This window comes from Falco peregrinus, chromosome Z (genome assembly GCF_023634155.1).
Source record: "Falco peregrinus isolate bFalPer1 chromosome Z, bFalPer1.pri, whole genome shotgun sequence".
NCBI classification, from domain to species: Eukaryota; Metazoa; Chordata; class Aves; order Falconiformes; family Falconidae; genus Falco; species Falco peregrinus.
This window is the reverse complement of record NC_073739.1, coordinates 60,522,197-60,808,909: the sequence shown is the minus strand read 5'-3', so window position 1 is coordinate 60,808,909 and position 286,713 is coordinate 60,522,197. Positions and strand designations below refer to the sequence as shown.

Sequence of the window (286,713 nt, the reverse complement as noted above, 5' to 3'; positions counted from 1 at the left end):
AGGGTGATGTGGCCCCACAGGTAGCCAGGGCCAGATCGTGCCCCATGTGGGCTACTGCCATTCCTCCAGTGCCAGGAGCCATCATGGCTTTCCCCAGCTGCAGACCCAGACCCCTGACTTTGTCATGCCTCCAAGGGGCATGCAGAGCCAGCTGATGGCAGCAGTTGCTGCCCTGACCCTCCAGAGGATGCACAAAGGGTGCAGGGCCACAGCCCCAAAGGCAGCTGCGTGGCTGGGAATCACCATGGTCTCCTTGCTGCAAACCATGAGCGGACCAAGGGGACAGTGAGACCTTCCAGAGCATCCCATTGCTTCACCAGGGGCTGGGGTCAGGTCAGGTGTGGGACACCAGCAGGCTTGGTCAGAGATTCCCTGCTTGGAAATAAACTGTGCAGCAGCTCCCAGCACACCGAGCCCATTGGCTCATACACCACAGAAGCACTGAGCAGCAGGTGAGTCCTGCTGCTCCGACAGCATGTTGATTAGTAAAAGACGGGAAAACTAACCAGGATGGTCTATAAACTGCATGGGACCAAATCTGGCTCACCTTGCTCAGGGGACCAACTCCACCAAGGACTGAGGAGCTGCACTGGCTGAAGCCCAAGCTGAGCTTAGCACAAATACTGCTTAACTTTTCCATGAGACATTAGTAAGTCTAATAAATCCCTGCATAACACCTTCATTAAGCGGGATTTACTGTAATATGCTATATACACTTTATGCCTCACCTGCATAAACAGCCATGTTAACGCTATAAATTACAGCATTCGTATTAACATAGTGTAGGCACCTCAACCAAGGTGAAATGCTTAATGGCTTTCAGTAAGCACCCGAATTGCAAAGAAGACTGGAACAAGAGCGAAGCTTCTCTAGTAACTGAGACAGACTGCACAAGTGCTGTAAGCCTTACAAAATTATTCTTTAAAAAAATAAAAATAAGACATCTAAAGCCCCAAAGTTTTGCATATTGCAGTATTAGTGCTAGACTACAAGGTTTTCTAAAGGAAATTGGCTCTGATTTGTGAGATATGCATTACATCATAGTCTTCTTTTAGGACATTATGTCATTCCTGCTGAGACGCATTATCTCGGCTTGGCCCAGCATTAGCGATTTTTGTGGGCCTACTGCAGTGTTCCCAAAGCACTGCTGGGAACCACAGATTGAAATCTGAAACGTTCCTCTTTTACAAAGCTGAAAAAGAGGAAAGAGGTTAACATCAGGCATCACTGACTTCCTTAACCCTCTCCTGACTCTGCTTCTTACTGGGGCTTGGTTTTGATCTCTGAACATGCTGCGCAAATGAGGTAACCTTTAAAAACTCACATTAGAAGGGGCACAATACAGTGGTTCTTCCCACTCCCCAAGAACTGCCCTTGCAGCTGCCTGAATAACACCTCCCCAGTCTTTACAAGATGTCAACATGAATCACATTGTACCTATGTACACTGACAAGCTATATTCCACAGACAAGGCTATAACATATATTAAGAATAAAAGAGGAAGGCAGTGAAAATCTTTATGTGACTCAAATCTTATTAAAATTTTATGGAGTATCAAGCAACCCTGATATACTGTTTTTCAGCCTGTACAGAGATCGTGCACACCTGGACAGATCCTTACATCCTGATCCTTGTGAGGACACAAAAGCAGAATTCCAGGAGGCGTATGCTAGAGAACAATTTTTATGCAGGGAACTGAGCAGATATTATCTCTTTTGACTTCAACCATGAAATTAGAAGCCCATTTCATCTCACTGCATCCAGGGCAGGATTAGACGCTGTGTCACGGAGGGAACAGACAGGTGCTTTCAGGATAAAGCAAGGATATTCCCAAAACCTCAGAGAATCCCAACATCTCTCTCTCCACAAAAGCGCAGTTATAAAAACGGACTGTGAACACTAAGAGAAAATGGGAAACACTCAGCCATGACTAAATTACAATTCCCTCTCTTGTTATAAACTAATGCTATTCATTGGAGGGCTTTCATTTCTCTGCTCCATTTTTTACTTAGATTGTGTGTTTCAGTGAGTTGTCACATTTTTGTGCTTTAAGGCTCTCTGCTACAGCTGTAGCATATTTTCTAGAAAGATTGCCACGGAAACTATTTCCGTCACAAAGGAATGATTAGCAGCATAACCAGAACTCAGGAGGCAGGACACAATTTAATCACTCCAGAGAGTTCTTTCCCAGTTGGAGTGAAAGTTTTCCTTTTCTTCTTTTCCTTTTGGATTGCAGAGCCTGAATAACAAAGCATTAGGAAGAAGAAGTCCGCTTGACACCTGCTGTCCCCATCTCCATGTTTGCAAAGTGACATTTCTGGCCCCAGCATTCTACTTTCACAGGCAGAAGTTTTATGGTTTTGGGGCCAAGTGCTTTCAATAGTTATTGTTCCCAAAGGGATGTGTGTGGCAAGTCCCCATTCTGCTACACTTTGCTGTTGTGACAAGGTTTTGCAGGTAATGCCTTGTTAGATGTAAAACTGCTCCCTACAGGAGGGAAAATCCAGGGGGGGTTGTTAAAACACTGGTCAGAAGAGGTGGGAGAAATGGGTTTCCAGATATTTTAACCAAAAATATACTGATGGGCTTTTTGGCAATGATTCTTTTCACCAACAAAAGGTGATGATGTGCTGTAATACCTCACCCAAGGAAAACATGCATGCCATGACAGGACAGTGAGCTACCCACCACCTGAAGTGGCAACAGGGCAGCCCACAGACAGGCTGGCTTACTGGCTGCTGAAGCCTTTGAAAGGTTAAGGACTAATGTTGTATATAACATGGTGGGAGCCACTGGATTCACTGAGGTGAAATGTTATTAAAGACTGGTACTGTATGGGTCTCACATGACTTCAGAGATTATGCCACAATTCACCAGCAGAAGATATATTGATCTGAGAGGTCCACACTTCTGAAAGATGCTCTTGTTAAGGTATCACAGCAAAATGCGTTTAAAATTCAGAGAAAGTAAATACAAATACTTTTGCTCTGCACCTCAAGGACTAGTAAAATTGCAGTCACTACATTATAAAATAACAAGATCAAACTCTGCTCCTAACCAGTGTACCACATGCATCATACCTTGGACTCTAGTGGAGCTACTTCAGTTTTACACAGGTTTAAATGAGAGCACAATTTGACCAATGGTGCCAAGCAATGGATTAATACCAGACTAAGCTCATGAGGGAGGACTCACATGAGTTTCAAACATCTTCCAGGCTGCACAAAGAGGCCGCCTTCTAGCAGAAGGTGCTGGGTGATGGCTGGTGCTGGATGGCATCACCCTGGCAGGAATACAGCACCTGTGTGCCGGGGTATGTGTGGGGGGTGTGGGGGTAGGGTGGCAGGGATACAGACAAGGATGCTCTAACCCACAGCTGCCCTGCAGATGGAGGTCTCCCAGTCCCCACTCCTCTACCCAGCAATTCCCTCTGCCCACACGTGTCCTCCCAGCTGTGGGATCCTTCGCTGCTGGGGTGGGGGGGGGGGGGTGTATGTGCGCAGGTCTAGTCCCACATCCCTTGGATCCTCCATGCTTTTCCCTCCCCAGCTGCCTGTGCCTATGCAAGCAGCAGCCCCCAGCACTTGCCTCCCTGCTTGCCTCTGCAGGCCTGGAGTGCCTGAGAGGCCACCCTGGGGCTTTTCCCTTGCCAGCATCCTGTCAAATGCTATGGGCAGCAGGGAACCATCAGGAGTCTTCTCCAGCACACAGCCAGAAGCAACGTACAAACGCAGCAGTGACTTCTGGTTGTCAGGGGACGGAGGGCTCCCAACCCTGACTGCATCGCCAGAGCAGACCCTGCATGAGTAACTCTCCTTAGCCACAAGAAAGACAGTGAGGCCAAAGGTGAACCATACCAGCTCCTACCAGAGCTATTTAAGTTCCCTGCCTTAAATACTCATTTGCCTTCTGTTCTTTTCACTCCAGCATACTCCAACATAATTTACAGAGGGATTCTTTTGATTTTAATTATATTCAAACTCCTTTTTGTTTCCCCAGTGGTATAAAATTAGCAGCCTATGCCTGATTCCCCGCTGCATAGCTCTCGTTGTACAGCTGTGTAACTCAACCAGTTTTATACATCCGTGAGTTATGAGGCTCGCTGGCAAATTTATGGCAGGAGAAGACACCAGCCTCCTACAGACCCAGTGAGAAAGCCTTAACTCATAGGGCTGCAGCTCACAGCTTTAACTCCAGATTAGATGGGGAAGGAGTCTTCTTGTCAATGACTGAATCTTTTTAGTAGCTATTTTTGAAATAATTGGCTCAAATGTGATGTTTCCAAGGGAAAGAAATGGCAGCAGTGTATCACAGCTCAAGATTTTTGTGGGTTTTGACATTTGGGAATTTGTTTTAGAAACAGTGGACCATTTCCATTTGACATAGAAGAACAAAACTTTTTTACTCCTTATTTTGAAACACCATTCTCCACTTTAAAACTAATCCAGGTCCCCCACTAAAATGGGAAAAAGGTTTGGAGAGCATTAAGCAATGCCAAAAGGAAACTGAAATATCTTTAACAGGTCAGCAGCATTTGGTCATTAATTCAAAGAAATTATTCAAGCTTTCTTATTTTTTGTTTGGTGGTTTTCCCATAATTTTTGGTTTTGATTATCCACATGATTACAAAGCCTGTTTTTCACTCAGCTGTACTGCACAAGTCTCAGACAAACAGGCATTGGTTCAGCACACCCACTCTGAGCTGAAAATGGTGGGACATTACAAAAGCCCAGGCCCTCACAGTGAACACCTGAACTTGCCATTCACCCCAGAGTGCTAAAGGTTATCAGACTGCAGGCACAGAAATCCCTTTTTGGTGTACCCACAGCTTTCGGCTTCCCATACAGCCTCATGAACGTGCCATGTCCTGGATCCTGAGGAACCCGCATGTTTGTTCATCCCCCACCTAGTCGTGTATGTAATAGGGCAAAATTGTCTCTGACTGCTAGGCTGTTCTCATCTACTGAACATATATATATTTAGCTAATTCTTTAAATTTTCTGTTATGTCCCCCCCACTACAGTCTAGTTCCTACATTCACTGACTCATGGGTTCTCCTCTTTCCGTTAATTTATTTTCAAAGAAGACTATTTTAAAAGAAATTCAGCCTCCACGTAGTTAGTCCTGACTGTGTAGGGGAGCTGTGTAAAGTCACTGGTGATCATTTATGGAGAAAACCTGCCTTGTGTTTTTACATGACAATCAGTATGGGTCTGACTCAAAGCCCACTGCAGCCTTTTTGCTGGCCTCAGCCAGCTTTGCATTCAGCTTGTCATGAAGAACAGGCTCTTGCCTGCCCTGCTGGAGCATTACTGGAGATGGGACTTTTGGGAGAGGGCTCTTTTTCAGTGAGGTTTCTTGAACTCTCAGTGAGGGTGATTTTAAACGGACTGTATGTGAGCAAAATAGAAACATTTTTAAGTGTACCTGTAGTAGACTACGTCTGTTACTCATTTTATAGCTTTGTAACTTAAAGACTTGTAACTTTCAGACTGTCGAGACAAATTCATTCCAACTAAGCACTAACACAGTCCTGTTGTCCAGACAGCTTTCAAACCCTGTGAGTGGCACTGCTTTCTGCTCAGCATGACACGAGCGTCTGGACAAGGATGTGCTGGTATTTCAGTGACCGTCCTGGAGACAAAATTGCTGCAATATTGTATTTCACTGCAATAGTTACCATTAAGTAGATGTGTTCCTTGTTGCATCAGCTTGCTGTTGGCACAGATTGGGCAGCCAGGGCTGCAGCAGAAGGTGAATTTGGGTGATACCTAGAGGAACAGCACCTGGGAGCTAGTGGTGCAAGGCCTATTCACTGGGAGCCTTGCTCTTCATTAGAAACTCACGAACAATCAGAAATAGTTGTCTGTGGTGAGTGGCAAAACATGGGAGATACTGTCCACTCTTCTCTACCTGGATTACAGGAATTGAAAGGGGACATCGGGTCACACCACAGACAGGTGCAAAGAGGAACAGACTCAACCTGAGAGAGAGAAGGGTTCAGAGCAAGCACATCTCATGATGTGCAGAAATAGCTACCAAAATGCAGTGATATTTGGACTGTTGCTGCCAGCAAAGCTGTGAGCTCAGCAGGCAGTGGGGAGGAGAGGGAGCAAACAAGTTGCCAGCTGCACTCCACCCCAGAAAGGGTGCCAGATTTGAAGAAGGTGCTGAGGATTTGGGGTGATATGTTAGCTTTTGAAGCACTGCCCAGGACCACCTTGCCTGGGTGCCTGGGTGCTACACTGCTGCCCCAGGGCCTGCTGAATGCCAGGAGGTGTGGCACTCGCTGCATTGCCCCAAGGCTCTAAGGTATCAGGGATTGCTCCTTGCCCTCCCCAGGGACACGGGGAGATTAATTTCAAAGATAGTGGAGGGGCCAAAATATCGTGTTACAGCTCTTGTCCTCACTTGCTGGATCAATTGTCTTTTCCCTCTAAATCATGTTGCAAAGACTGAGAGGTGCCTCTCCTCCTCTTTACAGCCAACAACTGGCCCATCCTTGCTCTGGCACCTCCCAAAAAGAAGAGGTTCCGAGAATATATCTGAACCACAGAGCCAGAGGAGAGTCGTCTGGGTGCAGTAGCACAGGGACATGGCTTGTGGAAGGAAAAATATCTCTCAGCCATGAAGCAAGTGATGATCAAGGCCTGAGTCTAAAGGTCAATGCAAACAAGAGCTATATGTAGTAGTCACTGAAGATTTGCAGCTTCTCCTTGAGCATGGGTGGCAGCTGTTGAAGGAGGATCAAGAAAAGGTGTTTTCCCTCATTTTCCTCTCTCTATGCTCAGTGGCCATAGTGAATCTCTCCAGCAGGGCTGCAGGCTGGCTGTATGGGAGCAGAGTAAGCTCAGCTGATATAGTTTTAAAAATGAACTCAGTGAGGTGAAAAGATCATTTTTCTCTCCTGACATTTTCAACTACTTAGTTGCTTAATTATCTGTTACCAGAATATCTCCCTATAAGCACCAGCAATTTCACCCATTAGCAATTAGTGAGAACAGTTATTGTACTGAACTTTGTGCAGCTGAATAATAGATTAATACCCATCCTTCTGAGTATGACTACATGGGGCAGGTTCCTTGCTGGAGCAGGCTGACTTAGCGTTATTCATATTAACATTTTACTTTCAAATTTAAAAAACAATTTGAAAAGGATACATCTCTTTTTCAAAAGGAATGACTTTATCTCCTCCTGTTTGGGTATTCTAGCAATGGCATGCACTTTTCGTGCAAATAATTTCAGAAATGATCCAGTGAGCAGATAAATTTCTGCTTTGGCCATATTCTGCCTATTGACAATACACATCTTTAGAAACAGCAGCCAGTAGCAATCCCCTGAAATGTGCAAGGTTAGAGTGAGTTTTAATGAAACCACCTTCACATTACATCTTCCAGCTCCAAAACATCACAAAAATTTTTAACAAGAGAACTTCTAATCACATCACAAGCAATAACTACCCTGGGCCATTAAAACTTGCCAATGGAAAATTCGTAACACAAATGTGATAGTGTAAGTAGATCCATTTCATCATCTACAGATAAAATATCCATCTTCCTCCAGAAACTAAGCAATCAGGTCCTGTCTTTCAAAGACTTTGCAACAGAGCAAATTCAGTATTTGTAAGTTAGTTCCTGTACAAAGAACAGTAAAAGACTGAAAAGGAGGATTGAAATAGACTTTAAAAGATAGATTCTTTAGAAATACCTACAGAAAAAACCGACCTTTTTCTGGGTTTTCCCTTGCAGTTTTGTTGAGACATTTATAATCACATCCCCAAGAGTTGATCTGTGCTAAAACTATTTCAACCTTGTGCAAGCTTGCATGGATTCTGTCACTAAATCACAAGGTTTCCTTTCCTAAGAACTGCTCCCTTGTTACAGGAACGTTGCCCTTTTTTGTCTTTTTTTTTTTTTAAAAAAAAAAATATGGATCCTTAGGGCTGCAAGGGCTGCAGGGCACGGCCTGTGGTTTTGATTCAGGAGCTGGAGAGGTCAGCCGCATTTGTGTTTATGTCTGTGGTTACAGAGCAGCTCCTCTCTACCGCTGCCTGTTGGGCAGCACGGGTGAGACAGAAGCTGGGGGGGGAGCTCAGGGGGTGTGTGTATAGTTCCAGAGAAACATGAGATAACTGATCAGATATCTCCCAGGCCGTGGTGCAAGCCAGCCTGTGACACTTCTGCTGTTTAGCTGACCCTACCTTGCTCATCATGCCTGGGTGTCTGAGGGCGGCCATCGGGTGCCCCATGCCTGTGAGACATTCAATCCCCACGCTGCCTGGGGCAAGGGGCACATGCTGCCCCCACCACACGCACATGCCCCGCTGCCCCAGTGTGGACTCCCCATGGATCCTGAGGCTCTGGGCACCCACCTCCACCCTGGGCCATCCCACAAGGCTGTCTGGGCCATGTCACCTCTGCAGCCAGCAGAGACACTGAAGAATGGAGATTGTACAGGCAGCTACAGAAGATGACCTGACATTCTTCACCACCTCTCCATGACATACTTAACAGCAGGTACAAGCCCACCCTGCTGCCTTTGCGGCAAGAGGTAGAGGAGCTCAGCCTCCACCCAAGGGTTAATCCTCCTTCAGGTGTGGAGGAAACAAAGTCAGGGGAGGATGAGACACACAGGTAAATTCACAGTCTGGTAAGGGGGGTGGTAAGTTTGAGTCCACAAGCTGCTCTCCTCAAGAAGCCACCAGGGAAAGGCTCAGTGTGATAGACAGTGACTCAGCTGGCCCCCAGCCCCAGAGACCTGGCATGTACCAAGGGACCCAAGTTATGCCCAGTCCTCCTCCTCAAGAGTGGTTCGTCACCTCTAAACAGGACATTCATGCTATTAATAGCTACTCACAGGAGGGTATTTATTTACAAGCAGCCCATATTATTTTAACCCTTAGTGCTGGGAGTCTGTGTGTGTGTGCCCTGCCTCTCTGCAGCGTTAGCACCAAGGTGGGTGTAAAGCAGGTACAACACGAAAGCAAACTACAGTATTCCATGGATTAAAACCTTTAGCTCTTCCATGGATCAAAGCTTTTAAGACAAAGCCTCCGTGTCTTCACTCAACAGCAAAGTATGGTGCACACGCGTTTGTGGCCTTCTTTATTTCTAAGGAAAGTCACCATTTCCAGAGGGAGTGAAAGGTCATTGTAGTGGGTTTGCATGGCAAGGTTTTGGTAGCTGAGGGGCTACAGGGGTGGCTTCTGTGAGAAGATGCCAGAAGCTTCCCCCATGTCCAGTGGAGCCAATGCCAGCCAGCTCCAGGATGGACCCACTGCTCATCAAGGCGAGCTAATCAGTGACAGTGGTAGCGCTTCTGTGACAGCATATTAAGAAGGAAGAAAAAGATATATCTATATATGTGTGTGTGTGTGTGTGTGTGTGTGTGTGCCAGTGGGACAGAGGAGTGAGACTATGTTAGAGCAACAACCCTGCAGACCCCCAGGGCAGTGCAGAAGGCGGGCAGGAGGTGCTCCAGGCACCAGGGCAGAGATTCCCCTGCAGCCTGTGGTGGAGACCATGGTGAGACAGCCTGTGCCCCTGCAGCCCATGGATGCCAGTGGTGGAGCAGATATGCACCTGCAGGCCACGGAGGACCCCATGCCAGAGCAGGTGGATGCCTGAAGAAGGCTGTGACCCATGGGAAGCCTGCACTGAAGCAGGTTTGCTGGCAGGACTTGTAACCCCGCAGGGGACCCAGACTGGAGTAGTATGTGAAGAACTGCAGCCCATGGGACGGATTCATACTGGAGAAGTTAACGGAGAATTGCCTCCCACAGGAGCAATACCACACTGGAGCAGGGGAGACATGAGAAGAAAGGAACAGCAGAGACAGTGTGTGATAAACTGACCAAAACCCCAATTCCCTGTCCCCCTGTGCCGCTCAGGGAGAGGAGGTAGAGAAATTGGGAATTAAGTTAAGCCTGGGAAGAAAGGAGGAGTGGGGTGAAGATGTTTTTTTCCTGATTTGAATGGTAATAAATTAAACTCATTTCCTCAAATAGAGTCTGTTTTGCCTGTGACGGTAATTGCTGAGCAGTCTCTCCCTGTCTTTATCTTAACGCACGAGCCTTTTGTTATATTTTCTCTCCCCTGTCTGGTTGAGGAGGGGAGTGACAGAGCAGCTTCGTGGGCACCTGGTGTTCAGCCAGGGTCAACCCACTACAGTCACACACAGAAGCTGCAGAAAGCAGCTCCAGGGAGCAGCACTGGATGGCAGAAATGGGCCTGCCACAGCTGGGAGGGAAGGAGGGAGAAGACCATCCTTTCTCCTTGAAGCCAGGGAGAGACTGGAGAGGCAGGACATGATTGTTGGGGGAATGTGGCCTTCCTGGGACCAGACAGCTGGGGGATGGTAAACAATTTATTGCTGACACTGACTCTGCCTCACCTCAGAGGCGCCCATGGGACATACTCAAAAAGCCAAAGCAATCCCCACCTTCATCCTGCCCCAGGCGGGCGCACCCTGCCCAGCAGCAAGCCTTGCCTCCACACAAACAACACACTGTGGCAGCAAAACGAGGGGACACCCGCATGGCAGCCAAAGGTCTTTCCACACCATGTCTGTAGCGAGCCCCATCATTTCTCCTCGCCCTGTAACTCACCATGGCAGTGCAGATACACTGGATTTTGACCTGACAGCTTTAAGCTACTTTTCTCTGGCAGCTTGTTCAAAACATGCTAACAAGTACAGTTTCCTGAGCTAGTTCTTTGACTAGCTTTTCCCAGTTGTGCCTATCCTCTCTACCATCATTTTCAGCTCTTCTGAGAGAAAGTCTCTAACACATGAGGTCTCTCATGGCTGTGCTGCCTCTGTGGTGCAGGCCTTGTCTTCCCCACTCCCCCGACCACAGTGGCAGCCAGCAGGCTACGGCTTTCCCACAGCTGTTTCGGCCTTGTGCCCTCCCGGCTAAACATTCCCCTGGCCCTTTTCCCCACTCAACCTGAAATGCCTCCCCACAGTGCTGATGAGACAACATTTCTGGAAGCATTGTGTTTTAGCAGCTCTAAACGAGTAAGGCATGGATGTTCAGACAGATTTAGGTAAATCTGGGGAAAACCCGTCCCTGTGGGAATGTCCCTTCCCTTACTATAACTGCCTGCATCATGCCTGAAGTTGGTTTGAATCCCTCCAGGCCCTGGAGCTGAGTGTGTCCTCCTGGGCACCAGTGAAGGTCCCCTTGGTGCCCTCATGCTGGCAAGGGCCACACATACACACCGCGAGATGTCCGTAGCTCTTTTACCTGGTGCATCACCAGGACACATTGATCCCAACCATGGATTGTCCACACAGCCCTCTCTGTGGCTCCTGCCCAGCTCAGGTCTGTCCCCAAGGCTAGGGAGGTCCCCATGCAGAGGCAGAGGAGGTACCTGCAGGGGCCAAGCCATTTACCATGTACAGAGTAATGGCATCTGGCTTTGCTGAGCCTGGGCTGGCAGAGGTGAAGGAGAATAACCTAGGTCAGGATCACCCACAGCTTCTCAGACGCATTGCTGACAGCTGCTGAGAATCAGCCAAAAACTGCACCAGTTATGACTATCAGGAGCCACCTGCTGAGCCCTTTGAAGGCTGAGGGGACCTCCCTTGCCCTTGGTGTTCATGGATGCCCACTCCTCACCTGGGGTGGCTACATTTGGGCTTGGTGCTTTCCAAAATGGATCCCAGTGGAAGACCAGAGTGGTAAAGTGAAATGGCAAATTAAGGCTTTAATGTGGAAAGCTCGGGGTGGTGAGGTGGTGAAGGTAAAGCGAACACACAGGCAGACAAAACACACGTTACCCAGCACGTCTCTGCTGGCCACCCTCTGCAGGAGACTTGCAGACGTGTCCGTAGGATAATCTTCGCAGACACTGGACAATGCTGAGTTTCTTTCTGCAGATAAAAAGAAGGGGATACCCTTATATAATTTGGTAGCAGCGTTTTCAGCGTTCCTTACATTTTATGTATAAGAAACGCTGTTCATGGTTCATCACCATGGCATGGCTGTTTATATTCTACTAGGCCACCACGCCCTTAAAGGCACATGAGCTCTTTTTCTTCAGCTTGCATTACTTAGCTACTGGTTATACTGGACTCTGAATTTACCTTAAAATCTCTTTCAAAATTACAAGTTTGTTCTGTTTTGCTGTTGTTCCATGAACATAAGCGTCTTCGCTTGCAGTGCAATTTTGCCTCTCTCTGGCATCTTAATTTCTAAAAAGATGGTGAAAACCTGAAGATAGTGCAGGTAAGGGCTATATAAACTATTTCAGAGCTGGAAGTGTTAAAGGGAAAGGCTTCTCAGAGTTTGATTTGCACAATTTAGCAAAGCAAAGCACTTTGCTGTAGCTCCTTTAGGCAGTGAAAATGCTGAGTCCTAGAGCCCCATTTAAGCTCAAGGAGAAAGGCACAGGCAAAACTAGTGGATGGATATTTAGAAAGCAAGTCACCATTTTGAACAGTGGCAACTTTTGGACAAGCTACAAATGAAAATGATAGCTTCTTCTAATCAAAAGCAGGTAGCTTGTCCAAAAGTTTAGTTTCATCTAGCAGTTAGAAGAACACGCAGATAGCATGCAACATCCTTCAGTGTGGAGGAAATAGAAGAGTCTGGAAGAAATAGCCTTTTCTTGCTTTAGTCTTGGTGATTAAAAAGCACCTACTCTGCAGATATGAAAAACAAGTTCAGACCTTCTCATGTTCACTGCAAAGCCCTGGGAAAACTCATCCAGTAACGCCTCTGATACACTGAAAATCATCAGGTTTTGCACCAGAAAGGAAGGCAGATAATTTTGTAAAGGTCAAATACTCATATCTGAATGCCACAGGCAGCCTCATCTGCTCATCTTACTTATTATAAGAAATTAATAAAACCATTACCTCATCAAGCCTACTCCAGACAGATGGTTATCCTGCTAAATAGATGGCTTAACACAGCAGATCAGCTTCATACTGAGGCAAGAGTACAGAGCACTTTTGATCTGTCATCTAGAAGCTGCTGCAACCACTTTCCCTCCCTTCTAGGAACAGCAGGGCTTTTCTGTTCAGGCAGGTAATGATGGAAAAGACTGTCCAGCAGAAGCGGGCACTTGGTTCATGAATAACATGGGCATTTGCTACTTCTGCAGGAAAAATTAGAAGCTACCACACCAAATCTGTGATTAGGACCACCAAGAGGAGATGTCCTTTGTTTCCTTGTTTTTATAGTACTTTAATGATCACAGCCAGATACAGTTGCAACTATTTTCTGATGCTGCTCCTTGGAACTGTTATTTATAGCCTATATAATTCCTCTCCAAATCCTGATTTCTTGGCATTGGAAAGCAGTAGCTAGGCCAGGAGTTAATGATTATGAGATAAGCATTTATCTCACTTGGTGCCATGTCGGCTTGTTCTACTTTCAAATATTATTTGCTCTTATGCATGCTGCTCTTCTGCCAAAGCTGAAGACAAATTACTATTATTTTTCCAAGAAAGCACTGTGACTCAATTCCAATTAACAGTGTGGGTTTTAAGTATAATCTTTGATTGGTCCCTATTTCTTTTTTTTTACTCCTATTTATCACTGTTGCATAGTTGTCATCTGTTACTCTGTACCCTTCCAACTCTTTTCTTATGTCTGAAAATACACTTGCAGCAGAGACATCTTGAGCAAAAAGTGAATTTTCAGGCTCTTGTCTGAAAAGACAGGGGCCCTAGAAGTTATATTGTTTTTCTAGTGTGATTATGCACATTCAAGATGTGCCTCACTTACAAACATTTACTAAGCAGCTTTCTCCTGCACTGTACCCTGCATTATCTTTGAATATGTCCTTACCTTTCATTTTTTGTTCTGCATGATGGACCCTCAGGTTACTACTGCCAGATGGCTAGAGATGTTTATTGCTTCCCAAGTGTTGCTGTTTGTTGTGCAATTGAAGACGGCAGCACTGTGAAGGACCAAAACCTAAGAACAATGCTGTCTGTTCATTTTATTCTTTATCTAGGGATTGATTCTTTGTGTCTTCTCTTCTCAATGTAAGTGGATTGATCCAAGGATCAAAATGGAAGGTATTTTTCTCTATGTAATGTGTTCCAATTTATAAGACTATTTATCTCTAAGTTAGAGGTTGGCTACAGACCCACTGTAATAGGTAAGTCATTATATGGAGAAGCAACAAACAGGCAGTTTATCCTATAAACCACCTGTGGTTATTGTCTGATATTTGACTGAAAACTTTGGTAAAACTCAGAAGCTGATAAATTTAGATTACTCAGTCCTTTAATATATTGAATATGTATGAGAAATGCAGAATACAGGGAGGTACCGCCCCCTGTGAAGATATTAATTTGTAAATCCAGTAAAAAAAATAAACCCCTCTGAGCATCCTCATGCTCCCTTCCTGAAGCAAGGTCTGCCCCTGCTTGCTTTTCACAAGTAGAGAGATGTTAGTCCATATCTTACATTCTTCTGTTCGTTCAGTCGTCTGTTGTTTCTGTAAGATTAATTCTAGGTTCTGGCCTCCTGTTTGTTTTGTCATACATTTCCACTTGCCCAATAAAGAGATTTTTAAAATTTAAAAATTAATTTTTTTATAACTACATTTTGATTAATATTTCTCTATTTTAACATACTTTACAGTAATTAACTAATTAGTGTAACTGGCATTCCTGTGAGATTAGTTTGATTTTTTTTTCCATTGCTATTTAACATTTTCTGCAGTTTAAACTGAAAAAGTAGTTTCTGGTTTCAGGTTTTCAGTAGCTAATGATTTTTACCCAGAATCACTCACTCCTCCAACCTCAAACAAATACTGGCTAGAACTTCTTTGTCAAGTTTCTGCTCTTTGGTCACCAGATGACATAATACAGAAGGAAAAGTCTGCTAGTGACTTCATTCATTAGGTATTCATCAAACTGCAATACCTACAAATACATTTAAAACTGCAGAGTTAAATATTGTGATTCATAAATGGACATTCCTCAAAAAATCAAGTAGACATTTAACTTCATACATGAATTTGTGAATCTATGAATCCACATTTACATCTTTTCAACTGGACAATAAATAGGATGTGCTTTGACTGTTGTAGCCAAAGGGATTCAGAATTAAAAATAAATGGTGAAATTTCTAGGAATGAATGCCAAACATTCAGAAACCACAGCAGATAAGACCCTTTTACTAAGAGAGGCTATCTGCTAAATGATAGGCCTTAAATATAGTTTCTTCCTTTTTAATTTCCTCTGAAAAAATAGCAATAGGACCAAGGAAATAATCTAAAGTTCATTGCACATTTGATAAAAAAATCTGCTTTAGCCAGTTTTCTGCCTCAAGGTGTATAATCAAGACCAAAAAGCACACCATAAAATCTCAGCAAGAATATCAGAAATAGTTACGTCTCTGCTATTTGTATCTGCTTCTTCAGCCCCTCTTGTTCATTTTGGTGTGATGATGTCTAAGATAAGAAAATTAGCTGGCTAGAAATGTTACAACTTATTCCTACTCTTTAGGAATAAATGAAAACTTCTGAGCAGCTAGCATCCTGCCAGCCATACCTGGAGCCACGCAAGTGTCCTCTGCTCTCCTCTCATTAAATAAACTTTGGGATGAGTCAAGACATTGAAGGCTTCTTTATATCCCAGCAAAGGTGCAGCTTTAGGAGCGGTGACAGGAAAATTGCCTGTAATGACAAAGCACATTCCACCCAAATCTACAGTAATGCTTTCAGCAGAGTGTTTTTGTGTCTGCGCTGTGAAGCACTCCTCCGTCTGCAGCAGCGCATGAGCACCATGTGGATGCATGCAAGCAGCCATGTCTATTAACTGCCAGCCTGCAAAAAAAGTGTTCAAACTAAGAGAGCAGCACCCAAATCAACTAACCTACCGGCCCACCAAATGTAAGGTACCTAACAAAGCAGAATCTGGAAGTAAATACCCATGCTCAGTGGAGTAAAAAACCCAGGGTTCTAAAAGCCTCCAGGAGCACCCTGCCTGCCAAGGTACAGACTCCTGCCTCTGCCCACACTGTAGGCGGGGAGCACAGACGCCTTCACTAGGGGCCTAGAATGTAAGCGCAAGTTAGGTGCCAAGGTCAGGCACCTGAGTTACGCCGGCCACATCTAAGCCCAAGAAGTTAGTAGCCTGCTGCACCCATCCTCGGTGAGCTCCTGCACAGCCCCTGCACCGCCCCTGCACCAGCACCACAAGCAGCACTGCCTGCTCACAAACACCAGGCTCTGGGTGGCTTTTCCAGATGCTGCTGAACATTGCGGCCCCTTCACACAAGAGTGTGTTTCTTTAAAGGCCTTGCAAGGGGCTGGGGTGTCTGGAGTCCATTCAAACGGTCTCCCAAGGACTGAGGAACCACAAAGTCACCTCACATTTGTGCACTGCAGCCATCTGAGCCTTAAGCAGAGGTGTATTAGTGTACCAGTGATGGTATACCAAAGGCATGCACCGTGTCATATTCTGCTTCAAACAGGCTTTAATGCTTCTCTAGTATATATTCATACTGAGGAACTTTCTAGGTCGGTGATCTTGCCATTCCCTTTTTAAGAAAGCTCCCTGTAATGTCACATGATCCTTGCAGTTCCTGTAGGGCCAGCTGACACTGCTCCAGGAGAAAGGCTCTGCTACATCAGTCAGTGGCTCAAAAGCTGGCATGGACATGGCAGACAGTGATGTCCCTGTCCGCTCAGACCTAGTGTAATGCCAGCTGGTGGAGCTCTGCATTTTCTACCCAGAAGTTCCTCTCCTGCACAGCACTTCTCCTCTGCAGCAGCCACAGCACAAGGCAGGAGACAGCAAATGCGCTGACAACAGAGGACAATGGATGTGGCCATCACCGTTGCATTTTAGCCAACTGGGAATCACAATGGGATTTAGCTCTGAGCACAGCATCCATTCCTTGTGTCTGAAGCTGCATGGGGCGTGCAGGAGGACGTGGGAGTGTGGCCGATACTGTTAGTGCAGCCATCTGCTAACAGACTTCCTACTCCATGAAACATGCACCTCTTGACTTCCTGCAAATTTGATTTAAATTAACAAACAACTTCAGAAGTCACCAGAATGGCCAATGGAGGCTGAGGCTGCCTAAGTTCTGTCTCCCCAGGAAAGCAGGTTAAACAAGGGAGGAATAAGACAAAGAGAGAAAAGAAAGGTTTTTCTAGGACAGTATAGATCAGATATACGTAAAGTTGAGTAACCATCCAGCTAAGCAACATGGGTGAACATTTAATCAACTAGCAGTAAGAGGATTCTGACTCCTATGATGCACAAAAAGGTGTTTAAGAAATCCTGAAAATCCAAAGCATGCCCTAAAAATATTACATTTGACATCAACTGTGAGACAATAAAATGGAGAAAGCAACACCGTGATACAGGGGGAAAAAAAAGAATTGCAAACAAGTTCCTCCTTGTAAAATAGACTTGGCTGCTTCTGAAGTCTCTTTCCATTTCCCAGATGCAGAAATTAACAGAAGGGAAAAAATGCAAACTCTGAAAAAGCCATTTATTTTAAAAATTGTCTGGCTATTTGCTGGAATGTCAGAGAACTGAATAGCTAAATACTGTGTGTTGACCAAAAAAAGGAAATGACAAGTGAACCAAAGTTATTTTTGGTGGCAGCTCTATGTATAAACAACAACAAAAACAAAGACCTGTATTACTGAGTTCATTGTGTTTTACCTTCTGACCCCAAACAGGAAAGTGGCTGTTTAGTTAGCCCCACCTGCCACATAAGTAGGTGGCAGATCAGGCTGCAGCCATTATACCATTGTCTGGGAAGGATCATTGTCACTGCAAGCTGCAGAAAAACAGTGGTGAAAGAAATACTGAGAAGTGATTATGAGATTTAAAAAAATAAGCATAATTATTTTGTACAGTCTTTGTCAGCAATCAGATATTTGTCTTTGAAGCTGAACAGCTTCCCCAAGCACAGTACAAACCAAATCCCATAACCCACTTGCCTACTGGCTCCCCTCTGCACTTCCTCTCCTCAACTCTTTCCAGGATGTGGCTAAAGTTGCCAAGAATGGCTCAGAGTAAAGACAGAACATGATGAACTTGTTTTTCCATGTACCATAGAGTGAAGATATCTTCCCATCTGGCCAGCTCATGACTCCATTCCACAATTTTGGGTTTGAAACTCTCTCTGACAGTCACAGAAGAAATACTGCATTTCTATCTCGCTCCAGTACTGTCTCTGAGCCCGCTTTTTCTGGTGCCAATGACCTCTGTCTAACATGTCCTCCCTCCTTCTTCTGATTCTCTTCCAGACAATACAAAAAACTGCAAGCAAGATGACATGAAGTCCCAAGAGCACAGTGATTCACGTTGGTGTACACATCCTACTCTGTGTGCAGGTAACACACTCTGCATAAAGTGTTTCATTATGTTCTTCAAGAAGATGTTTCATCATTAATTTTCTTTCTCTTTTCTTTCTTAAAAAAAAACAAACCTGCTGTAAAGTAGCATCACCTGGAGTTTTCTTCAGCCGTCTCCTTTTTATGGCTGGTGTGGATCATTACTAAAGGTAATGAGGTTAAAAACCCTTCAGTTTCTGAGCCAATATCACATCTGACTTCTTTTCTCCAAAGATTAGGCCAAATGGTAGGTGCAGCAGTACTGTGGTGGGAAAACCAAGAAGCTACAAAGTAGGAAAGTCCTTAGTAACTAACCAAAAAAGATGCAATGGAGGGAGGTCTACTTAAGATGGGTCTAATAGTGTGAAACAAAGCTAGGTCAGATGTGGAGATCCAGAGAGCTACTTACACCAGCATTTGCTAAAGCAGATGGAAGCAACCAACAAGTCATCCATGTAAAGGCTGCAGCCAAGACAAGGGGATTTTTATAGACTGTTACCAGTCCTAGCCATGGGGTTTCTGCAACCCAGGTCTCCCGTGCCTGGACAAGTGGGCCCAAGTTAGTGTTCAAGGTAAACATGCAAAAAGCCATTTCTAAAGCTACTGGGGATTTCTAGGGCTTTCTCCAAGTGACTGAAGCTCATGCAAGTCAGAGCCTTAAGTAGCCAAAAAGCTCAAGCAGTAAAAGCTTCATGGTTTTGGTCTGCAAGTCCTATACCCTACTACCTCTGTCCACCTAGCAGGCAGCTCCTCATTCCACTAGCCAATGTTGAAGAAGAGAGGGTCGCTGAAACACATTAGACCACAGGGAAGTGGTTTGATTATAGCAGACTTGAAGTTAGAGCAGGCAGAGAGAGGATGCACACAGCAGGCTGTAGGAGGAGTACTCAAAGCGCTGCAAAAGCTGGAAACTGAGAAAGGAAAACTACAATCTGGATTTACAGATTACTCAGGCAAGAGAGAAAAGCCACATATGAGAAGCAGTACCCTTTTTCTCTTCCATGCCTGCTGATGTAGTGCTTCTGAAATACCAGACAGGCAGGGAACCTGGCCTGGGGACTTGGTAAAGGTTGCTCCTCCCCACACAGGCAAGGAAGGATTTATGGGTTTGAGCATAGCCAAGGCAAGGGAGCAGATAGATGAAGCTCCTGCCAAAACAAGCAGTTGCTGGAAGACTCCCCAGAGAGGAAGCTGCAACAGTGGGGAGCTCCAGTGGGTTTTAACTGGGAGTTCAGGGACTAGCCATAATTCAGTAACTGGTCTGGACAGAATGACACAACTCCCTCACCACTGTCCTGTACCACTCTAAGCCAGACTTCTCCGATTTCAGTTCAATACTGCAAACGTTTTCATGTGGTATATCATTAAAATACGTGAGGGAAGAGAAAGGGTTGAGCCAACTTCCCATCCACCAGACATCAAATTTCCAGCAATTTTTTTCTATTTCCAAAATTGTTCTCCAATGTGTTTTGAATCACCCTTAGTGCCCAGAGATGGTTACTAGTGCCTAAACATCCATTAACGTTCATTTAATACACCGGTGTTTAATTAGATGTGTGTATTTCAATGTATCGTATTTACCACCAAACTTCTGCTGTCAAAATCCAGTTTTCTCAGCACCAATCTACTGGAAAATATGGAAGAAGACTCCCTTACATTTAATGCTTTAAGCTGATAACAGGTTCATGGTGAACAATTCTTAATACATTGGGATTACTGTGCTGATTATTATAGCCTTTAGGTTTTTTACACATCTCTGCCAAAATTATCCTTTTTCCTTTTCCTGATTATTTGACATTGATCTAGAACTTGGACAACTAATATTTTTGTTGCTAGAGAAGGAGCAAGAGGCAGTGCCTCATTACTCTTATCTCTTTTTGTTGTCTCCTCAAAATCAACATATTCTGCCATTTCCCACCAGAGGAAATCACATGGCAATGGTTTCCCTCAGAGTCTAAAGAGGAACTAATAACTGTGTGGTGTTCACGTAAGTACTCCAGGCAAAACAGGAAGGGCTATATTTAAGGTATATCCTTGTATAAATGTACCTTCTATCCTACATCACCTCATAAGTATGTGAGTTGAAACACAGTCATGCCACTATTCAGTTGCCCACAACTAGCCTGCACAAAGCATAAGCATGAGGTCAGGCTCTTAGCTGATATAAACCATCATAATTCTGTTGTCTTCAATATTTTCCCATCATCCTCATCCTATGCACCTTAAGTCCAGAGGAGGAAATCTAGGAAGGGTCTACCCATTCCAGAAGCCCCATATTTCCCTTCCCATTGATGCCCCTTTCACAGGGTATTCCACCCCTTCCTACCCAAAACACCTGTCTTGACCACAGACAGAAGGATTTGCTTCAGGATGAGATAGAATTAAAGGAAAAGAGATAGGTGCCTGCAAGTATATAAGTAATAAAAACACCCATAAGAAGATCTGGTAGTTTGCTGTGCTCCACAACATACAATTAACATTAACAACAAAGGCAAAATTAAGTGAAAGACAACTTATTCTGAGTAACTGAGTATCTGGCAGAATGTGAACTGAAACATATTTAGTCTAAGATAAGATGGATGTTTTTCACAGTAAGCTTGATTGCCTACGGAACAATTTATCAAAAACTGCCATAAATTCTTTATCACTTGAGGTCTTTAAAACAGACTGGAGAGTCTTTTCAAAGTCACGCTTAGCCAAGCATAAACTGCTTCATGCAAAAAGCGCTTTTGGGTGTCTGTAAGAGGTCTGACCTGAAGGTTGGTCATGGTCCCATCTAGTTTCACGTCTATGAATTCATCTGGTGGAATGCTCCAAACTGGATTCAATGCCATTGAAGATTTACACCACTAGACATTTCTGTCCCAGAGAGTGAGTGAAATATATCCAAGTCCAAGATGCACTTAAGATGTGTTGAAAGGCTCTTTTAGACATCTGTGAGTTTCCGATGACATCCTTAGAGGGTGTTTGCAGTGCAGACTATGTGGTGACCAGGCATATCACTTCTAGCAAGTATTAGGTGACACTGCCCTCAGACGGTCAAGATGGAGCACTTCCTAATTCTTAAACTTTAAGGCAGGGCTTAAGAACTCGATGAATACTTTTCAAGTAATACACTGTAAATTAACTTCTCCATCATACTAGGCTGTTGAGGAAAATGGTTACTTCTTTGTCTATAGCCACCAGTAACCCGGAGTGCGAATATTCCAGCTTAGAAAAAAATGCAGAGTTGCAGCAGGGGTCAGGGTGGGAGACAGGCAACCCTACTGTTCTTTCAGCTTCTTGCTGTTTTTGCTGAATTGAACCAAGCAAGGAGAACAATGTGCACTGCAGAATCAGACCTTCAGCTGAAAAGGAAGAATGAGAAGGAAATTAAAAGAAAAATCCTGCTCGGCATAAAACCATTGTACCATAAATAGCTAAATTTGGCTAGAAAGTTTAACATTAGAGAAATTAAATGGGCACTGCAAAATCCTCCATTAGTTGAGAGAATATGATATTAATACCAGATACAGAATATCATTACATTTTCATAGCAACTATTGCACTCAAGGTATGAGAGTGCTCTGCACAGTGTGATGCTGGGGGTACAGTAACAGGTTATGCCACAGGTCAGTGAGAACGAGAGGCACTAGGGAAGCAGGCAAAATAGACAGGGCTACAGGAGCAGATTTAGGTTCCTTCTGCAGATTTGATATTTACAGGTTTTCTGCAGAACCATGTTGTGTCATCCCAGAAACGGTGACGCAGCTCCTAGGAGGCACAGCAGTGCAGGTGTCTCCACCCAGGCTGTCCTGGCAGCCACAGGATCAGGGTCAGGATCCTCCATCCACCCCACAGAGGGCTGTCAGCACTGCCCACAGGCGAAGGAAGGGTCCCCACCACTGCAGCTTAACCACAAGCTGTACTGGCAGGACACTAACCCCTGACCACAGGATGAGCCACGCCACTGATCCTGTTTCAGCTCCCAACAGGCAACACCTGGTGGCTGGTTTGCCAACAGCTGTGTCCCCAGCTCCTGCTGTCCACCAGAGGGGATGTCCAGATCCCCTTCCTCACCCCTGGTGGGCTGAAACGAGGACCTGGGCTGTGGGCAGGGTTGGGGGGAGGCCCTGGAGCCAGGCCACCAGGGACACCAAGACTGTGAGTGCCCTCAGAGGACTGACACAGTGTGATGCCTACATTTGCACCGAACACCTGAAGGGTCCAGTGTAGTCTAAGCAGGGACTCGAGCTGCAATTCATCTGACCTAATCTATGCTTGTGCTTCAAGATGGGATGAATCACACTCTCAGAAGACCTGCTCACCTCGCCTGGTCATGCATGAGCCCCAGGTGAGCAACACAGACAGAGGCATCTGCACTGAGATGTCAAAGTTTGGGAAACTGTAGACAGCTGAGAAGTTGGCAGTGCCCTCAACCTTATTTAGGACAGTCTGAGTTAGAAAGATAATTCACATTGCCTAAGATGGGGGCCAGAAATCCCTTCACACAGGTATAAATTCAAAGGGACTCTCCTGAAGACCTGAGGCATTTAATCTGGAATGAGAAAAAAGCTCATAGGGCACATTGTGTTGTAGTAAGGAACTGCCATTTTCCCTTCCTTACAGGTTAAGTGTCCCTTACTACCTTCTTACTAGTTCGAGTCTAAACCAAAAAGATGTTTCAGTCCAATCCTCTAAATTTCCATGGAAGGTTTTAATACAAACCCAAGGGGAACCAAGTCCTAAAATCATTTTCATATATCTCCTGAGAAAACAAGTAAATAAAATCTCATCTTCTAGTTAAGCAGATTAATGGTGGAAAACATGGTTGATGGCAGGAAAAACGTGCTTCTCTCCAACGCTCTCTATAAGGTCATTCCCATAATCAAAAGAAAACTAATCTTCTACTAGATAACAGGCTTAGCTAGCCAGTGATTTTACTACCTTAGACAAAGGTTCTCTGACTTCAGATATAAAAAGTGCCAGAGATTTCAAAATGCTCGAAAAGCAATGAGCAGAAAGTACTTGGGGGGGGGGGGGGGGGGGGAAGCCTTTTTTCCATCTCTTCTGGTTTTTGGGTTTTTTTAAGGAAGGAAAGTAGTTCTGAGCAAAGGACACTTTTCCATCCAGTCTTCCATTACCACCTGTTGTACATTGGTCTGTCATTCAGAGATTGAGCCAGCCTTTGCCTGCAGCCACCTGAGAAGTGTTACAAAGGGGTGACTGTGCAAAAGGCGCTGTGCAGGATATACTGGCTGTTTTCATGAGACCATGTTCCTGCTGCATTGGTACCTGCCTTGGCTGTAGTGATTGGAGAAAATCTGATTTAGGCTGCAAAATTCTCCAAGCTTCCCCAAAGCTAGGCAAGTGCCCACAAGCTTTCCTACAGGGGCTTTTCACATAGTTTAATTGACCAAGAAACATAAAGGATAAAAAGACTTCTCATTAAAAATACAAAATGGATGATTAAACTGAGGAAGCAACTCTGAGTAATTCCAGCTGACTTCCTTTGTGAACTCTGTCATGTCTCTGACATAAAAAGTTCAAGACTGAAGCATTCAAATGCAGATTTAAGGCAGAAATACATTTTCCAATGTTTGTAAAGAATAGCCTTGGTAAATCCATTCTCCAGCATGTCTGTGAAACAGGGATACTAGCCTGTCTCCTATGGAAGGATTACAGAAATGAAACAGTACATTGTGTTCCAATGCACTTGAAACCCTGCACAATTAAGAAAACAATTGCCCCTGCAGAAATTCAGCCCCTCTCCTCAGGTTTGCTCAGGCAGCTCTCCCTCACCCACCCACCCACAGAGACATTTTTATGCTACCACCTCCACCACTGTCATTTGGCTGCTGTTGGGTTTCCTAAACCCAGCCCATGCTGGCCAGGCTGCCACGGTGCTGGGCTGGCGTTCACCAGAGGGAGATAAGCACTATAACAGGTACAGCAGCACAGCAGCCTAGTCTCCGAGGTGTGGAAACCAAGCATGGGTTTATACAGCAGACAGCACTGTCACCATAGATCCTATAAACACACCTGAGGGCAGCTTATGTAGCCAAGCCAGCTGGGGTATTACTGCAAGCAGCATTAACAACAATGCCAAAATACATCTTTTGCGTTTTTGTAAAGCTTTCTGTATTGATCATATGTCGCTTTCCATTAAGTCCCTAGCTATTACATTTTAATGTGAAATGTAAAGCCAGATCATAGTCGGTTCCTGGTCCGTGACTGATTCAGCAACACTCCTGCAAACCCAGAGACACCACTAACACTAATGACGTTCTACCAGATTCTATGATCATGAAAATCAAAGCAGAATCTGGCCTGTATAAATTGCTTCTTAGAGAATATATTATTACAGAAGTTAGGAATAATGTGTTACACTGACTCCAGTGAATTTACTCCAGATCTAACAAAGACCCAGATCAGTGCCTAGGACTCCCCTCTTGCAAGCTCATCCAACTCTATTCAGAAAGCTATTATCTAATGTGTTAATATTTTTTCTTACCTTTTCTTACACCAATGAGAAATCAGAATGCTTTCTCACTCTCCAATCTTTTATGGTTTTGTATAGCTAGAACACCCAATATGTAAGCAGAAAACTATTCTGAAACAAATGTTGAAACATGGAAGGCTAGTGAAATAATGACCATTTCACCTGTAAATTAGTTGAAGTTCTTTAATGTAACCTTGATAAAATTTGCACTTCGCTGCATTGTGATCAAAGTGTGGTCCTGCAGCCCACAGGCTGATCAACATGAAGGAGGAATCTGACTACAGCTGGTAGCTGACTTTTGATCAAGATTGCCTTTCCAAATGCAATGGCTTGGCAAGGGCAAGACAAGATGTCTTGGCTGCTCATGTGAGAAAGCTGCCCAGTGAGGACAAAGATTCTGCATTGTTCCCTGATTAGGGAACATGAGCAGTGAAATCACAAAAATGACATGCTTCCCCCCTCTCACCTTCCTGCTTCATCCAGAAAGGTCTTTTCCACATAAAGGGATAACCAAGAGCCTGCCCTCACACTACTGTGTCATCCAAGGGCTCCTCACATCTCAAAGCCTAAAAAGACTTATCTGTCAGGCTAAGCATCTACTGGTTTTGTAATTATCTTCTTTTAGTGCTCTTGCTTGTAGGTTTTTATTCAGGCTTCTCAGAAGTTTGCCCCAAGTGTCCAGACAACTGTTACACACTATGTCTTTGGAACCATATTCTTGATTTCATTGCAGTGATATGTGCCTTCTCTAACCCGAGGACCTTGCAGATTTGTTGGGGTTTTTTTTTAAGGGAAGAAATGTGGGCTTTTACTGAATAGCCATTTTTAATTTCTTAGTTGAGTGACTGTTTTTCCTTCAGATTTGCAGGCACGACCGGAGCCCTAGTACATGAGCGGACCGAGCAGTACCTCAGCAGACATTTACCTAAAATGGGAATATTAGTTTCTGCAGTTTCCAAAGGGAACTAGGGAACTTCCCTATTTCAAAGCCACAAGCTCTAAGTGCAGAGCAAATGCTTGCAGTCTGATCTCTACCTCCAAGCACTGCACCACTGGTTTGCAACACACAGCAGCACACTGATGGGGAATATACTATATATGAAAATGAGAGAGCAAAATATATGCAAAGCTTCAGTGGTTGTGCAGAGGGCTGGAAAATACCTTGTATAGTACATCATTTCACTGGAATTTCTGATTTTCAGGACATTGGTTCTAATATTACTGCAGTCATAGTGTTTAATGTCCTCATAGTGGAATTCCAACATAGAAAAAAAGAATATATGTAAGAATGTATGTGGCTGCTCGACGGAAAGTGTACCTCACTGCTTTTGGCCAGGCTGACTGTTTTAGGAGCTACACTTAGCTGTGCCAGGGTCAGAACCTCCAGGCTCTGAAATGGCAAGTACTTGGTAAGAAAACCTATCATACACAAGAGTTCGGTCCATACAATTTCATACTAAGAAATGCTGTTACACAGGGCAAAAATACTCTTGATGGACAGCACATGTTTTAAAATTTTGCTTCTATCCCTTCTTCTTTTTGTATTTAGCAGCTGTGAAGTTGTGATGTCTGCAGGAAGGACACTTTTTTTAATGAGGCAGACCTCTTGGTAGCTCCTCAGACCAGCTTGTTGGTTGAAACCCACTCTTTATTCAGGGCCATCTCTGCCTGCGCTGTCTCTTTATGCAGTTCTTTATCTTGCCAGTATTAACTGATCCCGCCCTGTTGTGCTGAGTCTGGTGCTGTACTCCTTTCAAATAAAATTAAAATTCAATAGAGGGATGTTTACAAGGGATTCAAATGACATGTTCATTCTGATTATACCATTTCCACCATTGTAAATGGCCTCTCTCTGAAACACCAGGCACCATTATGCACTCTAGCAAGCACACCATTCCCACAGCCCCTTCTTAGACAATACAGACTGTACAAAGGCTTTGTGAGCTTGCTGGGACATGGCAGTGCAAAACTGAAAGGCAGAAATAACTGTGTCTGAGGATTCCCATGGATGTGTCTCCCCTCTCCTTATGAATGCATCAGGAGGCAGGTAGGAAACGCCTGAATGGGCATTTCAGCTCCACCAGTACAACACTGCAAATACAAAATACAGTGTTTGGCTCCAAGTCCCAGTGCTCCCATGTGCTTACCTCAGGCCTCCTGCTGCATATGAGCTGTTTATGAACATATGTCCTGAAGCCAGGGCTGATTCCTGCCCAAAAGAGGTGTAGCAGAGCTACAAAGCTAGTGCCAGACCCCCAGAGGAGCTCACACTGTTGGTCTGAGGAGCAGGTGGTTGGCAGGACAGCATTTCTGAGACCTGTCTGCCAGTTTTCCTCTCTCTGAACTTGGGAACTATCTTCACCTGAATAAAATCAATCTGTTCAAAAGATAAAACAAGCTTAGTTTTGCTCTGCCCCGTGCTGCCAGGCAACAGATGCTAAGGAGATGAAGCAACAAGCCAGGATACGGTGGAGGTGTCTCCAGCCTACTCTTGGTTGTTCCTCTGTGCTAGGGACACCCTTTACCATGTGGTAAACTTACTAGAGGAGTAAAGATTGTAGTCCCACTGCCAGCACTGCCTAACACAGCACAGCAAGCAGCCTGGGCCCTGGAATGTTGTCAAACTGCTGTGCAGACCCACCCCAAAAAATCCTGCAGAGGACATCTGCATCCTTCCCAGCCTGTATCAGCCTGCAGGTTCTTGTGCTAAAGAAACCTTTATGTGCTTGCTCAAGTTAGTTTTTAAGCCATCTTCTTGAATTGGATTTGAAAACTTACATGCAACGTAAGCAGTTTTTATTTTTGTCATTATCTGTAAAACCTTCATGTATAACTTGAGCCTCATCAGGGACATCTTCTCCTCAGCAAAATCCAGAGATACCCAGAGGCTCCCCCTGCTCATACCAAAACCAGTGCAGAAAGCTCGTCCATCTACATCCACTTTTTTGGAGTTCTAAAATAAAGAGAGAAGGTTTACCTGTTCACAATTATATGAAAAATACACACTACCCAAGATTAATATTCTCCTTTATCCTAAAGTCAACTGAAGAAACAATGTCACAAAATGCAATAAATGTTCAAATACCAAAATATCCAAGGGAATGTCTTTTGTTGTTTTTTACAATATGCTTTAAACCATATAACAGAACAAAGACTTCAGCACAAAATATTTGTGTCTTGGCAGTATTGCTATTTATCGTACCTAGTTTTGGATTCACCTTCACCTAAAACAGAGAAGCTCAGGCAGCTACAGAAGGGAAAGAAGTGAGGACCAGAGGCATTTCATATTAAGTGGGCATCAAGCATCTAAGTATCTTTGGTCTGAGCCTCAAAATGTCAATACCAACTTTCAGAAAAAAAAAAATCCCAACCATCCTGCTGGAGCAGGTAAAAAGAAGACTCAAGGACTTTTACTGGGATTAATGAGAGGCATTTGTGCCCCTGGAAAGAGCTCGGCAGTGTCCACAGGGGACAGGAGACCACGTGCAGCCCCAGAGTCACAACAGGCTGCAGGAGGAAACCTCTGCACCACCAACTCATTTTCACACACAGGAGCCCACCTGGAGCCTTCTTATCCCAAGGTCCCTATTGTACCAATTATCACCAAATAATGGGATGTGTGGATCTGTGCAGGAAAGAAGCTATATGGACTTTTAGCCAATTAATTTCAGAACTGATTCTCTCTTCTGCTGGCATCCTCTACAGCCTCTATAGGGCTCTTCCCTATAATCCAATGCAATGCACACACCTTTGAAAAATGATGCTTTCAAGTCTGCCCTGTGGTGCAGCAAATTTGAAAGTGCTCTTAATAACAATAAGGATCAACATTGACTTTAATGGTCTTCAAACCCTTTGTGTAATTTCATTAGCTACCCAACACAGATGCAAGCAGGGATGATGTCATACTTTTTTCCCTTGCTCTGAAACCTGAGTCAGGCACCAGAGATAGAAACCAGTTTTATTGCCTGTAATCAAATTAAAGTTTCTGGCAGCTGGTGATCAATAGGTGATTGCCAGAGTAATCTAGAAATACAGAAGGTTCTTGTGAAGATGCAGCACAGCTCACACTGGGGCAAGGATCTTGTGGACTGACTGCGTGCAGAGTTGTGGATGCCATCATAAGCCTATAAGCACTCTGAGTCAGCATGGGCAATATGGCATTTGACAGCATTCCTGCCAGTGCAGGCACCAGAAGACAGTGCAGTCTCACTGCGTGGAGCACCCTGTGTTTTCATACTGGTGCTGACTCACAGAACTCCCCTTTTTATTGCAAAGTCCATCAGCATAAATACTGCATGCAGGTACTATAACACCTTCATATGGTCAACCTAACACTTCTCTGTGTGTGCAAGTTCTCTCCTGAGCCAAATTCCTGTTGTCTTCCTCTGTCTGACATGGTGAGCACCACTGAAGGTCTGAGTTTCTCAGCACCTTACCACAGGCTGCTATCTTTGCCAAGAACAGCAAACAATAGTGGTAACCTCATGATATCTGTGGACACAGTGCAATGTCATGACCTCCACTCCACCTTGCAGAACTCAGACCCAATGGATAAAAAAACAGAAAGAGAAAAAACAGAAGGGTAATCAAAGAAAAATGAGGAAGATGGGTAAGTCCATGACCATTGATTGCTTTAACAAGACTTCTTCAATAAGCTGATAAGGTGAAATTACCTCATCATCTGAATATTGCAGCACTAAAATCAATGCTACTTAAGGAGTCTGACAATCAGTTAGGTACTCTCGATATTTGTGAAAGTCAAGGCAACTCTGTGTAAAACATTGATTCATGTGGAGGTATCATTAAAGCACCACAATACTAGTTCCCTAATGGGTACTGAGAAAATTAATTCATTCCAACTATGGAATTCTAATAAAATCAGACCTCTGAATCTTCCTCTCTAGCTGGATAAAGGTTTATTTTTCTGGGTGAAAATTCTTCAGCAATGTCATTGGTGTTGGGTAAGAGGCATTTACACAAGACCCAGCACATACCTGCCTAACAAGAAGTTAGGATACAGAACACCCCTCTGGATGGGTTTGTATATTAACATCATAACATTATTATCCAGTGGGTAATGCTAGACAATGTGATTTTGGCTTTACCTCAATGTATCTGATTAGTAAATAGACTTGCAAACATATAAAAAATAAAAATCAGGGTCACAAATACCCAAATCATCAAAATTATCGAAGTCCCTAACATGTTTTGATTGGTAGAAGAGGCAGGCATCTAGTCACCTTTCAGCATCCCTGAATATCCTGTGATTTATGTACATTACAGGTGTCAAGCAGGGCAACAGATTGCTGTGAAAGGCTGTGGAATTTCCATCACTCGAGATTTCTTTAAAGCAGGTTAGACCTCCATCATTGCTCCTGTGTTCCAGCCAAGAAAAGGGTTGCACAACTTCTGAAGGCCCTCTAACTCTACAACCCTAAAAAAGCTCCTGATACTTACTTATTTCATGGTTTTCTGATTGAATGGAAAGTCTGTCTGGGCTTTTATCAGATTTTTAGATAGTAAATCAGTATTAATTTAGTCCTAACAATCATACACAGAATAACATGTTTATTTATTTCTGGCATGAAGTGACTTCCCTGGAATTATATAAGGGAATAATTTAGTTCAGCATTTGGATAATTAATAATCTATCAGTGTGTAACATTAATGTGCATATTGAGTAATTCTAGATCATTTAAAAGAGTGGCATCACTAATGAGACCATTAACTATAGGGATCATCAAGTCACATTGGAATCATGTTTTCGTTTTTTCTTTCTAAGGTTGGTTTTCAGCTCAGCCAGTTAATAAATGCCAGGGTGATGCTGGCACAGAAAACATGCATCTCTTAACTTTCATTAAGATGTCATGATGAATATGACCGTTCCGTATCATAGAATCATAGCATGGTTTGGATTGGAAGGGACCTTAAAGATAATCGCATTCCAAGACCCTGCCATGAGCAGGGACACCTTCCATGAGACCAGGTGGCTCAAACCCACATCCAACCTGGCCTTGAACACTGCCAGGGATGGGGCATCCACAGCTTCTCTGGGCAGCCTGTTCCCAGGCTGCTTCACCACCCTCACAGTAAGGAATGTCTTCCTAATATCTAACCTAAATCCACCCTCTTTTGGTTTAAATACATTCCCGCTTGTTCTATCGCTACATGCCCTTGTCAAAAGTCCCTCTCCAGCTTTCCTGTAGGCCCGCTTTAGCAACTGGATAGCTGTGTTCTTCAGGATGAGCAACCCTAACTCTCTCAGCCTGTTTTCGTAGGAGAGCTGCTCCAGCCCTCTGATCATCCTTGTGCCCTTCCTCTGGACTTGCTCCAACAGGTCCATGTCCTTCTTATGTTGGGGACCCCAGAGCTGGATGCAGCACTCCAGGTGGGGTCTCACCAGAGCAGAGCAGAGGGAGAGAATCGCCTCCCTCGACCTGCTGGCCATGCTTCTTTTGGTGCAGCCCAGGATACGTTTGGCTTTCTGGGTTGCAAGCACACATTGTCAGGCCATGTTGAGCTTCTTGTCCACCAGTACATCCCCAAGTCCTTCTCCTCAGGGCTGCTCTCAATCCATTCCCCACCCAGCCTGTGTTTGTGCTTAGGATTGCCCCGACTCAGGTGCAGGACTTTGCACCTGGCCTTGTTGAGTTTTATGATGTCCACTTGGACCCACTTCTCAAGCCTGTCAAGGTCCCTCTAGATGGCATCTCTTCGGCATGACTGCACCACTCAGCTTGGTGTTGTTGGCAAAATTCCTGAGGGTGCACCTGATCCCACTATCCTTGTCACCAACAAAGATGTTCAACAGCATTGGTCCCAATACTGATTCCCAAGGAATGCCACTCATCACTGGTCTCAACTTGGACATTAAGCTATTGACCACAACTCTTTGAGTGCAACCATCCAGCCAATTCCTTATCCACTGAGAGGTCCATCCATCAGATCCATGTCTCTCAGTTTAGAGACAAGGATGTCGTGCGGGACAGTGTCAAAAGCTTTGCAGAATTCCAGGTAGATGACATCAGTTGGTCTTCCCTCATCCACCAATCCTGTAACCCCATCACAGAAGGCCACCAAATTCTTCAGGCATGATTTGCTCTTAATGAAGCCATGTTGGCTGTCACCAATCACCTCCTTATTTATCACGTGCCTTACCATAGTTTCCAGGAGAACCTGCTCCATGATCCTGTGGCACACAGAGGGGAGACTGAATGGCCTGTAGTAAGTGGGAGTTATGTTTCCCTTTTCCCGGTCAGTGGGAACTTCGCCAGACTGTCACAACTTCTCAGATATGATGGATCGTGGCTTAGCCACTTCATCTGCCAGTTCCCTTAGGACTCACAGATACATCTCATCGGGTCCTACGGGTGTGTGCACCTTCAGGTTCCTTAGATTGTCTCAGATCTGATCTTTTCCTGCAGGCAGTTCTGCGCTCTCCCAGTCCCTGCCTCTGTCTTCTGTGACTTAGGCAGTTGCGGCTGGAGCGCTTTCCAGTGAAGACTGAAGCAGTAACATTGTTGACTACCCCAGTCTTCTCTCCATCCTGGGTAACCAGATCTCCCATTTCCTTCCAGAGAGGACCCACATTTTCCTTAGTCTTCCTTTTATCAACAGCCTTTTATCAACAGCATAACTATAGAAACTTTTCTTGTTGCCCTTGAGGTCCCTGGCCAGATTTAATTCTGTCAGGGCTTTAACTTTCCTAACCTGATCCCTGGCTGCTTGGACAATATCTTTGTATTTCTCCCAGGCTACCTGTGCTTGCTTCCACCCACTGTAGACTTGCTTTTTGTGTTTGAGTTTGTCCATGAGCTCCTTGTTCATCCATGCAGACCTCCTGGCCTTTTTGCCTGACTTCCTCTCTACAGGGATGTATCGCTCCCGAGCTTGGAGAAGGTGATTCTTGAATATCAGCCAGCTTTCTTGGGCCGCTCTTTCCTCCAGGGCTTTACCCTGTGGTACTCTACAAAGCAGATCCCTGAAGAGTTCAAAGTCTGCTCCACTGAAATTAAGGGTAGCCAAGGCTGCCCTTGAGCTTCACCTTCCCCACAAGTCCCTCCTTACTGGTGAGAACAACGTCCAGCATAGCATGTCTTTTTATTGGGTTCCTCTATCACTTGGAGAAAGAAACTACAATCAATGGATTCCAGGGAACCTTAATCCATTACAGAGTCCCACTAGACAGAGGAAAGCTTAAAGGTATATTCTTATTTAGATCATCATACACAGCTGCTTTTTGCATATTATTTCTGAAATTTGATTTGAGCTGTACCAAATTCAGAAGCTAATTAGGATCAAGTTCTGGAAAACACATCAGCTCCTACTGAACTTCAAATACACACTGTGCTGAAAACAAGGGCTAAATTTAAGCTCACACCTGAGCATTTGCAGGATAGATTTCCATGGCTCCTCAAGTGTGGTTAAAAACACAAATCTTTTCCCAGCTCCCTGACAAATTAACAGAGCTTTACAACCTTTTCAAGTTGAATTGGGTTGTGAGTCTGAGGTTAGGCAGAGGAGTCCCCACTGGAAGCTCCATTTCAGAGTAGTCAAAAACAGGATCAACCAGTTAATTTGTTTAATTTGTAATTGGGATGTTTTTGCTATTACATCTCTAGAAAAAATGCAGTAGACTTCGAAAGATGAAAATGACACTTCAGTGCATCATATAATGTGCTAGACTGGCAATGTAGAGTCATATTATAACTAACTGGGCACCAGGCCCATTCTTCATTGACACTTATACAGAATAAATATTAAGAGATCAACAACACAGCAGCAGTAAGATAAAGAACAATCTGATCTCTGATGCACAGGGTGGTTCTTTAAATATTCAGAACATATTCCATTGTTGGGGTCTGCAGCAGGTCTGCAGACAAGTCAGTTGACTTCAAAGACTTAGCCGTGTACCTTTAAGACAGCCACAAATTGTCAGGTATGTAAACAGGATGAGAAGAACCAGAACTTAGAACCGCAGCACACGGGCACCTACAGCAACAGCAAATAGCAAGCCAGAAGAAGGACACAAAAACCTGTCAGGGTCTGACACCCGCACTGTCTAAGATATATAAATAGTTTGTATAAACAATAAAGGCCATTTTGTCCGAACGCTGCCACGCAGACATAGTGTTTTTTCAGTCCACCATGACTTGCATCACCACATTTGGTGACCCCGCCGTGCCTATATGATCCCAGTAAAGGGTATCAAAAAGAGACCCTGAGACTGTGCCGATGTGACCCCGGTAAGGGGTGTCAGGAGCGACCCTGAAACTGTGACCAAGCGGGTTGCTGGGGAGGCAGAGCCTGGTGAAGCGGAGTAGCGCAGCGAGCGGCTGCGAGATCCCGGGAGAACGTGACACCGGTAAGGTGAGCCACCAGGGACAGCATGGGGAGTAACTTATCTAAAGAGGATACCATAGTGCTATCTATGTGGAAATTAGTATTAAAGAAGCGTGGAATTACTTTACATGGGCTTCGGTTAAAAGATATATTATTGTGGGCCAAAACACATGGAGTGGAAATGTCCCCCGCAACTGCTCTTAAGTGTGTGGGCCTGGGGCAATTTAGGATCAGCATTGTCAGAAGCCCTGGGAAAAGGGGACAAAGAGGCATCCGGGTTTTTGCCTACATGGGGACTGGTTAGACATGTTGTAGGGGGCTTCCAGAATCCGCAAGACACAAATGGGGGCTTGCAAAATCAGCAAAATGCGAATGGGGGCTTGAAAAATCAGCAAACTGCGATTGGGGGCTTGCCAAATCAGCAAAATGCGAGTGGAGATTTGCAGAGTCCGCAAGACGTGAGTGGGGACTTGCAAAGTCTGCAAGAAGGAAGTGGGGGCTTAAAAAGTCAGCAAATGCAAACCTCCCCTGTATCCCCCTCCAGAATGCAGACAAGAGGATGAGGGAGTGGGGGAGGGGGAGAGTCTGTGTCCCTTACCAGACACCACTCCCCAATGCCCCGAATCCCCTAAATCTCTCCAACTGCATCGACTTATACTTGATACCGATTCCGAGGACGAGGATGACAAGTAGAAGCCTTGGTGGACCGATCCCAGCCCCCCTGACTCCCCCCAGCCCGCACGCCTTCCCCCCTCGGCTCCGCCCTGCCCACGCAGGATGGAAATGCCAAAAACCCGGATTCGGGTCCAGCTATGACAACGTTATCAGTCACAGCCAATGAAGAAGTTGAAGTGGTAAAAATCCAGTTTCCAGTGGTACAGTAATGACGCACAACCCTCGGTGATTTTGGCAGGCTGTAAGAGATGGGGCATTAAGAGACGGGAACTGAGATTTAGTAGAACAGATAGGCGGACCGCTCCTTGATCTTCCTACTCCTTCCACCGATGCACCGCATGCATATGCTATTGTAAGGGGAGATGCGGCTGCTGGTAATCCTCACGTTCACACACCATTTGCTTGGAAAGTAGTACAGGACTTCCCAGAAACTGTTTCACAGTACAGGGTGACTGTGTTCTGTCACATGGAAAAGCTGTCTATAATCTACTGTATTACAGTGGTTGAAAAGTATTTTACTGTTAAAAAAAAAAAAAAAGGAATTGTATGTACGGAACAGAGACAGTGGGTTGTTTTGACATTAATAATGTGCAGTTTTGGCCTTGCTTTGAATGATGTGCAGCTGAGATCCTGCAGTAAAGAGTTAAATAACTTTAAGGGAGCATGAGTAGAAACTAGGATAAGATGGAAACGTGTGAACAAGTAGTTTTAACCTATCACCTTTTAAATTACAAAGTCTGCGTAGCGTGTGTATTTTTAGCTGGGGGTACACATTGGTGTGAGTCTATTAATAAAGAGGCACTAACTAAAAAAAAAGGGGAATGAAGGAAATGACCCCAGAGGCACGATTACAGAAAGCATGAAGGTGTCTTAGTACGCATGAAAGACCCTCGTACTGGGCATTGGTCGCGACCGCATGAATTGTTAACTTGGGGGAGAGGTTATGCTTGTGTTTCTACAGATGAAGGCCCACCATGGATGCCTGCTCACTGTGTACGGCCTGAGCTTAGCGTGCTGGATCGTCGGAGTGCTGCTGCCGCCAGTCAACCCAACAACTGATGTGTGGCCTCCTTACTGAACCAGTCTGTGTTTGGTGTGCCCTTCCTCGAAACTGACTTGCAGACATTGTTGCAAAACAGTGAATGTATGCAGGGAATGAAGAATCTTACTGAGTGTCTTGATATTTTCGATAATTGATTACCTCTGTATAATGTTAACCCAAAAGAAGTCAGTATTGTTTGCACTTTGAATGTCGATACCTTGTTTGTTAGGCAGTTAAGAACGTGAGTCAAATTTGCCACCATTATATACAAAACAGAGCAACCATTGGGTTTTGTTGCTGGCTCAAGAACATGGCTGTGAGGATTTTGATGGTATGTGCTGCATGGATTTTAGGTGCCCCATTGCAGCAACATGTTACCAAAATCTGAGAAAATATCAGCCTTTTTGGCATCCATTCACTCAATTGGCATTATTGCTTGTTTGCTATTGCCTTGGTTGCCCTCATGTTTGTAAGGGCCCTGCAGAACATGACAAACCTGGTACTAGCTGTTCAAAAAACAAAAAGGGGGAATTGTTGGGGTCTGCAGATAAGTTAGTTGACCTCAAAGACTTAGTCGTGTACCTTTAAGACAGCCACAAATTGTCAGGTATGTAAACAGGGTGTGAAGAACCAGAACTTAGAACCGCAGCACACGGGCACCTACAGCAACAGCAAATAGCAAGCCAGAAGAAGGACACAAAAACCTGTCAGGGTCTGACACCTGCACTGTCTAAGATATATAAATAGTTTGTATAAACAATAAAGGCCATTTTGTCCGAACCCAGCCACACAGACAGTGTTTCTTTTAAGTCCGCCTTGACTTGTGTCACCACATTCCACCAGTGATGTCAGCCAGACAAAATTAAGTTATTCCCTTGGGTCCACCAAAGAAAGAAAAAATGAGCACAACCGAAAAAATATCCCAAAATAACAGGGGCAGCAGTGGCTACAGCTGTACGGTCATTGGTAGCCATGCCTAAATTCAGACTCAGACTCCATCAAGCAGTTGGCACCAGTTGTAGCCACATTTTAGGCCTGGGCTTGTCTCTGGCTCATGCCATCTCCTTCCACACCGTCCTTGGTCCTCTACCTTCCTGCTGCTTTGCTCTCCATGAACAAGGCCATCCAGTCAGCATACCTGCTCTCGTGTTTCCCTGCCCCGCACAGCCTTGTGTGTTCTGCCATAGGATAAGAAATGCTAGGGAAGAGGTTGAACTGATCTATGTCTGTTATAGAGAGCAGCAGTTCCAACATCGGTCAGTGTGCATTAGCGTAGAAAAAAGAGAAGACAGAAATAGGGTGCTCTCTGGGAATTTTTCTTTCCATTCTTGCTTTTCCATTCACATCCCCTTTTCATGACCTCCACTGGTAATAAATCAACAAGAGCTCTCAATGACTAATACCAGCCACATGGGTAGAGACTCTGGAAATAACAGCATTTCTGTATTTCCTTGCCCTGTCACAACTTCTCAGAGCAAGGCATGAGTTCCTGTGCCCCCCAGACCCCGCCCCCAGTGACATTTCCCAGTGATATGAAGCAGCAGCAGGGAAGTCACGATGAACAAGCAGACTCTTCTTGTTCCTTCTGTATGCTCCACTTTTAAGTCTATGTGGAGCTTCATGGACCAGTAAAACAAGAGATAAACTGACTTTTTCTAGTACCTTCCATGTGGCTTCACAGATGGAGTAGAAGCTGCACCCAGGGGAGGTGACACAGGCCCCCATGTACCCCCACAGCCCTGCTCCCAGCAGCAAAGCAAGAAGATCTTGGGGAAGGACCCCCCTGTTTGATGCTCCTGAGTTAGGAAGAAATCCTGTGTAACCCAGATCAGAATTGGGTGAGTTGTGCTCTCACCCCATAATACCCCTTCACTGGTAGCACTGCAGGAACAGGACTTCAACATACATAGAATCACAGAACCATTTAGGTTGGAAAAGACCCTTAAGATCATCAGGTCCAACCATTAACCAGGACTGCCAAGTCCACCACTAACCCATGTCCTTAAGTGCCACACCTACATGTAGCACTATGATGAGGCTGTCCTGTGGTGATCTAAGGAAGCCTGTGGTGCGGAATATTAGAGGGGCAACAAGTAAGATAAAAAAATCACTCCTACCATTCCAGAATCTGTGAGCACCAACTGCTTACAGAGTTTGAAACTCACATTATGCGAAGTGTAACATGCTTCAGTCCCATCTCAAATCAACTTTGTGCCACAAACTGTGGTCCATCCATCCACTTGGTTAAGGTGTTGAAAACAGCCCTCCTGCAGGCCAGCAGGGAGTTACTTGTTCATGCCCCAAGGGTTTCCCACACTACACCAGCCTCAACCACTACTGTTTTTGCAACTGGAAACTGACATCTTGCAGGGAGGCCTCTACAGGCTAAACTCTTACATTTAGCATTATGTGCTGAAATAAAGCAAGCTGTACATGAAACCTCATTATTTTCAAATGTCACTGAGATTCTAATTCTGTAGGTCCTGAATTTGTGTGGCTTTAAATCTCATTTTTACCAGTATAACAACACAAAAGTGGGGAGAGGAGGGAGAGGGAAGGGATGAATTTATATGCTATTGAGATGCTTTGCTGCCAAAAATATACTTCAGGCTTTCCTGGAACCCTAATAGTTTTCAGGCCTAATTTAAGGGTGCAGAGAGCAACTGAGTGTTTCTAGTTACACTGTTTACACAACAAAGTGCCAGTATCTTGTATGCAGTTAATTGGCTCATTAACCTCAAAGTTAAATACAAGAACCTACGTGCATACACTTTCCTTCTTTGCTCCTGCAGAAGTCACTCTTGTTGACATTGGGAGAGATTTAAGAGTGAGAGAAAAGATACACAATGAGGGAAAAATACCAGTAAGCAAACCCAGGTGAGAAAACATGAGAAAGTGCAATGGCAGTGTTAGGGATGGCACATTGATTCCACTGCTGTGCTGGTGGGGATGATGAGGGCACTTCAAAATACCCAGGCTCTGCTATTCCAGAGCAGGTTCAGATAATCCTTAGAAAACCCTTCCAGGGCAAGTCCTCAGCCTGCTGAAATCATACAGATTTGTCACCACTCATGGTGCCTGGAAATCACCTTCAAACCCCAGGATACCTACTATAGGTCTGTAAGAGCTCAGGATCCCTTTTCTTGGGCTTTTCTTGGGAAGCCAATAGGTAGTCAGGCCAAAAAGCTACAGCAGAAGTATGAAGTCACTCTGCACTCTTAGTGACTTCAAGAATTAGGTAGTAGTTACAGCCAGACGTACCTTTTACACCAGGACCTTCCCCCATATACGACACAAATTTTTTTAAGGAATCTCTCAGCAGGTAGGTGATCCCACAGTCCATAGAGTTATTCCTGAGTTCATCTCTTGGTCTCATCAATAGGGTAGAGGCAATTAGCTATTACTTTTACTATAAGTAATTTCAACTATGAAACAAAGAGGCATTAAAAAGCTAAGATTTCAAATAAGGAATCACTGTAATAAGGTCATTTTGTGTGCTGACAGTGCTCAGACTTCATCCTTGCGCTTGCAAGCACACACAAGGTGGCCTGACTGTGTAATGGTGCTGATTTCTCCTGTGTGTGGATCACGTTGTTACATGTCATACCATATGCAAGAAAAGATAACACAAGAGAAAAAGTCCGTATTACAATTCCTGGGCAAACGGGAATTCAAAATGCTTATAGCTGATCCACAATGGTAACAGTGGAGTCCAACAGGGAGCAGTAATTAGACCATAAATAGCCACTTTGGACATGACTAGCAGCCATGTGTCCAGATACTGGGTAAGAGGGAGATTGCAGGCTTGCGTGGGCTGCCAGTTGGGCAGCAGTACTAAGCAAAGCCACACTTAGCATCATTACAGCAGCCCAGACAGATTCACAGTCAGTCGTTCTCATCCATCCAAGGAAAAGATGGGATCTATGCCAAAGGGGCTTTCTATCTCTGACATTTTATGGCATGTACCATCAGACAGCTCAGGGCAGAGAGTGGGAAGTTTATTGGCGGTGGCTGGAAGAGTTTAGACAGCTGTTGCTTTCCACTGCCTTTCTGAAAGCCTTCGAGCACCAAACTTGTGGAGAATGTTATCTCCAAAACACTGATCAAGAATGCACCTGTGGGGAATTCAACTGCAAATACATAAAAGGTTACAGCAAGAGGAAACAAACTGGCTGTCCACGTGCCCATGGTGGAACAGACCAGACAGAGTGGGTGTACTGCAGTTAGCTAGCTGGATGTGAGCTAGACATTGTAAGAAGCTCTCCAGGAGCAAGGGTAGCAAAGCCCTGGAACGACTCACCTGCAAAGCCTCACACTCAGGGATGGTAGCAAAAGTAACCCACCTTGTCACAGCAGGAGATAAACTTGGTGAGGTCTTGAGAGTCTTTCCAGATGTAAAGTTTTCACGTTTCACAGGCAGTAAACCATACAGATATTAGAGTCATACCACATTAATAGTTAGACACATATTCTTTAAGTCAGATCAGAAACAGAAAATTTGTTTCAGAGAAGTTTCCCAGAACGTGCATGCATGACTTCAGCATGTAGAATCATAGAACCATTTGAGCTGGAAAAGACCTTTGAGATCATCAAGTCCAACCGCTAACCCAGGACTGCCAAGTCCACCACTAAACCATATCCCACATCACCACATCTACACATTTTTTAAACACCTTCAGGGATGGTGATTCCACCACTTCCCCAGGCAGCCTGTTGGAACGCTTGACAACCCTTTCCATGAAGAAATTTTTCTAAGTACAGGGGAACGATTCCTTCCCTAGTCCTGCTGGCCACACGGTTTCTGGCACAAGCCAGGGTGCTGCTGGCCTCCTTGGCCACCTGGGCACACTGCTGGCTCATGCCCAGCCGGCTGCCGACCAGCACCCCCAGGCCCTTTCCCACCAGGCCCTTTCCAGCCGCTCTGCCCCAGCCTGTAGCGCTGTGTGGGGCTGGTGTGACCCAGGTGCAGGACCCGGCACGGAGCCTTCTTGAACCTCATCCAGCTGGCCTCGGCCCATCGGTCCGGCATGTCCAGACCCCTCTGCAGAGCCTCCTGCCCTCCCGCAGATCAATGCTGCTGCCCAGCTTGGTGTCATCTGCAAACTTACTGAGGGTGCACTCGATCCCCTCATCCAGATTGTCAACAAAGATATTAAACAGGACTGGCCCCGATACAGATATCTCAGATGGCTGCATACTTGAAAGGACTGCACTGTACATCTTCTTCCTAGCAATATGCTGAAAAACTCCTTTTCTCTAGTCTCTGTGGAGTTACTAGGTCTCTCCTCCAGTGCTTGTCTGTGCCACAGCATCTTCAGCTAGCTTGCACCCCCAGGGCAAGTAACTTCAAACCTTTGGCAGATACTGAAGGTACCTGACAGAGTGTTTTGCCTAGACTCTCTACTCCCCTACAACATACCAGAGACACCTCAAAACCCTACTAGCATCTCTTTTTCATGAGAAGCTTTCATCTTTTGGTAAAGAGTATTGGTGGCCATTATCAAAGTAGATCAAGTGGCAAGTTTTTGGAAAGTATGTAGGAAAAATAATTTTGCGGTAGAACAGACTTGAGATTTAACTTTATAAGCAGCTAGAGTCTAGCTGAGTCTGGAGGGAATGCCATGTCCTACCACAAGACTTACATGTGGGAGAAAACAAGAAGGACTTCCAGTGAAAGACCAGAGACAGTGCTGGTAGCAGTCCCCAGAGGGGTCAGGACCAGTACGGGGCACAGCAGCCTTGCTCAGTTTATCACATGCATTTCAGTTTCCTTGAAAGGTTGAAATGGTCCTTGACCAGATATATTTTTAAAGAAAGTCTTTTTAATTGAGGCAGGTTTTTTCCAGTGCTAATGAAAACCCCTTCATGATTAATTCAATATCATGATATTTGAAAAGCACTGATGTTGTGGTATTATATAGCTATCACAGAAAATTACCACTTCAGGACAGATGGTGCAATGGTGTTGATGAGTAACAATTAAGCCAAATCATTAAGGGCTCTTCTGCTCATTGAAGACATACACTGAAGACATGTATATGAAAAGTAGATACGACTTTTTTCCTGCTAGCAATATCTAGACTTTCTAGAGGACCTTTTTTATCTTTAGATTAATTAATTATAGGGGCTGTATTTGAATTATGACTTTTGATTCTCTTTCATAAGTGTTAAATGGTTTTAGAAAAAGTTTCGTGTCTTAACCTAGAGTTACAAAGTACTTGTAATCATTGAAGACTAATCCATTATATCTCGCTCTTAAGTTTCTAATTGTGAACAACCAGATAAATCAGATCTTTAAAACTTTGTATCCAAGGAACTCCACACAATCACAAGGAAGTCTGTCCCAGCTCCATTCCCAAAAGGTACAAATATGTTTTTATTTCAGTAAAATACAATTTGGGTAAAGTAAGGTGACTAGTTTAATGAACAAGGGCATTTGGTATTTTCTCAGTAGAAGAGAAAAATGATTGAAATGTCACATTAAATGACTAACAGTGATTTGATACAGATTGAAATAGAGTAAGACCCATCTAAGAGCAGATGGGTGACAGGCATCTCCTTACCAAGAAGCAGGTAGGTGGTGATAGGTCTGACCTCAGTCTGGTTGAAATGGTTGTCTGCACCATGCAAGTCTTCATTTACCTTCTCTAACACACCACTCAGGTTCTCCCCTTAAGCCACACATGGAAGACCAACAGCCCATCCCATTTTCAGCACGTAGCATGATTCTTTCCATGTGCTGTATACCCTGCCCATCTGCAGTTTGCTGAAGGAAAGGCCTCATGGGAGCACAGGGAAGAGAAGGCAGTGCATGGTCAGGGTGTTGCATCCCTCGTGCAACAACCATGAGTGATACTGGGAGTGATGGTGGAGCTGATCCAAACTCTAAGAGGGTCATTACAGCCCATCCCCTTCACCAGGATCTGCAACAAGCCAGGCAGCTGGCAGCAGGGCAGCCGAAGACAGTGGTCTCAGCATTTATATCAAGTAAATACACATGGAGAGAGAAATTACTGAATTTGGGTGTAGTGGTAGGCTTGAAATACAGCACAGGGGCTGAGCACTGAGACCTTCAGAGACACAGTCTCCAAACAAGACACATCCAGGACTCACCTAGCAAGCCAAACACTGTGGTGTTGAAGACCGTAATGGCAGCATGTTAAACAGATGCTCTTAAACAAATCTGCACTGGAAGACAAGACCTACTTACTCACACCCTGGGTCAAATGAGGAAGAGCAGAGTGCTGCTTGTAGCTGCTTGCACAGGCCTTGGAGGGAAGAGCAGAACCTTGAGGTCTTGAGCAGAGATGCTGGTAGGAAGACCAGGTTCAACTGCAGGCTTTCTGCAACCACATCCCTTAAAGACAGACAAAAGTTTAAACTCAGGGTTCCTCTGTGTTGGTAATAACACAAAAGACTGCTGGATGAAACCCTGTGAGTACAAACCTGTGTGAAATATCCATTCAGATATTTACAGACATAGAGCAGAATCAGGTTTGCTTCAGAGATGATAGTAACTATTCATCCCTAATTTTCTGATGACAGCCTATAGCCTACGACAGGGTCATGCTAATCCATTGCCCTCTTCTCCCCAGATAAAAGAACACAGGATACCAAGGGGACAGAAAGCATGTGTTAAATAGCTGACTTGTGCCTTGCTATTATCCTTCTCCTTCCTACATAATAACCTCCTCTTCTCTATTTATATTCACATCTATATTTAATGCTCACTGAAGACTACAGACTTGTGTTTGATGTTCAGCTAAAGACATGATTCATCACAATCCTCATTTTAATAATGGAAAAAGGCTGTGTTAGAAAAAAAACAGATGAGACTGCTTTTCATCTTGGTAGCCATGTAACCTTTATGTGAACTTGGGAAGTCATACAAAGAACAGCAGCCTCAGTCTATCATGGGTGATTCACAGAGTTTTCTGAATGCTGCATGATCTGCCTAGCAGTATCTGATCTCTCCTTTGAAGAATGCTCATTAAAAATAGACAGCAAATCACCCATTCCTTGACCTACCATTTCTGTGGTTGTTTTTAACATAAGATGTAAAAAAAATTTATTTTTTATAAAGTTTTTTTAAAAAACAGATGTTATCATTTCTGTGTCTGTAGTCCTAAGAATGAAAAACAAGGAGGTAAAGGTCAGTTATTAACTTGTTTTTCATGCTCTACCTTGCAGCCAGAGCCACCAGTGTTACGACTCTCAACCAGGCAGCTGGAGGGGAGCATGGCATTCCCTTCTCACCTACCAACCGCAATCTAACAACAACCTACTTCAGGGTCACTGAACGCAAACAACCAAATGCCAATGTTCTTGGAGTTAAAAATAATCTTATGCACAGAGGCCAGCTGCTAGCTATTATTTATCCACAACTTTATGAAGTTTTTTGCACAGAAAAGAGTTTTACCTCTTTTCCAAACTGGCTAATTTCCCTTGAAATAGCTAACATCAGCCTGCTAAGAGATCAGACATAGCTGGGTTAGATGACACTATAATTTCAGAATATAATTTAATGCTAACTTTTCATGCCAATGTGAAAGATTGAAATTCAATGGAATATGTGAATTCATTAAATTGAAGTTATTTTCATTCTTCAGAATGCATTCTTTACATAGATAAGAAATACTATAAATTACCTCAAAATTCACAGTTGCTATTAGGGATATTGTAGTTTTGTTTGAATTAAAAACTCTTTTAATTTCTGGAAAAGAAAAAGTATGCGTCTTTCATCTCCCATTCCTGTCTTCCCCAAAGGAGCTTCAGTCAAAGGGGGGTTATGGTGAGCAAGGAACCCACAGAGCTGGCTGAAAATGCACCTGCACGGTCATGAAGCCAAAGCAGGTGTCGTTTAGAGGCCTGAAGTGCTGCCCCTGACTGAGGGACAGGTGACTGAGAGGCTCATCTGCTAAATGGTGCTGGGGTGTGATTTGAAGCTGTTTGCTCAAAATCACTTTGCAGATCCAAATATGTCCTGGAGCTGGCCCCATGCTGAGGAACTGTCAAAGGCAACTCCTCCTGGCAGAGAAGTGGAGCAAAGCCTCAGCCCCAGACACGTACTGCAGTGACAGGGCAGGACAGAGGGCACGCATGGGCGCTCACTCAGGCATGCCACCCTGCCATCGGGAAGGGGCTGTGCCCAGCACAGAGACCTGAGCACCCAGCCTCCTGCCACACGGGAGCATTCCAGCAGGCATGCCCACACAGCCCAGACCCCAGACCCCACCACGTGTCCCCCTCCTCATACTGACTGCCCGTTTTGCAATGTCTGTAGATGTTCAGGTTCCCCAGAAAGCCAGCCTGTGACCTCTCTTTGGTCCAGCATCGCTCCATCTGTCCATCTCTCGTAGTGGGCAGCATCAGCCATTTCTACCGAACACGTAGGCTGCAGCTCCCGGTATCAGCGCCAGTCCCAGCCACTCGCTTCCCCTCGCTCCCCCTGGGGCCTCAGCTCTCACACAGCCCCTCAGCCACACCAGGTCAGCTCTTGGGGTGGGTACAGCTAGGTGATGGGACCAGCCTGAGTTGGTTTGTTCTGCGGGACTGTGTTGGGGCGGGGGGGGGGGGGCGGGGGCGGGGGGGGGTGTGCGTGCTGGTTTTGTGACCCCCTGCTGGCCAAGGGAGCCAGGGCAAGCAGAGCAGGAGGACAGCGCTGCTGAGCTGGTTCTGCTGCCAAAAGAAAGCCTTGTCCAAGTCTAGCCGCAGTGGTACCATTAATTGGGGTGCCTGAGACTGGGTACTTCATGCAACATTTTAATCTGTACTGCCACTTTATACAGACGCTTATAGCAACACTAGGCATCGGGGTGTCCTATGTGCATGCGTATGCTCTACCGCTTCCTTCCAAGTCCAAGGAAGGACTTCCTTCCAAATAGCATGCCATATCCCACCTCCCCTCTCTTCCTTCCAGCAGCCTTACCTCTTCCCTTCCTCTTGCCATCACTGCCTGCATGCCTGACTGGTGGGGCCAGGGACTCAATGCCTGAGCAAGTGCTGTGGAGAGGCTCAGGAGAAAACCTGGGCAGTACAGGACAACACTGGAATGGTTGTGCTAGAAATCAAGGAGGTCGCATTTTATATGTGAAGGCAATTGTCAGTCTCAGTCCTGCTCTCCCTTCCATCAGCAAGGGTACTGCAGTACCACACAGGTGAAAATCTGGCCCATGCACCCCAGAAAACCTTCCCCCAGATGCACTGAGGCTAAAACCAGAAAGGCAGGTCAGGTGCCGTTCTGTTCTCCTGCTATCCCCACCCCTCTCCACATTTCTGTTAAAAAGCAATGACTGAAACCCATTTCCCTTCTTGTTATTCCTGCATTATAATTGTTTGTAAATGCTGTTTTTTCTTTAATTACCCCTTCCTACACATACATGAGAATGATAGGGTAAAGAACAACTCAACATTGCAATTGAATTACAAAAGTATTGCACACAGCTGTCCTATTAACTTCATAGCAGCGATGTGTTATAAAATGCAAAGTGCAGGAAAGGGGGTAGTAATTTGTTTATAAATATGTTACATAGGTGGAGCAAATGCCATATTGCCCGAGAAAAGAAAATCACTGATTGCAAAGTATGCCTTCTAGCATGGATTTCACAGGGCAAAACGAAGTTAATAAAACTACCTTTATGGGTTTTATTGCAGCTTTTTAGCATAAATAGCTAATAACCAATTTACATTAATGGTATTGGCACAAATGTAAATTAGGGTCTTTTTGTTTGTATTGCTGAAGTGCAATTCTATTGTCAGATGATTGTATTTGGCCATTTCATTAACTGAAGAGATCTAAGAAACAGATACAGTTCCAGAGCCTGCCTGAGGAATATTAATATGGAAAAGAAATTGCACCACACACCCGGTTACAAGCTGGGGGCCTCACAAAGAACACGTGTGCTTTTCACACCCAAGCCTGTTCCTCCATCAGGCACACTGGCATAGAGGGACCGCATCTCGAGCACACTGGTACCGTCTCAGATCAGGTTTAGAAACAAGGCTTTCCAGCCTCACACAGCATTCCAAGAGTTGAGCCATTTTCCTGTTCTGAGTCACAAGCACCAGGGTCTCGGGATGCTGGTTGCCACCCACCTTAACAAAAAGCGAGGGGGGTGGCTTGCTCTGCTGGGAACAAGTCCAGCTAACATGTCAGGAATGGGGCTGTCCCCTCCCTCACAGGGCTCCATTCTCCAGGTCTGGCTCTCCTCTGCTAGCAAAAATTCTCCTGCTCCTGACTGATTTAGAGCACCCTCCTCCTCGCCATAGGGAAACTGTTTTCCTGCAGCTGAGAGACCTGCCTTGTATTTTCTCTGGCACAGTAAGTGGTGTGGAACCCTGCACAGGATTTACACCACCACTTCTCCCCATTCCCTGGGTGATGGCTTTCCTGCTTGACACCTGGAAAAAGGGATGGTTGCAACGTAATTTTTATTGGTTTAGAGGGCAGGTAGAGAAAGGGGCTTTTACAGCCTACTAAATCAATGCTTCTGCTAGCCAAAGATCAAATGTAAATGTTGGCAAATTACTGGCAAGGCACGTGAAAGCCACACAACCCCGTCTCCTATTGCAATACAGGTTTTCCATTTCAGGCCTCGTTCATCTGGGACCTTTCATATTCACAGGGTCTTTCTTTAGTCATGCTACATAAGCAGCTACTGTACATACTGAAAGCCAATTTTCCCACATGCTTAAGTGTGCTGCTGGAGGAACAATAAATCATTAATCTATTTCAAATTTCATTACCCTTTATGTGATATTGATACAAAAGCATCCTTTCCCTTCATCTGCTTGCTTCTTAGATGAAGACTAGAAGAAAGCCTTCTTTTTATACAAATTGGCAGTTAGCTGTTTTCCCTTCACCGATACAGAAGGCAACAGACATTTTCTACAGCAAAAGGATTTTGGAAAAGGGATGCATGTATTGATTGTGTGTCATTTTGCTTCCAAGCATGCAATATACTGGGCTTAATTTTACTGTCATTGACACCAGTATAACATCTCCAGAAAATCCCTGATGAACACAGAATATTTTTTTTTCCTTTTGAATGATAACAGCCATTTAAAAAACATAGAATATTTTTTTTCCTTTTGAACAATAACAGACACTTAAAGAATCATTATGTAAATATACATACATATACATTAGCCACATCCCCTTCTCATCCTCATCATGAGCAATGCCATTCTAGCAGATCAACAGAATTACACCAGATCTCAGCTTTGTACTTACACTGCACTGCTATAAATCAAGAATAATTTAATTGAAGTTCATCAAATCCTGCTGATGTAACTCCAATGTAAATGAGGTCAAAAACAGGCTTCATGACCTCTGGGTCTTCTTGACCAGTATATGCACAGAACACAAACTAAGCAAACATAGTAGGCAAGATAATGCTATTCCTGTAACATACAAAATATTAAAAGCAATTTACAACATCAGCATTATGCGATGAATGTTATGAGTGGCCAAGACTTCTTACAAGAAGTAAAAGAGAAGAATCACTTCTCTGGAGACCTGGCATCAGGGAACAGAACCCATCATTCTATAGGAAGGCAGTACCCCTAGCTTGTCCTGGGTTTGGTAATTACTTAGAGTAGTTATGATCTGATTACAATTAGGTTGACTAAGTGAAAGACTTCATGGTTTCACTTCCATTCCTAAGCAACAAGACCAATGCTTCACCTGGCTTATATGTTTCTCTGGCATATTATGAGCCATACAAATACCAAATCAAGTTAATTATGATTCATGTTAAACTTGTTAAACACCACCCAATCCAAATCCCATTATCTGAATACAAAGATTCCCAAGGGGTCCCACAGGGTTTGGATCAGATCTACAATGACAAAGACCAGGTTTGTAGGGCCAAAATGACTGTACCAGCATAATTTCAGCAGACCTCTATTAAAGTCAGTGGGGCTACTCTGATTTATGAGACTCTGAGAGAAGAATTGAACCATTAGTGGTTTGTACTGGAATACAGTGTGCTTCTCATTTTATAGCAGCCCTAAAAATTTGGTTCTGTTCTTGGTTGTTGGGTTTTTTTTAAATCTTAATCATTTTTTCTTTCAGCTCTAGCTGTTACATGTTCTTCTGATGGTTTTTCAGAGGTAAGATACCTCATTTAATGAGCTCATGATTTCTTCCAGTAAAAATACTGGTTACACCCTATAATAGGGCAGGAAAGTTTTAGTACAGTGTAGCCTTTGAGCCAAATTCAGCTCTTGTTCATTCTTCAGTGGGATTCTGTTCTCACTTGACATCAATAACATTATCTAAGAGGAAATGAGAGAGGTGTTTCGTCAATTATACACGTATAATTTTAACAGAGCCAGCTTGAAAGTGACAGAAATAATCATTAATGAAGACTAATGGGAAGATTCTGGGGTACAGAAATAATCTTTTACTATTCCACTTTAAGGGAAAGAATGGGAGGACAAAAAATGAGTTATTACAAGAGCTACAACCCAGTATGGAGCAGTGTGTTTAGGAGTAAATGGCTATTAATAAACTCATATGCCGCTATTTCTATATGAATAATATCTCAAAGCTTTATGGAGCTGCCGCAGCCTCAGCTCACATTTAATGAGAAGGCACCACCTGTTGCTTTGAAGCACTGAGTGGGTTACAAAGCTAGATGAAACTGTTTGCTGCTTCTGAGCGTGGCTGGCTGTGCCAGCTCCAGCAACTGAGGAGCTGCCCTGCGTTTCCCTGCTGTCGGTGTCAACATTCCCACTCACCTCCAGCACAGAGGAACACGGGGCACCATCAGCCACTTGCATGCCTCCCAACTCCATGCAGGAGTTGTAGTATTTTACAGATAAATAAAGCTGTCTGCAAGGAAAAGTATTTGTTTTCAAGTTTTCTCCTCCAAGGAAAAAGCCCATTTCTTTATCAGTGGGAATAGTACTGTTTGTAAGAAAAGGACAACAAAACAGGCCACTCTTCCCAGAGAAAGTCCTCCAGACAGACAAAGTTCTGGAGAGTTTGGCTGGTGAACTGATGCTTCCTACAGCACCGCTGAAGCTTTGAATGCCGTGGCATCATTATTAGGGGATAAAACTGCATATTCCATAAACCTACCTTAGTCTGGCAACTTTTACAAGTGCTAAATTCCCTTTTAATCAGGTGTTTAAAAAAAAAAGTACTGAGGCACAGACTTAACAGCTGAGATTTAGTCAGTCAAAATCAAAAGCAGGTACAGAATAGCTATTAAAAAAGATCAAATGGTGTGTGCATCATAGCAGAGGTGGGTGCAGTGATATATGGTGCAGTTGACACTGCCCCATTTGCCCAGAGTCACTGCATTGCCAGCACTATATCCTAACTTAAGTGCTCCATGAAAGTGCTCTGGAATAGGGAAGTGTGAGACGAGTCATATAAAACCAACTTCTCTTTCATTCTCTTTAAAAGTTAAAGGCACCAGTAAAAAGAGAATAAATATCACTCCTTGCTTTATGCAGATGAGAATATCCGTCACAAAATGATTGATAAGCCGTTTTCAAAAGGCAGTCTTCAGGGTGCTCCTCTCTGCTGCCTTGCTGAGAGATGCAGTGCTGTATCCACAGGCCACAGCTGCAGAGACAGTGGGAATCTCCCTGCCAGCCTCTGCACACCCGGGGCAGGGACAGCCCCTGTGGGGCAGCCTGCAGAGGTGACAAGCCTGCTGCAATGTTTTGGCTGGGGGCCTGGGCACGAGCCCTTGCACATGCCTCATGGATGACTCTGCACTATGCTATACCACTTGCTACACCTTAACCATTTCATTTCGGAGAAGGAAATAGGGATGCTCCAGCCTATCCATGGCATCAGAAAGCATGTGCCAATAACTGCCCTGTCTCTGATCATGTCACTCCTTGGATGTCTTTTCTAGCAGAGGAAAAATGTTTGCCCATGGCCTTTATGAACCCAGGGAGTGTGCAGGAACGAATAAATCGTCTACAGCAATTACAGATGCCTGGAGACCTCTTCAGTGCCCACTTGCAATACCTGCTGTAAGGAGTGAGGGAAATACTCAGCAGTTATCAGTCATTAACAAAGCCAAATGCACCTCAGGGAGAGGACAGGACAGGATTGCACAGAAAAGTGAACAAGAGAGTGAAGCTGCCATGCCAACACATATTTAAATACCAGCTTGTGGTCCGGAACAACTGCCTGCATTAGGCTTGACTAAAACTTCTGGGAAAGAGACAGCTAAACAAAACTTCTCACCAAGGAAAAATTATCCCAAGAAGAGAGATGCTTCAGGAGCACAGCAACCTCTTCTCAGCACTCGGCTCTCAACCATCACTGTCTGCGGACAAGGCGGCAGGGCAGAGTGCCTTGGCAGGGAAGAAGCCCCTGTCAGTGCTCCCCACAACCATCACCCTGCAAGCTCACAGCACCTCGTGCTTGGTTGTAGAGAAATGAAGCTGGGTTAATTAGCATTGACAATATATAGTTGTGGGCTGGCTTGGGGGGGGGGTGGGGGTGGGTGGCTGATGATGTAGATAAGGTGCAGCTGTGGCTGGTTCTGTTAAGTGGTTGAGAGCCAGTGAAGGGAGAGCTGCTGAGGTAGAGAGAGGAGGAGGAAGAAGAAGCAGAGAGAGCCTGCACACTGGGTGAGGTGAGACAAGACTAGGAGAAGGCAGCAGAGGGACTGGCATGAAGATTATGCTCGTATGTGATGGTAAAAGACCTTGTTGCAGCTTGATAGTTTGGAGAGTGCTGTGACACTTGGTCTCCCAGAAAGCTCTGGTTTTACCTGCTGGTGCTCCAGTCTGCGGTCAAAACTTGTGAAAGCAGGTGTGTCATGGGCCCCCTAACAACTGGAGCATCATCAGACACAGCCCCAAGGTGTTCAACAGTGTTGGGCATAATGGCAAAAAGCAAATTACTTATGTATATATCAGACTTATATTCTGTTGAATTATGTGTCTGTCTTATCTTTACCTCCTGTCAAATGCAGTGACATTTCCCTTGTGATAGCCTCGGCAGCCAGTGTCTCCACGTGCCGGCAGCCCTCCTCCTCGCAGAGGGCAGTGAGCCTGTCAGACTGCACACTGAGCCATCTCACACCTGCACGCATGGGCACAGACATCAGCTTGTGCTCACCCCTGACCAGAGAATCTATTCATGTTTCCAGCTCTTCCCTTCATGAAGAAGTTTCTGGAGGCTTTTGCTGATCAACAGCTGTCAGGCTGGCCCCTGCTGCATGCTCATTAATCTCCTCTAATTGCTACATGGTGGAATATTTAAAACAGCTTCTTTTGTGACTGGTTTTTTGCCTGCAGTGGAAATTTTGTTTGCATTGTCCATATGGGGAGGCTTATTTCTAAACTTAATTATTGTTTTCTACCCATCTGTGTATAAAGACAGGTGTAAAAGAAATCTCTTCTTCGATATTACTTATGGATACATTTCTTAGAAATAAAAGCAATTAAAGAACTAAAAAGAAAGTAAAAAACCCTATCACAAGATCATAGAGATTTCAATTCTTGGAGAAGTCAGGAGGGGGGTCAGCAGAATGGCTACACTGGACTTCCAGAGGACTCAGCTTTGCCTCTTTAAGAGCCTGGTTGACAGAGTCCCTTGGAGGATCGTTCTGAAGGGCCAAGGGGTCCAGGAAGGCTGGGCGTTCTTCAGGAAGGAACTCTTAAAGGTGCAGGAGCAGGCTGTTCCCATGGGCTGAAAGATGAGCTGGTGGGGAAGACCAGCCTGGCTGAACAGAGCTTTGGCTGGAACTCAGGGAAAAAGGAGAGTTTAGCACCTTTGGAAGAAGCAACAGGCAACTCTGCAGGACTGTAAGGATGTCATGAGGTTATGTAGGAAGAAGATTAGAGACATGAAAGCCCAGCTAGAACTCAGGCTGTCCACTGCTGTAAAAGATAGCAAAAAACATTTTTACAGATACATCAGAAACAAAAGGAGGGCCCAGGATAATCTCCACCCTTTATTGGATGTTGGGGGTAACACTGCCACAAAGGATGGGGAAAAGGCTGAGGTGCTTCAAGCTGCCTTTGCCTCAGTCTTTAACAGCAAGACCAGCTGCCCTCAGGGTACCCAGCCCCCTGAGCTGGAAGACAGGGGTGAGGAGGAGCAGAACGAAGTCCGTAACAGGGAAGGTTACGGAGCAGATAAGCCTGAGTGCCATCATGTGGCATGTGCAGGACAGCCAGGGGATCAGGCCCAGCCAGCAGGGGGTTATGAAAGGCAGGTCCTCTTTGACCAACCTGATCTACTTCTACGACAAGATGACCCACCCAGTGGATGAGGCAAAGGCTGCGGATGTTGTCTGCCTGGACATTAGTAAAGCCTTTGACACCAGCTCCCACAGCATTCTCCTGGGGAAACTGGCTGCTCATGGCCTGGATGGATGTGCTTTGCGCAGGGTAAAAAGCTGGCTGGATGGCCGTGCCCAAAGAGTGGTGGGGAATGCAGTTACATCCAGCTGGTGGCCATTCACCAGTGGTGTTCCCCAGGGCTCACTACTGGGGCCAGCTCTGTTCAGTATCTTTATCGGCGCTCTGGATGAGGGGATCGAGTGCACCCTCAGTAAGTTTGCAGATGACACCAAGCTGGGCAGCAGCGTTGATCTGTGGGAGAGCAGGAGGCTCTGCAGAGGGGTCTGGACATGCCGGACCGATGGGCCGAGGGCAGCTGGATGAGGTTGTGATTGATGATGGGATAAGGGAAGTGATTGTCCCCCCACCAGTCAGCACTGGTGAGGTGGCACCTCAAATTCTGTGTTGAGGTTTGGGCCCCTCACTGCAAGAAGGACGCTGAGGTACTGGAGCATGTCCGGAGAAGGGCAACAAAGCTGGTGAAGTGTCTAGAGAACAAGTCTCAGGAGGAGTGGCTGAGGGAACTGGGATGGTCTAGTCTGGAGAAGAGGAGACTTAGGTGGGATCTTATGACTCTCTACAACTGCCTGGAAGGAGGCTGTAGGCAGGCAGGGGTCAATCTCTTCTCCCAGGTAACAAATAACAGGACAAGAGGAAACAGCTTCAAGTTACACCAGGGTGGTGGTGTAGATTGGATATTAGGAAAAATGTCTTCACTGAAGGGGTACTGAAGCACTGGAACAGGCTGCCCAGGGAGGTGGTAGAATCACCATCCCTGGTGGTGTTCAAAAAACACATAGATGCAGTGCTTCAGAACATGACTTAGGGATGGACTTGTTAGTCCTGGGTTAATGGTTGGACTTGACCTCAGAGGTCTTTTCCAAACTAAATGATTCTATGATTCTATCATAAAATAACCTCATATATGCCAGTCTCAAAATGGCATTTTCATTAAATCACAAACATAAGTTTAATTGATAAAGATACCAAATTCTAGAGAAGGCTCTTTTCAGCACTGGAAGCAGTGCAGCAGCCCCAGCAGACCAGCACGGTGAGCTGCTGTCTCTGCAGGGCACCCAGCAAGGTGACAGCACAGCTGCCTGTGGTTCCATGTCTGGCAGCGGGGACGTTTGAGCAGCTGGTGAGGTGTGAAGGGAGCCTTTGTCCTTCAGAGGATGTCTGAGTAGGGCCAGGGAGAACTCACTTTATAAATAAACGTTGCACCTTAACACAGACCATCTTCTCTGTAGAGGATGCTTGGGCAGGATTCATTTCATTACCAAGGAGTCCCTAAGATCCTCAAGGCAGGCAGATCCTACACTTCACCACCCCACAGAGCCCCACAGTTGCATCTGGCCAAAGAACAGCTGGTTTTGGTCCGATTGAGACATTTTGGTCTGTCTGGACATCCAGTTCTGGTATGAAAACACCAGGAAGTAGAAACTCTGCCTCCTACCTCCATGGTTTACTCGAGAAATACCACCTGTCCTGCACTACAGCTTCAGCCAGTTATGCCTTTCTCTGCAACATTAAATACTCTTAATAGCTACTACGCTATCCCCACAGAAATGTTACTCACTGCAAGTAAGTCACCTCTCTGACAGATAACAAAGAAAATACTTTGATCCCAGATTCTATATGCACTAAAGTGAGGTGAGCCTGTTGGGACCAGCTTCTCCATAACTTTCTTTTGAGAGGATGAAGCCCCTCGCATGGGAGTCACCACCTTAACTTTGTCCAGGTCAAAGCTGCTGTCCGAGGTGTCCCATTTGATAAGGACAGCAACCCTTGTTTTTAGTTTATGACAGTTCTAATACACTGAAATTTACTTGGATATACTTCTGAGTGTGCTGTTCTCAGCAGTAATTACTAATCTTTGTGGTGGCCTTTACTAATCCTTGTTGTGGCATAAAATTTTGAACAGAAGCTATTTTACCTTTGGAAAAGGGTTACCAATAACAGTGTTGAGTTACATGAGGTTTAGGGCAGATGTCAGCATCACAGTCAACCAGACTCTGCAATGCTTCCCCATGGCCAACCACTCTTCCAGACCCGTCAGTCCATTTTCAGTCCATGGCCTTTCCAAATATTAAAATTAAAAAGGGCGGGTGGATTAGAAGACTTTCAGAAAGTGTGAAGTCAACCACCTACACGTGCTGCATCTTCACAGCTGGGCCTTGCAGGAAAATTTGTCCTCTCAGTGTCTCAGAAAATCTTAGAGCTATGTTTTCTGAAGCCAGTCTAGAAATCAGGTGGTTGTGAACACTCAAACCAGTGGCCACTTCTGCTGCTTCCCAATGAGAGAGAGGTGAACAAGCACATCTTTGTTTGCTGCTTCAGAGTCATCAGGAGATAATAAAAGTGCAGCCAGCAAATATGATGCAACGCACAGAAAATGCTCATATCTCATGCCTAGGTCTACAAATTGTCTAGTGAAAACACATCAAAACTCTTGTTGCTGCTTGTGCCTCCAACCACATTTCCTCAGAAGTAGAAACATGGAGAAAATACAGGTCTCCTTCCACTGAATGGCTCTGTTAGAAAGCAAAGTTTCCAAAGACAAAAGCTCTCACGCACTTCCAGCTGGGAGCACTGCCTAAGGGCTCTGCCAAGTCACACCGGGCCCACAAGGCAAACACATTCATGTTATCAGCCTGCTGGTAAGGCTGTCCCTTACCACTGGAAAGTGTCTTTTTACACAGTCTTGGCAGACGGGTGGTATAATCGTTACCATATGAGTTTCGGATTTAGGACTTCCTGGCCCGCAATAGCTCTGTGATCTTCAGCAAGTCACTTAATACCTTCCTGGCAACGCTTCACTCTAAAAAATGTAAGGATAAAAATACCTCCCTATTCACAGCAGGTTGTAAGGATAAACACAGCTCAGATACTGAAGCACTGAGCTACCATGATAACATACGTGCCATAAAAAGGAAATGTCTCATGAATACATTGAAGAAGACAGGAGACAGGTTAGACTTCAAGGAGCAGCATATGTCAGTCTAGCAAAGTACAGACATTTCTACAGCTTTCTCCTTTTCTGCCACCAAGGACTAAAGCCATGGCCCACTAGCATCATCTGCTTGCCATCAAAGCAACAGTGCTCAGTCAACAGCATCAAAAACTTCAGACAAGATCTTAACTGTGCATTAAAAATTAATGGTAAAACCTGCCTGGAGCCTATAGCCTGTAACACAGAAGCAACAGTGCACAGGGAGCCATCCGCAACAGAACTAACTTTGTATCATGACCTCTGACAAAATCTCATAGTCAGGAAGGTGCCTTTGTTGTGGAGGACAGAATTACCCAGACTTTACACAAAGGTCAGTCTTTCTGACAAGTTCTGTCTGCTTATCATAACGCTGGGTCCAAATTTGCCCTAGCTCTGGGGAAAGGTTTCAGGCTTGTTTTGAAAAACAAGAGATGCTGGAAGGCCACAGCGTTCTAGGCAGCCTGAATGATCCTCAAGTAAAATTTGTAATGCTGGTCAAAAGCAACCTCAGGTATACCACCTTGGACCTTTACATCCAAAAATTACCACTGGGTTTACTGCATTACCCATTTACTCAGACAGGTTATTCTGAGCCCCTGCAGTGCTGTGTGTAGTCCATGCAGTGCAGTAAATATAGGCTTGAGCTACTCTACAGCTTCTCAGATTGCCCTTTTTGCTGTGACCTTCACAGGATTGCAATATTGACAGCAAAATTGTCACTATGGTTGGGGATAAGCCATTTTCTCAAACAAAACAGTCTGTGACAGCTTGTAGTACTGAAAGATTAGAAGGCTGTGATTACAGAAAAGAAAAATTCCATGAACCTGTATCAGAAGTTGGTGCAAAGTGGCTTGTAAAACTTCCAGTGGGGCTATAGAAAAGAAGTTCTTGGGATAAGCTCAGGAAAATCCACAAAATCAGTTTTGGAATAAACATGATGACAAAATTGGATGGATTGAATATACAACCAGTGTTAAGAGTGCATGAAACAGGAAGAAAAAGGTAAAAAGCAAGACCAGAACTGGTACTCCACTGGTACAAGAATGCCCTCCTAGGAACAACATTAAGCTCTCAGCATTTGATCTAAGTGGAGCAAATATGTACATCTGTCATCATGAAAAACAAGAGGAAGATAAACACTATGAAGAACAGCACAGAATATTGGGCTGCACATAGTCAGACAGGAACACCTACATCTAGACTGTTCCTTCAGCTTGACCAGGCCACGGACTGGGTTCCTCTGGACACATTAGTCCCATGTTATACACTGGTGTACAGCACAGCACTACTTTTGTCTGTCTTCTGTTTTTATCAGAAAAGTACATGAATGTATCAGCAAAATAAAAACACTTCTGGAAAAAAATGTTTCTTCTGATTCTCTGCTCTGCACACAAAAAGGCAGTCATTCTTAGGAAGCAGATGTATTTGGATCACATTTCTTCTTTCTCTTAAAAAGGAGAGGCATTTTAAAATAGTCCAGCATAATTTTAAAATAGATTTATCATCTGGTTTTCCAGTTTCCCTTAGGCTTTTATAATTGTGAAACTATAAGCATGAGAGGGATGCTCTGTCCTATGTAAAGAAGGCATCTCGTGGGGGACCTAGGCATGGCCACGTCTCCTGTCCACACCTCAAGCTCATGGCTTCTCCTACCAGAACACTTAAAAACCACACAGTTGTGCTTGCTTTTGTCCCTTAATTTTCAGAACAAAGGCTGATAAATGCAAACAAATGACCCCCAATCCTTATTCAAACAATGGTCTGTTTACACTTTTCCAGAATTCTGGAGGATCTTTCAAGGGGGTTTGTGATAAACTTTCATTGCCTTTCTAGCACATGCTGCTGTCTGGAGTCTTGACTTAACAAGGCTCATTATTTCTCCATAAAGATGTCTTTCTAGATGAGCTTCCTGATTTTCTTGTTTGTGTCAGTGTTTGTGATTGAAAGTGTCATGTCCCCAAACTGCTAGTATCAATCATTACAGTTTAATTATCAAAACATTTTTTTCTCCTCCAAGTAATCTTTGGCTAAACAAGTCAATGTGACAAGTAAAGAAGACAGGAGTTTTTACAGACAGCCTGTACTTATCCAGGTAACGTGGACAGCAAGTGCACATGTAAGGTCTTTATTTCAGGAAGCTCTGAAGGATCAGATCATGTCCTTCATAGCAGAACAGGCAAAACATGGTACACAAGCCCAAGCACCACTCCTTTGTCTTCAGATGGTTGCTCCAACATGGTACTGACAGGATCTCACCCAAACTCCATCTGCATGAGGAAACTCCACTGTGGCTCCTCTGGGCATCCTCAGGGGTCAGCTGGATGCACACCCTCTATCCACGCTGGAACTGATGACAACAAACGTAACACTGTATGTATGTTATTCAAAAGGTAATGTGGCTCTGCAAGAAAGCTAGCAGTTTGCATCTGCAACCCTGACAGCCTGAAGTGCTGAATCTCTTTGCTCAGGCAGTCCAAGGGCAAAAAAAAGTGTACATTTGCTAGAACTGTAAGAATATTTCCAGTTAATAGGCTGCATTAATGTCTAAAAGTTAAATTACCATCTTTACACTTTCTCTGCCTTTCCTCTGAATACTCAGCTCCATTTGTGCATGTACAGACAAGAGAGATTTTGAATTCATTCTGAATTAATAAACGTGGTATTATGGCATGATCCTTTAAGCAACTCTGAGATGAAAGGCTGATTTTTGTTTCAGTCCTAAGCACACTGACATCAGGGGTAAATTTGGAGCTTGATGCAAGGGATTCAGCTGTGCAAGTGACATTAAAGCTAATACAAGCCACAATAAAAACAAAATGACATTCTCTTCCTCAGACAAGAAATTAAATACAGATTGCAACTTATACAAAGAGTTCAAAGTCAATTACTTTCTTCCAGTGAAATCAATGAAAAGGACTTTCCATTTCAGTTCATCAGACTTGATGCAAGCTGAGAAGAGTGACTTTATCTGGGATCTTTATCAACATTTGCTTTCCTGGGTTGTTGGGTTTTCTTTCTGTCTTCGTCTGATTGATGATCAGTCTCATAAATACAACATTCATTTTTTTCCAAAGGCAATTCCAATGTTTTCCATAACTGGCTAGAATTTTGAAAAATCACTGGCATTTTCCTTTAAGACACTGTAAATGCCACAACAAAGACCAATATTAGGTGGATGAAACATCCAAAGCACACATCCTGTTCCCCAACAGGCCTGTTAAAGTGCAGCTGCAGATTTATGGAGACACTCTAACCAGGATCAACTTTAATCCAGTGACCTCTCCAAAAATGCTGTGCATACTTTGACTTGGTCTTCATTTGTTTCTGTTTGGTTAAGGTGAGTACCACTTGATTGGACTTGATCTTTCTCCATCGGTGGTAGCAGTGTGCACAACAGCTGACAGTCACTTATAAAACCACTACAGAACATGGACTACATGTGCCTGAGCGAGATGAGGCTGACATCTACACTCCATTCATTCAAAGATGCCAACTTCATCTGCTTATACGTACTGATTCCACATTTTGTTCTAAGGGACTGGGTGTTGGCATTGCCATCTCCAAGATCTGGGCTGGTTTCTGGCCTGACACCTGTCATTCATTCTTAAAATCACATGTCCACACAAACACAACATCTCATCCCTTTATTTTCCACACAAGATTTGTAGCTGATCTGGGGCTAGTATAAAATTAGTGCGCCCTCTCGGCTTACGTACAGCTACACCAGCCCAGGCAAGCTGAACATCCAGCAGCCAAATCACCAGGGCCCAATTTCCAACATTATTTAATAATCATCATAACATTTAGCTGCTAAGTAGCCGAAGTAATTAATCACATCATTCTCAACTTCCCATGCCCTGTAGTTACCTCACTCCCTATGACTGCTGCTCCGCAGCCTGCCTGGTGTGCCCACGGTGGCCGGTGAGTGATGCCGCAGACCACACAAGGGCTCTGCCCAGCTGATTTCACCCCATGGTCATTTGCACCCCAAGCTTGTGCTTGTGAAGACAGATGTGCATGATACAGCAGGGGCACAGCTGCCAGCAGGACAGGGGTAGGAGCAGGAGCTGACGGTGCAGTTAATGCTGCAGGGTGTAGTTTGCCATACAGTCCCCGGGGGAAGGGATATGGGGAAAAGGGGGTTTGTCTGAACAGCACTTGCCCTCTCTCCCTTGACACTACTATATATAAGTACTAAATACATATACAGTATATGCAGGATTTGCTATAGTTAGCTAAAGGAAAATATTTAAAGGACTGTTCTTCTCATGGTAGTTTTCTTTTACTCTTGAACTACAATTTGCAGTTTAAGGGGAAAAAACAGATCTATACTTTCGTTAAAAATCTTGGTGTACACTAGGAGAAAGAGAAATGGAGAGACCCAGATCTTTTGGAGAAAGCAGAGAGCAGGAAATATCCCAAGAGGACAGGTAATGGGTTTATCACCATTGACCTAGGCTCTGTACAATAACATGTGTGTCAGCCACCCAAACAAAACTGAACAAAACAGCCAACATGATAAAAGGCAGAGTCTGTTGTTTAGCAAATACCCATATGGGACACACACTGAGCACTAGTATTGGGTCTTTGATGGCACTGGAAAGAGGAGCTGTCTCGCTGGGTTGAGCTGTGGCTGCACCCAGCCCCGACCAAGCTCCCCACGCCCAGCAGGCATCCATACCGAGCTCCCCATGCCCAGCAGGCATCCGTACCGAGCTCCCCATGCCCGGCAGGCATCCATACCGAGCTCCCCATGCCCGGCAGGCATCCGTACCGAGCTCCCCACGCCCAGCAGGCATCCATACCGAGCTCCCCATGCCCAGCAGGCATCCATACCGAGCTCCCCATGCCCAGCAGGCATCCATACCGAGCTCCCCATGCCCGGCAGGCATCCATACCGAGCTCCCCATGCCCAGCAGGCATCCGTACCGAGCTCCCCATGCCCGGCAGGCATCCATACCGAGCTCCCCATGCCCGGCAGGCATCCGTACCGAGCTCCCCATGCCCGGCGGGCATCCGTACTGAGCTCCCCACACCCGGCACGCATCTGTCCACTAAGGGCAGGCTCAGCCCAAGCACTGCTGGCTCAGCTGCGGCTGCCATATAGCAACACTTGTGCTCCAGTGCTGCATTTTTTCAAGCCATCAAAGGCTGCAAACTTCACCCCAGGTAAGATGCAATTGTCCTGCTGAAGTGGACACCACCAGGCTGTAGCAAAGGTGGTGGGCATTTGTTTGCCCAGAGCTGTCACCCCAGGAGTCCCCTTCCCTCATGGGAGGGAAGTGCCTTTCCATCACAGGAACTCACCACTTCTGGTGTGACGTGCACACAAAATGCTGGGAAGCACCAAGCAGCCATGAAGGGACTTTATTTTGATCATATTGCCCATGGAAATACAGTGCTTCCAAGCAACAGTGGTGATTATATAGGTTGTAGGCTTTTAATAATCAAGGGTTTGGCACCATGCAGATGTTCAGGACAGCCTCGTGGTTTCAAGACTGCTTTGGGGCCTTAGAGAGATGAGTTCAGCTCAGCCACAAATTTCCTGAAGACGAACTCCTCTCAGCCTATTCTGTGACTCATCCTCCACCTACACAAACAGAGCCACTACCTCACAGGGATGTTCAGAGAACAAAATAACCCAGAGAGTACAGGGCTTCTTACCTGCACCAGCGCTGAAGGCCAGTAAGGCCCCTAGAGCCTCACAGTTCAGCCAACGGCTGGTCCAGGACTAACTGCCACCTCCAAAAGTTCAGAGCATTTAGGCCTAGTTATATCCCGACAGAGCTTTTACATGTGCTTATACAGCCAAGGTTGCAAGACAGGCTCTGAGATTACTAGGGCAAGTTTTAATGTCATGAAAAAATTAAGTGAATCTCATTGCTTTTTACGTTTCATAAATAAAAACAACAAAGCAAGGATTTTTTTCCTGAAATACCAGTTCAATTGATAAATTAATTCCCTGTTGTTTGGCTTTACTCAGGGTATAGTTCTACATGTACTAAAAGGATAAAGAGGACAGAAGTGGAAGACCATCTACACTATGAAGAAAAAACAATAAGCATCGTGATCTGTGCAAACCCTCTGAAACACTACTTTTGTTCTTGATTTTATTTCTGTCCTATATTTTTAAGAATTCAGTTGAAATAATAAATATCCCACCTTCTACCACTGGAAGAATCACTGCATTTTGTAAGACATAAAACAGATGTTCATATGGAGAGTTCATACAGCTTATTTTCAAATATATTCATATATATTCACAAAGATTTTTAACCCCGTAATAGTTCGGAATCACTTTCATCAATGTGTGCCTGTATGTACACATTTCTTTCATTATATACATCATTAGCAAATAGAAATGTTTAAGTTACAAAAGGACACCTGTATCAAAGTGGCCGTTACCTCATGGGATTTTTACAGATAGCATTACAGCAAAATCACTTGCAGAGCTTTATGTACCATAAACAGTATATCTCAGCAGCACAACCAAGAGCATGAAGAGCCATCAGGAGTAGGGAAGGCAAGGGACATAGCCTTCCCACCACATCAGCAAGGGGCAAAAATATAACCATTGCAGTAATAAAAGCTTGTCACAACGTAACCATCCTCTGCAAAGGTGCGTAGTTATTTCCTGTGCGTTAGCACTACTATCTACTGTGACAGTGAAGGTACTGCATCGAAGTATCTAGCAAAGGGCTGAAGGTACTGAATGTTGTTCCCATCAAAGGGCTTAGAATGGTGAAGAGAGAGGAGATGCCTTGCCAGCCTCAGTGCCCTGCCTGCTGTGAAGGGGGAACAGCCCCCAGAGTGGGATCAGGGCACCTTCCCAGTAGGCCTCAGGGGACATCCCTGCTCCCACCAACCCTAAGGCATCCCTTGCTGCTCACTGGGTCACTTGGTTCTGGTGGATGAGCCGCTGGCAGCAGCTGCCCCTCTCTGTCACCCTCCCCTGACTGTCCATGGAACCTGTGCTTTGCAGTCCCCTCCCCAGGATGCTGGCTGGAGCCCAGGTCAGGTTTGGAAAGATTCTTTTCACAATGTGTTTTCCAAAATCCTGCCCTCTATCCCAGCAGCAATCTCATAAGCCACCTTGTCCCTGGCATATGAAGCACCAGGAGAGCATGGGTCCCATGGCTGGGTGCTGACCCACATCTCCCCAAGCTGCTCCACATGGAGAAACAAGATCCCTGGTGCACGCAGAGAGAGCCAAAGCCCACCTCAAGCCTACCTCTGCCCTAAATGCTGGAAACACAGACAGCTTCGTGCCTTCTCTATCCCTTTTCTAAAAACTCCTGATAACCTTGGCAAAGGGAAAAGAAAAAGAAACCAATCGTGAGAGAGCCCTCTGCTGGTGAATTAATTTCTGGTTGGAGAAGAAATGACAAAATCTGGCTTGTGTTGGGATTCTTCTCCACCCTGTCAGCAGATCTGTAAGGTTATACAAAACAGCATCCTTTCATAACTGCATTAAAGGAACAAGGACATCTGAAAATCTGTGTGCTGGGAAGACAGTGGTGAATGAGGTCCCCAGGTTAGGAAAATCAAGTTAGGACAGTTTGCTGTTGATTTCCTGGGGCGGATTTAACTATTGAGTTAAAACCCACCATTATGAGAGGTGACATTACAATGTAAGTCAAAGGAAGATGCTGTGAGAGTTCAGGCTGGGGAGCAGAGAAATAAAGGACTTGCTCCCCATGCCCTGTCCACACTGATTATCCACGTGCATTGCATATATGATGAACGCCAAGTTTTCATACAAGGCACAAATCTGGCCTGCAATTTGTGCCACACTGGCTGTCACCCAAGTGTTGGGTATGAACACTGCTCTCCCCCATCTCTGCATTCGGTCCTACTACAGCAGATGTACTGATGTACCAATCGTGGTAGGACAACACTAACACCTTTGAAAATGCTTTTAGGGTTGAAATAAACCCAGGGGAGAACATAGAGCCAATTAGGTGTGGGTTGGTGGTGATGGGTGGCTGGAAGGCAATCAGTGCAGTGTCCTTCTGCAAGCAAAAAGGATCATACTCCCAGGGCAGGAAGACAATCCTTCCTTCCCTATGCAGTTTTATCATGACCTTCCCTGGGATTTTGCCATCAGTCCTGACCATTCTGTTATCCATGACCTACAACCCAAGAGAAACTGAAAAGCAGAGGTGAGGGATACTGTGCTTCAGGGGATTTCTATCATCTTTCTCCATCAAGAATATTTAAAATAAAATAGGCCTCAGCAGTCTTTCCTCCACCACCACCGATGGCTGTAAGCACCATGCCATGGTACATGTCCTCTTATTTTTGGTCACTGGCCACACAAAGGAGAGGTCAGCACACCTGCCCATGAGGCAGGAGAGATTCATAACTTGAAGGTCCTGTGAGCTCCTTCAATACTTACACTGCCTGAACCCCAAGCACCACATGTTAGGGTATTGATCTAAAAGTTCCTTGACCACACACAGAGAAATACTACATTGATGACATATAGTAAGGAGAAATATATTTTGGGATCTAATGATAACTTGTTGCAGTTTGAAATGGTGACAAGATGTGATTAGCTGAGGTAAAAATACGCTACCAATCATTTGGCAAGAGGTCAAGTGTACTTCAGCTTCATGGTTCCCTTGCAAAGGCCAACAATAAAAAGCAGAGGGAACAAACTGCGTGAAGGCTTTTTCTCACTAAGATCAGCATTTTATGTTCAACTATTGAATTATAGAACCGCCGATTTGGAGAGGGAGCCTTAATAAACTGACCTATTCTCTGCGATGCTGGTTTCATATTTTTCATCTCTTTCCTAATATGATCGATAGTAAAGGAAAAACTGGGCTGTAAGTAAAATTGCTTATGTGGGCAGTCAATGGAAAGCATTAAGAGGATGTTTTAAAGACTCTTAATAACCATTAACATCTCAGAGAGGGTGTTGCAGCCATCAGTGGGGCCCGGGTTAGTGCGCTGTCAGTGGGAACTGCTTCTGTCAGACCACACACCTCTGCCACGCCACAGACTTCTTGGTTTATGGAAAAATGTAGTGCAATGTAGTGTAGGGTACAAATCTAGCAGCAGTTCACTTCTTTTTGCAGGGAGAGTACAGGATGCCCAGTCCTCACTCCAGAGAGAGAAGCCAAGTCCAGCTGTAGAGAGGGCAGAGCAAAAGGACCAAAAGTATAACTGGACCCCAAACCACCCATGTCAGGAACATCTACTGCCAACACGACCCAGGGTGGGTGCCCTTCCTGATCATCCTCCACAGAGCACATCTTCCCCTTCAGTGGATTGAAGGGGTCACCAAACCATCAGAAATTATCCCCTGATTGCCAAAAATCCTGGCCACAGGCCAGCATACAGGTTTCATTGATCCTTCAAGTGGACACAAGGCTACTTTGTATCTCCCAGGAATGCCTGCCACATCTGGCAGAATTGCCCTGCAGGAAAAATAACAAAAGCCTCTTCTTACATGTCTACATTGCAATGCCCAGATGTCCATCTAAGTGCCATTTGCATGTAGTGAACTTCCTTTTTTTAAAAGTAATCTTGTTCCAAGAATTGTAGTACAGACCTCAAAATGGATTTTATTACTATTATTTTATTTATTAAATGTAAGGTTGCACATAAAACAGAGAATGCTCTCCAGCTGTCAGATGTCTTATGCCAATTCATTATTCATTAATCTGACACTAATTTTTTAGATATTAAGCTATGGTGCAATAGCTGGTCGGACATTTCAAATAAGGATGGGGAGTAGAAATGAATGCTTTTGGAGTGGGCCAGACTCATTGTAGAGGAATTGCAATTGCAAGTACCCCTCACTCCTCCACTGCTGACTTACTCCTCTTCTGCAAGGTGATTTCTTGGACCTCATAATGTGCCCCAGCAACCTCCTTTGCACCTGTTTGTCTGCCAGCACATGTGAAGGGGATGCAACTTACAAAATATTGGTCTCTGCTGTGGAAGGTGGGAAGAGGTACCAAATGACACCACTGGAATCACATACTTCACAACCTTTTAACAGTGCCCTGAGGCATCCAGTTATGGGCAAATCTAGATTTTCATCATTTAAGTGACAGTCAGGTCTCAGCGACATGCAAGGAATCAGTTGGGCTGTGGTTTAACTATGTCCCAAGTGCCAAGAAACTGGGAGGGTTTCCACAAACTCACCTATGACCAGAGGCACTGCGGTCCTGTACAAAGCAAGAGTTGCTGTACCAACACACCTCTCCACCCCACAGCCCATGGAACTCAGTTCTTTGCATGAACCAGCGTCATCTGAGCTTTCTTTTTCTCCTCACACTTTCACTGTGTCTTTTGGGGCCTATCTTCTGTACAGCTTGCTTTATCCAGCTTGTTCCAAACTACCCACTGCTTCGGGTAACCAAGAGTTATTACTGAAATAACCATGCAAGAACAAGGAGGAGATATTCAGGAGCACAAATGAGCACAAGGGTCTCATTTGTGTCTTTGAAAATTCCCCTCATTAGTATTACAAGCGTATCTTGAGAAGGATGCCTGATGGTGGCAGCCCATATGGCGAAAAAAAGACAATGTTCAAATAACAAGAGACATATTTGCCAAAAGCCAGCACAGAAGCATCACGGGATTATATCCCAGGTGTTAAGTGCATTCCCCCGGGCACTCTCTGCTCATACACCTTTGCTGTATGTCAGACCCTTCCTCAGCACGTTCTTCAAAGAGAAGAAATAAAACATTTCAAAGAGTCTGGTGAGACACCCAGAATCAGTGTGTAACACCACACCCACCCTGCAGTGCCTTCAAAACCCCGTAGCAAATGCAGTATTTCTCTTGCTTTTTCATTCTGGGGTCTACTTGTTCCATGAGACTAAAATCTTGTCTCCATGCAAGCTTTGCTCTATAATTCACTCTCCAGTCTCTGCTTAAGACACACCAGATTCCAGCTATAAACTGCTTCAAATATCCTGAGAACTTCTGCAAAGCACAATGTAAATTTGAAAAGTTCAAGCCTGGTGCTAATGCAATAAAAGAAGGCAAATATGATTCCAGATATACAGTTGGTGTAATGCCTTTAGGAAGCGCTCCATCAGTTTGATTTAGAAAATGACTGTATTATGTTAAAACAACTAAATTGGATAACAGGGAGAGGGATTTGTTGACGTAAATCTTGTGTCTGGGCTCCAAACCCCTCCAAGTAAATGGAAATAAGAAAATATATACAGAGAGAACTGCCGATTTCCCCTGAGGAGATCTCTTCTCAAGGAAATAAAAGTCCATATTGGAAATCAATCCAGTTGTTTATAAAGCAAGAAACCTCTATTGGAAATCAGCGGGAAGGAACATTGGAAGCAAACCATCAAACAAATAGCAGAGAATAAAGGGAAAAAACACCCGAACTATATATCCCAAACTTACTGTTTTCAAATAATGGTTCTGATTCTGACCTCATCTGCAATAAATTGGGAATAATTTGGCATACATTAGCAGAACGTAACCAGCTCAAAGCAAACAAAACACAATGGAAGAACAATAAGGAGTAGGCCAATAGCTTTAGTAGGGCTCACCGTGAATAACCAGCACAGGGAAGAAACAAGGCAGAAACAACCTCAGGCAGCAGAAATTCTTTAATATTTTGCACAGACCTGACACTATGTGCTAGTGGCAATCTTCAGCCTACCAACTGACAGTGGTAGCTATTCACTTTAATATTTCTCCTGCCAGAGGAGTCCTGCCAAACGACATCAGCCAAGTGGGAACAGGGAGCCTGGGCAGAGGCCAGGGTAGGAGATGAAGGATTTGCCTCCCTTCTGCTTTCTTCCATCCCCACAGCTCCCCAAAATCAGGAGGAAGAGAGACAGGGAGCAGAGCCTGCTGGAGGCACCTTTCCACAGACAGCTGTGATATTACCAATCAATTCTTCTTCCAGCCCAGCCTTGTTTTTCCCTAACCTCCTGCTTAAATAGGTAATTGAATATTGCTTCACTGAATTAAATAGAAGATCTGGGAAATAAGTGCAGCTTCATGCTGTAGAAATGATGGCAAAAAATATCAATACGTACGTCTGTGTAATGCTAAACAGCTGTCAAGAAGTAAAAAGAAACAAATCTGAAATGACACTGTTACGCATCCCCATTAAATTCTTTCCCTGTAACCATTACTGCTCCTTCATCTGTTATGCCAGCAGGGAAACATTTGCTAGGTGGTGAATTAACTCATTAAGATTACTCAAAGCTTTGATTGCTGAGCAATGGCCAAAGGCTGGTTGGCTGCTGTCCCTCTGCCCACAGGCTGGCGTGGCCATGCCAGTTACTTGCAGCCCTTCGTCTGGGTGGACGGCAGTGGCAGTGATGGTGACAGCTGCCTGTGCTCAGCGTAGGTGCTGGTGCAGATGAGGTGGACTTCAAGCCATGCACTGGGCACTGGCTGTGGGGAGAGGGATACATTTTAAGGGTTGCCAGCCCAGAGGCACCTGGATCCTTGCCTCAACTCGCCCTTAATTTGAGTCTGTGAGTAAGGTAGTCTTAAATCTCAACAGGCGGCACAGTTGCAAAGCTTGTTACAGACAGAGGCTGATAGAAATGGAAAAACCCACGCTTTATCTCCTCCTGCACAGAGTGAAATCACAAAGGCATCTTACCCTCGCTGCAAAGCCACAGGACCTTGGTAACTGTGGGGGAATGGCCCTCATCCCTGGACCAGTAGCAGAAGCAAGGTGTCTCACACACTTCTGTCTACCCAGGTATCACTGCTCCTTGGCCTGTTTCAGCACTCTCCCTTGGTGAGTGACAGCTTTCACTTCTCCAGAAATGCTACCATCTTGGTAGACTGAGCATACTCATTTCTTGTCCCAGTGGTACATACTAGCACCTGCCCTAGCGCTTGACTAAATCTTGAGAATGTTACTGATCTGTTAAAGAGTGAAATGCTCTTTCCTTCTTGGCACAGTAACAGACAGCCTGAGAGCCTTGCCATACACTGAATGAGATGTGGTCTGTGACCACGTAAAACTAGTGCCCACATATTGTTCAGGCATTTATGTTAGATCAGTGATGCCAAACAGCATCATCTCTTTCACCATGATGAAATAGAAGTGGTTATGGCAACCCATCCGGAAGAGCATGATCCCACCCTGGTTTTTCAGGAAGGCAGGGGAAATTATTCTGAGAAAGTAGAAAACAGCAACAGCTCTTCACCAGCATGTCTTTGCCAAAGGCAAAATAAAGAACAGCAAGGAGAGTGTCTTTTCATTCTCTTTTACTAACGTATAGCTCAGTCCTTGACAAGGAGGCATGCCCTAATACCAGGGCTCTGATCCCATAAGGATAGGGATGAAGCTAAGGGCCAGAGTTCCTGGCTACCAAACCAGTGCAGGCATGGGTTTATGCATGGAAGAGAAAGCAAGTTGCATGCCTTTCCTTAGACTTCACTGGTTAAAATGCAGAGATCCTGAACTGCTACAGCATCTCAGCCCAGGAGAGGACCCAGGTTTCCCCACAGACAGGGCTGTGGGAAGTGAAGCAACCAGAGATCGAAAAAATCTCACCTGCTATTCAGCCAATGTTTTATCAAATAAGAATTCTTTTCTCCCTGAGAGCCAACTCTCACTGATGCTCATAGAAATTCTTGCACTGTCAGCTCATATTTTTGTGATCCTTCCCAGGGGACTGAAATAACTTTATTAGCATTACGTAATTAGTCTTTCTTTACCCTGTTTAAATTGTGGCTGTAACATAGTAAGAGGAGCACAGTTACAAGCTGTAAATGCACAGGAACAGCAAAGCTCGCTGGAGGTCTCACTTGATGTCATGCAGAAATCTCCATGGAGAGGCATTATCTACTGCTACCTCACTGCAAAGGCCTGTCACTCAAGCGATGGAAATTCATTTTCCATCACAGAAGAGGGTGTTGCTTGAGATGGCATCATCATAACTCCGTTTTCACCCCAAGATGAGCTTAGCCTCTACCAGCACTTGTCCTCAAACCCCACTCTACTCCTGCCCAGTACCACCCTGATGCAACAATCTGCTTCCACTCCTGCAACATCCACAATCAAAAATGTCATGGACATCCCTCTTGATGGATGTAAAAATGTTTCTCCCTCCCTTTAGAAATCCCTAGGTCAGCTGTTCATTGCCATGACACTCCTGTGAGAAAGGGAAAAATATGTTCATCCAAAAACCTCAGGTGCTGGAAAGAGAGGTTTTCATCCTAAAATGTCCCACTGCTGCCTCTGCTGCTAGTAATAGTCATTGTGGCTCTGTGCATGGCCAGCTTTCAGCCCTGATAGTGATTTCTTTTCCTAAGGTCACCTGCAGGAAAATCAGAAACAGGAATAAGGCATCCTGACTCCAAATCTTACACTTCAATCACATAGCCATTGCCTCCCTTTTTTGTCTTTGCTAATTTTATACTGTCCTGCTTGCAGCAACATTCATGCTCTACAGCATCTCTCTCCTCCAAATGAAAATCAATTAAAGTCACCACTCGTTTAAAAAACCAAAGCAAACAAACTCCTCAGTAACTCTTAACAATGCTCAGACAGGAGAAAAGCACGCCAGAAGGCTGCACCACATTGGTGTTCTAGAGCAGTAAGTTGTAGCTGGACAGCTCTGTTCCCCCTTGCAATTTCCATCACAAAAAAACAAAATTGGATATCGCACCCAAGAGAGTACCACAACCGACCGTTCTGTACCAACCTTGGGAAAATATGGAGGGGGAGTAAAATGGCTGTAGCAACTAGCTTCATGTATGTATCAGGCAGACCTACACTGCTCGATAAATATACCATATGACAATCCCTGGGAGAAAGGCAATTACAGTAACAGTGGCTTATCCGCATGATATTTGAGTAACTTAAAAGGAGCTAAACAAAAAACTATTTCTCTTCAACAACCTGTCCTGCTTCCTCCTTGAATTGTAGGGTATTGAAAAAAGAAAGCAAAAAGCCTATCTTTAGATAGAGCAAGTTCTTGCCAATGCCTTGTTCCCCCATCCCGGGCAGCTGCCACCCACCAAAAATTTGGGGAAGGAGAGCGTCACCGCTGCTGGGAGGGCTGGCAGCCTGTGTCCCAGCAGCACCACACACAGCACCACAGCCACCACACCAGGACCTCCCAGAGGCTTGAGAGGCAAGAGGTGCAAGGCAAAATCCAAGTCCCCTCAAAACTGATAGCAAAACTTCTGCTGAATTCAGCCAGGTCAGGGTGTCATCCATAAATTTTTGTAGTAGACACTTCTATTTCTGACTTAATTTACTGGAACAGCTGATTAAATACATTTCAACTAACATTCACATCAGTGCATCGTGTTGTCCTGCCTGGCACCCCAGGTGAAACTGAGCACAGCAATTCACCCCAGGGATGAGGAGAAGAACACACTGAAGGATCACCCACATGTCTGTGTGAAGGAGGACCAGGAGCCTATAAGAGCAGAAAGATAATTCAATTCTTCTTTGCAGTGAAAAAAAAAAAAAATCCCTGCGGAAAACACTCAAGTACATATAATTCACACCTGGTTTTTTTGCTAGAAGTCTGACCCCAGGGTATGGGTAATGATGCAAATTAGAAAAACTCTTATTTGGGGAAATTAACTGTGCAACCTCAAAAAATCCCCATCACATTAAAGATGAGATTCTCTTACAAAACTGAAAAAATCCTGCTTGGCTGTTAACTATTTCACAGGCATCTCAGACATCATATTATTTGCATCAAGATGGGGGTGGCAGAACTTCTCGGGGAACCTCAAGCAAATATTTCAAGGGTTTCTTTTTTTTTTTTTTTTTTTTTTTCCATTTATCTATGTGCAAAACCTAATGGCTTGTTTTTCACTTTTCTCAGAGAGAAAAAATTATCCTGATCCAAAGCAGCACTGAAATACAAGGCTCTGCCAGATGTTACATAAACGATGATGTAATGCTGAAGTATTTCATTACACATGCAGCTCTGTTCTTCAGCCCAGCAGTGATTTATTATATTTTGTCAATCCCATTTTATGTACCCACATCATTTTTACATCATTTTTCTTCATGACATTGTTACATTCTCACAGAAGCACACAGAGATAACATCGTAACAGTGCAGGCAATGAAGTTAGCATTTTACAAATAACGTTACTAATAAATAAGTATACCAGTGAGGGGAAATGGTCTGTCTGAGAGAGTGAAAAGCAAATTTACCTTTGAATAATCTGATGGGGGAAAGAGGCCATAGGTCCAATAAGAACACTGAGCTTGTATCCTCTCGGAGCATCTTCTGCCTTCATGCAGAACGGTGAGGAAATGCTGTTCTTGCCTCTTTTCAGTTTAATCTCACACTCTCTTTGTTTTCCTAATGTTTTCTGTGTGCTGCCGGCTAAATCTCACACACCAGCTGCTTGGTCAAACAGATTCATCAGGAAGTGCAAGAAGATCAATGCTTAAAATCTGTTTTGACCCTGAAATTATCAAGACATCTGACATATTAGCTATTTTTTCCTGACCATCCATCAAGGTTTGTTACAAAATGCACACCCAGCAACATTGCATCTTATTGGGAGGAAAAAAAATCCAGAAACGATAAGCTGAAAAGATATGAAGATTGTGTCAAAATAATGCAGCAGGATACTCAAAAGATGCATCCCTACAGCAATATGGTTAAAGAAAATAACCCTTCTAATGAGCAGGATGCCAAAAATCCTGTTAGACAACTGAAACAGAGAAGTCCTCTTTTCTAGCAGACAGCCATTAACCTGCATCATGCAAAATGTTGCAGTGAAAAGTTGCAGCTGATAAAAATTTGAAATTCCCTTCTTCCAAGGAGCACAAGGCCAAATTCTGCTTTTGCTATGTTGCTAGAAAGTCAAAGAAATCTGCTGTTTTAAATGGCATGTCCCCCTTGGGCATGTAAAAGACATATCCTTGTTTTATGCGGAGGTCAGGATTTGTTACTCAGTAATTAAACTACAGGTCAGCAGAAGACTCAAGTACATGCTTAATTCTCATTAATTTCAATGGCTAAGCACATGCTTGGGGATTTGGTGAAACCAAAGCTTCCTTGTCCTGTTCTTTGGGATATGCTTGGGCCCTATTCCAACACCCATTAAAATTTGTCTGAGGCCACCCACCAACCACGCTGCATCGGGGATTTCTTTGCAGAGCACTCAGCCTGCCCTAAAATGTCAGTGTTTCACAGAGATGTGCTTCTACACTTACAAATAGCTGAGTATGATCCCAGTCTGGATGTCAAAAACAAGCAGAAAGGAAACTGCTTTCTGCTCCAGGACATCTCTGAGTAGCTGTCTGGTCCACAGACTCTTACTGACTGAAGTGAGTGAAGAGAAAAGCTGGGTTTACTTTGACTCCCTGCTTGGGTTCCAGACCATTCATAATTAATCCTCTAGTTGCATTGGTAGGTTGGGACCCAACACCTACTACTGTTTGTGTTCCCCAGATGATGAGACTACCCTCTCCTCCAAAGGTAAGCAGAGAGCAGAAGCGGAGAAACCTCAACATACCACAATTTTTTCTGTCTCTAGCTAATCCGAGATCTTTCCAAGCAGAATCTTCTTAAAACAATTTACTCCATTCTGCCTTTACTGTTTATTTACTTATGTAGGCTCAGCCAGTCATGGCACCGCAGCAAGTCATCCCTACTGCCATTGCACAGTTCAGAAGAGGGATGTGTGGGTAAGGGGAGGCACAGAGAAGGGAAAGGACCTGCCCAAGGCCATGCAGAAAATGAATGGCAGACGCAGAAACAAAGCTAGGTCTCCCAAATGTCTGTCGTCTTACTGGACCTTGCTGTCACAGTGAAATGCCAGCTGGGAGCAGAGTTTCATCTCTTTTGGGTAACGTCAAGCAAAACACTCATGTTTTTTTGTTTTGGAGGTTCAGCCTATTGACCAGCTCATTCAGAGCTCATGTCTTTGGGGTGCCACACCAGCAAGTGCTGAGGTGCTGAGCAGCTGGTGGGTCGGTTTCTGGAAGGGCAACACACCCTGCCTGGCTCCAGGCATCGTTCATGGAGCCCATCAGGCTCTGAGGACACTTCCATGGTTTGGCTTAGAAGCTGACATTATTTTGAAGGGGAAGGAGGAAGGACTGGGTGTTCAGCTTTCTCACAAAGACTGAAGTAACTTCCAGCACCCCAGCAACACAACACAGTCATCCTCTCAGCCCTGCCCTGTGTAAGGATACCTGGAAATGGAGAAAGAGCTTTTAACATACCATGCCACACATAAGGATATAACCCCTTGGTGGGTGTAGGCTGCTTTTATCTTCTCATCAGAGTAAAAAAAAAAAAAAGTTTATTATCTAACTAGCCATGAGATTTAAACTGGGGCAAACAGGACTTTGATTTCTTTTCAGATAAAAGGGATGTTACAAATGAGAATTTTATCTTACATGGAGGCGTGACAAAGTATAAGACAGAATCTTTCTTGATTACAATCTTCCATCATTTGATTTTATAATTACTGAATGGAATCAATCAGCTTTCAATTGTTACCTTGGCAAAAGATTAAAACATCATTACTTGTCATACATATTTCACACTTTAGCAAATTTTAATAAACTGAATGCATGAGAAATGGTCATATTATCTTTCACAGCACTGGGACGCTAATGACATTTCTATTGATTTTAATTCACATTTGTTGGTCAAAATAACTCAGATTCAGGCAAGGCATGACTCCCATAATGAACCCTAACAAATGAAGACTGCTGAGCACTAAAATGGCTGAAATGGAATCGTTAATCAGTAATATCACAAAATTATTGCCAATGAGCTAAGGAGGTCTTATCTTCCTAAGGACTGTCCTTTATGGGCTATCAATCCGTTTATAAGGGGTATGTGTTGGTGATCTCTCCATAAGAGTGCTAGGCAGGAGGTAAAGGAGAGCACCACAAAGTACATGATAAAAGACAAGCAGGGGAAGCCATCTTGGATGCAGCTGCCCATCAACCATCACAGCCATTTTCACCACCCCAGTATTTCGGTGGGAAGCCAAGATGCCTCCTCAGGGATCTGGTATTGGCTTGCTGTGGTGGAGAACTTTTCCTCATGGCACTCACCACCCTGTCATGGTTTAACCCCAGCCAGCAACCAAGCCCACACAGCTGCTCACTCACTCCTCCTGCACCAGGATGGGGGAGAGAATCGGAAGGGTAAAAGTGAGAAAACTCATGCGTTGATATAAAGACAGTTTGATAGGTAAAGCAAAAGCCATGTGCAAGCAAAGCAAAACAAGGAATTCATTCACCACTTCCCACGGGCAGGCAGGGGTTCAGCCACCTCCAGGACAGCAGGGCTGCATCACACATAACGGTTACTTGGGGAGACAAACAGCATCACTCCAAACGTCCCCCCCTTCCTTCTTCTTCCCCCAGCTTTCTATGCTGAGCATGACATCATATGGTATGGCACAGCCCTGTGGTCAGTTGGGGTCAGCTGCCCTGCTGTGTCCCCTCCCAGCTTCTTGTGCACCCCCAGCCTGCTCGCTGGTGGGGTGGTGGGAGAAGCAGAAAAGGCTTTGGCTCTGTGTCAGCACTGAGGAGCAACAATGAAAACATCCCTGTACTGTCAACATTGTTTTCAGCACCAATCCAAAATATGGCCCCACTTCAACTATGGTGTAGAAAATTTCTTCTATCTCAGCCAACACGAGCATACCAGGCCAGTCAGAACAAGCCCTTTGGACCTGCCAGCAATGTCCCTGCCAATCCACAGCTGGTGCGAGCACTACCAGCCTTTATGGCTGTAGCAGTCACTCCCACAACACCACGTGTATGCCAGGTCTTGTTCCTGCCAGCCCGGTCCATGCAAAGTAGCAACACCTCTACCATGCATAAAGTGACGGGGAGGAGGTTTGGGAGGTTTTTGGTGGGTTCTGAATACCTATTAAATACAAACTACAGGACAGTCTGCTTCTCTTACCACATATACTGTGAGTAGGCCAATAGTCCATTATCCAACTTACCCAAACAATCCCATCTATTAAGACAGAGATACTGACTACTCAATGTTCCTGAAAGTTTTAAAAATCTAGTGCAACCAGCACTTTTTTGCTGAATCATATTTTGTTCTTTGAACTCATATTGGTGGCTTCCACTCTACTTCTAAGCACGACTTAATAGCAAGATGATGTAATTAGATCTTGAATTACTCAGACTTCATTACTATTATCAATACATTACAGAACATTTACTAATATACACTGAAATATTATAAATAATTAAAACTTAAATACACTTGTTGAATTAATACAGCACATTCTGTGATACATTTTTTCCCTTGTTCTCCTATGGTCCAATACTGGGATGCTATTAGCCTACGGACCTGCAAGCTTTTAAGAATCAACTCATCTCTAAGCCCTTGAGGAGTTCCGTTAACACCAATAGAGCTAGACACAGCTTTAAAGTTGAGCACATGCAGAAGTGTTTGCAAGGCCAAGACTTAGCCTTCTTGCCTACTACTGATTTCCTTGAGCTCCCATGTTGGTCAGTGGAGTAAGTAGGTTTACCATCCTGTAGGGCAACACAATAATACTGTCCCAAGGCTTTATTGCTTCAATGCATGCACTCACAGACATATGCAATTCACTGATTTACAGCAGAACTTCACCAGTCATGCAGCACATTAGCAAAACTGTAACTTAGCTGAATTACCAGCTCATTTCTACAAACACCACTAGAAACCTTAATTGTCCCTTTCCTCATCATCACCAAACATAAACATGAGTGGGCAGGAGTACTATATGTCATGGCTTTAATGAGTGTAATGCAAAACAGTACATTTATTACTGCCCTTAAATAGGGTATGTTTGTTCTAGTGGTGCTGTGGGTTTTGTTTCAGAAGTCTCCCACACAGAAGTATAGATGTACTGTTGTATCTCTTTAGTAAATATTATGATTTGAGATCCAGCATTACCAGGTGTAGAGGATGTGTACCTACTGTGGCTACGCTTAGAAACCATGCCCCATCCTGTTACACAGTGTATGCACACACATAACCATTCAACAGTTCCTGCCCTAAAAACTGCTAACTTATTTGCAATGCATCATACAATAGCAGATAAAGTGGGGATTATACGTATCATTCATTGCAAATCACTTAACTACATAAAGAAAGTGAGATATAGGTACTTAGAAGACAAAACGTGGCATGTTTCTTGGTATATCCCTGCTGGAAACAAAGGACAAATTCCCTGCATTCCCTCTGTTGTAGAGATTATCAGTTACCCAGTGAATCTGGCTCCTCCAAGAACCACACCACGAGCACAGGCAATCCAGGGTTTGAGGCTCACTTCCACACTGTATAGTACTGAATGAAATTCAGAGATATCAGGAGGGACAGAAGGGACCTCTTTACAGTCTCGCATGGATGAGTAGATGTTTACAGACAGCGTGAACTAGGAACGCAAGAATTGCTGCACAAAGCTGCATTGGCTGAGTTTGACGCTTAAGTGTTTTAAAAACATACCAGGGGTAAGTGCATGTTACCAGGCATGTTACAGCCTTGGGTACCACATTTTGAGGGTGTTCAAGTCAGGTTTTCCTGATAGTCCTTCTCTTCTATCAGGCATATCTGCTAGGTTAACTAGGGTATTCTCATAAGCAGTAGAAACACTGTAAAAGCCAATACTTATTGGAGGTCTAACTCTGCTGAAGGTAAAATACAAATATATATGCCAGGAAAACTGAACCAAGCCTGGGCCCATACTGAAGGGAATCATGGAAGCAGCCAGTGTTCTGGACCAGCAACAACAGAAAACAACAAATTGTAAATATTAATCTACCCTTTCACCAAGATAATAAAACATGTGTCCCTTTTCCCCCTGCACCTCTTCAGAATGGGAGATATGATAAGCCTCTAATGCTTCAGCAGTAGCACATACTACAAAGGGTTTTTTATGCTTATTCATGTTTTAAAACCCATACTCCAAGCAAAGCCACTAGAGCCCTTGCCTTCAGTTTGAGGCTCCAGGCAAGCTCTCCCAAACAGCTTGTCCGTGTTCACAAAATCAAGAAATTCCAGTCTCTGAATTTCCTTGGCAATGGGTGAGCAGCCAGCAAAAACCCCTTGATATCAGCCGTCAGGACTTTACATCCTCACCAGAAAAACACGGTACCAGGAAAACAAAACCACATCAACTCACAAGGAAGCCAGTAGCATTCTTCCTCTGATTATAGCAGCCTGGGAATAATCAGGCACTGTCCTTCACATCCAAAGGCACAAGAAGAGACACCAAGTTTTATCTTGCTGATGATTTGTTGATTAATGGCCTCCTAACAGTCGAGGTCATTCACTGCATACCCAACATGACTGATGCAACACGCTGTGGTAATAATCTCAAATCAGAGCAAAATCAAAAATGAGCCTCAAGGACAAAATTCTCCCTTTCCTATTGTCACATAATGGCCATTTATAAAGCCTCAACAAGCCTCAAAGTGCACCTTGAAACACCAAATTTAAACATAGGAGCCTGACTTGCAAAGTAAAATGAATGTAGAAGAGTTTACTTGTTTTAGAAGCCTCTTAGGGCATCACTGTTAAAAATAATAAAAAAACCCAGAAGAATTGACAAAATTATGGCAGTGACACAAAACCAATAAAGCAGATAAATTTGGAGTTGACGAATCACTCTTACACTGCATCAGTCCATAAGAGAATAAAATGTGCTGCTAAACTAAAGCCTTATTAAGATGTCATGTACTCTTCCTGTTTTCCTTTCCATGCTCACTGGTTTCCAGGGTTTCTCCCTTCTAATCAGTTCCTTTTTAATATCTTGCTCATACTGGGTGAAATATTTGCTCTGGAGCCAGTGTGAGATTTTCCATTTACTTCAGCATTGCCAGGACCTCACAGTCAGATTTTATTGTGTCTGTGGCTTGGCATAGTCCTGTGATGCCCCTTCTGCCCTGCACCGCTGCTCACTATCTGCCCTCCCCAGCCCCCTGCCCACCACATATCCCCAGAGCGCCATCAGTAACTAGAAAATCCTACCTTTTCCTGAGCACATGGCTCATATACATATATGTGTATGGATATAGATACAGATATGGATATGCATATGTACATACATATGTAAATATCTAATTACAAGGAAGGAAAGATAAAGTCTATTCACCTAAACTTGAGATTTTGAATATGTATAGGTCCCACTGACATATCAGCTTACACAGCTATCCTGCCCAGTGATCCAGCTGCACAGCCCAGGCCACCTCAGAGCATAAGGACATTGGAGAGATCTTATCTCCTTGTCCCCTAAGTTTTGCCTCCCCTCTTCTCTAAACTAGGTGGGACCTGGACTGTGGTTCCTGCACGTCTAATATGCAGTCAGGGCCATGGAGACATTCCTGTCCTCCCTTCACTGAGGGTCATGGCTCTCCTGGGGATCTCATTTTACGTCATCCTCTGCCTGTCTGGTCATGGGCTGACACAAGTAAGCCATCACCATGGGGAAGAGAGAGATGCAGGTTTCAGGGCTGGGGGAGAGCTGCAGGTGAATGGGACTCTTTCTTGTAATTTGTTGATTTTCCTCTTCTCTGTTATAACTGTAACATACTTTTAACATCTTTATAGATGTATATGAAAGAGTCAATTCTGTTGTTGTTACGTATTGTTAAAGAACCTATAAATGCCTTTGGAGTCAAGGATCTCCAGCTAGAAGAAAAGAACTTAAAAATGGAACAAAATTGCCATCCATAATTTAAATGGGCATCTCTCCCATTGAAAAATGTGTTTCAATTTAAACTCTATTTACAGGAAATCAGGACTTTTCGCATTACAGTGTTATTGTTTATTTTACAATGAAAACTAAGAACATAAAATACTACAGCTCAGATGTTTGCTAGACCCAGAAAACAATTAAACCATTTTATTACATTTTTTTACCCCCAATGATTATCTTATAGTCTCTGGCAATTTAAATTTAATTGAAAATAATATTAAGAAGGTAGCAAAATTTTGGACCAAATCCTCATTGCTCAATGGAATTCAATGCTCATTGGAATCAATGACAGAACTGCCATCCGCTTCCATATGATCAGGATTTCAACGAGGGTGTTGTATTAACAGTACCGATACCACACAAGCGGATGACCCTTGACTCTTTGCATGACCAATCTTCCACTAGAGTCCAGAGAAGAATACCACAATTGACACATGTAAAACAAAAGTTTCACACTTCCTGACTGGATTCACTTGTAAAAAAAATAATCTAGATATAGCATCACAGAACCATTTATGTTGGAAAGGACCTTTAAGATCATCAAGTCCCACCATTAACCCAGCGCTCCCAAGTCCACCACTAACCCATGTCCCTAAGTGCCACATCTATGTGTCTTTTAAATACCTTCAGGGATGGTGACTCAACACTTCCCAGGGATATCAATGTAATGTGTATGCATTTTAGGGAAAAACACATGCATACATTTGCATGTAGCTGCGGGTGCAGCTGCGTGTACATATATATGCCATCATAAGTATCTGACTGCACTGCCAATGGGGCAAAGAGATTGCAATATAAATGGGAATTTTGTTCTGGGAATTTAGTCCCTGTTAAATAGTTACATGTGCAACATAGAGTTCAGCAAAACAGGTAATTCAATATTCCAGCATATGGAATCCTGAGTTTTTATTTGCAGAGCAACCATTAGCCTGAGGCATAGTTTTCAAGTGTCCAAAACCACCTGATCTAGAAAAATGACAACATCACATGCTTTTCTTCCAGGAAAGATTCTGAAAATTCTTAATTTTGGTCTGGCCAGAAATATAGTAACACCAATCTTTCTCATCACACGTGGGTTCTTCTGCAGTAACGTCTAAAAACAAGAAGTGTAAAGAGTAGCAAAAAGGAAAACAAAAAGGCTAGCTAGAATTTTGTAAACCTGAAGAAAAACACAAACTCTAATTGCATTCACAATTAAAATCTTCCCAATCATTGCAAGCTAAGAAAGCTCCTGACTTTCTTTAGTTGGAGTAATTTTTTTTTGTTTTCATATGAACCGTATCGGCTCAGTCATTCCTTGATCTAGTTTTCATCAGTTTGCTTTTCCTGTATCATGTTCTTAGCAAAGAATTTCCACATGTTTACAGTAAAGAAATGTGACTTCTTACAGTATAAGGCTGCTTGTTTTTCTAGCTGGTATCCCTTGTCATATGCCCTGAGGGCTTGGTCTCTGCGAACCAATGAAACCCCAAAGAGCACTAATAAAACCTGGTAATAACTAACAGTGTCAAAACATTTAGGCAAAGAGGACAATGCCCTTCAGTGAGTCACACTTTACAGGAGTGCCTCTAAAGAAGGAAATGAGCCCACAGGACCGGGGTGGCTCTTCTGTGATTTCAGCAGCAAAACCTGCTCCATCCCTTGGGCTCACCACCGTCGTCCTCTCCCCCCGGCCAGCGCCTCTAAACCCAGCTCACAGCATGCCCCTGACGTGGTGGTTGCATGCTGCAAATGAGGCAAGCTTCTCTATGTAGTTCAGCTCCTTTGGTGACAGGACGCTCACACGCCGCCAGCTAAACCCACCCTCAGGTCTGCACACCCATTAAAGAGCACTGGGAGCTGCTCAGCTGCTGGAGTCCAGCTTCCTGCTGCTTTCTCTCTCAGGCTTGGGTTTTCTAATCGAGCACAAACTACAGGTTAAGCTTTCTTTTACAAGAAACATCCAAAATATCCCTTTCTTGTGTAGATTTTCTATAGGCTTCAGTAAAGGGTAAACATAGACAGGTGCCGGCCCCCCAGAGCAGAGCTCCACAGCATCTCTCCTCTTCATCCAGGCTGTCTTTTTCATGAAAATTATTCTATCTCTAGCTGAAATTAGCCCATACATCCAGGTGAGAGGTGCAAGCACATAGACATAAATGCATTCTGGATGGCTACAACAGCCCTGTTTTTGGGGGGAAAGGGGCAAAAAGTATGGGTCTTGGCCATTGTTACACTTGTTACACTTTTGGTGCTGCAGAGGATATTAAGCTGTAAGACATGTTAGCTGTCCTGGATAAAAGCCCAGGCTTTTCCTCAGATACTTTTGTGCAATGTGGCTGCCATGAAAGCTGAGATCTCCCTCTCCTGGCAGCTCAGATGTCCATGCTGCTCTGAGCCCTGCCACCCTCTTTGCTCCATCGCCTCTGCAGCTTCAGGTTCCTCCAGCAGATGCATTTCCAGAGGCTATAGGGTAGCATATATCCTTGGTGAGAGCACTTCACTCCTCTGAGATCCCCACTTGCATGGGGGAATCTGCAGCAGCTGCCAGGCTAAAGCCAGTTTTGCACCAGCATCACCCCAGACACATTAGACGTCTACAGGGTAGATCAAAGGGAGGAACAGGACTGCTTTGCCTCCCTGGCAGGATGTGAGCCATGTCATATAGGGAAGTGAGAGGCTACATTAACCTGATGCTGAGCTGAATAATAATCCTTCTACATGCACACAGCACACACTCACTCTGGCTGAGCCCCTTACCACAGCATGCTCAGGCTGAGTTGCTTTGGTGTCCAACCAGCCCTGAGCACAGGCAGAGCTAGCACCATTCCTCCAGCCTGCCCCATAGCTATGTTTAATAGCTGTAAGTCTCAGGCTCTCCATGTCGTGGCACATTTCAATTGCTTCCAGCTGCTACAGACATGAGCAAAATAAGCCTTGGTAACAGGCTGCACTAGAAGGACTGAGACGTGACATCTCCCTCAGCTCATAATCCCAGTAATTGTTTATCAGGCAACAGAGAGCAGCTTGATCATGTCCAATACGGACTAACTACTTAGCCCAGTGCTTGTTCCTTAATTGTGATAATCTTTCTTCCACATCCCATCTGTCTTTACACTTACTATCAAATCCAGACCTGGCACAATAGGCCACTTTGCTGGTTTCAGTGGACCTGCACTTTTGGATGCCAGTGTCGGATGTTGCCCTTCACCATCCATGATCCTACAGGGCTACTCATCAGCTGCTCTCTCTCAGTACACATAAAGTAACCATTCATGCAGAGGCATCTGCTCCAAGTGAGCTCAGTGATCTTGGGCTGTTCCAATAACATTGACTAAATCCTTTCCCCTTTTATTTTCTAAATCCACCTACTGAAAGAAAGGCCACTTCAAAGGGAGAGACCCTCACCCTGCCTGACATCATGGCATGTTGAGATAATTCAGAACAGTTGTGATAAATATTCTGACTATTGGCCTCAAAAAATAAATGATGGGCTCACAGCAACATAAGATTAAACATGTTTCCACAATTGTCTGGGGAATTGTCTTGCTGACCATGTCCTTTCTTGCTATTTTTTACTGCCTGAAACAAACAGGAAACCTTAGAGAGTTGTTTGAAACACAGATGCAGTGCTTTAGAACCCACACACAAGGCAAGAAAGCTCTTTTAGAAGAGGGTTTTCACTTGTCAGGTAAGAAAGGACGTGTTTGTAGCCTCTGCACCACAGGCTCCTCTTGGTTCATTTAAAAGGGATACACTGCTGCTTACAAGGGATAATTCTCACTGTACCGTTAGCTTGGTGGAGGGAGGCAACAGTCAGGAAAGAACAAACCTGGGTGGCAAAAGCCAAAAGGATTTGCAGTAAGAGGAAGCATGGGCTGCCAAGCCTTGATCCCAGCCACCAGCTGTGTCAAAGAGCCTGGTACTCTGTAGGCCAGCCATGAAAACAGTCAGCCTTGACAAAGACCAAGTGGGAGAAGATGGAGCAAGCTGGGGAGTACAAAAACATGAGCTCAGAGCTGCAGGCAGGACTAGATTATGAAAAAAAAAGAAGCAAGAAGTAATTCATCAGAGCACCTCCATCTTAATTCAACTGCTTCTTTCCTTGCAATCCCATCCACTGCATTTCTTCCTTTGTTTCCCACTTCCATTTCTTCTTCAACAAGGATTTACCAGTTAGGTTCCCTTCCTTCCACAACACCAGAACAAGCTACCTTATTTTGCCCCCAGCAACTCCGCACACCTCTCTTTTAAGCCAGCCAGCCACCCTCCATTGCACCTGGCCTCCAGCCCATCGGATCTCACAGGATAAATCGGCTGTGAGTAGTTATGTAGATGAGATTTCCTGGGGCAAGAACCAAACCTATACCCCCAAAACAGCCTGGTCATATGAGCCAGAAGCTGGTCAAACCATTTCAAAACTTCAGTCCTGTGCCCAGGTGTGTTCTCTGCTTAATATCCTAGCTAGGTTCAGTGCTGCTGGATGTGTGCTTTTCTACCAGCCTGCTTTCCTAAGCATTGCCTACAAGTAATTTCATTGGCTTTGCGTTCATTCCCTCCTATGACAATTTTACTTGTCAGCCAGCCTTAGCTGCTGACAGAGCAGTAGAGGTCCTAGCAGCATTTAGTTCCCAGAGTTGTGTGAAAACACACAGCCAGGTGGAGAGAGACCTAGACTGGTATCCCACTCCGGAAAATTCTTCAGTATGAGTTTGACCCAACTACCAGACAATAGAGCATTCACATAGATTAAGACCATCCTAAATGCCTCAACAGCAGGAAGTTTCATTTGGGCTTCATTAATGATTCAGTAGTTAGAAAGTCATTCTAGACAACCTACATATCATTAATAGCTATAGTTTTGGCGATAAAAATGTTCCTTTGTTCACAGTGACTTTTTTATTTTTCTTCCCTCTTTTCCTCACCTTACCTGCTTTCATAATCATGTTTTTTAAACCAAAAAAAGTCTTTTTTTTCAACCCTATGTTCCAATAGGAGCAAAAATGTATCCTCAGTGTAAGTCCTGGCTCTCCAGAGACCAGGCCCTATTACATATCTTGTCAAAACAAGACCTGAGGAATACCAGTATGGATGCTAACAAGTAACAGTATGGGAAAAAGCCTGACACATCCCAGGACAACACAAAAGCAAACACCAGCCTGTTCAAGCAGTACATATACATACACAAAAGAGCTCAGCAATGGTCAGGAACCCTCCGCTCTGCAGCCCGATAAAGCAGACTGGCTGTCCCCCAGGGGCCTGCAGAAAAGGAGATGAATGTGTAATGTGAATTCCGCCGCCAATTTATGGATTAATTTTAAAATAACTGGAAATAAAACATGAAGAGGAATATCACCCACAGAGAGTAGTCTGAACTCTGCTTTCTATCACTTTCCTACAGCTCCCATTTATCTCTGTCAGCACAGAAAGCTTTCTGAATATGCCTGTACTATGAGTTACGCATCAGGCCAGGCTTGTTCCCAAGGCTGGGCTCGCCCACAATCCACGTTGTTTCAAGCCCATACGTCTGCAGTCCTCCACAGCCCAGAGCCTGAGGTCCAACCACTTACTCATGGGCCATACACAGCTTACACTGGCACAAAGCCAGATACAGCAAGGCATAGTCTACCAGAACTAGCTCGAATATAGGGCTCTTAAAGCACATTTTATTATACTTTTTTTCTAACGCATGCCCAGGGGCTTAAAATTAAGCAGTATCAGGAGGAGGAAGGAGGGCCGTGAAGCAGGTCACAGGGCTTAGACCATCTATTGCCTTGAATTCACCATATCTCCACCATCAGCCCTGCCTGCATTACCAGCTCTCTTTAATTTTCTACCAGTGCTGGAAAACATAGGTGGGCTGGTGTAGACTGACCATTAATATGTTTATCTCTGTATCATCCAGGAGGTTGAAGAGGACAATGTTTTTATTGCTAATGTTCATGTGACTGCAACTCCATAATTGCTGCCTTCAGTCATGCTGGGGAAGGGGGAAATCTGAGGCAAAATGTGGTTGAATTAGGTTTGTATGGTTCAGCTTCTCAGTAGCATGTGTTCTTTGTTACTCAGAACTGTCACAGAGAAGGGAAGACAATGCAAACTAAGAGCTAACTGAAGTTGCTGGTTTTGGACGGAAAGTTAGCATCATGCATTTGTCTCTACTCGCATTAGCCCATGCTTCATGGGATTCCTAAAGCAGAGTTCACTGCATCAGCAAAACAGACCATGTGTTAATTTATACCCTTAGGATGGAAAGCAGTGAATCATTTCTAATGGTTCAGGTGCTCTACTCATAGCACTGAATTAATTCTGACTAGAAAGATGTAAAAAATTCCCTCAGACGATTTCAAGTATTTATTTCAGTTCTATTATTAAATAAGTCAAAATGAATGAGGAACTGACCTTGTGGTTAAATTGCTGGACTAGGACTGAGGTTCAGTCCCTGACTCAGCTCCCTACAAAACCACATCACTTAGCTGGCCCTTGCTGTATGTGTCCCTCCACTAAACTTTTTAGCAAACCACATACATGACCCTGGGAGATGCTCAGCTCTCTCCATGCATCGCTGACATCAAAGGGCCACATCCTGAAGGGGGGACATGGAAGGGAGGACCAATCTCTGGGGTTTCTTCCTTTTCTTGGGGAAAAGCCAGGCCAGACTGCAGACTAGCCCTCAGCGGGGCCACGCCACTGAGCACGGAGCTAGGTGGAGGAGGCTGACTGCCCTCTGGACTGGAGCCAACCAGATCCCCACCACTGACCCCATCTGTGCCAAGCATGGCAGAGCCAGAACCATGCCAGGAAGACGGTGCTGGGGCCACAGCAAGCACCACTGCTCAGTGCCAACAGCCCGTAGCGAGGACAGGAGGGAAAACCATAGCCAGAGACCTGCATTAACGAGACTGATTAACAAAAGCTGCTTATATCTAAACAAAAGCCTTCTGGTAATGCAAAATTAAACCAACAGTAAAGTAAGCAACACACATGTTAGAATACAGTCTAACACATGCTTTAGCATCTGTTTTATGTGAATTTGAACAGGCACCATCCTCTGTGACCAGTTCAATAAGGAACACAACTCTCATTCCAGCACAGCAACCCTGTGTATGTTTTCTCAACTTTTATTTTCTGCTACATTCACCTCAGCTACAAATTTCCCAGCAAAAATACAACAGATGTTTTATGTCACATTACAGGAAATCACAAAAGCCTCTAAAGTGACCCTGATTTTCAGATGCTTTCCTGATTTTCTCTAAGCCCTTTTTTCCCTTCTCATGCCTGTTAAATAGTTAATATTAGAGCTTTATAACAGGCAAATGTAATTTTTCAGTCACAGTAAGGCTTTCTTGCTATGCCATTTATTTTCTCTGCATTTCTACAACAGAAGCTTTTTTTCCCTTTCTCTTTTATCACTGTAATTTCAGTAGTTTACATAGTGATATACACAGATATACCACAGCAGCACAAGAAGAGACGGAGATTCACAGCAATCCAAGTCACAGCGTTGTTTCAGAGACAGGTGCCCTCCTTTCCTCACTTCCTCAGACACCAGTCCTGACATTTTCTGCAAACTGCTGTGGGTCAGTTTAGTATCATGATGGAACTGAAATCTATGGACCACTGATGTCTGCACACTTTTCAGTAATTCCAGTTTCTGCTCAGTTGTTCTTTGCTACCTGAGAAATGAAAGCGCACAGCTTGTATTAGAATCAGAAGGAAGAAATGCATAACCCAAGTCTTAGCAAAGTCACTGTCCTCTCAGGCCAAATCAGAAAAAAACCCACATTTTCTGCCATTCCAATTATGCAGTCAATCCCAGCGAGCTTTTCCTGGAACAGATATCTGTGGCACCATTACTCAATAAATACAAAGCTATTAAGATATTTTCTAAACAAAACTCTGAAAGCACAACTTGGAATAATCGCCCATCAGCAGCATGGCTCTGCCAGAGCTCCCCCACCAGAACATTTGCCACCATCCTGAGTGTGCTTTCCCACAGAGCCGTGTCCACAGCTCACTCCAGATAACGACTCCTGCATTTGGTGGCACCCGCATTTCACTCCCTCCCACCCAGAAGGCAAATGCTTGATCTCTCTTGACAGACCAAAAAGCCCAAACTTGAAATGACTGCAGCTCTTTGCAGAGCACAGATTTAAGGTCTTTTGCTTTCAGGGGGAAGGGATTTCTGGGCTTTTTTTTAAATCTACCATAGTTAAGTGTAATCTTGGAATAGCAAAAAGAAGTATGTCACTTAGAAAGAGGCACGGGTCCATTTTTGCTTCAATTTTCCCAAGTTCTCATTCAGTGGAACAAATGAAAAAAAAATTATCCTCCCAAATTTCTCTCAGACTTTCTCTTCTGAGTCTCCCTTAGCCTCACTAGGTTGCAGCAACAATCAGGTTTATTGTTTCACAGGTACATTTCCTAAGCATCTGGTTTTTCCTCATTCTCTTTCTTACCATGTCACATTTTCATTGAACGGTAACACAGATACCCCAGGACCACTGCTACAACTCCAGCTACACTTTATCCCCAGAGCTGTAACCTTTTAGATAGTCTGATTTCACAGCTCAAGTCTTCAGGAGCATGCAATACTTCAGCAAACAAGCTTTGCAAGGCTCCTCAAAACCAAAAAACTTAATACACATTTAGAACTAAAAGAACAATAAATGTTTATACATGATTTTATGCCTTGGTTTTCTCACCATTTCTGCATGTTTTGCAGGGTGTAAATAAGAGCCTTTTCAACCCCTACCCAATAACCCCATATCCTCCTGCATGTGGCCTCTCCTTTCAATCCTAAAGTCTCTGGGTTTAGGTCTATTCTTCCTGAGGCTCCAGTTTCTCTCTCCTTCAGCTGTTCCTGCAGACTCCAACTTTGCTCTAGTTAATAGTTATTTATTTGCACCATTCCCTTGAATAATCCTGACCAGATTCACCAGGTGTTTTTTCTTCCACAATTTTGCTTTTTAGCTACCTGCCCCCATCTTTACAGCAGGGCAGTAGCCACGTACATGTGCAGTGGCGCCCTGCTTGAATATATGAGCATCCACTTTTTAACAGCCCTCACACGGACCCTGGCAGGGTCTAGTAATGTGTATTTTCACAACTAATGGAGACACGGTATGTTTTCACACATAACAGAGTTCACATGTTGATATCAAGACACCTCTTGGCCAAACCAAATACCATTGCACAAGGCTGACAAGCCAGGGGTGGATTTCCAGTACATCAAGACCACAGGCAGATCCACATGCACATAAACTCAAGTCCTAGGTGTGCTTCTGAATGTACAGGTGAGGCAGAACAACTGATGTGGCAGGATACATGTCCTCCCAGAGCACTCCTTTGAGCCACAGGTCCTGCAGGGGTGCCCTAGCCCAGGACACCCAGCACCACCAGCAGCCAAGAGGATGCCACCAGGCACAGGTGCTTGAGACACATGTTGAGGAGGTGCTCAGTGGGGTGAATCAGCAGGGCAGCATTTGGGACAATACAAGGCTTATGCATGCTGTCACCACCCCAGAGCTGCAGGCAAGACACTAACAGGCAGCAGCCTGCCCTGGCATGCCACATATTCCCCCCTTTAAACAGCGTTGAGGATCCATGCCTGCCTCCCACTGTCTTTGCAATGCTGTCATTTAACTCACACCTCTGTTTTCTGCTTTTCTCCCAGTTTTTCGTCCCAGAAAGCTTTCCCCTGTGCCTCTATAGCCTTTTTCTCTTTCCCTCTCTGCATGGCTCTGACCCAGAGGGTTGATTCTCACCCTCTGCCCACTCCCACAGCACTTGGTCTCCCTACTCAGCTCCCAGGCCATCCACCCACCCCTGCCTCTGGGTTGCAGTCCTCTCCTTGTGCTGTTTGCCAACATCTCCATCTCCCGGACACAGCACACACCGCACATAACTAAACATCTTTTTCTTCCTGGCTACAAATGTTATCCATTTTCTGCTTGATCCATGGTCTTCAGGGAACTTGAGGCTGTGAACTGAGGGCTTTTGGACTGGAGGCAGGACCCATGAATTAAACTTTTAAGGGGTCTTCACAAGGCGGCTGAATTAACAGAGCTGGCTTTTCCCTTAACAAGGTTATGCTTACCATTCAGAGGTCTTCACCTGCATTGGGAATAATTTGCAAATCTGCAAATAAGAAAAAAATAATCTTTGATTCCTGAACACTGAAATTCTGAAATTTTCATCTGCCAGCAGCCATACTCCCCCATGTTCCTATCCCTCCATCTCTTCCTAGCTCAAGCCTACCCAACTCGTTACTTCAAAGAAATCCAACATGCAGCTGGGACTCATTCAACACATGATGCTTGCAGGAGGGGACTTGAAATAGGCAAGGCCAGTCCCCTTACTCACCTCTCCAGTCTCTCCTGAGATGCTATCCTTTTCCCTGCTCTATTCCGCCCCTACTCCACCTCCCTTCACATGTTGATTTCTCATTTCTTTGTCCTGTCTCAGTGCTGAACTAAGGACTGAAATCATGTGTTGGTATGTCCTGAAACCAAGGAGCTTGATACATGGCTGGAACAAAAGTGCTAATTCACAATATTGACATTTACTATCTTGTGCCTCACTTTTCCCGTTAGTTTCAACTGCACATTTTAGTCCCCTGTGCTCTTCTGTAGCATTTCCATAAACTGTTACACACTTTGTCTGTCATCTAGGATGCTGCTCCACTTTTCCTGTGAGTGAAGTGATTCCTGTGCAGAGACCCTACTGGTACACTGGAGGTGGGGTGAAACCAGCTGGGTGTCAGGCAGTTCACTAATACATACCAAAACTCATCATGCAGGGGACTTTCCAGTGCTGTGACTGTTACCAGAATATTCTGAGCAACCTAGCACATACATGAAGAAACAGCCATATAGAATAGCTTTGCAAGCAAGATCAGGCTTGGGTATATACATGGTGATGTTGATGCCTTGTCCAAAAGGGGGGGCATCAAGGGAGGGAGGCTGACTCTTAACACTGCCACAGGTGGGTGCACCACGAATTAGTTATTCAAAGTAATTAAAGTGCTCAGGCAACTCACAAGACACATTTGCTAAGCTTTCTGGCTCATTTGCCAAATCACCAGGCTGCTGGGGGTAGACTCTGTTTCAGATGACAGGTCTTAAACAAAATATCTGATCCAAACAATCTGCATATTAGAAATTCATCAGGGAAACTAGGACCACACCAGCTTAAGTGGAAGGAAAAAAAAAAGGAGATACTCTGCGAACAGTGTGCAGCAATGGTCCTGAGAAAAAGACTGCATGTATTTTTGGTGGGAGTGCTTACAGGCTCGGAACTGTCAGCAGGGAAATGCCCTCCTGTTCCTTGATCCTGACAATGGTCAGGACAACAAGGCTTTGCACATAATACTACAAAATAGACTTGCACAAAAACACCATGCAACTCCACAATTCACCTCCCCTAATGGAAACAAGTTTCACAGCTCTACATATTGCCCAACTTTCTCAGATGGAAAGTAGTGACATGATACACCATGGTCAACTCTTGCTACCTATTCCACGGCAACACAATGTTCTGCAGAAACAAAGCGCTACTGGTATATATAATTTTATTAGTGAGAACAGCTGCAGTTTATTTCCAATATGAGACAGGGGTACAATGCAGCCCCATTCGCAGGGCATGGGCACTCCCACACCTGCAGAGCCCTGGTGAGCCATACCTTATAGCACCACATACCAACTGGAATGGCCATCGGGCAGGCTGCAGACATCACAGACCAGTTTAAGGACAAACATGTTTCCTTTAAAGCACAGGAGAAGTGAAGGTGAAAACCTAAGGACAGGTTGGGAAAGCAAGTCACAAAGAACACAAACATATGCGTGGCAAGCCACAAAAAAACGTGTGGCAATTGTCAACCTGCGGCCAGGCCTCCCTCCCAAGCACAACGCCAGGAGGCGTGAAGCACCACGTACAAACAGCATCTGCTCGCTACGCGGGGGAAAACCAAGTCTCTGAGAGAGCAGAGAAGCACGAAGCCCCGCGCCCACCGGGCACGCAGCGCGGACACGCAGCGCGGACACGCAGCGCGGACACGCAGCGCGGACACGCAGCGCGGACACGCAGCGCGGACACGCAGCGCGGACACGCAGCGCGGACACGCAGCGCGGACACGCAGCGCGGACACGCAGCGCGGACACGCAGCGCGGACACGCACCGCAGGCCCGAAGCTGCGCCCTCAGCGCAAACAGTGGACGCCGGCGACCCCGCCCACCCCGAGGGCAGGGAACGACCGCGCCTCTTCCGCGCGCCCGGCCCCACCCCCTGCCCCCCCCGCTGGGGCGCCTGCGCACTTCGCCCGACGCATGCGCGCGGGCCGGCGGGCGGCCTGCCCCGCCCTTCTCCCCTCCCCTCCCACCCCCACCCCCCACCCCCAACCCCACCCCTCCTCCCGTGTTCCCACCCGCAGCGGCGGCCGCCGGGCCGCGGGGAAGGCGCTGCCTCGCTGCGGGGGAGGCGGGCCGTGCCGCGCCGCGCCGGAGCGCTCGCACCCCTTCCCCCGCAGGAGTGCGGGGCCGTGCCGCTCCCTCGCCCCGGCATGGAGGAGAAGTACAGCGGGCAGGCCTTGGCTGGCGGCGGCCTCCTGGGGCCTGTGGATGTACCCAGCGCCCGGTAACGGCGGCGGGGAGGGAACGGTTCGTCGCTGGGTGAGGCGGGCCCCTTCGGCGGGCGCTACCCGTGGCCGCCTCTCCCGCTGGGCCGGGGGGCAGCGGCCGTCGCCCTTCGGCCCGCCGGGGGCGGTGGGAGCCGGCGGCCTCAGCGGCGTGAGGCGCGGGCGGGGCGGGCGGCGGCCCTGCGTGGCCGGAGGTGCAGGCTGCACTCTTCTCTTACAGGCTGACTCGCTACATCGTGCTGCTGTGCTTCGCCAAGTTTTTGAAAGCCGTGGGCCTCTTCGAGTCTTACGACCTTCTGAAAGCGGTGCACCTTGTGCAGTTTATTTTTATAGTGCAGCTGGGGTGAGTGTGCAGGGGGTGAAGCCTTGTCCACCGCCGTTACAGCTTGCTTAGTCTACGGTGTTATTTGTCAGCATCAAGTTTATACCGTCCATTATGTTATTATCAGTTAATTAAAGAGGAGAAAGCATAGCAGTGGATCAAGGAAATACTCTATTCATATAAGTTTTCACCCATATCTCTAGTCACTGTAATTTCAGAATTATATAATAAGTTAGAAAGGACCCATAAGGATAATCAAGTCCAACTCCCTGCTCCTTGCAGGACTACCTGAAACTAAACTGTACGGCTAAGAACATTGTCTAGATGCTCCTTGAACTGTGACAGGCTTGGTGCCAGTATCATTTCCCTGGGCAGCCTGTCCCAGTGACTGACCAGCATCTCAGTGAACAACCTTTTCCTCATGTCCAGTCTGAACTTCCCCTTGCAGTTTCATTCCATCTCCTTATGTCCTATCACTGGTCACCAGCAAGGAAACCGGCACCTCCCCCTCGGCAGCACGCCTTGAGGAAGTTGCAGGCTGTGATGAGGCCACCCTTCAGCCCTCTCCAAGCTGAGCAAGCCGGGTGACCACAGCCACTTCTAAGTTTTGCCCTTGAGACCTTTCACCATCTTGGTCACCCTTCTGTGAACACACTGTCAACAGTCTAATGTCCTTGCATTGAAGCACCAACAACTGCACACAGTACTTGACATGGGGCTGCAGCAGTGCAGTGTAAAGTGGGACAGTCACCTCCCTGGACTGGTTGGCCGTGCTGTGCTTCATGCACCCCAGGACATGGTTGGCCCTTCTGGCTGCCAGGACACACTGATGACTCATACTCAACTTGTCATCAACCCAAACGCCCAGCTCTTTCTGTGGGGCTGCTCTCCAGCCTCCTGTCCCTCAGTGTGTATGTATAGCCAGGATTACCGCATCCCAAGTGGAGAATCTGGCACTTGCTCTTTTTAAAATTTCATACTGTAGTGATTGCCCAGCTCTGTAGTCTATCCACATCTCTTCTTTAAGGCCTCTTTACCATTAGGAAACTTCAGTGTTTCTGCTACTTCAAAACTAGTCGTATTGCGACAGTACTGATCGTGGGAAACTTGGACATGTCCACATTTTCTTAAGAAGGGTATAGAAGACAAGCTTGCTTGCTTATAATTTGTATTCCTATAGTTCTTGGGAGCTTCAACTGCTGTTTTTGCCTGATTGAGAGCTGAAGTTTAGGAACTAACAGCAAATACACAGAAGCATCCTTTGCAGACACAATCCTGCTTCATGTTTACCTGATAATAGAATCATAGAATGGTTTGGATTGGAAGGAACCTTAAAGGTCATCGCATTCCAAGACCCTGCCGTGGGCAGGGACACCTTCCACTAGACCAGGTTGTTCAAAGCCACATCCAACCTGGCCTTGAACACTGCCAGGGATGGGGCATCCACAGCTTCTCTGGGCAGCCTGTTCCCAGGCTGCTTCACCACCCTCACAGTAAGGAGTGTCTTCCTAATATCTAACCTAAATCCACCCTCTTTTGGTTTAAATACATTCCCTCTTGTCCTGTTGCTACATGCCCTTGTCAGAAGTCCCTCTCCAGCTTTCTTGCAGGCCCACTTTAGGAACTGGACAGCTGCTACAAGGTCTCCTCAGAGTCTGCTTCTCCAGGCTGAGCAATCCCAACTCTCAGCCTGTTTTCATAGGAGAGCTGCTCCAGCCCTCTGATCATCCTTGTGCCCTTCCTCTGGACTTGCTCCAACAGGTTCATGTCCTTATTTTGGGGGCCCCACAGCTGGATGCACTATTCCAGGTGGGGTTTCACCAGAGCAGAGCAGAGAGAGAGAATCGCCTCCCTCAACCTGCTGGCCATGCTTCTTTTGATGCAGCCTAGGTATCCTAGGCTTTCTGGGTTGCAAGCACACATTGTCAGGTCATGTTGAGCTTCTTGTCCTCCTCAGGGCTGCACTCAATCCATTCCCCGCCTAGCCTGTAAATTTGTGCTTGGGATTGCCCCAACACAAGTGCAGGACCTTGCACTCGGCATTGTTGAACTTCATGAGGTTTGCCTCTCAACCTGTCAAGGTCTCTCTGGATGTCATCCTTTCCCTCCAGCCTGTCAACCTCACTGCATAGCTTGATGTGATCAGCTAACCTGCTGAGGGTGCACCTGATCCCACTGCCAGTGTCACTGACAAAGATGTTAAACAGTGCCAACCCCTGAGGAGCACCACTCACCACTGGTCTTGACTTGGACATCAAGTTATTGACCACAACTCCTTGAGCGCAGCCATCCAGCCACTTCCTCATCCACCTAGTCATCCATCCATCAGATCCATGTCTCCAGTTTAGAGACAGGGATGTCATGTGGGATGTGTCAAAAGCTTTGCAGAAGTCCAGGTAGATGACATCAGTCGCTCTTCCCTTGTCCGTTAAGACTGTGACCACATCATAGAAGGCCACCAGATTTGTCAGGCATGATTTGCCCTTAGTGAAGCCATGCTGGCTGTCACCAGTCACCTTCTTACTTATCATGTGCCTTAGCATATTTTCCATAGTTTCCAGGAGGATCTGCTCCATGTTAGAACAGCCACCACAGCTTATGATCATGCAGTTTGTGCAGCCACCACGCAGTGGCTGATCAGCTGACTGAAGAACAGGTTGCTGAATTCAAGGAAGCTTTTTACCTATTTGATGAAGATGGTCGTGGTACCATCACAGCAAAAGAGCTGGGGGTTGGGGCAAAATCCCACAGGAAATCTTCTCTCTACAACTACCTGAAAGGAGGTTGTGGGCAGGTGGGAGTAGGTGTCTTCTCCCAGGTAACAAGCAACAGGACAAGAGTAAACAGCCTCAAGTTAAGCCAGGGGAGGTTTAGATTGGATATTAGGAAAGATTTCTTCACGGAAGGGCTGTTGACGCAATGGATGGTAGAATCACCATTTCTGGAGGTGTTCAAAAAATATGCAGATGCAGTGCTTAAGGACATGGTTTCGTGATGGACTTGGCAATCCTGGGTTAATGGTTCAATTTGATGATCTCAAAGATCTTGTCCACCCTAAATCATTCTATGATCTTGTCAGGCACTGATGTGGAAGAGCATTTCTGTAATAAACTTGGCAGAGTTGGTACATTTGGAACCTCATTTTTTCCTTTTATTTCAAATTTTTCACATTTCTGAGCTTTTCACATGCGTATTCTGAAGCATCATAGTCTTTTTCTTTTTCCCATCATTTACTCTTGATCCCAGTTGAGGAAAATGCGTGCTGTTTCTTTCTTACCATTTCTAACAAGGCTGTGTTTAGCATTCCATATGTGAATAAGCCTTTGGGTGTATGTATCTTGCTAATAAAAAGCATAGTATTATTTCTCCCCAAAACTAAGGTCAGTTATTTTGATTTTTGTAAATCACGGGTAGACTTCTCAATTAGCCATTCTCTGGAGAACTTGCATTAAAGTTGACAAGAACTAAAGTTCACTTTTCATCACCTTTGTACTGGTATCTGACGTGTAATGCAGCAGGGAAAATAAAACCAGTGACTCTGGTCAGTGTGTTTTTAAGAAAAATGCAGAGGAAGCCATTTTGTAAACTGAGCTTAGTAGGAGAGACCTAGTTGTTTAGAGCAGGCTTGAATAAAAAGCTGTTTATGTACTAATAGAGAAAACTTTCTCCTTATAACAGGTCCGCATTTTTTATGGTTTTGTTTCAAAAACCATTTTCTTCTGGAAAAGTGGTAACTAAGCGTCAGGTGAGTTGACATATGTAATAGTGATTTGATAAGCTTTGTAGATAGTTTTGACAGCGTGGCTTTTGCCAAGAGTAAAAGTGGAACAAAGTTTAATCCACTTGAAGATGTGGTTGCAGTTTCTAGAAGTGTGTAACTAACTTTGTGTCTAGTGCACTGTAAAAAACAACCAGCATTTGTAGGTTTTGTTAGCTCCTTTTGACAGTGTTGTGAAAAGTTTGGTCCTTGGCTCCATACAAACATGTCTTTTGAGGATTGAATTTTCAAAAAGAGCTGAAGTCTACTTAGCCGATTTCGCCAGTTCGGAAGGTCTAATTCTGGACTGGCAAAATGTTAAAGTCCTCCAGTCCTGTCCCCCAAGCAAAAAGAGTGGTTTCTGTATGGTGTGTTGTGTTGTGTTGTGTTGAGGAGCTAGTGTAACTGCTCTTCAAACCCATCTTGAGTTCCCAGTACCCTGAGAAGTTAAGAGCAGGGCCAGGTTGGGACCTGCTATTTTGTATGAAATAAATTTTCTTCACCTGCTTTGTATTTATCTTGGTTGTATGTAACTATGCAAAAACTTGATTCATGCACGGTGTTAACAGTGCATGTGCCAAGTAGAGACAGTCTGGAGGATAGCCTGAGAAGTGTTCCAAATGTCAACTGCTTTTGTGTTTAGATACATATGGCAGAATTTTAAAGTGTGGACAGGAACAAATTGGATCTTTGATTTTTGTTCAGAAGAATCTGTCCAGTTACAGTTTCACTATTGCTAAAATTTTTTAAATTGGGGATTTTTTAGATGTAATGTTTGTCATAGGCACTTTGTCTTGTTTAACGTGTTTCCAAAATTACTTCTCTTCAAAAACTTGCATTAGAAGTTAATAATGTATTGAATAGCTGAATTACAACCTGCTTCCTGAAGAAAGAATTTAACATGTGCATAAATACTTGTAGACCTAGGGTCTTAGTCTCTGTATCTTGAATGTTTTATCTAGCTCTGTATGTGTTTATCAGATATATGCAATAGATTACAAAATAAACAGCATCTTTGACAGGTAAATAGACTTAATTTTTTTCAGCCTTTTTGTCCAGTTTTTTTGTTAAGGAGATCTCAGATTATACTATAGAATCTAGTACTGTGGTAGAAAAGAAGTAATTAATTCTGTTTCATAATATGTCCAAAAAACCCTTTGTTGCCTGGCAAAGTAGGTAAGAAGATAATCATACTCTGAATTTTGCAGACACTGCAGAGCGTATGTTTCCTTTATATTTCTACAGCTACTGTGCTAATAATGCTAATAATGGGGCATTTATTTTGAAACTGTGGAGAAATAATAATGAAATACCTTTCTTTTGTAGTGGATCAAAATTTTTAAGCATGCTGTTGTGGGATGTATCATTTCACTCTTGTGGTTTTTTGGCCTTACTCTTTGTGGACCACTGAGGTAATTATGTATTTACTGTAAAGAATTTTCTCTCTATTTAAGCTAATTTTTGTGATCTTTCCCTGTCTTATTCTTTTTTTTTTTGTTTTCTGTCCGTCAGCCCCTTGTCTTATTTTTTTGAAATTTTAGATGAATCTTTATGCTTTTTCCTGTGAACACTGTTGTGCTTGGGAAAAACTACATGTAATTTTCTGCAGAACTTGTAATTTTCTTCATGCATTCTTTGACAAGATACCAGTGAAATTCTTGACAGTGCTTAAACTATTGATGTGAGTGATACAACAAGATCGCTGTTTTTCTGGCTATAGTTTTCATCATTTCCCTAGACTCATTAATGCAACCCCAACTGTTTATTTAAGGGTTGAAGTCCATGACTTGACAACTAGTGTTGGCAGCTTGTATTCCTATGCCAGGTGACTAGACTCAATCTCTGCATTTGTTGTAGGGCACTTGTACACATGTGCTGTGTTGGACTTGGGTAGCATTAGGGCATATACTGGGAGAAGAATCACTTCACAAAATCACAGAATGGTTTGGATTGGAAGGGACCTTAAAGATCATCTAGTTCCAACCCTCCTGCATGGGCAGGGACACCTTCCACTAGACCAGGTTGTTCAAAGCCACATCCAGCCTGGCCTTGAACACTTCCAGGGATGGGGCATCCACAGCTTCTCTGGGCAGCCTGTTCACTCTCACAGTGAGGAATGTCTTCCTAATATCTAATCTAAATCTACCTTATTTTAGTTTAAAACCATTACCCCTTGTCCTGTCGCTGCAGGTCCTACCAAAATGTCTGTCCCCATCTTTCTTATAAGCAGCCCCCTTTAGGAACTGGACAGCTGCTATAAGGTCTCCAGGGAGCCTTCTCTTCTTCAGGCTGAACAACCCCAGTTCTCTCAGCCTGTCTTGCGTGGTTTGTTAGCAGTACTAAGTAATTATAAAGAATAACATTAGACAGCAACATCAACATACAGTTGATGTATTAGAAAGCATCTTTCATTAGAGAGAGGAAGGTAAAGCCTTAAATGATGCATTTTATGAAATTGAAATTTTATCTTCTATACACAGGAGAAGGCAAACCTGAGATTAATAGGACTTTTAATACTGTAGTGCCTTTCTGGATGCTTGCAGTCTTCCCAAACAGAACCAGTAGCATGGGCCCTAACAGGCTATATTTCTATGTGGAGAACAGCAGAAGCATTTGGTAAATGTGACAGTGATTATTACTTTCATGTTCTGCTCTGAAAAGCTGTCAGTATAGCTTATTAGTCTGCCTTTGTCATCTGAAGCAGATTAGTGTGCAAGTTAGAATTTCTTGTTTTCAGTAATTAAGAGGTTCTGAGGTTTTATAAACTATTAGACCATCAACACCTCAATAAACACAATGTAATAGAACAGCACACGACCTCTCTTTTTTCTGGGAGCCAGAAACTTTGGGTTAGAGGAGGTATTGTAGTGGGAATAATAATTCTATCTTGAGCAAGTCATTATCTTGTGTTATAAGAAGAAAATATAAGAAAGTAATCTATAAATGAGTAATTTTAATCTGCTCCTTGAGTTAGGAAGTTCTTAGTTTGTGATATGTCTAGCTGTCCACATCTAGATCTATTACTGGTAAAGGCAAATAGATTCGCATTTATCCTTTTGAATTGTTTAAATTTGTTGAAATGACAGGATGTCTTTAACTGCTGTGTCATTGAATTTTAGGTGAAATAGTGTACATCAAGCTTGTGAGATAAACTCCTTGTAAGTGGATGTAAGTGTTTTATTTCATTTTTTATAGGACATTGTTGCTGTTTGAGCACAGTGATGTGGTTGTGCTATCACTCCTTAGTGTCTTATTCACAAACTCAGGTGGAGGACCAGCAAAGGTATTTAAAAATGTTGGTTTATCAAATGCAAAAAATACCGAATGCTAGAAATTCAAGTACTTCTTTACCTGAAACAAACAATGTTCATAGAAACTGTGGGATTTTTTAGTTTAATTAGTGGTGAAATTGTAAGATTTACTACCTGAAATAATAAAGATGACATTGAAAGCAAAACAGTGGGTGAACCTGTTGGAGATCCATGTCAAGTACCTGAGAGGTTTTCTGTTTCTAGGTGGAAAAGAACCTTGAGAATTATTTTTGCACGTCAGCATTCTTTGTAATGAGGTTTTCAGTTCAAACTGACAAAAGCAAATGTGTAGTGGCACTGGCCTTCAGACACTGAAGTCTAGCAATACAGTCTCCAGATCCTTGCCTAGCCTCTTCAGTGTCTATAGGTTTTCACATACTTTGTTTTTTCTGCCAGAAAGTTCTCTAAGTACTTTAATGTCTGCATGAGCCTATATGTGCTGAATACTTGGGCCCAGTCTGTCACTTAAGCAGAGGTCTATGCCTTTTGTCTGAGTTGCATTACAAAAATTTCGCAAGGTTCTCTCCAGCTGTGCTGTATCAACCCTGAATGGAGTGAGCTCATCCCAGCACCTTGAAGTCTTGGCTACTTTCACTCGAAAGCAGTGATAGTTGGAGAAAGGTATCTTATGATGTCACATACCTGAGGCTAGAGTACTTGCTGTGTAAGAGGAAGTCAGGCTTTGGTGTTGCCTCAGACTGGGAGCTTTTTTTAAATTTCTGTCTCATAAATGCTGCTGGAGTCCCCCAGTCACTTTTAAAAAGGCTGGCCATAAAGTGAATAGCACAGTCATCTGCTCTGACACTCTACACTAACCGCCCTCAAACTGAGATGCTTAGGGCATCCAGCATGAAGCGTTTCATGTGGAACAAAAAATTTTTCTCCAGCCAACCACCCAAAGAGTAGATTTAGAGCTTCAGAGAGGCTCTTTGTCAATCTATCTTAGAGGACCAGGCTTGACAATTAAGCTGCATATCTAAGGCAGTAGAAACAAAGAAGCAATAACCCTGTCCTCTGAATATTTCAGCTTTATGAACTGTGGCAAAAAGAAGTCAGCTGACTTTCTGAAACAAGAATGTCATAGCTGTATTTGGCTTCAGAAAATGAACTGTTGTAGTATTTTTTTATCTGTAGAGCTCAGGGTTTTGCCAAGATGAATACGAAAATTGCAGTGTTACAAGTCAGGGTGGTGAAAGCTGGGATTTCATAGCTACCTCTGTCCCTTCCCCAGAGAAGGACTTCAGAGCTTTGCTTTCTCAGAGCCTTTGCACAGTGCTTTAGCCTTTACTTCCCCTAAGACAAAATTCTACAGTTTGTCCACTAGATCTGCTTTATAGCTCCTTGATGCTACAAAATAGGAAGTGATCAGGCTTAAGTAGCTATGCATTCTGGCAGGCAGAAACACCATGAAGAAGGAAGCAATCATACCTGAAGTTCATAAGATACAGGCATCTAGCTTGCTACAGTGGTGATTTGCTCTGAGTTCTGTGGTAAATCTGAAAACCAGAACAAATATAAAATTATATTGTTACAGTCACTTTAAAAAAAAAAATGGTGGGTTTTTCATGTTTTTCTTACTGAACTGAAGTATGAACTAAAGTATGCTTGCATCGATCAAGAAAGAGAGAGGGAAGGGACTAATTTCCTGTATTTTTTATATTAATCTGTTAAAGCACATTATAAAAATATTTGGGATGTGGTTTTGTTGTTGGTTTCTTTTTCTTCTTACAGACAAGAGGTGCTGCATTTTTCATCATAGCTGTCATCTGCTTGCTACTTTTTGATAATGATGACCTCATGGCTAAAATAGCAGAACATCGTATCCTTTCTTGTTGTGTGTATGGGCAAGTGCCTGTATCTGGAGCAGAGAGAATGTGAAAGTGAGTGCACTGAATTATACAGGCTTGCATTTTTCTTGATAGGAATCTTAGCTTTCAAGGATATTATAGCGTAAGATTTTACCTTTACATCTAAATACTGATACTTAGAGCTGAATGAATGGCATTACTTACTTTGATAACTTAGAACTCAGCTGTAGATTTTAAGTTGTAATTAAAGGCTCCTTGCTCATTTGCACGTATCAGACCACTTAGGATTGCTAGAAGCTTTTTTGATCGGCTCTCCCTGGTTTTTTAGAAATGCTAGATATAATGGCTGTAGCGTAAGTGTGTGCAGTAAACTGTTGACAGCCTGGCTGGCAGTCCTTTCCATACATCCAGGAAGTCATAGAATCACAGAACACAGAATGGTTTGGGTTGGAAGGGATCTTTAAAGTTCATGTAGTTCAACCCCCCTACAATGAGCAGGGACATCAACTAGATCACGTTGCTCAGAGCCCCATCCAGCATGACGCTGAATGTTTCCAGGGATGGGGCACCTACCACCTCTCTGGACAGCCTGTTCAGGGTTTCACCAACCTTATCGTAAAAGATTTCTTCCTTCTATCTAGTCTGAATCTACCCTCTTTTAGTTTAAAACCATTACGCCTTGTCCTGTCACAACAGGCCCTGCCAAGAAATCTGTCCCCATCTTTCTTATAAGCTGTGGCAAATGAAGAGACGGACACAGCTTGATGCAAGCAAATGTCAATTTATTGTACACAATCATGAGTTTATATACACTTTCAGAAGCTGTGCGTTTTAAACAGATTGGTTCTTGAAGCTAAGCCTTGCATACTAGGCAATCCCCGATTGGTGGTTAACTACCATCAATTAACAGCAAGGTGTTACCTTTCCTTGGCGCCATCCCTCCCCCACTCCCCTGTGCTCTGTATCATGTTAATTGTTGTCTAGACAAGCTCGAGCACATTCCCCTCAGCTAACTGATTGCCACTTTATGGTCCTGATTTTCAGGCCCCCTCCTGCAATAAGCCACCACTGCATGTTATGGAACACTTCTTTGGCTAGTTCAGGTCAGCTGTCCTGGCTGTGTCCCCTCCAATGACTGATGACGCTCCAGCCCTCTCTCTGGCAAGGCCCAAGAAACCAAAAAGTCCTTGACTTGTTATAAACATTACCTAGCAACAACCATCAGTGTGGTACCAACATTGTTCTCACACCAAATCCAAAACAGCACTGCAGCAGCTACTAAGAAAATTAACTATCCCAGCTGAAACCAGGAAAATTACTGCAGGTGGGGTCTCATGAGAGTGGAGTAGAGGGGCAGAATGACCTCCCTCAACCTGCTGGCCATGGTTCTTTTGATGCAAGCCAGGATACAGTTGGCTTTCTGGCCTGTGAGCACACATTGTCAGCTCATGTCCAGCTTTTCATCCACCAGTACCCCCAAGTGCCTCTCCTCAGGGCTGTTCTCAATCCCTTCATCCCCCAACCTGTATTGATCCTGGGGGCTGCCCCAACCCTGGTGCAGGACCTTGCACTTGTCTCTGTTGAACCTCCTGATGTTTACATGGGCCCACTTCTCAAGCTTATCCAGGTCTTGAATGGCATCCATCCCTCAGGCACCTCAGCCGCACCACTCAGCTTAGTGTCATCTGCAGATTTGCTGAGGGTGCGCTCAATTCCACTGTCTGTCATTGAGGAAGATACTAAACACTGTTGGTCCCAGTACAGACCCCTGACAGACACCAGTTGTCACTGAGCTCCATCCAGACATGGAGCGCTGACCACTACTTTCTGGCTGTGGCCATCCAGCTAGTTCCTTATCCACCAAACAGTCCATCAAATCCATCTCTCTAGTTTAGAGGGAAGGATGTTGTGGGAGACAGTGAAAGGCCTTACAAAAGTCCAGGTAGATGATGTCCATAGCTCTTCCCTGGTCCACTGAAGTAGTCACTCCATCATGGGAGGCCACTAGGTTGGTCAGGCAGGACTTGCTCTCAATGAAGCCATGCTGCCTATCTCAGATCCCTTCCCTGTCCTCCATGTGCTTCAGCATAGCTTCCAGGAGGATCTGTTCCATGATCTTCCCAGGCACAGAGGTGAGGCTGACAGGTCAGTAGTTCTCAGGGTCCTCCTTTCTAGCCTTTTGAAAAATGAGTGCTGTATTTCCCTTTTTCCAGTTGCCAGGACTTCACCTGACTGCCATGACTTCTCAAATATCATGGGGGGTGGCTTGAAGATTGTTTTGTGCTTATGTAAATGTGGTAATCTCAGTTCAGCTGCTGTATTGAAAAGTGACGTGAAGTAGCCTGCAGTAGTTCTAACAATGGACTTAAAGCCGCAAATGGAAGCTGGCTAACATGCTTTCAGAGCCATGGAGTAAACTGGAAGTGTTGAAGTTTTCAACACATCATCCCATCGTAGTGAAGTACACTGGCAAAAGGTGGTACATCTAAGGATGGGCAGTAGAAACAAACAAGGTGAAAGTAAATTTTCTCAAGGAAGGATGAAAAATGGAATTACAAGTGCAAATGGTATATTCAGGAATAGTATCAATCAATCCAGAGTTTTCAGTGAGTAAATTCATTGTTAAAGTGTGCTTTGGTAGGCTTCCCAAAACCTGTCAGGTTTTTAGTATTTGCTACGTTGTGCTTGTCAATTACTTTTTGTTTTCTAAAGTTTAAATATTTAGAAATTGGAAAAATACAGATCATATTTTAGACACCTCACTGGTTTAGTGCTTTTAGTGAAACTTGATCTGATTTTTAATGCTGTTGAGTATATTTTTCAATTAACTTAAATCCTGTATCATGACTGCTGTGCAGTATTTAACAGTGACAATGTTCTGTTATTTCAAAATACTTGAGGGTTTTTTCCCCCAATATTTGTAACTGTTTAACTTCCTAAATTTTAAGGAGATGACAAACCTTACAGTTCAGTTTGCTTACATCTGCTTTCTGTGGTCTTCTGCTATCTCTACCTGCTCTTTGGTTTTAAAAACAAAATTGTAAAATAAAACTGTTCCTTAATATTTTTTTTATTTAGCTGAAGGTCATCATGATAGTGCTCTTACCCATGTTCTGTATACAATCATTGCTTTCCTGGGTGTTGCAGATCACAAGGTAAATAACTTGTATTTTAGTAGGTTAATATTTCTCTTAAGTTTTGTAGGTAAGAATTTTACCAGCTCACACCTAATCCAAGCCTAGATGAAAACAGGAAAGTTAAACATCCCCACCCCATATGGGAACTGAACTAGCACTGTAATTTTTACATCCTGATTGAGTATGAGCAGCTTCAATACAGCAAGCCAAACCATACAATATTCAGCTTATATAGCTGATACGGGTTTTGCTGTAATGTATAACCTAAAAAGTCTCATTAAAATTACCATGAAATATTCCGTCATCAGTGTTCTGGATGTTCGTAATGCTTTGCATACATGCTGTTTCTTGCTCACTTTTTTGGCCTGTGTTTTCTTGCTGCTTCTTTATCTTTCCCCAGTCTTTCCTTGTATCTGGAATCTGCATCCTTATTCTTTAGACACTTGTATGTGGAGGCACAGATTCTGATACTTCTGCTCAGTAGTATAGTCACATTATAACTGGTGGCATGAGTAACAACTGAGTATCAAAATCTTACCGTATGGAATTGACCTGGCTAATTGAGTTGTTTGGTTAGCTTAGTCTTGTGCCAAGTGGCTGCATTGCAGACTATGACGGAAAAAAAATACAGAGCAGCTGAGAAAGTGTCAATATAAAAATAAATTAAATGTTAGGGAGACTGGTTAACTGTGCTCAAAACAAGTGTGATATAAGGGAGATGAGGTGCTATGTGTGTATCTTGTGATTCATTTATGGAACAGTTGTGAAGGGAAGAAAATACTATGAAGCACTATGATACGGTGCAATTAAAGGTAAGTGATGGAAAGGTTTTCAAAAGCTTAGAAACCCAGGTGACATGGTACTTTTGGGATTTACGTATGCTTTCAACAGTTTTTTAATAATGGAAGATAGGAAATCAAATTCTGTGTAATTTTTCTTTTTCCTTGTATGCTGTTCACTACCAGTTCACTGCTGTTGTATGTCAATTAACACTATTGAGAGTTTTAAACTTCAAGTCTTATTAGGGTGTTGTGAATAGTGCTGAGGTATAACTATGTATGCTGTGTTACTGTTTTTGAGTAGCAATTACAGGAAATGACCCTGTCCTTGGCTTTCATTGGTAAGTTAAGGAAAGCATATTAATCTTCTTTCATGTCAGCGTCACTTTGTTTGGAGTGAGATATTTGAATCCTAAGAAATGCTAATGGGATCCCTCTATGTTTCCAGGGCGGAGTATTGCTTCTTGTAGTGGCATTGTGCTGTAAGGTTGGTTTTCACATCGCTTCCCGAAAACTATCTGTAGATGTAGGTGGAGCCAAGCGTCTTCAAGCTTTGTCTCATCTTGTTTCTGTCGTTTTGTTGTGCCCATGGGTCATTGTCCTCTCTCTGACAACGGAGGTAAGATAGCAAGTACAAAAAATATATTTTTTTGTAATGCTTCTGCTTGTCAAGTACAATTTATTTTAAATCTTTCCTCTAAAATATCTTTAAAATTCCTAAAGTTACCATCATTTTTGTAGTAAGCTCTGTTTGAAATTTTCCCTCTTATATTTTTATGTTTATCTGTGTGATACCTTGATTTCCTCTTTTGTGTAATAACTTTGTTTCATCTTTCTGCCTCAGGTATTATATCCTGGATTCATATAGTAACATTGCACAAGTATTAATGACAATAAATGCAGGGCTCTTTTATCCTGAGGAGTAGATTACTGTAATTTAAAGACATGTTGGTTATGCCTGCGTGCTTAGGGAGAGCAGACCATTGCTAACATGGTGTTGCATATGGTGTTGCTTTTAAGCACATTAAAGTATTTAAAATAAGCTTCTGCAGTGCATATTAGCTATGTGCCTCTTTCCATAGCTGGAATGTTGAGTTTGTGTGATACATTGAAAGTATAAAATAATTTATGTTTTGATGGATTGCTGAAAACATTTGTAATGAAAGTGACCTAGATTTAATGCTGTATATACAATCACATCTAATGGTGAACAGTCCTGTTTGAAATGTATTCTTTGTTGCAGAGCAAAGTAGAGTCTTGGTCTTCTCTCATCATGCCTTTTGTAACAGTCATCTTTTTTGTTGTGATCCTGGATTTCTACGTGGAGTCCATATGCTCTGTCAAGATGGAAGCTTCCACATGTGCTCGATACGGATCCTTTCTTATTTTCATTAGTGCACTGCTTTTTGGCAACTTTTGGACTCATCCAATAACAGACCAGCTTCGAGCTATGAACAAGCCACCACACCATGAAAGCACAGAGCACGTTCTTTCTGGAGGGGTGGTAGTGAGTGCTGTCTTCTTCATCTTATGTACGTATTCTTACTTACCTTTTAATAAATCTGTTGTCCATGTGACTGGGAAGCCAATCAGAAAATGGGTATGTGCAGAATTCTTTTGGATGAGCTTTTATAGTTTCTTCTGAATAAAAGAGGCCTGTAACTTTGTGCTCCTTTACTGTCTGTCTACAAAAAAAAGAATGCAATACATCTTTTCTGTTGTGGAAGTGATGATCTAATCTTACATAGCAATGAAACCTAATTATAAACCTCAAGATGAAGTTGACAATCACTTTGCTGCCTGCAGATTTCATGTAAGCTTTGATTGTTGATAAAACACATTATAAAATAGCTGTGAAGCTTAGAAACAGCAACTGAAACTTCAATACTTTCCTTGCAGCTGCAAATATCCTGTCCTACCCCTCCAGGAAAGGGCAGAAGGGTACCCTTATTGGCTATTCCCCTGAAGGCACTCCTCTCTATAACTTCATGGGTGATGCATTACAGCAGAGCTCTCAGTCATTACCCCGGTTTATTAAGGAGTCACTGAAACAAATCCTTGAGGAGTATGATTCTAGGCAGATCTTCTATTTCTTGTGCCTAAATCTGGTAAGTGCGTGGTTGGTTTTTTTTCAAACCAAATCAGAGTAGTATATACATAGTACAGTAAGAAGAGTTATTCTTTAAAGGTTTCCCATGTTCAATTGTCTTTAAAGTGGGCCTTGATAGAGTAGTTTCATTAGATGGAATGTTAAAATAGAAGATTCTTATGCTAATCTCGCAGTAGGTGGCAGATTACTTTGATTTGTTGTCACAGTGGTAGCACTGGTTCTATGTGTAACTGTTATACCAGTAAGTACTTGTATGGTCGTATGCTTAAGATTGTGGTGTCTGAATGTTAAGAGCAGGTAAGCTGAAACTGGTAAGGCCTTCAAGGATGGGGACAACAAAATAGTAAGCGTGGGATTTACTGGTGACATTTTGGAGTAGGCTGGTTTTATTTCTAGCTTCTCTCTTTCTCAAATAGGAAAAGGTGAGGCAGTAAGCAAGACTGATAGAACCTCATTTGCAAAGTTCTCTGTTCTTTGGCAATTATCCAAGAAAACGGGGAGAAACTTGGATAACTTTAAGGAATTCCATTCTGGAATATGAAAGACAAGAAAGAAAGTTCATAGGCAGACTAGTTAATAATAGTAAATCTTACAGGGAAAATGTATGTATTAAAAATGTTTCCTTGTTTACCCTTCTCAAAACTAATTCCTAAGGTTTAAACAGTGAACTATATTGGTAAAGAAAATTTTTACAGAACAGGTGTATAGACAGCATTGCTTTTAAACGTGAGTTGTTACAGTGTTTAATGACAATGCTTAAAACTTTGTCTGTACAATGTTAGTTTAAAATTCTAAATGAGAACTTAAATTGACTCCTGTAGAGGGTTGTTTTCTTAGGTCTAAGCCTTTTGGGAGGGTAGGTTCAAAAATGTCTTTTCATAAACTTGGAATGTATCACTTTTGTTCACTGTAGGAGAGAGAAAATGGTCTAGAAATACTTTGAACAATACTTTTGAAAATGGTCAAGTGTCCTGTGAAAAGAGTTTCCTGCTAGCTACCAAGGCATTAAATTACAAGTTAATCTTTGAAGCAAGATTAAAATTTTCTTTCATTTTAGGCTTTCACTTTTGTGGAACTTTTTTATGGAGTATGGACCAATAGCCTTGGTCTTATTTCTGATGGATTTCATATGCTTTTTGATTGTTCTGCGTTAGTGATGGGGCTTTTTGCAGCTCTGATGACAAGGTGGAAAGCAACTCGTATATTTTCCTATGGGTATGTATATTAGGTTCTTTAAGGACTGTCTGGAAATTACTCTACTTGCTTGTTTTCAAAATGCCCTGCTATAAAGATATGTTTGGGATGTTTTAATGGTGCATGCTTCTTGTGGGTTTTTTGCTATGTCTCTTCTGTTCCTTTTGTGTTCATACTATTCCCCTCTTACTCCTGCGAAAAAGTGTCTGAAATGTAATTTTTGTTTATATCTACAGTTAAAACTGTATCACTATGAATATTATTTAGAAATCACCTCATTCTATATATGAATATATGTAAAAAAAAATGTTGAAATTCAGTGTTCATATGTTTCCATTCTGCTGACATAATGAAAATTTGTATGCTTAAATTGCATAGCAGTTTAGCAGTTTGAAGCCCTGAATGTACAGTATATATAAAAGTACATTAATATAGCTTTAAATTCTTGGTATTAGGACAGCTGTAAACTAGCTTTCTTGGTCAGAAATAAATAACCCATGAAAAAAGCATGATTTTGTGCCATTAAAGAAACAAATGGAAGCAATCTTAATGCTGTATTAAATGCTACAGCTTTATTTATTATAACTTTGAAATTTGTTCAGAGTACCTGTTCTTCACTCTCAAAAGTACATATGTTTGCTTTCAGGTATGGACGTGTAGAAATTCTCTCTGGATTTATTAATGGCCTTTTTCTGATGGTAATTGCTTTCTTTGTCTTCATGGAATCAGTGGCCAGACTGGTGGATCCTCCAGACATAGATACCAACATGTTAACTGTAAGTTTTGTCGTTCTGTTTGAATGTTCCTTGGCAGTTAATGGTTCATTTACGTTCATCTTGAAAAAGTTAAGGAGGGAGAAGTTGCATACTCAAGAGGTCTAAAATATGCTTTGACTTTTTAACATATTCTAATTTTAAAATCCAAAATACATCTAGTTTTAAAATATGAAAGTATATAGGGGTGAGTATTATGTAATTGTAGCAGCTAAATAATTTTTTTTTCTAAGATGTTAAAGCTGTAATCTTTTTAGGTGGTGATCTTTCTACAGTGAAAGATACTAAGGAAATAATCTGCACAAGGCTAAATTTTGTTCTGCTGTTATGTCATATGACCAATGTAAATTGTTACAGAAAAGATTTTATATTAGTCTCTGAGAAGCCTCAAAACTCAGCCAGAATTCGTAACAATATGCTGAGTTGATATTCATAACAATATAGCATGAGCAATCATGAAGCTGTGCATAGCTAATAGTAACTACACCTCTGTGTCCTTACATTCCACAGCTTCTTCAGGGGCTCCCTACTTAAAATTTCAAGTTTCCATCCCTTTGTTCCAAATGCAATAGTTCATTTTCATCAAATTAAATATTTTATATTATGGGATTCTGCAAATCCAAGCCTATTAATTTGTCACAGTTCCAGCTTCACTTGTTCACCCCGCCTGCCAATTTGTGCTCTCCTGCTCTCCAGTAAAAAGAGAAAGATTTTTATGTAGACACAATTAGAAATGTGTATTGATGGAACTGAGGCATGATTTTTTTTCTTCTTCTTAATCTTCAATATTTGCTCCATTTTCACTACGGATTTTGTTTCTTGGGGGTGGGAGGGGTTAACCCCTCTACGTGAGCACAGACTATGTAGCCAAGGAAAGGTGTCATAACCCCTAAGAAGGAATTGCTTAACTCCTTTATTAGCTGAAATTACTCTTTAATTCTACTAGCTTTGCTAGTTTTTCAAAAGAGTAGAAGAATAGGCAGACCGATAAAAAGCACAGCTCAACCAGTAAAGCACTAGCTGCTGTCTTCAGTTAACTACAGTATTAGTGAAGTGCGTGTGTCTTAGATACAGTATACAATTTTAATTTTGCCAATGAAAGCAAAGCAAAGGTTGTATTCAAAACACTTTATGTGGTTTTGGAAGTAAATAAAATCAATCACCCCTTCTTAAAACTCATTTTGCTATCTTGTCCTGATTAGTGGATACTAGGTTTTGCATTTTGGTGGTCATTATTCGGTGGTTTTTTGGGGAAGATTGGTGAGAATTGGCTTTTTTTGAGACAGGAAGAAAATTCCTTTGAAATCAGCTTGTATACTGAAAGGAATATGATGAGGAATTCACATTAGAATAATCCTTCTGTTGATGTTAATGTTTTCACAGTTCTCCTTGATTGGGTGCACACTGTTTCTGTTTACCGTGTTCTAGAAAATAAACTTGAACATCTGGGAGGATGTAGTGAAGTTAAAAACTTTTTTCCCTCTCACAGCCAGTCTCTGTTGGAGGGCTGATTGTAAACCTTGTTGGTATCTGTGCCTTCAGCCATGCGCACTCCCATGGGGCTTCTCGGGGAGGTTGTCACTTACATGATCACAGCCATTCTCACCATGGGCACAGCCACAGCCACGGGCACGTCCATTCCCACAGTGACCATGGGCACAGCCATGGACATTCCCACGGGTCTTCTGCAGGAGGCATGAATACCAACATGAGAGGCAAGTAGAGATGGTTGAATTGTAAATGATACATGTGATTTCTGGCAGACTTTGAAGATTTTCAGAATCAGACCCAGTACTATGCATCATTCTTGAAGTCTCTTTCCAGAAGTGATCTGGCAGCCATTTGATATGATGTACATTAATTTCTCAAACTGTTTCTTCATTAATGAGTTTAACTTGAAGAAACATTACCTGAAATGGTTCTTTGCATGGCTTTCTTAGACGTAGATTATATCTAAGGACCAATAAAAAGCATTAATAAACAGTCTTCACTAGCATTTATAATCAGTCATTGTAACCCTTATTGAATAAGCTGAAAGTCCCTGTTTCTGAGTCCTATCTGTAAATGAAAGTACAAGGTCTCTTATCTATAAAGTTAGTAGCACACTTCTAGGTATCGTGTGACAGCTGCTTATAAAAACAACTGAGGGAGGGGGTAAGAAGCAGAAGAACAAATTCAAACCAGTCATCTAGAATATGTTTCTATCTGTGATTCAGAAGACAAGGTGATAAAGAAGAAACTTTCTTTTACAAGTGTAAAATCAGAAGCTAACTGAGAAGGGCAATATATAAAAAATTTCAGCTTAGCTGCTGCTTAGAATTTTTTTCCTAGTAGTTACAAAGTAGTTATTTACCAACTGCCTGGCTTATGAAAAAAAAATGTACAAAAGAATGATTTTTTTTATGTAAGCTTGTCAGAATATAAACATTTTAGCAAATAGTCTCATATTTCATTGGTTATGTTCTAATTCAGCAGTCTGGCATTTTTGTGAAATCTGCCTATACTCTTAGCTATTTCAGTATTCTTTCAAATCCTGACGCTTGACTAGCACTAATCTTGCAAATGGTTAGCAATTATTTTTCTGTGCCCATTCAATGTACATTAAGAATGCTACCCACCATTAAAGCAGTATAAAGTATAAAATGCCTAGCAGTAGCAGATAGACAATCTTCTTGTGAAATGGGAGCAGAGCTGGCATACAAAAACCAAGTGCTACATTAATATCTGTCCGCATTAGCAGGCCAGTGCATTTACACTGATCATTTTATCCTCTGTTAAGGATCAGTCAGTCCCTCTATACAGTTTAAATGATTATGCTATACAGTACAAATCCTACTAACAATTTAAAGACTATTCACGTTTGGTTTAATCTGCAAATGCCTGCCTAGATCATTGCACTGTAGAGTAAAAATGTTTTATTTCATTGATCTGTAATTAAATATTAGAAAAGCTAAATGTTTTATTTAATTTTGCACAGGTCAGACAAAAAAAAAAAATAGTTGCCTCTGTTTAGCTTGAAGGGTATTTACCAAATTTAATAAAGCTTACTATGTTTCTGCTGTGGAACATACACATACATTTTAAACAGAACTTTTCAGCTTAATCACTCCATTGATTTTGTTTCCAGGTGTGTTTCTGCATGTGTTAGCAGACACTCTCGGCAGTGTTGGTGTTATCGTATCCACGATATTCATTCAGCAATTTGGATGGCTCATAGCTGATCCACTCTGCTCTCTTTTTATTGCTACATTGATTTTTCTTAGTGTTATCCCACTATTGAAAGATGCCTGTCAAGTGCTTTTGTTGCGGATACCTCCAGAACAGGAGAAAGATCTGCATGCTGCTTTAGAAAAGGTCAGAACTACAATTCTAAATGTTATCATATACAAACATACAAAGCTATAACTGTTCTTAATAATGACTAAACTCAAGTAGATAAGTCTGACAGCTTCCATTGTCTTAGACCACTTCATGTCTCAAGTTGTTGTAAATGTATTTTGCAGAGACATCACAGGATTACTGTTCTTTGCTTTTATGGGTAGTTCATGATTTCAGATATGCGTGGTAACAGCATGGGAAGTACTAAGAAAGTTACATAGCAATTCCCCAAAGCTGTGGCCTCGTTAAACTTGATGTGCACGGTTCAGGCTACAGGATTGTATCTTGAGACTGTAAAATTGCAGGTTTTCTTATTTCTCCATATCATAAAGGGCACGATGGTTCACAGCAGGTGAGATGTTTGTTCTAATTACTTTTTCATTCTAGTCCATTCTCTTCCTGTCTGCTGCAGTGTGGTATGTACATTGAGGCTGTACTTAGTCTTCACTGTTGGCTTACTTGGAGTTCCTGCCCAAATCTGTAGTGCAGGCCTCAGTGTGGAGAACTCCTCTCTGTCAAAGAACTAGTAACATGTTCTCTGAGGATGCCATCAACTAGAGGCAGCAAGGAAGACTATCCTGATGGTGTCCTGTCAGTTAGTAGAGAGGGAGAAGTGTTCTCGTCTGCATGAGAAAGAATAACATCACAGTAAAACAATGTGCTTGCTGTAGGTTGACCCCAGCCAGCAGCCAAGCATCCATACACCCAGGTGCTTGCTTCCCCCTTTACAACCACCACTGCCAGTGGGACAGGGAAGAGAAAAGGAAGAACAAAACCAAGAAAAATCTGGGGGCAATATAAAGGCAGTTTAACAGGTGAAGGAAAGAGGAAAAACCCAAACAAACAAGCAATGCAATGGAAATCATTCACTGCCTTCCACGCAGACCAATACCCAGACAAGTCCCTAGAGCCACCCTGGAAGCCCAAATTTCCCCCCCCTCCCCCGCTTTTACTGCTGAGCATGGTGTCACATGGCTCGCAATATCCCTCTGGCCAGCTTGGGTCGGCTGTCCCAGCTGTTTCCCCTCCCCACTTCTTGCCCACCCCAGCCCACTCACCGGGGCAGGTGCAGAGTGGAGTGCAAAAAGAGAAAGCCTTGATGGTGCCCAAGCACTGTTCAGCAATGCCCAACACACTGGTGTGTTGTCAAAACTGGTTTAGGCACCAATTCAAAATGCAGCACCATACGGGCTGTTGTGAAGAAAGTTAAATCCATCCCAGCCAGATCCAGTGCAAAGATCAGTTTAAAAAAAAAATGATAAATTAAGTCCAGCTATGATAACTAAACAGCTGCTAATCCTGAATAGTACAGCAACAGATGACCCAGAAATAGTTAAATGCCCAGCCAGCTTTTTGGTTGTCCTGACTGTTGATGTTACTCTGATTTGTACACTGAATCAGTTTTTTCACATCCTATTTAGCATGGCATTCTGCTGGGTTTTTTCATTTAGCTTGACTTTTAGCTTCTTGTCTTTGCCAGTAGTAGCAAGATGACCTTTCAATACTACGTATTTCTGAATACAGGTCAGCTGGAAAGTTGCTTTGCTATACAGCTTTGTTTCACTGGGAAATATTTGCCACCATTATCCATGTACATACACAAGTTTAAAATGTGTTCTTAAAGTAACTGTTGCTAATGTAATTTCTTTACAGATTCAGAAAATAGAGGGGGTCATATCCTACAGAGATCCTCATTTTTGGTGTCACTCTGCAAGTGTTGTGGCAGGTACCATACATGTGCAAGTGGTATCTGATGTGATGGAACAGAGAATTGTACAGCAGGTAAGATGCAAGGTTTTTAAACCCTCATCACAGAATAGTCCTAACCCATGGGATTCCTCCAGGTGGGTCCTTTAAGAGGCCAAAATTCTAAACTCCACTATGTCATGCTCACTGCAGCCAAGCCTGTCTGCAGCCTCCACAATTAATGTTTTAATGTCTTATTCTTTAGCCCTTTGTCAGTCATAGGCTGAATCTGAAGCTGCTGTTCATGATTTTTTTTTTTTTTGTAACTATTAGTTAAGGTCTCAGAGCTGATCTTTAATGCTGTACATTCCCTTGCCTGCTAGCTTGGAACTCTAAAACACCTGCAAAACCAAAACAACAAAAAAAGCACGGGATTTTTTTTCTCACTGTTGCAAGCGTCGCTGCATCTGGTCTGAGAAGACGGACGTTGCTTTCATGCTGCAAAACAGTGGGGATATCTGGATGCTAATTGTGGGTTTATAACTGACTTACTGTGTCTGCCTGGGTTTTTTGTTTTCTTTAAAACAAAATTTTTCCCTTTTTTAAAAGATGACTTCTTCCTAAATTGCAAAGGCTTGCAGAACAAAAAGTTCTGCGGCTTACAGAAGTTGCAAAGCCGTACGTACCCTCTGAAGCTAGTCTTTGCTTTCCAGAAAACTGAATTCTTTATGATGATATTTTTGTCATTCTGAAGTATTTCAGAGCCAGGATACTGCAAGTTACTGGGAGATGCATATAAAGTGTAACACTAATGTTAACCATACTGTTCTGTGCAGGTTACAGCAATTCTCAAAGATGCTGGTGTAAACAACCTAACTGTCCAGGTGGAGAAGGAAGCTTATTTTCAGCACATGTCAGGACTCAGTACAGGATTTCAGGATGTCCTTGCAATGGCTCAGCAACTAGAATCCATGAAATACTACAAAGATGGTACTTACATCATGTGATACAAAGTTGTGCTTGCCAAAGAAGGTGTAAATTGTGAAGCTGTAGGATTCCATATTTGTATTTTTGTCAGGAAATCTTGCATGTTTTTATGCATGTACATGAAATTACATGTACAGAAACAAATGTACTATATATTTGAAATTTTTAAGCATACTATCTTTATTAAAATTGCATCAGGATGTTTTTATATAGGAAATAAGATGGACTAATTTGATGTACATGTGAAAATAACTGAAATCTGAAGTACTGTGCTTGGTGTTTATTAAACAGAAGTCTTGCAACTTGTGGATGAGCACAGCTATATTCCATACTTTAAGTATGGAACATCATCATTATAATGTCATGTTAGCAGTGGGAATGGAAATAATTTATATTGAAATGCAAATATAATCAACTGAAAATTATTTTTCTTTCAAACATAGCTCGAAGACTCATTAAATGAAAAAAAGGTACACCTTTATTATGGGGAGTAAAAACCAACATGAAGTCATGGGTTTTGCACACTGTTAGATAATAGAAATATACAGTTTTTATATTATGTCTAAGCATACAAATCTGATTTCTAAACTTAATGCATCAGAGCAAATAGATGTTACCATTTTAAATTTATATCAAATTATTTTTTTAAGGAGAGAAATCCACAGTTTAACAGAAATTGGGAGGGGAAAATATTTCAGACACTTTTCTGTTTCCTGGGAATACTCAGGATCAAAAAAACACTCTGTAAGATAATTTTTTTGTACTTTTTGTATTATTAACTGTAAATGCAATAGTTTGAAGCTTAATTAATCAGCATCATAGCACTTAGCTAAACTTCACCTATTCAAGATACGTTACTCTGTCATTTACTTGACTTTTTTCATAATACCCTAACACAGCTGCAGCGTACTGTAGCCAGCTATACCTTTGTGTATTCCCCAAGGAAGCAGTCCTGGTTTAGAACGCTGAACTGCGACAGTAGTCTGGGACTTGCCAAGTTGCTGAAACAAACTGTGAACTGACACTTTTTGACTGGAAAGAAGAGTGTGTTTAAGAAGGAATTGCGCATGTTGGGGTCTTAATACTGCAAAGAAAACAAATCTCAGTCTTCAGTGAAAACCTGTTAACAGGGTAATAACTCCTCAGAAGTGTTTATCCTTACATCTGTTTACAGTCTCCCTGTGCCCCCTTTTCTTTTGGTCTGAAGCACTTAAATTTTATTTCCCTTGGAATTCAGCAAATAGGTTCTTAGTTAGCAAGAATGAGTACGTTTCTCGTAATAAAAGTCACATTGCTTTTACATTGATGATGGCACAAATCACAGTCCCTCATTTCTTGAGATAGCACTGCAGAACCAGTAGAATTCCCAAAGCTTGATCCTGTTTTCTTCCGATTTGTGGCACTTCAGTGGTTTTCTCACCTTGCCTTCTCCAGAAGGCTCAGGTCACTGAATAACAGTGCTCCAATTAGACACAGCCTATAAGCAGGGTGATCTTACAGTTTTGGAAACCGTTCTCGGACAAAAAGCTTGAGTTAATATTTACATGCACCACTTGTGTTTGAGGTGGTAGTACTGGAGCTGACAGCATTTCACCAAACCAAGCGTTAGCCCCCCATAATAGGTATGATAGGTAGGTGAAAAGGGGGGGAATTCTTTCCTTTTCAAATCAAGTTAGCTTAACATCATTGAAAAACCTTCATGCTTGCCACAGCTTTTCTCTGAGCAAATGCCAATTTATTACTTCAGCTGGTGGCAACAGGACCCAAAACAAATTAAGGTGGCTGGGACCATGTTAGATGATCGCAGCAGTGAAGATCAGCCCGTACCTGGATACTTCACAGGCAAGTGTAAACCTGCATCTTAACATGCATTCAGCAGCTTTCTGTGTACCCAACACACGTGAAAGGTGTTTTTTTCCTGGCTACCGAGACAGGAAGACAACAGCAATAAACATCTACCTTTAATTTGTTTAACAAGAGCCAGTATCTGGACGTGATCCCCCAAAGAAGAGTTTGGCCTTCCCCCCTGCAAGGTCTATTGGAACCCTGCTGTAAGGGCAGGTTTCAAATCGCAGGTGTAGGCCAATTGATTTATATTTTAATAAAATACTCTGGCAGGGGGTTAGTGTAGTCACTCCGTTGTAGACAGACAGTTGCAACAAAACACTTTCAGAAACATTGAAAATGAACTGCATCGCTCATTTTAATGAATGATGAACTGTATCATACATCCAGCAGCAAGCAATGTATGTATATAATGAGGAAAAAATAAATGTGTTTTTCAGTAACGTTTTACGTAGTGCATCTTGACTTTTCTGGTCAAAAAATCAGTTGGGATGTGAAGGGGAAAGTACATTAAGAAAAAGCCTGTATGAAACGCCTCTGGGCTCAGCTCCAGCGGGTTGCGCAGGAGCTGGTCAGAGGGGGCAGCTTGACAATGGGCTGCGGGAACGGCCCCGCTGGGCGCTGCCCCCCCGCGGTGCCGGCCGCTCGCCGCCCAACGTGCCTTCGCCGCGCCGCTGCCGGCGCGTCCGCACGGCCCCGGTCGCCACCGGGGGGGGGTAGGTCAGTGCTTCGTGCCTGTGCTGCCCCCGAGGCTCCCCGCAGCTGCCGGGACGCCGTGGGGCGGGGGGCTGCCTTCGCACAGGCCCCGCGCCGCCGGCACAGGGACTGAGCACGGGGTCGCTCCGCACGGCTGGGGACGCGCGGCTTCTCCTCCACCGGGGTTTGCGGGAGACAGCGCTGCGCGGGGGGGAAGGGCCCCGCAGGCGCAAGACCCCGCAGCGGGCCCAGCGGCGCGCACGGCTGGGCGCCCCCCCGCCGGTTCCCCCACCCCGGCTGTTCCGCCCCCTGCCGGTTCCCCGGCCCGGCGCGGCCCGGCCGTGCCCCGCCCCCTCACCGAGCTCCAGGGGCGGGGCCGGGCCGTCGGCAGCCAATGGGGAGGCGGAGGCGGAGGCGCGGCGAACGGGTTTAAATCAGCTTGATGTCTCGCTTGATGTAGATGTGGCAGATGACACTGAGCCATGCTTCTGCAGCAGCTATGTGAAGGACATCTGCATGGATCTAAGAGACCTTGAGGCTGGTTAGTAGGAGCAGGTTAGAACTGCAAAGGGCGTCTTGCTGACACAGTGGACCTGATGTCATAGGTGTGTCTTGGATCTGGTATTCACTTTCACCAGTGGGTTTTCCTGAGGCACTAATAAGTGATCCCTCAAATTAAAATACAAGATTAAACTGAACTGCTAACAAACATGCTGGTTGTTAGACCAGTCATCTAGCAGTATTAGTGCCATGCCTTCTTTAGCCCACCTCTAGTAAACAAAGAAACCTTGTGGCCTACACCTTTGGGCTGTGCCTGCCCTGAACTCCTTGATAGGCCTTAAGATGCAAGCAAGGCTAAGCATTGCAAATGGTTCAGCTAAGTGACTAGATCTATTAACGCTATTCCTTCCACACAGGTATCCATCAGTCCCAGTTACCTGACTGGTCAAGGAATCAGTTGGAACATGCGTGCTGTACTAGTAGACTGGCTTGTGCAAGTACAGCTAAAATTGGAGCTCCAGCAGGAGACCTTGTACATGGCAGCTGGTATCACTGACTGCTTCCTGCAGGTGAGCGTCTCTTGCCAGTGTCGGGCAATGCTTTTCCCTAAACTAAAGCCCAGCAAGCACTCGTCAGCAACACCATACTTGGACAGACATGGTACCCATAACAAAATACAGCTGACCCACAAAGTACATTTGGTGTTGAATTGTATGCACCACATACCCTTCTTAGCTATGAGTAGTGACTTGATACATAAAAACTGCTCACTGCTCTCCCTAATGTATTCTCAAAGCCTTTCTAATACCTCTGCAGATGCCAACAGAGGCAACAGATGTGTAATTATTTTGAATATGCCAGTATGAGCATCTTGCCGTAGAATAAACCTTACATTGACTACACTGAAAAGCTGTGTTCTGATCCAAGTCATTCAGGTAAATCTCTCCTGCTTCTTACTACAGGACAATATCGTTTCCACAAAGATATTGCAGCTGGTTGGTGTCACAGCTTTTTCATTGCCAGCAAATACAAAGAGTTGTTCCCCCCACACATTGGAGATTTTGCATATGTAACTGATTAACAGTTACACAAAGATCCAAATCTCTCAGATGGAGATGACAATCCTGCAAGCCCTGGACTTTGGTCTGGGTCGCTCTCTCCCTCCGCACTTCCTAAGGAGGGCTTCAAAGATTGCAGAGGTAGTGCTAAGAACCAGCTTTACTGTAGGCAGTATTTGGAAAATAGAATACTCTATTGTGACAGCTCATTAAAATGGCTCAAAGCTTTTGAGCACTGCAGCAGTTTAGCAACTGAGCCTGGTTGAGACCTGTCTCCCATGTAGAAATAGGCCTTGTTGCTCTGTTTTCAGTCACATGAGCCCAACCCACCCAAATCTAGAGTTAAAATGTCTGCCTGGTACTGCAGGTAACTGCTAGACTGCCATTGAAAACAGTGGTCCTAGATGATGAGCAGCATAAATACAGCTCAGAACTGCTGTGTGATTAAGCCACTTTAATTTTAAGTCTATAGCTCTAAACATATTCATTTGGGAAGTATTCCTGCCAAAAAGGCTTGACAGGATGTTCTTGCCTTTGAGATAACCAATACTCAATTCTTACTTAATGCAGGTGAACTTGGAACAACATATTCTGGCCAAGTACCTGATGGAGCTCTCCATTGTGGACTATGAAATGGTTAGTTTCCCTCAATCTGAGGCTGCCATAGCTGCTTACTGTTTAGTTCAGAAATCCTTCAGTGGATGCCAATGGGTAAGTCATGCTTGTGAGACCACCTTCTAGTTTAGGACTTGGTGCAGCTGTGCACCAGCTAAGAAGGCCACTCTGGGCCAAGTCCATGCCTCCTGCTTCCTTCGTGGTATCTCAGCATGTTCTTGTCTCCCCATGGCCCTTTGCAAGGGGGCAGCAGTAGGGCAGTAACTGTTAACCCTCCCCTGTGGGACAGGAGACCACAACTGCCCAAGCCCAACAGAAGACAAAGAAGCCGGTGTACTCAGATTGTTCTAGCAAGCTTGTCTAATGACTTCTTTTTCTTTCAGACATCAGCTCTGCAGTACCACATGTCTTATAATGAGGAAGACCTTCTCGCAGTTGGGCAATGCACAGCAAGGAATGTAATGCTTATGAATGTGGGCCTTACCAAGCAGATGGTAAGAATCTCACAGTTCAGGTGGGGACTATGTGTGGTTAAGTGCTGATACATGGCACTCTGAAGCTGGCTTAGCTGAGCCACTGCTGGCAGACTTGGATACGATCTGCTCCCTTGAGCAGACCTCTAACTTGCCAAAGTGGCGTGAGCCGGTCATGAACTGGTTTGGTGTGCTACGGTGGGCTTGGCCTGACTGACAAGCCTCAGGTAAGCTGGAATCATGTAAGTTTATGAACAGGGTAAACTTAATGAAACTTACGTCTCTGCAGGCAATCAAGAACAAATATGCCAGCTGCATAAATTACAAGATGAGCACTGTTGGACAGCTGGACTCTTCCATCATATCGAATCTTGATCAACCTCTGATTTGAATGCTGCCTCTAATTCAATGAAACTACAGCATTTGAACTCAAGCACGATTATGTCGCTGTATGATGCCCCTGTACACAACCTGTCCTTTGTCCTGTGTTCAGGCTTCTTAAGAAAGTACTTCTTTTCACTTGCCACCTTTGTGGTAGTAAACTGCCTCCTGCAGCTGAGGCATCGCAGCGGCGCCTGTGAGCGATGCTGTCTGCTGTTAAGCTCTGGGTCTAGCCCAGGCGTGGCGGCTGGTCCTCCGGGCTCTGTGCAGGCCGGAGCGCCGGCACTGCGCTGACAGGGATAATGTCTGCCACAGCGGCCAAATTACGCGGGCTTTGCTCGCTCGGTTACTAATCAGAATATGCCGTCAGCTCGGCCCCCCTGGGCTCCCCGGAGTCACGCCTGGGAGGACGGGCTGCCTCGCTCCCATCTGCCCGCGGCACCCGCACGGCCCGTCACCGGGGGGCCCTGGGCGGGGACTAAGCTCGGCGGCTGACCAACGGCCCTCCGGCGGCCCCGCCCCCGGGTCGCGGGGGCTGCCGGGAGGCACCGCCGCACCGGACGGAAGCAGCGGCGCGCGGGCAGTTTGAAGGCGCAGCCATGGCGGCGTCGGGGCAGCTGAGCGGCGCGATGGGCAGCGTGGAGGACCAGGTGGATCCCTTCTTCCTGCTCTGGTCTGTGCCGGGGGCCCGGGGGGCGGTGGCGGGGCCGGGCCGGGCCGGCCTGGGCGCGCCCTCTGACCGCTGCGCCTCGGTTTCTGTTGCAGCCTGCGGGACCAGCTGAAGCAGCAGCTCATGGAGTGCGGCGTTGCGCTTCATGCCAGTAAGTTTATCCGTACTCTTAAGTCCCCCCGCGGCCCACCGCGCTCCCTCTTAACGTGATGTTACGGTAATAAGGCATGCGATGCGGCTAACACTCGTCTTCCAAAAAATTGTTTCTCAAAAGTGCTCGTTATAATAACGAAATGTTTTTCTTGGCTGAGCGTCTGGGCTGAACTCCGTTTTCTAGACGGCTCTTGAAGACCCGTTTGAATGCTTACAAAACTGCCGTGTGACTATTGCCTGCTGCCCCTTCTCCCGGGTTTTCACTTCAGGCTCCTCTGACTCCTGGTGACGGTTTTGAGGAAACAGGCCTTTGGCAGAAACACTGACTGAAGGTGTTTCTTCCTGTTGCCGTTGTTTCCGTTACCTGAACCTTCTTCCACTGAACGAGCCGGTTGCACATATACAACAATGCTGTGAGACAGCTCTGGCATTTGTAAAAAGTGCTAAGTGGAAGCACTTAAATTAAAGCCTAATTATTTCTCTGATACAGTCAATTGATAACGGAGTCTCACTGACAGTGGAAGAAATGATAAGGTGTGGAGGTAGAAATAAGAAATACCTTGAAAGTACAGCTATCAAACTCTTTATCCTCTGTAGATTGTGTTTAAGTCTCTGCTGTCGGTTTTTTTGGTGACGTTCGTTCTTTGCAGGTCAGGGAAATCACCTTGGTGGTGCTACTGAAGGAAAGTTTATCACTTGGTATGTTATTGCATAACTTCAAACTTTGGATGTATTTGAAAGGGGAGAAGGGTTAAGAACTGAGCTCGGAAGTTCTCTTGTAGTTTACTCCTTAGTAAATCTCTGTATTAACAATCAGTACTTTGCCAAAGTCTGGTGAATAAAAAAGGAAATTAAGATAAAATATGAGGAAGAAATATTTTACTCAGTCTTCTAATGTAGTTCTATATCTGATGTGGCTTCTAAATTTGCAGGCCTTCCTGTGATAACTAGAATTTCCTAATACAGTTCCACATGCTAAAATACCCCTGGCCTTAATAATTTGTGGTTTACAGGAAAAATTCTTTAGACATGTAGAGAGCAAGTTAAAAATGTGACATTGCTTTTGAATTTTTTGTTTTCTCCAACTGTTTGAGGTTGGTTGTTTGGTTTTTTTTCCTTTCAGTGCCCTGCAAGATTTGGAGGATGCAAAAGCTTCTTTCCTCAACAAGACATTAGCCCTGCAAAGGTAGAATTTTCTTCCTGTTTGTTTGGAGGTTCTCTGTTTGTTTGTGTGCACACATATACATGCGTGTGCACATATACATAATTCTGATTAAAATAGGATTTCAAAGTGCTACAGTGTGTTGCAAACATGAGAGATTTTAGTACCACTGAACAAGCAGAAATGCAGATGGAGATACCATAGAGAACAACGACAACAACAAAAAATCCAAGTTGAAACATGTAAACCCAAAGGTTCCTGCAAAACTGTGAAAGGCTGACTTCATAAATCTGTAAAAATATTTCTTGGCAGGATTTCACAAATGCATATGAAAAGGTGGAATCCGATAGGTGGTACACATCTCCTATGTTATATGGCTGTTCATTTGTATTTGCTCAGCTTCCCTTCTGCAGGCTCTGGGATTAATGGTGTCCAAGTATGTTTGGTAAGAGAAAAAGGAGTTGTCATTGTCAAATAATCACTGATGTACATTTCTTGTCCTGAGAGTTAAGCCTCATTAGTTAAGAAGTATGATACTGAAAAGGTACTGAGTATTTTATATACATAATTCCAATGTGAAATTGGACATAAATGGAACCTTGGAAATATTTTTCTGTTACTTGTCTAAATCTGCCTTAAGTTTCTTATCAGTTCTCATCAGTTGTGTGTTTCTTCTCCACTATCTGCTATGCAGGATCCAACTTACGACTGCCCTGAGAAACAAAATTAAGGAAAATGACAGTGGCTCACGGTAAGGTGTTCATAGGGGAAGCATAGCTGTACTTCACTGTACCTTTTTTTAAAGCCAGCTTTCTTCTAGATTTTACTGAATGACGTACCATCCACCTTTTAGCTAGAGCCAGCATGATCAGACCACTTATACCCTGCGTGGATTTATGTTTGGGCTCCAAATTAACCAAGCTTTGATTACAGCAATCACAACCTTTGATTCACTTATGAGAACTGTTACCTGCATTTATAATAGCTGGGCACATATTACAGGCTTGTGACAGAGCCTTGCCTCTGCTTTGCTGCCTTCATTAATTAAAGCTTAATGGCTTTGAAAAAGAACTGAAAGTTTCAAACGTTTTTAGAATTAGCTTTTCATATCCTGCCTAATATTAATGGGTGCACATGTATGAAGTGTTATATGAGAAACTTAATTTCTGTCAGAACTACAGCTGAAAACATTGCATCTCCAGGATGTCCCTCCCACACACCAGAATTCAGGAGCTGCAATTCTTTGCCATTCTCGGGTGACTAGGTTTCCTTGATACCTTCCAAGCTCTGTGATTTGAAATGTTATACAACCTTAACTGAAACATTAGGGAAACTGAGAGGGAAATAAGGACACTATTTGGCTCCTACAACAATACTTAGTATAATAACTGTAAAAAGAAAGGGTGCAGTTGTGTAGGGGGGTGGAATTTTTTTTTTGGTATAAAGGGAAATGGGGATTTTTTTGTGCAATCCACATAACCTTTATGCTGTTGACTCATATTAATTGTCTTAAGGTGTGCAACTGTGTTTCCTTCCTTAGAGTGATCACAGAAAATATATCCCACATACTGACACTCTGCAAGAAAATAATGGAATATCAAGAGGTAAGTGGCATTGTAGCTCCTGTTGCAGTTGTGCAGGTCTGCCAACCTCAGCATGGGCAGCAGAGCAATTTGAAAGGAACAGGATCACACCAGCCATTTGAAGCTAAATGCGTGGCCAAAAGGTACAATTTCTACCGGTGTTAATTACTGAAATGATGACTTCAAGTGAGTATGTAAGAAAGTCTGCTTCTAGAGCTGCCCTTAACTGCTTTTGTGAATTGAATTGGCATCTTTCAATATTTTTGGAGCCAAGAGTCTGGGAAATATTTATTTTTTTTTTCTCTTTTAGCAAGCACGTGAGAAGGAACAGAAATTGGCTGACATTAAAAGGAAAAGATTCTGTAAGTGTGTTAGCAGTACTGACTTTCTTTTATATTGGAATTTTATCATTTGTATTTTAAAGTTCTTCTTGTAGCAATATTAACTTACATCTGAAGTAACTGTGAAATTCAACATAGGGTTATTGCCACGGAAGTGCCTTAGTTTTTTTCTCACAGACATCCATCTTTAGTTCTACTGCTCGCCTAACTACTTCTTAATACTTCATTTTCCTAATAATGGAACAGCACTAAAAGAAGCCGCAAGACAGAAACTACTGCAAATTCAAAGCACGATGAAAAACCGAAAGGAGACACAATCAAGTATGGAAGCAAACAAAACCCTGGAGAAGATGTTTAAAAAATTACAAAAAGAAAGGCAGTTGACTTCAGTAATTCAAAATGTATTCCAGGTAATATGTTGTAGCTTTTAGAAGCAAGTTTGCAGGTTTGCATTAGTCAGAATAACATAGAGTATGGTAAATGTAACTTCAAACAAAACTGTTTTCTAAAAACTTTAAGTAACAGCGACAATAGACAAGCTGCTGCTATGTGCAAGAAAAACGTTAATGCTTTGAGAGCTAAAACCGTGAAATTGTCAGAAAGTTCTTCAGAATAACTATTTACAGAATTTAGAGACAGTTTGTCAATCTATCTTTAATTCTTTGTTTCCTTAAAGATACACAAATAATGCATTTTCTTGGTGAATGTGTTTCCTTGCATGGAGTGTCACCCCTACACCCCCCCCCCCCCCCCCCCCCAAATCGGTTTGTGCATCTCATGTTTAGGAAAAATAAGTAGATCTTAATCCCACGATACCAGTGAGCCAGACTGCTGCTCCTCAGTCTGCCCCTTCTGATCACATGCACACCTCTGCTTGTGTCACCCACCGCAGCCTTGTGAAAGACTTGGCCTGCAGCCACAGCCAGTGTCCAAATACTTTCAGCAGCGTAGCTTTTGACCTTTTGGTTACCCACGTATTTAGATGCCACTAGGCAGCCTGTACCCATGCAGCTGGCTGGCAGGTCATCCGGAGTGTGGAGCCCTGCAAAGTGAGGAGGAAAACCTCATGATTTGGGATAGCGTGGGTGGGCCTCCTGCAGCATCCTGTGTTGGGAGTGGTTCTACTACAGGTCACGTATGCTATGCTACAGTCTGGTACTCTGCCTCTCACTGTGAGATCTCTCTTGGCTTCCTTTGCCTGGCCTCACAGGTCAGTGACTTAAGTACAAAGATGGGAGGCAGAGTGAATGCTAAACTGTAATTGCAGCGCTCTTGAATTTATCTGCAATCAGGTTATAAAATCCCAGTTAAGTGCGCACAAAGCTGATGTAAAAAATTTAGACTGGGGAAAAGAGAATATATTGGAGGGCTTCAGATAGAAGACAGGATATAACCATGCTGTGAATTTGGGTGATTGGAAGAATTTCGAAGATGGAGTATCACATGTTTTTCTATTGCAATGCTATGTCTACTAGTTTGCATCGATAACAATGTTGCATTTCAAATTGAGAATGAGAATTTAAACGTTTTAGTGGGGTTTAGATTGGATTCCTACTGTTATCTGGGATACAAAACCTAGGAATGGGTTTGTGTTCCTGAAATCTTCTGAACCACAAGTAGAGCAAATCTTCTTTGACAACATGTAATAATTTCCATTTTCAATCCAGAATGGCACGGCGAGAATATTAACTGTGTTATCTTGTGCTTGAGGCAAACTTTATTTCTTGTGTTTAAAAAACAAACAAACAAAATTCCTCTAAAATCCTATGTTTAAAACAGGGATGGTGTACAAGGTCCTCTAGGAAATGCAAAGCACTGCTTTTTTTTCCTACATGTTGACAATAGGTTTTAAAACCATACTTCCCTTTCTCCTCTCCCCTCATCCCACTTACTCCAAAGACTGCTGTGAATTTTAAGAGTGTGCAAATTAAAAGTTAAAGATCAGAAAAATTTGAGATATTTTACTAGGAATAATTCTTTTTAAAGGCTTTGTTTAACCAATACTCTTTTTTTCTTAGGGTATCATAATTGGAAGCAAAGTTAACTGGGCAGAAGATCCATCTTTAAAAGCAATTGTTCTACAGCTTGAAAAAAATGTTGAATTTATGTGAGTCAGGAGAAATGTGTTTTGCATAGTGCATGTCACTGATGTACTAAACTTGATAGATTACTATGCATAATGAAAGTATAGTTTAAGAATTTGAAAATTTAACCTTTCTGGAGGTTGTGGCTCTCTAGAAACGTAGAACGCACACACATAGTGTAGCTGCTGAAATTGCCTGAAGAGCCACTTAATAGCTGTCCCATCCCAAGCGCTCATCCCCTCCTGAAAGGCAGCGGTAACACAAGAAATAGTAATAGTAATCTATATATTTCAAGCATTTATGTAAAGGTGGGCTTCAGCTAAGGCTTTGCTGTTTCTGCCCTGTTCCCCAGGGCAGCAGCTGCAGGCTTTTCTAATGGGTCTTGGTGGGGGGGGGGCGTCTGCTTGTTTAATGGAAACATTTTATCGAATGTTCAACACTGCGAATTTTGCGCTCTTTTCTGTAGCAGCTGTTTGTGACCCTGCTTGACAACTGCATTTTATGTTTGAACAAAATCGATGGTATCACAGCATGTAACATATTAACATAGTCTTGCTTTTCGCCTGGTGACATAGTAAACCGTTTTCAAAAGGTGGATGTGGCTTGCCTTAATCGAATAGGAATTAAATGTGAGAACTTCCTGAAGTGTTTCGGGGTTTTTGTTGGCTTGTGTGTAACGCGCCGCCCGGCCGGCGCCGCCCCGCCTTCCCTCGCCGGGCCGGCCCTGCCGCCCTTGCGCGGCCGCACGTCGCGGTGGGCGGGGCCGTGCCCTCGGCGGGCGGGGCCCGTTGCTGCCCCTAAGGCGCGGGCCGCGGCGGCGGGGGGTCACCATGGGCAGTAAGATGGCGGCCGCCACGAGGGTCGTTCAGGTAACGGCGCTCGGCGTGCGGCCTGGGGAGCGGGGGGCCGAGGCCGGGAGCCTGGCTCGGGCGGCGGGCTGGCCTGGCGCGCCGCCGCCGAGGCCTGAGGCGGCCGGGCCTGAGGCGCCGCCGGGTAGGCCGGTGTCCTTGGCGCGGGGGGGGCAGGCGTGCGGGGGGGGCCCGCCGGTACCGGCGGTGGGCTTGGGCCGGTGCCTGGTTCCCCGTGCGAAGGGCGCCTCCGGGCAGCCCGCACCCTTCCGTGCGCTATGCAGGGCGGGGGGCGCTAGCTGGCCGCGCCTTCCCAAGCTCTCTTCCTTCAAGGTGAAGGTGAGACGTGGAGTCATCTTCAGAAGGCGTCTTTCAGGAATAAGCAGTGTGGCTTCGGCTACTAGGCTTCATAGTTCGTCGGGTTTTCTTAACAGAACTAGTCGGTCCTGCCCAGCCAGGTGAACAAATACAAAGCAAAATAAAAACGGGTTCTCCTGGGATGATTTAAGTGGCTCACTGGTTCAGCAGACAGCCCTTTGGGTCGATACAGTTCCAAGTACATTCCTGTACAGTCAGAGCGCAGCTAGCAATTCCGTGTGCTAAACCTTTATAATTGCGTTTCCGTGGCTGTCGCTGCATGCACACACAGGCTGCGGTGAGGGAAGGAAGGGAATGCGCGTTCCTGGCATTAGTTGTATTCGCTGTATGTTTTGAAGGTAACGTGTGTCTAGAAGTACATCTTACTCTCTCTGTTTCTCCTGCTACCTTGCCTTTTTCTAGGTAGTCAAGCCACATACTCCGTTAATTAAGTTCCCAGACAGAAAAGGTAGTCCCAGACCTAAAAGTAAGTATTTCATCTATAGAGACAACTTGCACCACATTTCTTAGTGTTAACTGTTTTATTTAAGAAACCAGCACGCAATTTTTCTGTTTCAGCTATGCAACTCGGCTGATTTTGAGCAGGGTTTCTGAAACACAGTTGTTTTAGTTTGAAGGCAGTTCCTTGACTCTTCCTTTTCAGACTCTGCGCAACTGTGGAAATACACATAATATATGCATGTCTTTATTTCTTGGTCAGGGCAGATTCACAAAGATTTCTGGTGTAAGTCCCATTTTTTCCAGATACTACTATGTGTGTGAAATTATTGTGCCCAAGTCAGTGTGAAGGAACTTTAGGTATTCAGTGATATTTGCAGAAATTACTGCATTTTCCTCATCTCTTCTTAGTTGGAGTCTGCAATGTCGATGGTATTTAAAACCATGATTATAGCTGGGAGAGCCACCCCACTGTACATTTTAAGAAGTATTTTGTTGTGTTACTAATTAATGCTGCGAAAAAATTAATTTCATTGCAATCTTTGGCATGAATTTTTATACTTATATCTGCGTTGATATTTATAGGATTCCAAATATTGTTACATTTAAACATCAAAGTTGTATGAGCAGTATGTTGGTTTAATACTGCTTTTGAGTCAACAAAGCATTTGAAATTAAAGTAGATGTCTTAAGCTTTTTTATGTTATTCTCACTTCTTTAGAAATTATACCATACCACATTATTTGACACAGCATTTTTGTGTTTGTGATTTAGCTTTGAGTTTACTTTATTCATTAACATTACAAAGTATCTACAGTGCACATCAGTGCCACTTCAGACTTACCTGTGAACTCTTCAGGAGCTATTTTCTGTGATAACTTTCTGTCAGAATTGTGTGCACAGTTGTACACAGTTCAGCCAAATGCACCACCTCTCATGCCAGGGAACTGCTTTCTCGAAGCCTTGAAAACATGTTACCTCTTGTTTATCTCTGCATCAGAAGATTTTTGTGACAGTATCTTTGAAGTATGTTAGACTTTTCTACCTTAATCAGGTTCTGTCATCTCATTAGTAAATTGCAATCTACCTCATCTTGCTTGAATGCTATAGCAATAACTACATTTCACTATACCAGGCTGTTGCTTCTATGTAGTAGCCCAGCAGAGCTCTGTAGATCAAGACTAAACTTGTAGGGACGTGGGTGCCAAATTCTTTTACCGTATTACTACTACCGTATTACTACTGCAACATGATGATCTCGAAGCAACAGCAGTATTAAGTCTGGCACTTCTGAATCTTGACCTCTGATGTTTTTAACTGGATAATGCATGCACTCCAACTACACTTCAGAGTGAAACTACAATACAGGAAAATCCTTGGCAGATCTCTAGACATTTTTGCGGTGTGTGAAACAAACTTGGAGAAACTGATTCTTGTTTTTTTCTTATATAAGGTGTGATAGGTACTTTGCCCCCTGTTCAGAATATGCTCCTTCTGATGGGCTCTATTCCCCCTTGCTGTTTTTGGGCCCTCCTGTTGTTCCTGAACCACCTGATCAACTTGGAGCTTTCAGATACAATCCTCTGAGAACTTCTGAATATGCCTCTCAATAGTGGCTTTCCCACGCCCCCACCCCCAATATATAGTGGTCTGATCACATTGCTGCAGGTGTTTGATGTCCCAGTCCTGTTACTGACCCAGACTTGCTATGGCTAAAACTGGCTCCTCTCCTTTGTCCTTACTGGTCTTGTTGGAGGCAGAAGGGAGAGAGGCAGGCAGTGCTGCTGTGTTGTAACTCCTCGCATTCTTTGACTCATCCAGTCTTGATGCTGCTTATTTTGAAATTATATAGTCCCTCCATCCCAGCTGTTTAAATGTTGCATTTGTCTTGCTCATTTTTCAGGAGCACTGAGAGGGACTTCCTGTGGAAGTCGTTCTGCTTCATCACGTGCTTTAACCTTGTATACAGAGGTCTGAGTGCTTGTAAAGTAACCATTGTTGTGAGACTCTGTCCTGCCTGCTGGGGTGATTGTGTACTTCCACTGTAAAATCAGCCATGGTGGGATAGATCTAAGTTCAGAATGCTGACTTTGACAGTGTGGCCCTTCTGTCATCTCTCCTGTCCTCAGAGTCAAGGCAACTTCTCCAATGTGAATTCCTTAAGCCTAGCTCCTGACCCTCACCTGTGAAGTACTTCAGGCGCTTCTTGGTCTCTGTGTTTCGTTAACATTGATTGCTGATGCCTGATACTTGGTGGTCATTCTGCACATTATTAACAAAATTTGATACAATGCCTTTTTGTAATGTTAAAAATGGGTACAGCACTGCATTGCGTGTTGTGGCGTGTCATAGTTGCAAGCTTTATCTTTCTGTAAGGCTCCCACCTTTTTTTCACGTGTCTGTCTTTACAGTCACAGTAAACAAAAAGCATCATCTTAGGTGGACTGGTTTTTTATCTTGCGTAGTTGCCTCCACACACAAATGTATGATACTTTATGTATTTTTTGTATGTACAGCTGCCCAGTGAAAAAGCCTTTGTTAGGATATATGCTGACTTATCCTCTGTCTATACATCAATATTTTTGCCACTCAAACATGCTTGCTTTTACTGTCATAATTTTTCACTGTGCTCTTGATACATATAATTATAGTAAAGACAGGTTGTGAGAAGTAGAGTGTCTTAATTATTCTAAGTGTTTGTTATAACGAAAAAAAATTGTCAACAGCTGGTAACTTCTGTTGGCTGCTTATTAATTAATTTTACAGTCCTGTTACATTTCTGTAAACGGTTTTGCAATCTGTGTTTCAGTACAGGAATCTCTACAAGCGGGTGTGCCATCTCTCCATGCTTCAAAAGCAGAGTCTGTAGGAGGCAGCTCTCTGGGCTTTCAAAATATGGCACTTGTTAGTAGAGTAAAAGGTACACCAGACACTTCTGAATTAGCGAGAACCTTGCCTCAGAAATACAGAAGGAAACTTATGTCAGATGAAGAGATTGAATTTATTCAAGTAAGTTTCATTTATTGGTGTGTATTGTCTGTATTTACCCAGCATCTGGCTTATTTCTACACATGCTTCGAACTTTCAGATACGCTAGTACGTTGTGATTCTTGGTAAGTGCCTGCTCTGAGCTTTCGTGGCTTTCATGCACAATACCCAAGCTACAAATTCTTAATGCAGAAGGAACCCAACTCTTGACTAATTAGTGCTTTGTGGTATTGCTGATTAGAGAGAGATGGACTTAGAACAGACATGCAGATAGCTATCGATAGTCATAACCTATGTTAATCACTGCCACTACCTATTTTGTAACAGCTGTATAATGTGTAATTTGAATGTGCTGGACAGGAATACAGGAGTCAATTCTTAGACCAGCGAACGTTATTACCAGGTGATTGAAGTCCAAAATATTTCTCAAACTACTTTTTATAAGTTATTTTGTAAGTTAAATCTTGTATTTCTTGTAGCGGAAACATTTTATTAAACTTCATCTAAATATTTTCTGCAATATTTTCAAATACAGCATTGTACATGAAAGGCAAGAAATGCCTGCTTTTCTTCTGTAACAATTCTTGGTTGTAAACACTGATGCCTAAAAAGGGAGAAGGAATGAACTGTGAAGAACGTGTGAGATAGTTGTGAGTTTGAAATGAAAAGACACTTGCATACCTTTGTTAAATGATAAGGACACCTACAGTGTAATCATGTTAGTAGAGGAAATCAGTTTTCCTGCACGTATGTGGGTAGGGTATTATAATTAGAAATAAATTGGGTTCTTTCCCATAGTAATACACTTCTTGACCTCTAGCACAGATTTTCTGACAGTGAGATAAGTTGTAAAATAATTTGGTTGGGAAAATAATGAATTGAATTCTCATAAAGATTGCAGTGGCTCACCTTGGCCTTGTTTTTAACTGTGCACTTTAGAATTATTTCCACTGCCTAAATTACAAAAGTTATCTTCACTACTACCGTGTTTGTCAGACCTCTCTAAATTGAGTAAAGAGTTGGGTTTCTCTAGAGTGGGAGAAGTGGAAGCAGCTGTAATTGTTGGTTGCGTGTGTTGATCTTATTGTATTCTCCCCTGAAAAAAATGGAGCTGTTACTGGTAGATGCTAATATTTGACACTCTGTGCATGTTCTTACATAAAAACAAAATGTATAAATCAAAACTAGAACTCTGTCAGTTAGTCTATACTAGTGCAAAAGAAGATTTTATCTGCATTTCCCATGCTAACATACTTAACTGTCCGCTTTTCTTTTGCAGCGTGGAGGTCCGGAATAGGTATGGAAGATAGTTTGTTGGCCACTGTTGGAAGAATGAAGTATTGTATTCACAATAAAGGCATTTCCTTAATATTAAAAGTTATTGTATACTAATAGCTTCAATAAAAACCTGTATGAAGGGTGAGACGGTTGACACAACACATTATGTATTGATTTGTGATTGAAGTATTTTCTGTTGATGGCTAACTAGCAACTGAATGTATTTGGTGTCCACGCCATTAAAATATTTTTCTAATTAGCTGCTTGCAAACGACCATTGAGTCATTTTATTTTTCTACTTTAAAAGATTAGGATATCTTAGTAGGAGTGATTTTGCATGCAGGAAAGGGACACTGAAGCATTCTCAGGGACCGTCGAGACTTTGTGGTGTGGCTTTAGCAGCCGTGCTGGTTCCGTCAGGCAGCTGTGGCCGTTGTCCCCCCGGACACTGGATCTGATGGGAGAGCAAAATAAAAACGGGCTCCTCTGGGATGATTTCAGCCGTACCCGGGCACGGTGATGCCCCCGCAGCGTACCGGCTGTGGCGCTCAGCCGCGCTGGGGGCAGGAGGGCAGGGGGCGGGGGCAGGAGGGCTGGGGGCAGGAGGGCAGGGGGCGGGGCAGGGGGCGGTGGCGGGGGGCAGGAGGACAAGGGCCGGGGGCAGGAGGGCAGGGGGTGGGGGCAGGGGGTGGGGGGCGGGCCGCGATTAGCGGTTCGTGGCGGCAGTTGAAAAGGGTGGGGCGGGCCGGCGCGCCGGTAGCGCCGGAAGTAGCGCGGGGCCTGGCGCTGGGGGTGTTGGAGCCGCATCGCCGGCCCAGCCGCTGCTCCGCCGGCAGCCCCCCGGCAGCCCCCCGGCAGCCCCCCGGCCCCCCCGGCCCCCCCGGCGGCGATGGACGCGCGGGCACGCGCGAAGCGCTACGAGAAACTGGCTTTCCTGGGGGAGGGGCAGGTGAGCGGCCGCTGGGGCGTGAGCGGCGGGGCGGGAAGGTGCGTGTGCGGGTCCCGCTCTGCGGCGGGCCGGCGGGCGGCCGTGGTGAGGCCCCTCATGTGCCTGGAGGGGCTGTGGCGGGCGCCCGCGACCCTGGGGCTGTCTGCCGTCGGGCCTGGCCTCGCCTTCCGCCGGCGGCAGCGGTGCCCCGCTGCGAGGCGGGAGGGTGCCGCGGTCGCAGGGCGAGACGGGGGGCGGCTGCGGGGGCGGGTTGCCCCCGCCGGAGGGCAGGCGCCTGGGCCTGAGGGGCTGGGCGCGGGGCCACCGCTGCCGCCGCAGCGTCGGTGCCGCCGGGAGGCCGCGCAGGCACAGCCCATGCGGCCGGCCTACCCCTCCAGTTACTCGAGCCTCTTTCTCCTTAGTTTGCTACCGTTTTTAAAGCAAGGGACAAGAACAACAACCAAATTGTGGCTATTAAAAAGGTAAGTGTCGCGGATTTTCCATTCTGTGATCAAATGTCTGGTTGCTCTTGACCTCCCTAATGATTTTTTTTACCACGCTAATGGGGTAGTGGGACAATATGTATTTTTTTCTACAGTGTTTTGTTTAAATGATCTGGTTAACCTGTCTTTAATGCTCCCAACTCTCCACAGTGAGAGACTAGCTTCACTATTACTACACTTCTCAATTTCAGAAGGGTTACCTGGTCTTTAAGTTGAAATTTTGACTATTTCTTAGGTTTATTTAAAAAAAAACCCACATATTTCTAAATTAACACTTTATTATTCATTGATGGTAGCTTTTTTTTTTTATGTTACCTCCTGCTGTGTCCCATTTCCTTCAGTCCAGGAATGTTAATCCTGATAAAGTTCTTTAGAACTGATGGTAGTTTTTTGACAACATTTGACAAAAATGACCTTAGATGTGCAACTTACCTGAATACAAATGCTGACAATGTCTGTGTTGTCATAAAGTGTTCCCCTTCACACTATCTGGAAAGATTGCAGGAACTTTTTGTGATAAAAATAGGTGATTAGCTGTGCCTTGTGAGGGATGAAGAATGCACATTACAGTGTTTTGGTGGGGTAAAGAGCCTACTTTACTAGCCAAGCGGAGCCATATCTATAGTAAGTAAATTTGTTCGATACACTAATCCCTTTTAGCATTTTATTTCCTTTCCTGTATGGTTGCTACTAGCAGCAGCTGTTGTGAAAGCATTCTTGTTTTTCACAGAATGGTTAGGGTTGGATGGGGCCTCTGGTGATCATCTAGTCCAACCAGCTGCTAAAATTGGTTCTCCTAGAGCAGGTTGCACAAAATCACACCCAGGCAGGTTTTGAATGTCCCAGAGTCTGAAGGATACTCTGCAACCTCTCTGGGCAGCCTGTTCCAGTGCTCGCTCACCCTCACAGTAAAGAAGTTCTTCCTTATATTTAGATGGAACTTCTGTGTTGCAGTTTGTGCCCGTTACCCCTTGTCCTGTTGCTGGGCTCTACTGAAAAGAGCCTGGCCCCAGCCTCTTGACACTCACCCTTAAGATACTTGGAAAGATCCAATTTTCTCCAGGCTAAACAGGCCCAACTCCCTCAGCCTTTCCTCAGAAGGGGGGTGCTCCAGCCCCCTCACCATCTCTGTAGCCCTTGCTGGACCCTCTCCAGTAGTTCCCTGTCTCTCTTGAACTGGGAAGCCCACCACCAGCCTCACCAGGGCAGAGCAGAGGGGGAGGATCACCTCCCCGGACCTGCTGGCCACGCTCCTCCTGATCCCCCCAGGATCCCACTGGCCACCTTGGCCACCAGGGCACACTGCTGGCTCATGGGCACCTTGCTGTGCTCCAGCACTCCCAGGCCCTTCTCCGCAGAGCTGCCTTCCAGCAGGTCAGCCCCAGCCTGTGCTGGTGCGTGGGGTTGTCCCTGCCCAGGTGCAGGACCCTACACTTGCCTCTGCTGAACTTCATCAGGTTCCTCTCTGCCCAATTCTCTGGCCTGTCCAGGTCTCGCTGAATGGCAGCGCAGCCTGCTGGGGTATCAGCCCCTGCTCCCAGCTCTGTATCATCAGCAACTTGCTGAGGGGACACTGTCTCTTCATCCAGCTCATTTATGAGTAATGAGTTGAACAGGACTGGTCCCAGTACTGACCCAGGGGGAACACTGCTGGCTACAGGCCTCCGGCCAGACTCTGATCTCAACCCCCTGTGCTCTGCCATTCAGGCTTCTCAGTCCATCTCACTGCCTGCTCATCTAACCCACACTTCCTAAGCTTACCCATGAAGCTGTGCTGAGGTCAAGGTAGACAACACCCACTGCCCTTGCCTACCCAGCCCAGTCATTCCATCATAGAAGGCTATTAGGTTGGACAGGCACAGTTTCCTTTTGGTGAACCCACACTGACTGTTCCTGATGACCTTCTTTTCCTACACGTGCTTTGAGATGGCCTCCAGCGTGAGCTGTTCCCATCACCTTTCGAGGGATGGGGGTGAGGCTGACTGACCTGTAGTTTCCTGGGTCCTCCATCTCGCCCTTCTTGAAGACAGGAGCGACACTGGCTTTCCCCCAGCCCTCAGGTACCTCTCCTGTCTTCCATGACCTTTCAAAGATGATGGAGAGGGGCTTGGCATTAACATCTGCCAGCTCCCTTAGTGCTCAGGGGTGCATCCCATGGGGGCCCATGGATCTGTGGGTGTCAGGTTTGCTTAAGTGATCTCTGACATAGTCCTTTGACCAAGGGGAAGTCTTTCTTTCTCCGACTCCTTCTCCTGCCTCCAGGGTCTGGGATTCCTGAGGGCCGGCCTTGGCAGTGAAGGCTGAAGCAAAGAAGACATTCAGTAACTGCCTTCTGTCTGTCCTTTGTCACCAGGGAACCCACCTCATTCAGCAGCGGGCGCATATTTTCCCTAGTCATCCTTTTCCTGCTGATGTGCTTGAAGAAGCCCTTCTTGTTGTCCTTGCTCTGCGCCACTCCCCCACCCCAATTTAATTCCAAATGGACCTTAGCCTTCCTCATTGCCTCCCTGCATGTTCCGACAGCATTCCTAGTTCCTGCCCACTGGCCTGTCCCTTTCTCCACATTCTGTAAACTTCCTTCTTCTGTTTGAGTTTTGCCAGAAGCTCCTTGCTCATCTAGGCAGGTCTTCTGCCCACTTTGCTTGATTTCTTACTCATAGGGGTGCACCAGTCAAGTTTGGAGGAAGTAATGCTTGAATATTAATCGGCTGTCTTGGACCCCCCTACCTTCTAGGACTCTAATCCATGGGATTCCTCCGAGTAGGTCCTTGAAGAGGCCGAAGTTAGCTCTCCTGAAGTCCAAGATTGCAATCCTACTTCTTGTCCTGCATCCTCCATGCAGGACCCTGGACACCACCATCTTGTCGTCACTGCATCCAAGGCCACCCTCAACCTCCGCACCCCCAACCAGTCCTCCTTTCTTTGTGTGTACAAGGTCTAGGAGCACGCCTTGCATCGTTTGCTCCTGCACCACTTGTGTCAAACAGTTATCATCAGTGTACTGCAGGAACCTCCTGAACTATGCGTGCCTAGCTGTGTTGTCTTCCGAGCAGATACCGGGGTGGGTAAAGTCCCCCATGAGAACCAGGGCCTGTGATCATGAGGCTACCCTCAATTTTCTGTAGAGGGCCTCATCAGCTTCCTCTTCCTGATCAGGTGGCCTGTAGCAGACACCCACAACAGTGTCACCCGCATTGGCCTGCCCCTTAATCATTATGCATAAGCGCTTGACTCCTTCTGCATCCACCCCTAGGGAGAGCTCAATACATTCCAGTTGCTTCCTCACATAAAGAGCAACTCAACCACCTCTCCTTGCTGGCCTGTCTTTCCGATAAAGTACATAGCCATTCATGACAGCATTCCGCTCGTGGGAGCTATGCCACCATGTCACTGTAATTGCCATGAGATCGTGGCCCTGCAACCACGTACAGATTCTTCCCATTTATTCCCCATGTTGCGGGAATTGGTGTGTAGGCATTTGAGAGGTAATGGAGCACACGGGTTTCACAGCAGGCGTGCAGGTGGGTCCACCATAGCCACACACACCCTTGAGGCTGCTGGCCTTCTGATACTCATCTGTGGAGGCAGTTAAGGAACATACATCACTGCTGTGGTTGGCCTGGCTTATTCCCTTGTTGGATGCAACGCTATGAGCATTGCTGCTTTGGACCCCTGCCCCCGAGTCATTCAATTTACAGCCTGCCTCACCAGGCTGGCCAGCCTGTTGCCAAAGATTCCCTTGCCTTTTCTAGACAGATGGATCCCGTCCCTCCCTAACAGACTGCAGTCAAAGAACGTTCCGTTGTCACAGAAGCCAAACCCCTCACAATGGCACCAGCCATGAAGCCAGAAGTTGATGTGCATTATGTGTCTGTTTCTGGCTGCACCCTTTCCTCTTACTGGTAAAATGGAAGAAAAAGCAGCTTGTGCACCAGAATATTTTATCAGAATATTTTCTTAATTTTTATCACCTGGAAATATCAATGGTGCAATTCTGGACCTGAAAATTCCAGGGCAATAGATGATTGAGACCGAAGGAGTTTCAGCCAGCCCATGTTTACAGAGTACGTTAATTTTACTAGAATTGTAAGACAACTGTAATTAACGTTGCCCTTGTTTCTCCCTGAGAAGCTTGTTAGTGGCGTAACAGTGGCTACAAAGCAATTTATACTGCCAGTTTGCATTATGTCTGTTTTCAGCACCAAACAGACTTACTTTAAGCTTTTATAAAAACTAATGCTGTAGAGACAATTTTTTTTTAAAAGGGGGAAAAAAACCAACAAAGAAACCTCCAGCCCTAACTAGTGAAGTGTTTCATGGTACTGAAACTCATTCTGTCTTAGAAGGGTAATAGTAAAGAATATATCCCATACTGTTGGGGCAGATGGCTTAACCTCATATAATATGAAACATTTCTTTTCAGATTAAACTGGGACACAGATCAGAAGCTAAAGATGGTGAGTTTTAAAACAAATTCATGCTGCAGAATTGTGCTTCGTTTGTTTTGGTTTTGTAAATGGGATCGTTAATTTCCCACACCATAATTTGGCTGAGGAAAATGAGTTAAACTCTCAATGTAGGGCTTAGGGGAGAAATGCTTCCCAAACCGCAGGGACAGAAAAAAGCAGCAGAGCTATCTGGATGCATGGTATGTGTCTAAATATGAGTATATAACCACTTAGCTTCTTAATTTCAGTGTGGTACAAACGTGAATATAACACAGAATAATCATCTTCACAGCATGGAGTTCAGAATAAATTTTTGTATTGGTGTATCTCTGTGCCTTAAATATTTAAGGCAGGTGAAAGTATTTATCTCTGTCTTTAGATATTTCCTTTGTTCTATTTTTGTTACTTATTCAGAGACAAAAGTTGATAAAAACAAGGTCTTCCTTGTCTTTTGATCATGTGCTCTGACTAGTCACGTTCCTTTCAGCATGGATATTGCAATAACCCTGGTCTTCTCTTACAGCTAGAATTTTTGTATGTGTGTAGGTTGCCATCATTTAGAGGTCCTGCACGAGGTTACCAATCTTTTCTCTCAACATTTCAATTCCATTCTAAGGGAAGACATTTTGAAACAGAAACTAGAAGTCATCCCAGAGTCTCACAGCTGAGTTGTGATCCACCTGGCTTTCAGTGACTAATGTTCTTTAAGGACAATCATTACTTTGGCCTATACAATGTCTAGCTATAGTTCAAAGATGTTACTAAAAGTAATGGTCATATTATCTGGTTTCCCTGTGTTATCTGGTAACCTGGCATACTTTTTTTTTTTTCAATCTAAGGCTTTGCCCACCCAAAAGCAGCCATTGTCATCTTGATTCCAAAATAAGGAAATTAAAGTAGGCAAAGCAGAGGTGTAAGGTAATCCATGTAGCTTTGCTTAAAACTTTGCTAGAGTCTTACATGTTGAATTGGATCCCAGGTTTTGGGAGAACACTTTTTTCAGCTCATGCATAGCTGAATCTTCCTGTACAACATAACACAGGAGCGTTTGCTTGCCAGTCAGTTTTCATGCAAGCCATACATATCAGCATTTTTGAAGGATGAATTGTTACCCTGAAGGAATCATTGTTTGGTGTGGTACAGGGTACAGTTGGTGTGACTGCCAAAGTGCGCCATTACTGCCCATTACCCCTTGGTTTTTCCTTTATGAAATCCGGCTATTAAGGATTCAAGCAAGGATGAGCAGGTTTTGGCCACCGTACCTTTTATGCCACAGCATGAATGTAGAAAAATATGTGTCTTGCCTTATTGACTGATGCTACGTTAAAACAAAAAAAGAGATATATTCATGAGGTTTGTAACTGTGCCTCCCTCTGGAGGTGAGACACATGGAAGAACTGATGTGTGCAAGATGTAACTTATAAAACCAAAGCTTACAATACCCTGAAAGTGTTGTGTTTTTTCCTAGGCTTCTGCTAGAGCTTTCCTTTTTTGCCAGCAGGGGTCCGTTTTGCCTCATAATCTAAATCAGATTAATGTGGTGCAGAATATATTTGCTGTGCAAGAAAGTCTATGTCCACTTCTGTTCTGCAGCAATCCACTTATCTGTTGCAATGTACTTGCCATTTTGTAAATTGTTGAGTAGTCAGAAAGTAGTTTTTAGTTGTAAATCATCAGTGAGTAACAGGATGATAGGTTTCTTTGGAGCTAAATCCAAAGTTTAAAATTTTGTTCTGTCTCTCTTTTCCCCACCCCCACCCCCCAATGTAGGAATCAACAGAACAGCCCTCAGGGAGATAAAATTGTTACAGGAGCTAAGCCATCCAAATATTATTGGTGTAAGTAAAAGGAATGATACTTCTAGAATCAGTCCTCAAATACTTTTGATACAGGTTCAGACTGAAATTTAAAATCAGTTGATTCATGGAGATGCTTTTTTTTTTGAGCTATTTTTTGTAGCGCAAAATGGGCAGTAAAACAACTGTTTCAACAAAACACCAATTTCAGTAGACATGGTAATTTCTTTTGTAATTATCTTGCATTTTATCCTGGAGCTATGTGGGTATTAATCATAGAAATTTAGATTACCTGATTTTACATCTCTCTGATAGACTTACAAATGAGTGCAGCGCTGAGTCCTTCACATGGAACTGGTGACAGCCAGAAGCAGGCTTTCGTAAGCAATGGAAAGTGAGATTCAGGTGGCTTACTAGTCTTTAGTACTGATACCTAAAACCTCTGTTAGAAGGATTAAAAACCTGTATCTTTTCAGTTGTATTTAGGTGGACTTAGAGCTACAGATACCCAGGTGGAGCTAGAGATATTTTAAATTAGTGAATAGTGATAATTTGAAGGTCTGCCATAAATATTGGACCAAATACGGGTTTTCCAGGTATTTAACTTTTTCAGAGTGGAAATATGGGTCTCTTCCAGATTATGAACTTACTTTCAAAGTGGTTGCTTTAGCTGTTAGAGAATGTACAGAGAAAGACAATTAAAATGGCAAAGGGATGGAGCATCTTTGTTGTGAAAAAGTCTGGGATTCCTTACTCTGGAGACAAGGCTGGGAATGGGGAGGTCTACAGAACTGAGGTAGTAGGTAAAGTGCATGCAGAACAGATACTTGCAAAACTCCAAAGTACTGGAAATAAGAGACGCATTTAAAACATGTTTACTTCGGGGGGTATGGAAATTGTACTACTTGACACAGTGTGTAGAGAATTTTTTTGAATGTGTTGTCACAGGCATTGTAGAAGCAGACAGCAACAGCAGTTCAAAAAGGAATTAGACAAATCTATGATCCGCAAGTCCAGAATCGGGTACTAAAGGCAACAGACAACTCCGCTTAACAGTCCTCATAAAACTGTTGTGGATGTTGGAAGTGTAAGAGGCAAGAATGAGAAAAACTGGCCGAGCCTGTAGGCTCACCTGCATAGTATCTCCTGTTACCATGGTTTCTGCAGAACATGAGCACAGTCACTGCTGTTACAAACTATGCAAATGACTGTCTTGCAACTGGGTAATTCACATGGTCGTCATACTGAGACTGTAAGGAATGAGCAACACTATGGAGAGCATACCTTCCTGATCTTGAAGGTAGAATACCAGGCTAGATGATCTGTTATGTTTAATTATTATCACGCTTGTGTTATCTCAGATTAAAAGCTGATTCTGTCATTACACAGCTGTTTGAATATTTCCCAAAGAGTTTTATTTATCATACAAAACTTGCTACAAAGATGAATGCATGCCTAAGAGTATATTTACAGGGAGGTTAATAAGCCTAACACTTAGAATTTCTGAAGTCTGCATGCTTACAGGAAGGACATACACAGAGATCCATGGCCAAAACTTGGTCTGAGCATCAAGAAAGGGTAGCAGTTTTATAGAACAGCAAAGTCTGGGGAGAGGACAAAGTGTTTTTATTACATTAGATTATCATGTTAGCTACCACAGATAAAGTTAATTCTTTTTTTTTCTTTTCTACCTCCAGGAAGGAAGGGCAGTTGTGCAAAATGTTCTTACCTACTTAATGAGGTGGGGTTTTTTAGAGACTAAGTTAAAAAGCTAAAATGAGTAAGAATTTTTGTATTGCAAGTTGAAAAACTTCAAACAAGTTCAGCAAGCTAAAAATCCACATGCAGACTACAATGGTTGCAGAATTTTAGAAAACTGGAAGTATGACGGTATGCTTCAACATAATGTGTTTTGATTTACAGCTCCTAGATGCGTTTGGACACAAGTCCAATATTAGTTTGGTCTTTGATTTTATGGAAACGGATCTAGAGGTAAGGTTTTATTTCAGTGTCTTCAAGTGTTTTTTTTGAACATCTTATTTTACAAGGCTTTTATTTGCCTATGTTAAAAAGGTGACTTACATTATGTGAGTTGATTAAGCTCATGTCCTAAAAGTAGTTTGAATAATTTGACAATTTTTATGAGTTCTCCACTGATAATGCTTTTACTTTTAAATATTTGTCAGCATGGTCTTCAAGTAACAGATTATGTTTAGTATGTTAGTTTTCTGGAACTCCAGTGTAGAACCTCAGTCACAGATCAGCATCTCAGAGTGCAGTTGCTAAGCATGGTATTGTCAAACAAATTCAAGTGCAATACTAAAGTATATCAAGTGATAAGCTGGTACTGAAATCACATGCACCTGAACCATTCTTTTAAATGTAACAGTGCTAGGTACTTGCATATGACCATCTTACAGTCTTGGAGAATGAAACATCTGTAAGTCAGTTGATCTGACTTAAGTTTGCGGAATTCTTTATGAGAAATTTTGATGCAAGGTACTTGAGTTTGGAAGACTGTCCTAGATGGCAGTTCATGTCAGATCTGTGTAAGCACATGTTATACCTACTCTGGACTGAAATTAATGGGGTTGTTAAGCTAGCTCATTATACATACGCTGTTAAGAACTGGGGCTAGCATTTAAAGTATTAAAAGAAAATGTTGACAGGCTTGCTGAAACCTAGATAAACACAAGATTGAAAAGGTTAGATCATTTTTTTGTTAATGGAAGTTGAAGTCATGAGTAGACTTTAGAGGATTCATTCTGTTTAACCAGTAACTGTGCAACATTTAGAGCTGAAGAAGATATGATGTATGGAGAGGAATTAAATACTCTTGTACTACATAAGGCTGTGGTATGCAGAGCATTTATCTGTATTGTATCACTCAAGCCACCATGTGGGACTGCAGCCTGTTGGATGTGTGCTACACACATTAAATTTTAGGTAGCTTTAGACAGCTATTTTTTAGGTCTCAAACAAATTTTAGGAAAGGGTATTACTGAACTGAACAGTCATATGAAGCAAATTTTGGGGAGTAGTATAGAAAATACTTTCAAACAAGGTGTTTACATATAATCTTAATGGTAAGAGTCAAAGAATGTAGAAAACTTTTAAGTAGATTTGTTAACATATAGCAAAGTGGCCATACCTCCTGCTCTTCAGAAATAGAAAAGGAAACCATTGCTTTTACAAAGGTTAGATGCTTAGGTTGCTCAGAGAAAGAATCAGTAAGTGGGAATGTAATTTCAAGTTTACAGACACATTTATCATTTTTATGTAGTAGTCTTTGTCATGTGTTTGAGTGTCAACCTGGAACTGAGATATGCAAAGTTCACGTAGGCTAACTAGCAAATGAGAAAATGAGTGGGAAACAAGAGTTTATTATTCTATCTGGACTACTCATTTCAGTTTCTGATCTCCAGAATAGACCTGTTTTTCTGGGAAAAGGGTGAGAACAGTAGAGAATATGTGACTGCCAATTTGAACTTTGTCTTAAAGAATTAAATAAGTTTTCAGCTGAAATAATGGAAGTCTATCAATCTAACATTTTACAGGTTATTATAAAGGATACTAGCATTGTGTTGACACAATCTCACATCAAGGCGTATATGCTGATGACACTTCAAGGGTTAGAATATTTACATCAGCATTGGATTCTGCACAGGGTAAGCATGTACTAAATTGACAGCCTTTATGCTATAACAAAAGTCATATTCGATAGAGTTTGAGTTTAAAGTCTAAGGAAGATAGTTTTGAAGTTCAGACATTCTTAGTCCGTAAGCATTCATGCTAGCTGTTTTGGAGAGACAGTAACAGTACCAGAAATGTTAAGAATTACTGATGTGGTTATCATTTAGATATTTATATAAAAGTGTCTCAGGTTACATGTGACTTGGATTAGTACTGTGAACTGCCTCTGGCTGGGATGGATTTAACTTTCTTCACAACAGCCCATATGGTGCTGCGTTTTGAATTGGTGCCTAAACCAGTTTTGACAACACACCAGTGTGTTGGCCATTGCTGAACAGTGCTTGGGCACCATCAAGGCTTTCTCTTTTTGCACTCCACTCTGCACCTGCCCCGGTGAGTGGGCTGGGGTGGGCAAGAAGTGGGGAGGGGAAACAGCTGGGACAGCCGACCCAAGCTGGCCAGAGGGATATTGCGAGCCATGTGACACCATGCTCAGCAGTAAAAGCGGGGGAGGAGGGGAAATTTGGGCTTCCAGGGTGGCTCTAGGGACTTGTCTGGGTATTGGTCTGCGTGGAAGGAGTGAATGATTTCCATTGCATTGCTTGTTTGTTTGGGTTTTTCCTCTTTCCTTCACCTGTTAAACTGCCTTTATATAAATGCCTATATATTTATTACATATTCCTGCTTTTGTTGCTGCTTTTCTCCCTCCTGTCCTCCTGAGGGTAGGAGGATGGGATGAGAATGGAGTGAGCAAATGTCTGTGTCCGTGCTTCTTTGCTGGCCAGAGGTCAACACTGTCAATACTGATACTGTATTAAACTGTATCACTTCCATTATTTCTGCAGTCATCTGAAACTTTTGCAAGGTCTTATTTCATATGGTAGCTTACTCAGTTAAATCAGCACTGCTGTTCCTGCAGCAAAGCTAAAAACCTGTAAGGAGATAGGTTTGTTTTAAACTCAGCAGCTTAAATATTATAATATTCAAATGGGTGTGTTTCACGCATTTTCACATATAATGATATACTTTATTTCCTTGGTTTTATTGTTTCGGGTGGTGGTGGGTAGGTTTGTAGGGAGCTTTCTTGGTTTGGGTGTTTTTTAGGATTTTCCTCACAATGTAGGCTTAAGGTAGAATCAAAAGCCTGCATTTTAGAATACTGTATGACACGCCTGCCAGGAGGTTCATTATATGTCTGTTTTTATCAGCACTGGCAAAACTAATTCTTTACTTTCTGAACTGACAGGATCTTAAACCAAATAATTTGTTGTTAGATGAAAACGGCATTTTAAAACTTGCTGACTTCGGCTTGGCAAAATCTTTTGGAAGTCCCAACAGAGTTTATACACATCAGGTAGTAACAAGGTAAGATATTGTGTTTTGTTCCTTACATAGTGATTGTGTAGCTGTTTTGCAGTGTCTTTTGAAACATGTCATGTCAAATCAACATGTTCAAAGTTTGACATCTAGCTCATTTGATAGACCTGTAATGGCAAGAACCTCATAAAGGAAACATGAGAAAGCATTGTTTGGCAAAGTCTCCACAAGAGCTGTTAGAATATGCATCCATAGCTGTTGTTCTGGGGTATGACACTCTTTTGAAACGCCTGGAAATAATATGTATCTGCCTGGCTTTCAGAACAAGACAACTGTTACTTTCTGTTAATCATGAGAGGTAGAATCTTTTTTCTTGTAGCTAACCAGATTACCTATTATGAGACAAAAGCCTGGAACAATTGATTAATAAATATTATTTATGGCATGCTTATTTAAAGTATGCTTTAAAAAGCAGGACTGCAAAATACACAAGGTATTTCCTTTTATCTGCTGTAATGGTAAAACTATTCGGGCAAAGCTGGTTTTTTTTAACACCTTTACTCAAAAGGCAGAAATGCTACAGTAGTTTGAAATGCAGCAGTTGTCAGATCACTACGTTAAACTTGCTAGTTTTTAGGCAGTGGAAGTAGCTGTTTTAAACAACTACTGTCAAGGTCCATTTTGCATAAGACTAGTTTCTATACTTAGGTCTTTTGGTATGGAGATTTTTGGAAGCTGGAAGGAATTCTGTCTGTCTTTAATTTCTGCAACATAAAGTTTAAAGAAAATTTTGGTTTATAACATGCAAACCTGCCTGTTAAATATTTTTTTCCTTTGCACGTCTTCGGTTCTGTTAATCAGCTCAGTTGAAACTGCAGTTAATTTGCGGTTATATATGAACCTATGGTGAGGAATACATAATTTTTATCAATCTTTCTTAAATGAAGGGTAGAATACAGCTCTTCAGTGTCTGAAAAATACACAGGCAAGAGCAGTGTCCTCCTTGTAGTTCTTGCATTGCTACAATGTATAACATTTGACATGAGAAAACCCAGGTGATTTTCCCAAAATGTGTTTTATTTTCAGGTGGTACCGAGCCCCAGAACTATTGTTTGGTGCCAAAATGTATGGTGTTGGTGTTGATATGTGGGCTGTTGGTTGTATTTTAGCTGAATTGCTCCTCAGGGTAAGTCTTCAAATGTAAGCATTTTGTATTTGCTTTTCAGTGCTTTACAGCTTTGTCTGCAGACTTCCTCTCTCCTGTTAACAGCAGCAGGTGAAGGCAATTAAGCTATTTAGGAAAGGAAGAAGATGAGGGTGGAAAAAGCTTCCAAAAGCTTGCTAACTGTAAGGAAAGTGAAGGTTTGGAACAGGCAGAGGTTCCATAAGCGTCACAATCATTGGTAATCAGCTGGGTAAAAAAATTGCAACAAACTGTCACAGTCTTGCCTTGGGGTAGGTTGAGTATATACCTCTTCTAGTTTTCTGAGTGTTACCCTTTCGCACAACCTTCCATTAGATTTAATTTGCTACCCTTCTACAAGTGTGACGTCCTAGATACGTATATACTCTGTCCCTTTTACATTGTTCCTCAATAACTGTAAATAATTATCAACAGTGCCTTAATTGTGAGTTTATTTGTAATGAGCAGAAGGCTGATGTTTTTCGAAGCTGTGATTAGTTGACAATATTGGAATGAAGCTGAAGGTTAACAGGTACTCAGATGTAATGTCCTTATGTATGTTTTCCTGAAGTGGACCATTTATTATGCAGCTTTTTGGAGAGGACATGAAAGTGTGAGGTGGGGAGTGGGGGGCACGGGCACAGGAATAGCTGAAAGCATGAAGTAGCCTGCAGTAAATTTTGTCTTCCATGAGTAAGTGGCTTCCTCTTGGTTTTTGCACTGTACTTTAAATGTTTGTGTTGCTCTGTCATGAGCTAGCTTGGGGAATTGGTCTGTGAAAACACCTTGAAAGAAATCTTTTGCCTTGGTTTATCACGCAAATAGGTGTTCTGGTACAGTTTGATTGACAGTTTAGAAATTGAAATGTACAGTGGCTGTTTATCCAGTCTAATGCATATTTATGTACACATGACTAGTGCTGCTTAAAGTTGGATAAACTCAAAGGAGGTCCAAAAGCAAATAAGAAATTGTTGAATTCTGTTGATACTTAGGTTTCTCACAAAGCAGAAAATGTGTTACAATTGTTTTATCACTGTGATAGTTTTAAATGTGTCTGTCCTTTTTCTTCCTGATTGTACTGGGTTGAGGGACAATGCAATTTCTGGGAACTTTACAAAAGCAGTTTATTATGTTCAAGGGGCTTTCATGACACCAAGTTTTAGTACGCCACCTAGTAGGGATGATCATTATGTCCTACATAGTTAAACAATTTTACCTTGGTCACAAATTCCATTTTTTCTTGCATTGTGTGCCTGATTGCGAGCTACAAGTTGAACTGGGCGAATATCCCCTCTTCTGTCTTATGCTTAGTTTAAATGAGATGTGACATTGATTAGGCAGTTTCTATCCTAGTGGGTCACTACTCTCCCTCATGCTGTGATCTCGTGCCATCAATATAACTGCTGCTTGTATAATTCAGTTACAATTCACATAAATGTTTTGAAAATATATAAAAACCTAATTTCAGGGAGCAAAGGATGGAAAGATCACTGGGACCAGCTGACTTCAAACTGGCAACTGAGACGTAAAAATCTTTCCTAAGTTTAATTATTAATGTGGTGGTGGTTTAATCCTATGTTTACCTCTCTGCTGTCAATTTAGTGATATCAAGCCTGGGTTGCAAGAAGCATTCAGAATCTATTTGAACACCACCAGAAAGCCTCAAATATTCAGTGTACCTCTTGTGAGCAGCTGGTATACAAAGATATTTTACCTTGCAATTACGAGGGATAGCTCAAAGCTCCTCTCTAGACTTGATGTTCAGAAATTAATTCAATGAAATGCTGTTGCCTTCTTCCAGGTTCCTTTTTTGCCTGGAGACTCTGATCTTGACCAGCTGACAAGGATATTTGAAACACTAGGCACTCCAACAGAAGAACAGTGGCCTGTGAGTTCCTTTCTTTAATAGGCTGACATTAGTTTTACTTGATACTCTCTATTTTAGCTTTTGAAATTAAATTAAAGGGTATACCAGAATGGTTGAGTAGATTTTTCAGAAGGCAGCTGCCTGATCTCACGAAGTGGAGGATAAACAACTGAGGTCTATAGTTTCTTTTGACAAATCCGGTCAACATGGCAGTGTTGTTAGCATTAAGCAACAGTAATGAAACTTCTTGGTTTCTTTTCTGTGTGTATCCAGTTTCCCATGTCCATTGTTGTAAATTATTGTTGTCACTTAATGTTTTTGAGATGCTTGATTAATTAGTCTGTTTTAACCTGAAAGGCTTTAATCACGTTCAGAAGTAGAAACACTGCATAGGGACTTCAGTTGGCCTAGTTTGGGGTACAGCAAGAAACACCAGACCCAACAGCTTTAGGGATAAACGGTTTATCTCAGAGTAACAGTACTGTAACAAATATAAACTGGTAGTACACTTATCTCTGAGTTGAGAGTAAATCCAGGCCAGACTTAGTGTCAGGGTGCACAATGACCTACCTAACCATGGTTAGCAGGCAGACTGACAGGAAGCAGGGCATGACTTCTGATGAGTGACCTGGACCAGCTGACAGGCAAGAGGGAGTCCTGAGTTCCCTGATCAGACTGTCCTGTTTTCTAGTTGAGCTGTGGAAACACTGTCTGGACTTGCTAACCAGTTACCACATCCCACCTCTGCTCTCCCTCTGTGCCAGTTCCCTTTGTGAATGGTGCTCGAATGCTACCTTAAGTAGTGCAAAAATACCGAGTGGAGCTATAGCCATAGAAGACAAGTGGTCACCATATGGAGGAGACACATTATAAGGCAATATTAGTCCCACATTTCCCCTTCTGACTGTGTGGGGGAAAGAGCAGTTGTCTTGCCATGGCAGCATGAGCCCGAGAGTGATGTTGACACTACCCACCTCACCTGGGAGCGTCAGGTGTGGAGAGTAGTCTGGTCATGGAGTGATGAAGGGTTAAATTGAGAAAAGACATTCAATAAGGTGGTGTGCCAAGAAACCATCAGAACAGTGTGAGACAAAAGCCAAGTAAAAGTCTTCTAATATGACAACTAGAACCAGTAAGAAGCCACTCAAAATAATAACAACTAGGTAAAGAAGTAGAATATTCCATGTCCACCTAACGGTGGGAGGCTATCCTAAAAGGGATTCCTGCCAACTATGTTTGATTTCCTTAGTTTGAGCTTGTTTGTTGGTTTGCTTTTTTAAACCTGGTACCACAGCTATTAAAGTTTGTTGTGCTTGCTTCTTTCCCAGTTTCAGTAGTTGGTGCAAGTCTCCATGTTGCAAAAACCATTCAGTTAGGGAAAGTTCATACTGATAAAGGTGTGGATGATATGGTGGGTTTGGGAAGTGAAGTAGGAGAGGGACTTGGAGATGTGGTAGTGATATTACATTTAAGAGAGCTATCAGGGCATTAGCCAAAGGCGTATGGAGTTCACAGAGTGAGAAAATATAAAAGCCATGCTACAAAAGGGTTAACATAGGTATCCAGCATGATGATTGTTGGTCCGCTGATGTGCTGGTCCCTTAACTGATACAGAGGTATCTCCCATTTGAATTGCTTATGATCCCACAGCTAACTGTGACATTCTGCTCTTGGGTTATAGAGGTATAAGATGGTCTCAAAGGAGGATTCCATACCGGGGATCTGTGGGGTTTCCCCCTACCAGTGTTAAAGTATCCAGGTTCCCTAAGCCAGGTCTTCCCATCTGTCAGTTTGAATACATCCAGTTCACTACATTTGAAGACTTATTTCAGAGTGTGCTGCAATCTGGGCTAAAGCTTTAACAGTGGATTAACTCCAGTACTCATGCAACCAGTGTGCTACAATGGTGGTTCTACATTCCAGGTTGCAGGTTTGGACTAAGATTTCCTCAGTCTCATCTGCTACTACTGGGCTGCTATCAGCTTATCATGGGTGTCAGTGTCCACTCTCACTTCGACCTCTCTGCAGCAGTAGCATGTGCTCAGTCATTCCATCTAGCCTCAGCCATGGTGGAGTGAGCAGAATGGGATCAACATGACCCACAGCCAATGTGTGCCAATATCTTCCTAAAGAAAGTGGCCTCTAACTTCTGCAGTAAGAATGTGGAAGGAGCATGCTGTCTAAGAGGGAAGGCCACTAAGTGTGCCTAGAAGAACAGCCCAGGGGTCAGACAGCATGGGCAAAGGACTGAATGGCTAAACAAAGGGCCAGGAGTTCTACCCGTTTGAGTAGTACCATGGCAGTTGGCCATAATGATTTGGCAGTCAGTGGTATAGATAGGGGTGTTGTACCCAAACCAGTCATTGCGGCAAAGGATGGCTGAGCCATCAGTAAACCAGGCAGCCTCCTGTGGGATGGTGGAAGGAGGGACTCAAGTAATGGGCAAATCTGAGTGATTGTTGGTAGCTAAAGGAATGGGAAGGGCAAGGTGGGTGAGAATGCAATGGTTGGGGCGTGAAGTTTGGGTTCCCATCAGTGATGACAAGGGATACCAAGAACCCTGTGTTGAGTGGCACTGGATTGAGTTCATCCTTCAGGGAAAGGAATGTTGTGAAGGATGTTGTGAAGCATAGGATGTCAAAACCCAAGTGTAAGGGGATGATCCCGGGGTTTGTCAATGTCAGAAGAGGTAGCAAGTAAAGCATGCTGCTGTTCACAGTATGAGGCTTGTGCACCTTGCTACCCCTTGCTACCAAAATGTTTTGGGGTATCGTCCTTAGAACTTCTTTCCTGGAGCAGTACCCACCAGGGATCGTTTCCACTCTACTGGATCCTGAGTTCAAATCTGCCAGTAATGGTGGTGGATCCTAAATATTGATACTTTTGAATACTGTTTAGGAGAAGGGTTAAGGCCTGTTGATGATTTGTGTTACAGTCCCAAGTGAAATGTTTTTGCAGCAAGGAATACAGAGAATGGACTAGATGACTAAAACCAGGGATGTGGGCATGCTGTAATTTATAAAGTGCCTAAAATCTCTGGAGGTCATGTTTGGAGGAGGTAGTAGGTAAAGGTAAAACACATTGCAAGACTACTTCAGGAATACTTTTGGTACTGGCACAGGAGGAGATTGGTACATTCTGGGCAGGGCCCTGCCATTTACAGGGAGGAACAGAAAGATCCCAGTGGTTTTTCAGGGCTGAAACTAAGAGTGTATTATCTTCTGCAACAGGTGGATCTGTAGGTCTGCCCAGGGTAATGTCATTGGTATACTGCTGGCAGGGGAAATAAGGAGTGGAAGAAATTTCAGCTAAGGTTAAGAGACCATGAGTAAGGGTATGACTATGGTGATTACGTTGAGGTAAATGAATGAAGGTGTACTTCATTTATCTTGTACATTTATCTTGAGGTAAATGAGTGAAGAATGCAAGTCCATTTAAAAGAGTTGGGAAGATAGCAGAACAGGCACAGTAGAAACTTAGTAGCAGGGACCATGGTGGGGGCTGGCTGCTGTACCTGTAAGGCAAGCACCTATTGGCATTGGATGTCCTGAGAGTGGACCCTTTTCAAGTAGTAGACACTACTGTGTCTCACTGGGATATGATAGGTCTTCATCTGCCACAGGGCCTACATATAAAGCATGACCGATAACCAACCTAGCTATGCTCAGTTCTGAATCTGTGAGATTGGCCAGGGAATTGTAAGTGTCCTCAGTCATCTCGGAGTACCTCTCTTTGAGCATAAGCTGTTGATGCCCAGAAGATGGAATCTGTGTTTTCTGGTGGAAACTGTAGCCAGATTCCAGACTCCAAAGTGAGGATCTAGGCTTCTGATTCTGAAATTTGGATGGCATCCCCACCACTCCCTCATATTTGCAAGTCGGGCTAATCCACAGTAACAGATCTGCGATAGCACTTGCTTAGTTTGGCTACATGTATGTTTGTGAAGGGTCATGTAGAGATACTTGCAGTGCCTCCATTAGCATCCTACTCAGTTTCAATAATTGATGCAACTTGAAGGTCTGGTGGGGCTTCAGGAATTTGATATTTGATATGCCATTGTTTGAATCCAAACTGAACCAATTATTTCCTTCCCAGTAGTCTTGGTCAATATATAAAGCTTTATATATGTTCCTTGCAGAAACTCCCATTTCTGTAGCTTCCAGCTGCCAGTCCAATTTTTCTTGGGCGGGTGCTGCCACTGGGGGGAACCAGGAGGCACTCTTAATTTCTTAACATGAGCCTGCATGCTTTTAGCGCAGCAGTGGTGACCATCTCCAAAGTAGGCTGAGTATCCTGCTGGGCTTTTTGTAGGGAGACAGCTCATGCTTTGGCTGCGGCCAAATAGTGCTCACTATTTCTGAGACAGTGAGCAAAGGGGAACAGGCAGAGTAACTGCCTCTTCATGGTTAATTCACTAATACTGGGCTAAACTTCATGTCAGGGTGCACAATGAGCAGGGTGATAGGAAGCAGGGCGTGGCTCCTTTGGACCAGCTGATGGGCACATGGTGTCCAGAACTCCCTGATCAGACTGTCCTCTTCTGTAGTGGAGTTGTGGAAGCACTTGCTGGGCTTGTTAACCAGTTACCGCATCGCACCTCTGATCCCTCTCCGTGCCACTTTTCCTTTGTGGCAATGGTACTTGAATGCGATGGTACACAATCACCAAGTGGAACGATAGCTGTACCGAGAAGAACTGTATGAGACGCTACTAGCCCCACACAATCCTGTTGTTGCTCTGGGATTCTAAGTGAAATGCATGGAGATTTTTGCAGTGACATTTCTGCTTTCTTTGGCGAGGAAGAGGGAAGATATACTTGGAGAAAAGAGAGACTACAAGATTTGCTAGCATGACAGATTATGCATTCGCAAATTAATATGCAAATCTATGCATTTCAAGAATTGAAGTCTTTACTGTCAGGGCTGTAATTGATTGAGCACATTTTCACTTCATTGTTAGTATTTTATTTTGCTTGGATAATCTTACTGAAGTGTGATGACTAGAGGTTTAAAATAATTAAAATCTGTTTAGATAATTGTCTGTTACAAGATCATTTTTATCACAGGATTTGAATACAATGGGATTGATTTCATACCTTCAGGAGAAAAAAAATAGGCGATTCATGTGTTATTTTTAACTGATTGGCATATATTTCCTTCCCTCCTCCTACTCCCCAGAAAAAAGTTTCAGTTGTGCATTTCAAAAGTATCTCAAAATGCTCAGGATGATCAGCTAGCTTTGAGGAAGTTGAGACTGTGTGTTATTAACTTGGAGAAAATGCAGACTGGCTGTTTTGTGAATCTTGTCTCTTCCACCATGTCAGTTCACAAAAAAAAAAAGTTATACTTCATCTGTCTGTACCCACTCTACTACCACTTTTCCCTTTTGGACTGGTCACCACTAAAGCTAGGGAAAGACAGATCAGTTGGAAAGGGCAAGTGTGAGACAACATTTACTAAAAAAACCCAAATATTTATGACCTACTATTCCTACACTACTTTTACTTCGGTGACCAAGTATTAGCAAGGTGTTTTGAAAGATAATTTATATCTGCTAAAAGCCATATGAAATTCCCTTTCTGTGAAAAGTGGAACTTTTTCTAACTTGAAAAACCTGCATTCCATTTTTGGTCTTAATAGGGGATGACAAATCTTCCGGATTATGTCACATTTAAGTCTTTTCCGGGAATGCCACTTCAACATATCTTCAGTGCAGCTGGTGATGATTTGCTAAGTCTTCTGCAAGGCTTATTCACATTTAATCCTTGCACTAGAGTTACAGCTACTCAGGTATAGTACACTTGCATTATGTCCAAATGTTCATTAACCTACTGTTAATAGAGATAAATGTGCTTTGAAGCCAGTAATACAGGTTTGAAATGAAACGTCATATAACAGAAATGCTAGCAACGTTATTTCCAGTGTTTTATGGAGAGAACTCTCTAAAAGGCGTGAATAATGCTGACTGATCATCTTCATCCCCAATGTAGAGCAAACGTAGAAAATGAAAAGGTGTATGAGTCATGGCCATCAGACAGCCGTTACATTGACATCCCAAACGCAATCACCTAAAGCTTGAAGCTGAAGTCTTAACATTGCATATCTTATTCCCTGGGTTTGAAAGAAATTCTGTGGTGATTTAAACCAGCATTCTGATCTGAATATCCTTTTCTATTATATTTGGGTGAAACTGATCTCAGTTTTAGTACTACTTGATGGGGAGAAATGAAGGATTTTGAATGAAAATCTTGCAAAATATTCTCGTTCAGAATAATGATTTCTGCTGTGAGGAAGACATAGCAGCTGACAGTTTCAAAACTTTCTATCGCCTTACACTGTGAGCAAAGCATGAAACAGAGCTGTCCCCTTAAGGCCAAGATTCCCTCATTGCTTCTTGGACAAGGCAGATTCCAATCCAGGGAGTTAGTGCATGTGTGTCTTTTTACTAGAGGATCTTTTCAGAGCGCATTCAGGATTTTTTTGGTCACCATATTCAAGAATTTTCAATATAAGATTCCAAATAACTAGTTCTGCTGTACTTCTGACACTTCTGTGCTAGCTCGGAAGTATGAAGTCATTTTAGAAGTCATATTGTAGGGTGGTGACTTGAATTTTGAATATATATGATTTTTCTGGTCTTAATGTTTTTGTTGACAATGCCACAGTTTAAGGCAGAAAACAACTTGCACTTACTGTATTGGCTTGATTTATAGCTAGCATTGAATACCATGTAACTGACATTAGTAAGAGTAATGGTTTGCCTAAGAGACAGCTTTTCCTCAACTACAGTTTATAGAAGCTGTGGAATTCCTAAAAATTAAAACAGACCATGTCATTCCACTGCATGAAATTAACCCTGCTCATTTGTTTTCGACTTCTGCTCTAATTCAAACTGTGTTTTTCTCACAGTTTGTAGTGTAGAAACAGCACAGTTAAAGAATTTTGGGGGAAAGACCTGTCTTAAAAGCTAGCAAAACAGCTGGTGTCCAAGGTTTGGATCTGATCAAGCAAGGCTTTGGATACATTCTTACTATGTGGTTTTATTCCTACTTTTTTTTTTTGTATCCTCTTGTCTCATCTTTCTGTTCAGAATGTAAACTCTTCAGAGCTAGAAAATTGCTGTTTTGTACAAAATGTCCTGCATTGTGGTCTAGGGTTTTTTAACTAGCACTCAAGCAGTCTAACAAAATAACAGTACACAATTATCTCTTTCCTGACAAATCAAAGTGCTGCAGATACTCATTGAGAACACAAAATCTTGATTGGCCTGAAGGCCATCTTCTGGTATAAAAGTGTCCAAGTAGTTTTGGAGTTCCAATTGCAAGTGCTTATTGCATTATATCCTCTTTATATGTGTTCTGACACTTTACAATAATTACTTGGTTATTTTTTTTGCCATTATCATTAAGGCATTGAAACAGAAGTATTTCAGTAACCGACCAGGACCCACTCCAGGAAATCAGCTGCCAAGACCCAACTGTCCTGCAGAAGCTATAAAGGAAGAACAAAGCAAACTTTCAAATTTAAAAAGAAAAAAAAAAGAAGGAATAGTTCAAGGTAACTTCTGAATCTTTTCACCTGTTTTGAAACAAGAACTACATGCTCAGGGAGAATGTAGTTCAGTGGTTGAGAATTTCATTTGACATCCTTATGTAGCATTATACCATCTAAAGTGAAAATCTGAATATTGGTTTGGAAGAACAATCCTACAGTCTTTGTTTAAATGAAATTTGAAGTACAGCATATTTTTATTGCTATTGAAGGTAGAAATGTGCAAAAGTAATTTCAAAATAAGTTGCATCTCCTGAAGTTCTTAGGCTGACCTATGCTTGCATCCAGCACACGACTTTCTCCTTCCCTTAGCCCTGTTGAGGTAGCACTCTGGAACTTAGTAGAATAGACTGAGTGATTAGTGATGTGTACTCTCGTACAAAATGTTGGCACTGGGGTCTAGCTGTCAGAAGAAAAAATTTATGCCATCCACTTAAGTGCTGCTTTTCCATAAGAACAAAACCTTGTAGCCTGTGGGGAGTGTTCCCCAAACTTAGATGTGCAGCAGCTGTACTTCTCAAAAAACAGCCTCTTTATTGTTACGGGAAAACTATCACTGATGGATGACTGCCTGTGGAAAGTATTAAGCATGCACCGTTTCTAGCTATTGCTGCCACTTATTTCTGATCAGTGAGGTATGTGGAGACACTGATGTTATGATAACATCATTGTCCATCTTCTCCACTCTGGCAAACTTATCAAAAGCAGCACGGCTTCCCCAGAACACCAATTCCTAGTCCTATTAACCTGCATTTCTATGGAGCTGTAGGTTTGCAAAACAAGAGTATAAAAGGTACCACACTAAGCTTTTTGCTGACTTGACACAGTATAAAGAATCTATCAAATTACTTTTGCTGCAGCAAACATTAAGCATCTTGGAGTAGATGTATCTCAAGAACGGTATCAAACAAATAGTAAAACCCTGAGGAGGGGGCTGGACCCCTTCAGTAACAATGTGATTTACACTTTCCAGGATTACCAAAAAAATTGATTTTTTGATTGCTGTGGATGAAAATAAGTGAAAATGGCCCGAGTCCCAACCACTGAAAAAAACGCTGTAATAGTTACTGGATGGCTACTTTGTAAGAAATACGTATTTCACATACGAAAATAATATTTTTCTGGACTGGAGATTTAATTAACTTACCTCTCTTTATTTCAAAAAAAAAAGTCTTAAATAAATGAGAAGATTCCTTTCTCTGGTTTGCTGTCTTGTTACTTTGACTTGTGCTTTGAGGTAGTAACTGTAAAACTGCTTGCTGGCTACAGATTTACATACAGCACAAAGCTACTTCAAATTAGTGTATCATGCTGTCCTGTACAGATGAACACCCTCGGGACAAATAACACCCTTCTCACCTGAAGCCTCAATGTACATGTGATTGTCTGCTAGCCCTATAATGTTGATATGGAGAAATAGTGTGAAATGGGGACACTGGACATCGATTGTGATTGTGTATGTCTGCTCAAGGAATGTGGGTATGGTGACTGGTCATGGGTGCGGTGTCTGGTCACATAGCCACACAGCTCTGAGGGGACACCTCTAACAAAGGGGCTATTTATAAAAAGGATGAGAGACATTCCAATGTTATCTAGAGGGAGGGAGTGCTAAGTCTTCTTGCTGGAGAAGATGGGATGGTCACAAGGACATGAATCGCCTACAAGCCTGCAAGACCACCACATTGCAGGCAAAGGACTGATAAGCTAATTAACATAGGAAGCGAGAGTAAGCGGGTTTAGGTAACGAATATGTATAGGCGTTAATTGAATATTCATTTGTTTTATTGTATAAATGTGAGATGGTTCATCACTTCGGGCACGCACGCTTGTGGAGGAGCGATCCCCCGAGCATCTGTGTGCAATAAACATACCTACTTTATAACTTTCGAGTTATAGAGTCTAATTCCGCACGTCAGTTTGGCGAGCCAGGCAGGAGGATTTCTGCTCGGCTGAGGGACCAGCTGCGGAGCGGACGCTCCTAGGCACGCCCTGGGAGATCTCCTCGGAGGAGCCTCCTCTTCTCAGCTGTTCCCCCAGGAGCAGAAGAGAAACCCCTGGATCCACGGGTAAAACGGTATGTTTAGTAACAGGGCGGCTGGCGAGACGCGCGGAGATGGCCGGCGCGCAGCGTAGTCCCCAGGCGGAAAGGTACCTTGGGAGGGGGTTTGCTGACCGAGGGGTGGCCGCTAGCAATCCTGAGGGCAGATCGAGCAAACCCGAGGTTACTGCCAGATCCTAAAAGCCCAGAGGCCTCGTGACGGAAAGCGGGGGGCGCGACGGAATAAGGCGGAATCTTACAGTAATAAATTAAGAGGGACCTCACAGCAAAAGTAAAAGGGAAACTTTTGCGTTGGGGGGGGGGGGGGGGGCGGGGGAGAAAACATGGGAGTAACAAAATCTTAAATACTTCATAAAGATTTGGGAAGCTAAAAACTTCCTTTAGGTTGTCTTAAATTTGGGAAATTCCTAGAATGTAACAACTGAAATAGCGCTCTGTGTCTTGTTCTATGTGTTGTCTTGTTACATGTGTTACATGTTCAAACTTGGAGTTATGAAATGTATGTTATAAAAAAAAATATTCTGGTAATTCTAGGCAAATAGCTGAAAACTTAACACTCTGCTTAAGGCCAGAAAAGAATTAGATTCTGGTTTTTGGCAGTTGTTCATTGAAATGCGTACTTTGTGTGATAACGCGAACTGTCAGCGTTACTAGGGCTGTATGTAAGCGCACGGTACCGTGTAACGTACTGCCTGTGTGACTGCGGGCTGCCCGGAGAGTGTGACATGTGTGGGTGTCACTGCAAAGCGAGTGGGGAGTCCCGATCTGCCTGTCCGTGTTCCCCGCGAGGGGCCAGCCAGAGAGGGACGGAGTGATTGAAAAATCAATTTATGAAGTGTTGGAATGCATAATTAGAAATTAGAGCGGGAGACTGTGGACAAAACATTAGAGCTAACATCATTTGGAAAAAGCACGAATTAACCTCTGCCCTTAGTGTCGTAGGTGCTGTCTGTATACTCGAACAAAGGGTGGCAAGTGTCTAAAATATATTATCTCCTTTCAAAAAAAAAGAGACCAAGAAATAAGGCTAAATAACTAATACATTGTAGACAAATATATCAGACTTATTAAGAAGATGGGGGGCAAACCGAGCCAAGAAATAAATACCAAAATACCCCTGAGATATATTTTGAAGCATTGGAAAGAATTTGGCGGAATTCCCAGAGGAAATTTGAACAAAAAAGACATTTTTAAAATATTGTCAGAATTGGTGGCCTTTGTATACATTAGGCGATGGTGAAAGATGGCCACCTGAAGGAAGTCTTACATTACAACACAATTTTACAGCTTATGTTGTTTCTTCGTAGGGAACAGAAGTGGGATGAAATAATGTGTGCAGATATGTTTGTGTGGCAGAAAGAGTGCGGGATTAACATCACCCGATTTTTGAGTATGGCGCCAGAAAAGGATAGGGAAAAAAGCCCTGAGACCTAAACTAGAAAGATGTTCATGTTGAAATTTTTGTGTTAAAAACCTCAGGTTGTGGTTCCTTCTGTGGAGCAACCAGAATGAAACACGTTGTAAGATAAAAACTTGTACTAATGTATGTAAAACCTGAGGCGGGGTGTGTGTGTGTGAGAGACCTTGTGAAAGTGTTAAGAGTATTGGAGTAAGTTTGTACAAACCCCCGTACCCGCTCGAAGGTGCGGCTGAGTCCGCTGGACGCATGGCAGGGTGTTTGCTGTTTGCCTGCGGAGGCTGATAGGTAAGCACACAGACTTAAAGCAACAAGGAGCAGATTTGCATTCAGGGTCAGAAAGAGTTAAACCAGAAGTGCTGTTGCAGAGGCAGGCTTGTGTAACCTGCGGAGCAGGAACAGCATCTCCAGCCCGAATCCTTCTGCTGGTGAGGAGGAGGGGGTTGCCGTTGCTGACAGTTGAGCAGAAGGACCTGACAATGTCACCCCAAGTGCTGCAGCATTTGCAGCACAACAGGACCGGTAACGGCCCCTTTAGGGCAGGCAGTGGGTCTGAGGAGAATAAAGGTGAATCTCTGATGGGAAATTTAGATGTTTGAAAGTTGGTTATGAAAGGCTTGTCAGGATGATCTAATAGGACTAGATAAAGGTTCGAGTTACTAGGTAAGCGTGATATAGAAAAGTTGATAGAAGGAACAGGGAACGTGTACAGAAGGTAAGAGAAGAGCTGGGTCGTGCTAAACTGGTAGAGGAGACGAGGCAGAGACAGGAGGAATGTCGGGCAGAAGTGAAAGAGTGAACCCCTCTCCTATGGGATCGGATCAGTGTGCATATTGTAGGGAAAGCGGACACTGGAAGTGAGATTGCCCTAAGCTAAAGAACCAGCAAGGGGCTCTAGTGAACTAGGGACTAGGAAAAATGAGGTGGAATTTTAGTGAATACAGAAACAACTTATTTGTTAAACTTCAGTAAAAAAAAAAAAAATTAATAATTTGTTACAGTTGTGGGAGCTGCTGGCCACCAGGAAAACATCCTGAAACCTTTAAAGTACAAACTAAGAAAACAATAAGAATGCCAAATTCACCAAAATCTTTGTTGGGATGAGATTTATTAGAACATCTAGACGTTTAAAGGAGAAATGAAACTAAAAGTTAAAAATGATCAAGTAATTGAAATAATGAGCTTATCTTTAATTAAACAGAAAAGAGGGAAAGAGGACCTCCCTGAAGTAAAAGAAATTTTTAACCAGGTGTATCTGAAAATAAATTCCAGGAAAGGTGAAAAATGCTTTACCTGTTACAGTAAAAATGATAAGGGGGAGGCTTGCCCAGTTCAGATAAAACAGTATCCCTTGGTCAGCAGGGCTGTGGGGCATATTGGCAGAAAAGCTGAAATAAAATACACTCTGTAGTAGTTCTACTAATGTAAATCTGTGTTTTTTGCCATGACAGTGACTTGTTATGGGATGTGCAGATAAAACTCTGCATTGACAACGAAGTACAAGGAATAAGGTTGGTCAGGTGCCTCCTACCATAGTCAAGGGCAAGACTGGGTTGGCCTCGGTGTTTGCCACCAAGAAGAATCTTGAGCTCCGCTGCTGGCTGCAACCCAGTAGGCGTTGAGCGGTGGGAACATATGCCATGCCAGACCTTGATGCGAGGAATGGCCCCCGCTGTTGTAAGAGGGTCATCCAGGAAGGAAGAATATAAGATGGCCCACTGAGACACTGATTTGGAAATTGGAAACCGCCTGGCTGACCATGAGGCCAGACGAGTAACAGAGGAGGTGGGGAAAGAGGAATTATCCTTAATACCAGACGGTAAAATCCAAACTGTAAGTGCAGATCAGGAACCAAACTATTCTAAAGAAAACTTAAAGGTAATTCAGGACATGAATGATAAATAAGTGGACTTATTTAAGGGATGGTCGTATAGTGGTACCATCCAATTTAATATGGACCACAGCCCTAACAGAACATAATAAGACGCACTGGGGAGCTGATACTTTATATATAAAGTCTAAATCAGAAATTGATAGGGCGAAACTTGTATACTGTAATAAAACAGGTGACTCGGCAATGTGAAATGTGTTTACGCAATAATCCCAATACAGCAAATAGAATAAAACTAGGGAACATTAGTAGAGGAAATTATCCAGGACAACAGTGGCAAGCTGATCCGAACTCCCAAGAAAAGGGGGGTACCGATATTTATTAGTTATGTCTGATATGTTTTCAGGTTGGCCAAAAACCTTTCCTTGTCGAACAAATAAAGCAAGAGAGGTAACGAAGGGATTGTTAAATGCAATTATCCCCCGCTTTGGGGTTCTGGCAACAATCTCTTCCAATAAAGACTCACACTTTTGTGCCAAAATAGTACAACAAGTGAGTACAGTATTGGGAATAGATTGGCAATTACATACTCCTCATTACTTCAGTGTTCTGTTTGGTGCTGTTGAACAATGATCAGAGAGCATAATGATAGTTTTTAGAACAGGGGGGACTGAATAATGAGCTACGTACAACGAGCGATGAATGGTATACTACTTTTTTAGAAAATGATGTGCTTATATATAATTATCCAAAGTTGGGAGGTGTTCAGGGACCCTTATTGTCAACATGATGAACACACCAAGACCCTTAGTGTCAGCACCACGGATGTACTAGACACAAGGTCCTTGGATTCGTTACCTTTATAAGGGCCATCTGGTCCTAAGTTTCTGTTGTGTATATAACGCTACCTAAACAAGGACACTGAATCATGCTCATTAGTCTATCGAGGAACAGAGTCTGTGCAGAAACAAGAAGGCAAAAAAGGTTCACTGGAGGAAGACTCCTGATCATCTTGGAGACCCCCAGGCAACCACTCCTCAAGGACATTGCGCAGGAGCGAAATATATAAATGAATTCCCGGAATTGTAATGAATATGTAAATGATTTCCTGATGGAAACCATAATTGGTGGGATACTCTCTCTCTTTGGCTGGTCACCTTCTGCAACAGGAATTCTTAACGCTATGGTACACCCCATTGTGATTTTATTGATCAGTTTAGGAATTTCCTTAATACTAACCATTATGTTATGTTTGTGGGTTTGGAGAATGTTTAAAAGGGTAACACTTATGTATGATGCTTTATATCATTCGGGAAGGCTGCTTAAGTAAAAGAATTTACTTAGTTTGATAGAAAAGGGGGGATTGATATGGAGAAATAGTGTGAAATGGGGACACTGGACATCGATTGTGATTGTATATGTCTGCTCAAGGAATGTGGGTATGGTGACTGGTCATGGGTGCGGTGTCTGGTCACATAGCCACACAGCTTTGAGGAGACACCTACCCTGCTTCCTCTGACAAAGGGGCTATTTATAAAAAGGATTAGAAAAGGATGAGAGACATTCCAATGTTATCTAGAGGGAGTGCTAAGTCTTCTTGCTGGAGAAGATGGGATGGTCACAAGGACATGAATCGCCTACAAGCCTGCAAGACCACCACATTCCAGGCAAAGGACTGATAAGCTAATTAACATAGGAAGCAAGAGTAAGCGGGTTTAGGCAACGAATATGTATAGGCGTTAATTGAATATTCATTTGTTTTATTGCATAAATGTGAGATGGTTCATCACTTTGGGCATGCGCGCTTGTGGTGGAGCGATCCCCCGAGCATCTGTGTGCAATAAACATACCTACTTTATAACTTTCGAGTTATAGAGTCTAATTCCATACGTCAAGGGGAGATTAAGAGAACTGCAGTCCTACTTCTCACAAGCATATCTACAAAAATAGGTTAATCTTAATAGGGAGGAAAGAGTTAGGAAAACTGTAAACTTTTTTGCATTGAACTTATCTAAGGCAACATTCTGACTGGACTTCAAAGCCTGGAAACCTTCAACTCTGCAAACAGGTACTACATTTTTCAGTGAGTATCCTACCTGGGTATTACAAATACCAGTGAGACCTGGACAGGCCAGAGAATCGGGCAGAGAGGAACCTGATGAAGTTCAGCAGAGGCAAGTGTAGGGTCCTGCACCTGGGGAGGGACAACCCCACACACCAGCACAGGCTGGGGCTGACCTGCTGGAAGGCAGCTCTGCGGAGAAGGGCCTGGGAGTGCTGGAGCACAGCAAGGTGCCCATGAGCCAGCAGTGTGCCCTGGTGGCCAAGGCGGCCAGTGGGATCCTGGGGGGATCAGGAGTAGCGTGGCCAGCAGGTCCGGGGAGGTGATCCTCCCCCTCTGCTCTGCTCTGGTGAGGCTGCATCTGGAGTGCTGTGTCCATTGCTGTGGTCCCCAGTTCAAGAGAGACAGGGAACTACTGGAGAGGGTCCAGTGAGGACTACAGAGATGGTGAGGTGGCTGGAGCACCCCCCTTCTGAGGAAAGGCTGGGGGAGTTGGGCCTGTTTAGCCTGGAGAAGACTGAGAGGGGATCTTGGTAATACCTACAAGTATCTTAAAAGTGAGTGTCAAGAGGCTGGGGCCAGGCTCTTTTCAGTAGCGCCCAGCAACAGGACAAGGGGAAAAGGGCACAAACTGCAACACAGGAAGTTCCATCTAAATATAAGGAAGAACTTTACTGTGAGGGTGAGCGAGCACTGGAACAGGCTGCCCAGAGAGGTTGCAGGGTATCCTTCTCTGGAGACATTTGAAACCTGCCTGGACACAACTCTGCAGCCTGCTTTAGGTCCAACCCCCCTGCTTTAATGCATGTACATCACAGAGTGAGATAAGATTACAGAAAGGATCAGCACAATATTTTTTCTCAGTGTAGGCTTTTGGATAGTTTTGATGTAAATTTTGTGACTTAGAACTCTGGAAGGAATATTTGGGACTTCTGGTGAATATAACTTAATATGCAATCATATGCAATTAGTTATCTAAATACTGTTTGATTTGTGATTTGGTTACCTTGTAAGCTTTGTATCATGCTAATCATGTTTCAGCTTGGATAATCTGTCTTTTATCACACCAACTCATGGAATATACAGCTGCTGCAGTCTACTTTGCTTCTGTTATAAACCACAACAATCGAGGATGGTTTGTCTTGAGCCTGCAATGTGCATACCTGTGCAAAGGTCTAAACTGTACACTTGTGCAGACTGGAACATAATCTAAATGCCTTCTCTCTGGGGTTGAGACAGTTGTTCTGCCCTTACCACCTTTTCATCATGAGTTACTCCTGTTTCTTCCTGAAAGGTTAGTACTTCTCTTTGCAAACTTGATGGCTCTTACCTTGAGACTTAATGGAATTTGAGTCACTTCTATGCATTGCACAGGTATTGTTTCTATAATTGAATTATAACTTTTCTTCTTCCACTAGTTGCCACAATAAATGTAGCAAAACTCGTTATATGAGCACACAATACAGAAGGAGAAGGAGCTCTCTTGTTTCAAGCAAAACTGATTTCATTTTCTCTCAGATACCAGGATTACTTGTGGTGGCATGGAGAACAAGGACTGCTAGTTTACATGTCCTCATCTTGTCTCCCTGGTTCTTGATTGATGCCAATGCTGCGTGATCCCTGCAACATTTTTGTTTTGGCAAAGAAGGCTCAGAGCCAGGTTGACTTGTAATATGTAGTTGTTGCTTTGCATTTGTGGTATGCTGTCATCCATGGTGCAGCCTCGATGCTGTCAGCACTCCAGGCAGTACAGCCAGTTCTTTGCTTTTACCTGTGTGCGTTCTTGGCTTTTATAACTGTTCTTGTTCTCTTGACTTACTGCATGTACACTGCTTGCTTAACTCCTACTCAGCCATTTCTTCTGGTGCACAAATATTTATGGTCTTTGTGCTCCAGTGTAATGATTTGTTTACAGAGCAGGTTTCACCTGTGAACTTCTAATACCCATTTGCTTCTCTGAGGGAAGGAAGGCATCATTACCAAAAAAGGCTATAGTTAGGTCTGCTTTTCTCTGAATCCCTCTGCCCCCTCTTGCATTTCATACTCAACTTTGTCAACTATGTCTCTGAGGTAAGGTATTCTTGCCACAAGGTTCTAATAAAATCACAGGATAAAACAGGGATATGTCTGCATGTGGCTTGTCAGGTTGAGGTAGAGAAACTTCTTGAAGAGCTAAACTGAGTGCTTTGAACACTTTTGGCAGGTTGTGTTTTGACATACGCCTTGCTGATACCCAGTAGTGTGAGAGGCTGGGGAAAAGACATGCATGGCTGCAGTCTCTTTTTGGCTCTAAAATACAGCACTGGCTAGGATAACCATCTGTTGATTCTAATCTTCCCAAAGACCTACTGGGAATTAGATTTGTTCCTTCTATAGCCCACCACCACTACCAGGAAGGCTCCAGAAGCAGCTGTGTTCTTGCTAGCTTGAGAACTCCACTTGGCCAAAGTTTGTTCATTGTATAATGTCAATTTCTCATTTTTAAGCTTCCTTAAGTAGAGCTGGAATAAAGTCTTCCTGGATGCTATTTAACTAGCCTTGTATCGTCTCTGTGTTCAGTTCCAGTATTTTCTTTTTTCCCCCTTCTATTTCTGAGCAATTTATTCATAAAATTTATATTATTTCCTTTTAGAAATGCTTACTCTTTCAAATAAAAGGACAGGGAGTTGTGTGACATGTGTGCCTGTCTTTTTCTTCCAAAGAATGAAATCCGCAGGCAGGTCCTGCAGAAGGATTTTCCAAGAGACTTGCTGTGTGGTCAGCGCCGAGGCCATCAGTGCTGTGACCATTTCTCTAGTGCTGTTGGCTCAGACAGTGCCCATAAACCCCTCATGCTAACAACGTTCATTACTGTGGTGCAAACAGAATGGTATGCAGAGAAGGGAGGAGGAGAGGGGATGTGTCACTTCTAGTTAGAAAGCATTAGTTGGATGTGGTTTATTGCCTACTGCATACTGCGAGAGATTTGTGCCACTTCAGTGGGACACTGGTGGTTACACTAAGCTGCCTTTGACAACTGTTTGTGAACTATGTGCTTTGGTTTTGGGAATCTGTGAATGATTTTTATTTTTTTCCTGAGGAAGAAGTTCACTGGCAAAGAAAATTAACAGATAATTAAAGTATTGCAATCTGGCAATTCTGAAGAAGTCTACTACTGGGCTGACAAATGTAAAACTTTTTCTGGCTACTTGAAACTCAACCATATGTTCAGGAGCTTCCTCTGGTTTTCTCACATCAGCATCCCAAGGCAGCCAACAGTGCAGAAAGGCAGTGCCACCATGGTTTTTGTATTTACGTATTATGGTAGAAACTGATTTTAACCTGTTGGACTTAACTGTATGAGTTGAAATGCTGATACACAGCCAGATCACGTTTCCCTCCCACTAGAGGCAGTGTCTGACCTAAATAAGGCAGATGGTCAGATGTGGCAACAACTGTCTGGTATTAACACTCATCTCTCTGAGAACCATCACTGCCAGCTTGAAGCTCCTTGTAAGGATGGAAGAACTGGGCGCTGTCACTCAGCATGCAGCTTGAGCCTGCTTAACTTCATATTCTTGTAGAACTTCTTTAATAAGACTCTTTATATTGACCTTACATAGGAATCCAGGGGCATGCAGGATTGCTTTCTTCCATCTGTCACTCATTAACTCCAGTAAGACTTAGTGCCTTTAGCCAGCACCAGACTCCCTGCTGCTGGCTGGTCACCTGGGTGTCAGAAATGTGTAAATGTGCTGGGAAATGCTGCTGTCTCCTTTTTTCCTAGCACAGTGTTTCCTTAATTTCACCACAGTTAAATGTCTATGTCAGTTATTTGCAAGGTAAAGGTATTGGCTGTGATTAGGAAACCTGAGACATCACATAATGAAATCCCGATTTAGGAATTAAATGCTATACTGCATACAGTTGCTGGGAGGTCAGAAAGAATGACATTTATATTTGGCATTACATGATACTGTGCTAGAAAGGGTCAACAAAGCACCTGCAGAGTTCAGTGCAAAGCTGTCTAATGTTACTCTTCTGTACTTTGATTACAACAATTAACATACCTGGAAAAGTTTATTTGGTACATTTCCTTAAGAGACGATGCAGATTTTAATCCACTTTAACATCGGAGTGAAAAAACAATTACGCAACATAAAAGTGGTTTGGTGGGTTTAAGCAAATTTGCCTGGAAATACCAGCCTTGTGGGTTTTTTAATACTAAAACCTTCAAATGCAATGAAGTGCTTTCTTTAAAGAGAGTCCAACAAGTGATATAAAACATTTCATTTGATCAGAGTCTAAGCAAATCTGACTACTTAAGTGCATGGATTATTTTTTTCTTTTGATTTTTTTTTAATTAACTACTACCAGCTGTAAAAGATTAGTGTGAATTATGGAAAACTAATCAAGATGTAGTGGAAGACACCACCATTTAGCATTATTACCAACCTGATATTCTGGAAGGGCCAGTTACAGGTGCATGTGTGGCCCCACATGCACTGACATTCTCTGTCGTCAGCCCCGTCTCAGAGATTTATGTTTGCAGGTTGCTCTTGCCTTGCACTGGCAGATCATTCAGAGTTCTCTTTGCTGTTGCAGTTGCTCCATGTGCCTTCCTGCACCTCCACACACAATCTTGAAGGTGTTCATCCAATTACAGCAGTAACAAATACTGGAATATTCACAGTTGCTTTTTGTCAGATCAGCTGGGCTATACTGTGCTGTTGCAGCAGGTCCTGGCCTGATTCCTAGATAGGCTAGCTTTTGGAAGATGTCCAAAGGTGTCATGGCTTCTGGAAGCCCTTGGCTACCTAGGAGGATTTGGAGAGGAGTGGTCCATAATCCAGCTGCTGGTGCATACTTAAAAAAATTGAGAAAGTCATGAGTTTATTATGGCCTGCAGCCACCTAGACTGCGAGACAAGGATGGTCTTGCAGTCACACACAAGTGAAGCTCATACGTGGTAAATACATTATTTTACTCTCTGATCAGGCCTTTGCATGATGCTCCCCTTTACTGGAATACCTTTTCAGGTAACCATACAGGAAACCATTCCAGCAGACATCACAGCAGTTAGGTCATTAGCTGTATAAGAGGTCCGGTTGGGATCTGAATGGTGGTTTCCAGAACATGTGCATGCACATGCACAGACGTGTCCCCTGCTTCCCATAACTACATTCTTCACTGGTGTCTAATTGCTATGCTCAAGAAAAATACACATTTATCTATAAAGCAATTTCACATGTATTGTATATGAGTCTAAATTTACGCCATAAAAATTAACTGATTTTATGTAAGTGTTGACCACAATGAGTAACAATCTGGTTTTGTTTTCTTTCTGACTGCATTTACATTTTGAAAGATTTTCTGTGTTTCATTTCACCTGAAAAACAGCCAAATGGTAGATTTCTCCTTCTCATTGGATGCAGACTTTTTGTGCTCTTCTCATTGCCAGTTGGCACAAACCAAAATCCTTTAATTACTGAAAAATCCTGAAATTACAGCACTAAAGCATCATTCCAAGTTGCAGCTTCATTCCAGAAGGTGTGAACAAAACAGGACAATTCCTAATATTCTTACCCTAAAATACGCTGGGCCGGTCTGTACTGTGCAAGTACTGAAGAAGCAGAGAGTCCTTGACATTCCTGGTAAGTTACGATTTCCCTGTGCTATGCCAAAAAGTTTTCTGCTTCACCACTCACATCTTTTGAGTTCTTTATAGAGGTAGTAATACTGCAATCTTCTCACAGTGAGAACCTCTGCTTCTGTTATACGCGTAGAAACGAGTTGGGAATGAGTAAAGTGGATGCATGTAAAGGTGCAACATGTGCAAGTGAAACTCATCTGAGCAAAGCCGATGTGGCACAGAAGGCCATGAGTGCACGTGATACTGGGCTGGGTATCTTGCAGGCACAGTTTTGTAGGCTGCCTGAAGATAAATGGCTCAAAGTTACATACTTCTGGGACTCCAGGTTCTGCCACTCTGGCTCTGCTTGTACACACACAGAGTGAGGAAAGTGGCTTGCTCCCAGGGCACAACTGTCTTCTTACCAGTTTTTCATCTGGGAAGTGCCACGTAGTTAAAATTTCTAACCATGCGCTTTCTTTTGTTCCTTGCTCCCTGGCACCTGTACTGAGACCAAGGTTTACTCCATTCCTGAGTAGTCCTTGGCTGTCTTATTCCCTATAGGGCCACTTCTTGCCCCCATTCAGCCTGATTCATTAAATCTGTAGATCTGTGTTTGTAAAATTCCTCATATAAAGCAAGGCCAAAGGATCTTGCCATGCTGTACTGATGCTATGGATTCCCTGTCACTTGAAAGCCCTAAATCAGAATTAGCATCTCTCTCTTCAGAGTGGCACACTTTACCCTGCCAAAAGCAACAGTCTGAGGCAGGAATTACTGGTTGAAGATTTCTGGCCAGTAAATCAGGTTAGCTGTCTCGTGATTTCAGAATATGTATTTGATGGTTAAGCCTTATTCTAAATGCATGGGTAGTTTCAGAGTGACACTTTATTCATGCAGTAACATCTGCTCATTGCTTTGCTATTAGCCTACTTAATGCTTGCCAGCAACACAGCAGGGAAGTTCAAGCCTTTCTGGTGACAGATTTTTCACTCAGAAAGCCAGAACGCACATCCCAGGGCTCTGGGGTGCTCTGGCTGGTTGGCAAGTCCATTACAGAGCTTGGCTGCGCAGAGGCTGGATGTATCTGTCAGTGATAACAGTGCTGACTGGCACTAACAAACCCGCTTGGAGCCGTGAATTAGTGGTGTTCCCCACCCAGTGAATGCCTGTCCCTATTGCAGACATGCTGATGCATGGTACAGCTACTTGCACCCTTTCACCATACCCATATGTCACCTTCACCATTCTCTCTTTGCAAGACAGTTTCCTTTTTAAATTAAACCTCAGATTCTCTTTCATGCTTTGAGCTGATTTTGCAGATGTTGAAATTAAACAAAGCCTGACCAGTCAGTTTCTGTGATTGCATAAGAAGTCTGGAGGAGAAACAGCAGATGAATGCGGTTTTGCTGAGTTCTTACCGTGTTGTGGTGCTGGGGCTCCCATGTCTTAACCACACACTTCAGGAAGCTGACTTATGTTTCAAAGTTAAAAACACCTGTGGTTTTCTATTGCCTGTTCGCTGGCCATACTACTTTCCTGTCCGTTCTTCAATTCTTTATTCTTTCTCTTCAGCCCTGCCTCTGGGGAGAGGAGGTGTAAATCAGAGAAGGTGTGCTGTGACTGCTGCCCCCAGTCCTGACTTAAGAAGTCCTCACCTGAGGTTGGGGCTTTTGCTGCTCCTACAGAGCAGGAGAGTCTGCCACATCTGTGCCTGAGCTGTGGTGGGGCCCTCTGGGATGCCCACAAGCAGTGTTCTTTGCAGCTAAACAACCATCTGGTTGACAGAATTAATCTTAGGACAGTGGTAAATACCCTGTCTCTGAGTGCATGCAGATGTTAGAGCACCATTAAAAATAAAGCACAAGTCTGCTTTTTATAAACGGTATCCTGATGGTAACTCTAGTCTCTTCGGTCCATGGTATAACACCAAATTATGTAATACCAATCCATTGCATGATCTGCTTCCTAAAGCATCAGCTTTCTGTTTGCACACACGAAAGAGAAAGGGGGTTTATGCAACATCCTGCAATCCATACCGATTGCCTTTTTGGTAGGTGTAGCTATGTTATCTGCATGTATGTACCTGTGTGCAGGTTAATAGCTTTTAGTTGTACTGATCTCCTAAAGCTAGGGCAGTTTAAGATGAGAAATAGAGTTCAAAATAGTTATCTTAAATATTATAGCATGCATGCACACATGAACACAGGCAACAAAGCAGACAAGGCAAGGGTGTCTTTCCACAGAAGCCTTTGCTGCTTCATTGGTAGCTTTGTCTGCCATACCAAAGATGTACATGGACCTGTTGGAGTGAGGCCGGAGGAGGGACATGAAGATGACCAGAGGGCCGGAGCCCCTCTCCTATGAAGACAGGCTGGGAGAGTTTGGGTTGCTCAGCCTGGAGAAGACTCCAAGGAGAACTTATAGCAGCCTTCCAGTATCTAAAGGCGGCCTACAAGAAAGCTGAAGAGGGATGTTTTACAAGGGCATGTAGTGACAGGACAAGGGGTAATGACTTTAAGATGAAATAGGGTGGATTTAGATTGGATATTAGGAAGAAATTATTTACTGTGAGGGTGGTGAGGCACTGGATATAGAGCAGCTGTGGGTGCCCCATCCCTGGCAGTGTTCAAGGCCAGGCTGAATGAGGCTTTGAGCCACCTGGTCTCATGGAAGGTGTCCCGGCCCATGGCAGGGGGGTTGGAACTAGATGATCTTTAAGGTCCTTTCCAACCCAAACCATCCTGTGGTTTTATAATCACTGCATTGGAAGCTGAGAAATCCTTGGCTAGTGCCTTGTACTACCCCTGGTTCCTAGGAACTTACGCTGGAGAAGGTATTTCAGAAACACTGGGAAAGACCTCAGCTCCTGTGAGGAAAGCACAGCCCTGAAGCCATCCTTTACACGTGGCTTTTCCATGAAGGCGTGGGCTGTGAAATGGCCGTGGGGTGCAGCGGAGCAGTTTGAACCTGAGGTCTGCGTGTGGCAGCGCTCGGTGTGGTGCCAGGTCCGATAAAGACCTTTATGCTCATACACCTCATTCGGTGACTTCCATTAAACTCCAGCTACTACCAAACAGGTGTTTGAGAGGGTAAACAAGCAGGCGCGTGATCTCAGCGGTGTCCTCGAGAGCCCGCAGGGGACGGGCCGGCGGGGGCCCTTCTGCACGGCACGGCTGCAGGTGGAGCTGCCGCTCGGCGGGATCGGGAGCCGAGCCGAGGAACGCCAGGCGCGCTGCAGCCCGGCCGTGCGAGGGCAGGCGGGGCCCGGCAGCCGCCGCACCGCTCCCCGCGCCAGGCGGGGCGTATGGGCGTCCCCCCGCCGGCGGGCGTGGAGCTCCCGGCTCGGAGGGTGCCCCCTCGCCCGGGGAGGCGGGAGCCGCAGCCACCGCGGCGCGGCCCTTACGCGGCGACTCCGCGCCCCCCCCGCCCGGCCCGGCCCGGCCCGGCCCGGCCCGGCCCCCCGCCGCGCGGGCTGACGACAGCGGAAGCGGTGCGTCGGCGCCGGGCCGAGCGCGTCGCGGCCGGCGGCGGGCAGGGGCGGTGCGGTGCGGCTCCTCCCGCAGCGGCGCCCCCCGCGCTGCCCGGCCCGGCCCGGCCCCGCCCGGCCCCGCCCCGCCCCGGCCGCCCCGTCCCGTCCCGTCCCAGCCCTGCCCGCTCCCGCATGAGGGAGGCAGCGAGGGAGCCAGGCCGCGCCGCGCCGCCGGCATGTCCGCGCCCTGCTGCGCCGGCCAGGTAGGGGGCTGGGGGGCGCGGGGAGGCCGGCAGGTGTGCGGGGCGGGGGGGTGCCGCCCCCGCAACCCCCGCTGCGGCGGACGGAAGGATCCATCGGGAGACGGCGCTGGGGGTCAGGCCGGGGGCTCCGGCACGGGGAGCGAGGGGCCGGGGAGCCGCGTCCCTGCGCTGCCCCTCGGCCGCAGCGCCGTCCGCCCGCGGGGAGCCGGCGCCTTCCAGCAGCAGCAGCGCTGCGGGGGCGTCTGTCGCCGAAGCCGGGCTCCGTGGGGTTTGAGGCGGCGTGCTGGCGGCGTGCCCCGGGTGAGCCGCCCGGGCGCTCCGGGGGGAAGGCGGGGGGCTGCCGGCCTCCCCGGGCGTGTGCGGGCCGCGGACGGGCGCTGGGCTGTGGGCGGCCCGCCGGGGCAGCCTTGCCGAGGGCCGGCAGCGCCAGAAGCGGCTCCCGAGGGCGCCACGGACCAGCGGGAGCTGCGGGGGGCGGGGGGAGCGTCGCCGCTGGCGCCTGGTGGCGGGGAGATGACACCCCGGGGTATGAGAAGTGGAACGGTCTGAACTCGTCTCGGTTGCTGGCTGCCTGGCGCTCCTGTCGCTGTACGTGTGGCCGGTGGAGGGGTTCAGCAGGTGCAGGTGCTGGTGGAGGAAGTGACAGATGAGAGCAAGTGGTGATGGAGGGTGGTGCGGCACCTTTGAGCATCCACGAGGTGAGGGATCGGCGCTCCGCATCCCACCGCGGTGCACCTGCTCCCTTGGCTGAAGGGGCTCTGGCGGGCGAGGGTCCGTGGACTTGGAGGAGAGGAGTGGTTGCAGGGCCCTGGCCGGAGCTCCTCGGCTGCACTCGGAGAAGGACTCCTGTTCTTACCAGCTGTCTCTAGCGTGGTGTTAGCCCGCACCTCCCCCAGACGCTTTAATTTTTCCAAGTCTCCACTTCTGCAATAGAAACCAATTCCTACTTGTCCTGCCTGCAACAGACTAACCAGAGAGCTTATTCTTGTTGTTCCACGTATTTAAACATGTCCGTATAGTCCAGATTCTATCGATACTTCTTCTTTGGCCACTCTGCCCACCCTTGGCATCTGATTATTCTCTTGCTTTTGTCTGAACGACCTGGGGAAAAATCTCAGCCCTGGCCTGACGATTGAAATCCTGGGCTAGGTTTGGTCATCTACATTGTGGTTCTTTCGGCCTGCAGTGGGCTGGGAGGCTTGCTAAGCGTGCCTGCACGCACCCGTGTGCCGCCGGCTCCCCTGTGCCTTGCCGAACAGCCCTGGGTGGTCATGGGGGACGCAGTAGCTGCATTTGCTAAGTGACCTTAAAGCAGGGGGCCTCCCTGACTGCTGCTTCGCCTAGGTTTTGGCAGTGTGTGAAAAAAGTTTTGGAGCAGTTCAGTAAAGTTAGTAGGTGCTGTTACTGAAGTGCTTCATGGACGTCTGCGTTTGCGTTGCTTTTTTTGGTGTAGCTCCTGAGGGAGGTAATGTAATACCAAGAGAGGATGAAACTATTGTGAGACTCGTGTGGTGAATGACATGGCATTAGCGTGACTTTGAGACATTCTTGAAGCCACTGTTCCTACCCCATGCAGTAATATCTGATAGTAATGTTTTATTGACAATGATGTGTCAGTTTGGAGTCTGTAAATAGACTGAACTCCTTAGTGATGTTGGAGCCAAAGCAAAAGCCCTAAAGTAGATGCAGTCATCACGCTAAAATTATGCAATACCCTGAGGAGATGTATTCTGCTGGCTCAAGCACTATTTTTGATGTAAGACTTATCTGCTAAATATGGCAAATTGCTGGAGTTATACCAGCAAACCTAGTGTGGATAAACTTTTTTATAGGCTAAGATGATAAATGACATAAATCATGTTTCAATAGCATGCAGTGCAACTTTTTTTGAAGGAAAAATAATCTTTCCATTCACAACTTGATTTAGTCCAACCTTAATGAAGGGATGTTTGTTTAACATGATTGATACACAAGAAAAAACAAGGGGATGGAAGTTCTTTCTCTCTTCAACAGAACTTCCTTAGGCATTTTGTGGGTACCGTTAATCAAGCTGGAAGATTGAGAAGGAATTTGGCCTTTTCTTAAATGTTCCCCTGAAGATGAAGTTAGCCCTTCTCCAGAAACAGAGATGGTGTGCTTGAGGAAAGGTGGAACTTCATATGAGTTGTGAAAAACAATGCTTATGTTGGGTCCCTCCTTTTTCCCTAAAATATACTAGTTTAATGGGTTTGATACCCCGTGGGGTAGGGTTTTTTTGTATGTAGTGGTTTTGCCCTGTGTGTATATCTTTTATCTACCTCTCCGTTTCTGTGGTTCTGTTTTCCTAGACCTGACTGAGAACTTTGGTATTGTGCTTCTGAGCTGTCTTATCATGCGTGGATGTCTGTAGTTGATATAAAACTGTCATTGATATAAAACTGTCATTTGACTATCTATTTTTTCTTCATTCGTAACACCAGCAAATTTTCCTGGTGTGAAGTAAGACGATGAGTGATCAGTACTTTTTGGTATTGGGTCAAACTGTGCTAACCGTCTACTTGATGGTGCCTGTCAGAATAAATGCATTCAGGTTTCACAGCCCAGATTCCTGTAGTTATAGGATACAGCGGCAAGCTGCCAAACTTCAGTGTACTTTGGTTATGCTGATTTTGCACTCAAAAATTATTTTCAATAATCTTAATTAACATTACTGTGTGACTTGTATCCTTGCCTAGTCAACCCTGGGAACTTGCTTTCAAGGAACTTGGGTCATTTATAAACTTTAGTTTCTGCAGTTGGTTTTTATTGAGTGACACACAACCATGTTTTGAAGAGAATTGTGATTTTTAGGTTTCTGAGCTGTAATAAGCTTGCTAAATGTTTCTTTTTCTAGTGTTTCGTTGGTAGACCTATTTTGAGAATGCAGTGAGAATACAGTTTGGCTTGGGCCTGGCCTCCACAATGCTTTTGATTACATAAAAACATCTGCTTAAACTGACAGGAAACAGGATTTTACATTTGGCTTTTCTTCAGTAGTTATTCTCAAGAGAATAAAGTTGAGATCATGGTTAAGAAAAGCAGCTGTTGCGGAAAATCTTTATTAAAATGAATATGTTTTTCTCCAGAGTTAAATAAATGTAATTTAGATAGTTAACATCAGGTTTTGGGGGGCAGTATATTGTAGCTGGGTTGTTCAAGAAGATAGATTTTTCAGCTAGAACTGGTAGTTGTTCAAGCTTATAAAGCTATTTTTGTAGGTCCGTTAAGTCTTGAGTGCTTTCTTTAATACTGTTCTGCACTTAGAAATCATATTATGTAGTAAATGCAGTAAGATGTGCTGCAAGTTGGAGTATTGGATTTTCATTTTATGCTTAGACTTCTAATTCTAGTAGGGGTTTAAAAAAAAAAACAACAACTTTATTTATAAGGTTGGCCTCAGCCAATCTTAAGACTGCTGGCTTCTGGGGCAGGGTAGGGAAGCCCCCTGTGCGCGCTGGGGCTGCCTGCCTCTCTGGCACTGCTTGTTTGCATCTGTAGGTCGAGAAGGGGGCTTGCAATCCTGCCCTCGTTGTCTGCTCTTTTCATTACACGGTGAAAAGGGTGGCTCTGTCATCTTTGTCCAGGTTTGTGTCCTCTGAGGGAGCCAGGGCATTGCTGGGGCATTTGTGTGGGGTGATGCACTGCAGCACTATGGGATGGTGCCAGTGGTGTTCCTGGCTCTGCTCCACAAGGTGTTCCCCAAAACACGTCTCTCCTTCTGCAGGTGGGTGAGAGGGGTTTGGTTTGTTGTGTTTAACCTGAGCTGGTCAGTTAAAATAAGATAAATTTAGCTGTGTGTCTTACCCCCTCTCACAGCTACCTTTGCACGCTTCTGCCACCACTTACTAATCATGATCGAAGGGGAAACTAGCTATCTGAGTTCTGATGTGGAGTACTGTAGTGTACTCCATTAAATACAGTTAGGAAAAAGTGACTGGGGAAGGACTTTTCTTCTTGCTTGGCAAAACGTGGAGTTTTTGTTTTAAACGGGTGATTGCCTGCACAACTGAAGTAGCAAAGCCTGGTTTTCTGCAGCTTTGTCCATTGAGTTTGGTATCTTACATCAATTCCCTTTCTAGTAAGTACTGAACTTGTGATGCAGCCTTTTTCTTGCTCAGGGTTGAGAGGTGACTTTCCTCTGCTAAATCTTTTGCCTATTTTCAAGGATTTTGTAAGAACATAGTATCTTTGAGGCCCCCATCTGTCTGCCGTAGCTGAATAAAATTTGCTGCTGCATTCAGAAGCGATTAGAAAGGGAGGGAAAAGCAACCAAAAGACAGTGAGATCCTCTAAGTGATATCTAGCTATGCGTTTAATCCTCATTATTTTATTGTTGTCAACGTGAAATTAGTGAAGTTAGGTTGGTCATTTATCTGTAACTTTGGATTAATGACTGTGCCCTTGAAGGAGAACTACGAGACTAGCAAGGGGAACATTTTGCCCCAGGAGGTGCCAACAGCCAATTAATTGCAACAAAGACAAGAATTCAGCAGAATGAGACTGTAACTAAGGGAAAGAGAAAGGCAGCGGGGGAGATCATGACCACTGACTGACTCAAGGAAGAACAGACTCACCTCTGCCACCCTCCCTCAGATGTGGGTAGTAAATTGAAAATACACTGTGTACTATTTACTCTTGTAAAAAGACAAAGCCATAGACCAGTAGAAAACTACCATGCATAACTAATTGCTGATGGTATCTTTTAGGCAGAGTTTGTAAAATACACATGCGTAACTGGGCTATATGAATACTTTTCTTGTTCTCCTGGGCTTTGGGCTTGCTTTGTGGAATACCACTTAGCCCCCAGCTTTGCACAAATCTGTAATAAAGAAACACATACTCTTTGTGTCAATTGGCTCTTGCACACTGGGTGAACGGTTATGTTGACAACAGTAAGATAACAGGGATTTGAATGCATAGCTAGACATCATAAGTGTTGTGTCATTTGACCCTTGCATTGCTAGGTTGGAATCCTTCCCTTGGCACTGCATAAGAGGCAGAAGATACCCTTTTTCATTCCAGGTAGAAGACCATCTTTCTTATTCCTGCTTGATTTCCCATTGCTGCCTTCTTTATTCTTTTAACCTTCACTTTTAAGGGTAAGGGGATACTTCTCTGTGGAAGGATATAAGTCCTACTGCAGCTATTATTTCAGTTTTTGCCAGTGTAGGTATTCCAGGATGTTTTTTCCATTACTGAGACTCATTACAGTGGATGCATTCACAGTTGTGGGTGCAAGGCATACATGTTGCCAGGAGCAGTTGAATGAAAGCCTGAGCTATGACTACAGATCTGGTCTGGAGCTGATGACTGCTGTCATCCCAAACACATGCTAAGGCTGTTCTCAGCTTCGATGTGGTGTTCTCAGCGTAGCCATGTGAAGATGCTTGGACCTTAGGTAGCTTCCAGGGTCCTTCTCATACCTGAGTTCATGGTACTTCCACTTCTTGCTCAACTGTGTGGGCTTTAATATGTTTTGGCATATTAAATATCTAGCCTCCTAGATTTTTAGGCTGTGATCGACCATTCTGCTGACTTGAATTTGACCTACTGCATTGTTCAGGTCGCCCAAGAGAGAGGCTTCAACATCAGCATGAGCTATGCGTGAGGCAGCGAGGGACTGAACCAGCCGGAGCTGGGCGGGCTGTAGCATTTACTCATGACAGCATGTGGAGTGGGGGTGGGGGGGAGGCGTCTCCACCTTTATTTTGAAGGGAGCCCTGACACACCTAGCAATCTCGTCATTTTAATTAGCAATAACTATGCTGGGATGCTGTTTGGAGTTTAGTGATAGGAACTCCCAGCAATTAGAAATGGCATATGCTCAAGTATTTAAACATATAAATGTACGCAGTCTGAAAATGGAAAGTTTTGCACCACTTTCTGTCCAGTAGGACTCATCCAAATATTGACATATTTTTTAACCTGTCATTTCTTGCACTGAGTTTTAACAGGAGCCATTCTTAATGTTTTCTGAAGAGACCTGTCTCATGTGGTGTTTTTTTTTCCATGGCTTTTTATGTCACTGACAAACCTGCAGTTCGGGAATACTATTCAAGATACTTATTGAGTGTCATTGTATTTAAAAATGGTCATCAAGAAGTAAGCAAGGGGGAGATGTGTGAGCAGGCTACATTTGGAACCGGCTAATCTGGAAATGTGTGAAGGTGGCTGTTGTGACACTGATCTAAACTGGAACCTTTTATTGGCTTTTGTCGCTTTGTAATGTCTCCCCTCCCCTTCCCTCCCCCCCCCCCCCCCCCCAAAAAAAAAAAAAAGTAAAACAGCTGTTACAGCTACATGTTTTTAAGTCAGTGGATACAGAAATTTCATTTTAACTGCTTCTTCGCTCCAGTGGTACACAGACTTACGCAGTTGCTGCCCTGTACTTGGTTCTCTGTCCCTGGTGATGCACCACATTGCGCCTGTGTGCCATTCTACCTTTGGAGTCCTGGTCTTGAACATCAAAGCTAACCTGGAGAAAATCTGCTTGCTGTATGAAGTGATGGCCTCAAATTGTCAGATTTTGCCATTGCTGATCTGTCTTCTGTCTTCCAGCTTCTCTGTTCATAGCTCCTCTGCTGTGAAAGGCAAGGAAGTCACTGCAGCATGAGCCGGAATGACCTGCAGATGAGAAAACTGTGAAATACGAAATGATAGGAAAGGACAGTCAAACCTGTCGCCCAGCGGAGGTTGCTGTCCATGAAGATTGTCAAGGGATCAATGGAAAGAAGCTTCAGGATCAGGTCACTGAAGAAAACAGTGGCCTATTTTAATCAGTGTCCTGAGAGTATGTTTAAAATTGCTCCCAAAATTGCACAGGCATGATGTAAGGACTGGTGGAGCGGAGAGTACTGTTGAAGGTGATGTAACCCAGATGCCCGGACCCCAGTGCAGATAAAATCCACCTCTGAAGTACTGCCAGGTTGCCTGTGCAACGTGTGCATGGGAGGCAGGTTGCTCCTTCAGTGTAGGGTGCTGTGGGGAAATCTCGCCCCCTCTTTGGGTGCATGCTTGTACTGTAAAAGCTGGCAGAGAAACTCTGTAAGACTCATTTTTGAGTTTTAGAAAGCACGCATTCTTTATTGCAGCGCTGGGCACACATGCGAATAGTTTCACAAAGATGAGTGTGCTCATTGCCTGAAATCACATAGGTTATGTAGTGTTCAAGTTCTGCATATTCATTAAACCATTTGCATACTCATGATGCTTCCCAGTATCATCATACATATACTGATTCCTGTTAATACACTGTGCATGTGCCATGAAATGAGCCAGTGGTCTTTTAGGGGTCTCTAGTGGTGATCCATAGTCTTCATCACTGTGTCCGCTAGTTGACCTCAGGGCCCACACATGCTCACAAGGGGTCTTCTAGAGGGTTATGCAATTATGTTGCTCTTAAGCTGGTTTGTTTTAATTTATAGCCTTGTTCTTGTTATCTCTAGGAGCAGGCCTTGATTCTCTTATTTATTACTTTCCTCAAACCTCCTTTTCTCACCACAGAAGGCCACAGCTCCACATTCAAAAAGGTTATAGTGACCTATTCTATCTTCTAACAAAAGGTTAGTAAAGCAAAAAGAGGATATTTTAGCCTACATGCTGGGGAAAGGAGTGAAGTGGCTTGCTGGTTTGCTTTGCAGTTGGGCTGCTGCTGTGATTTTGTGGGAGGGACTGGGGAAACTTGAGGGGATGCAGGGGGAAAAAACCCAAACAAGTTAGGTGCTGGGATGAAAAATCTTACAGCCTTCAAATGAGATTGAGGGTAAATGGCTTGGGTTTGTTCTTTGATGAGTGGGGAGAAAAGAACAGCTAATTAAAAGGCTTTCTAAGCTGGTGAAGAAAGCCTCAGCAAGAACTAGCACCTGGGAACTGTAGCAGATAAATCAGAAGGCAGGTGGTGGTCTCTGTTTTTAATGATATATGTAAGTAACCAGAGGGACAGACAGTCCACTCATACTGCTGTCAAATCCAGATGGTCTATGCTAATGGAAAATAACTGTAATACTGGGAAGCTGGGTGATGTGGTACACTTGTGAGAATCAGGTCAGACTAAACAATTGTCTTAAGTTTTCCAAAATCATCTGGAGAAGAGCAGCTAGGCTGTTTAAAGTTAGACATTTTGCAGTGACATTATTTTCTAATGTTGAGCTGAGTCACCACTTAGTAATGTTTGAACATGGAGACAGAAGCTAATTATCCCCCAGTTCAGCTTAACTCCAGCTGTATGGGTACCTGGCAGCAGCTTGCCTGTGTTTTGGCTCTTGGCGTAGCTGTCCTAGATGCTGCTTTCTTGCCTAGGTTTTGAGCTGCTTGGGGCTATATGGCAGTTCTGCCCCATGGTGCAGGCAGCATCTAGGCTTGCGTGAGTTTTCTCTGAAGTTAATTTTAATTTTGCAGTTTGCAGTGTGAGGTGTGTTCCCAAAAACAGGTCATGAGTTGATGAACTGGTATGCTGTTCAGGTCACAAAACCTCTTGGCTTACGCCATATGGAGAGTCTGAATATTAAAGAAGAAGCAATCAAAAGCCAGTTAAGTCAGACAAAAGACAAAATAAAGCTTCTTTGGTTAATTTAGTTAATTCACAGGGACAAACCACTGTGTAATCGTGCCACTAGCTGAAGAAACCTTTGCAAAATATGCATGCATAATAGCAGGGATTTTCAATAATAGTCTGAACCCAACTGCTAACAGTTGGGACACCTGGCATCAGGCATCTGTTGTTTTCATGAACCAGTGCACTAACAAAATGGTTGGCTTGCTAGATGCTCTTTCCTCAAGCTAAAACTCCAAGGGCAGGTATATAGCTGCTTCAGGGTGTTATTCGTGCTGGGCTAGGTGCTTTGCTCTCCCAGACTGCAAGGATGCTGTGTGTGAGAGTAGATGTTTGGGCGTTTTTGATAGACATTGCTGTTAACAGCTCAGTGGCTGCATTATCTGCGAATCTTATGGCCCAGATAATGCCGGTAGTCAAGTAATCAAGCAGTGCATGAAAAACTAAGCTGCTGTGGGCCCCAGTGAAAAGAAGATTCAGCAGGCACATTCCTGTGCTCTGTGGACAGGCTGGAAGGCATGCAGTCTCCCTGGCCGCTCCAGCCAGGCAGTCAGTTAGGAGGGAAGAGATGAAATGCTGCTTAGTCTTTGTTTCATTTAAATATGCAGCTTTCTTTTTTTTTTCCCCAATGTGCTCTTCTTCCCTTTGATTTTTGTGATTTCTGCTGAAGTCTCCCAAAAGGAAGAGTGCTTTGTTGTGATAAGCTTGATACTTCCCTATGGTTTTTATACTTTTAAAATAGCATAGGTTATTTTAGGCAGCGATCCTGAAACTCCTCACTTTGTGTTAATGGCTGCGCAAAATATTTTCTAAGACATTTGAGATATTTTTGGAAACATCTGTGGAAAATACCTTCTAAAAATGACACTGTCTCTACATATCCAGTAGGCAGGACATGTTCACTTTATTTCTTAGTCTTGTATGTAAATACTTGTGTGTGTGCTTAATGTTACCATCATACCTCATTCCACCGATTTATCAGGTTGGATCACAGCTTGCAAAAATCAAGGCTTGCGTGTGTGGCAGATGTTAAGTGTATGTTGGTGGAGTGTTCACTGTAGGGAGTTAATAGCATGTGCACAAGTTGGTAAGCCTGCTTTTACCCTGTTTTGTTAACCTGTAATTCTTGTAAACCATAGGTGCTCTCCGGGCTGGCATAAGATGGGAGTATGCAAATATGTCCAGGCCTGCCTGTACTTGGAAAAGTGGTTTGCATGGGACCTAGGGCTGTTAATAGACTGCTTGCTTATGCTCCTGACCCTGTGGATGTAAAAACTGTTGTTCCTATGCATTGGCAGGAACCTACTGCACTCAAATCAAACAAGGTGGTAGGAAAATGCCCCTGAAACATCTGTGCAGAGAAGGGTCAGAGCATGTGGAACTGTTGTGAGACATTCACCTCTGCTCTTCCCTCTTGCCTGTGCACTGTGCCCTCACTTGACATGGTAACTGTTTCTGCTGTTGCATAATAAATCAGCAGCTGAGAAGGACTGATATGTCATCTTTTCTGCACACACCCCCCACCGCCCGCACCCCCTTTGTTTTTCAGCCAGCAGGTTGCTTTATTTGGCCGCCCCCAGCAGCAAAAAACTGTCAGGGCTGCTGAGGTGCTGGTGCCAGGGTGGGAGTGAGTGGCCTGCAGAGGAGAAAGGCGGAGGGGCCCTGTGGCTGCTAGGCCAGCCTGGCTACCAGAAGAAATGTCTGTGAAACAGTGCTTTGAATGTTTTTTAACAGAAAAATTTCCCACCCAGCTTTCCACAGCTGCTGTTGTGAAACCACGCAAGTCAGCCATCGTCCAGGCAGTTCAAATTACGGGCCAGTCTGTTTTCGGGTGTGCTAGGCTTTCCTGGTTTGGGGTCTCGGGCAGGCGGGCGCTGCACCCTCCCTGAGAGCTGCAGGAGCAGCACCAAGCAGAGCAGGCAGCCCGTCTACTGTGTGGAGGCCTGACGTCGTGGTGGGTTAGCATGAGGGGGCCAGTTGATCATAAGTATTTGCGGAAAGCATAAATATTTGTGTAGCGCTTGTAATTATTGTCAGAGCGTGGTGTTCACCTGGTGAGGATATGCAAAGCTAGAGCCTGGGTGGCTGCGTTTGCTGCCTGACTTGTGGGAGCCTTTGGATGAGAAAGGCTTGCTGCAGCATGACGAACTCCGGCCAGAGCAGCCTTGCTTTAGGATGCTGTTGCGCTGGGCTCTTGGGAACCCTGGGCTTGGAAGGATCCTAGGACTTTGAGGGAGCTTTGAAGGTACAGACAAGGATTTTCAAGGCCTGCCTGCTGCCGGCGATCACAGATTGGGTTGTCTGGGTTGTCTCTGTCCTGAAAACCACACAGTGTCCTTCCTTCTGCAGAATGCGTCCTTTGGAGGAGCTTTTGTTAATGGTCAGCAAAATCTGTAAAAGATTTATGACATTGCTATCTGTTTTTTCACAGCCCAGTTTTTTAATGTGGGAAGAATTTGTTACTGGCTTACAGTTCTGCACCAGTGGGTCCTGAGCCCCTGGCCAGACCCTCGCTACAGTCAGAAGGTGGAGGTGAGGTGAGATGGGCCATGCCTGCGGTAAAGCGTGTGGCATCAGAGAGACTGCATAGTTTAGCTGCATGTAGACGGCATCCTTTTCACAGAGAATTCATTATATATGTGGGCTTTGAAGTCTGTCACCCAAAGATAACATCTTTGAAACCTCTTGGGTCGTGTTGTGGCAAGTCTTACTCTTTGGGACAAAGACTGTTTTCATTTATTTTTAGGTAACACCTATTTCATTGTGGCCCACTCTGGAATGTAGTTAGTCATAACCAGAGTTTTAAAAAGGGGAAGAAAAAAAAAAAAACAACCCCAGCAAAAAAAAACCCCCAAACCACTGAATCTGTCACTGTGACTGAATAACCTAACCAACTTTTTATGGTTTCCATGGCCATTCAGAGTGCTTAAAGGAGTGCATCTGAAAAAAGATGGAGACGCCGGTATTTTTCACAAATATTGCCAATTTATAGGGTATAGGTATTAAAAACTGTCATTAAAATCTCTCAAAGTAATGTAGAGCAATGCATAAATGACTTATATATTCCATTTAAGTATTTGTTGCTTTAAGTAGCAGCTCCAGGAATCCCCATGACTGGAATAGCAGACACGTTGCTGGATACAGATGAGATTTCACTGGCAGAGCTATCTAGCACCTGGCTTAGGAAAATGTTGTTCCCCTTACAAATGCCAAAGCTACATACCTTTTTACTTCTATACTATAGTTTTTAATGTTACGGTGAGTGGGGCCTCCAGTTGGAGTTCATCATGGGTACGCTGGATCTGGCTGACACAGATTGAAAGGACCTTTAGTCTTAATCTTTTCTGTTTTTTTTCCATAATTCTGAAGGGGATGGATTATACTTGTCTGGTATGTTTTTGTTTGGAAATGTTACTATTGTATTTGTTTGCTGAATCGGTAACTTGCCATAGATTCCTTACTTCTTGGGCATATATTGATGCTGTAAAAGTTAATTTAATTTCACTACATATAAAAAATAGAATTGCCATTCAGCCACCACTGCCTTCTATTTTGAAAGTATACTTACATGATGTGCTTATGCACGTAGTATTTTTAATTTCCAGCTTTGGTGCCAACATGAGCCTATTCTGTTTATTTGCCACAGTTGGAGCTTTGTGTGTTTTGGGGAGGATTTCTGTTTTGCAGCAGCAGCAGTTTTAGCAGCTGCATGCTTTGAGGCCCCGTCTCCTCTGGTGTGAGATCCAGCGGTGAACTGAGAGAAGGGCAGTATGGGAGCCAGGCTGGACTGTCTCCATTTTATGTCTTCTGCAAACTGAAAAGCTGTTGTCAAGTGAGGCAAGCTACGCTACGCCCTTTCTGTGGGGCTAAAGGGAAAAGCTTGAGCTTGAGTGTTGCAGCAGATAGTCAAGGCAAGAAAATTTTAAGCTGGGAGTCTTTTCAAGGTACTTCAAAATTATTTGGGGCTCTGATCAGCAAGTATGGTTGTGAGGCTCTGTGGAGTTATATCAGATGTGTGTGTCTGCAAACACATGTGAAACCCCCTTATCTGGGTTGGACGGTCATTGATGCTGGCAGAAGAAGTGTGCTGGGAGGGAGATGGCGGGTGGTGGTTTGGTGCCTGAAGGCACATGCAAGGTAGTGAAGTTTGCCTGGACAACTCAAATGTGGCCCTTCTGCAGTTTTAATCCTCTGGCAAGGGCTAAAAAAAGCCATCCATCTTGTACAACTGCTTGCAAGTGTGTCCTTTGAACTACTACCCCGCAGCTCCTCTGAGGCCAGAGGAAACACTGGGAGAAAGCTGCTTCGGTGTGCTCGAGTCCCTGGCACTGGCAGCACACCACGCCTGTGCTACACACTAGCCGCAGGGAGCCCCTCAAAAATGTGAATGCTGAGGGGTGAAGTTGCTCTGGGTTGGCAGCAGTGAGACCTGGAAGATGGTTCCCTGCTCCTGGCTACCTGCCGATGTCCAAAAATCCATATGGCTACAGCTGCTGGGTTAAGCATGGGAGCCATGTGAAGCTGCTGGTTATTGCAAGGAGGGGCCTGGCAAAGGACTGTGCTACCATATGTATAAAAATATGGCTTCTATGTATATTTTTATATGTGACTTTCCTAGAAGTAGAAGGCAGGGGAGGTGAATTCATCCTCTTTGAAAGTTAATCATACTATTCACAGCAAGGCAATAATAAGCATCAAGCCTGATCCCTTTCAGGGTTTATTCAGTACCTTTCTTCCTGTGGAATAAGGAAATTATGTGCTTTCTGCTTCGTTTTTATCTTGGTGGACCCTCAGCTGCAGGAAGGAAGGAATACGCAAGGAATCCCATCTCTAGTAACGTTTAAACATTGGAGACGGTATCAGCTAAAATTGATCTAGTATTATTTTCCTTGCAGCTGTGGGGGTTTTTGCCTTGCTATCTTGCATGTGGAATCACCGCTTTCAACTTCTCAACAACTAGAGTGTGTCTCTAGATAACTGTGAAGTTGCATTTCTTCTCTGACTTTCTTCAATTCAAGATGGTGCTATTGTATTTGGGGTCCTTCAAGCTCAGCTGTCTTTTGCCTTGTTTGCAGTAAGCCAAGTATTTCCATATTCTTTCTCTACTGTCCAAAATATCTAGAACTGTTAACGTAGTTTCATATTTGTTGGTTTGAGTTTGGGTTTTTTTATAGCTGTTGTCTGTTTATAAAGCCTTCAGGACAACTGTCCCAAAGTGTGGCTTAAACAGTTTTCCGTCCCTTCTTTAATTTACTCTTAAGTCTTTAGCACCATAAAAAGTTCTGTAGGAAAGTTTGTTTGTTTGTGTTTGTACCAGAAAGGGCACCTTAAAAAAGAACAGTATGGTTCTGGTGACTTGAAATGGATTGTACAGCTTGTTTTGAAACAAAACTTTCAGCTTGTCTTAATAAAATAGTTTTGTGTGTATGTTAGAAGCAAATAGTTTTGGAGTCTGTGTCATCTTGTGCAGATTTGTTTTTTCATTGCTGAGCGTGGAGAGTGTATTGCAAGAAATAGGTAGAGCCTAATCATTGCAGTGCCTTTTCTGCTGGGTGAAACATGTCAGGACCATGAGCTGCACAGAGACAGCAAAAAGTGGAATTAAAAAATTGGAAACAGTTCCTCCTCATCCTCTTCACTCTCATTCTTTAGTGGGTGGGAAAGCTAGAAACTGATGTGCTTAAACTTACTGACTTTTGATAAACAAGACAGTCTGCTTCCACTTAAATGCTTCTCAGCTGGGAGGAGAAGACTTAAGAAATTCTGGTGTTTTACTGGAAATCTCCCAGCTTCCCTGTCTGACTTTTTCAATAGAAACCTAAAGGCAGTGATGGAATGACTTGTGGTTTTTGTCTTGTTTTCCAGTTGGCCTGCTGCTGCGGTACTGCTGCTTGTTCCTTGTGCTGCAAATGCTGCCCCAAGATAAAACAGTCAACCAGCACCCGTTTCATGTATGCGCTTTACTTTATCCTCGTGACTATCATCTGTTGCGTCATGATGTCAACAACAGTAGCTAACGAAATGAAAACACATGTAAGTAAGAGGATGAACCCACTGCTGCCCCTGGAAAGAAACAGGGCTCCTTACACAGCCCTTGATATGTAGGGGTGCTCCCTCAGAATAGGCGGTCAATTCCCTCTTCCACTTCCAGACCCAGATGGGATGATCTGCTGTGCTCAGGCTCTTCCTGTCAGTTGCTCACCCATCCAGTGTGTTTCACAACAGGAAGAGTCAATGATTACAGGACTAGCGGCCTTCCTCCTTTTTCATTCTGCATAAACATGCTGCAGTGAACCCATCCAAGGTTTGCTGTGTGGGTATATCACTAGAGGTTGTTAGGGAACAAGTTACAGTAGAGCAAATTGGTTCAGTCTGACATTTAGTTTGTCTCTGGCAACATGTTTAGTACAGGAGCAGCAAATTACAAAGTAACTCTTCAGGTGCTGCATTTATGATTTTATCCTGTGTTCTTGGTGCTGTGTGACAGACTCCTGCAATGCACAATGCTACAGATCCTGTACAAGGGGTTTTCTTCAGTGTGTTGAGTCATTGTGTTCATATGGCCTCTAACCACAGCAGATACTGTACATCTCTGATTGACTTTTTAATTAAAAAGCTTCAAAAGCGTGAAAGGATCTGTGGCTAAAACTAGATTTTAAAACTCAATTTTTTTTCAGAGTCTCAGTATAACTTCCCTAAGCTAAATGCTGGCCAGCTTGCTTGTGGTCATACACTAGACCTGTTGTACCACATCTTTGGTTTGGTTTCTTAAGCCACCCAAGTTGCTCTCAGCAGCACAAATCCTCTCTCTCACTCTCTACAAACTACAAGAAATCTTTTTTTTGAAGTAGAGGCAACAATGGCTGAATTGCTTAATTCTTAAAAATTAAGTTTCTGCACCAAAGTCAGCATCAGACCTGCATCGAGGTTGTGAATGTGCTTGCCCTGGAGGTTCAGAAGGATTCCTTCTCTGCAGGCATCTAGTTGTTTTGTGTGACCCTGCCAAGAGGAAGTACCTGCTCCTGGGTGCACAGTTAAGGCTGTTTCCTCGTTTAACCAGTTGCTGGTAAAGTTGATGCCCTCCTTACCTTCTTCACTTGACATCCAGTTGTCTGTGAAACGCTTCCTTCCACAGCAACCCAGATCCAGAAGCTGGTGGTAGCACCCTGGGTCTGCAACACAGATGAACCAGTGGGCTTATGACAAGGCTGGTGTGAAGGTTTCTGTGTTCTGCTGCCAGTGACCTTTCTTTCTTCCTGTTGTACCTTTCTTGTATGTTCTGTCTTAATTTTCTTTCATATAATAGTGCTTTGCTTGAAGTATCCTAGTGCCATCTTTGTGCCACTGTCTTACCACCAGTCACTGGAAGCTGCTGACAGCCTTCTAAGAGCACCCAGGACAGACATGATGCTTGCCTGGGAGCTGCAACCTAAAAACTGTTCAACATGTGTGTGCTGAAATTGTTTGCCAGGAATTATTTTGACTTACTAGATGCTTAGTTTGGCAATAAAGTGAATAACCCAAGGAACTCAAGTGTGTGGGAGACAAATTATGTGCTCACGTCCAAATTTCATAAAGTCATTTTCCATCAGAAGTGTGGTTTTAATGCAGCTTGTATCCCTAACAAAAAATACTGGCTCTTTATCCAACAGAAGAGTGATTCAAGAAGCCTTCAACAACATGCTTTTCAGTATTGCCAAATTTCTTTTCCAGTTCATAGGCTTGAAAACTCAGTGTGGGAAGAAATGGCACAAAGAGTAGCTGTTAGTGTGAAGTGGAAAGATAATCACCTGCATTTAGAGCACTTGATGTCTTTAAATGGGAAATGGGCCATCTGTGAGTAGGCTTTCTTTATCTGCTCTCTAATTTAATAATTATGTTCAGGGCGCTTAAGAGTTCAAAGACTCTTGAAGCTAATTCAGGGCAGTTGTAACAGAGCGCACCTTGAAAATGTTTATTCAGACTAACCAGTCTCAGCTTCCCAATGATGAACTGTCTTTTGAAAGTGCTGGGCACTTACTGATTCCCTAGCTTTTGGTTGGACCGTGAAGCACTTCTAGGTCCTGAAGCCAGATTACAAGGAAACACTTCGCATGGTGCTTCTAGGACCTCACCCACTCTTCCTTGAGAGGAGACAGAATTTTAATTAATTTCTATTAGATTGTTAAAATTTTTGTATTAAAATTAAATTTAAAATTTTAGTGTGGTCCTTTAGGGACCCATAATCTCGTCAGGGAACCATTTGTCTGCTTTAACTGATGTTTTGCTGAAATTACGTGAAAGGGATCTCTCTCTCTTGTCAGTTAGAGGCTTTTTTTAGTTTATTTGCTATAAATTCCCAAGTCTAAAATAGTTCTAAAAGTATTTATTGTAGCACTTCGTCCTTCGGTATTATTTTGAGAGGGAACAGCAGCAAATGGACTCTCTTATGGACACCGTGAACAGAGAGTTTTAAAAAACATTTGTATTTGTTTTGCAGTATTTCTCTATCCCCATGGTCATGCATTCTGTTAAGTAAAACATGTTTAGGACAATTTTTCAGTTCCTAATTTGCAGGTGCCAGCCCAGAGCTGGGGAACTGGTCTGTGCCCTGCAACATGGCTGGAAAAATGAAGCACTGTCCCAGGGAGCTCAGCTTCCATCCACATCCTCACCGAAGTTGGCAGGTGGACGAAGCCGTGTCAGTGGGAAGACATGCTACCTGTGGAGTATTTAATTATGGTTTCAAAACCTTGGTTCCTAATCTAACCTGCAGCGTTTTGAGGACGTTGTATTTTGTGGCAAGCCTTAACAATTGAACAGGGTCTTTTGGGAGAGATTTTTTTTCTCTGTTGTTTTCACTGTTTTTCCCCATCTCTTGAGCTGTTTCTGCACCCATGGGACACCAAGAGGAAGAGGACCGAAGAATTAAATTCTGAAAAATGTGCAAAGAAACCAGGGCATTTTTGTTTGATCTCTGGGGAAGAAGCAAGAGGCAATGGAGGGGTAGGGAAGAGTGGATGGTTTTGACCAGGAAAATATTTGGATAGTAGTGTGTAGAATAGATTTCAGAGGAACAAGGTTGTGTATCAAGGCAAAAGATGGGGTAGAGCATCAATCAAGATGTCAGAGCCTCAGCGACGGGGACAGAAAAGACCAATATGCATTTACACAAAATTGTTTAGAGACTTGACTCTGTTCCAAAATGAAGCAAAGCAGAACCCAACTTGAAGAAGTGCTTCTGTGCCTCAATCTATATGTCTTTTTTTCAGTTACTCTCTTTTTTTGAAAAACAGGTACAACTTTACTCAGAAATGTTCTGTTGAAGCAAAACTCGCGTTTCACAGGCTTTGAAAGTATAATTCAGAGAAGAAAAGGGAGAGTATTGTTTTGATCTGTCAAAGTAGTGTTTTTGTTTATTTTTTAGATTTATTTTTAATATTAAAGCTGTTTCAAAACTGGGGGGTTTACCCTGAAAATTTCCATGTCCTATTCAAATAATGAAAATAAGAAAGATGTTTTCAGGAAAATGAGCACCAGTAAAAACCAGTGCAGTTGTGTCAAAGCGTTTTAGTTCTAGATTGTTACGTGTTCTGGCAGAGCATGCTTTCAGGCTTGTTTCCCCAGCCAGGTTTATATTTTGGCCCTTAATTACAGTATGTTAAAAATCACATTTGCTACCAAAAATGAGTTTAAGTGCAGATGCCCATTGCCTATTTCTGATAAGAATTTAGCCATAGATGCAAGATGGCATATGTTTTGGTTTGATTGGGTTTTTTTGGTTTTCATTTCTCAGCTGCTCAGGACAGGCTCTTGTACCCATTTTTTTGCCCTTGTCTCCCCCTCTACACAGATTTTCTTTCATACTTCCCCTATTTCCATAACAAAGTTCATTGCCACATTCTCATTCTCCCTCTGTTGGTTGAGTATGTCCATACAAACACAGTCTCCTTTGGGCTCTGCAGGCCCATTTCTACACATTTCTTCTTTCCTATTCCCCCTCTGATGCTGTTTCCCATGCTCCTGAATTCACTTTTGGGTACAGACAGACCCAGGCTCAGAGGTGGCTAAGCCCCTGCCAGCTGGAGCCTGGATGCGGTGTGGCCATGTTGGCTTGCTTCTTTCACTCCATTTATTTCAGGTGTCAGCAACTCACAGTGACGGGGAAGCAAGTTCAGGGTAGTCTGTCCCTGTTTCTGTAGATGTTGCTATCATCTCAAAATGTTTTGTTTCAGTGCACTTGGAAAATTGCCAGCTTTGCTGTGATAACATCATTATTGTGCAGCAACAAAGGCCTTTACATTATCTGAGTGGATACTGAGTTTCTGCAGCAAGAATGCTTTATCCCCTACTCAGAGGCCAAAGAATTTAACTCACGTTGCTTTTAACAGTATAAAAGTAGATATTTCACTATGTCAGACTTGGCAGATAACTAATCTGTGCCTTTAACAGCTGGCAAAACTACCCAGCAAATGGAAAGCCTAGTAAAGCACATAGGCTGGGCAGGCTGCTCAGCAGCTGAATGTGTTTCAGAGATACAGAATTAAAAAAACCAAACAAACCAACCAGTCTTTTTAAACTTTCGGTGAAGAAGTCATACAAGCCTTGATAAATTGTTCCCAGCCATAGACCATCCTGTCATGAAAACATACCCTTTTCATTACATCAGCCTTTTGTCACCAGCATTGTGCTCATGTTTATTATCTGTCAGGGTCCCCAAGAGTTTGATTTTATTCTTGTTTTGTTCCTTCAGGATCGCAAGTCTCCAAAAAGGGTGTTCAATCCCACAGGACTATTCCTGTGGCCATCACTTACTGGTGCATAGTGTTGCACATACTATGTGATAGCTGAGCTCTTTGTGGCTGTGTAGGCACAAACTGAGCTATTGTTCTTATGAATCCATCCATTTTCTCTCAGCCAGATCTGTAAGGAAATTACTACTAAATGGAGGAAAGAACATAGAGGGTCAAAAATCCCATCAAGATCTCTGTAGAGACCTATGCAATTAAAGAAGATACCCATCAACAGTTGCCCAGAGATTAATTAGCTGTTCTTAATTAGCTAGTCAATTAATCAAGTACCATGGCATTTTTGGTTTTGTTCTGTAGGTCTCATAAGCAAAATGCTGCTTGGTACTAAGTACAGCTCTTAGAGAAATCTGTCTCCTTGGTCTGCTATCACCTGTATCAAACAAATACCTAATTTTCTCAGAAATATTGTTAGTTCAGTATTATGCTTCTTTTTAATCTCTGCTGACTGATGGTTATTGTAAGCAAAGAACAGGAAAGCATCAGCTGATAGCCCAGTTGCTTTCCCTAGCATCACTGTGCATTGATAGGTCCCTTTAATTATTCCAGTCAATCCATTTGCTTGTTTTGAATGCTGGTGCTTTTGCCAAGTCTGACGTTTCATTGCCTTTCACACCTGGGAAGGGTGTCACTGATGCTCCAGACAATTTCTCAGGAGCTGTCTAAAGACTCTTGGATGTGAGCTAGCCACAGCTACTTCTTTACTGTCCAGCTTCTTACGCTGGGGCTACTCATCTGTGAGTTCCTTCTGGAAGACCATCTCAGAGTGGCCCATTCTTGTAACATTGAATCCATTCTCGTAACAACATGCAGCTGTGTTGAGACCTGCTTTTCATCTCCTTTCTGGTTCTAGCCCACCTAGGATCAGCTCAGTACTGTAGTTAGGTTTGCTACCCTTACCATAGCAACTTGGTGCTGTGAGCTGCTAAAATATTTCCCCTTTTTGGGAAACTGCTAGGAGGGTTGTTGAGCTCCTGACTGGTTTGGATTGCTGGTATGGGGTGGGAAGCGCCATACCCTGCTGAGGGAAAGGCTTTCAGAGCCTGGTGGCTAGAAGCCAGCCGGTCACGTTTAGCCCTTGTGTCCTGCATCTTGGATGGCTTTTTACCCAGCTGGGAACGCTACCTGATCGCTTGCTATCAGGTCCTGTTTGTTCTTTCCCTGTCCTGGTTTTGTGTGCTGACCTGCCTGCTGAAGGAAGGAGAGACTCCTATCTTTGCTAATTTCTTGGAAGTGTTCAGGAATGGTGTTGCCCACAATCTTTGTATGTCTGTTTTTCCTAAGCAAAATCTGGCCTGGCTGAATGCTTTCTGAAGACTGATTCCTGTTTCCTTTGCCCAGGTTATTTATTTGTGCATGTTGTGTCCTGGCACACATTGCCTTCTCTCTCCTCCAGTTACCTGGTGCAGGTAGGAGCAGTCAGCTCCAGATAAGTTTGATGTGTTGCTCAGCTGGTCTCACCAGCCTCAGCTGAGAGCTGTGAGTGTACAGAGAGGCCCTTCTTTCTTTGAAAACTATGGTTTTCTAATTAAATGTCTGTACTTCGGCACAGCTAAATGACTCCCTGGCTGCAAGGAGAGTGTCTGCACAGAGACACCCCACAGAATTGGGTCCTGGCCACACAGACATGCTTTTTTGAGCACCCAACATCATGTCTGCCTGGCAAAACTGAAGCCAAAATGTACCTCTGTTTGCTTTGCCCTCATGGCGAGAGCAAGGCCTCAAAGGCAAATATTTAATGAGTCAAGAGAAGGGTGGAATTCTTCCTGTTAATTTAGAAAAAAAATCAGGGCAACTGGCACAGCTTGCTTTTGTTGGCTGTGACAGAGGAGGGGGAGGCTGGCTGCCCCTGTGCTGCTTGGGTGTGCTTCAGTCCACGTTTTCACTGAGGGCAGCACGAACCAGAGCTTCTTGCCCTGCAGCTCCATTCGTGCCCCTTCAGCTAGTAAAACTGCCGTATGGTTAGGTAAGATGGATTACTGAAGCACTTGAAGTATTTTGCTGTAAAGCATGGGAAGAGAGGAGAGGGTCCCCCGGGTGAGGAGATCAGCAGTAAGGGGCAGGTATAGCTGAAGGAAAGGTAGGTAGGCTTGTACCCCAAAGCATCTGGAAGGACTTGAGAGTGGAGGCTCTGGAAAACTCCAGTTCCTTATGGCATACATTTCTTTATGTCCCTTGAACCCTTAACTCCAGGCTGGAGCCTGTCAAGAGTGAAAGGTGTTAAATGAAGCCAGTGAAAAGCTGGTGGGACATAGACATAGACATGCTTGGTTATGAGGAGCCCTGTGTCCTATCTAACAGCTTGTAATACGTTGTGCTTTTCAGATTCCCTTCTACAAGCAGATGTGCAAGGGTATTCAGGCGGGTGAGACGTGTGAGAAGTTGGTGGGATACTCTGCAGTGTACAAAGTCTGTTTTGGAATGGCCTGTTTTTTCTTTTTGTTCTTCTTGTTCACCATCAAAATTAACAGCAGCAAAAGCTGCCGAGCATACATTCATAATGGGTAAGTACCTGTTTGATGGCTTAATTTCCAATTACTCTTTACAGGTTTGTGCTACCTCATTTCCAGTTGGGTGTAGTACTAGGCAAAAAACCCAAAATGAAACAAAAGCTGATTTTACTGCTTTTGTGAGGAGTAATCTAGGCAAGTGAAAACTAACTAAAGTGGCTATCTGTCATCAAAGACTTTTTTTTGTCTTGTTGGGTTTTAAATTGAGTTTTCTTATGGTACATTTGTTGAAGACCTCTAATTCTTACTACAACCAGATTATTTTATTTTTTTCCTGTCCTCTTGTCTAGATTCTGGCTTGTTAAACTTGTAATTCTGGCAGCAATGTGCTCAGGAGCCTTCTTCATTCCTGATCAGGACACTTTCCTCAATGGTATGTCCTTCTTGTTTTGTTACGCTGCTTCATTCTGTACTACCTTGTGAGTGGTTATAAATCCTAAAGGCCTGATCAACATGATGATTGCCATATTTCTTCAAATAAAATCAGTATATTCCAGATGCAGAAGGATTATTTGGAGTTGTTTGGGGGGAACTCTGTGCAGTAAAGAGCATAATTTTTTCTGATCAAGAACAGGCCAAATAGGTAGATAAAAATACCACTGCCATGCTGTCTTGCACATTAAAGCAGGGAGCTGTAATGGTGCACAAGAAAGTGTTCACTTGAAAATGCAGAGCCATGTTAGTTTGGCTTGTGCAGGTAGCTCTGCCACAGCACAGCAGCCAGTGTTGCGTGGTGGAGAGGTGCCAGTGCTCAAGGGGGCACAGTGACCTGCCAGGCTCTGGTGCTTGCTGCCTGGAAACCTGCAGTGTTGCAAAAGAATTTGGGATGTTGATAGCGTTCAGACTGGTGGCGTAAATGCAGTAAGGTAAAATTAGATTTCTTGGGGTGTGTTGTGAGTGCTCTGCTGAGGATACTGTGCCTGAAGCATTGCCAGTTTTGGAAGATGCCCTGGCACTGCATGAGCATGCTCATACTGGCCCAGCGCTTAAATGCCAGTTCCGGGGGAAGCCTTCTCACAGGCCTCTTGTGGTCTAGGAGCAAAAATCCCAATGATACTGGGATAGGTTTGGGCTCTTCAGTTTGCTGGGTACTTGTAAGCCCTTAAGCCTGTTGAGGGTGGGCAGGTAGAAAGGGGTGGGATCAGTAATGCAAAGAAACAGTTGGGTATGCTGCCTGCTTCCACTAAAGGCTTGCTTGGTTACCTGTGTTTTCAACACCGGTCTCCTCTAGCTGGGGTGTTTAAAAGGGGAGGAGGAAGGAGTAACACAGGGGAAGAGAACAGAGTGGGCAGACGTACTATGAGCACAGTGCTCTGGGAAACTAAGGTAAAAAACACTTCAAGTAAACCACCGGTGGGTGTAATGCAACTTGTTGCTCTTACTGTTTGTTTGGTCTTGGTTCACTTTGATATCCCAGATGTGAAGGGCTCCTTATCCATATTCCTATCCTCCGTGATGACACGGGATGACTGTATGTTCTTAGTGTCTAATCACTGTTTGGAACATGTGGTACAACACATTGCACTCATGATCAGACTGCCTACCATCTTTGTAAGTGACCCTTTTCATGGTGAAAATTCTTCAAGAACTGAAGTGTTTGGGGAAAAGGGGAAACAACTTCTTGTGCTCGTTAGAGTGGTGTTTCTCAACAGCAGTCTAACCTAGTGTAGAGATACAGCATGGCAAGCTTTCTTCCACAGATTAGCTCTTGACTTTTCTGTCTCAAGCTGTATTCCTGCACATCCTGCTGAACCGTCCTCCAGTCAGCCCCTCAGTTTGAGATTTATAGATGGTTTGGGTATTTTGTGCCTTTTTGTTTTCCCTTTTTTTCCCTGCCATCAATACATTTGCACTGTTGGGGTTTTTTTTCTTTTTAAGCCTTCTTCCAGTTTGCGTATATTTTTGAAGAAAAAAAACCAAACACAGAAAACCAAACAAAACCAACCAAAACAAACTCTTGCTATGCTTCTCAAGCTTAGCAGTTTGTTAATAATGGAGGAGTATTATGTGCAAGCACAAGTTTTGGCTGGGCTGTAGTGTTAAATCTATACTGGCCTTGCTAAATTTATATGTGATGGATCTAAAACGTCTTGCAGTGTCCTGCCTGTGGCAGTGGGATATCATGAAAGTCTGGCTATTTAATTACTCACTGCATTGGTGGTCTGCTTTTTCCTGCTCTGCCTCTCCCAAACACATGCACACACCTTGTTCCCTGCATATTTTTATATGTACTTTTTTATATGCTAGCTTTTTGGGGGTTTTGTTTTGTTTGTTTGAAGAACAGCATGCTTATCAAGTGCATATAATATGCTTAGCAAAACCAGAAAAATAGCGTTTCTGCTTGCTTTCAAATAAGGAGGTTATGGTACAGTAAAAAAAACCAAAAAAAATCTCTGCATCTTCTGCTAAGGGTAACGTGACCTGACTGTTCTGTTCTTCCACTTCACTCCCACAAGCTTTTTTCAAAAGGAAAACACAATGGTAGGATATGGCTGAATTTCACTAGTACACTTCCTTGGTCATATTCAGTGAAATCAGCTGCATGTTTGGAGTCATTTATAGCCTATGCCTGGGCTGTATAAGCACAAGCTGTATAAGCAACTGAACATTTAAACAGGTATCAGTATTTCCTCAGACACTTCTGATGTTGCAAAATAGAGGTCTCTTCTCCAAAGTTTCCAAATAGCTACCCAAATACAGTATATGTAGGTCAGTGGTTAAGTAGTCAAGTAACTTGTCTGAAAACTAGTCAGTGAGTATCAAGTGTTCCCATCTCTTTGGGAGTGGCTAGGGACAACACTTGTAAATAGATAAGCTCCACCTTTGTTTTTCTGTGGTACTGGAATCTGGAAAGGAAGAAATTGCCCTTTTTAGTACTGGGTTCCAGTACCTTGCAATTTCAGGGTTTAGATGCCTGTGAAAATGCCTTCACACTACCTCCCTCCCACCAGTCACAAATAAAGGTTTCAGTATTTTCTGTCTGAATATAGTAACTCAGTCTCCACAAAAATTCTCTAGGTTAGGGAAACTCAGTAAATGTCCTAACAGGCTTATTTTGAAAGTGTGGCAGGTTGCAAGCTGAATTCATCAGGGAGGTAAGCTTGAGTTAGCTGAGCTAAAATCTCTCATCTCCTGCTATATCTGTGGGCTTGGGATATTCAAACAGCATAACAGCTTCACTGCATAGACGATAATTCCATTTTATCCTAAGGGAAAGGTGACTGCAGTTTGACCTATTTTCTGCCCCTCTGCTTTGCAGCCTGGCGCTACGTAGGAGCAACAGGAGGTTTCCTTTTCATTGCCATTCAGCTCATCCTGCTTGTTGAGTTTGCACACAAATGGAATAAAAATTGGTATGTGTTGGGCAAGTAGTTACTTCTGTAAAATTCTGGTGGACTCCTGAACAATAGATTTCTTGTAACAAAGAATTTAAAAGTAGCATGGATGTAATTTCTGAAAGAAGACACTTTAATGCCAATATTTAGAGCTGTTCATCTTTGCTACATCCACTTTCTCCTTCCTCAGCAAAGGTGTTTCCTCCTTACTCACTTCTGTTCTGGTGATTTATTCTTAACTGGAATTGCTCATCTTCCAGTATGTAATAGTGTGTTGGGATGCAGAAGTGTCTTACTTTAAGTTAGTTTATATTTTGTATGAAAATATACCTGCTAAGAAAGAGAGGGGGTGCAAGGGAATAAAACTGGATTTGCAAAATGTAACTGTGAGCTGTGTGCAGTGATGTAAACTGGTAAATCCTGCTTTTTTGTGTCAGCTTAATGCACATTAAATTTTTTTTCTTGACATGAGAACTGCTGCTTTATCTTCAACTTTTTTGCTTTCATCTACATAATATTCCATTATCAATCCACATATACCCCGTTTTGGCATTGACTTTATTTTTGGTTTAAGCATATTTGCTATTGCTTTCCTAGGCCTTAGCCTTTAATACATTTCAAATATTTAATTTGTCCTCCCACATATATGCAGGATCCTCTACCTCCACCTCCATGCTTTTTGTCTTTCATTTCTTCCTCTGCAAACCTTTGCAGTCCTCTCTTGTTCTAGTTAGCATACTGACTGCTAAGAGTTTTAGCAAACCTTTCTGCTTTGTCAAATACCTGTTTTCATGGAGTAAGGGGTAGGATCTCCTTATACTGCAGATATTTTTGCTGTTAATTACAGCAGCTGCTTTTCTGTGGATGAAATATTTCCAACAGCAGCACTCTCAACATTAGATACTCTTTTGAAGTAAGTCATGTTTCCACTAAACAAAACAACAAAAACCCAACAAAAAAAACCAAAACAAGATCAAAACCCGAAAAACCTCCTTTGCACCAAAAAGGTGTCAAAACAACTTTTTTAGTTGCTACTCCTAAAAAAAACCCCAATGATATTTCCAAAAGGTACTTGGAAGGTGAAGAGAGGAAGACAAGATGGACAGCTTTAGCTGAGGGAGACTGGTGGGATAGACCCAAAGGGGGAGGACGCTTTTTGAGCAAGGGGGGTAGTAGAACTGTCCAGGTAGTGCAGGGGCCAGAAGAGCAGCTGTGCCAAGTGATATGCCTTTGCTGTCCTTGTGTGAAGAGCACCACCTGCTAGCTGAGCCTGGGGCATTCCCAAGTTCCTGCTGAGGAAGTCCCTGAAGTATTGAGGTGAGATGTGCTGACAGGCCGATACCAGAGACTGGGAATTCTAGGAGTCACAATGGGCTATAATTGCAGAAACAGCTGGGCATGATAATACAGAAGGCAAACATGAATGCTAAGGAATGTTCCCTTCTGTTTCATGGGAGGAACCTTGGAATGTTTCCTTCTGTTTCATGGGAGGAACCTTGCAAAGACCTGTGTTGGTATAGTCACATACACATGCTTCAGGAGAGTAAGCACTGTCTTTTGTGTTTGAGGATATGCACTATTCAGTTGCTAGATTTTTATATTTTCAGGAAGGGAAGAAAAAGATAAGGTGCTTGTCTCTCTCTCTCCCCAGGACTGCAGGTGCAAACCACAAGCAGATGTGGAATGGTTTGCTTGCCCTGGTCACTCTCATCTTGTACTCCGTTGCTGTGGCAGCCCTGGTCCTCATGGCTCTTTTCTACACGCGCGCTGATGGCTGCATGTACAACAAGGTCCTGATCGGTGTTAATGGTGGCCTGTGCCTCTTTGTGTCGCTGGTGGCCATATCACCGTGTGTCCAGAATCGTGAGTCTGCTGACCTCTTCTCCTGGATTTCTGGTGCTGCCACAGTTGGGTGTCTGGAGGCATGAGCCATGTCTGGGCAGAGTCTCATGACAGTTCAGAGCTGGTGCTGCTCTTGCCCCTTTAAGTACACTATGAAGTGTTGCTGCTGGTCATCCGCTCAGCTGCTGCATCTACAGAGCTGTGAGACGTTCTGGGTGTGCCATCAGGCAGGCATACTGTAAAGAGGGCTCAAATGTTGGTGGCTGGTAATGTGTTGTGGAGCTTACACAACTCTTACCATGGTAGCAGTTGAGGTAATAGCTGTCAAACTCATTCACCGCTGTTTTATCATTTACTCTTGACTGCTTGTGATCTACCATCTGTAAAGTTTGGGCCTGGAGAAGCTGACAGCAGTATTTCATGCTTTGGTGTATTTTATGTGTGCTGTTAGTATCTTGCATACATTGGACCTGGAAATAATAATTGGAGTGACTCCAGCACAAATTTTACAGGCAAATAAAATTATCATGGCAGCTTGTCAATAGGTTTTGGAAAGCTGGTGCTTTGGGAGAGAGCAGAGGGGTGATTCTTTACTTACATGGGAATATTTAATACCTTTCTAAAACAGCCAGCAGAACTAAGGGACAGCCTCTTTACATGCCAGTGGAAATGTATCTAAACTGCCTCAAAGACTTAGGGACTGCTCAAAGTAAAACATAAAAGATACTCTTCTGAAAGAAACTAGTTAAGTACTAAATAACAGTACTTATTATATTAAGTATAATAAGTACTGTTATTTAAAGGATAGGAGTTTCTTTTTCAGCTTGTTAAAATAATTTATTTTCCTCTTTCTTGTAAAGGCCAGCCCCATTCTGGATTGCTGCAGTCAGGAGTTATCAGTTGCTACGTCATGTACCTCACTTTCTCAGCACTATCCAGCAAGCCACCAGAAACTAGTAAGTTTTATAATGCTTTATGCAAATTCTTTTAGACATGCCATGTACTGAAAGCAAGAATTTAACGAACCTGAGTTAAATAGATTTGGGGATATAGGAGTGCTGGGTTTGGTCTGTTCTGGCCCACGCAGAAGAAATTGCGAATCCTAAACATAAATCTATGCAGCAGAGAACCCATGCAATTGGCACTCACCATGTACCTTAAATGCTTTGTTTAGAGGAGCTTAACTTACCTTGGGTGAGTTGCATCTGTTGCACCAGAGCAATTCCAGCCTGCTTCCCGTGGACAGATTTCCCAGAGTCTTGTAGCCTATTCCTCATGTGGCAAGTGCATGTTCTTGTACAATAGAATATGACTAAATACATAATGTGTTTGGTCACATGATGGGGAAGGAGTTGGAACAAATGGCTCTTGGATGCCTCTGGAAGAATGGGGTGATCAGCTCCATCCAAAAGTTGACTCAGTCCACCACCAGTTAGTAGGTGCTGGCCATCAAAGTGCATACTAAAATCACTTCTTTTCTCCTAGAACTGGTATGCTAGATAGCCTTAGCACTGGATTCCTAATGGAGCAGAAACTTGAGTACCATTCATCTTTCATTTTGAGAGGAAACATTCTGAGAAAGGAAGGACTTGGAGTTATGTTGCAGTTGTGTGAGATGATGCTGTTCTTCAGCAGAGTTCCTGCACTCCGCTTGCCTTCTCACTATTGGCATTGCAAGCCCAGAGTAGGGAACTCCCTAGACTTTTATGTTCTTTATGCTACAAAACCCCAGCAAGACTTGACAAGCACAACTGAAACTGTTTCCTTTTCCCAGGTAACCATCAGATTCACCTATTTGGACAGGGAGCATTCTTCTCACTTAAAGATGACTTTTCTGGTTCAAATTACTAATGCTAAACCCCCTTTTTTAATTATTGCTCAACTTTTACTGTTGAATAACTAACAATAACTAAAGAGAAAAAATCTTTTGGCAGGAAGGAGAATTTTTTACAGACACCCCCTAAGAAGAAAGGGGAGAGGTGGGGGAAAGAATCTTCCCGCTGTCACACTTGTGTAGGCACAGGCACATGCACATTGTATTTTAGATCTAAGAAAGAAAAACAGTATTTAGATGGATAATTTATTGATGGAGCTTAAGCAGTGTTCTTGAATGAATATAGAAGTTAATTTAGAAGGTATCTGAATTACTGATAAGACTTGACACTAAAAAAAAGAAGAAAAAAGGTGAAGAAAGTGGTGTATGGTATTAACTGGTGACAAACAAAGCTTTCAGATGTTAAGTGAATGCTCCAGTTCTTGTAGGTTTTGCAAGTGTGATTGTTGCATTTGTCAGAGTATACATCAAGCACGCTCTCTCAGACCTCCTGAATCAGATGGTCCTTTCTGGTCTTCCCAGGCCAGAGAACTCTCATGGTTGTCATCTGTTCTCAGAGGTGCACCTTTCCCCCCTGTCTGTATGATAAGGACTCTCATACTGGCCTGTGCAGCTTTTATAGTGGCATGTGCTGGAGAATGTATGGGGTGCTGGCACTTACTAATGTGTCTCATGCCCTGTCACTGATATTTGCCATGAACTTACCTAATGTTGACTCATTCCTCAAGGAAGGACTTTCCAATTGGCCATCTTGCAAACTGGCCACTTTGCAAACCAGGCCTGAAGAAAATGCAAGCCACAAGTATTTATATACAACACCCAAAAAGCAGAGTTGCAAATATGTTTAGAAGGAGTGGGCAAACACAAGGTAATGTCTGCTGAACCTGTGTTATCGCTTTGTGTCTTAACTAAGTCTGGAACTGAAAAGATAAAAGACCTGCCAAACAGTGAACCCACCCTGCTGCAGATGCATCCCTGGTGGACGCTGGTGGGGGATTCTGCACATCTCTGACCAAGGTCTTTTATAAAGGCTTGTCATCTCTTCTTTTTCTCCCACCTCTGCCCTGTCCCTGCTGTGTGTTGATAAAGCCATTTGTGCAGCCGTGCAGGGCCATGCACAGTCCTCCCCCACCAGGTCAGGGGACTGAATTTTGAGTTTATTTTTAACCTGGGTGTAGCCTTGGCTGCATTTTGCCCTCTGCCCTTACAAATAGTTGCGCTGTCCCAGTGGGGATGCAGTGTGGCTGCTGGAAGGGAAGAGGAGATGGGAACACAGTTTGCCTTAAACAGTATTGTCTCAAAAGGCTCTTGATTTGAGATGAGGTGCAGCTGTAATCTCTTGCTTTGGGGTGATGCTGCAGGCTACTACTCTGCCTTGTCTTATCTTCAAGCAGACACCAAAAAGCCATGTGCATCTTGCAAGATCAAGGACTGAATTGGTTTCATTTCAGGAACCTAGAAGTAATATTGCTTAGATGTTAAGATAAAATCCTGCCTGTAACTGCTGCCTGTACTTTTCTTTGGTCTTCTGTATAGAACAGGGCAACTACAGACCACCATTTTTCTCTTTGACTGAGTATGAATTTCATAGTTGTCCTCAAGGCACTCCTGCTGTCAAAGAAGCTTGTGGTCAGGTCTGTACTTACTTTGGTCTTACATGGCTCTGTAGTCTTGGGTGAAGTGTTAGTAAACTTTGAACCTGTTAGTTCACAAAGCAGTCTTTTTACTTGTCTGCTCTGGTCAAACAAGAAATTTTAGTAACCTGCTAAGTTGCATTTTTGTTTTGCTTGAAACACAGAATCTGCCAGGTCAGATGTACAGAATTTTTTCTGTGTAATCTTTTAAAAAGATAGATAGACACAACTGAAATGTACATACACAAGTGTCTGAAGTAATAAAAATATTTGACTGAAAACCTTTGGTGTGAAGACTATATTGAAATGCAGTGAAATGATCTTTCCTAACTGTTCCTTTGGTGTTTTTTTTTGTGAAGTGCTGGATGAAAACAATCAGAATATCACAATCTGTGTACCTGAATTTAGTCAAGGCCTGCACAGAGATGAAAACCTGGTTACTGGCCTGGGTACTACCATTTTGTTTGGCTGCATTTTATATTCTTGGTAAGTCTGGGGGTTTGCGGTTACCTCACTGTAAATGCAGATATCACGGTCCAACTAGTAAAGGCTTATAGCAGGTCTCATGCAGGCAAAGTAATGGGGAGAAGTAGAATAGAATTGAGATGGAAGGTTCATATTCTCCTCAGTTTCAGAATGGTTAGATATTTTAGCCAAAAATGTTCAACAAGGTAATACAACTTTTGAAAGAACTATATTTCATTAAAACCAAATAGAGCAATTTGTATCTAGAAAAGGAGGGGAAAATTTCAAGCTGTCTGTGATCCCAACAGTCTGAGAGGGCTTTGATTCGGTATTTACTCTTTCTATTAAAAAACTCTAAGCAGTTATGTCCATCTAAAAAAGCTATTTGAAATTTTTGTAGCCTCCTGGCAGAGGCTATGACTGCTTCTTGAGGGTCTTTAAAACAAACAAAATGGAGTGTTTAGGTCTTCTGTTGAACAAATGATGAACACAGTACTGCCATCAGGATTTGCCAGCAATCTCCTGCTCTAAAAAAATCTGTTTGTGCCCATATAGTTGTGATGCTTACCTCGTATTATTGCACTCACATCGATAAATTAAGTCATGCTGCGGGACAGGGAGGGGGCAGTTGCTGATGACTGAAAGGTGATGTATCACTTGTTTTGGCTGTGCGGGTTGCCAGGAGACAGCACTGCCTGTCTGCTGCAGGATTTTGAGCAGGTTCTGCTTTTGAATCAATTGAAAATTCACATACTGAAACTTCTTCATAATTTTGAAATTAAAATGAGAGACTTTCTGAAGAAGAGGTAGCACAGCTACTCCTCTGTTTCTGATACCTTTTAATTCTGGTATCAAATACATGGATATCATGTGTCATGGATCTAGTTCACATTAGAACAGTATTTGCAGTGCCGCAGGGTGTTTCAGGAATGCAGAAAACCTTCAGGTAGCCTGCAGGGGGGTGTGCCATGTAGCTGCAGAGATAGGAAGGCCTTCAGGGGAATGTTTTAAAGTATTACTAAGGCTCAGTGTGTACAGCAAAGCATTAACACACGTCTCCCTGTGGGTAGTGGGAAGTTTGCATTACACATCCTGTAAGGGGAAGACTGGGCAAGAAATATTTCTGATCAGGAGAAACTAGAAAGGATTCCCCCCAGACAGCTACAGTCATGCAAGAAAGTGATCTCCAGGAACTGGTACACAGACAATAGTTGTTGGTAATTTACTTTTGAAAACTGCTGCCAGTGACCTGTTACTTCGATGGCAAAGCTTTTACAGAAATGCTGAGCCAAAGCGATGGCTGTGCAGTTAATATAAAAGCACCGGTTGTGCACGGCAGGGGAGAGCTCTTCTGAATTGCAAATTGGAGCACTTAGCTGTCTGCTGCTGTCTGATGGTGATGAATTCACCTTTCATGAGTGACCTACTTCTTAAGCTCGTGATTCAGACTGAGTTGGCCAGTGGCTGTTTTCAGGCTGGTTTATACTTGTGCAGAACAAACTTTTCACAGGCTTAGTGCTTGTTGCTACGTCCAGGCAAATGCTTAGCTTAGATAATGGGAGTAGACCATTTATGATTGCTGTGGTGTTGAAAAATCACACTGTTGGGCTTTATACTCATGCTGAGGTTTTGACAGTGTTTTCTTTTCCTCCTAGTTTGACTTCAACAACACGTGCAAGCTCAGAGGCACTGAGGGGAATATATGCAACACCTGAAACTGACGTGAGTTCTCGCTCCCTCCCACAGGATTTCTGTACCGACTTCCTCATGTGCTTTTCTTGCTGTTGTTTTCATGGCTAAGTCATCCGTAACTAGGTGAAAACAAAAGTTTGTTCATAGCTGTGTGCCTCAGGGTAGGGACTTGTCAGAACACTTGTCCACATTGACCCTTTTGTAGCTCTTTCTGGTCCTGTGGAGGTGCCTTTTATGTACTGAAATAATTTGTTGCTCTTGCAGTTGATTTAACATCCTACAGGCTTCCCATGAATCTTGTTGTGCTGCTCCACACAAGATTATGTCCTCCTATTTAAAGGAAAGGTTTGCTGGGAAGCTATGAAGAAGTGGAGGCGTTCTTGAACTTTTTCAGTCCTGGTTGCCTTTGTTCCCGTAGCAACGGACTAAGAGCCCAAGTTTCTATCTTATTTCCACACATAAGTACTTCCTTTCTTTTTGCCTATAATTTCATCTCAGATTTCATTTCTTGTCCCTGGTTCAGCGGTACGTGTTTCTTCGTTCTGTATGCCTGTTCCTTTGGTCGTCTTATCCTGGCAACACCCAGAAACACTGGGGAATTGGTGGGGTTTTGCTGAGTAAGTTACTCCTTACTTAGGCTTGTTAGTGTTCCTCTTCAAATGTATGTGTGTGTGTGTTCAGAGGATGCATCTCCATCCCTAGGTCTCTCTGCACTAGTGTTACCTGCACCTGCAGTTTTAACTTCGATTTTCCAAGTCTTTAATCCGAGTGTTTGTGCAAATCCAAAAATGCAGAAGTATCCGCTGAGGCACTCGGTGTTTGCGGTAGCTGGGTGCGGGGAAGCAAAACACGTTTCACTGTGGGAATGTGTCAGTGCCGGCAGAGCTTTCCTCTGGCAAGATGGTGTGACCGGACGGGGTGCTGGTGCCAGTGCCGAGCAGCTGAGCACCCAGTGGCTCCTCGCCCCCACCCCAGCCCTCTCAGGTGGGCAGCCTGCCAGCAGGTCAGCATCAAGCACCAAGACATGGCCTGGTGTACCTTGGGCAGGTCCAGGCAGGACCTGTGCCTTCCTGCCCTGTGCTGAGGAGGGGCAGGGCAGGGCAAGGGGGGCACTGTAGCAAACAGCTGCCCTTCACACCCACCCGCCTTCCTCTGCCAGTATTATGCCATAGGAGACCTTTTCCAAAGGGCTTGGGGCTGCAGTGCACCCTGTGGCAGGAGTAGCAGGCAGCTTGAGGGTGGCTGGCACAGTGCAGGCACTGGTTGTGGCCCCATCACTGGGAGGGTCTGGCTTGTCTGCTGCAGGGCTTGCCAACAGGATTATTTCAGGACTATTTGGTTTTAAAGAGCAATACAAGAGCTGCTGAACGTAAATGTAAAAAGTGACTGGTGAAGAGCAACTAATTGCACTCTGATTGCCTTTGCTGTGGCAAAAGGCCTTTGTCTCCTGGCCAGGAGTGTGAACGAGCTCTGCAGTTGCTTGTGTTGTACAGAGGGTTTGTGGGCATCTATGCTGAAGACAACCGAGCATTACAAGGAGCTAGCAGTATGTGTGCCAGCACTACTAATTTCATTTCTCTGTGTGCGCAGTGACTTTATTGCAACTGAATAAAAAAGTTTGAAGGAATTCAGCACTTGCTTCAGAATGTGAGTGCAGCCCAACAGGAGCTCAAGCTGGCACTGTAGGTGAGGCTTGGCACAGCAGTAGAGAGAGATACAGAATAAGGGTTTATTTAAACTCTCAGCCAGCCTCTTAAAAAGGAATGAGCTTTTTGGCTTCTCATGAGTTTATGAACCCAGCAAGTATATGTAATCACAGATATGCATGGTAAAGACTGCCGTGTGATGTTTTCGTTGGGACACTTTACCTTAAAGGCTTGCTATCTGATTTTTGGGGGTGTTGGGGAAAACTTGCAACTGGCCTGCCAACTAGGGAGAGAGGCCAGAACACAAGGTATAGAATTACAAGGGTAAATATTTGTTCATGCACACAAGGTGTCCCAGCCAAATTGGGGCACCCCGAATGTGGTTTTATGCAGGAACCTTATACCCTTCAAGCATTCAGATTTGACTAACCAACCACGGTACTGTTTACTAGTCATAGTAAAACTTTGCAAAGCAGTGATGTATCTGCAGTGTTCTTGCTGATTATCTGTTGATCCAGATGTCCCTGGGGTCAGTCTTGCAATAGTTACTTATCTATGATGCTGGGAGGATTTGAAAGATGTGTTAGAGGAGCTGGGATGCTGGCATCATCTTGGTTGTCCAGGGGTATCTTTTAGCCTTCATGGATAGCTCTAAGCTTCCAATAAGCAAAGTCATTATTTCCACAGCCAAGCTGTCCTAAAGGACAGCTTGTTTTGTATTTTTTTAAAGTATGAACAGTATCAAAGTCTCCAGTGAAACTCCACTACCTGATTACATCACAGTGTATATTGTGAACTAATGTATATTAACAAAGTTAATATACTTCCGTACAGTAAAGACTGATTGATATAGTAGTTAGGGAAGGGAATTTTCCTGATAGGGTTCGCTGTCTTCATCAGACCACAACCAAAATAACTTCCAGAAGAGGATTTTATCAGAACAGATAACATTGGTGATGCACTACAGAAAGTGCTGGCTCGTACTGTGGTCTGATACAGAAAATGCACTGATATATTTATTGGATAGTCAGCACCCTTTTCCCATTTATATTACCCCTCAGTACAAAGTGTCAATTTCAGCCTTCCTTTTTCCATCAGTTAAAAAAAGATAAGATCTTCATTTAAATGAAGCAGTAAGACCAGTTTTCTGCTTTTACTCTTTCTACTTGTATTCATTCTGGCTCCATTTTAGAAAAATCTTACAAAGTACATTTCTGACTTAGCTTGTGCAGTTGTGATTTCCTACCCGTACAGCAAGGTTTTAAAAATTCCTTACACTTTTATTTCAGTAGAGAATTTTTTTATTTAAAAAGCCCTCAGATGCAAGTCTGAAGAGGTAAGTCCCCTCTGAACTACTAATGTGCAACTGCTTTACTGTAGCTTTTCCAGCATCGTCATAATTCTTTGCACCTGTGTTTGACCTTGAGTTATGTAAACTGGGTAGAGTGAATCTCAAAGAATGGTTTATTTGCTCCAAATCTTACTGAGTAGGTTTTTCCAAAGCTTAGAAACTGCTGTTATGAACTACCTGGCATATCCTAATTTGAGTTTTGTGCTGGTTGGAAATAAACTAGACTTTTCTAAATCAGTGTCTGTAACATAGACATAACAGCCCTTCCTTCACCAGCTGTTCTGCTCCTTTGCTGTAGCACAGACTCTAACCCTTCCTGTTGTCTGTTCCACAGGTAGCTCGTTGCTGCTTTTGCTGTGTGCCTGATGGAGATGGTAATTAACATTTTCACTGCACAATTTATCTCACTAGTGGCTTTCAGATTAAAGCCAAGAGAGTAAGGACACAACTCCACATGGCAAGCTGCTTGTATCCTTGTTCTGTAGCATATCAAACTGAAGCAGCTGAAGTGCTCAGAGTTAGGTTAGGGAAAAAGGCAGGGGATGTAACAATACCATTTTAAAACAACAGGCTAGTTAATGATTCCTTAAAGAACATTTCATTACTGCAACATACACAGAGTAATCTCTGCTCTTTGCATGCTTGTGGGTGTGACTGCTGGATTTTTGTCTCAGTGGCTTTGCAGGGACTGCAGTCCAGGAGTGAGTTAGGAAGGGAGTGTCCTGTTTGCGGACCTGGTACGGTTGGGGTTATTAGCTGGAACTTGTGGGAGGAATATTTTACAGGTAGAGCAATTTAAATGGCCCAAATGCTCAAAAACTAGCCAGTAGGCCAGGAAACTGATACAAGGCAGGATTTCCGTGGCAATCTGATTTTCCTTACCAAAGGCTTAGACCCATGCCCTGAGGGCAAGGAAGTGTTCAAGTGTTGCTTTCCTAAATCACCCTGTAGACTTTTTGCTGTGCTCTTGGTGATGCCAGCTGCTGTTTTCAGTTCTTAATAAATCTGCAAAAGCTTTGTTGTTTCCTGTCTCTTACAGGTGATGCTGAAGAGCATGTTGAAAAAAGGGGAGGTCAGACTGTGATTTACGATGAGAAGAAAGGCACAGTATACAGTTACGCCTACTTCCACTTCGTTTTCTTCTTGGCTTCGCTCTACGTGATGATGACAGTAACTCACTGGTTCCAGTAAGTGTCTGTCTTTAAAGCTGAGAAATTAATGCCTCTCTGCATTGAGAGGGGAGATGTGGACAGGAACTTCTGTCATTGCTGTGTCTTCTCCTTAAGTAAGAAGCTGGAAGAGACGTTTCAGGTCTTTCGCTGGCAGTTCTTGAGCAAGATCTTGCTCTGTAAAGGGCTGCTGTCCTCTGCTTCATGTCTGGGTTAACCTAGCTGAAGTCTGTTACCCACTTGGAAAAACAGAGGGTACTGTAGTCTGAGATATGAATAGTGAGTTTATTGTTTCTTTTTTTCTTTTCTTTTCTTTCCTCTTAACAGTTATGAAAGTGCTCAGATGGAAAAATTCTTCACCGGAACCTGGTCCATCTTCTGGATTAAGATGGTCTCCTGCTGGGTTTGTGTCTGTCTGTACTTGTGGACTCTTACTGCTCCACTCTGTTGTCCATCCAGAGAGTTCTCAGTGTGAACATTCAGAAGGGCCTTCCGTGTTTTTCTCTTTTCTTTTTTTTTTTTTTGTTACAGATAAAATACAACAGTCATTTTGTAAAGAGGAAACACCTATTGCCCAGTTATCATAATGTATCAGTTAGTAAACTTTTAGTCAGACTAAACAAATGATTGAAGACTTTTTTAAATTTTTTAAGTCATCATGAGCAAGCATTGCCCAAAGGAACAAATCTGTTCCAAAATTTTGTAACTTAGGTGTGGAGTGTAGCAAACACAGTTGTTGCATAAACTGGAATAAGTGAAATGCTTTTCAAATAACTGACAATCTTTCTCTGGCTTCATAATCAAGAAAAGAAAAGATCATAGTGCAGGTGTATCTTCTTCCTTCCTGTGAATGCTGGATATCTTCTAGCAAATATGCATTCCTTTTTATACTCTTTTTATTAACTGTGTCTTTTACAGTTTGCAGTGATGATTTGGACTGCTGTTTTGTACAGCAGAGAATTCTTCTAAGTAGCATCCGGATATTTTTTCAGAAAACATAACTAAATACTTCTGTAGAAATAGAGAATATGTAAGAATTTGACTGCCAAAGCATCCACTAAAAATCATTTATCTAAATATTAAATATATTAAGTTATTGTATACCTAGATTGAGAAAGGAATGTACCAATGATAATAGAGTATTTATTCTATTATAACTTTAAAAGGCACCTGAATATTTTATGCAATTCACTTCTGGTCCAGTTGTTAACAGAAGGGCAATTCTACACACAAATTCTTAAACTCAGAATTTTGTTCAGCTTTGCTTTGCCACCTCATTTAAACTGAAAATTGTGTGTACTGCACAGGGATCTAAGATATGGTACATTCCTTATTCAGAATGTTTGCTGTTGAGAAAATGCGAGTGACAGGAGCACTGCCTATTGCTGTTAAATTTGAAAGTGGAATGCTCATGTACTTTTCTACCCTACTGTTTCAACTTTTGTCTGAACATCTCACAGGATCTTCAGTTTCCATTACTTACTATAATATTTTAAATGCATTGATGGTCAGGAAAGGACTCTAGTGCATCATCTTCCTTTTCTGCCTGTGTGTTGGTTGGAAAGTATCCTTTCTAACTGCTATATTTTTATACTCCTCTGTTGATGTTAGTTTTGCTGTTGGGATGAGACTTAGCCAACCAATCCATTAATGGAGACTAAACTTATTTTGGAGAACTGTTCCAAGCAGTGGGCTAAGCAGGCAGAAAAAACAAAGACAAGAAGACACATGTAACAGCAGCTGCCTTAGTACAAATGACTGACTTGACAATATCGTGTCAGAACCATGTCACTTTTACTCGCTTTAAGCAGATGATTTGGTGGTAGAACAACAACTCAGATGCCATAAGTGCTGAATAAGGTTGAACCCACTGTAGTTACCTACATTCCAGTGGCATGGATTTATGACTTGTGCTACTACCAGAAGTTTTGTCTTCTCTCCTTACATATACATGTGTACACACACACAATGTGAAATATGCATGAAATAAACAAAACAACTGATTTAGCAGTTGTTTTTTTTGAAATATGATTGACCCTTATAGCTTCACCCAATGCTTTCTGCAAAACAAAGAAAAGCACAACTAGAAGCCCATGAGGTGGCCAAAATATTTGCATGCATTTGCTCTGTTGCAATAATTGATGGCTAATGGACACCTGGTGAGTAATACTAATGTAACAGATCTCAATTCTGCTCTTGATTTCATTACCGCTATTAGCTGCCCTGTTGCTATGGTATCCTAGGGCTCCTGTCTGCCTTGGAGCTTGCTGGGGGTGCAATCTTCCCAACCATATGCACTCTTACCTCAAACAAAATCTACAGGTGTGCAGTCCTGTATACTTGTACCACCTACCCCAGTGCTTAAGAGCCTCAAAATACATCTGTCATGAGATCTGAGGGAAGGAGAAGTCTGTCCAGAGGTGACTTGCTGCTCTTCTCCTTGTTTGCACTTCAGGGGGAAAAAAGCAGTTGAGACTTAGCTTTGAGTTAGAAAAGCAACAGATAGCTCTGGAGAGGGAGGCAGGTGTTTTATTTCCTTCTGCTTCTGCTGGGAGGTTTCTGATCTCACCAAGAGCTCTGCTAGCGTGGTGGCTCATCGGTATGTCTCTGCGTTTGGAGTCCAGCTGTGCAGATTCTTCTGCAGCTGAAAAAGGCATTTGTTAATGCATTTGCAATGCAGAAGCCTTTATCTGTCCCATCCCTAAGGTGAGAGCCTATGGGCTTTGCAATGATGACTAACATTTAGTCTGACAGTTGGTTGTCCCACCATAGCAGCTGTTCTGAGAAGCAGTCACGATCCAGTGCTAGAGCTGTGAACTGCAGCTGATGGTCCAGGCTCTTGTTCCTCCCTTGACGAATGCCGTTCCCTAAAGTACAGAGGCTTGCAGGAGTTGCCTTCCAGTGCAATGTGTGTTGTACTATGAGAAACCAAGCGTGTTTTTTTAAAAAGTAGCAATGTTTTTTATAACAGAACACTGGGCAAGGAGCTCTACAGAAGAGAGCATGCGCTACGTCAAGCGTAATGCAGGGAATGTAACTGTTCTGTGGTTCTGACAGCAGGGATCCCAGTCGCAAATGTGGATGATCTTAATACATATCTTGGCCAATGTATGTTCTTACGTGTTTACAAAAACACTAATTTTATGTAGGGAGTATCTGCCTGCATAAGGACTTCCTGCACCTCCTTGTGCTCATTTTTTTGTAGTTTGTATTTAAGGAAATAGATTTTGCACAAAGGAAACAGGGTTGTAGGAGGAAAGTCCACAGCGAGGCATGAGTCTGTTCTTTTTACAGAGCACACGCCTCGCTGAGTTGTTCCTTCGTCCTTTCCACCAGCTATTGACCTTCAGAATCTAGGTGTGAGGGTATACATAGGGAGGGAATGGGGGAGCACCCAACTAGACTGCTTTGTCTGCTTCTGAGCAAATTTTGTGCGAAAAGACCCCAAAAATAACTTTGAGGACCTGCATGTCCATGCTGTGGCCCCAGGTCCAACTGTGGATCTCCAGACTTCTCTAAGGAAGCAGTAACTGGTGGCAGCTGGGTGTGCAAAGTCTCTAGTTCCGCAGTGAGGCACAGCTTCCTGCTGGCCCAGCAAATGTTGCAGCCTGAATGTTTGCTGCGAAATCCGTACTGTGAACTTCCATGTGCAACCACTTAATAAAATCCTTGGCTGTGGTTGAAGGAGTCAAATGCCCAGTTCATAAATTCCAAACAGTTCACACAAACGGGGTTTTAAAACCTTTTAAAGTGCCTTCAGTACCTACTGCTGTGATAGCTGGTAATTCAGGTGGCACTGGAACTGGAAAACCTGAACTGAGCCTGTGACTGGGTGATGCTGCCTTGTACCTTATGCCAGCGTGTACAAGACAGTCAGACCCATGGTGCATGTGGACGATGAAATAGTCTGTGCTTGACAGACCTCTGGGGATGAGACTGATTCGGATACTGCTGTACAGTGGAAGATGAACTGGGAAAACTCACTGAGAGCCTGATGCTTTTGTGAGTAATTTAGTAGTTGTTGCCTACACTTACATTTAAATTGTAAACAGTTAACTTTCTTGACACATACCTAAAAGCACATGCAGGTGGGCAGCTGTTCTGCTTGAGGCAGTTAGCTGTTCAGTGTCTGTCCTGCCTTGTGCCATGATTGTTCATTGAAATTGTTCCTGAATGTGAATGGTGCAGTGTTTCTGGCTTCTAGTATTTTTGGCCTGTGTGAAGTAAGGAAGCTGTTGTTACAAAGACAGGAAGGCTAGAGAACACGTCCTGTACGAAGTTTCCTCTAATTAAACTTGAATTTGAGTTGTTTAATGGAGGAACATCTTGGAGGAACAGACCGTGTTGGCAGAAGTTAGTGCTGCTGAGAAGATGAGACAGTTTTATTGGCCTTTTCCTACTCTTTCAGATTTGCTATTGTAAGGAAGGTTATTTGGAACCTCACTGCTGCACTGCTGTCCGAGACTAGAATAATTTTAGTTTTTCTCATGAAGGGAACTGAGAGCTGCAGTCATTACTTGTTATTGTTTGGGGTAAAATCAATGGGATGGACTCGGACAGCAAGCCTCTGAATCCAAACAGCTGGACTAACAAATGAGACCATAAAACCTTATTAAGAATGTGTGGAAAGCAGATGGATATGCTTGTTTGCTGTTTACCAGCTAGTTCCTCAAAGCACGTAGGCAGCCCTTGCAGATGGATGCCAAGCAAGGAACTCCACTGTGTTCACACACATCAGAGTTAATTACATTTTTGTGATACTCTTAGCTTTGTACTTCAAGCATTTCCATGAGGCTCAAAAAGCTTGTAGTAGGTTGGGCCACTTGTGTCTGAAACGGGTAATTCAGTGTTGCTAGCATATGCATAGTCCAGAGGGAGGGCTTATCCCCTCACAGAATCATAAACACTGCATGTCTATTTATTTATTTATTTTGTGTTTTAGCACCTTTGTGTTTAGCACCAAATCTAGAAGCGCTTTGAAATTGTAAACTGTGCATGTATAACTGCTTCATCAGCCCCTGGTGCAGCTTTTTATGGGCTAGAACATTGCTATGAGTGAAGCAACTGTTGCACTTGCAAAAAAGCTGGTTTTTAACAGTTCTCTGGTTTTGACCAATGCATCAGGAAAATTTGGACACTCGAAATAGTGCTGGTCGAACTTTGGCTAGCAGCCCACAGTATCATGGGCATCTCTGAATGTATTGGTAACAAAATAATCCACTGACTGCTTTGAAAACATGCTATAAAGATTTTATGCTATAAACCTTTAGGCTTTCCTCCTAAATGAGTTGATGAAGCAAAATATCATGAGACTGTACCTGTGTGCCTAGATGAGCAAGATTACCTGCAGCTAAAATTTTGCTCTCATCTTTCCTTCTGGTCTTTAGAAGCAACGGCTTTTGCTTGCAGGCTGTACCTCCTCATTTCATTTGCCTTTTTCCTCCTTGGATTTGTTTTTTAAAGGCATTGCTTCACTTCCATTCTGACCCCTATCAAGTGGGATGTCTTTGGTGCTAAAAACTAGCGAAGACTTCTTTGCCAGGTCTTGTTGATCCTTTCCTTTTTATAGCAGGACAACCTGCAGTGTTGAAGCAAAGTCAAGGATCATAGTTTATTATATGGATCACTTTTCCTCTGTGAAAGCTGCTTGTTTTCTGAAGTGGCCTAAAAGTTCTTTTGGGACGAAAACACAATCAGCACTATGACATTTTACTTTGTGTTTTCAATTTTGTAAACAGTAGTTTGAACTGTTTCACATGACTGTACAAGGGAATGCCAGGGGTGAAGTGCTTAGAAAGCTTTGGCTTTTTGTACTCTTGGCAGGATACATAGCTCGGGAACTGGTATGTCTGCATTTTCAACATCCTGAGGCAGAATGCCCAGGTGCCCCAGGACGGGGATGCAGACACACTGCAGAGGGTTTGAAGTAGAAACTTCAGGAGACTGGCATGATGGCTGCTTTCTGATGCCTGAAGAAACTCTGTAGGTTTCAAATAGGCCTTAAGTCCAGTTTTGTTTTGTGTTTTTTAACTCAAGCCCCGTTTCAACTCATTCCAACCTGTTAAAAATAATGTTATTTTTTAAAAGTTGGAATTTATTTCAGATATAAGCCATATTGTCTTCTGCCTGTTTGCCAGTCTCCCAGAGCTCCCAGTGCCATAGTGTACAGCCATTTGCACAAACTTCTTCAAGCCACAGTTGTCAGTTTTGGAACCACTCCAGCAGCTTAAAGCTTCCAGGGCTTTTGCTCACCAGAGCTGCAGGGTGCAGCACTGCAACCATGCTTCTGCCAAAGAAGCCTCAGTGCAAAGCCAAGAAGAATTTTGGAAAGCAATGGGGATATAATATCTAGTTACACATACTGTAGCTTTATTTTTCCTCTTACCGATACATGTCCAGGTGCTTAGGTGTTTGTGGACATCCAAGCAGATTTAAAGCGAAGAGAATTGATTTTCAGAGAAAATAGTTCAACTTGTCATATACAAGCTAAGAAGATACTTACTAGGGACATACGGGTTCACTGTCTGCTTTTTGTTTCCACCAGTGAGTGGTGGTCAGTCTTGTATATGCCATGTTTGAAAGCTGGATGCAAAGTAGTCAAAATGTAAACGCATTTTCTTAATGGTGAGGGGGTTTTTAGTAGTCTTTTTCAAGGTTCTTCATATCTCAAGGGAACTTTTTGGTGTGTGTGTGTGGTTTTATTTTATTAAGCTGTAGCCCAGTGAAGTGGAGGTTTGCTAGTTTATTTAACATTTTCTGTGAGTGTTGTGATCTGTAGTAACTGTAACACTTTGACTTTTAAGGATTAGTAAAGATTTCAGAACTGTAACATCTTCACTGTAAAATAGTCAACAGCTTTGCCTTTTTAAAGCATGTTAATGGATTTTATGGACACTTCCTTTTGTATACTGAGTGAATGTATTGTTACAGATTTAATGTTTAATGGACCAATAAAATTTTTCTTACATTTGAAATGAATTGTTGTGATAAATTAAAGTTGAAAACTCAATTCGTTCCAGGAGAAACTTTAAAAATATATAAATACACAATCTAAGCAGTTACTGAGCTAGTAAAATAAATAGGTTGATCTTTTTTGTTCACTGTATTTGGATGTTTAACAAAAAAATTGTTGGCCTATAGAATATTACATGGCCTTGCTGTCCATGTTATTTTTGTATCCCTTCAGAGCATGATCTTGGAAGCTGGCAGGTTGCACAGATTTCTTCGTGGTGTCTGCTCTGTACAATCCAGCTCTCTGAGATACGTCGGATACTTCTCCTGGTGCAAACACAGTATTTTCCAGGCCAAGTATAGCACTGGAGCCTGTGCAGTTGTTTGAAGCAAGGAACTCTGTTTTTGTTTTTTTGGTTTTGTTTTTTGGTTTGGTTTTTTTTTTTTTTTCTCATTTGCCCTTGTGGTAGGATGGACTGCTGCTGAACTTGACAGCTAGGTCCGCACAAGGGAAAGTTCTGCCTCTCCATGGGTCCCTTGCTTCTCGCCATCCATATTAAGGCAGTTGTAGAGTCCCATTTCAGCACTGCCAGCTGCAGCCTGCCAGCTGGTACTGGCTGTACCCGTGCCGTGGAGCTGACCAGACCCACACCAGGGCATGGTGTCACGTGAAAGGGGGGCTGGTGTGTGCGTGTGTGTGTGAAAATCCTCTCGACCCCAGGTGTTTCATCTGTCTTAGTGCCGCAGGAAAGCCAAGACCCTTGTGCCCAACCAGTCTGTCAGCATCCCATTACAGGGACCCCTCACTTGAACAGCCCTGCTGGACTGGAGGGTGACTCGACTGCCTTGTTCAGGGAAACACACCAACATCAGGGGGACCCCTCGACTGGTCTTCCCTCCTTGTTTAAATGTGTTACCTGCTGCCGGCAACTGCTGATGCCCATTAACAGTTTATGGAATGACACTCTTTGCTATAAAGTCATGACAAGTTAAGATTTGTGATTGCCAGTAATAGGGACTGTTTGCAAAAACAAGCTTGAATTGATACACAGCCAAACTATACCAATGACAACTAGAATGAGTTAGTTATTTAGCATGCATAAGTAAAAGTTCTAACCCAATAGGTGTCCCTGTGGGGGAAAAGGCAGGTTCAGCCTGTCAACTGATCCCGGAAGTTACAATGGAGTCTTCCATGTCCTCCCCTCATTCATTCACATTTTATACTTCACTCTCCGGTGGAGCTTGAGTGACTCCAGTCATACATTCTTTCGTTATTGATTGGTGTAAACTTCTCTCACTCTCATTTAAAGACATAGTTGATAAGAAATAGAAAGCGCATGCTCGGTGAGGGGTGGCTGTGCCTTGGAGGTGGGTAACTTTGGGGTGGAGATGTGTGTTAGTATTATAGCAAGATTACAATGAGCAAGGTTCATCTAAGGAGAATAGTTTCACCACGGTTGTTGGCCCAACAACAGGCATCATCTTATATATTTTCCGTTTGACAGCCGTTGTGCAGCTTACCAGCTGTGTGGTACCACCAAGTTCCCAGTCCTGCAGGGAGCACAGCAGAGCCTGGCCGCGGTGTCCCTACTCTGCTCCACCTCCACTGCTCCCCCAGGATAGCAGGCTGTGCTGTCCAAAAGTGGCAACTGCGTTTTCCTCTAAAAAGTTGTAATACTACAGCTTCTATTAGGTCCCAGTTTTCTGTAATTTCCCCCCTCCAAGCAATTTTCCCGCACGTGGGTTCCTTGTGGTTATGAGAAACTGCTGACCAAGTTGCTAAGGGTTGGATGGCAGCTGCAGTTCTCTGCAGCTCTGGTGTGCGTAGCTGGGGGGCTGTATGTTTTGACTGAGGTGCGAGGCTAAAGCAGTTCCCAAGTGGTGCAAGGTCTGCAAGAGCTGACCAGCCACATTTGCGCAGCGGTCTCCCAGTGGCCTGCCCACCCCTGCCTTCAGCCCACCCTGCCTTCAGCCCACCCTGCAGCATCTTGGCAGGATGTTCCTTCCTGGCGTTTCCAGCCAGGAGATGGTCTTCAGGGAACATAAGCATTTCAAGCGTGTTTGTTGTGGTGTTTGCAGCACACAGCAAAGAGTTAACCTTTGGTGAGACCTTAGACCCTGGTGCAGGAGCCCCAGGGCTCTGAACTCCCAAGGAGCTGCAGCTGCTGCTCCAGCTGAGTGCAGCCCCACTGCACAGGCTGTGGGGGCCAGAGAAAACAACACATTGGGTTTAAGAGTGTGGGAGTCCAGCATCTGTACTTGCCAGGAGCTACGTCTGCTTTGCACAACAGCGGTGGTGCAAGAGGAGCTTGTTTAAACTTGTACGCAGGGACTGCATGGTCTGTGACAGGAGTGTGAGGGGCAGGAGGTTACAGCTGGCCTTTGCTGTTGCTGGACTTTGCTGTTCCTGAACTTGCAGGCTACTCAGCAACTGGTGTGTCGACACAACAGGCATAGTGAGTGCCAGTGTCCTGTTGTAAGGTCTCGACAGCACCTTCTGAAACAAAGGAAAAGTTCCAGCTGGCTGAGCTGTGGCTGGTTTCTGTGGCTACCAGCTGAGCAGGCCAGTATGATTCTTGTCCAGGTTGGAAGCTCCAGCTTCACCTCTGACAGCACAAGAGCCAGGTGTCTCATCTCCCAGCCTCCAGTGGCCAATGGCCATGGTGTAGACTGGAAGAGAGCCTGGAAATTGGCAAGCTCAGGGGTGGTAGGCTGGTGTGGCAAATGGCCAGGGTGCTCCCTCCCAGCCACTGCAGCAAGAGAAGAGCCCCCAGCGCAGGTGGGAGGGCTTAGGGGTGGGGGTGGAGGGTGGGGGTGGGTGGAAGACCAGCAGGGACTCGGAGGCCAGCTGCCATCATGCTTCCTGATGGAGCTGATGTGTGCTGTGGTGCCCTGACCCGGACATGCTGCAGGCAGGTCAGGGTGGGCCAGGCCTGTTGCATCCACCATGAGGGGACCACCTGTGCAAAATGCATGTAGTGTGGGCCCCAGCTGCAGGGCACCCATGGTGGGGATGGGGGTGTGTGTGGTACAAGTACCTGCCTTCTGCCCAGGTTGTGCCCAAACCATTCACAGAGGATATGGGCCTGGGGAAGGGGAGAAGGGGCTCCACCCAGTGAAACACAAATACATAAGGAAGACGTATATCTGCTTTATGCTCTGTGTTCTCATTCATGAATAAACAATACTGCAGCTACAGCCTATGTTCAGCTAGAAAAAGATGTTTTTTCTCATCTTTTAAGCGTAATTTGACAATACCCACTGTGTTGCTCCAAAGTAGCTAGCCTTTCAATCCTCTGTTGAAGACCCAGCGAGTGAAGTTGGATTTGGTGAAGCTAAGGGGAAAGCACGGGCACTGGAGGATCTTTCATGATGAAGCACCATGCCAGAGAAACACTCCAGCATCATGCCCTTCGCTGTAGAACTCTGGGATCCCTCGTGAGACAGTTCCCAGGGCTGTGCTGCTCCCAGAAGCCTGAGCAATGGTGCACAGGCCTGCAGTGAAAACTCTTCCTGTAGCCCAAGCCTTTGATAGCAACGTATACCATTTTTATTGTACTGAGAACAGGAAACCACTTTTTTTTATTTTGATACTCCCACCTGATAATTTCACTCAGCATTTCCCCTGTATTGTGCTGGGAAAGAGCCATGGCTGTTCATTTTCTCAGGGCTACTTCTGATTTTTAAAACCCGCACTGTATTCCCCCTCTGTGTATTTCCTCCCTCGCGCTCGCCCCAGGCTGAAGTACTGTTTCCAATTGTCCTTTTTAAAGTAATTCTCCTATAGGCTGCAATATCCTTCTCTTCAACTGTCCTTGTAGTCTGTCCTCCCTTCCTTTCATAGCTCCATTTTGAAAAAGAATGCTGTAGAAATGCACATGGTATCCAACACCTTTCTATACTTCCAATTACAGAGTGCATTGTAATACAATTTTTTTTTTTTTTGGCTTTTTGTGTTCTAGACCTTTCTTAATGTTTACTAAGGCTTAATTACTAATGCTTAATGCAGTGTTTTGAGCTTCTAACTTGGTGATTTATTTTCATAAGATTGCAGTACCTGCTGAGGGAGCTTGGCTCTAAGTGGGGACCACAGGTCAAAGCCTGGCTTTGTATATGTGAAAGTTAGTATTATTTTCTCTCTGTGAAAGTTAAGATTATTTTCTCTCTGTTGGTGATTCTACATTTATCTCCATATGTCTTTTGGTTTTAGTCACACGCAGGTCACAAGATGTGACTACAACGCCCTGCAGTCAGCTTTTTTTGCTTTTACAGGATGTGGTAGTGTTACTCATAGTTTTCTGGGGTTGGGAGGGCAGGGAGATCTAGCAGGGCTCTTGGCAGGGGTCTGCCAAAGGTAACAGTCTCCAAATGAGTTAAACTGCTCTAAAGGAGATACAACTTTTTCCTGGCAGGTTTGGAAATGTAGAAAGAAGCTCTTGACTTGACCAGACAGCTTCCAACCACTTCATGCCTTGAAACATGTTGTTCCTGACACATTCCAGATAAACAAAATTGCGCTTTCTTCCCCATCCTGTTTAATACTGAATCCAAAATGGGAATAGATTCAAACTTTTCCTGACAATGTTTTAAGGAAGTGTCACTCCATTACATGCTGCACCCTAGATTTTAGGGCAAATTTGAAAACAAGTGAAGCCCCAGTCTATTTTGTCTCCTTTTAATTTTCATTTTTATACAAAAATGGGTCTGGTATTGTCACATCAATAAGAACAAGCTGCGGTGTGCAGTCTGATAACAACAATCATATAAGGATTTAAAATACACTGTTTTATTGTTTGCAATAGCAATGTTAGTTTGCTTTTCCTTCTTAAATATCACCAACGCCAAACTGCTGAGCTTGAAATTCTTGGAAGTCCTCTGGGATAGTGTCTGAAAACAAGAAAATATGCAAAAGTTTAGTCTCTTCTAACAAAATCAAGGAGCACATAAATTAATGAATTACCCACCTACTCCTTTTTTTTAGGTAATGTGCCTTCTCTTCTGTTTACACATTAAGAACTAACAGGGAGTGTTTTCAGTTTTAGCTGTGCACCACTGAAAAGCATAGAGAAGCTAACAGGACGAGTGCTACAATGCCAGCCCATAATGGAATGCTATCAATCTTTGAATTACATTTCCACCTGAAAACTTTTTGGATCCTACTCCTCTTTTTATTAATAAACGCTGACCAGAAAGGCAGAAAAAGTGGTTACCTTGTTCTGCACCCCAGACACGTTTGTGGCATCAGCATCTCTGTTTCTCATGTACCCTAATTCAACTTCCCTGCAATCGCTTTCCATGCCACAAATAGGTATGGAAACATCAACAGGGACCAACAGCAGCTGGTAGAAAAACTTTAAAATTGATGAAGGGAGTTGGAGACAGGTCAGTGCCTAAGAGTAACTACAATTCTGTTTGAAGTGTTGAGTTTGCAGTGTGACTTTGCCAGATCCCAGAACGTATTACCTGGACAGCCACAGAGCTAACCATAGAGCTAAAGCTGCAGCCAAAGATGGAGCCACAGCAAGGAAGCTCAGCTTTGCTCTGATTATTACCACCCTGAGACAGGACAGGTAACCAAACTGAAAAAAAGAAGTAACTGTATAAATACAGTATATAGAAAAGAAGGAGTAAGTCTGTTGCTTTTTTTTGATCACCCCTCTTCCTGAGGCTTGAAGATTATTTTTAAGCTTTTTTTGAAAGTGTAGGAACTTGACTGAAATGCAGGAATGCTTTGGGACTCCAGAGGCTTCTTTGAGTGCATTTCACTGACTTACTGCAGCACCTGCAGCAAAGCCATTGCCTGCTCACTGCCAGGAAAGTACCTACAACTTCAGTGGCAGCTTTGAAACATGTTTTCTGGGAAACCACATACTGTTCAAGACTCCTAGCAAACGATTTTTAATTGTAAGCACCACTGTCTAGAAGTTCCCCTGTTTATGCCAGCCTAGGTGTACCAAGTGCCCAAGAACCAGAGTCCGTCAACAGAACAAGCCACAGAGCCAGGGTCTGGCCATGCAGCAGCTGTGTCCGCTGCCGACCTGATCTGGGCTTCTTGGATCCACAGAAAGCAAGTAAGGAAACTGTTGCAACTTGGCTGGCAACTTATTTTCCTAAGGCTGCCTCGGTCAGGTAGGGTTTGATGCTGAGAGGAGGGGGGCAGCTTCTCCAACCCCACTTCAACAGTGGAACTGCTGCCAGGGCAGAAACACCCAGACATGATCAGTTTCTGCTTGGGTGACCAAGGTTTGAGTTACTCCATGTAGTGGGAGATCAGGGCTAAGCTGCAAGGGTCTTGCCCCAAGAAGAGTGAGCCAGCATGCTCCCACAGTCTGAGAAGGATTCCTCTGAGGGATAAAAGGCATCTTATGATCTTGTCCTCCCACAGACAGGAGCAACCAGCAAGTACCTGACTGACACCAATGCCCCTGGCTCTCCAGATTTATTTCACTTTTTACTCAGAGCTTAAGGTATCCTGTATACATGATGGCCTCAGTATATTGTGCATGTACATGTGCATGTGCGTGGTTAGTTGTAAATAATGTTTCTAATTCTCTGATGACAGCTATACTACTTCACTGGCACAGTCTCTGCAGCACAGTGACTGCTCTGGAAGGAGCAGTTGTGAGGTGTTAGTTCCCGTCTGGCTGCAGTGTCAGGGGAGGCATTTTACAGCTGTGAATAGTGTGTAAATGAAAAGCAAAGGAAAGGGTGCATAATGGCTTAATCCAACAGCCACACTACCAGTTCTTCTTGGTTACTTGCTAGTTGTTAGCTAAAATGACATAACAGCAACATTACCATTGCAGCGATATTTCAGGTTGGACCAAATAATGTTTTCCTGAGAAAAGCAGAAAACTCCAAGCCGTCCTCCACGCATCGTGGTGTCTATAGTTACACCAGAGTCTGCCACTAGTTCAGAGCCTTCATAAAATCTTGCCCTTCATGAAAGCAAACAGAAGCTCTGTTAGGTCTTTTCCAAGGCTGCAACATTCACCAAAGCAATTTCGTTACCCGTGGTGACTTTAGTCTTAGACATGCTATCCTCTCCCACCTAGCCCAGGGGAGAAAAAGCAGTTAACATAGCTCCTCTGTAGGCTGGCAACTGGAGCAATGCTGCACACTGGCAAGAGCTGGGCAGGGAGGGTGTTTTGGTGGTGGTTGGTTTTTGACACATCCTACAAAAGCTTGGAGTGTGTTTTCCAGTAGTCAGTCAGACTAAGAGCTTTAACTCTTGAAAGTTTCCACAGTTGATAGTTGTAGGAGAAAGGGAGAACCAGACTAGATCGGCTGAAGAAGGCCAAATGGATATGGTCTTACACAGTCTGAACCTAAACCTTTTCTTTTTTTTTATTTTTTAAACAGGCAAAGTTTCAAACAAACTTTGGAACCTTAAACTTGACTGAGAGTTCTTTAAAAATATGAATATGTTTAATTCCAGGAACAGTTTTGATGATCTGGCATCTTCTTGTTAGAAAACTCATCGGCAAATTCCCAAATCGCTCTGGGAACAGCTGCACCCTGCCAGCTCCCCAGCGTGTGCACTGTACTGAGGGCTTGAGCAGGACCATGCTGGAGCCAGCTGGGCTGTTGCAGCACTGTCTACACCAAGTCCTCAGCCTCTGAGGTACTGGGTAAATGACTCAGAGGATGATGAACCTGGAAAGCCCTGTTTTGGATAAGACACCGCTGGTCTGACATGTAAGAAAACAGCACGTGGTAAAGAGAAAGAAAGTCCCTGTGTGTTTTCATAAAATGAGAAAAAAAACCAAACCCAATTCCTGTTATGTTCCTGAGTTTATTTCCTGGTTTGCTGAGGCAGTTCAAAAGTATCTGTACAATGAATAGCACTTGTTGTCTTCCAGATTTCCGTGGGAGAGGCTGGCTCTAAGTGACTTTTTCCTAGGCTTCCTTGAAGCCTCAGAAAACCTCTGCTAGACACATAGGTCTGTAGCACCTGGCCTGAACAGACCACAGTGAGATGGGGACAGAGAGCTGGCAAAAGTTCGCTTTAGGCCTGGTTTCCTTTCGGTTTTGAAGGATTTAGTGACATTAATTTTGCTACCTTTCCCAGTTGCAGGGGGCATTAATTAGGCTGGCTTGAGAGACTGCAACCACAGGCAGATGCTTGCTCACGAAGCAGCTTCACAAAGAGCTTGGCCTAAACAGAAGTTGCCACCTAAGATCCAGTCATTACTGCCCTGTGGCTGGGACACAAAAACTGACAGTGTAAATGTTCTTAATCCAGTATAGCATGAAGTCAAACATGCTCACTCCGACTACCTCTGAAGATGATACTCTGCACCAAAAAAGTGGAATAATTATACCATCAAGTTACTGCATCTCAACCACAGGGTGGTGGTATTTTGGAAACAACTGACTTACCTGTACTTCTGTTCTATTACAAGGTTATAAACCCTGAGCTGATGATGCCGGAGCAGTTTATTTTCTGCATTTTAACATCAACCTTGATCTACAAGTATAATTCCTGCTGATTTGGATGTTGCAGAATGAAACATTTCCATCTGCCTGGTGAAATTTTTTTAAATCACTTTTTTTCTTCCTTTTCAAACAACAAAGTAAGAATACATAACATGCACTACATAGCTTCGACAAACTTTCTGAATATACACTATGTAATCTCAAACCTATCATGTCAAGACAATTACTGATCTTACCTTTAAGTGGACAACCTTTATTAATTCTGTTATCCCAGAATATGTAAATGAACTATCACAATTCCAACACAAATATTCTAAAAGACCTTTTTCAGATCAGTGGCCAGTAGCAGCTTGCAAAACAAGGTATTAATGCCAGAAAAGGGCTTATTAGAGTAGGGCACAGTAACCACAGCCAGATGGTACAAAACTTCCTATGAAAAGAATTGCAGGCTGAATTTGAAAAGTCTAACCTGTTATGAGGTTTCATCAGTGCAAAGCCCAGACATATTATAAATTCTCAGATTCATTGTCTGATTTACATGTCGAGAAGCAACAGTTTAGGCAGACATCTATCTGTACGCACCTCATCTATCCTTTCCTCTCTTACCTGATATAACCAATTTGGGGTCTGTGCTGCAAGAACCAGCGGTAGGAGACTTTGTCTTTCCACCCTACATTGCGGGGGTCCTTCCAAAGCAGCCTGACCTGGTCAATGGTGTCCCCTGTATGCCAGAGGGAGTTGCGGAGGTGCTCACCAGGGCCGGTCTTGGATTTCACAGCCTGCAGAAATACACTTTTTCAATGCTGACCACAGAGAATATCACTTCCAGAGCTCTAAGTCATTTTGCCATGGGCAGCAGGTCTGCAGAAGCACCCTCCATCCTGCTCATAAGCCCCTGCTTCTCTTGTATAACTGCTGCCACTGCTTGTGTGGAAAAGCAACTGAGTACCTGGGCCAAGGAGGAGGAGGTAATTTGACCAGTTTCAGTCAGAGCCACAATGAGAGTGGAGACTAAACGCTCCAGCTGATGAGCAGAGACAAGACTGGAGATGAAGTTCCTTAAAAGATGGTGCTATTAAAAGGGCTGTGTGGCAGATGCCTGACTTATCAGTTTTGACACCTGTTGCAGGGAGAGAACAGCAATTGGGCAGCACAGCTGACACACACTGTGATGGCTTGGCCAATGGATGGCATGATGGCTTAGCCCACAGCAGCTGGATGGCAGGGTGGCATAGCCAACACATAGCAAGATGGCACAGCCAGGCTGTGGTGACCACTGTGTCCCCAGCTAGGAGCCAAGAGCGGTACCTTTAGCTGAATGCCGGGCTCTGCAACAGCTCTGAAGGGAGTTGCTTGCCAGTACGTCTGTTCAGTCTGTTTCCACATTACCACGTAAAAGCTTGAGCTGTCTTGATAACCAAAAATAAAGCCAGCGTAGTCATCATCTGTCACTGTGTTCACATGAAAAGTGCCCTCAAAGTCAACGCCATTAAAAGCTGTGTAACCTGAGGACACACACAAGTTAAAAAAAAAGTCTTCAGAAAACGAGTTCATATCCTGTAAGTTTTCTGCTGTAAAATTTGAATCTCAGAAAAGGGTACATACCAACAGCAAGGCCAGGATCACTGTTCATAGTCTGCACAATTTCCATGCCCTGTACGAGTAAAAACAGGGTGGTTAGCATGTGTGATGAGCTGGGCTGGCTAATCCTAGCAGTCTCTTCTGGCCTCCCTCTAACACCCTGTCCATCTGTCTCCTCCATGTGCTCACAACATGTCTGTAAGACTTCTAGCTCTGAACTACAATCAAATACCAATGTTTCAGCTGCTGTGTTCCCTGAGTCAGGAAGGATCTTTCTTTTCCCACTGCATAAGTGGATTTTCTCTCCCTACCCCAGTCTTCTCAAAATCACTGAACCTGTCTAGAATTGGAGATGGGACGGGAAGATGGAAAGAGGGTGAGGTCTGGAGGGGGGTGAGGGGCTAGAGAGCTTTTCCTAGGCTTAGCTTATACTGTTTGATCATGGAGTTTGGGATTAAACAGACTGCCAGGACTGGGTTAAGAAAGGTGTATACATCTCAGTGGGCTTGGCAGAGACTTTGGCAATGGGAATAAATTGCACATTCCTTGTGACTCAGAACACATTAGCCTCCTGAAGGCTAAAATTTGTTAGTGTAAGTAACAGTGATTGGACTCCATATAGGAGTAAATGTTCTGCTATAGAGCAGGTCAGACTTTCAAATTCAGGGAAAGATTCATGAAACCTTGCTACAGAAATATTTCAATAGGGTGACACAAAAGTCTCCTGTTTGCCTTCTTGGCAGTGGCGAAATCCACCCAGAACAAGCTGACCGTCCTGTAGTTAATTTTAGATTATTAGGAGCACCAAGCCCCAAGCTATCACATGCTAAAAGCAAGTTCCTTCATTATAACTCCTGCAGAACAGTCAACCAACCTGCAGCTTTTACTTTTCACTTGTTTGCCAGAGGTCCAGCAATTACAAAGACAGTTTTGCTGTAGTTTTTAAATGCATTTTCTCAGACAGGTAAGAAAGACCAGATGCATTTTTACCTGGTTCAGAACCACCCAATTGGGATCAATTTGAGCATCCCCCTCTGGGTCCAGCACCACTGTTTGATAGGCTCTGAAGTCTGTCAAGGTGATCTCTGCATTCTCAGGGCACACATCGATCCGATCAATCACTGTATCCTGGTCAAAATCAGACTCGCAGATATCCCCGACTCCATCACCTGAATGCATCAGAGAAGTGAAAGCAGGTTTATGGTGCAGCAAGCAGCCACATCTGTATAAGCCACTTGATCAGTGTGTCTGAGAAGCAGGTGGAGTCTCAGGTCAGACGGCTGTAGTGCCTGGGGAGGGGACCTCTGTCTTGGCCAAAGGACCCCTGCAGGTTGCGGGTTCCTCCTGGCATGAGCATAGGCACATGAGGTGACTGTCGGATTCTGGTGCACATGTAATGCCTGAGAAAGGGTGTATTGCCTGAGCACCGAAATGGCTCCTGAAGGCCCATCTTACCATTATCATCTTCCTGCCCTGGGTTGGGGACCAGCCTGCAGTTGTCAGGGCCTGGGGGCAAGAGGTCAGGAATGCCATCGTTATCATCGTCCTCATCACACTCGTCACCCAACCCATCCTTATCCGTGTCCAGCTGGGAGCTGTTAATGATGGTGGGGCAATTGTCTGTGCTGTCCTGGTGCCCATCACCGTCACTATGAGCACAGAGACAAAAAGAAATGTCATACCAACATCAGCTCCTGCCTCTGCATGGGGGACAGCACGGGTACCTGAGTGGGAAATGCATGGAAGCATGCCCAGAGCTGGAAATAGACCAGTGGGGCACCACGACCTGGTGTCACTCAGGTAGCTGAACAGCGAGGAGACAAGGAACAAACAGAGACTGTATGATATGGTGGCAGGAAGATGAAGACTAAGCCTGGAGCTATAAAAATACTCAGGTAAGGAAAAGAAAAAGATGCGTGACATGGAGTGGGAAAAAATACCAGAGCCCAAGATCTCAAACAACATCCACTCCTAAAGACTGTGGTAAGGCACATCCAACAAGTGCAGTGTCATCAATCAAAAGGCACCCCTGAGATAGCAAGAGCTCAACAGCTGAGGTCCCTTGTCACACATGTTGCCCAAAAGTGTCTTGGTGCTCATGAATGTTCATGTGTGAATGTGAGTGAAAATTTATGGGAGACTCTGCATGAAACCTGCCATCAGTCTTGTTTAAAAACAGGCACTGCTTTCACCCTCCTGCATAGCGGGTTTTGTTACATTTCACTCCTGCAGGGGAGCTGCACAGTAAGAAACAGAGGAGAAAGTCTGTAGCTCCCAAGCACCCACCCAGTCCATGACTGCATCAGCTGGTTGCAGTGAAGAGTCACAAGAAACAAGGACACAGACTACAGAAAAGGGTTTCGGAAGTTATGGGGTGGCTGCATTGTTTCCCCAAGCCAACAGTACCGTGCATCTGTGCAAAAAACATGGCCTGATGTCAGGTGTGTGTTTCTGGCGATAACCAGGCATGTTCCGCCTCAGCAGCTTTTTGCCTAGCACAGGCAGGGCAGAAGTGACATGCAGCCAAATTAAGGCAGTGCTGCAGCTTATAGCTATACATATTCTCACCTATCTCTCCCTGCTCATGAAAAGTGCTTTAATTTTAGGTCAGAGCAACTAGTGTTTGCACATTCTTGAGTCAAAAAGCAACGATGACCATGCACATATATGTATAGCAAGGTTAACCTCAGGCAGAGCTACAGCATTTCTACCAGGAAATGCTTCAAACACATTAGTTAGGTTTAAGGAAAAAAAAGAAAATTATATCCTTTTTTAAAACAGGAAAAAACCAGACCATATCTTCTTAAGAGTAAAACAGCTCCCAGCTGGGGGCCTTGGCAGCTACTGACCCAAGACTGGGAATGCTCCCTGCAGAGGTGGGGAAGTGGGCTCCCCAGTGGGCTCTGGGCTTCTCTTCCCAGACAACAGCACCCACCAATGGCCTTGCAGTGAGACCCTGAAGCCATCTGTGGCTGGTGAAATGTTGTGCCAGCACAGGCACAGGATTTATCACTTCCCTTTCCTCTTGCTTTAAGTTAAGAGCACAGGGGAGGACTTGCTACCCCCAAAGCTGGTTATGCAGAAGCTGCTTCCAGCCAGGCGTTAGCAGCTTGTCATGGGACATGCTTCCCTGAACGCTCAGGACATGTAAAAGCCATAAAGCAGCCCTGCCACTCCTGCTGTGCTAAAGCAAAGGGGGTTATATGCAAATGTTTTGCACTTGATAATAAAATTCTGTTTCTGAAACACTAGGTTCTTAAGGAAAAGCATGCAGCCCTTAGCTGTGAAATTTCTGCTAGACAAAAAAAAAGAAAAGAAAAAAGAAAGGGAAAAAAAATAACCAAAGGAAAGATGAAAGAAAGATAAAGAAAAGAAAAAATATGTTACCTCATAAGAAGCTCTGAGCAGTGCCCTGGGTTTTACAACCAGAGAACTACTCTAAATGTCATTTCCACAGGAAGCCTGTGTGAACATGGGGCTACAGGTGAAGGGCTCCGTAACTACTGCTACAGGAAAGTAAACCAACAAGGTTTCTGAAATAACATCTCTTTGAACAGGTATTGGAATTAAATCCAGGCTAGTCTGAGTGATTACAGCTCTCCAGGAATCAGTAGCGTGCTTCAGCTCAAGACTAGCCTCTTTTACTTCCCTGCTGCTCTTAAAAGCCACAACACAGCATACCTGTCCTGATTGGTATCGCAGGAATCTCCAACAAGGTCATTGTCAATGTCTGACTGCAAAAAGGAAACAGAGAAAGTTCCAGTATCAGCTGCTGAGAACATCTATTAACATGGCAGTACTAAACCAAAATGCAACCACATTAAATACAATTAAAATAAAAGCATGGAAAAACATTTGGTTTACAAAAAAAATTCTTTGTTTGATTTGTGATAGTTCAAGCAAGATGAGTAGTCCAAGCAAGATTCCTCTACTACTGTGAATAAGTATCCCTCATCTCTAACCAAGGTTGATTTCTTAAGCAGCTTTAAAAATCTACCATGTTTCTCTAAAGTTTCCAGCATTTTTTATTACTCACATGTGGCCTAATTGGAATTCAAAACATATGAAAAGTCTCACTGACTTCTCACCTAGGAGCAGCGACAGTTTTGCTAAATAAGGACTCCAGGATTTTGTCCTAATTAAAAAAAATACCAAGTGTAACTAACACACACCACTGTGTAGAGTCCGGCTTTGGACTCCATGGGACTGGAGCATGCTGACATTTCAGAGCATGACAGCAGAAGATAATGGAAGGACAGAGGTGCTAATAGCATCCCAAGCTAAAAGAATATATCTGGTAGCTCCACTCTCCCATGTCAGGAGTCTGAAGCTCCATAAAACTTCCCTGAATAATTACTGCTAAAAGATAAACACTGTGGCTGCATGTGCTGCCTCATTCTCTTGCATCTTTTTGGACCTCAGCAGTCCCTCTCCCTAAACCAGGGTATTTTTTCCTTCTGCCTACTAACCTGGTTTGGGTTGCTGATTGTAGGGCAGCTGTCACAGGCATCACCAACACCATCATTATCCCTGTCATCCTGGTCTTGGTTGGGGATCCTCTGACAATTATCCAAAAGGTTCTTAATACCTAGCAAGAAGTGGATATTAGTTAAAAACAATTCCCATATTTGATATTGGACAACATAAACATCAAGAACAGTAAAGACCTTATTCCTTTTCAGCAACTACTTAATCTTGCAATGACATTATAAGCCTGCATAGCAAATCCTTCTTATGTGTGCATCCATTAATTTATTAGAAGTTAGAAATATCTTGCTAAAGAACAGCTTTCAATGCTATCACACACACTTCATTAATTACACACAATTCATTCTATCCTGTTCCTATATCACAGCTTACAGGATGGGATGTTTCATCTTTGTTATTACATTTGAAGGGCTGTTATTTTTTCACTTCTTTCACACCTCCTACAACAATGAAAATAATACACTATGTAGCTTTTGGGCATCTGGGACAGACAGCAGCTGGGTACTCTGGGACATGTTCATACCTTTAAGGAATTACTGAATGACCAATGACCTTAACTTATACATGAAACGTGGGCTGGTTTATCTGTTATAGTGTTCAATGCTTCCAATGGAGGCTAAAAAGATATATAATAATCTAAATGAAAAGGATTCCAAACACAGGTTTAATGAAGAAAGATTTAGCAGCTGGCGACAGGAAATCTAACACATGGCATGTTCTGGGCAAGTTTCAAGAACATCAGAGAAGCTGGAAGGGAAGAATTACCAACCATCTCCATCCATGTCATCATCACAAGCATCTCCTTTCCCATCACCATCTGTGTCCCTCTGGTCATTATTCAGGACATTGCGGCAGTTGTCACAAGCATCTCCAAAGATATCTTGGTCACCATTTCTCTGGTTAACATTGGGAGCCAACACACAGTTATCCTGCAAGAGACACATATCCAAATCAGACAAGAACTGGGCTCCACGAAGAATTATTACTGTGAGCAATGTCACAAAACATGATTTTACATTAATATTAGCTCTGGATCAGATTTCACTGGCTCTCTCAAAGCTCTGCTTTGAACCCCACTGTGGGAACCCTGAACATAAACACCCAGTATCATAAGGTTTTATTTACAACTTCGAGTTCTGATTCTCATTTTGTACGCATCCAAGTTAAGTAACCTGTTCTGGCGCCCTGGCTTCCTTACATGGTCCCTCAAAAGCTGCAGTTTAGAGACCCTGACAGGGCTTGTAGATACTCTTGGTGAAAGGCTGTTGCCCCCTTCTGGTAGAGACTCAAACCAAAGCTGAAACATGGAAAAACGTCTTTCTGATGCAAAAAGGGACAGGTCTTTTTGGGTTTTTGTCAGCCAAGCTGTTGTTGACTCCCTAAGACCATCAGGAGGCCCATGGAGAAAACTTGATTTTGAAGTGGTGTAAATTTCCCTCTCCCACCTAGCACACTCAGTTCCTCTCACACCTGCACATGCAGAGGCAGAATAGAGCTTAGCAATGACATAGAAGTTATTGATTGCGAAGGTGCTGAACCTGAACATAGATTTACAGTTGAAGGAGGATTTAACGTCTTTCCTTACAGAACATTAATAAACCCAGCTGTTTCGAGCTACCGGAATTTAGGGTTGAGGGTTGGCCTCTGTGGCAAAACAGCCTAAACCAGACTTTCTCTGGTTATCAGTCTGCCCTAGCTCAACATGGACATTTGTACTCTGGATAGAGTGTTCTTGTTTTCTTGGAAGTGCATTAAGCAATACCACAGACAGATCTTAATGCAGAACAACAGTGGGCATGTGAGAATACAGGGTGAACACAAAAGAGATTTTACCATCTGAATTTATTCTCTGATATATTCTGCAATAGAGTTCCCACATGGAAACCTCTTCCACTTCGAGAACATGATTCAAAGTTTTTTCAAGTTATTGACAAGACAACTGTTAATTTATCTGGGTTTTGGATCCCTTATGGAATGTGACATCAGGTCAACCTGCTTTTTAAAAAGAAAGACACTAGTGCAAGCAATATTCCTGAAGACCATGCTATGGGAAAGCGTGACAGAAGGACACAAGTTCTGTAAACAAAAAACTCTAGAATTCAATGCTAAAATATAATAATGGAGCATACACTGGTGAGATTTAAGGCTGGGTGGGATAGCCTGGCTTTTTTAGGTCTTATAATATTGAGCATTACATAAAAGAAAAAGACAGGATTTAGAGAGTTGCTGACAGTGACGGGAATGGGATAATCTTTGGCAAAGAGTAGTGAGCCAGATTTCAAAATCACTGCCTATTGCAGTACATGAAATCCGTATGTTTGCACAGATCCCAGCACCCTGACCTATACATCTGACCTGCTCATTGGGAATGCCATCTCCATCCGCATCGTCGTCACAGGCATCTCCAATCCCATCACCATCAGCATCTTCTTGTCCAGAGTTTGGGACGAATCTACAATTGTCCTAGACAAAAAAAATGGGATGTGTCTGGTGTTCTATGGGTAAACTGGATGCCTTCAAAATTTGAATGACTCTTTATATTATTGTTTTAATTAATCAAATTAAATACAATTTATCCCAAGGAATTCAGCAACTTGAAAAAAGATTAATATATCTAGTCATGTTTCTTCCACTCTTCATCCCTTTATGCTCTTAATTATTATAGGATTAAGAAAGAATTTCTTACCTTTCTGCAGTTTTCAGCAGAACATGAGAGTTCTTCATTAGGGTAGCCATCAATGTCAACATCTTTTCCACAAATATAACCATCACCAGCCCAGCCAATGCCACACTATCAATAAAACAACATGGTAGTACTACCAAAAGGTTAATGAGTCACTGTTGCAATATTCAAGAGGGAAACCTCATATCAATCTTGAAAACACTAATATACAGAAGGCATGGACAGATACTGAAGTACAATAAGGTACACTTCAGCATCTCTGTGTGGAAAGAAAATCTTTGTTTCAAGTTCTCTATATCTAGGCACAGCTAGAAAGAGCTCAGACTTGATGTTAAATGGAATGTGTGCCTGCAACACCTAATGATTTCAGTGGGAGCCATAGATTTCTCTTACAAAGGTCAGGAGTCAATTTTGGTTCCCCTCCCACAGATGCAGAAAAAGAAAAAAGGCAACCTACGCAGAATATGCACCTAGCATCTCAGTATGGGGCCTATGGTTACATGGGATGAATATGTTTTTTTCAGTATCTCAAGAATACATCTGCAGCTAGAGGAAGTTTTAAGAGAAAACTGTGCTGACAGTTACTTAGTTTGCATCAGCAAAGCAAGTGCATCTGGCACACAACTTTCTCCTAGCCAATTAAATTGGTATTGTTTCAAACCTATGCCTAATTTGTGTTGTAACTGAAGATACATGCATAGACCTGCATGTCACATTCTGGCCTCCCACTGAAATGAGGACTTGACCAACACAAGTATCTAAGCATCTTTCCATTACAGCGTGGACTTAAAATATCCTAGATTTTCCTTTGAAATAGTTGTAGTTAAAAATGAGACCAAAGGAGGCGCCAGCAAAAGCATCCAAATTTGGGACACAGGATTAGTCTCTTGCTTCCATTTGCAAGCTGGAAAAACAGTAACATACTTCAGTTAGACTCTTACAATGGAAGTTCATATGCCACTTGGTGCTCCTCTGCTCCCGCAGCTGGAAAGCACAGTACAGCCTACTTCTGCCTAGAATCTGTGTTCTCACTTGGAGAAATACCCTCTCTGTCAGCACGCAAATACAGGCACGTTGGGTATGCAGGGAGGATCCCTACTCACAGCTGTGTAGCTGAGGACCAGGAGAGGAATTTGTCCTTGTGATGTCTTCTGTGGAGTGACACTTGACAGCCCTTTCTGAGGAGACTACAGAAAGTCTACAAAAGCCATTCCCAAAAGACCTAAATCACACAGACACAGCAAATATGGCACACGAGTACAACTGCCTTACAGACATCCTGCAAGAAGAAAACAACTGCAAGACAGACTCAGACTGGTTATGTCTGTGGCTGTTCTGGGTCATTCAACTGTATAAAATGATCCCAAAGGCTTTGTCAGTTCAGACTAAAAAAAGGCGATTTTTCACTGTACAAATGCATGAATTTGTGAACTCACAATACATGTCACCTCTCCTCTCCTCTCCTCAATACAACGGGCATGGACACTGCATGGATTGAGGGCTCGACTTCTGCAGCTCTTCTCTGCCTGGCATCCCCTGGCTTGGTCTCCTGTGTATCCTGGTTTGCACTGGCCACAGTGGTAAGACCCCTGTAAGAACAAAAAGTTACTAGCCAGCCTTTAACATGACTTACTTTTCTTTTAAAGCAAGCCTGTGAGCAAGGTTCATATCACACTGCTTATGTTGTGCAAGTGTAGTTTTTCATCCACTGAGGTCTCTTGCACTGTGAACAAACTTTATTTTCTATGTGAAATTCAGGTTTGGCTCCCACAATGCATGCTGGAAAACAAACTCAACTCTTGCCTGTTTAGATCAGCCTTTTGTTAAGCCATAGAAAAGTCATGCAGCAGCAAAAGCTTCTTCATGATGTCTTGTCCCTGCCAGCATTACTCTGAGCTGCTTCCAGGTGGCCAAGACTTTGTGTGAAATTCTAAGCAGCACCTGCTTAATCAGATTGGATGCTCTTATTTTAGGGTAAAGCAGCCCCATCAGTTTATCTAAACTCAGCTGGGCATAACTTTTAATCAAATAGAGACAAGAAAATTCAGTATGTCTTTGCCTCATTTTATTTTTTTTAACTGGAATGTTTTTAAGCCAATTTGAGTTAAATGTTGTTCTTCAGAAAAGAATTCAGGAGTTGAAGATGTAGTCATCCTCATTTACACTGCAATAAGAACATCCATGTAACCTTTTGCAGTGGTTTACCTAGATGCATACATATATGTTTTATATTTGTGTCACTCTTTTGTAAACAAACCTGAAGGAGCTATGCTAAGGAATCTCAGTGTGTGCTGGGACAATCACTACATGAGGTATAAATGAATAAATGCTGATAAGAAAGGGTCGTCTTTAGACATCTAAATGCGGCTTTTGTCTCTGTCTCACATACTTGTAGATTTGTGACCTATGACAAAAAAGTTAATTGAAAACACTGTTTTTTCCTTATAGAGAATAATTATTTTTGATATGTCAATGAATTAAAACAGCCAAATCTCCTACAAACTTGTGCACCCTTTGTGAAACTGAGGCACTTCACACAACTTTACTCTTCCTGTACAAAGCCTGCTGGAGGAACTGTCAGGATTGTCCTAATCCACCACAATGGAGAGATATATTTACTACCCAGATGAGTGTTATTTTTGTCCTCTGTTCCTAGCTTCATTCCAGACTTTAACTCTGTGCTGTCTGCATACTTTCAGGCTGAAAATGAAGATATGCAGATGACTGAAGAGTAGAATAATTAGTGGTCCATGCAAATGATATAGCCTATATAAAACATACCAGCCAACACACTTTCTCCTGATTGACGTGCCGGGTAATAACTTCTGGAGTCTGCTGAATTTCTTAGTATATTCTGTCCTGTATCAAGCGCTGGTATGCATTAAAATAGCCTTTAAGGCTGCATGTCCAGATCAAACTGTTTCTAAAGGGAGACAGGACTAAAAACCCAGTGCTGCTCTGACATGTGGCAGGCCACTTGCTGCCTTCTGCAAACAGGGCCTGATGGGCCTCTGAAGAGACCTAGTCATGCCATAAGATACAACATGTGACAGAAATGTTCTAGATATGTAAAAAAAAAAAGAAAAAAGAAAAAAGAGAGACGCATATTGAACAGTGAAAGCAGTCCTAGAAAAACAAGGTTATTTGTGAGGAAAGCACACCATTTGGAACACTACTAATAACCTCAACAACACCTAGCTGCAAAAAGGACCGTATTTACACCTGTAGGATACTTTTAAATGTTCTCTTGCTATGGATAAAGCCTGCTCTGTGCAGCCAGCTACAGAACAGTAGTGGTGTAAGTGGCACATACAGGACAACTGGGTGATCAGGCCCAGCCAGCACAGGTTTATGAAAGGTAGGTTCTGCTTGACCAACCTGGACTCCTTGTGTGACAAGATGATCTACTTAGTGGATGAGGGAAAGGCTGTGGTTGTTGTCTACCTGGGTATTAGTAAAGCCTTTGACACCAGCTCCCACAGCATTCTCCTGGGGAAACTGGCTGCTCATGGCCTGGATGGATGTACTCTTTGATGGGTAAAAAGCTGGCTGGATGGCCGTGCCCAAAGATTGGTGGGGAATGCAGTTACATCCAGATGGCGGCCAGTCACCAGTGGTGTTCCCCAGGGCTCAGTACTGGGGCCAGCTCTGTTCAGTATCTTTATCGGCGCTCTGGACGAGGGGATCGAGTGCACCCTCAGTAAGTTTGCAGATGACACCAAGCTGGGCAGCAGCGCTGATCTGCGGGAGGGCAGGAGGCTCTGCAGAGGGGTCTGGACATGCCGGACCGATGGGCCGAGGCCAGCTGGATGAGGTTCAAGAAGGCTCCGTGCCGGGTCCTGCACCTGGGTCACAGCAGCCCCACACAGCGCTACAGGCTGGGGCAGAGCGGCTGGAAAGGGCCTGGTGGGAAAGGGCCTGGGGGTGCTGCTCGGCAGCCGGCTGGGCATGAGCCAGCAGTGTGCCCAGGTGGCCAAGGAGGCCAGCAGCACCCTGGCTTGTGTCAGGAGCAGTGTGGCCAGCAGGGCAAGGGAAGGGACTGTCCCCCTGCACTCGGCACTGGTGAGGCTGCACCTCGAACCCTGTGTTCAGGTTTGGGCCCCTCACTGCAGGAGGGACGTAGAGGGGCTGCAGCGTGTCCAGGGAAGGGCCACGGGGCTGGGGAAGGGTCTGGAGCACAGGGCTTGTGAGGAGCAGCTGAGGGAACTGGGGTTTAGCCTAGAGAGGCGGAGGCTCAGGGTACATCTTGTCACTCTCTACAACTCACTGAAAAGAGGTTGCGACAAGGTGACTGTTGGTCATTTCTCCCAAGTAATAAGTGGCAAGATGAGAGGAAATAGCCTCAAGTTGTGCCAGGGGAAGGTTAGATTGGATATTAGGAAAAGTTTATTCACTGAAAGTGTTGTCAGGCATTGGAAGAGGCTGCCCGGGGAAGAGGTTGCATCACCATTCCTGGAGATATTTAAAAGATGTGTAGATGTGGCACTTTTGGACATGGTTTAGTGGTGGACTTGGCAGTACTAACGGTTGGACACAATCTTAAGTGTTTTTTCCAGCATAAATGATTCCATGATTTACTGTTTCTAAGTAAAAGATCCAATTTGCTTCATAGCATTACAATGGTTGTACACTCCTTCTATTGCATCCTAACATCTTTCAAACCATTTCTACTTCTGATACAGTGTTCTCCTGGATTTAATATCTATGGGTATGAAAAGTGTTGTACCAATTGCAGCTCTCCTCCTCTCTGTACTTATTTAGAGGGATGTCTGGTACTGTATAAATACCCTAACAAAGCAAAGATGTTACTCCTATAAAAAGAGCACCCAGGGGATCAGCTTGCTGCAGCAGTTACCAGGTGGGAAGAGGTGGGGAGAAGCAAAGATTTATCTTTCAAAGGAGGTTCCTTACAATAACATACTCATAAACACACATAACTGGCTGGTGTGAAGAGAAGAGTTCCTGCTATTCCTCAGGGAAAGTGATAAGGATACAACTGAGATGGGCATGTTAATGCCAAAGGAAGTATTGATTTTTTAATTGTTAGTCAGGAAAGAGGAAAAGATTCTTTGGTTTAGATGAAGCCAACAAATAAATTGTACTATTCAGCTCTTCAATCAGAGACATAAAACTAATCTTAGCCACTTGGAATTTTAAAGCAACCAATTTTTTAAAGCCAGATATGAAAAGGTGCTTACCAAAGTGTTTATGCAATGGGAATTCGGAACGCAGAGTCCAAGTCCACCATTCTGACATTCATCAATATCTAAGCAGACCTAGCAATAAAAAAAATCGACATGTAATAAAAACAATGTCAATTTCAGCTCCAAGTCTGAAGAAAAGCCACTGAAGTTTAAGTCCAGAAAAGAGCCACAGCCTCTCCTGAAACCACTCTCAGAATGGCACAGACATACTCATGGGCTAACTTTCCGATGCATCTCCAGACACATATAAACCCTGAAGAGACACTGTGATACAAAAATTTTCAACTTTAGGATGAGTTCTGGTTCACCCACAAGAATTCAGACAAGAATTATATTCCCATTGTAGGGTGCTACAGGAAAATGCAAAAATGACAGTAAAATAGGCCTTTTCTATCATACCCTTCCTAGTTCAAAGCCAGTTTACAGACGTCAGTGGAGCCTCCTTTAAAACTGATCAGAGGTACCTACAAAGATAATGACACTTGTCTCTATACCAGTCCTGAGTATTAGATGATTAATATTTCCATTAAAACCAAGCAAACAACTCAGATCTTCTAACTGAAACACTCTGATCTCTGCCTAACTGCACAAGTCAATTATGGAATGACAGAAGTATAAACAAAATGTGATACAGAGGCATTGATATAAACCAGCACCTTGCAATGATAGTTGCTGCAGGAATGCTGACACTCACCTGCTTATTGCTCTTGGCGTAGCTGAGTCCTATCCCTTGCACAGTTTGTCCTGTATATCCTGGGGGACAGGTCTCACATCGGAAACCTGGAGCAGTGTTCACACATCGCACTCCAGGGAAGCAAGGGTTGTAACGACACTGCAAAGAAAAAAATGAACCCAGCACACGTTCATGCTTCAGTAACATCCAGACTCTGACTATGTGCACAGACTTCTCAGTCAAAGGCAATGCTACATGCAGTGTCTGCATGTCTTCTCTTCAGAGCTGGCTTACAGAGGGAACAGTCTCTGTAGGTATTTCTGACCCAAGTGGGTCTTCAGCTATCTCTGTAATTTAAGTAACATTTGCAATCTTCCTTTATAGCCTGTAGCTGATGCCCTAAGACAGGGGTCCTCAAACTATGGCCCGCGGGCCGGATACGGCCCCCCAGGGTCCTCAATCCGGCCCCCGGTATTTACAGAACCCACCCCCACTCCCCTCCGGGGGTTGGGGGGGGAACCAAGCAGCCGCAGATGACTGCCTGCCACTGCATCCGCGCGCCGGCCCCCTGGTTAAACAGTTTGAGGACCCCTGCGCTAAGGTCCTTCCTTTTGCTGGGCAGGTTCAGCTCCCTCGGAGGCTGAGAGTCCCCTGCAAGAGTCCAGATCACAATATCAGGAAAGCTGCATAACTCCAACCCAACAAATGGTCCTGCAGTTGTGTTTTGGACACAAAGAAGTGGCAGCAGCACTTTCCTTCATTTACACTTAGGCAAGTCACCCTAACATAAGCCAGATGAGCAGGGACGTGTAAGTAGCACCACATTTCTAGACCGGAGGTCCACAGACAGCCTTTGGCACTTCTCCCGAAATAGCACATGCCCACAGCATCACCCCTAGCCTGAAGGCACCATTCACTTCACTACCTCATGATATTTTACAGAACAGCTGTGATCCATTTCACTGGCCTTGTGGTTGCCAGTTTGGGAACCACATCCCACATTGCTGCCTCTCCAACATCAACACTAGCTGCCAGGTAATATTTATAAGAGTACCGAAAATATCAACATGCCATCATGCTGCATATGGCTCAAAGACAAGAATAAATATGAAACACAAGAAAGAAATAGAAAAAGTTTTAAAGATATGTCTTTTCCCACCCCCTCTGTCGTTCATAGAAAAACATCCACAAGATGGAGGGTGATCAAACCAGAAGATACCCACCTAAAACAAAGTACAACCTGTAATCAAACACACACATAAGGGAGCAACAAAAGGTACGTTCAATATCGAAGAGTGTTTGACGGAAAGACTTGTTAGAAGTAGGTCCACAACTAGCATAAGCAAAATGTAAAACTAGGACTAGAGACATTTTGTGCTCCTTAGTTGCTGTGGATTTTTTATTGTAGACAGCAGAGGGCACTCAAATTACACAGAGCAGAGCTGCAGCTCCCAAGGTACAGGGCATCAGCACTTGAAAGTAATGTCCTCAAACTGGTAACAAATAAGGGAGCATACTGAAGAGATGCTAACAGCCTCAGAAAAGATGATGGCAGCTGTTAGCGAGGAAGCTTCTAGATTTGACTTTATTAGAATTTGTATATTAACTTATTTTTAAATTCCAGTTATTAGGAAGAACAGAAACAGTTTATTCAGTAGAAAGGTGCTCTCCCAGAAGAGATTCCCAAAGACCTTCAAAAAAACCCCAGGATTAGTTTCCTTCTTAGTCAGCTAACTCAGGAAGACAAATGACATCCCCTGTTGTTAGGCAATGAAAAGTTAATGTCATTTATTACCTCTTTTCTTCCCCTGGAACAACCACAAGTGAAAATCCAGCCGTTAAAGCTTTGAGCTATTTACTGGTAAACAAAACCACACCAGACTAGGTGGCATTTTAATAGCAGTGTCCCTGTGAAGCCCTCAAACAAGCAAAACTGGATGTCGAGGACACCATTCTGGCAAAATTTCCTTGCTCTTTCTAATGTGAGACCAGGTCTGCCATGTGGGCTGGTGGCACAAAACGAAGGCACGTCAGTCTCCAGTGGCAGAGCCTGACTGCTCACAGAAAGCCACGTTCAGGTCAGGCTACCACAGATTATCCTCAGTTTGTTTTCCCACCACTGTCACCATGGGTAGAGTTGCTTCAACTCTGGAAATGGCAGGGAGGAGATTATCACCACGCTTTGCCTCAGTCTGGGTATGGCTCAGGAGAACCCAACTGTACTGCTGGGTTCCACTCAGGCTGATTTGAGTCTCTCACCATGGCTGTCTGTGGCATGAAACTTGCACCACAGCTGTCTCAGCTTCACCTCTTGCATTCCCACTTCAGAGCTTCATTTCCATTTTTTGCACCTTCTGTTGCAGCAGACAGTACATGCCACATGAGGCATAACAAAAGACATTGCCTACAACTCAGGAAAACTGCCACACTCAACTCACTTTCTCTACCCAGTGTTTTTCACACACAGATATAACTTGGGCACATTGCAACCTGTCTGCTGATGGCCTGCAGCGGGAAGTAACCAAAAAAGCAGTCAAAGCACATCCGTTGGCTAGGAAGGAGAAAAAAGGAATGCTTTTGCTATTTTACATCATCAGGCAGGTACATCGGTATAGTACTGTGTTATCCACAAGCACAGTTAATGACCTAATTCTCCTGGTCCTCTGCTCTACTGTATCCAGGTGCTTTTCCACAAAAATCACTAAAGAGTAACGGCAAAAATCATCACACATAAAAAATGTGGTGAAGCTGTAAGTGGTTTTGTTGTTTGTGTTCTGAGTAAGTGTCACATTCCAATTAACACAGGTTTTATTTAATCATTTAAGATATTGTAAATTTATTAACTCAGTCCTCAATACAAGCAAGCTCTGAACTTCTAACATATAGCACAAGAAAAAAAATCAAGTCAACATTATCAGCTTTCAACACAACCATAAAGAAGCAAAAGGAACAATAACAACAAATGTTTATTTTCTTTCACAGACTTTTAAGGTAATGCTGAAAACATGGCTCCAGTTTGGGTTGAAGAGAAGACTCTGGACTCCAAGGCTGGTTCAAGAGCACTACAATTTAAAGAAACAAAGCCCATAGCGACAAGAAGGGCTTCTGCAGCCTGTAACAGAAGCTACTGCATCTTCTTGTGGAATAGAAACAACTATGTTGAAAGCTTGTTTTGGCTGGTTTTTTTCCATACATTACACTCCTTTAAGTGACTTCTCAACTCACCAGGGTATTTCAAGTTTTCACACATAAAACCTCTGTAAAGTTGCAGCAACAGCAAAATCAGGAGGTAGAATCAAATCAAAATGAATTAATATTCACCATGCAAGCAGTCAGCAAATGCTGAAGACAGCAAGCATCAGCAATCCATTGATATGTATAAAACTGTAGCTTTTTGCTCCCCCCCCCCTTTTTTTTTTTTAATTCAGTGAAAGTCACTATTTTACCTCATCGATATCTGAGCAGGTAACTCCATTTCCCGTGAGCCCTTCAGGGCAGGGGCCGCACTGAAATCCCTCTGCTGTCTCCACACACCTGACTCCCCTGAAGCAGGAATTAACTTCACATTTGGGTTTACTGCGCCTAGGAAGTTGAGTTGGAAAATTCACAGTTCCCAAACCTTTAATGAAGAAAGAACAATAGTTTCAGCCATTGAAAGAAACATCCACCATAGCTTTCAGCTGGCAAGTGCTCTGAAGAGATCCTCGAGACACTGTGCAGCAGGGTTTTGTGTTTCTGTGCTGTGCTGTTACCAGCTGTGCTGCGGCTGAAGAGACTTCATGCTGGGAATGGCCCAGCAGCTTGCTGTGTCTCCAGACAGGGGAAATTAAGGCTATTTTGTTATGTCCATGTGCTTCTCCTCGCTACAGATAGTGGCCCTCCTGCTATGTTAGTCCCAGCACAGACCTGCTGCTGGCCAGAGGAGGAGAATCTAAAAGCCAGTGACCTCAATGGCCCAAGGGACCCAAGTGTGATGGTACAAGGTATTTTTCTGGCTAAATTGGCAACACTACCACTTCATAAGAAAAACACTGCCATGGTTTCGCAAGAGGCCATCTGATAGTCTACAGGTATGAGGAATAAAAAGCAGCAGTGGGCAGGCCATGAACACACAGCAGGACATGCAGCTACACCGACTTAGGTGCACAGAGACCAGCCCTGGGGAAAAGCAAGGTTTTGGTGATGAACCTCAGTAATGATGCATGCAGGATTTAAAGACATTTCTTCAGCACTTACACATGAAGGTTAACCTGGCTTGAGCTCAGCTTGAGTCCTGATGAGACTGACAGACTGGGAGAAGAAATCAACTAAAAGACCCATTGAGTTTAAGGCCTTTCATCCCACCCAGTAAAGGAGCTGGTTTTGTGGCTTTTGTTTATACTGAATGCATGTGTGTCCCGATCATCAATTAAGTTGGAGGACCATACAGTGGCATTTGGGGAAGCACTTATTCCATTTAGCGAAAAGCTGGAGACCACCTATTGGGTCTTAGTGCTGTTAACCAGTGACTGCATACTCAGAATCGGATGAATTTCAGGTGGACTGCACAGGATCTTCCTCAGAGTGACAACACCAGCTAGAGCAGAACATGATTCCTCCCTTGTCCTTCTACTAAGATTGCTCATGAGATACCTGGCAGGCAACATCTCCCTCCCCAGGAACATGTGGCACAGCTTTGTGGCAGACTGAGAACTGGCAGTACAGGGTGAGTGGTACTGCTTAGTTTAGTGGGGGTTTTATTTCCCAGTAGGTGATTGTCAGGTCTGTGGAAACGGAAAGCTTTTTCTCTAATAAAAATCTATTTTAAATTTGTGTCTCGTACATCTAGAACTTTGGACATGGTGTTTTTTAAAAAGTACTTCTTAGAAACCACATACAGCTGATGCAATCAATACTAGTTTTAAAATGACACTACATCTGATCTAGTTGGCTTTTACAAGCGATAACAGGAACACTTACCACATGCTTGGCACTCAGCTATGGTATTTCTCAGAAATGTTGTTTCTTTGACCTTAAGGATATAGAAAATAAACATTATTTGGATATAGGCAGCTCCAGTTTGCACCTGGCTGCCAGAAGAACCATTATCATTTTCCCCAGGATGCCACTCAAACCGTGCGACATACGTACTCTCTCTTGAAATAAGATGTTCCTTGTACTCCATAAAATTAAGGATAGCAATAACGGTTGTACTTCACTTCAGCCTTCATCAACAGGGACTTGAAAAATGACACGCTTAACTAACAGCATGTGCTACCAGCAATTCCAGTTCTGACACCCACCAGCAGGTAGAACAAATGCAATTTCAGTCCTGTGCAACAGACTGACCTCTAACTAACAGTGTGTTAGGACAGCTACTCTGGTTCCTTTCCACTTAAAGACACTAGATTTTCTGGGTCTGAATAAGGCCCCTGCACTCCCACATTTAGTGGTCCTCCACAATGAGCACAAGGTACCAGTACCCATATGGTTATTTCTTTTCCACTGTGTTGTGGCTCTGAGGCAACAAACTTTACACAGGAGTTTATTGCTTATGTGAACTCTGCCCTGACTCTATCAAAACTGGCAAGCTTGGGATGTTTCACACTGAAGCCTTTATACAATACCTGTTGTCTGAGAAGGTCTTTCACATCTCCCAGTATTTGGTTCATCTGCATCATCTGACCCATCAGCTGCCTATTAAAATCACCTGCAGGGAAACAGCAATGAAAAAGACTGCACAGTCAGTGCACTTAACTCTCCATTTGCCATGATAATTTCTGAGATACAAGATAGAAACACCATGAGAAGGAGGACAGACATTATAGTTACTTAATCCCTGCAGGAATCCTTAAAGCAAACACAGTGTCTACATTTTTTTATAGTGTTTTGAATGAACTCAGGGCTTTTCTGGACTAAACTTCACTGTATACCACAGAAACAGGCAAAGCAGAAACCTCTCCACAGAGTGAAAAGCAGTCTGTGATTTTTCTACCATTATTTCAGTGTCAAGGCTCTCTAGTAAGACCTAACAACACCAGCAACTAATGCTGCCAGAGTCATGGGTCCCCCCCAGGCCTGAGACCAGCAGCCCTAAGTGAAACCTTAGGATTTCAGGTCTGGGTTTTTGTGAAAACCCGTTTGGGGCAGGAAGACAAGGCAGCGGCATGAAGTATCTCTGCGTAAAATGGCAAGTCACCCTCCGTAAGTGTATTCCATGTCACCACAACCAACTCCTGCATACTTTCAAAAGTGAAGTTACTCAGCTTTCTGAGCAAACTCACTGTGCAGCTCCAACCATGCATCAAGAGTGCCTACTCTGATAAAAACAGCACTTTTAATACCTGAGACAGTAATATGGCTTTTCTTCCAAAAAGCAGCTCATCACACTGTACACAAGTTTCATGGCTACATTTGCTTCTTGGGGGTGCAGAGTTTGTATGGACTCACAAAACAGCTACTCAACAAAGTATGAATGCACACCAAAGCCAACTGTCAATATCAAGAAACAAATTAAAGACCTCTTAGACAAGACTGAAAAATACATCTGTATTAAGCCATAGGGAAGGACCAGAACCAACTCAGGATATTCACATGAGAATCTTATCTGTTAGATGAAACATTACTTTTGAGCCAGTGACAAGAGAAGCAAAGAGCACATTAAGCACAGTATCTTGTAGTTGTTTGTAGCTCACTTCTGAGTTTGTAGGAATCTTGAACAGCTATTTGTTTACTTCTCTAAGTCTGTATGTCAAAACAAATTTCACAAATATATGCTCTTTTATGTTCTAAGCAGGCACAATATTTTGATATTATGCCTCTGGTGGTGTGCTCCAACACCCCCACCCCCCTCCCCCCCACACCCCCATCCCCTCCACCCCCACACCACCCCCACACCACCCCCTCCACCCCCACTCCCCCACCCCCACACCACCCCCTCCACCCCCACTCCCCTCACCCCCTCCACCCCCACAGCCCCAGTTCCTGACCTACAGACGAAGAACCGAAGAACCGTATCCAGCTCCAAGTGGAGCCAGGAAGCTGGCAGTTTGACTCCAGCAGCACATTTACCTTGCAGAACAGATGACGGATGCAGCCCAACAAGCAAACCAACAGACTGACGCCCAGGGTGAGGCGGAGGCCTCTCAGCATGGCGTTGCTTCTGTGAGGGCTAGAAGATTCCGCGTGTCTGTAACCGTCAGCCTGCGCCTGCACCGAACCCCGAACCCTCCCCGCTCTGCAAGGAGCGTCCTGGCACCTGGTTAAGGGCCAATCAGCACACAACAACTGACTTTAGTCCCACCTCACCAAGATGATAAAATCTGGCATTTCAGAAGCTTCTTCTTCCCTCCTGAGGGCAAGAACTCTAACTTCGGTGTGGGTTGACGGGCCCAGATCTCTCTCCTCCCCAAGTAGGCATGCCTCGCTGGTAAGCATTGCGCCTCCGACCACGGCGGGTGTTACTCGGGACAGCATTACTATCAACAGTGCTCTACCCTTAAGCTCAATTTTTGCAGCAAGTGAACTTATCAACAGCAATTCCTAGCTTGTTATATCTGTCGCCTTAATAAATCACCTGTTCTTTCAGCTTTGCAAAACTGTTCCAGTGCAAGTCCTTAAACGGGGCTCTGACAGGCAAGTGTGACATTCTGGTGAGTGGCTGTACACACAATCCTTTAGACTCAAAACCACTGACCGAGTCTGAGACTAGGATTGGATCTAGCTGCACCTACACTCCTCTCTGAGAAGCTTAGAAAGCAAGGGGATCCCTTCTGAGCCTTGTGACTCAGCGGGAGGGCTGTGTCCCACCTCACCCCTCAGCCACTCATCAGACTGTTAGCACAACAGAAAATTGGCATCTCAGGCAGGTTTGCCATGGATAAACTGCTGCAAAAACATACGAGTGCATCATCCCAAGTGGAAAAGGAATGCGTCCAAAGATACCAGGCACGAGTACATAAGCTCATAAGAGAAAACCAAAACTTAATAACTGAAAATAGGGAACTTAAAATGCTGTTAGCATCAGCCGAGAGACGAGAAAAACAACTACACAAAAAGTTAATACTCTTACTAAATCAAATGCCGTCCTCAGTCTCGGCTAAGCAAATCCGCAAATTAATACAGTGTGCAGATCCCAAAACATGGGATGGAAACATCTGGTGTGATAATGATAATGATGAACTGCTGGCAGGCTCTAATTATGATCCTACCCCAGAACCTGTGGCTATAGAACCATTGACCAAAACCACAAATGAGAGATATAACAATGTCCGTGCTACTGTAGGTATCATCTCACAGTCTCCTGCTGAATTGACAAAGTTACAGAAAAAGTATTCCAGGCGTCCAGATGAATCCGTGGTGGAATATGTGTGGCGAGTCTCTCTTACAGGGGGTGACCTAATCTTACTAAGCGAGGAAGAAGCAAGAGGCTACTGGGGCCCTGGAGTATTTCTAACCATCACATCAGGTGACCACAACTATTCATTAACTGCACGGGCTGCCCATTGGGCCGGTGGTATAGACTCGCAAAAACGAGGTGAGCCTTTTGTTATCAGAACCTCGAGGTTTTCTGATTTGGCCGCATCTGTGAAAAAAGCAGCCTGCCTACAAGCAATGTATGAGAGAAACTTGTTACTGAAATCCCCAATGCTAGCTCCTATTGATCCAACAAAACTAACTCCCCTTATTCAAGGCCTCTCGGGTAGCTTGAAAACCTATGTAGCCAGAGCTCAGGACCTTATACACACCACTTGTGTTAAGAATGCTGTTGCAGCTGCTGCACAGCCCCCACAGAAGCAAATCCATATACCCACCTGGAGCGAGTTTATGCACAAGTTAAGGAAATACAGGCACCAAATATGCCGGGTTGGCCAGACCACCAGGAAACCCCGGGACCTCCAGGTCCACACCACTAAGCCTAAGCCAGAGAACTGATTCAGCAGGGGGAGGTTGCTCTGCAGGAAATAAATCAATTCCTAGTAGACTCATGCCCTCAGCCCCACAACAGAATTTAATTGATTTAACAGATTTTGCAATGTTAAAACTACTGAGTAGAGCAGCCCCAACAATTCTTAAATGCAACCTAGCTGCAAAACAGGACAACATTAAAGGAGATACCAAATATAACAAAAGCCAGGGCAATAATGCTCTTAAGCAACTCCCTATGTGTGCGGAGTTAATGCATGGCATTGTTACCTGCAGTTGTGAAATGAGCTGGGACAGTGCAGCAGCTGAAAACCAAACCTGAAGCCCTGGGGAGGAGATCACAAAATAAGACCCTTGAAAAAGGGGACAGAAACTAGATCAAAGGTAAACAAATTAAAAACCCTTCAAACAGAATCTCAAGAACAGAGAAATGAATTGTGGAAGAATACATTAGCCCCAGGCATTCCCAGAGCTATGATTCAAGGTCAGCCTACTGGCATTGTTTTGAGTCTGGTTGAAACATTCCAGAAATGAGATAACAGTGAAAGGAAGGACCTTTTTTTAACTCCTTCAGCACCAGTCCCCAGAAAGGAAGACAACTCTTTCCTTCCCCTCAGGGGGGAACTGCAGGACATGAAGTGAAAAAAAATGAGTAATGTCCTGAAGGCAATTGGGCTTGCCTGTCTGGAAAGGGGAAGCTTATTAGTGAGTAAGTGATGATGGCCCATACATTTTAATTCCAGTCTATCCTCAGAGATAATTGGTGAAGTTTTTAACAGGCACTGGAGCACAAATTTCAACTCTAACACAAGATGCCGAGAAGCTGGGCATGTGATCTGGATGGCAAAGATTAAAGATTACCAGTGTGAACTGGGTGGGTGTTGTGTGTGTCAAACTGACAAAGTCAATGTATGTCTCCTGAGCTAAAAGCGCAGGTCGACTACTTGCTCTGCAATTAAAATCATCATGAAAGTATTTTAGAGTTCAATGTTTTTAACAGGTGAACCTGGTGCCTGCTGAATGGCAGCGTGTGGCTTAAACATTGATCCCAACCCCGGCAGAAACCGGGAGGCTGCAGTGGATGTGCTGCTGCACACAGCCCCTGCACTCCCTAACTCAGAAATCACTAACGTACCACAATATCTGCTGCAGCATGAAATGGGAGTTTCTGAAGTCATAGGTGATTTGGAGAAACAACAGATTATCTCCAGAACCCACTCCCCATATAACTCACCTGCCTGGCCGGTTCGGAAACCGGACCAGAGGTGGCAGGTGGCCTTCAACAATTGATTATCAGTGCCTGAATGCTGATACAGCCCTGCTAACAGCTGTGGTACCAAACATTGCAAACTCAACAGCTATTTTGTCAGCAGCTGCACATTCAGGCCTAGATGGAGTGGTAACACACCTAGAAAAAAAGAGGTATTATCACTCAGGTGCGCTCCCTCTATAGTTCTCCTGTCCATCCTCGTTAAAATGCCTCAGACTGGAATAGTGGCAATGGTCCTAACCAAAGAACCTTTACGCTTGGGAAGCAAAAGATAGCTCTGGAAAACTCCATCAAATCAGTACCAGCTGGACAGTACCCACCTTTTAACCTAACATTTGCTGGTCAAATAATGACGAAGTATCTTTTTCCCTTTTTGTGTCCACAGGTACTCCAAATGCCAGGCAATTGCACCTGGAGTCAAAGACTCCTCTATAACAATCTAGAGTGCCCCCAAGGACTGCTTATTTTTATTTGTTGGGTATTTCTGGTTTTAATCCTCATACTTATCTGGAAACCAAAATTTTAATATGGATACAGCTAACAAACCTGTGATATTGTTTGAGTTAATAAGTTGAAATATCTTGTGTGTATATTAAGGTGTCGAGTTGAAACACATGTGTTTGTATTACTAATTTGAAATGTCAGTTGTCATTTAACAACCAATAGTCCTATTATTATGTGTGAGTAGTTTCAGGAGGATTTGTATAAGTTTAGTATGTACATGTGTGGTGTGTTTGGTATTTGTATATAAAACGACTGGGTTTGGGTAGGATAACTTTGAATTGTAAACAAAGGTGTAGGCTGTGAGGTGAAGGATGTAATTAGGGTTGGCGAACATGACATTTGTAAGTGGTGCTGGGAAGATAGGCTTTGGGTTAATATGCTCATGGATAATACTCCACTGGGATCAAAGATACCTGGAGTGAAAATAGGCAGACTGTCTGTCCAAGTCACCTGTGTTTTGGATGATAACTTAGTCCTAGCCTTGAAAAAGGGATCTGCACTTGCCCTCAGTGAATCTAGTATTACTGCTTATGTGTCTCTGCCTAAATCTGTGGAAGACCCCCTTGCCATGGGTACTCTTCCCACAGACAGGGTGGGGAGCTTGCCAAGACAGTGGAATACAATGGATACCCTCCAAATGTGAAACCTTATTCCCCAGAAAGAAAGCGAGTTGCTTTGCTGTGCGGTTCAGTCAGCCATTTAGTTTTTCCACCATCAGCAGCACAAAGTGTACATGTTATGAAGAGGAAAATGTAATTTTCACCTGTCATCAGATCATATGGGGAAAAACAGATTTGTGACCATGGGGATGAGTAACTGACAGCCTGGAATATAATCAATTCATAACTACATTGTGGTGTATACAGTGGAATAAAGCACAAGACTGTCCAAAAACAAATGGCTGTAACAATAACTGTGCCTGGTTCAGGTTTGATGAGAATGGCCCTCCAAGTTTTACACCATTTGACCTGGGATTATCTTTTGCCTCAGTATCAAACAAGCCAGCACTGTGGTCTTGCTAAAACGTGATAAATTGTTCCAACTGGAAACAATATGATTGGGTCAAATACTATTGGCTGGTTTACACCCCCCTAAAAATGGACTGTCTGTGCTGCAATCACAGTATAACATGTAAGTCAGTAAGTGCAGACTTTGCACTTGCAATGATTGCCACGTTGCCTCTGATGGTGCTCCAGCTGGTTTGATCTGGGTCTGTAATGATGGGAATATGTACACCTCTTTGTGGGCTAGGTCACCTGAACTGCAGTGTACCTTGGGCCTCCCAACACTGTGCCCAAGGTGGAAAAGGACTCCCATCCAACCCCACTGGGTGGCTTGCATGAAACGGGTGAGAACAGAACTGGGGGAGTGTGGGAGGGAGATGTAGAGGGGTGGCAGGACACAGGATCAGCCACCCGCATGACCTGGGGGATGGAAGGTTTATGAGGATTTGGGTCAGTTACCATGCAGATGCAACTATGGATGAGTAAGTTAGCCTATCCAGAAGAAAGGCTACCTAATGCGTCCAAAGCCGGTTTACAGGTGCTCAACAATCACCTACAAGCTACGTCACAAATGGCTCTTCAGAATCACACTGCACTGGACTTAGTGTTGTTACATCAAAATGGACCTTGTGGCTACCTACGTCTCTCCAGTACTGATCACTGCACCCATATCCCTAATGTTTAACAGGACCTCAACATCCAACTACAGAAGATGCAACAGGTGGCACAAGACACCCATGAGCTCTGAGAATCAATTAAGAATAGCTAGCTTTCACAACTGTTTAGTTTGTTTTGACTTGGTGTTACTGTTTGGATCCAAAGGTTAATTCAACATGCTTTGATGTTTATTGTGATTATAATTATCATAAGCGTAGCAGTATCTTCCATAAAATCAACTATTATGAAAGCTTGTAACACAAAGAAGATGCAACTTACCAATTATACCCCTTTAATGGGAGAAGATGAAAACAAGGAAGAGAGAGACAAGCCCCTCAACCCATCTATATACAAATTACGTGATATTCCTCTTGGAGAGTTGTGACTAAAGCCACAGGGTGGAACGTGGCAGAGTGCTCTCCACGCCCCCACAGCCCCAGTTCCTGACCTACAGACGAAGAACCGAAGAACCGTATCCAGCTCCAAGTGGAGCCAGGAAGCTGGCAGTTTGACTCCAGCAGCACATTTACCTTGCAGAACAGATGACGGATGCAGCCCAACAAGCAAACCAACAGACTGACGCCCAGGGTGAGGCGGAGGCCTCTCAGCATGGCGTTGCTTCTGTGAGGGCTAGAAGATTCCGCGTGTCTGTAACCGTCAGCCTGCGCCTGCACCGAACCCCGAACCCTCCCCGCTCTGCAAGGAGCGTCCTGGCACCTGGTTAAGGGCCAATCAGCACACAACAACTGACTTTAGTCCCACCTCACCAAGATGATAAAATCTGGCATTTCAGAAGCTTCTTCTTCCCTCCTGAGGGCAAGAACTCTAACTTCGGTGTGGGTTGACGGGCCCAGATCTCTCTCCTCCCCAAGCAGGCATGCCTCGCTGGTAAGCATTGCGCCTCCGACCACGGCGGGTGTTACTCGGGACAGCATTACTATCAACAGTGCTCTACCCTTAAGCTCAATTTTTGCAGCAAGTGAACTTATCAACAGCAATTCCTAGCTTGTTATATCTGTCGCCTTAATAAATCACCTGTTCTTTCAGCTTTGCAAAACTGTTCCAGTGCAAGTCCTTAAACGGGGCTCTGACAGGCAAGTGTGACATTCTGGTGAGTGGCTGTACACACAATCCTTTAGACTCAAAACCACTGACCGAGTCTGAGACTAGGATTGGATCTAGCTGCACCTACACTCCTCTCTGAGAAGCTTAGAAAGCAAGGGGATCCCTCCTGAGCAGGAGGGCTGTCATGTGTAGTCGTCCCCCTCCCCAGCCACACACCAGACTGTTAGCACAATGCCCAATGGCTTCAGGGAAGCTTATTCATATGTTACCTTTGTGGGTATTGAAGCTTGTATGAAAAATACTTTTCTTAATGTTTACGTCATTTTTTTGTACTTCAAAGCATGTGTAACTGTTTCCAAACATTCTAGTAGGTACAGTCCTACTCCTCACATACTATGTATTCTTAATTTCAGATTTTCTCATCAAAATACTGAACCAGTTTAAAGACTCGGGAACCACCTGTTCGAGAACCTGGCTCTGTTTTAATCCAAACCTTATCTTATTTTTATTTGGTAGGAAGGTGGAAGGACTTAATATCATGGGCATTTCAGAATCCCATAGTGGAACCTGGCATGCAAGCTGTCCAGACAGATGCCAGGGTCTATTCTTGATTTGCTTGTTCATTTCAAACAAAGAATGGTTTAGGCATTATTGATTGAGATATGCAAAAAAATTCTCAAGATTTTAGAGGCTGTTCAATGGCTAGCATCTAAATAAAAGCGAGATCTATTCCATACAGTTAAGTTTTGCGGACTGTTGAGCTAAACAGGTTACACTGCCACGAACTACATGTCCTGTTTGCAAATTTAGACAGCAGAACAGAAACAGATGACTTCCTGTAGTTGGTTTTTTTTTTTCTTTTTTTCTCTTCCATTTAAAGCCAAGTCCTACAGTAGGCCCCACCTGCAGCAGAATAACTGATGGTCAGTGGTAAGAACTCAGAGAGGCCTTTCAGGTAGCTGTTGGTCCACAGTATATTGTGGGGTGGCTTTTCCCAGGAGTGAGCAGGGTAAGCAAAAGGTACAGCCTGGAGCTATTCAATTATCTGATCCTACCATGAGATCTCATGCATTCCCCACCTACTGAGGCAACTTCCCAGTTTAGCTAGTCCCCAGCTCTATATGCTGAGTCAGTGAGAACCTCAGTAACAGAATAGCTTTCACTGCAATAATTGCATTCAGAGACAAATCTGAAGAATTACCATCCAACAGGGAACTGAAGTCTCTTGACATGATTAATCTCTGTAAGCCTGAGGTCACATCAGGGGGCAACCCTGTCTTTCTCTTCCCAGGACCTCAGTGTAGCATCATAGCATGGTTTGGTTTGGAAGAGACCTTTAAAGGTCACCTAGTCCAACGCCCTTCCCATGGTATGGACATGTTTTGCTAGGTCAGGTTGCTCAAAGCCTCACCCAACCTGACTTTGAACACTTCCAATGATAGGGCATCCACAGCTTCTCTAGGCAACATGTTCCAGTAAAGGACCCTGGATTTAGAGCTTTGTTGCACAGTTAATTGGCTCAGGCAGAGCAAATGCACAAACACTAGCTTGTGTAATTGCAGGCCACTGTGAAATGCCTCATAGATACTTCTTCTAGATCTCTTGGGAGCAATACTGGTTCAAGCACCCCACTTGCCCCATCCAGCAAAGTCAGATTCCTGAAGTGTCATTCAATGAGATTGTGGTTACTTGGCCAGAGATCCAGCCATGAGTAAAGTATGGATGATGGCTGACCAGAGAATAGTTTCCTGTCAGCCTATAATCCTCCCCCAGAGAAGCTCCACATACAAGTTGCACATGGAATTATGAAGATGAGGGTTCAAGGTAAATAGAAGGAGACACCTCCTCAAACATGTGACAAATTTCTCACCAGGAGACAGTCTTGAATCATACATTCAAAACTGACTGGATAGATTCATGGAAGCAAATATATATTGAGTACAAGACACAAAGATTCCACCTCTGAGTCGAGAGCTCTGTATACCATGAACTGCTGGAGAACAGGAAAGCATTGTGGAAAGCCACACTATAACTCCACTCTCCTATAATCTTGTCCTTGGGTCTGTATTGGTGTACTGTCTCCAACAGCAGCCAGGTTAAAAGAACCTTTGGTCTGGTGCAACACAGCAGGTTTTTTAACACTATGTCAGGTTCAGGTACCCTATGTGAAGTAGATGACCTCCAAAGATCCCTTCTGACCTGAATGGTTTTGTGATGATGATCACACGCAGCATACTAATCTCATCTACCAAATACAGTGCAACTTGCACTGTATTTTCCTGCCCATAGAGGAAGATCCAAATACACATGCTCTCCACTGTCTCATCATCATATTCTCATCTACACTGTTTAGGTGTCTTAGCTGCACAGACTGAACATGGAGGGAATGCTGCTGCCACAGCAGTGAGCAAGGCACACAGTCAAAGCCACGTACAATCACTCAGGTCCAATGAACCTCCCCAGGGTTTTTCCAATTAATATGAAAACACATGCTTTTACCAAAACATAGTGGTCTTACACCTCTATACAGCTAAGCATTCACATTCCAGATTTTCCTGGCTGAAGGCAAAATTGTGGTTATCTGACATACTGCTCCTGCAAAAGGGTATTGTGAAGCATATACAAAGTGCAAGGCAGCTGAGCTAATATTGCTGCTGGAACATTTGCACCTTTTCCTTTGGTGGATTTGACTGTGTAGACTTTGAATATATTCATGTGAGGGGTTTTATTATTATTAATATGCTAGTAATTTCACTTGAATGTTATAAACAACTGAATTTGGAGTCTCAGACAAGCAGAGGCAGCCAGGGAGAGACAATATCTCACTGTGTAACTGCTGTTTGTATTATTGATTAATGAGCAAAAGGTTACAAATAAGAAAGCTGCAAGTCTGCAATCTGGAAACCCTACTCACAGAGCTCTGATTTTTTCCAGGAGCAAACACCAAATTACCCATCCCTTCTATGTGCAAATGTCTGTTGATCCAGGGAAAAAAAAGAGACCTTTGATGATAAAACCCTGATTTTTTGCCTAGATGTATATATATTAAGGAGCAAGAAAACAGAAGCACGTGCAACTGAAGATTTATATAGCTAAAGGACAAAAACACACTGCTGTCACTGGATACCACTGATGCCTACATCCATGTAACATACCCAGGATGCTCTCATGAAATTTGTGTACCTTGTACTCTATTCTAATCAAAAGTAGCAATGCTGCAGGGCTGGGGGGGGGGGGGGGGGGGGGGGGAGGGGCTGGACAGGAAAGGGTGTGAGAGAGAACTTCTTCTCATGGATCCCATTTCAAACCTCAAACTCACTTGTTTTTTTTCCCCATGGTTGTCGTGCATGGTGTGAACCCATCTGTCTCCCTCACACAGGCAGAAGAAAGGCAGATCAAAAGGGACTAGGAAAGGGGTACAGATGGGGCATTCTAGCCCAGGTCTGCTGTGTCAAGAGGTTAGAGAGCACCCCCACCCAGCACAGCTAATTTCACCCAGCCTATGGGGACCTGCAGAAAACCAGCAGCCTCAGCTCCTTCCTTTCCTTCTTATTCCCAGCTCAGTCCCCACAATGCTCAGCACAGGCAGGAAGGAAATTGGTTTTGGAGCAGATTTCCAGTCCAACACATGACAAAAACCTTGGCTAACTTGTGGCAGGACTAGTGGGTGCTTTGCAACAGCTTTTTCCATGTGAACCTGCAGGCTTTGTAGCTGAGCACCAACATGCTCCGCAGTCTCCTGTGTCCGTCTTCATACATTGTTCCTCCCCTCTCTGGCACACTCTGGTGACCAACAAAAGATGAATACTGGCCACATGGAAAAGTACATGAATAGGTCTTGCTACTCTATCCATCCACCTAGTTTCATAAAGCCTGTTGCAGCGTATCACACTTAGGACTACTTCTGTCTGCAATTTGGATATTTAAAATATTATTGACACAATCAGATCAGGATCACAAATGTTCTGTCCTCCAAATCAAGCTAAAAAACCTCATTTAATCATTACAGCTCCTTCTTCTCTAGGACAACGCATTGCTTTGTCACCAGCAGCAGTGACTGTTTTGTCTCTAAACTGAGCTATTTCTAAAACATTTACAGGAAATTATGGCTGTAATTCAGTCAAACCATTGTTATTACTTGTCTATAGAGCTTCTTCACATTAACTTCCTTGCATAGGTATCCTAAGGAACAATTGTAATTCCCAGCTGCAGGCCTTACCAGTGTACTGAGCAACAGGTTCAATTTGTTGAAGAAAACAATCCTGCAGGTTCCCCACTTGGGCAAGTGTTCCTCCAGTTACCAGCTTCAGCTCATCTAGTGTATCCTGGACTCACAAGAAAAACAGAGCTAGCAATTCTGGTACAACAATAGAAAAAATGTGAAACATCAGGCAAAGTAAATTAATTTTTTTACAGAGGTTGTCCATTTCCTAAGCATGCAGGACTCCTGCACTGTCCCCTTCAGGACCACCCATCACCATGTGAACTGTAATAAAATCCCTATTCTTTGCCTTGCATATGTTCACATAGTTCTGGTTTTATTTTGAACTTCTATTATTCCGATTCATATGATCTCATATACCAGGAATTTCACATATTTTTATATCCGTGGCATATAAGAATGATTTTTTTGTTGTGGAACTGAATCTAGAGCAGACTTTTTTCCCCCCTCAAACACGTTTACATTCATGTCAGGAATGTGGGCCCCTTAGTGGCTCTCCATACAAACAGGCTCATTTTCAAGCCTGCAATGAAACAAAGCAAGGGGGCAAGATGGATGCAGAATAACCTCTGGATCTTCTAATGCATATTTTGCATTAATGATGACAGAAGATGCCTGTGGAAGCAGCAGCTGTGGGTGCTGATGCAGAGGTGACAGGAAGCCATGTCAACCTCTGGCTGGCAGGCAGAGGAAGAAAAGCTATTGTAGTCAAACAGACAGGGGTTGGACTCTCATACCACATGAGTGTCCCCCTGCTTTTGTCTTTTTAGTCCATGTGGCTTATCATGAAGAGGAAAGCCACACACACAGTCAAGGGTTGCTCACAGCAAACAGCTGTAAGAAGCTGATGAAGAGCTGCCCTTAATGCATCAGCTAAGTCCTTGCAAAAAGTTCATTCCCCAAGAAAAATCTAGACTGAAGCGAGGGAGGCAGGAAATTGTGTTTAAAATTAATAGTGTAACTACTGCTGTGTTCAATGAAGCTAAGATTTCACCTGTTTGGCTCATAGGGAACTTATATTTACATTTATTTCACAAGTTAATACTCAAGTATTACTAAAGTATCATTGTACAGAGCTTGGCTGCTGTGAGGGCTGAGGTCTGGATTCAGTGATCCAGAGGATCTCTGGTGATCCCTCTTAGTGCTCAGCCTGCTCCCAGTTTTCCCACTTACCTGTGGCTTCCCCTGGAAAGTGTGCAACTCTACTGCCACCGACCTCTGAGACAGCACTGAAAATGCTCTTGGCAGGTCCTGAATGGCACCTACTTGCAGGCAGTCCACATACAACTCTACTGTGCTCGATCCCTGCTGCAGGCCACTTAGCCACAAGATGACAGCATGGGGTTTCCCATCAGCCAGCTGGATGTTGCTAAAGATCACAGAATTCAGCCTCCCATCACTCTTCAGATAGCGCAGCACCACTAGTACAAAACACAGAGAAGGGCTATTAGAGGGCAGCAGATAACCCAAAACTGATCAGGGAAGATCCTGTGGAAATCTGCAATTGCTCTGGTATTTTTCCATGTCAGCTTTTGTAAATGCATCCCATATGCAGATAAAAAGGGTAATAATGAATGGGATACTGATTCTCAGAATAGGATTACCAGGACTCTTGCATAACTCCCCATTTGTAAAGCATTGCTGCCTGCACAGCTTTTTCCACTGCTTCATCCAGGCCTCTCTAACTGGCTTAACCAACACCACCTCACAACGCTTAACGCACCAAAATGCAAGTGGCAAAGGGTATAGCACACAGCCTGCAGTCAGCACTTGGCAGGTAGGTATCTGATAGACCTAGAAATACACTGTAGCAGAAATGCACAGCTAAAAAAACCAGTTTTAGTGATACGTATCGCATTCAGTAAAGCTATCTGACAGTGTATCCAAATGTATCCTTAGAGAAACCAAAGGAAGTATGATTCAAAGCCAATAACCTGCATTTCTCTGTAACAAAAAGCAAGTAAAACCAAAACAGAATGCAGAAAAGACATACTCCACCCCTCAAGATGACTAAGCCCTTCTTAACCCTTTTTTAAGGCATTAGTGAATGACTTGATAATTCACACAACAAATTCTCGTTTTAAGAAGTAAAAAGCACCATCAAAAACCACAACAGCAGACAAACAAAAACTCTTACGCACTGCATAATAGTGAAAAAATGTCTCTTTCCTAAGGAAATTGCATGGCTGAGCTAGGATCTGCAAGCTAAATCTCTTTGACCAGCTAGCTAGTTCTCTCCACAAAATCTCCCCCTGGCTCTCCAAATGCATATCTGCAGAAGCAATGAGCTGAGTGCATCTAGACAGCATGTAAATATGCTACAATACCACACACCTTGTTTCAAGGATCCCACTAATCACTAGCCTTCATGTCCCTTATTTCCTCATGATAACAGTTACATGCATTGAGGAGTGAAAATGCACAGATGCTGGGAGCCTAAACAGTTAAGTGCTGGCTCTTGTGAACATTTGTTTGAAGTTCACAGAGGACTGGTACTGTTGCATCAGGTGCGAGTTCCCAAATAGTCTGAACTTCAAGAAACACAATAAGGTCAACTAGAAATTGTGGGTATAGTGGAGGGGAAAACTCTTTTTCGCTTCAGAGCTAATAAAACCTACTGAACTCATTCAATTTCTATTCATTTAACAAATTATCTTCCCGTCTCTCCCCTATTAACGTATCCTCTTTGATGCTGTGATATCTCTGTTTGTTGGTGACCTTCTGAGTTACTGGGTAGATGTGAACGACCATTTTTCCAGTTGGAAACCATTTCCAACCATTCAGCCTATTGGTTGAAAGAATCCAGATTTATAGCAGCAGGAACAGGGCAGGGTATCTCTCCATCTTTAAAGTCTATGCCTCTGCTAAAGTCTCAGCAGCTGTGATTAATATCAGGAATGTTTTCACTGCTGTCTATGTCAAAACACTGCCAGAGCAGAGATTTCCGCAAAGGTGCATGAGGTCACCAGTAACTTGCTAAAAGGTAGTATTTCTTGGCAAACTCAAAGATCTGGCAAGACTTGAGTACACTGAAACCATTTTACTTATGTGAGTATTGTGCACGCCTGGTCATATGAAAGCAAGGTCTTTGGATCTGGGCCCTGCATTCAGAATGACCAAACACAGCAGTAAGCTAGAGAAAGAAAGAGGAGATAGATGATGGCACGGCCCGGAATGGACCCTGCCAGAATGGTTTCAGGACAAAGCACATTCTGGCTTGGAAGAAGGATCAAGTATTCCTTCCTCAGCCAAAGCCAAACATCCATCTGGTGAACTAGAGTAGACTTTCAAAGGGAGATTTTCCTGAACCAACGCCTCCACCTCCTGAATAAGATTTAACCCATCCAATCCCCTGCATTATATGTTTGCTGCTAGGATATTCTGCACTGATGTCCATGAGAGTAAATGCTTCACCTGTATCGTTCAAGGAACAGATTTTCAGTGAAACTACTAATTCTGTCAGTAATATATACTGCTTCACAGGATTGTTAAATTACATCACTTTTATGCACTTACTGCTGTTTGTTCCATAAAGGAACCATTCAAAAAGGCTAAGAAACCCATGGATGCTATTTTCCTCCAAAAGTACGTTGGTGTAACCAAAACAAGTTGAGCAATTGCCCAGTAATTAATACCTGTGCTTTAAAAGCATTTAGGTGTTATGAATATTTTACTGTCGGGTATACCACAACAAGCCAGAACATGAGCAAACCATTTGGAACACAGCTCTCTGTCCTAGTAGATTTTCTCAATATATTGGACTCAGCTGCCCAACTACCACATTTGCAGCAGCAAATTATCATAGCAGTGGTGAAGTCAAGAAGCAGCAATAATTTACATAAATCAACATTTTTTTACTGAACCTTAAACTTGCAGTGTATCCTGGATGTGGTCTAGAAAGCAATGAAAGCTCTCAATCTCTAAAAGTCTGGTGAAGTTCCTACTCTGACTCCTGCTTAACTAATTTCAATAAATGGAGAACAAACACTTTAATTTGCACAGAAGATCCTGTAAATGCTAGGAATGTTTGTCTTGCATAGTCACATCTAACCTCCAGGGTCAGCAGAACAAGAACCTGCCTTTCATATGCATGAGGCAGTATGTGCGTGAGTCCCTCACATTCCTGAGTAATAAGAACCAGCGATTGTCCCAAGGGAGGGGGGGGGGACACACGACCAAATTGATTCCTTTTTCCATACTCCACCTTTTTTCTCCTTTCTTAGCCTTGCTCAGAGCAAGTGCCACAGCAGAGTGGGGGTACCAGCTGTCAGGTCAGTTTCCCCTGGCCAGCAGCAAGCAGCATCCCGTAAGAGTATGGAGAGAGAAGGGGAGTGAGGGGGTATGTAACCAACACTTCTATTTTTTGAGGGGTGGGGTGGGGGGTCTCAGTGGTGACAGCATGCAACAGGAATGACTCAAGCACAAAGGTTAATCACACGGTTTTCAACATCCATCTGTGACACACCAGTAACTACAGATCCAACACTAGTTTTCCCCTACATACTCCAAACAACTCACCTTTATTCATCCGTCCCATTACCGTAAATTCAAAATACTTGCTGTTGTCAGCTGACGAATACAGGCCAAATATGGTGGCTGTGCTCTTTGGCTGCAGTTTGAATGTCAAGAGCAAGTACACTTCATTCAGCGTAGGATCACCAAGTGCCTGTTGCAAGAAGCTCATTACCACTCTCTTGTTGGAATATGGAAGAAGATCAAAAACTGAAAAATAAGGAAGTTTCAACTGCAATTTAATAATGACCAAAGAAGAATGTAGTCTGAAGCCACCCATGGGAGACTGTACACTCTTCACTATTTCCACACAGATACTTTAAAATGAACCCAAATTGTCCTACCCCCCAAAAATAATATGAAATCAGAAATTAATAATATGATAACCTTTAAAGATCATCTAGTCCAACCCTCCGGCATTGGTAGGGACACCTTAAGGAACTTGAAGCAGTGAAAGATGTCCCTATCTATGGCAAGTGGGTTGGACTAGGTGATATTTAAAGGACCCTTCCAATCAGAACTATTCCATGACTCTATCAAAATATCATATAGATTTTGTTGCAACTGATCAACTTTTAGCAACTTTTTTTTTTTAAGTTACTAACAGAAATACCTAGTCTTCAAATTGAAGTACTCAAAATATTTTCACTTAGATCTCTAAAATTTTTCACTTCTGAAGACGCACCTCAAAGGAAAGCTTTCTAACCTACTTCTGCTTTCATGAATTCAAGTGCTTGTGTCCACATTTCAATTAGACTCAGGATCCAGCATGAAAAATTTCAGACAGATTTCCAGACAGATAAGTGTACTTATCCTAAGAATCATGGCATTTGCAGAGCACCAATTAAAATGCTAAAAAGCCAGGTAAGCAATATGATGTTCCTAACCTCCTTCTCACTTCACTGGTTTCTCAGAAGATATATTATATGAATAAGACTCATCTTCCCCTTCTGGTACAAATAAAAAGAGAAAGACAGACCTGAAAAAAAAAAAAAATAACCCTGAAGGCACAGTGAAAGCTGTTTCAAATTTTGCACAATGCATCAGCAAAGAGCAAACATTATACTTGCATGTATGTGAGCTACCCCCTTTATGGCACTGAAACAACAAACTGGGCTTTTCCTCAATGTTCCTAAATCCATGATGTCTCCAAACTCAAAAAACTACCCCACTAGGCTTCCAGATAATCTCATATTTCAACCCACTGCTATTAAAGCAGTACATACATCATACCCTTCCAATAAAGTTTGATAAATGACAATGCACAAGTGTTATTTAAGCATAAGGGCATATTTAGCCATTGCATACCACTGCCAGTCCATAAGCCTACCATAGCAGGGTCATATTTTTCTCCCATATCAGCACAATGCTGTAGAGCTGCCACCAGAGAGAAGCCTTAACACCAGGCAGACAGCAAAGGCACATGACAGCACCTTGCACATTACCTTGATTCAAGCCCCTGGTTGTACCACTGCATTTAGTTTCTCAGGGCCAAAAAAAAGTGGACCTTTACATATGGGTCTTTTCTACCCAGCATGACCCCAAAGCTGACATTGCCGATTAAGGAGACAGGGCCATCCTACTGATCCAGTGCTCCCACACGCTACAAGCAGGAGGATACTGAAGAGCACTCAGAGGACAGTCACAGGGGCACACAGACCTATCCACAGCCACGTGGGAAACCCTGTTCCCTTACATTGGAGCCTGGGTTTGTGCTGCTTCCATTGTTCATTCTGGAGCATCTATTCATCTAGACACTCATGTCATTTCCAAAAAAGAAAAATTAAGAGATTTTTCCCTTCATCTCATGAAACCGTTCAAATACAAATCATTGCTTAAGTCTATACTTGTATTGGGTGCAAGGATTCCACAACTCCACTGAGAGTTTTCAGCAGCCACATGAAAAGAATTAGGCCCTTGATTTGCATGCACTTATAATACAGCTAAGAAACACATATCTGAGATGGACCTGGTCAAAGGACTTCTCTTTCATTCAGTTCAGATTTACAGCACCCCAGGACAACCACTGCTACCACTGAAACCAGTGACCCAGACAGCAGAAGCAAAAGGCTGGGTACCTAGCACATTTAGTGCACAGGGAGCAAAGCAATTGCTCAAGCAAGAGACTGAAATGTGACTCACTGCCCTGTACAGCAGCATTTTGCTGGTAATAATAATGCATAAAATACAGCTGTCTTCTCAGCTGGAGCACTGCAATACAGCACTTAAGTCTCTGACAGCAGAACATACAGCTGTACATTTTGTCCAGTCCTTCTAGGTCTATTGTCTGATTTTATATCAATTCCTGTAAGACTAATTAATCTCTGCTAGAGTCAAACGCTCAGAAATACAGGAGAAATACTATAAAAATAATGACTAAACACTGGCAAACCTCTGTCTAACCTTACAGAAAACATTTCTTAAAAATTTTGAAATTTGCATATTTAAGTGAATGCTCAAATTGGTTTGGCAGTTGTGTTCTATAAAGCACACTGCCTCAACCAGATCCTTTGGCACCAGCTAGATCCTTCAGCACCATGTTTTCAAACCCTCTCTTTGGATATCTTTGCTGAGCAGCATGTAGATACAATACATGACTGGATCCACCCTTTAGCATGGATTACACACATGCTAGCAAACAGTGGCTTGCAGAAGAGCAATCAGGTTATGAAAATTCATTTTACATCCTTAGTAGCGCTGGCAGAGAGAGACAGCTTTTAGACCTTAGAGAGAAATTGCTTGTTTGGAAGGAGCAAGACAAAAAAGACCCACAAGGATTTCAGGTTTCAGAAGAATCTCCTACTTTTGTTCCTCTCCCCAGAAAGGCAGACTTGAAAACAAATGGATAGAAAAGGACTGCTGAAGCCAAAAAGCACAAGCAGCTGCTTTCAATCCGTGCAGTGAGAGTGAGGACTGGGGCATGTGTCTGAATGCGAGCATACATACCCACTGGGTCAAACCAAGCCCACTCATGGGACAGACCAGGAATTCTCTCCCCTCCCTGCTTTCTGTGGTTTTTAGAAGGGACCTTAGCATTACAAAAATGCTAAGAAAGGGCCAGCTACACCTTGAGACAGTGGCAAACCACTCTCTGGGGAAGGCTGGCTGTTCAGATGGGAGCTAGAAGACACAACAGGAAACCCTAAGAGGAGGTGGTATGGGGAAGTGAAATTAGTGGCACAGAAAAGGATGTAGCTCAAAATAAAAGACAGTTTCTTTCCCTGAATTCTGCTGCTGTAACACACCAGCTTTTCGAGACCCTCCAAGGCTATTCTCTGGTCACAGCTAACCACAATAGCTGTAAATGTATACACTGCTCCACTCCTGTTGGGCACTTTCAAGGTAATTAATGATGGCTTAGACACCTGCAGTGAAACCCTAGCCCCACTGCAGTAATCTCTGATTTACTGTAAGAAGGTGAAAACTTCACATGTTGAGAGTGGGGTATTTCACTGGCCACTGCCCCCAGCAAGCTGGAAATCTGCCTCTATTTTTTAAAATATGGCAATACCCCACTTCTCTAATATGCCAATTTGCTGAAATGTTTTTACATCAAGAAGGACTTCAATACAGGTTTTTGGAAATGTAGCTAAATTAATCTGATTTGCTGTCTTTTAGATCTGCTTCACTTAGCTAAGGAATAACCAATTAAAATGTCAAACATCAACCTGTGAGACAACAGATGGGATTAAAAATGTAGAGGAACCAGGAGCAGCTTTAAGGCTCCTGGAGCGGCACCAAGCAATCATCCCCTTGTACTGGGCACTGGTGAGGCCGCACCTTGAATACTGTGTTAGGTTTTGGGTCCCTCACTACAATAAAGACACTGAGGTGCTGGAGTGTGTCCAGAGAAGGGCAATGGAGCTGGTGAAGGGTCTGGAGCACAAGTTTTATGAAGAACAGCTGAGGGAACTGGGGCTGTTCAGCCTGGAGAGGAGGACGCTCTGGGGGGACCTTATTGCTCCCTACAACTGCCTGACAGGAGGCTGTAGGCAGATGGGGGTCAGTCTCTTCTCCCAGGTAAGAAGCAACAAGAGGAAACAAGAGGAACAAGAGGAAACAGCCTCCAGTTGTGCCAGGGGAGGTTTAGATTGGATATTAGAAAAAATTTCTTCAATGAAGTGGTCGGGAATCGGATGGTTGAGTCACCATCCCTGGTGGTTAAAGGACATGTAGATGTGGCACTTCAGGACATGCTGAACTTGGCAGTGTTAGGTTAACGGTTGGACTTGATGATCTTAAGGGTCTTTTCCAACCTAAAAGATTCAATGACTCTAAATTACTCACTCTGTAATGAACTAACGTAATTAACTGCACTCGACAGCTGAGCTGGTTCCAGCCCCAAGCTGCTCCCGGAGAGCGGCACCGCTCACTTCATGCATGCTCTAAAGCGGCTCCGGACACTGTGCGTAACAGCGCCCAAGTAACGCTGCATTCACAAGGTACGCGTTTTCCTATGAACTTCATGAGGTACCGTTTTCCCAACGACTTTTCTTTCACAGCGTAGCAATTCACTTCTCATTTACAAGAGCCTGCAACTGCACAAGCGCTCCGCAGACGCCCAGCACACCTACCCGCGCCCCCGTGAAGCCGGACCGCCCCTCGCCTACTGCAGCGGGGACGGCGCGGCTGCCACCGCCACCTCCGCCGGCCCCCGCCGCCAGCCCGGCGGGGCACAGCACGGCTGGGGGCGGCCGCGGGGCCGGGGCTGCCCGACGGCGGGGCGGCTGGGGGGCGCCCCCCGCACCCCGCACCCCGCCCGCTTCGCTCCCCTCGCACCTGCGGAGCGGGCGACCCCGCGGCCCGCCCCCCGCCAGCACACGGTCCCCGGCCGAGGGGACGGGGCGCTGCGCGCCCAAAGCCGTCTCGAATGAAGGAGGGGAAAGGCCGGCTTGCTAAGCCAAGGGAAGCGGGGGCGGCGGGGGTCCTTACCTCGGGGGGCGGGCGGCGCGGCACGGCCCGGGCACAGCTGCAGGGCGAGCGGCAGGAGCAACAGGGCGGCGCGGCGCTCGCACCCCATGGCGGCGGCGGGTAGGCAGCGGCTGAGCGGCGGCGGACAGCGCGCCGCTCCGCTCCGAGTCCCGCCGTTTAACGGGGTGGCCCCGGGACCGGGGAGGGACGGCGGCAGGCGCAGGCCATTGGCCGGGGCTGCCCCGGGCCCTGGGGGCGGGGGGCCGCGGCGGGGGGCGGCCGGGCCGCGGGGTGGGCCAGGCGGGACCGACCCGTCGGGGCCCGCGCCGGGAGCTGTGGGCGGGGGGCGCAGCAGAGCCGGGGACCTTGCCGAGGTCCAGCAAAATCAACACCTGCCGGGATCCCGGCAGGGGGGTCTTGCCCTCTGAGGAGCTCTGGAAACGGAATCTTGTTGAATGGCATTGAGTTCTAGAGGTATGGGGATTCTCTGGTGTCTAGGCTTGGCCTTGGTAGGAATTTAGCTCGTCCACTTCTAACTGAAGAGTGTCACCAAAAGGGGTTGTGCAGGTTGCAGACTGGGCCAAACTGGGTTTCTAGAAGACACTGACTGGCAAAGTGAGGAAGGTAGCTCCTCGATTTCATTTAGAGAGCTCAGGAGCATTGGGAGAGCTCAAACTGACCGGATTGAGGCTACTGAAAAAGTCTTAAAAACCCTGAAACCTGATGACTTAACCAAAGTCAGTTTTTAAAAAAACTTCTGCTTTCAACTACCACGATTTCCAGTATTGTGTGTGCCACCAGGATGTCATTATCCCATTGTTTCTCTTCCAGAAACTTCTTGTTTCTACATTGCTAGTGTTAAGAAAGCACAGGAGAAAGGGAGCTAGTGAGCAAGCCCCTTTGGGGCTAAGCAGCTGTGCAAGCAGTTTCATCCATGCCCATGTCAAACCACCATCAGGTAGCAACCCCCCGCCCCCCCCCCCCCTTCTGGCTCACAAGGGAAGGGGTCTTCCACTGGACCCTGTGGCAGCAGAAGAGCTGCAAGGTGCTTCTTCCACCCAGGAGTTGACAGCACGTGGTGGGCTTTCCAACCTGCTGCATGGCCCTCTGTCCTGTGCCCCTCTGTGTGCCTCAGCCCTGCAGACTAACCTCTGTCACATCAGAAGAAAGCCAGGAAGCTGTGGTGGGCCCCTCACAGCTTGCTACCCAGTTGGAATAGCTGGAGTTGACTGATACTATTTACATCATAAAAAGAAGAGCAACAATAACAGGGAAATTTTATGTTAAGTGTGAAAAGTAGTATGGATTAATATTCAGCCACATCAGGTTTGGCATATACAGCTAACAAGCACCAGAGAGCAGCCCCAGGGGGCCTCTTTGTGTGCGAGGCAAGACACAGCACCCTACAGAGCACACTGCAAAGGAGCACGCTGCAAAGCGTCTGCCCAAGCCGCTCTGCCACCCCACAGGGCGCGGCCATGGGCTCCTCTCCAATCCCGGAGCAGTGGGCTTTTCAAATACCCTCAGCTAGCCTGCATGCACGTGCCCTTTAGTTGCCCTCCCCAGGTGGTATATCCCCTGTAACACACCCTACTTCCTTGCTTATTCAGGTGCTCATTTCTTCCTCTGCCCACCACCAGGCTGGAGGCTGCTACCCCTTATGCAATGTGTCCCAGCACAGTGCTACTCCTCCTCCTCGCCCCACTGCTCTTCTGTATACATCTCCCTACAATAAGAAATGCCTCAGCCTCACTCCCACCATCTTTGCCCTTGCAGTGGAAGTGACAGGGTGTCATGGTGTCAGTGGGCTGGCAGATAGCTGCACAGCGGAGTGAGAAAAACAGAGAAGCAGAACAGAGTGCTATGAAGCAGGGAGAAAGAGGGAGGCTGAATGGGGGTAGGGGTAGGGCAGGAGGCAAGTATGTGGAGCAAAAGAAGGAAGGACTTACAGTGCCACAAGCTCCCTAGAAAGGAGTCTGCGTCCAGAACTCATCCCCAGCCTAAACAATGGAGGTAGCACAGGTGCAGCAGAGGCTGATATGTGGACCTACAACAGCACTGATGCTGCTCTGATATCTGTTAAGGAGAAGCCCTCATCACCAAAGAGCATTCTTTGAAAACACAGGCCTAAATGCCTGGCACAAAACCATCATGAAGGTCTGCAAAATCATCACAATGCCGTATTAAAGTATTTAGTGACTATAGCAGACGGAAAAAAAAAAAGGGATAAAATTACAGTGAAGTTTTGCTTTCATGTAAGGGAACATCAATTATTAGCAACCATTTATTATGCAATTTATTTGAGTTTATCAAAACATACAGAAAGTTTTCTTGAAAAATTTTATTCTTTAAAAAATATTATTAGATAGTTTAAGTTACCATTTTTCATTTGATTCAACTACAGAGGATTCTCTTGCACTGATGCCAATTGAGTCTATGGGAAGAGGATCTTGTTTGTAGCACTTGTAGCACTACTACTTGTTAGTTAGATTTGTGAGGGCCGTATCCTGTTCTTGCTCTTACATCTGCTTATTTTCCATGCTTATTCACCAAGAATGCACATGGAAGAAGTATTTGGCAAACAGAGCATGCTGCACAATACAATCTAACAGGGAACCAGTTCACAGTGTATATAAACAGAAGCTTAAGTCCATGTTTAGATGAACTTAGCCAGAACACATAAAGGTCACTACAGTTTTTCCAGTTTTCGTTTCTATGCTGAGTTTTATTATTGGAGTATGTTACAGACTGAAGGGGATTTTGTGCTCAAGCTCAACCTTCTTTAAGGGATTTTCACAAAGTATAATGTTTATCTGCTGTCTGGAAGGGGCTATTTGACCTTTGAATCATAATTTTCAATAACAACAATGGAATACCAGCTATTACCTTTTCACTTTTGTGTATTCTCTGAAGTACAAACTCCACCTTAATTTACTGGAAGTTAATGTCTTGGGTAAGAACCAAAACTTGGTTATTGGGCATTGTGTTTTCAAGAAACTTTTCATAAAGCCAATAACATTTTGTAAGGAAGTTTCTTACAGAAATATATGAGTGTAATATTTTTATATAGAATCTGCAAGTAAACCTCAACCATTAAAATATGTATCCTGCTGACTTTACACAAATCAATACAATTCTAAGCATATCGAATACAGAGAAGCTGGCAACATTACAGATTTTGCTTTACAGAACTGTCCGTGACTTGTTCAAATGCCAAGTAATGGGGTAGGGGAAGTAGCAAGGAATCTCTGCTGCTCCATTCAGCTTTCATATTTTGCTCCTAATATGCATCAGGAGACTAACTGTTTTTATGTAATTATAAGGATGATTAAAAATCGGGATTCATGGGCAATTAAGATATAGGAGTCTTAATGCAAGGGAAATACTGGCTTTAAACGACATCCTTCTGTATTTACTTTGACACTTCCGGCTTTGAACCTGCCACATTCTCCTAAAAATTTTGTAAAACATAAAGTTTCAAACACAAGATTCGGAAGAAGTTTTGCTTTTCAGAAACAGAAATTGAAGTCCCACTTTTTCAAGTCAAGGCATATATCCATTCTCAGTGCACCTATTTACTTTTCATTTACACTAATAGGAATTCCACTCAGGCACCCAAGAGGAAAAAGTTCCTGAAGAGCTTTTGGATGGGGGAGGAAAGATGCAGATGGCCTTTTTTCCTTCTTTGCTCTGGACTCACAACAGCAGAGAGATCAACTGGGCCCTAAGGCATTGCAAAGAAAGTTTACTCTCCTATTTACCTCCTAAGCCTTCTTGCAGCCTGCCTTAGGAAAAGCCATAAGCTGGCTCATCCTTCTCACAGAAAGCGATGTTTGGGACCACAGCTGTTAGGAGCCACCCTTGCCTCCGCACATCTCAATGAGCAGGTCAAAGTGAAGGACGTGGACAGACTGGCTATAGGTTAGCTGTTCCCAGTATGGAGGAAGAGAAGAAAGGTGTCCTTAAGAACATGTACCTTAAATACCTTCTCACAGGCAGAAATGTAATGCAGCCATTTAAAAAAACCCAAATAAACAACAAAATAAAGCAAAAAAACTCCTATGCAAACTTTGCCAGTTGTTCATTTTTCTGAGAAGTATGAATACGTGCTGCTTCTCCCATGCTCCTTCTAAACAGAGCAGAACGATCTCAGATCAGTGTCATAGATTTTTATTGTGACACTTTCTGCCACAAATTTCATGGAGACCTTAAAGTGGGGATGGTGGGGGCAGGGGCAGGAATGGGACGGGACAGATGAAGCTTTCCTCATCCCTTTGCGCATGGAGGACCTGAGTAAGGGTGGTCAGTGCAGGGTTTTTTTGAAGTCATCGTGTGATATTTTGGGCTTGTGTGGGAAGGATGGAAACATTTTACTTGACATAGTACTTAGATGTGCAGTGGTGTGTCTGCACGAACACTGAAATGAAACGGCTGACAACTAGATGCCTTTAAAAATCCACAGTAAAAAAAAAACAACCGCTGAATAGGCTGTTATTATAACCTGGACAAAACCGGTACCATATGATCAGAGTTCCTTATTTTTAAGGACAAATTGCTGACGACTGCGCCTCACGTTTGGTCGAAAGCCGCATTTTATTCTCCTGTCGAAAGTCACGGCTGGGAGCAGGGTGCAGCGAGGCGTTACGCTGCCGTGTGCCACGAGCAAAGCGGCGGCGCCTCAGGCCGGGCAGCGTTTCCTCACGGGGCGGCAGCTCCGGGCCGCGACTGCCCTTCCCCAGCCCGCGGCCTCCCGGCCTCGGCGCCGGTGCCCGGGGCAGGGCCCGCCCCCGCGCCGGTGCCCTCAGGCGCGCACGCCCCCGCCGCCTTCTGCCTCCCCGCGGCCCGGCCGGGGGCGCTCGGGCGCCGCCGTGCGAGGGACAGCGGCGCCGCGCTTCCCGGGCCGGCGCGGGCGGCGGACAAGATGGCAGCCCCCATGGAGCTGAGCTGCTGGGGAGGCGATTGGGGACTGCCGTCCCTGCACCCGGAGTCGCTAACCGTCATGGTAACGGCCGGCGGCCGCCGCCGCCCCGGGAGGGAGGGAGGAAGGGACGGCGGGACGGCGCCCCGGGGCTTGCTTGCACGGCCGGCCGCGGGCTCTTCCCCCTGCGGGCGAGGCGCCGCCGCCGCAGGGCGCACCCGCCCTCGCCGCCCCGAGGCCGGGCTGTGCAGGGCGAGGGGCCCGCCGCAGCCGCCGCGCTGGGCCGGGCGAGGGGGGCCGCGGCGGCGGGGCCCGCGGCGCGGCCTGGCGGGGCGGGGCGGCCCCCGGCGCTTGCCCCCGAGGGAGCCGCCTCGCCGCGGGCCGCTGCCTCCGTCCCCGCGGGGCCGGGCCCGGCTGCGGCCCTGCCCGAGGGCGTCGCGCCTTCCCGGGGCTGCCTGGCCGCGGCCTGAGCGGGCGGCGCTGCCCGGGAGCGCAGCAGGGCACCAGAGAGCGGCTGAAGGCCAACGCGGGGTAGGCGCGTTTGCTTTTAGTCGATCTTCAGTGCCCGCAGCTGCTTGAAACTTCTAAAAGTGCCGTCTTCCACTTATGCAGCGGCTGGATTTGTTTCCCCACAATCTTTATTGCAGGCTTACGCCAAATTTTCTGGTGCTCCCCTGACAGTGAATACTATAAATAACTCTTGGAGAGCTCCGAAAGGTACCATCGTTGCGGTTTTTGTTCTTTTAATCATAGCCACGTTATAAATTAAGGTTCCAGTTTCTGCATTTTTCCTGGGTTTGCTTGGGTTTTATGTCCATGAGTGTAACCAGCCCAGTGAAGGCTACCTGCTTTCACAATACATCAGTGAATGCCTGTACAAGATTAAGTGTGATGAATTTGTGGGAGTAAAATAATGGAGGACATAAATAAGGTGTCTCAAAAGATACTTCGTTTAAATGTGTATGGCTGAAGCAGCAGAGTTGACAAAGCACTGGTGCCAATACATACCTCGTTTCTGTCAGGCAGTCTTAAAGTGATGGCCTAGTGAAAGTAAGTCTTAAGTGTTTCGCACTCAGAAAAGGCAGCTAACAGCTTAGTTGCCAGAGAAGTTGAAACTAACGTATCACAGAGGACTGCTTCATGTTGGATACTTCTGCTTATTCTTACTTGTTTGCTTGGCATTTAAGTTACTGTCTTGGTGTGTTCCTGAGAGGTAAAATCACTGCATTGTTAAAGTACTCTGTCATTTACACATACACATCGTCAGCTTAGGCATTACTGTATCCATGCAGAAGTTGCACCTTTGACTCTTTATTTTTCAGTCTATTGTTTTCTGTTAGCAGAAAGTACCAAAACTAGCAGGGTGTACTTGCCAAAAGTTCTCTGACTTGTTATAGCCAAAATACATTAAATCCATTAAAAAAAAAAAAAAGAATAAATTTGAAATAGTAAGTGTTACTGATAATCGATACTTTAATTGTATTTAGCAGCACAATCATGTTAGGCAGAAGTGACATACTTGGTGCTGGAAAAGTTGATGGTTATGCAGTGGTAGCTTGGGCAGTGGTTGTAGCAAGGCTAGGGGAAACAGGTGGTTAAAATGGATTTAGAGGGGAAGGGCTGGGAAAAATTAGAGTACAAGAAAGGAGAGGCCCAGAGGTGAATGGGTTGGGAGGGCAGTTGGACTGGATTGGAATTTTTTTCTTAAGATGAACATGGGAAATCCAGACAAATAGGCTGGTTCTCGAAGTATCAGATATCTAGCAGAAAATGTTGCCTTCAGTCTGATTTGATGTGGGCCTGATTTTGTGTATTGCTGTCGGTGAAGGCCACAATACACTAAACATATTTGTGAGTGTAGTGGAACTGCACTGCTATGTAAAGCTTATTTTATGTGTATATGTTTAGGAAGATCAGAGCATGCTATGGAGAAAAGGAAAAGTGGATGCAGTGACTGATTGCCTTCTAGTTATGTTAGATTTCATTCATATAAATTGTTGACTTTATTATTTATGCCTTCTAGGAGATGTACCAGTCCTGATATCAGAAGACATTGTTATTTCTCAGCCAGCAAAAATACTAAACTTCTTAAGAAAACAGGTGGGGCTCTTTCAGAAGATTGGTTTTCTCTGCCTTGTAGTGACTCAGCATGTCCCCATATACATTGATACAGGCTTCTGAAAATCTGGAACTCAGTTCAGACCCGGTGTTTCCCTGTTTTTCATGTATGCCAGAGAATTGCAGAATGGTGGGTAACAGATTACTGTTTGAAAATTTGATTGTTAGTTATGTGGAAGATTTAAAAATAGGCACAAGAAAACTGTTCATTGACAAGGACAACTAACTGGTCTTAATTGAGCAGTTTTTCACTGAGCACCTTTGCTTGTAATTATAACACTTTTAACATCATTATGTTAAAATTATTATGGCTTTGGAGACCTAGGATATCAGCGTTTGGGAAGTCTGTGGTTTTATCTGCTTTAATAGGTAATTGTCTCCAAGTGCTCTTTTTTGAAGGATAATACATACAGTGTTTTTAACATATGCAGGTTTTCTGTAGCTTGTAGCATAAAAATGTCTGCAAGCATTTCTTGATGCTCGTCATATTACTGCATAGTCAACTCTTGCTTGTCTTTTGCAGATCTCTTTAATGTTTTATTTACAAAGAATAAAAATGTCTAGTGAAACATGGCATCATCATCTTTTATTTCTAAGATGGTCCTCCAGCCCACTATTCTGCTTTTACATTAGAAATTCAGTTCCTGCCTAATCAAGAGGGCTTATTGAAACTTTGAATCTTTAGGGGGAGAAAAACAGGATCTTACAACTGTGCATTTGAGATGGGATTTTAGACAGTTGTTTTAAATTTCAGAAGTTTCATAATGTTGGTGAAGAAAAACCCTCTTTGAGTTAAAGTATAACAATAATACGCTTGTTTTTCAGATGTTTAAGGGTCAACACTGAGCCTTTGTTTCTAAATTAATGAAGTGAATCTCCTCTGCCCCCCCAAAAAGGATACCTTGAAAGGATCCTGTGTCAGAATTAAAAGCTCAGTCAGCTGTAACTGCATTAATTTAGGTAGCTGTGCATTTGGTCTCTTATGTTGTTAGCATCCAATTTCTGAGCTTTTAGAATGGTTATTAAAAGCAAAAAGTGGGATGGCTTGCCTTTTTTAATGCTTACAGCAACTTAAATGCCAGATGCTTCTTCAAAAATAAAGATGGGGACTTGCCAGGGGTTTGCTACATCCCCAAGTACTGAAAAATTGCCACTGTATCTCTGGATACTTGCTTGGAAAGCAATGGGATGAAAACATGAGTTATTTTGAAAATACGAGGGCCCAAAAATCTAGGAATGGGAAGGTGGAAAAAGAGAGATGCAAGGAGGTTTGACATGGCTGGACTGAAGAAGTAAAGAAATTCTAGTGAGCGTGTGCTTTCTGTCCTAAAAAGTGTTGTTACAGTACTAACCTGATAGCTGTTTAGTTTGAAGCAACTTTAGGTTGTGTTGGTGATCTTTCTGGAAAGTTCTGTGGAACACTGTTTGTAGTATGTTGTCATGTTTTGGTTTTTGTTTTTTTTTTTTTTTTAATTCATAGAAATATAATGCTGATTATGAATTGTCTGCAAAACAAGGAGCTGATACACTGGCATATATTGCACTACTTGAAGAGAAGCTGCTTCCTGCTCTGGTAAATACTGAGAAATACTTCAAAATGGTCAGAGTTTTTGGAAGGGAATGCTACAAGAGGTGCCCAGCATGAGAGACATTGAAGTCTGTCAGCTGTAGTCCTGGCTGGAATGTATTGGCTTTGTTAGTGCAATTTTGGAAATAACTGCCTAGCAGCTTTTGAAAAGGAAAGAAGTGCGTGTTTGTGAGGTGTGAAGTAATAGTGATGAATTTATGAAACACATTTTAAAAGGGCACCTGTGAATGTTGGGTTTTTTAATCCTTTTTTGGGAAACAGTATCCTGAAAAAGCTTATTGTAGCTGTTTTTTTGTTTCATTTGACTCTTTTGAAAAAGCTTTGAGTAAGATGTGCTATGTCTGATGTGTGGTGCGCAACTGTGGAAGCCTTTTGAACTGTTCATTTAGAACTTTTGAGAAATTAAGATATCCATCAGTAGTTTCATTTTTCAGTTCTAAGTAGCATAAGGCCACAAGCCCTCACCAGTTTAGTCTAAGTACGTTAGAGGTATGAAAATCCCCAGACATTGGATCTGCTAAATGACTTTGCCTTCAGTTTGCACAGGAAAAAATACTCAGATGGGATGGTATCATAGGCTAGTGTCTTCAGCTGACCCCCTAGGTTTCTAATTCATTATTTCATCGTATCTTTTATTTTAAGATTGATATAAACCAAAATAGAAAAATTCTAGAGAGTTCACCCTGATCCTGTAAGTCTGCCACTTTTTTGTCATATATTTTCTATGTACGGTGTGTGTATGAGTGTGTGTGTATGTATATACATATATAAACATGAGCATGTATATAATTTTAGGCACATGTGTATGGGTCTATGTATTATCTTTCTTGGTTTTCTTTGGGTGGAAGGTAGCTGTTACCTTAATTATACACTCCTACTGTCAAAGGGTTAGTATAATCCTTTATGGAGCCTGATTGCCTTAAATTACAGTAATTCCTGGTGCTTCTGCTTCTCTGACGGAGATCATACGCATCAAACTTTTAAGAGATACATGCTATTCTTACTTAAATTCCAGTCATATTTTCCCTTGTGTTGATACAGCTGCACACTTTTTGGGTTGAGGCTGAAAATTACTGCAGTGTGACAAAGCCATGGTTTGCCTCAAGGATTGCCTTCCCACTGAGTTTGTATCTGCCTGGAAGGATGTCCAGGGAAGCGCTGAACAGGATCTTGCTGACCAGAGGAGGGCCTCCACTCTACAGTCTCACTGAAGTAGAAGCACAGGTGTGTGTTCTGTAGTAAAGAATTTGTAAGTTGATGCTTTTGAAGGCAAGAACTGAAACAGCCTAGCACACTGTCAGACGATGAACAATGCTGTGCTACTAGCTTTGCTACACCTAGGGCTCTCAGACAGTCTTGTGTCTCATCAGATATACAGGGATGCCAAGGAGTGCCTAAATCTCCTGTCGAAGAGATTGGGAACATCTCAGTTTTTCTTTGGGGATACGTGAGTGTGACTTCTTTTTATTTTTTTTTTTAATGACTGATAAAACAGATGCCACATGACTCTGTGAACACTTTACATGTAATTTTAATTTTTTTTCTAACCTGCCAGAGCAGGTTAAAAGTGCTGCACAGTAGTTTCATGTCTCACACTTGTGCTTTTCAGATAAATCTGAAGGAGCAAACAGGGCACAAATGAGATCTTTAGACTAAGGCAATGTGATGTCTTCCTTACCTTGTGTTTTCCACAGACAAGTGGATGCTGCCCACAGCTGCTAAGAAAATGTGGGGTGCCTGATGAATTAGTGTAGCGCTAGAGAATGCTTTTCTAGCCAGTGAATGTCACCTCCTGTGCTCATACGTAGAAGAAATGCTTTAAGCCTGAGGTGTTACCACTACCTTCATGGGAGGAGGATGTTGGTCCGGGAATACTCCTCTTCCTGTGGTATGTGCACAGAGCAGGAAGCAGGTACTGCCAACAGCAAAGCACCCACAGGGCTTAAAAAGGATGATCTGTTTCTTCAGCCACTGAAGTTGGACCACTTCATGAGAGAGGAGCCTGGTCCCCTGGTATACAGCTTGGCTTTTGTGGTGTCAGAAATGTGTTTCAGAGTGGCTTGTTTGTCAGTGTACATGACAGCATGGCTGCCTTTGAATGCTGAAGTTACTGTTTCAGCTTGCCAGCATGTCTCTTGTTCAGAGGCATTGAAATCAATCTGTACAAAGCATTTACCAGATTGATATGAAAAGATAGAATACCAGAAGAGCTGACTGTCTGCTGTCCTGAGTTATGTTTGACATATACAGAAAATGGTTGAGTTGTAGAGGTCTTAACGTCTTACCTCAGTTGCTTTTGTTTTGTCACTCTTTTCAGTCCTACCACCTTGGATGCCTTTGTGTTTGGTTTCCTTGCACCAATTTATAAAGTGTGCTTCCCCAGAGTACAATTACAAGAGCATTTGAAGCAGCTTCCCAATCTGTGTCGATTCTGTGATGATATTTTGACTTGCTACTTCAGGTTAACTGTCTTAGGTAAGCTGTGTTTCTTTTCCCCTTTTTGTCATGTGTAGTCTTGTTTGAATTAGGACTCCAGGATTCCACCTGTGAACCAAGGCAGAATTGGATTTTACGTAGTTTATGCTAGAGCTTCTGTGGGGAAATGAGGTAGAGAAACTTCGAGAGTTGTGCAGGAGGGACTGAAAATTAAAAGCAAGGGTTAATACTCAGTTTTAAACTTTGACAAGCATTGGCAAAATGCACCTGTATCTGTGCTATGGCTCATGCTTAGTACTTGTGGTTTTTTCACATGGAATGGCTTTTCCACTTAAATTCTTCTTCAGATAAAAATAGCGCATGAACTTTTTCTCCAATGTGGGTTTATTTTTTAAGGGTTTCAAAGCTTTTGTAAATACCTTTTCACTCTTCATCTTTCTGCCTTCACTCTCCAGGCCATTCTCCGGCTGGACAGGATACAGCAGATGCTAATCTGCAGAAACTCACACAGCTTGTAAATAAAGAATCCAACTTGATTGAAAAGGTTACTTTTGCTTCAGTCTCTAATTTTCCTGCTTCATTGTGGTTACTTGTTCACAGATATTCTTGCATGTCAACTGCAACTGTACAATGGACACTTTAATTGCTTTTTTCTAGAGAGTTACTTTGTGTAAGAGGCAGGAAGAATATGTCGTTTGAAAGGAATAATTAATGAAGCCTTGTACTTTAAAAGTATTTTTATTACAATCCAAAGAACATTGTCTTGCAAGCACACATATCAACAAAAGAAGGGTGTCTTTCTGCAAGTGTACATTTCAGCAAAGGAGGAGGCAAATGTTTTGATCAAAACTCGGAAATGGTCTTGCAAGTTAAGACTGATGCCAGCTCTCCTTGTTCCCAGCTGAATGCTGTAGTCCCTAACCTACAGTCACACTTTGTCCTGCTTGTTCTACATCTAGCTTTTATTTCTTTGGGGTTTTTTTTGTTTCTAAAGCACTCATTCAGCACCTATCAACCTGTGTGAAAAACACTTGGGGAGAATTAGTCTTCTGATGCAGACAGAGGACTTTTAACCTGAAGGTTGGAAGGCATTTCTTCCTGAAAAGAAGATTAGTGTATGAAATAGATCATTGACTATGATCAGCTTTTGTAGCATTATGTATTGATTGTATCTCCTCTTTGTGGTTTTGAAGTGTGGCTGTGGAAGTTTTAAAGAATGGGTTGCACATATATTTGTCAGGCATGATTTAGGTAAAGCTGGTCCTACCTTGAGGAAATGGGATGGACTAGACAGCCTCTGGAGATCTCCCCTGTGCTGTCTTCTGTGACTGTTTATTCTGTAGTAACTAGACTCTTTGATAGCACATTATGCACAGAGTATTAGATTGATTTGCTATGAAAATATAAAATCTTTATATTCAGAGCTTAATTTTAACCTGTCTTTGAAAAGGGCTTACAACAAGTTCTTTATTAAATACTTTTTGAAATCTGTAATTATCCTGAATTCACCCAGTGCCTCCAGAACATTCTTAATTTGAAAAAGGTTTGTTCTTGCAAGTTGCTGAACGAACATGCAAAAGCATCCATTGATGTTAGCAGTTTGACTTATGTGCTTTCTAGCAGCATTTGGCTATTATACCAAATTGAAACTTTGACCTCTTAGAAGAAGGTCCAGTGTTGCTTTCTTTAGCAATCTTGGTGAAACGATTGAGGAGAAGCACATCTGTTTGCCCTGGGTTTGATGTAACATATGCTAATGGAATGAATAGCAGCTCTAACACAAGCATGTATTTAGGAGTGGAAAAAGTGTTCAGGAGTGGAAAGGAACCAAAGTATCAGTTTTGGCTGGGACTGAAATAACAGGGTAAAAAATACTGCCCCCCCTGCCCCCCCCTCCTTCCCCAAACCACTACAAATCAGCATTAATGATGGCAGCCTTGACAGATAGGCTAATTGTATAATCTATATTCTACTGTGTGCCAGATTCGGCTCTCATTATTTCTCTGCAGATGGACGACAACCTTCGTAAGAGTCCTCAGCACCCCCCTCGAAAGCTAACAACACTCAAGCTTGCTGCAGGTGGCGAAGAAAGCAGTCCATTGAATCGTTTGTCACCTTGACAGCTTTTGTTGCTCGTACACGTGTGTTTGCCTTCAACTGTTCTGAGTGCCACAGTAAATTTTTTCACATGAATGTTGTTTTGCAAGGGGAGAAGCTGCTAATGAATACAAGTAGGGAAGAAATTTAGCTTTACAATCTACTATATAATTGTTCTTTTAGGAAATTGCATAGTTCAGGCTGACCACACATGAAGCTGAGGCTAAATTAAACAAGAGGCTTTTTTCTGCAGTTGTTAAAGTGATTTTATATAGCATATTTTTGCCTTTAGCCTAGCAGAAATGTTGACCAAAAGTTAAAATTCCACTTATGGAATGCTCACCATTATTTTATTTTGTGGCTTTTGATTTTGCTGTAATCATGTTACAACATGTGAGTGGGTGTGCTCTTGTGTCTGTCTGAAAATTACAAAGTCCAGTTGCAAAATTGGTGAAAAGACTAGGAAAAGAATGAAATGTTGCCCTTCCTTGATACCCAATAGGCTGTGCTGCCGTTCAGTGAGACCTGGACAGGCCAGAGAATCGGGCAGAGAGGAACCTGATGAAGTTCAGCAGAGGCAAGTGTAGGGTCCTGCACCTGGGCAGGGACAACCCCACGCACCCGCACAGGCTGGGGCTGACCTGCTGGAAGGCAGCTCTGCGGAGAAGGGCCTGGGAGTGCTGGAGCACAGCAAGGTGCCCATGAGCCAGCAGTGTGCCCTGTGGCCAAGGCGGCCAGTGGGATCCTGGGGGGATCAGGAGTAGCGTGGCCAGCAGGTCCGGGGAGGTGATCCTCCCCCTCTGCTCTGCTCTGGTGAGGCTGGTGGTGGGCTTCCCAGTTCAAGAGAGACAGGGAACTACTGGAGAGGGTCCAGCAAGGGCTACAGAGATGGTGAGGTGGCTGGAGCACCCCCCTTCTGAGGAAAGGCGGGGGGAGTTGGGCCTGTTTAGCCTGGAGAAAATTGGATCTTTCCAAGTATCTTAAGGGTGAGTGTCAAGAGGCTGGGGCCAGGCTCTTTTCAGTAGCGCCCAGCAACAGGACAAGGGGCAACGGGCACAAACTGCAACACAGGAAGTTCCATCTAAATATAAGGAAGAACTTTACTGTGAGGGTGAGCGAGCACTGGAACAGGCTGCCCAGAGAGGTTGCAGGGTATCCTTCTCTGGAGACATTCAAAATCTGCCTGGGTGTGATTCTGTGCAACCCACTCTAGGAGAACTACTTTAGCAGCTGGTTGGACTAGATAATCTCCAGAGTCCCATCCAACATTGACAATTCTGTGATTCATGGCAGCTGAGGAATGAAAAGCAATGAGAAGAAGTTAAAACTTTTTTAAAATTTTACTTCTATTAACACTTCTTGGTTTTGTGTTTTAAGGCTGTATTTTTGAAAACTTGTGTTGTACTTCAAGGAGGGTTGTTGAAAAGTGTGTGTGCTGTGGGGAGCACAATGATGTACCATACTGACATTTAACATGTACTTGGTATGAGTCCTGTGTTAAACAGGCTGAACCTGTGCACAGGACAGTATCACATGCCATGAAACCATTAAGTCAAAATCACAAAAGGCTGGTCGTGAGATGGAGAGGTTTGATGAGCTCCTGTCAGGACAAGAGACTTGACTAACAAACGTACTGTGGCTCTGGATTTAAAGGAACTGATTAGGGGGCTTATAAGAAAGCTGATGTAGGCTTTGGAATTTGTCACAGATGTCTCATAATAGTTTTGTCTTATTTTTTATAAACACTATAGAGTTCATTCGAAAACTTAAATAAAGAACATCCATATTTTTGTTGTTTGACAGTCTAGTTCAAGAGTTCTTTTATCTCTGCTAACTGTAACACATTACAGCACATATTTCTTCTGTTTAATTAAGGTACTTATGTCTCATTAAGTTTTCTCTAGCAGCAGCCTTGCTAGTTCTAGAGACTATTCCATTACAGGAGAGATGCCATAATTCTTTACTGGCAATGTACTGGCAGGTGCTTCATGAGTGGGTGTGAAGAGAATGAGTCAAAGGATATTGGCCAAAATGGCAGCCCTTGGGATAGAGCTATCGGAGTTCTGTATGTATGGGATGACTGTTAAGTTTTTTAAATTTTTCAGGCCAAATTGAAATAGTTTTTCAGCTTCCCTTCAGCTACTAGTCATGTTTGAGATATTTATAGATAAATTATTTCGTATTTATAAAGACAATTATGTGCATACTGTACAAAAAAGATACATTCAGGCTTGATATATAGGGAATGTAGTGTCTTTAACATTTCTTAATTATAATTGAAATTTTGCATTTCTAATGAGTACTTTAAAATAATGTTTAAGCTTCATGCTTTTACCAGAGTATTTGTTTCAGTGATTTGAAATTAATCTAGCTCATACTCTTGGTAATTGTGTAAACCAACAGTCAACTACATGTAAAAGTAAGTCAAACATTTTAAAATTTTTATTGACTGTATCTTGACAAGGTTTAAATGAGATAGTGTCACATGACTTCTCAAAGTTTTTAATTCATAAACACAGCTATGGAGAATATGCCTTAGTTTGTTGCTTTTGTGAATATGTACACTCAGTCTTTCAAATCTCTTTGTAAAAAGGTGGTTGTTCCAAGATTAAAATTTTGGATTTTTAGTGGAGTTTTGGTAGTGTTTTTTATGGAAGTTATGTCAGGTTTTTTGAACATTTTTCTTTTTCCTTGTGAAAATGTTTATTTTGGCCATAAAAAAGAAAAAAAAAAGAAATAAAAATGGCTGACTGCTAGAACAAGAAACTGGAACAACTTAGCCTACCCATGAGGTCAGATTTTAAATTCTATTCACAGCTCTTCAGTATTAATCTTTTCTTTCACCGCAACTGCTTTTGGGAAGGAGGGAGTGGGGAAGCACAGGTTTTCTAATCTTAATAGACGCGAGCCTTGCGCTGTCTGACAGCAAAATTTTAACAAACTGATGGCCAAGTAACTTCATTCACTGGACGGCAGAGGACAACGGGACTAGAGATCACAGCAAACACTGTCTGCAGTCATGCACACCAGTGAGGCTGCATAGCCATACGCTTCCTTATTCTTGTCCAAGGTGAATTCAAAACCAGACTCCTTTATGGGGAAGATGTCATCCCTGGCCTGACAACTCAGACTTGCCCATTCTTTTACCGGTGCATTTTATGTGCCTGAGTTTTGGAGCTGGGCAGTTAATAACGCCCAGGGTGGGATCAGTTTGAATAACTGTAGCTCTCTGCATCTGAAGTAGTCAGAGCTGCTTCTCTGCCTAGTGGAGAAAGGTGGGAGCTAGGTGTGATTCATCTCCTTAAAGTAGATACCTAAAATAGCAAAGTGAGTTGAATCCTGAAAATGTGTCTGCTGAACGCACAGGAAGCCTTAAGCTACCTACCTCAGCTACAGCGTGGAAACCTGCCACAGCGATTGGCTTTTCCTCCAGTGCCTAAGGTTGCAGGTGGGCTGCAAACACAAGTGGTCAGCCCTTCTGGCCAAGCAGCAGTGGTGGGGCTGTGAAACCGCTGCATGCAACCTGATGCCTGTGCAGAGCAGGGGGCTGTCGCACGCGCTGCAGCTCTCTGTAGTCTCGAAATAGTGGGCTTCTTGTGCACGTGGCTACAATGTGCAAGTGCAGGAGATACCCCTGGGATTCTGTCGTCTTGCTGCTACCAGGGCAGCTGGTGAGCTTGCTCCTGCCTGCCCTCCTGCTGGAAGGTGGTGGCTGTGAGCAGGTTATTTACCTCTAGAGCAACTCATCCAACCTGCCGCGCTTCCCCGTGTGGAGGAGGCTGCTCGCTGTCAGGGGTGAACTGCTCCGGCAGCTTGCAAATTTAACACCTCTTGTGGTGAAAGTGTGTGTATAGGTATCTTTAGGGCTGTTCTGTGTCTTTCTGTCGGCTGGTTCTAGGAACACATACATTCTGGAAGAAATAAGACGAAAAATGTTACGAGTTAATTGCTACAAATGTGGTCTATTTAACATTTCCAAGATAGCTTTAAAAATGGCTTTTCCCTCCTCTGAAAACAGGCTTTTATATATGCTTACATGTTGGTGAAGGCACATCACTTTTGCTAATGTAGCTTAGTGCTCCATTAAGAAAAACACCCAATTATATTTCATTCCTGGGTAAAATGGTTTCCAGACTCACTTGAGTACATTTCCTCTCGATATTATTCTTGGCATTGCAGTAGGAACCATTCATAGTGCCTTTTTTTTTTTTTTCTTTCCTTAAAGAAAGGCAGACCAGGTTTTTATGTTAGCCTGACAAACTACGCTGTAGCTCAAATCTGACTGGTCTGTGCTGTTGGCAACAAGTTGTCCAATCCCTAACGTACTTAAAGATTGTTGACTTAAGAAGACACTGCATAAAAAAATGTACTGTTTCACAGTGCAAATGCCCAGGTTCACAAATCGTTTTAGTCTGCTGTTAGTGGTTAGCCTGATTCAGCAAAATGCTCCATAATCCCACTTGGTGCTAACCAACGCCCACGAGGTGATGCGCTTGCTAGAGCGCTGATACGGGATCAGGCCCTTCAGTGCAGCAGGTGGTATTAAAGAGCCACGCAGGGGGCTGAGCTGGTCGAATACCAAAGCACACAGCCCAGAGCTTCCAGTCAGCATCTGGCCACTGTCCTCATTTAGCCCTAACTGTGCCAGTGGGAAGGCTACTCTCCTCCACCTGTCTTGTCCGGCCATTTTAGCCACGGTGAGTGCTCTGGCCTATGTTGTCGGGAGCTGCCAGCTGTGTGCCTGCTGAGCAGCACCATTAAGCAGCTGCAGCTCATGAAGCATTTTTCTCCTGAAGCAGGTGAGGGAACACCCATGGGGCAGCTTTGCCTGCAGAGTTTGGGAGTGACAGTCCGTGCCGGGGAAGGTGAGAAGTGGCTGGGCACAGGCAGGTTTCTGGGTGAGAGGCTGCTCACGTGGTCCAGCCTTTTGCCAGGCATGTGCCCACATGATGTCTGGCATACAGGCCTCTTGGCAGCACTGCCGTTCTGCATCTATGTGAGACCCAGCCATGCAGGGTTGGTGGTGATGTGGGGCTTAATGCTCTTTTAGGACCCTGTGACCTGGTCTGAGTATCAAGGGCAGAAGCCAAGCCCTACTGCAGCGGTCTCCTTGCAGCAGGAGACCTGCCCAGCTGTGGGGAGGGCTGGGTGCAGCCTGTTCTGGAGCAGAACTCTGTATCAGAGGTAGCTGCCAGGGGGGCAGGTGAGTTTTTGCACCCCCTCAGGAATGTGTTAAAGCAAAGAAGGCAAGGAGAAGGTCCCCTGTACCACACTGGTTTCTGCCTGGAGCAAAGCTCCCAAGAACACATCCCCGGTCCCAAGTGAAATCAGATCAGGTTGGAATGAGAAGGTGGGAAGGAGGAGGGGAGAAAAGGTTAGCAAGGGAAAGGCATCAGTGGCATCTACTTTCACCTTCAGTGAGCTGTTGTCTTAGAGATTTACCAGCGTCACAGTACTGTGAAAGACTGATTCACTAGCTGTCTTTCTGATGTACTGCTCTTGTGGGCAAAAGGTGGGAGGAATCCAATGACTTGCTGCAGGTTTTGAAAAAGAAAGAAAGAAATTACTTGTAATGTGCTAAGCCAGCCTGCTTCAGTGCAAGACCAAGCGAGCAAGGTTTACTGACTTCATTAAGAGCTAAGCTGAGACCAGGAATCAACGATGGCACAACTTCAGTTACACAGCAACTAAGATCTTGCAGTAAATCAGCCTATGGCACAAGGCTGTGCCACAGCACCGTTCAGCTCTCTTTTGCTCCTTGCCTCAACAAAAAACACATGGGTTCTTTTTCATCATGAATGTCAGTGTTCCAAATTTTTACAATGCTAAAGTGTTGCATGTGGGGGTCTGTTGGTGATTTACTGTTATCAAAATACAGAATGTTCCTAGCCCTTCAGTGAAACCAAGAGTGCAGAGAAATTGTATGCCTTGCGTATCAAGTGAGCTCATTAAGTAGAAGCAGTCCTTTTGTAAGCCTTTGGTGCTCAGCTCAAATTTGCAAAGCCATTTTGACAAGGGTGGTTAGGCAGCCTGCCAGTTCACACAAACACCTCACAACTTTTGTTTCCAAGAGCATAGAGGCGAGAGGGGGAGAGTGCACACAAGGAAGCGCAAGTCCCTGCAAAGCTATGACTTACCCAAAGCAATGTTCAATTGATGGAGGTGGGAGTCCAGCCTTGCTTGCATTGCCGTATGCTGTGGTGAATGATCATTTGTGAGTTGCTGCCAGCTGATCTATTGTTGGCGCAACAGCAATTGTGGAAGTGGTAACAATGGTCATGTTGGGAACTGTCCTTTGCTATTTGAGGAATAGGCTGATGTCTTTTCTGTGCTGCAAACAGCGCACCTGTGTCTGCCCTCTTACCTTTGAAGCATCCTTCCCTTTTGATTTCTGCATAGCTGTTATCACCTACCCATGCTCTTACAGGGTTTTGGCACTTGCAATTATTGC

At 43.9% G+C, this 286,713-nt stretch overlaps 8 protein-coding genes and 2 long non-coding RNA genes across 21 annotated transcripts; 8 read left to right on the top strand and 2 right to left on the bottom strand.

Moving 5' to 3' along the window:
* Positions 1-86,940: 86,940 nt before the first annotated feature.
* Positions 86,941-91,907, bottom strand: LOC114013022 (uncharacterized). Its single transcript, XR_003555852.2, has 3 exons — positions 91,519-91,907; positions 89,935-89,975; positions 86,941-87,511 (listed from the first exon to the last, which is right to left on the bottom strand). It is a non-coding gene; the product is annotated as an uncharacterized LOC114013022 (long non-coding RNA).
* A 357-nt stretch (positions 91,908-92,264) lies between these two features.
* On the top strand, positions 92,265-118,006 carry SLC30A5 (solute carrier family 30 member 5). The gene is made up of 16 exons (XM_055790967.1): positions 92,265-92,468; positions 92,690-92,812; positions 96,470-96,536; positions 97,875-97,960; positions 99,744-99,831; positions 101,591-101,678; positions 104,746-104,822; positions 106,032-106,202; positions 106,827-107,115; positions 107,483-107,691; positions 108,751-108,908; positions 109,534-109,663; positions 111,150-111,375; positions 112,788-113,014; positions 114,692-114,820; positions 115,561-118,006. The coding sequence occupies exons 1-16, from the start codon at positions 92,395-92,397 to the stop codon at positions 115,729-115,731; spliced, it is 2,313 nt and encodes a 770-aa protein (XP_055646942.1). The 5' UTR covers positions 92,265-92,394; the 3' UTR covers positions 115,732-118,006.
* A 1,161-nt stretch (positions 118,007-119,167) lies between these two features.
* On the top strand, positions 119,168-121,821 carry CCNB1 (cyclin B1). Its single transcript, XM_055791252.1, has 4 exons — positions 119,168-119,322; positions 120,382-120,447; positions 120,810-120,920; positions 121,189-121,821. Exons 1-4 carry the CDS (start codon positions 119,218-119,220, stop codon positions 121,288-121,290), a joined length of 384 nt encoding a protein of 127 aa, XP_055647227.1. The 5' UTR covers positions 119,168-119,217; the 3' UTR covers positions 121,291-121,821.
* On the top strand, positions 121,802-127,914 carry CENPH (centromere protein H). The gene is made up of 9 exons (XM_055791251.1): positions 121,802-121,953; positions 122,046-122,101; positions 122,754-122,802; positions 123,227-123,289; positions 123,960-124,016; positions 124,806-124,869; positions 125,159-125,210; positions 125,436-125,599; positions 127,208-127,914. Exons 1-9 carry the CDS (start codon positions 121,880-121,882, stop codon positions 127,298-127,300), a joined length of 672 nt encoding a protein of 223 aa, XP_055647226.1. The 5' UTR covers positions 121,802-121,879; the 3' UTR covers positions 127,301-127,914.
* An 81-nt stretch (positions 127,915-127,995) lies between these two features.
* On the top strand, positions 127,996-133,475 carry MRPS36 (mitochondrial ribosomal protein S36). The gene is made up of 4 exons (XM_055791249.1): positions 127,996-128,142; positions 128,902-128,965; positions 131,747-131,946; positions 133,205-133,475. The coding sequence occupies exons 1-4, from the start codon at positions 128,104-128,106 to the stop codon at positions 133,220-133,222; spliced, it is 321 nt and encodes a 106-aa protein (XP_055647224.1). The 5' UTR covers positions 127,996-128,103; the 3' UTR covers positions 133,223-133,475.
* Positions 133,476-133,996: 521 nt separating this feature from the next.
* On the top strand, positions 133,997-157,686 carry CDK7 (cyclin dependent kinase 7). 7 transcript variants are annotated; one of them, XM_055790917.1, is made up of 13 exons: positions 133,997-134,048; positions 134,081-134,152; positions 134,554-134,613; positions 139,058-139,091; positions 140,853-140,920; positions 142,802-142,870; positions 144,436-144,546; positions 145,818-145,936; positions 146,975-147,074; positions 148,873-148,959; positions 154,578-154,727; positions 156,347-156,494; positions 157,462-157,686. In XM_055790917.1, the coding sequence occupies exons 2-13, from the start codon at positions 134,093-134,095 to the stop codon at positions 157,485-157,487; spliced, it is 1,032 nt and encodes a 343-aa protein (XP_055646892.1). In that variant the 5' UTR covers positions 133,997-134,048; positions 134,081-134,092; the 3' UTR covers positions 157,488-157,686. The 7 variants fall into 7 exon arrangements, with proteins under 7 accessions (XP_055646892.1, XP_055646895.1, XP_055646894.1 ...); XM_055790920.1 differs by lacking the exon at positions 154,578-154,727 and having other exon boundaries at positions 134,025-134,152; XM_055790919.1 differs by lacking the exon at positions 148,873-148,959 and having other exon boundaries at positions 134,026-134,152.
* Positions 157,687-173,046: 15,360 nt separating this feature from the next.
* On the top strand, positions 173,047-217,011 carry SERINC5 (serine incorporator 5). Of its 2 annotated transcripts, XM_055790769.1 has the most exons (12): positions 173,047-173,203; positions 187,638-187,805; positions 194,885-195,063; positions 195,360-195,442; positions 198,329-198,422; positions 200,056-200,267; positions 201,107-201,202; positions 204,074-204,200; positions 205,835-205,901; positions 209,203-209,242; positions 209,908-210,055; positions 210,365-217,011. In XM_055790769.1, the coding sequence occupies exons 1-12, from the start codon at positions 173,177-173,179 to the stop codon at positions 210,510-210,512; spliced, it is 1,389 nt and encodes a 462-aa protein (XP_055646744.1). In that variant the 5' UTR covers positions 173,047-173,176; the 3' UTR covers positions 210,513-217,011. The 2 variants fall into 2 exon arrangements, with proteins under 2 accessions (XP_055646744.1, XP_055646745.1); XM_055790770.1 differs by lacking the exon at positions 187,638-187,805 and having other exon boundaries at positions 173,071-173,203.
* A 4,636-nt stretch (positions 217,012-221,647) lies between these two features.
* THBS4 (thrombospondin 4) lies at positions 221,648-267,271 on the bottom strand. The gene is made up of 22 exons (XM_055790922.1): positions 267,127-267,271; positions 262,201-262,404; positions 258,856-259,103; positions 257,680-257,785; positions 245,663-245,745; positions 245,016-245,067; positions 243,503-243,675; positions 240,078-240,215; positions 239,378-239,455; positions 235,616-235,768; positions 234,183-234,287; positions 233,852-233,959; positions 232,266-232,425; positions 231,478-231,596; positions 230,690-230,742; positions 228,464-228,657; positions 227,999-228,177; positions 227,033-227,081; positions 226,736-226,932; positions 226,034-226,206; positions 223,787-223,926; positions 221,648-221,875 (listed from the first exon to the last, which is right to left on the bottom strand). The coding sequence occupies exons 1-22, from the start codon at positions 267,212-267,214 to the stop codon at positions 221,814-221,816; spliced, it is 2,862 nt and encodes a 953-aa protein (XP_055646897.1). The 5' UTR covers positions 267,215-267,271; the 3' UTR covers positions 221,648-221,813.
* Positions 266,397-271,167, top strand: LOC129782729 (uncharacterized). Its single transcript, XR_008744789.1, has 2 exons — positions 266,397-266,636; positions 270,704-271,167. It is a non-coding gene; the product is annotated as an uncharacterized LOC129782729 (long non-coding RNA).
* A 776-nt stretch (positions 271,168-271,943) lies between these two features.
* On the top strand, positions 271,944-282,062 carry MTX3 (metaxin 3). Of its 5 annotated transcripts, none has more exons than XM_055790925.1 (9): positions 271,944-272,107; positions 272,671-272,740; positions 274,047-274,123; positions 275,622-275,714; positions 276,771-276,953; positions 277,100-277,176; positions 278,047-278,204; positions 278,621-278,709; positions 280,149-282,062. In XM_055790925.1, the coding sequence occupies exons 1-9, from the start codon at positions 272,027-272,029 to the stop codon at positions 280,221-280,223; spliced, it is 903 nt and encodes a 300-aa protein (XP_055646900.1). In that variant the 5' UTR covers positions 271,944-272,026; the 3' UTR covers positions 280,224-282,062. The 5 variants fall into 5 exon arrangements, with proteins under 5 accessions (XP_055646900.1, XP_055646901.1, XP_055646899.1 ...); XM_055790924.1 differs by having other exon boundaries at positions 271,946-272,107; positions 280,175-282,062; XM_055790926.1 differs by lacking the exon at positions 278,621-278,709 and having other exon boundaries at positions 271,945-272,107.
* Positions 282,063-286,713: the final 4,651 nt, after the last annotated feature.

Bases quoted from the DNA above. Each gene is read 5' to 3' on its own strand.
- CENPH (XM_055791251.1), top strand. From the start codon at position 121,880: ATGGCGGCGTCGGGGCAGCTGAGCGGCGCGATGGGCAGCGTGGAGGAC. The intron at 122,102-122,753 runs GTAAGTTTATCC...CGTTCTTTGCAG, and splicing joins CGGCGTTGCGCTTCATGCCA to GTCAGGGAAATCACCTTGGT. The intron at 122,803-123,226 runs GTATGTTATTGC...TTTTCCTTTCAG, and splicing joins GAAGGAAAGTTTATCACTTG to TGCCCTGCAAGATTTGGAGG.
- MRPS36 (XM_055791249.1), top strand. From the start codon at position 128,104: ATGGGCAGTAAGATGGCGGCCGCCACGAGGGTCGTTCAG. The intron at 128,143-128,901 runs GTAACGGCGCTC...GCCTTTTTCTAG, and splicing joins CCGCCACGAGGGTCGTTCAG to GTAGTCAAGCCACATACTCC. The intron at 128,966-131,746 runs GTAAGTATTTCA...TCTGTGTTTCAG, and splicing joins AGGTAGTCCCAGACCTAAAA to TACAGGAATCTCTACAAGCG.
- SERINC5 (XM_055790769.1), top strand. From the start codon at position 173,177: ATGTCCGCGCCCTGCTGCGCCGGCCAG. The intron at 195,443-198,328 runs GTATGTCCTTCT...TCTGCTTTGCAG, and splicing joins TCAGGACACTTTCCTCAATG to CCTGGCGCTACGTAGGAGCA. The intron at 205,902-209,202 runs GTGAGTTCTCGC...TCTGTTCCACAG, and splicing joins ATGCAACACCTGAAACTGAC to GTAGCTCGTTGCTGCTTTTG.
- THBS4 (XM_055790922.1), bottom strand. From the start codon at position 267,214: ATGGGGTGCGAGCGCCGCGCCGCCCTGTTGCTCCTGCCGCTCGCCCTG. The intron at 262,405-267,126 runs GTAAGGACCCCC...CTTATTTTTCAG, and splicing joins CGCGCCGCCCGCCCCCCGAG to TTTTTGATCTTCTTCCATAT. The intron at 228,178-228,463 runs GTAAGATGGGCC...TGATGCATTCAG, and splicing joins AGGGCAGGAAGATGATAATG to GTGATGGAGTCGGGGATATC.
- CCNB1 (XM_055791252.1), top strand. From the start codon at position 119,218: ATGCGTGCTGTACTAGTAGACTGGCTTGTGCAAGTACAGCTAAAATTG. The intron at 119,323-120,381 runs GTGAGCGTCTCT...TACTTAATGCAG, and splicing joins TCACTGACTGCTTCCTGCAG to GTGAACTTGGAACAACATAT. The intron at 120,921-121,188 runs GTAAGAATCTCA...ACGTCTCTGCAG, and splicing joins TGGGCCTTACCAAGCAGATG to GCAATCAAGAACAAATATGC.
- CDK7 (XM_055790917.1), top strand. From the start codon at position 134,093: ATGGACGCGCGGGCACGCGCGAAGCGCTACGAGAAACTGGCTTTCCTG. The intron at 144,547-145,817 runs GTAAGCATGTAC...CTGAACTGACAG, and splicing joins AGCATTGGATTCTGCACAGG to GATCTTAAACCAAATAATTT. The intron at 148,960-154,577 runs GTGAGTTCCTTT...TGGTCTTAATAG, and splicing joins CAACAGAAGAACAGTGGCCT to GGGATGACAAATCTTCCGGA.
- MTX3 (XM_055790924.1), top strand. From the start codon at position 272,027: ATGGCAGCCCCCATGGAGCTGAGCTGCTGGGGAGGCGATTGGGGACTG. The intron at 272,741-274,046 runs GTACCATCGTTG...TATGCCTTCTAG, and splicing joins CTCTTGGAGAGCTCCGAAAG to GAGATGTACCAGTCCTGATA. The intron at 274,124-275,621 runs GTGGGGCTCTTT...TTTAATTCATAG, and splicing joins TAAACTTCTTAAGAAAACAG to AAATATAATGCTGATTATGA.
- SLC30A5 (XM_055790967.1), top strand. From the start codon at position 92,395: ATGGAGGAGAAGTACAGCGGGCAGGCCTTGGCTGGCGGCGGCCTCCTG. The intron at 109,664-111,149 runs GTAAGTTTTGTC...TCCCTCTCACAG, and splicing joins TAGATACCAACATGTTAACT to CCAGTCTCTGTTGGAGGGCT. The intron at 111,376-112,787 runs GCAAGTAGAGAT...TTTTGTTTCCAG, and splicing joins CATGAATACCAACATGAGAG to GTGTGTTTCTGCATGTGTTA.